General features: G+C 54.1%; 8 protein-coding genes and 1 long non-coding RNA gene across 38 annotated transcripts in view; 5 read left to right on the top strand and 4 right to left on the bottom strand.

The window, feature by feature from the left end:
* Positions 1-14,795, top strand: part of SLC38A10 (solute carrier family 38 member 10) — a 47,315-nt gene extending 32,520 nt beyond the window's left edge. For 2 of the 4 annotated variants that reach the window (XM_073310956.1, XM_073310959.1), the window contains 5 exons: positions 4,998-5,168; positions 5,511-5,963; positions 6,559-6,678; positions 11,134-11,313; positions 11,439-14,795. In XM_073310956.1, coding sequence (XP_073167057.1) covers positions 4,998-5,168; positions 5,511-5,963; positions 6,559-6,678; positions 11,134-11,313; positions 11,439-12,646 — 2,132 coding nt within the window. In that variant the 3' untranslated portion in view covers positions 12,647-14,795. The remainder of the gene's footprint in view (positions 1-4,997; positions 5,169-5,510; positions 5,964-6,558; positions 6,679-11,133; positions 11,314-11,438) is intronic. The other 2 variants (XM_073310957.1, XM_073310958.1) reach the window with 2 other exon arrangements.
* Positions 14,796-15,903: 1,108 nt separating this feature from the next.
* On the bottom strand, positions 15,904-17,603 carry LOC140897842 (uncharacterized). The gene is made up of 2 exons (XR_012154828.1): positions 17,514-17,603; positions 15,904-16,171 (listed from the first exon to the last, which is right to left on the bottom strand). It is a non-coding gene; the product is annotated as an uncharacterized lncRNA (long non-coding RNA).
* A 455-nt stretch (positions 17,604-18,058) lies between these two features.
* Positions 18,059-33,308, top strand: TEPSIN (TEPSIN adaptor related protein complex 4 accessory protein). Of its 4 annotated transcripts, none has more exons than XM_073310961.1 (13): positions 18,059-18,133; positions 19,186-19,258; positions 19,890-19,981; positions 22,206-22,299; positions 22,630-22,697; positions 22,874-22,952; positions 23,952-24,023; positions 25,073-25,276; positions 25,813-25,987; positions 26,617-26,718; positions 27,171-27,249; positions 27,817-27,951; positions 28,533-33,308. In XM_073310961.1, the coding sequence occupies exons 1-13, from the start codon at positions 18,092-18,094 to the stop codon at positions 29,142-29,144; spliced, it is 1,827 nt and encodes a 608-aa protein (XP_073167062.1). In that variant the 5' UTR covers positions 18,059-18,091; the 3' UTR covers positions 29,145-33,308. The 4 variants fall into 4 exon arrangements, with proteins under 4 accessions (XP_073167062.1, XP_073167064.1, XP_073167063.1 ...); XM_073310962.1 differs by lacking the exon at positions 18,059-18,133 and adding an exon at positions 18,155-18,703; XM_073310963.1 differs by lacking the exon at positions 26,617-26,718.
* Positions 33,309-35,504: 2,196 nt separating this feature from the next.
* Positions 35,505-73,559, top strand: CEP131 (centrosomal protein 131). Of its 10 annotated transcripts, XR_012154831.1 has the most exons (28): positions 35,516-36,541; positions 38,560-38,777; positions 40,189-40,283; positions 42,780-42,894; positions 43,374-43,501; positions 44,585-44,704; positions 45,484-45,636; positions 46,225-46,342; positions 47,258-47,383; positions 48,128-48,296; positions 48,468-48,568; positions 48,982-49,164; positions 49,702-49,893; positions 50,413-50,550; positions 51,311-51,436; positions 51,775-51,891; positions 55,406-55,508; positions 56,721-56,922; positions 57,446-57,553; positions 58,330-58,447; positions 58,812-58,886; positions 60,335-60,477; positions 61,756-61,933; positions 62,107-62,303; positions 64,001-64,061; positions 64,191-64,281; positions 72,818-72,883; positions 73,474-73,559. XR_012154831.1 is itself a non-coding variant. In XM_073311019.1 (27 exons), exons 2-26 carry the CDS (start codon positions 38,601-38,603, stop codon positions 64,263-64,265), a joined length of 3,318 nt encoding a protein of 1,105 aa, XP_073167120.1. In that variant the 5' UTR covers positions 35,516-36,541; positions 38,560-38,600; the 3' UTR covers positions 64,266-64,281; positions 66,662-72,811. The 10 variants fall into 10 exon arrangements, 9 of the variants coding, with proteins under 9 accessions (XP_073167128.1, XP_073167124.1, XP_073167120.1 ...); XM_073311019.1 differs by lacking the exons at positions 72,818-72,883; positions 73,474-73,559 and adding an exon at positions 66,662-72,811; XM_073311020.1 differs by lacking the exon at positions 73,474-73,559 and having other exon boundaries at positions 35,517-36,541; positions 44,585-44,698; positions 72,818-72,885.
* LOC140897854 (alpha-N-acetylgalactosaminide alpha-2,6-sialyltransferase 2-like) lies at positions 73,388-81,035 on the top strand. 2 transcript variants are annotated; one of them, XM_073311028.1, is made up of 10 exons: positions 73,388-73,585; positions 73,722-73,906; positions 75,258-75,402; positions 75,814-75,979; positions 76,277-76,454; positions 76,681-76,819; positions 77,447-77,550; positions 78,149-78,232; positions 78,604-78,703; positions 79,519-81,035. In XM_073311028.1, exons 1-10 carry the CDS (start codon positions 73,391-73,393, stop codon positions 79,687-79,689), a joined length of 1,467 nt encoding a protein of 488 aa, XP_073167129.1. In that variant the 5' UTR covers positions 73,388-73,390; the 3' UTR covers positions 79,690-81,035. The 2 variants fall into 2 exon arrangements, 1 of the variants encoding a protein (XP_073167129.1); XR_012154832.1 differs by lacking the exon at positions 79,519-81,035 and having other exon boundaries at positions 78,149-78,458; positions 78,604-78,690.
* Positions 81,036-85,571: 4,536 nt separating this feature from the next.
* Positions 85,572-91,495, bottom strand: PVALEF (parvalbumin like EF-hand containing). The gene is made up of 5 exons (XM_073311029.1): positions 91,442-91,495; positions 87,259-87,372; positions 86,778-86,913; positions 86,128-86,243; positions 85,572-85,798 (listed from the first exon to the last, which is right to left on the bottom strand). The coding sequence occupies exons 2-5, from the start codon at positions 87,362-87,364 to the stop codon at positions 85,752-85,754; spliced, it is 405 nt and encodes a 134-aa protein (XP_073167130.1). The 5' UTR covers positions 87,365-87,372; positions 91,442-91,495; the 3' UTR covers positions 85,572-85,751.
* A 5,181-nt stretch (positions 91,496-96,676) lies between these two features.
* On the top strand, positions 96,677-165,044 carry AATK (apoptosis associated tyrosine kinase). Of its 5 annotated transcripts, none has more exons than XM_073311961.1 (14): positions 96,677-96,824; positions 136,291-136,424; positions 138,507-138,648; positions 140,597-140,676; positions 141,746-141,864; positions 142,816-142,903; positions 143,908-144,041; positions 147,405-147,489; positions 149,186-149,307; positions 150,796-150,945; positions 151,403-154,880; positions 155,185-155,338; positions 157,171-157,407; positions 158,303-165,044. In XM_073311961.1, the coding sequence occupies exons 1-14, from the start codon at positions 96,743-96,745 to the stop codon at positions 158,329-158,331; spliced, it is 5,034 nt and encodes a 1,677-aa protein (XP_073168062.1). In that variant the 5' UTR covers positions 96,677-96,742; the 3' UTR covers positions 158,332-165,044. The 5 variants fall into 5 exon arrangements, with proteins under 5 accessions (XP_073168062.1, XP_073168065.1, XP_073168063.1 ...); XM_073311964.1 differs by lacking the exon at positions 96,677-96,824 and adding an exon at positions 97,465-98,723; XM_073311962.1 differs by lacking the exon at positions 96,677-96,824 and adding an exon at positions 105,425-105,439.
* Positions 165,045-165,526: 482 nt separating this feature from the next.
* Positions 165,527-254,286, bottom strand: BAIAP2 (BAR/IMD domain containing adaptor protein 2). Of its 10 annotated transcripts, XM_073311971.1 has the most exons (16): positions 254,204-254,286; positions 239,199-239,274; positions 232,297-232,383; positions 211,492-211,553; positions 210,643-210,714; positions 209,671-209,808; positions 189,325-189,477; positions 185,423-185,650; positions 184,194-184,395; positions 182,657-182,858; positions 181,718-181,786; positions 180,293-180,458; positions 178,949-179,044; positions 177,078-177,112; positions 173,682-173,725; positions 165,527-168,952 (listed from the first exon to the last, which is right to left on the bottom strand). In XM_073311971.1, the coding sequence occupies exons 1-15, from the start codon at positions 254,249-254,251 to the stop codon at positions 173,698-173,700; spliced, it is 1,662 nt and encodes a 553-aa protein (XP_073168072.1). In that variant the 5' UTR covers positions 254,252-254,286; the 3' UTR covers positions 165,527-168,952; positions 173,682-173,697. The 10 variants fall into 10 exon arrangements, with proteins under 10 accessions (XP_073168072.1, XP_073168068.1, XP_073168075.1 ...); XM_073311967.1 differs by lacking the exon at positions 173,682-173,725; XM_073311974.1 differs by lacking the exon at positions 178,949-179,044.
* Positions 254,287-277,270: 22,984 nt separating this feature from the next.
* CHMP6 (charged multivesicular body protein 6) overlaps positions 277,271-279,136 on the bottom strand; it is an 8,981-nt gene continuing 7,115 nt past the window's right edge. The window contains exon 8 of the mRNA XM_073310527.1: positions 277,271-277,590. Within this exon, the coding sequence (XP_073166628.1) occupies positions 277,538-277,590 (53 nt within the window). The 3' untranslated portion in view covers positions 277,271-277,537. The remainder of the gene's footprint in view (positions 277,591-279,136) is intronic.

Here is a 279,136-nt window from a genome sequence, read left to right as displayed (position 1 = left end):
GTGTAGATTAAGATTTTGTAATATTTTTCAGCTCCTTACTTGAGCATTGCTGCTTCATTTTATTTTATGTCTTTCATTGTGCAATATCTCGTAACAAAGGTCTGATTCATGCCCTTTGTGTGACAGCAGCCTTTCCCCGCCACTCCTCGAGCCGCTGGGCTTCAGCTTGTTTTAGCAAGGAGTGTCTGAGCCGGTATTTCGCGTTCGGTGCCCCCTTGGAGTCTGTCGTTTCGCATATAACGGGACTTGGATAGAGCTGGGTGTGCTGTGTGCAGAGCCGGGTTCTTTCCTGGCTATCAGTCTCGACACAGGCTCATCCCCTGGCTTTCTTCATGGCGGCCGTGCCACTCGAGCAGCTCCGCTTGAACCTGTCGCCTGCATTCCCCGCAAGAAACCTGCCCAGATCCCACGCTTGTCCCTGCCAGCTGAGGAGCAGCCCCCAACATGTGTGGATTGGACACAGCCACTCCCTTCGCCCCGACGGTTGCAGGAACAGCTTGTCTCTGCTGCTCCACTCTCCAGTGCCTTTTAATAGGGCCTCTGGCACAGAGAAGGAGCCATCACCCTGGTGTAACTTTGGTTCATTTTTACGGCTGGTGTGTGAGGAGACAACTGTGAGCTAATTTCACTGATGCCATTCGATAACCTTGTGAAATCTGTCACCATTGCAGAGCGTGGGGAGGGGCGGCGCGCTCTGTAATCACTCGCTCCCCTTGGGCTTGGAGATTGGGGACAATTCACCAGCCCGGGTCAGGGCTGGACTGTGGGCTAGACTCTCTAAGTGCCTGCTGTTCAGAGATGCTGAGCTCCTGTAACGTCTGTTGACTTCAGCAGGCGCTTTTGAACGCTCAGCACCTCTGAAAATCAGGGCCCAAGCCTTTCCTCAGTTTTCTGAACCATTCAGCCACTGATTTCCTCTTCTCCCCCAGCCCCTCTTGGTTGCTTCCCTAATAGGAGGCTCCTTCTGTAGGTCTTCCACGGAGATGAAACCACTTCAGTACAGTGCTGTTGGGAGCTAGGTTAAAATGCGTAGGTCTGTTCAGGTCTTGAAGCCTTGTCAATGAACAGATTCTTTTTCCAGTGGAGTTGAACATCAACACTTATTTCCTGCTAAGTGTTGACAGTGTGGACGGTGCTTCACAAGGCTCAGAGAGCCCCTTCCCAAGGAACTTTGTTCTGCCGGGCATGCCAGCTGATCAGGGTTCCCTGCAAGCCATGTGCCAGCCAAATCATTTGGATCACGTTGTTGAGGTTGGGCCTGCTGCATTCTAACCTCCCCACCTCTCCCCATTCACCAGAAATCTGAATTTTAAAAAGACGCCAAAATGTGCCAGCTACTTCAGCCTTAATCTCCAAGACCAAACATCTTGTCTTTCAAAGAGAGGGATTGGGTGCTGCAGAAGTGATGTGAGGGTAGAACTTATTTTAGTAGCCACGAAACGACGCCCCTGACCTCAGCACAGGAATTTGTGGGGGTGTGCGCGTCCCAAAGGCTGAGCTTGGACTGATCCCGTCTCAGTCCTCAGATCCGCTACCATCTTCGATCAGTTTCAAAAAGCGGACAATGGAAGCAAGCGTTTAAAATCAAGGTCTTCGCAGCTGTTCGCGCCCTCTCGTGGTTGGAACTGGGGAGACAGCGATTGATGACACTGTCAAGGACTTAAAATAGCCCTGTGTTGGGAATGATACCATAGCCAAAAAATTTATTTTCTTCCTCTATTCGACAGAATCTTCCCAGTGCCCCATCCACTGTCTGCTCTTCCCAGGCCACATCTGGCCCCCTTTTCCTCAATTCCCCCTCCCCTGAGGAGGAGGAGGAGAACGAGGCCAAGCTGTCGTCTCCTCCTTCCGAAGAAGCAGGAGGTATGGATGTAGGCTACAGCTACAGTTGTTAACATGGTGGACAAGAGTGATATGAAAACCACGCGAGGAGACATTTGTAATGTCTTTCTGGGGCCGTTGCTGGAATCCCAACCAGAAGCTATGGGGGAGGGAAGCTTTTAGGTTGCTAATCATGCAATTTTATTGCAGCCTAGAGACATTGTTGGCAAACCACTTAAGAGGAAAAAAAAATCTGTTTCAGGAAGTCTTGGGTGTTGTTCCCCCTCTCCCCCCATATATCTCCAAAGGGAGACAGCTGCTAGAGGGCATTGTTTGCTGGGCTGGTTCTGGAAGGCCCAGCGAGCAGTGAAGAAAACCCTCTTGCTGTCTGATGCTGAGATGATGATGATGTTGTTGTTGTAAGCCAAGAAGCTTTTATAGCCTCTCAGCCCTCGCCTGTAAAGTCCAGCGCCGCTCATAAAACATGCAGAGGCCCGGCATTACTGTAACGTTCTCCAAAGGGACCTGAAAGGCGACTGTACAGTTAGTGATTATTACACTTCCTGAGCAAAACTCTTCTCTGCAAACCACATATAGCTCCTTGTAGGGTTCCATGCAGCACGCAAGGCCATTAATTCACGCCCAGCTGATGAACTTAATTTTGTTCCCTGCTGAGAAAATGACAGCTTAGAGGCAACTTGGCCTTATTACGGAGTGGAGGTTTTATCTTTTTATTGTTTTGCTGTGTGGCTTTTGGAAGTGTGTGTAACATGCTAGCCATCTCGTGATTTATGCCTGTTCCTGGGTACAGCCATGGGGCCACCACCAGTGATTTCATTGTAGGGGGGACCTCACTAGTTTCACCTGCTGCAGTCTCCTGGACAGCCACTGGTTTGTTTGACTAGGAAGCGGAAAGGCCGAGGTAGGAGCCCTGCTTTCTTTTAACTCTTTCATTACTCTGTCAGATGGGAAGCTCTGTGTGTTTGGCTCCCGAACCCTTTTGCTTTGCTTAGGAAACGTTGGGGTTGCTGTAGAATTAACCCGAATTCTAATAATACCCTGGCCCCAAGCAACGCTGGGTCTATGGCAAATCTGTATTGAGCTTCTCTTGAATGAGCCAGACCTCTGTAAACGCGATAAGAACTGGGATGCATAGTTACCAGGGACCCCCATAACAATTAAACTAAAGCTTTTCTCTGGCAAACCAAGTAACTTGTGGATTGTGAGGCTAGAATTTGGCTGGGAACATCCTTGCTCCGAAAGGCAGAGCACTCTCTTCCCAGGGCTCGGCATCCCTCCACGGGAATCCTGCCATCCTCCCAGAGTTGGTTCAGAAATGCTTGATTTCCTCCCTCCCAGCCCCCCTGATTCTGCCTGGAAGGCAAAGTGGATTCCCCGCCCTCTGATGAAGGGATTGAAGAGAGGGCCACCACGTCTGGTGGGGTCACCTTTGAAAGGATGCTGGTTGGTGATGTGCTGAAAGTGACACAGCCACGTGTTGGGAAAGGGACAGCTCGCTTGAATCGGTTTTCTCTGTTGGGCAAAGAGGGGAGCGCACATCTTCCCCTCGCCCATGCCTCGCAGCCACGCTCCACTGGGAGAAAAACTTGCCTGCCAATCGGCATCTTTCCATTGGCTTCACCGGGCAGTGACTCTGGCCCTACATCTTCCCAGGGAAGGGGAACTAGGGCTCAGTGCATTAGCGAGGCTGCGTGACCTGCAGTGTCCACCATTGCTTCAGGCCCCTTTTCTTCCTGTGATATTTACTTAACCAAAGCAACCTTGAAAACCACCCAGATCTGAAATAGTTTCACAACCTGGCACAGTGCTCTAGGGCAAAGAGTCCAAGTCTGTCAGCTGTTCCAGCCGGGCTTCCCACACGGGCATGGATCATGTATTGTTCGTCTATTTCACAACTTGCATAAGACCGGCACAGCTGAAACTGTGGCAGTCTCTCTTTCCCATGAATTCATCTGGTAACAAACGGCACCAGTTCCAGGGAGGGGGAGGAGAACATTGAAAAATGTTTACAGAATTAATTCCCCAAAGGAAATTTGCGGGAGGGGTGGAGAAGTGTGTTTTTGTGATAGAGAAAGTAAATATTTCCGAGTTCATTGGACAGAAAATGCTCTGTGTGATTTCATCTCCCAAAAGCTGGAAAACAATCTGATTCCCTCCTCTGTTTTTCCTCTGAAGCCGTGGTTCTCAAACATTTCCATAGTGTGGGCTGCTGCTGAGAGCGGCTTATGGGCGGCACCTACATTCCCATTTCATAGATTGAGGCCAGAGGGGACCATTTGAACATCTGGCCTGACTTCTTGTACAACACAGGCCAGAGAATTCCACCCACCCACCTCGCTATTGATCCCAGTAACTTGGGTTTGATTACAGCAGATCTTTCAAAAGGGCATCCAGCCTTCCAGACAAGGCATGAAGAGGCAGGGAGTTTGCCACTGTCCTTGGAAGTTTGTTCCAATGGTGAATCACCCACACGGTTAAAAATCTGTGCCCTATCTGTGATCCCCTCCCATTCGGTCCCGTTACATCCCTGTGCCAGCTGCAGCAATTGTTCTTGTGAAGAAGTAACATTAGGAAACTGTTTGATGGGCCTTTCCTGTCCTGAGTGTAGCCTAGCAGCTGGGAAAGAGGATCTCCACAGAGCCCCCGCGAACGCGCCACCGGCTGCTGCTGGTCCGGGAGCGCAGCTTGGGAACCAGAGCGCTCCGAGGGATTAGAAGTAGCTCAGTATCTGGAATTGTGGTGGCACCAACCTCAGAGAAGAGCGCAAGGTCAATGCCGCCATCTGGTGGTGGTTCATGGTAGCACACAGCTTTTGTCCCACGGCGTGACACTAGGTAAATTGCACTGTATGAAATGAGCTGTAGCTCACGAAAGCTTACGCTCAAATAAATTGGCTAGTCTCTCAGGTGCCACAAGTATGCCTTTTCTTTTTGCACTGTACTGTTTTTCTGTATCTTGATAACAAGAGAGTGATGGCTAGTAAAGAAAACTAGGCACTAACAATTGACTGAGGAGCTCAGAATTGCCTCCTAGACTCGTGTCACTCAGCTGGAGAAACAGGATTACAGCTGACAAAAGAATTGCCCTGATTCCTTCTATAGATTGACAGTGCAGCCATGTGTGACCTCATTCAATTAACTGTGCCATGCTTACAGTCCAGGACCCAGTTGTGGAGGGGGCGGAGGACAGCCGCGAGAAACCGAAGCTGCCAAATGAGAAGGTAGAGATGGAACAGCCGCAGATCAAGGTGCCCATGGACGTGCCCAAGAGAGACGAAGCGAAGGCCAAGCAGGAGGAGGAAGTGCAGCTCGACCGGCCTGACCAGGGTATCCCGGAGATGGGGTTGTTGGGGCTGGGAAGAGGGCAAGAGCTTTGGAGCTTGGAGGTGCAACTTGACATATTTGGAAGGGTTGGTTAGCAATATTATTGCAGGTAATTCACGATTCCATCCCCGTCCTGGCCCATTCCCTCCCTGGCCCAGCGTGGCTGCTCCTGTGGCTCGCTGGACATGCTTGCACGTGGCTAGGCAGCAAGGACTGCTCACTGGAAGGGGTGACACATATCAGAGCAGGAGGGTACACACGGGTATGACATGGGTCTGCTGGGTGGAGTTGCCCCAAATCCCACCAGAGGGGCCCATTGACCTTCTCCCCTCCCCTTCTCCCCAGGGATCGCTTTACCTGTGGGAGAAGCCCATCGGCATGAGCCACCTGTCCCACATGACGCAGTTGTTGTAGATGAGGGGCAGGACCGTGAAGAATCCGAGGAGAACAAGCGTCCACCTGAAGAAGCCAATGCAAATCGGCTCAAGCCGGCCTTGGAGAAGGCTGCACAGCTGGATCCCAAGAGAGAGGAGCCCAACCTGGAACGAGGAAAGGAAGATGGGGCCCACAACCCACTCCAGAGAGAGTTTGACAGTCCCCTCAAGGACCTGAAGAATGCCCCAGAGGTGCGACGAGATGGCCGACTGCTGTACAAAGATCTGGAGCCAGGCAAGCAGGTGGTCGAGCCGAGGTCACTGGCTGTCCTCCCTGGGGGCGAGAAGAGAGCTGAGGCAAATCTCCAGCAGCCTGGGAACATTGCGGAAGCTGTGAAGTCTGTAGAGAAGGAAATCGACCCTGGTAAGTCATCTCCTGGGTGGCTCATCTGAGCAAATTCTCCTCTTGTCCCTCAATCCTCCCGCAGTGACTAGGTTAGGGGAGGGCAGCGATTGGTTATTCCTATCTACATTCCAGTGTTCCCTTTTAATTTCACAAGATTAGCATGTGCATATGCACAGCCCCTTCAGCAGCTGTTGGGGGAAACGAGGAATCTGGTGTCTTTGACAGCTACTATCATATCTGTCAAACAATTGTTTGCTAGCCTACTAAATGTCAGGTGTTGTGCTGTTGTTATGTGTCTCACAACTCACTGGGGATGTGGAGTTGGGAGATCTTGACAGGTAACACATTGCTAAGTGCCCATCTAAAAGCTAGCTAGGATGGTTCTTGCATTTTAATCGGCTAAGGTAGTTAGCATTGGCTCTCTGCCAGGAGTCTATAAGATTGTTAAATATTTTTTTATTACTTCCCTTGCAGTTGTCAGGTTGAACATAAAACGCGTTGGCTGGGGGCGGGGGACGCGGGACGGAGCGTGGAGATGTTTTTAGAGAACATCTGCCGCTTCTTCCTTTCCAACCAAAGACATGGGTGGGTGGGTCGGTCGGTCTGTCCGCAGGTGCGAAGGAGCTGCTCCCGCCAGACAGGCTGGATCCAATGCGGGCACAGCAACCAGAGCAGAGAGAGATCCGAAATGCTGAGGACAGGCCGCAGGAGGACACCGACAGCAAGCTGGAGGGTGAGTCTCCCCGTACGCCGGGTGCATGAAGTGGGGTTTAGCCTCCCCCCAGCTGCCGATCCCCCCGGGAGCCCGCCGTGTCGTTAGGCGGCGTGAAAGGGACAGTGAGAATGTACAGCCCAGACGGTTTGGTCGTGGTGGTTGGGATCATGTAACTTGAGGCCTGTGGTTCCTTTTGGCTTTTTGCTACCCGCCATTATGTGCAGGCACCCTCTGCCCTGGCACCGGAACCCTGATCCCGGCCGGGTGCCGAGGGGAGGCGCTGGAGAGCCTATGGGGCTGGGCCCGGCTCCCCGCTTCGGGGTTATGACCTGGCCCAGCCCTGTAACCCTCCGGAACTCCACTATGTACCACTGACGGGTGGGGACCCATTGCTTGGGAAAACGCAGCTATCAGGTCTAGTGGTTAGCGTCTGTCTCGAAGGGCTAAATATTCCAGGAGAGGATGGCATGTTTCAAAGCAAAACTTCTGCCAGCCCAGCTGGTGCTGTGACCCATGCTGGACTGTAGGCCCGGCTTTTCTGTCCTGGTTCTCTCTCCCCTTCCCCTTCTCCCCCCCCCCCCCACTCAATCTTAGAGTACAGAGCGAGGCCCCAGGGTGAACAAGAGCGAAGCCAGAATAAAACCACAGTGGGAAATGGCTGTGTGAACTCCACTGTGTGGAGCTACACATCCTTCACCTGATCTGCCTGTTCCCACCTGCGTGGCTGCATGCTAGCTCATGATACACGGTAGGTCAGCGAGGTTTAACTTCTCCAAGAGGAGAGTCCTGGCCTCCAGAATACCTGGCCGACGCTTCCCACCGCTGCCAGGGTTTGGAGCCTATGGCCTCTCAGCCGGCACAGCGGTGTACTGTTGTGTAGTCAGGGTCGTGCGCGCTGCCTCCAAAGGCACATCCTCCTGTGACAGACCAACCGACACACACCAGTCTGCTCGAGCTAGCAGGGGGTCAGGTGGGTTTGTACTCGGGTGACTAGCTAGAGCCACCACCCCGGCCGCTGTGGCCACACTGCTATTCTTAGTGGGCTAGCACATGTCTGGCTCCCCGCACAGGGGAGCACGCTGCCAGCTGCAGTGTAGATAGACCCCGGAACATTCCTAGCTTCTGCCAATCTGGGATGGCAAAATCCAAGACTCAGACCCAGGGCTCGTGTCTGGTGGCTGGTCACCGCTGCGAGCGTCCAGTTGCTCACATTCTCGCCATGGTGGACTTGAGAGAGACTGACCGAGCCCCGGGAGCTCCTGTGAAACCTGTGCCCAGCAGATTACACCTGCGTTACTGGAAAAGACCAGATTCCCTGACGGCCAGAGAGCAGGTTAGCTGCAGGCCCTGTGAATTGCTGGATGACACTAGGCTACATCCAGGGATCTCTGTCGCGGGAACAGATCCTGCATACCAGGTGACACTGAACATGCCATATCCTGAGAGGCGGCATATATGCAGTGCGGGTGCGGGATACGAGTTTAGGTGGCTGTTTCTGCAGAGTCTTGTAGAATCTAGCATTCATCTGGTCCTCATCTGTCAGTTTCATGAAGGTGCCTTCCCCATGAAGGTGCCTCTAAAGGTTATTTGATGCTTCTGACTTGTTCATTTGCTTTAAAAACAAAACAAAACAAAAACCACAGTTTTCCTAATCTGTTTCTCTTCCTTACGCATCTCAATGGGCCTGAAACAGCTGAGATTAAAAAGCTAGTAGCAGGTATGGACCTCAAGGAATGACCATATCGAATTGTAAGGAGGATTTAAAATCCCAGGATTTAAGTGCAAATGAAAGAGTAGCATGCATGGCCTTTGTTCTTGTGAATGCATTGCATGAGCGTGTGTGTTAGCCTTCACCCCAGGCAGAGAGTCAGCACAGGGCCTGAGAGACTTAAGTGACACACAGTCCTTGGGGGCTTTAATGGCACGTAAGAGAGTGTTTGGGATGTGTCCCGTTCCTTTGTACAGAGCTGAATCCCTCACCTAAAGAAACAGGAAAACGTTGGTGCTCACAATCCTCCTGCACGGATGCCCCTTGCTGACCGTAACCTCTCTCTGGGCTCTCCTTCCCCAGCTCCTGAATTGCGGCCCCTCCGGATGCCCAAGTCCTCTCCATTTCTTTGTTAAATTGCTTTTGATATTTTTTATCAGAGGTGTGTTAAGCCCCCCCAGAGCGATTCAGGGTCTGACACATTTTCCTCCACTCTCATTCAGATCAGAGGGAGTGTGACGGGGTAGCAGCCCAGCGGGGTTTTGGGTGTGTGAAAAGCTTGAGAGGAGTTACATAGACTTTTAAAAATCTCCATGAAAACAAGTTTGATTTGGCTTGAAACCTTCTCCTTCAGCATTGCTAACCATGCAGAGCTAGTGGAGTGCAGCCCCCAGAAAGTGAGAGTAGAAAGGACTTCTGTTTGCACTGCTGAGCAAAGTGCTGAAAGTAAACAGACATGGGGGGAAGGAAACTGCACTCCTCCAGTGATTTCACTTCCCCCGCCCATAATGGAGCTTTTGTAAACGGGAATATTCCAAAGTCACTGCTTGTTTTATAGCATTCTGCTGTGCACTGAACATATTCCCCTTTAGTCACCTTGTGGGTTATTAGCAGGACAACTTCCCTTTTTAATTTAAATGGCATTTTACAGGCTGTTAATCATTGCCATGAATTCCTTTGGGCGCAATATTCTGGAAACTCCCAGAGAGCTTTGGAGAAATGCCACTAGGCATGTCGGGGGTGGGGCAAAAGCACAGGACAGGTCTGCACTGTACAGTATATGCAGTGGTGCATGTCCTAAGCAGAAAGATGTTGTAATGTCTCCCTACAGACAGGGTGTCTGCATGTTTTGCCCATTGCATGTAGCTTGCACAGTGCCTGGCTCAAATCAAGTCTGTGTTGCTAGGCCCTGACTTCTGAGCACTAAACGAACTCATATATTCAAATAGTAACAGTGTGTTCTCCATGCCTTCCCCCAGTGTGTGTGTTTGTGCAGAGCTAGCGAGCAGGGTTTCGTCGTGGTTTAACGTACAGTCTTCTGATACGTTATGCTGCGTCCTCTACTGGCATGTTTGTGAGCACCAGTTTACTGCACCTAGGTCACTTCAGATTTCATTGGATGAAATTTACTCCAGTTCAGACTGGCAATCTATTCCCTCTACCCTCTCCTGCCCTCTCCACAAAGCTGTAAAGTGGCTCACGCAGCCTTTAACACCATGACAGCTAAACCTGAGCACAGCCCCTGGGTCATGCCGTGTGTTAGACTGCGGTGGTGCTGGGTCTTTCAGAGCCTGTGCCTGCTGTCAGACGTCGCTCACCTGATTAGGATAAAAGCAGGGGTCAGGTCTGGGTAAAGAAGAGGGGCATTTCCCCAGCCCATGTCCATTTGAGAGGCTAGAATCGGATGCCGCGCATTGGAGGCTTTGCAGATACTCCATGTCCGGGTGTGAATGCTCTGGTAGGCTCCCTGGGCTGGGCTCCCTCTCAGTAGGGTTCAGATGAACTGCTGGACTCCTGGGCATTGGCTCCCACTCAGCAGAAGGCCCCAGAATGATATGTCTTTGCTCAACGGTAGCTAGGAGTAAATGTTCTAGGCCCACTAAAGTGGATGAATTCTCTCCAGGGTTCCAAGCTAGAACTGCCATATTAAGCCCCTGCAGAGGTAATCGCAGACCCTGAGAGCAGTCAGAACTGCCTATCTATCCATCAGCCCCTTTGGGGATTATAGAAGGGTTTTAAAAAGCAGAAGTCCTCTTGTTTTGATTCTATTTAGCTGTTGATTGTCCCTTATCTCTGTACCACCTTGCTTCAGAGACCTCTCCCCTTCCAGGATAAATACAAGTGCACTGGTCGGTCTTACGCTGAGTCTCCTGGCCTTTTGTGTGAAAAGCAACCTCCAAAACATTGCCCATGGTAGCTTCTGCCACTCTCTGCTCTGGGGGTGCAGGTTAGCTGCAGAGCCCTTAGCTTTCCTTTTGAAGAAGTTGTATGTGGGAGGGGGAGGGGAGCGATCAGACAGCCCTGTCCTGTGGTGGCGGTCACCTTCACCCTACACACACACACGTATTTGCGTCCGGCTGCTGTGAGCTTTCAGCTCTCCTGTCGAGTGGAGGATCTCCGTGCTGCTGCTAAGAGGGCCTCTTCCCATGTCCTTGCTCCCCCGATTGCAGTGGGACTTCTCCGAGGAGTGAGGAAGGGAATTGCAGTCGGGCTACGGTCAAGAAGTATGACAGCAAAACACGGGTCACAGATATGGAAGAGGGTCTCCTGTGGCCCGTGGAGAAGGATAGCTATTGAAATGAATCGTTACTTGGTTAGACTATGTGCAAGCGTTATTTTTGGGGGGAGAAGCATGTACCCACCTATCCCTCTCCTCCCAATAACCACACTAAGTGTGAGGAGCTGTTCTGCCGCTCCCAGCAAGCTTCATTTTCTTCTCTTTTCCCCCCGCCCCCTGGTGTGTTTTGTTTTTTTTTTCACATTAGAAGCTGGGAAGACAAAGGTGCTTGATCATGCCGTCCTGCTGCAAGTGATTAAAGAACAGCAGGTGCAGCAAAAGCAGCTACTAGACCAGCAGGCGAAACTGCTCGCTGTGATTGAAGAGCAGCATAAGGAAATGCACCAGCAGAGGCAGGAGGAGGGAGGTGATGAGAAGCCAAAGCAAGGTAAGGCCGGGGCTAGAGAACACCTGCCACGCTCTGGGGTTGGCACGTTGGCAGGTGCACTGTGGAGAGGGGAGAACTGCTGTTGGGCATGCACTAAAAAAGAGCTTTCATTTATTTTTCTGCAGCAGAAATACCACAGGAGCCTGGTCTGCCTCTTGCAAAGAGCAAAGAGGAAGAGGGCCAAGATGGTAAAGCAGATGTTGCTGCAAAGCACCTCCCTAAGGAGATACTGGAGCCTCCTCAGCCAGGGCCTGGCAATCAGCTTGGTAACTTAGCAGAGCGACACCAAGGGAATGTGGATGATCTGGAAGAGGCTGGGCACAGACCTAGAATGAAGTTTCCAGTTCAAGTCAGTGTAGCTGGGCCTAAAATTCCTGAGGCTCTTCCTAAGGGTGGGAAGGTCCCACAACACAAGGCGAACAAAGTTGTTAAAAACTCTCTAGAGAACTTAGGGGATCCACTTCACAGCGATGATTCACAACATGCTAATGATGTCAGACATGCAGTCCAGGCAGCAGGAAACCATCCAGAGAAGCCCGCAGCCAAGGAACTGGGGGGAGGCCATGAAGCCAAAGCCGTGGGAGATGACCAAGAGAAGAAGAAGAGTGCCCTGGAAGCTGGAGAGGTGTTGGCAGGAGCAGTCGCTGACACCCAGAGAGAGCTGCCAAGGGCGGTCAAAGCTCAGGAGGCAGCAGGGAAGGGTCCAGAACTAGCAAATAAAGAGGAGCCCAAAGATCTGGAACTTCCAGTGGACTCTTCAAATAAACTGCAAGTGGTGGAGAACGTGCAGCATAAACAGGAGCATCCAGGAACGGGAAATGACGACCAGGCCGATGGAGCTGGCAGCAAACAGCAGCAGGTCGATCAGGCTGGCAAAGTGGAGGCTAAGAAAGAAGTTCTCCGGGGAAAGGCAGTGGATGTGGAGCAGGATCCTCAGGGAAGCCACTTGAACAAGCAAAAGGTCCTGGATGAAAAACTTCTCAAAGATCCTGCTGAGAAGAATGCCTTTGAGAACGACGTTGCCTTAAAGCGTGAGAAGGGAGCAGCGCCCCCTGCGGATCAGAAACCAGACCAGGAGAATATCAAACCAAACCGGGACCTGAAACTGCAGGCTGACTTGGACCTCCGGAGAAGGAGACGGGACCTGCCGCCTCGCCTGGAGGAGGAGACTGAGGCGAGGGAAGGAGTCATCATTGGTCTCAACCCCCTTCCAGATGTGAAAGTGAACGACCTCCGCAGCGCCCTGGAGACGCGATTAAACCAGGCAGCGGAAGGCATCCAGCAAGTGGTTCACAGTCGGCAGATCAAACAAATGGCAGAGGAGGAGGTGTGATGAGACCCGGCCTTGCTGTATTGGTGGTGAAGCCGTTATCACTCCTAACGTGTGCAGCAAGCGACCATGTGGACTCCAGTTGCATACGCAACTGCTGACAATCTAACCCAGCAGCACTTCACTTGGACTGGGTACCAACATTCTGACCTCAGACTACTCTCTCCATGGAATTGGGGGCTGCCACGGCCCATTCATTTACTTCAGTGTTAACGTCCTGCCCGTGTTTGTCATTGGGGTGACTGGAGAGTCAGTGACCCGGAAAGAGAAGCTCCGACTGCCCTCTGGCTTTCGAAGGTCCTCCCCATTCCCAAAGGATCTGTTCTGTTTGGTTCATGTTGAATTGCCTCGTCCATCCTGCCCCAATTTCCCCATTCAGTATCGAGGCACATCCCGGGCTGCTCAAACCATCTCCTTGTAAATGTTTCCCAGTAAGTGCATTGAGTTGCTTAGTCCAACTTATCTGGGCCTCGAGAAGGGGAGCTCACCATGGCTCCACTTCTCCTGGAATGTTGCAGTCTGTGTTGAAAATACGTCCGCTAGGACTGGGTTAGCCAATTGTTGGGGTACGTTTTTCTCAATGGGAAGCCATTCCGTCAGCCTTACGTGGTTGGGTTGAAGTTTGTGCTAGGAATATCAGTGTAGTTAATGTAAGATGCTGCCTTAAACAGGCACAACGGCTACTGTTGTGCTGTCTCTTCTACCCAGGGATCATTCAGTTGGCCACATACTAGCAATAATGAAGAGCTTTACCTTCTTCTCTTCCTTGGATGTTACGTTTCAGATTGTGCTTTTAACTACGGGCGTATTCCTGCCCAAAGTGCATTAAGGGGCTTGTGCTGGGAACTGCAGACTCCCTTCTTCCCCTCTCAAAACAGCTTGAGATTTGCGGCAAGTAGCAGCAGATATCAGGGAATGAAACTGAGTGATTTTGAAGGGACAGGTTGTCTCAGAATTGTACCTACCTCTCTTCTCCCTTTGCAGAGTTCATGTAATGTTTGGTATAGTTGTATCCCCCAGAGCAATTCTTCAACATGTGATTAAATCCATTGAGGTCGGTAATCAAGATTCTTGGGTAATGTATACATGAGCAGAGGAAGGAAACGCTTAAGAGAATTGGTTTGTTTCAAGAGTCGGGGATCAGTAGTAAATTTTAAGGTATGGTAAATGAGATTGCCAAATGTAAGAAAAAAATCCCCAAGCTTTCACTAGAATGATTGAATTTCACCCTGCCAGGGGCCTGTAGACCTCAGCAGTGTCAGGTTTTTTTATACTGGAGTCCTTTGGTAACTCCTCCTCATTTAGTTCATATCAGATTAACCTCTTGGGAACGGGAACTATGTAACTGTTGGGATGAGGGCTGGTTACCAAGCGAGAGAAACTCTAGGGGGGTGACTCTTCCTTCAGACTAGAGAACTCTGAGCTCCTAAAAGGGAAGAAGAGTATTGGGACTTGTCTTTAAAGTCAGCCAATTATCTGAAGTGCTTAAATCTCTGTGGCAGCTGTCTGTCTTCAGGAGGGGCATTTGCAGACAGGATTGCCATAGCTGGAGTTCCTCCATTACTCTGTCTCAATTAACCCATATCTGGTACATGCTGCTCTGGGGCAGGAGGCCCTAAAATGGCCTCCGTGGGATTGCTGGCGTTTGTGAAAGTCAGATGCAGGTCAGACACTCGGCTGCTGGTCCCAAGCTTTCAGTGCAGTAGTCTTCTCTGCTAGTGGCCAAAGCTAGAGTCTGCCCCCTGCTGCAGCTATAAAGGAGCTCTGGGGGTGGGAACCAAATACTCCCCCTGCTTGCACCTAGCTTGTGTACAGGTATCTCCCCTGGCCTGTCAGCTTTGTGTTGTGAACCTGCCTGGCACAGGGAGCACTGTTTCTCTTATACCATGCGAGCAGCAGTTTAGGGTGACCATGTGCTGCTGTTGAGGTGCCTGCCGACCACAAAGGGACCAAAGATAATTCTGACATGCCTCAGCACCTGGATCTGGCCAATATTGATGAATTTTTGTTGTGAATGAGAGATTCCCAGCTGGACAAAAGCAGGGAACTTCATTACCTCTCCATGCTAGGACCAGCTTGTATCTGCAGTGCTCAGGGGAATGGCGGAGGAGTGGCCAAGCCAGGCAAATCAATAAAATAAGTTAAAGCATTCTGATCTGACCTCTTCTTGCTGTAACGAGCAACATTAAGCTGCTCTTGGCCCTCGGGGGACAGTTTCTGCTGTCTGGGATGGGAGTGGTGCAACTGAAGCCCTGCATGTGCTCTGTACTTATCCTTAAGGAAACTGCTCATTCTGGTATCTCCCCTGCCAGGTAAGTATCCCCCTGCCATTGCTGCAGCTAGTGGCTGGAGAAAATAAGCAAGGCTCCTCCTTGCTGTGAGGGAAGGGAGGGTCTCCCTATGTGCCCTGAAATGGGAGATTTCATGAAGTGCCACTTGGATTGTTTAGCTTCAGGGTGACTGCAGTGTGAAGTGGGGTGCAGCTTCCAGCAGGCTCATGCCCCAAGCAGCGACAAGGATCAAACCTGCTCTTAGAGTGCTTTTCATTAGCTAGCACCTCCCTTCCTTCTATCAAGCTGCAACTTGGATTTACTCATCCTAGTACCCCGCATTTCCTCCCTAGCGCTATGCTTAACCCTCTAAACTTAAACAGTGTCCTTATGCTACTTCAAGGGCCCTGGCAGCCTTGAGGTTAACATGACCCATTGGCCTGAGCTGGGATGAGGAGCGTACACTGCCAACCACTGAAGCGGAGCTGAGCCATGGTCTGTAAACTTGGCCCATTTCTCCCCTCCTCTTAGCAGTTTCAGGGCTTAGGTTTTCAAAGCTGCAGTTTGAAAGCCTGTATTCACATGGGAAGTGGAGGTTTAGCAGCAAGGTTCCCAGCTGGAGTGGGGTAGCTCTTTAGCATACCATGGCTTTAGCTGAATTCAAGCATTAGTCATAATATGGGCAGAGATAATGAAATCCTGTGAGCTAAAGCAGAGCCCTCTCTTAAGTGACCTATTCTGTATTTCTGCCCACCCTAGCAGTTCCTATGACTGTGTGGGAAGGGGAGATGGAATCCTAAATTCTCCGGACAGCCACATGACAAAAATCTATAACAATAGGGCCATCTGAGAGTAGGCTAAATGTACTGCAGCAAACAAAGGGAGTGTAGCCACTTGTTAGAACAGAAGCTTAGTTTTAGTGCAGTTTTTGCTACCCTTTCCAGACTGCATAGTTAAATTGTAGAATAAAGAGCAGGTCTTAACACTGACTCAGATTTGAGTTTTATTTAAAAAAAGATTCCAAACATCTGTTTACATGCATTGTTTGAAACAGCTGGGGGAGGAGGTTGCATGAAAGAGAGTTGATTATTCCATTATTAGGCTCCCATTTCCTTCTGATCTAATTCTAGATTATGCAGATTCTTCTGTCCTGGAACTACTTGATTATAGCTGGACAGACACCAGCCAGGAACTGTAAATCTAGATTCCAGTCCCCCCTGCATTGTTACTAATGCCTTCACTTCATTGTCTTCTTTGCCTGTAAAAAGAAGGGAGTTAGATAAGCTAGGAGGAGGAAGATTGGTGTTTTCTGTTTACAGAATGCAGTTTCTGCTCTGTTGTGAGGACTTTGCCAGATAAGACCCCCCCCACCCCCGACCATCAGAAACTATCACCATGGAGGGGGAAGCAGCCCCTATCTCCTTCTGTACTTGTTCTATCCCCTCGTGTCCGAACGTTTGTTCGTTCCCACAGCTTCCTGGGTCTTGAGGGGCAGCGTCATCTTGTAGCACAGGCTGTAACGTGCTGAGTCAAGGCTGAAAATTAACCGATTTCCTGATCCCCCATCTACAGGACTGTCCTTCCCGCGGACAAGACGCGGCACTGGTCCTGCCTGATGTCTTAGATGTCAGGTGCCCTAGATGTCAGGTGCCCTGGGCAGGAGTCCCAGGGCTGAGAATTACTTCCCCAGGCCCGCGCTTTGTCTACGGCACTGCCCCCAAGACGGTCCGAGCACGATAGCGCTGGACCCGCCAGAAGGGCCCCCCCGGGCCCCCCCTCCCCGTTACCCTGCGGGCAGCTCGTCCCGGCAACCTACCGCCTGGGCGCAGCACCGCCTCAGCGCCTCGAACTCCCTGGCACACGCGCCCCTCCGCAGCGCGCCCTGGCCGGGCCCCGTCGCAGCGACGCACCGCCCGTAGGCGGCTGCCTGGAACCAGAGGGAGCCGTAGGAGCCGCCGCCCCCGGCAGGCGGAACCGGCGGGGTCAGAGCCCCGCCGCCCCGGTCACCCGCAGCGCCGGGAGGGGACCAGAGGAGGGGGCCGCCGCTCTCCTCCTCCACCGCCCCCCCGTCCGGGCCCGGGGCCCGGACCGCCGCCGCTCCCCGCCCCCCGGGCCCGGACCGCCGCCGCTCTCCTCCTCCACCGCCCCCCCGTCCGGGCCCGGGGCCCGGACCGCCGCCGCTCCCCCCCCCGCCCCGTCCGGGCCCGGGCCGCCGCCGCTCCCCCCCCCCCCGCCCGTGCCGCCGCTCTCCCTCCTCCTCCCCCCCCCGGGCCCGGGCTGCCCTTCCCCCCTCGCCCTGCCCGGGGACCCCTCCCCTGCTCTCCCCCCCCCCCCGCCCCGTCCGGGCCCGGGCCGCCGCCGCTCCCCCCCCCCCGCCCGGGCCGCCGCTCTCCCTCCTCCTCCTCCCCCCCCCCCGGGCCCGGGCTGCCCTTCTCCCCTCGCCCTGCCCGGGGACCCCTCCCCTGCTCTCCCCCGGCCCGGCCCGGCCCGTGACCACCGTTCCCTTCCCGGCCCGGCCCTGCTCGGGGCTCTGGCCGCTGGGGCTGAGCCGGGCCCGGGGCGAGCAGCGGCCTGCAGGGGCTGGGGAGGCCCCGCCCCACCTGGTCCCGACATCCCGCCAGCAGCTCGGGGAAACGCCGCAGCCGCTCCCGGGCTCGCAGCCAGACCCCCTGGCCGGACATGGCAAGTCCCTACTCGCTGGGCGCCGCCATGATGGGCCGGGCTCCGGTAGGCTCCTTTCGCTGCTCCTCAAGCCTCCTAGCGCTCTCCCATTGGGCACGGCTATCCACGTGCCACTGCTGTCCTCTGAGAGGTGCAGCGTCCTGTCCATCAGACCGCCCTAGGCTCTGGATTGGTTCCAACTAAACACCGCCCCATCTCGCTTTCTCGTAGCCCTCGCCTACCCTGACGAGGCTTTGGATTGGTTACGAATAACGCCCACCTTCCTTGTTCCTTCTGATTGGTCCCTTTTCCGACACGGGGGGCTTCTGATTGGACGAGCTGCCGGTTATTTACTTCCCTTCTCTCGTGCCTGCGCAGCTGGCGTCAGTCGCTTCCCTTTCGGGTCCCACCCTCCTCTGGCGCTGATTGGCTGAGCTGGGAGAAAGTCGCACTCTAATTGGCGGGCAGGGTAGTCTTGGGGCGGGAAGACGAGGGCGGGACGGGTGCAGAGAGAATCATGGCGGTGCCGCTGCGGGACCGGTTGGGCTTCCTGACCCGGGTACGGGGGCCGGGCTGGGGGCTGCCGCTGTTCGTCCCCTCCGGGGGGCCGGCCTCAGTCGCCTTAGGGGACCACGGGTCTGGGGCTGGGCTAGGGAAGAATCGCGCGGGGGTCCTGAGCTGTGATGTCACCACGTTCGCGTGACGTCACCGCGACCCCAAGCTTATATGACGTCATTCCCCATGACGGCGATGTGACGTCACTGCATTCGTCGTCCTCTCCCCCCCCCGGCTGCAGTGATGTCACCACCCCTGCTGTTGGTGGCGCTGGTGCTGCCCTGGCCCCCCCAGGGGCAGCCTGAAATCGAGCCTGCTGAGTTCAGGATGCCGGTGTGGGAGGGCGAAGGGGCATGCTGCGTCCTCCCGGGCTTTCCCTGTGCGGCCAGGCACTGAGCGTGGGAAGTCTCTGGTCCAGGGCCCGCGTGACCTGCCCGGTGGTGCTGGGACAAGAGGGGGTCTGTCCAGACTTTGCCCATCTGAGAGACTGCGTTGGCAACTTGCCTGGACCTACAGTAACGAGCCCCTAGTGGAGGAGACGGCAGCTGCTTTCACCCGGGGTGGGAGCTTGGAGGTGACCTAGGCCCAGCATGCGATGCTCCCTCTGGGTCTGAGTGGCAGAGCCTGGGACCTGGAGTCTCCCTGGAGCCAGGCTTTGACCAACGTTTCTCTAGGCTTCACGTCTCGTAGGGTGCGGTGTACCACGTCCTTCCCAGACCAGCTGTCCTAGCTTCCCTAGGCGGCAGCTAATGATGGCAGCAGAGAGCTGAGGGAGTTGCTTGTCCCCAGGACTGTGCTGTGAGGGGCGTGGAGGTTCTCTTATGTCTCGGTTGGATCGTGGGGACAGTCCCTTCAGCACATGGACAGTGCGCACTGGAGTTGTGGGCGTGTGGGGGGGATGGGACGGGAGCAGATGTTCTGTTCCAGCTGATATCTCATGTGCCTGGGGACAGTGTTAACAGTTGGGGTGAGATGTCGAAAGGGGGTTTGGTGGCTCCCTGGGATGGGTCTGCCCCTCTACCTCTGATTGGACAGCGTTGGCTTGGTCTCTTTCAGCTGCCCACTCTGATGAAATGCACCTCGGATGACGACGTCCCATGCCCTGGGTACCTGTTTGAGGAAATTGCAAGTATCCTTTATTCCCAGTGTAAGGCTGGGAATGCAGAGTTGGAGCTGTGTGCGAGAGAGTTGCTATAAGAGATTGTCATAGGTTTCAAGGCTAGTGTCAGATATTTCCATTGCCTGGGTAATAGTTACTAAAAGCAGGGATCACTAGCGCTTTGGAATCACACTCCATGGTGAGAGTGTGGACTCCCTGTGCCTCAGCTGTCAGCCTTAGGAGAGAAATCAGGCCTGACTCTCTTCCTGGGATACTGAGAGACGGATGGATGTGTGCAGAGTGCTCTCAGATCTTTGGGTGCAAGGAGAAGAGAATCTAGAGGGACTGTTCTGTTGTGAATCCCAGCTGGAGGAGGCAGGTGCAGCAGGTTTAAGACCCTGGTATTTTGGGGAGTGGAGGAGTACTATGCCATAGGGTGAGTGGGGCAGAGGTTCAGTGAGGCGGAAGTGGGGAAGGGAGACCTGCTGCTCTTTGTTTAGCTGTGATGAGGCTGCATTAGCAGCGATCAAGGAGTAGGAATGGCTCAGGGACTGGCAGGATCCTTTGACCCTTGGAGTCCTCGGCCTTTAACCTGACATCGGCTGCTCATTAGTAATAAGACTGGAGTGAGCATCACTTCCCTAACACTGCACCCTCCCAGAGATCTCCCACGACTCCTCAGGGAGCAGCCAGTGCCTCCTGGAGCACCTCCTGAACCGACTGCAGAATAACTCCTGTCACGTCAAGCTGAAGGTAACTGGACAGCTGGGCACTGTCAGGGGGAGCGCAGCACCAGGGGCCATCCTTAGGGTGCAGGCAGAAGGTAGGCAAGAGCTCAAGGGTGCTGGGACCGCCATAAGAATGGCCCTACTGGGTCAGACCAAAGGTCCATCTAGCACAGTATCCTGTCTTCCGACAGTGGCCAGTGCCAGGTGCCCCAGACTGAATGAGCAGAACAGGGAATCATCAAGTGATCCATCGCCTTGTTGCCCATTCCCAGCTTCTGGCAAACAGAGGCTAGAGACACCATCTTTGCCCATCTTGGCTAATAGCCATTGATGGACCTATCCTCCATGAACTTATCTAGTTCTTTTTTGAACCCTGTTATAGTCTTGGCCTTCACAACATCCTCTGGCAAAGAGTTCCACAGGCTGACTGTGTGTTGTGTGAAAAAATACTTCCTTTTGTTTGTTTTAAACTTGCTGTCGTAATTTCATTTTGTGACCCCTAGCTCATGTGTTATGAGAAGGAGTAAATAACACTTCCTTATTTACTTTCTCCACACCAGTCATGATTTTATAGACCTCTATCATATCCCCCTTTAGTCGTCTCTTTTCCAAGCAGAAAAGTCCCAATCTTATTAATCTCTCCTCATATGTCAGCCGTTCCAGACCCCTCATAATTTTTGTTGCCCTTTTCTGAACCTTTTCCAATTCCGATACATCTTTTTTGAGATGGGGTGACCACATCTGCACGCAGTATTCAAGATGTGGGCATCCCATGGATTTATAACGAGGCAATAGGATATTTTCTGTCGTATTATCAATCCCTTTCTTAATGATTCCCAACATTCTGTTCAGTTTTTTGACTGCCGCTGCACACTGAGTGGATGTTTTCAGAGAACTAGCCATAATGACGCCGAGATCTCTTCCTTGAATGGTAACAGCTAATTTAGACCCCATCATTTTACATGTATAGTTAAGATTGTTTTCCAATGTGTATTACTTTGCATTTATCAACATTGAATTTCATCTGACATTTTGTTGCCCAGTCACCCAGTTTTGTGAGATCCTTTTGAAGCTCTTCACAATCTGCCTGGGACTTAACTATCTTGAGTAGTTTTGTATCATCTGCAAATTTTGCCACCTCACTGCTTACCCCTTTTTTAGATCATTTATGAGTATGTTAAATAGGACTGGTCCCAGTACAGACCCCTGGCAGACTCCACTATTTACCTTTCTCAGTTGTGAAAACTGATCGTTTATTCCTACCCTTCATTTCCTATCTTTTAACCAGTTACCAATGTGTGAGAGGACCTTCCCTCTTATCCCATGACTGCTTACTTTGCTTAAGAGCCTTTGGTTGTGGACCTTGTCAAAGGCTTTCTGAAAATCTAAGTACACTATATCCACTGGATCCGCCTTGTCCACATGTTTGTTGACCCCCTCAAAGAATTCTAGTCGATTGGTGAGGCAGGATTTCCATTTACAAAAACCACGTTAATTCTTCCCCAACAAATTATGTTCATCTCTGAGTCTGACAATTTTGTTCTTTACTATCGTTTCAACCAGTTTGCCTGGTACTGAAGTCAGGCTTACTGGCCTGTAATTGCCGAGATCACCTCTGGAATCCTTTTAAAAAATTGGTGTCACATGAGCTACCCTCCAGTCACTTGGTACAGAAGCCGATTTAAATGATCGGTTACAGACGACAGTTAGTAGTTCTGCAATTTCACAGTTGAGTTGCTTCACAACTCTTGGGTGATACCATCTGCTCTTGGTGCCTTATTGCTGTTTCGTTTATCAATTTGTTTCAAAACCTCCTCTAATGACACCTCAATCTGGGACTGTTCTTCAGATTTGTCACCTAAAAAGGATGGCTCAGGTGTGGGAATCTCCCTCACATCGTCAGCCATGAAGTCCAATGCAAAGAATTCATTTAGTTTGTCCACAATGGCCTGTGACCTGAATGTTCCCAGGAAAAGCGGGGACTGAGGCTGGGGCAGGGCTGATCAGCGGGGATGCTGGTGCCAGCACCCCCCTGGTGTAAATGGGGAGGGGCTGGCTTCCGGGCGTTCCTAGCGAAGTCTCTGCACTCGCTCCCTCCACCTGGGTCCCCGGCCTGCCAGAGTCTGGATCTGGTGCTTTCCATCACCCCCCGAACAGTTCTGGTCTGGTGAAAGGCAGGCAGCCGAGTGAGTCCCCATGTGTCCAGTTCCAGTGGCCCAGACTCTGCTCAGCCTCTCCTGTGTCTCCAGGTGCTGAAGATTCTGCTGTACATGTGCACGCATGGCTCTTCACAGTTCCTACAGCAGCTGAAAAGGAATTCCACCTTCATCCAGGAAGCAGCAGGTAACAGGGCATCTGGGCAGCCGTGGGGCTGGGCTGGGGTCAGCGCCATTAGCAGGAGAGAGACCGGCCGAGGGCAACGCTGTTCCAACCTTGCACTGACTGGGGAAGGCACTGCGGAGGGAAAGGCTGCCAGCCCCAAATCCCACCGGTGCTCTTGATTTCCCTGCTGCCGGCTGTGAGCTTTGTGCAGCCGTCGGGGGGTTCAGGAGTGGGGATGGTACTTCAGGGTGACGTGATGACTGCCCGGCACACCCCTCTAGCTGCACCCAGGCTGTGTTAGACCTTACACAGCTGCACTAACCCAGCCCTTCCTCACGCTCTGCCTTCTAGTGTTCGCGGGGCCGCCAGATCCCCTGCACGGCAACAGCTTGTACCAGAAGGTCCGAGCAGCAGCACAGGTGAGTGAGACCCTGCTCCACCCAAGGGACTGACCCTGGGGAGAGGACTCTGCAGGGGTCGGGGGAGTTCAGGGCACCTTCCCGCCCCTGCTCCAAGCACTGGCCAGGGATTTGCTGGAGCTGGCTGGGGGCCCAGTGCTCTCTCACTGCTGTGACAGTCCGTTCTTTCCCTGTAGGACTTGGCCAGTGCTTTATTTTCGGATACCTTGTTGCCCCCGCCCTCTGCTCAGCCCTGCAGGCCACTTCCCCCAACAGGTAAGCACCAGCCCCCTGGTGTGCGCCTCGCCCCCCCCCCACTCACAGCACTGCTGGGAGGTGCTGAGCTGGCAGCCCTGGAGAAGGGTGCTGGGGGGGGAAGAGGCTGATGGCGGCGCCTTATCCTCAGGGCAGGTGCAGCTCAGACAGTAGCAGGGCAAGCTCCCCCCAGTGCTGCTTATCAATGAGGGGAGTCCTGGGGAGGGGCGTTCAGGCTCCGTGGGCAGTTCACTGCTTACGCTGGTTCGCCCTGTAACGACCCTGCGCTGCTTTCGCTCCCAATCCTGGGAATCCCACTCGCCAGCGGAGCTGGGGATCGGTCCTTGCCCCTGCATCCTCCCAGCTGGTGGAGCTGCTGTGGCCCCTCTGCAACCCACCCACCCAGGGAACCTGGGGTGGGAACTCAGGCAGTGCCTCTCGCATGGCAGGACAAATGCATCCTTATTGGGGGCTATGGAGGTGCTGGCAAAACAGGGAAAGCAACGGCCCTTATGGCTCCTGTCGGGTGGGTGCCATGGGGCTGGGCAGCGACTCACGTCAAACGGAGGGTCAGGAAATGGGGTGGGGGCTGCAAGGGGCATTAGGTGCCATGGGGAGTTGGTGGGAGTTGGCACCGGGCTCCCTTCAGCCCCTTGGAAAATGCTACCTCTAAAGGTCACAGAAGCAAGGAGCCCTGCAGCCTTGTGTTCCTGCGGCGGCTGGGGAGGGGCTCCGGGCTGCGCTTGCTGGCCTCCCCAGCACCACGAGCATTTCCCCACCAGGGGGCAGCACCCATTGCTAACCGAATTTGATTTAGAGTTAGACCAAAGTTAGCTGCAGTTGCGGCCGGGCTCTGTGCCCCTGCAGAACCGGGGCTGGCTGTGTCCAGCCCTTGGGCAGCGGGACGGGCACCCCGAGTGTGGAAATCAGCAAAGGGGGCACAGCATGGGGAGGGGACCCTTGATCTCTCTCTCTCTCTCTCTCTGTCTCTCTCTCTGAAACGTGCTTTGTCGGTCATAGGAATGGGCTCCCAGCCCAGCCCCTGCAGCTCCTTGCAAGGCTTTGGCTTCACGAGCGAGAGAAGCGGCTCCCGTAAGTGCCGTCCCCAGAGCCCTGCTCCGCACCACCCCCTCTGCCACCTCTCGGGGGTTTATCCCAAGGCTCCCAACTAGGGTGACCAGATGGGCCGATTTTATGGGGACAGTTCCGATATTTGGGACTTTCTTATATAGGTGCCTATTACCCCCACACCCCTTGTCCTGATGTTTCACATTTGCTATCTGGTCACCCTGCTCCCAAGAGCTGGTGCTTTTTCTTGCATCCTCCGCTCCTAGGGCCCGGGATAGAGAGGTTCTGCAATCATTTAAAACAGGAAACCAGTTTTTAGCCCTGGTCACGGCAGAGCAAATCTCGCGACCCCAACCCGAATGCCCCCGCGTGTTCACAAACCAAAGGGCAAAGAGCAAGAACCCCACGTTTATTATGTGAAAATAAAGCTCCGGACTTTCCAGCCAAGCTGGTGATTTCTGGGGCCTGGCTCGTGGCTTTCGAACACTCTGGGTTGGCAGCGTTCATGCGCTGCTGAGAGGCCTGGACGGAAGTGCCATAGCCCCAAAGCAGGCACTGCCCAGCCAGCAGCAGGGTGAACTCCCCTGTGCCCAGCCCCTGCCATTGTGCCTTAGCCCCAACCCAGGGTCCCTGGCTGGGGGTGAAAGGGCACTTCAGTCTCCCTGGCCCATTCAGTCCTTGGCGTCCCTGCTGAGATGCCTCTTAGGTGCCCAGTTCGTGCCAACTAGCATTGCTACAAATTGTGCGGGGCAGTTCTAGGCAGCTCCCTAGGGAAGTAGCCGTGGGCATATTTCAGGAGCTCAGGCCTGGTGGGGGCTGGATTCTGAGACCACTTGTTGCCAGGGAGCAGGCAGGGCTGCTGGGCTGGGAGAAGCTCAGGCCTCCCTGAAGCTGGCAGAGGCCCGTCCACCAGCCCAAAGCCCATACAGCCCCTGGCAGGCAACGGAATCCAGCCTAATTACCCCCCTGCGGGCAGGGTGCCCTAAGGGTGGGTGGCAGCACTGCCCTCGGAGCAGAGGGGGGCTGATCCCTGCACAGAGACTCACGCCCTGGCCTCTCCTGTGCTTGCCCAGCCTCCGCCAGCGAGGCCCTGCTTGCCACCATACAGAAAGCAGCTGAGGTGGTTGCCAGCGCTGTGCTGCCCAGCTCGGAGTTCCCCCCTCCCTGCCCCAGGGAGCTGCAGGACGATGCCTACCAGCCCGTGACGGCGCCTTCTCCTGGTAAAAGCTGTGCGGTGCCTCGGAAGCCCCCGGCTGCCGCAGCCCTCAGCATGCGAGGTAGGTGTGTGGGGCTGCGGTGATGGAAAGCATCTCCCATGGTAGCTCCCGCAGACAGCCCTGGCACGTCATCGCCCCTGCTGAATCAGGGCTCCCGACGCCCCACTCTAAAGATGGACACGTTAGCTTCAGTGACAGAGCTGGGAACAGAACCCAGGAGTCCGGGCCGCCAGTTCCTGGCTCTCGCTGCTGGATGATGCTCCTCCGTGCAGTGGCACTAATGCCTAATGTTCATTGGCTGTTCTCCCTCTCCCCTCCCACCCTTGGGCTCACCGCATGCTCGGCAGATCCTAGGAATTGCCACACTGAAATGCAGCCACCTCTGGGGTGAAACACAGCTGCCATTTAGCAGCACATAACACTGCTCCACAGTCCAGGCCTGGAATAGAAGAAGAGCCCTAGCTCCTACGGCATGCTAACCATTGCCCGTATGGTGCAGGGGAGGCTGGGTCGTGGCAGAGCTGTCTGCCAATCCCTGAAGCAGGCAGGAAGCTCTGGCTCTGGGTGACTCTCTCTTCCTGTTGCCTCTCCTGCAGTGAGTCACCGGCCTGGGCAGGCAGGAGGTGGTTGGGAAGAGACTGACAGTGGGCACAGCTCCCAGAACTCCTCGCAGGAGAACGGGGAGCTGAGCAGGACCTCCGACTCCTGCAGCAAATCAGGCAGCGACAGCCCCTCGGGGGCCAGCAGGGAGCTGGGGAACGTAACTGAGAGGTGAGCCAGAGGGCCCAGGGCTGGGGCCAGGATGGAGAGAGAGAAGGAGCTCTGAGCTTGTGGCAGGGATGCAGCCGAGGTTAAAACCATTGGGCTCCCCCTTTTCCAGTATCCCTGCAAGTCGCTTAATGCCCCCGCAGCATGGTCTCCTCTCTCGCCGGGCCCTGTTAATTCAATGTCCCCTCTGGGTGCTGGGTCCCCATTCCCCCCCCCAGTTTTTCAGCTGCCCGGCTCAGTGCACTGGACGTGGAGGTTCATCCAGCCTGAGCTGCTTCACCCAGTGGGGCCCGTGTCTGGGGGCCCTTTCAGCCCCACATGGGGGGCGGAGCAAGATGACGGCACTTGGGGCTGTTGCGTGGCTGCAGCTGCCTGTGTGCTGGGGCTGGTGGCCAGGGTCAGTGACTTGCCCAGGGCTGGCGTTGGTGCAGCGTAGGAACGCGGGAGTGCCTAGCACCCAGGCCTGTGCCCAGCTGCACCTCGCCCTCTCTGTGCCCTGCCATTGGGGGGGGGGGTCTTTGAGCTGGCAGGGAAGCCTGCTTGCTGCCCCTCCGAATCGGGGAGCGGGGCCAGGAGTACGTCCTCCCGCGCAGAACAGAGGTAACAGGGCTGGTGTCTCCTCCCCCCGGCAGGGTGGAGGGTGACTGCATGCAAGAGCTGAGCCTGGTGAGTGAGCTGACCAGGGGCTCCAAGGTCTTCCTGACACGGGAGGAGGCCCAACACTTCATCAAAGAGTAAGAGTTCACCGCGTTCCCTCCTCCACACCCGCAATGGTGCTGCCAGGGCACCGGGCTGTGGGGCAAGGTTGTGTTCCCCACCCCTGCCGGGATGCCAGAGAAGGCTAGGCTGGGTGTTCCCCAAAGCCCTCTTGGTCGTAGTGTCCCCTGGGCCCCCTGCCCCTTCCTGGGCTGGCTGATGGGCAGATCCTGCCCTCCCTCTGGATCTGGCCACAAAGCAGAGCAGGGAGCCAGGAGTTTAGCCAAGGTGCTGCCCCATACCATTTGCCCTAGAGGGCTCACTCAGCGACCCCTGAGGTGGTGGGGCAGGAAAGTCCCTGGGGGGCGGGTCTCTGCCATCTCTGCAGCCTTGTCTGGGAGAGGCGGAGGATGCCAAGCCCAACCCTGCATGAGCCTGGGAAGCTGCATCCCGCTTGCTGCCATGACCAGGCGCTGCCCCCTCTCCCCAGGTGCGGGCTGCTGAACTGCGAGGTGGTGCTGGAGCTGCTGAGCCGGATGCTGCAGGACCCCAGCGAGCTCGTCTGCATGGTGGGTGCGCGGGGGAGACGCTGCATCCACCCAGCTCACACATGCTCTGTGGCTCCTGCAGGCCCAGGCAGACGGCAGTTTGGACGGGGCCCGCTGAGCAGCCCGAGAAGCCTCAGGAGTGTGGAGGGGTTCCCCGGCTTCCCCGTGGGAGGAGGTGGCTCGGGAAACGAGCCCGTTTGAGTCACACTGGGATCTAGAGCGGGTCAGCAGTGGCTGTGAGCTGATTCATGCCCCCATCTGCCTGCACTGCTGGGGCACAGCCCAGTCCCTAGTGGGGAAGGGCTCCCACGGCAAAAGCTCCAGCACCCCTTGCCCCGTGGATGGGCACTGAGTGACTGGGCCCTGGAGCTAGTCCTGCCTGGGCTGGGCTGGGGAAACTTGCTCTGCTGCTGCTGTTGGGCCCTGGGTAATCAAGAAGCCCCAGCTCCGCAGGCAGTTGCCCTGGTGCGTGTCATGGCACTAAAACCATCTCCCTGGGCTAGGGCTGTGGGCTCGGACGAGCTGCCGGCAGCTGCAGTATCGGCTTAGGTCCTGTCTTCTGACCCTGCTCTCTTCTGTCCTTGCCAGAGGTCCATGTGTGCCATATCCTCCCTCCTGTGCTCCGACCTGCTGGCCCATGAGCAGATCTTTATGATTACCCGGCAACACCTGCAGCAGCTCAGCCAAAGAAGCCCTGGGCCCGTGGCCAACAAAGCAACAAAGGTGACTCCTGTGTCTCACTCACACCCTAGCACAGCCTGCGAGCCTGAGGGACTGGCTCTGTGCTGCCCGGCCAGACCCAGCTACATCCTCCCTGCCTTGGAGCAGGGAGCACAAAAGGGTGGAGGGTCATTCCCACCCCCAGTCCTGGGCTGAACTTTGCTCCTAGAGGAGATAACATGCTTCAGGGCACCAGCTGGCGGCTGCACAGGTCAGGAAGGAAGGAATGTTCTCTCCTCTGCAATGAAATATTGCACAATAGGCCAGGTACGTTATGGCGGGTGATCCCCCTGCAAAGCATCAGGTATTGAATCCTGCCAGGCAGGATACCAGTTTGATGTCTAATCTACTGTGCATGGCACACCCCACTCTCCTCCAGCACTCCCTGTGTTAGTGCCAGGCAGTGGGGGGCAGCATAAAAGGGCTCCCCAAAATCCCATCCAGCCCCCATCAGGAGCAGGCTGGCAGGGGCCAGCTGTCTGTTGCTGGCCTCTGAAGGCTGCCCCCTTGTGAAGGGGTTAGTGGCAGGGCAGGCCCGCCGTGCTGCACTGACTCCTTGCTTTGTTCCTCCCTTTCCCTGCCAGCTCCTGAGGCAGTTTGAGGCTTTGTGCAGGAGCTGCTCATCTCCCAAGAGATCACAGCTGGACATGGATCCCTCTACTCCTGCCAGGGGCGCCCCACAGCACACGTGCGACTTGCTGACAGACCTCATGCCTCTGGCAGGAGAGACAGTTCTCAAACCCGTGAGCTTAGCTCCTTTCCTCTCGGAGACATGTAAATCCCCAGCATTCGATGTGCATCCTGCGGCCGTGCCCGCCCCTGAGGGAGAGCAGGGCACAGAAGCGGAGATCTGTGAGCAGTTTGGGGCTGTTGCATCAGGCGGTCGGTGCCAGCAGGAGGTGGAGTGCAGACTAATGGGGCCTGAGCCCCAGCTGGATGCTGCCCAGATGGATTCTGGGCCCGCACAGATGCTGCATGGCAGGCAGGGGGAAGCCGCACCCCCTCAGAGCCTCTCCCTGTTCGCTGGCATGGAGCTGGTGGCCCTTCCAGGCACAGCAGTAGCCAACTCTGGTGGAGAGGAATGTGCCTCTCGTGTTCCAAGGACACTGCCCTGCACTGGGACTGCCAGCACCAAGGCTCATAGGGGCTCCAAGGGCAGCAGGGAACCTTCTGCGTTCTCCTTCCTCAATATGTAGCAGCTGGGGCAGCAGGATGCTGAGGAACTGGGGTCTTGTTTGCTGCGTGTCACTGCTAGGCCGGCACTGCAGGGACACTGACTGGCACTACAGGGGCACTGGCTGCTCAGCTCAAAGCGAGGTCTCTGTTCCTTGCCGGTGCTGCCAAGTCCACATCCTGCTGAAGGGGGCTGGCAGGGCCAGTGCTGCTGGGGAGTATCGCGGTGGGGCACAATGAGGAAATGGAGTCCCCAGTTGCTCCCTTCAGTTTTATCCCTGGGGGTGCCCTAGAAAAATCCATGAGCAACCCTACAAAAACAATCCAGCATGATCCCACCCGTGGGGGGAAAGAGGGAATGTGTCCACGACAGCCAGTTCCAGGCTGCCAAAGTGGGGGGAGGGAGGGAGGATGGATGAGAGTCCCCTTGACTGTACCCCCATGTTAAGGTTGTGCTACAGGGTTAAGGCTAATCATATGTCCTTGGTTGCTCTGGCCTCCTGCTCAGGTCATCCATCAGTGGTAGTCTGCAACACTGCTCAGACCAGGGCCTGGGGCACGCTGGGGAGGGAGGGGCAGTGAGTCCATATGGACTCAACCTCTTGTGCTCTGCCTCGGCCTGTGTGAATGAATGTACTAGTAACTGGCTCAATCACTTAACACATACGTGTGTGTTGGGGGGGGGGGTGTGTTAATGGTACCTTGGAAGGTCCAAGGATGCTGGCTGCCTTTCCCCAGCATAGCACCCACTCAGCCCCATTGCTACGGGGGGAGGGAGGCTCAGCACAGCAGTCTGGAAGCCAGCTTTCCAAAGATCGTTTCAAGGAAGGTGACGCTTTAGGCACCTGTCACGGAGTCCCTGGGCGATGCTCTGGAACTGCTCCCCATGAAGCCAGTCAGGACTCTGGGGCAGTCGCCTTTCTGTGAGCAGCCTGTCTTCAGGACACACAGCTCACACAGCTTCCACCTTCCTGGGCCTGACCTCGGAGCATTCAGCATCCTCTGCCCCTCCGTGCGCTTCCCCCAGCCAGTCCGCTCAGGCGGGGCTCCTGAGGAAGCCAGAGGGTCCGGCACCCCAACTTCGCAGTCAGACGGGACTCTCAGCCAGCCAGTAAAACAGAAGGTTTGTTAGACGACAGGAACATGGTCTAAAACAGAGCTTGCAGGTGCAGAGAACGGGACCCCTCAGCTGGGTCCATTTTGGGGCCAGTGAGCCAGACAACCACGTCTGCCCTTCACTCCATGTCCCAGCCAGCCCCAAAACTGAAACTCCCTCCAGCCCCTCCTCCTCTGGGCTTTGTTCCTTTCCTGGGCCAGGTGGTCACCTGATTCCTTTGTTCTCCAACCCTTCAGCTTTCACCTTGCAGGGGGGGAAGGGCCCAGGCCATCAGTTGCCAGGAAACAGGGTGTCGGCCATTCTCTGTGTCCAGACCCCTGCACACACCTGCCCTCTAGGGCTCTGCAATGATCATACACCCTTACCCCACCCCCTAGATACTTAAGAACTGCATAGGGGAAACTGAGGCACCCCCACAATATTCGGAGGAAACATTAAGAACAGGCCCACTTCGTCACAGCACCTCAGTTGAAACCATGTGCCCTGCGGGCTTTGGCTGAGCTGCTGTGGGAATCTGTTTGAGGTGGGTTTGGTTTTCCTACTGAGGATCTGATATTGTAGCTACTGAGCTCTTGCCAAATCCTACTGGGCAAAGGGAAGCCAAATTACAGGCACAGGCTGTCTTGGGCAGCAGATTGGCATTTATTTAGCATTCACACTTCACACTCGAGTCCATTTTGCTGTGAGAATTGGTTATGTACAAGTCTGTGTGTTGTCCTTGGGCTTATGACATCCAAACCAGCCCACCTGTCCCCTTTGGGCAAATTTGCAACAGGCAAGTTAAAAATCCCTGGGGAAAATCCCTTTCTAGCAATGTCTGATCTGTCCCACAGGGCAGAACTGTGGCAGGGGGCTCCTGCTGTGTGCAAATCACAACCTGCAGCCAGGTCTCTGCTCTCCTACAACATGTTACCATTGCACATCCCTATCTCCCGTCAGCCGATCAAACTCATGCCAGTGTTCTTTTCTCCTGCAACCTGTCTGTGGTCTTAGGGCTGGAGGAGGGAAGGGACCATTGTCCAAAAAGCCTGGGAGGACGCTCCATGTTTACAGAGCGTGTGTGGGAGGGGGTTGCTAATATGACTTTAATAAACACTAAGTTGTGTATATTTAAAGTTCAACTAAGTCTCTTGTTTTGAGGTACAAAGCGTGCTTAGTTATTGCCTGTGTCTCACGTGAAACCTGGGTTCTGCTTCGCCGCACGCTGGGATGGCTTTCCTGGCCTAAGCAGTGATGGGTGACCTCACAGGAGCAAGCAGCTACAGGCTGAAATGTAACCAAATCCCCTGCTAGGGTCTGAGAGGACTCTTCTTCTCCAGTTCCAGAGCTACATAATCTGCTGAGCATCCATATGGTTCAGATTTCCCTGTTCAAGCAGCTGGCTTCTAGACTGCTTACGCTGAAGGGCTGTTATCCTATGGGAAAGCCTGTAAATTTCCCTCTTCCTGCAGCTTTTGCCACCTCACACTCAGCATACCCTGGCAGGGTTGCCTTCCAGGGCACAGCTGTGCCAGCAGGGTGCAATCAGGAGGGCAGATAGTCTGTATTTCTTTAACAAGGCCCAGAACTGGGGCATAATGATCCCTAAATTCGTGCTCCCTGCCACTCTCCAGAGGAACTAGGTTTGCTATGCACAATTAGGTTTGAAATCATTGAATTGTGGAAAGCTTTCTATTTCCTCTTGAGAACTGCCTGCTGACATATAAATAGTCCCCTGGCATTCCTTCAGGTAGGCTCTGTGAAACCTGGCCCTCTGTGAAACCTGGCCCTCTGCCACCCACCATGTCGGTGTGGGGAGGGGGCATTGTGGGCAGCATCTGTAGTAACTGTGTTGTGTCTGTCTGTTGAACTAACCTGTCCGGCTGGCAGACCTCAGAGCACCTGACCTCACAGTGCATCCTAGAGTTGCAGACCCGTGTCTGTACATCAGGCTTTTCCCATGAATTACTGCTCAGGCCTGGTACCATTTCAGAAAAGCCCCAAAGCAACCCAGTTCTCTGCATCAACAGACCCAGTAAAGGTGCTGCATTGATACAAGTGAATCCATCCACCAGCCAGGCTTTTATATAGGGTCCATCACCCCAGTATTTGACAAGGAAGCTGCCAATGATAGTCCGATAAGTGGGGATGGGAAAACAGACTCTCGCCTCAGACTTTTGGCAATAATTTACAATTTGCCACATAAGTGCCAGGATATTGGCAGGAGGAGATTCCTTCTAACTACAACACAGGCTGATTTTACCCTGCTTTACTTGTTCCCTTTGATGTAGGGACTCCTGAGTAAAAATTACATGTAAAAAGTCTGGTCAATAGTGCTCGAGATTATTACATGGGACGTTTTAGCCTCAGATTTGCTTTTAATCACTTCTGCTTTGCTTGCTTCATACGTTTCACCCAGGCCCAGGTAAGCCTTTTTGCTGACTATGGCACGTGGAGAGTCATACAGCATCTCTTAGATTTGGAGAGGTGGGGATGGAGTTTAAATTATAAACATTTTTAAATAGGGAAGTTTCTATTTAAAAAAAATCCCTCTCACCTACTGGAAGGCAGCTCTGCCTTCTTATTCTGGAACCTCAGCATGGTAGTGGAGAGCGAGTGTGGGAAGAATTGAGTCCATGCAGGCAACAAGATGAACACAGAAGGCTTCTGTTGTGCTGTGCAGCACCATGCTCTTGTCTCTTTCATTCCCCAAATGAGCAGAGGAGTCCACCCGATTGGCTTATCAGTGTAAAGCCCCCAGCGGGCAATTGCTAGAGAACTTCAAAACAATGCTAACCCTGCTCTGGATGGTCACAAAAGCCCCAGTTCAGTCCCATTATCTTGAATCAGGGACACATCTGGTGCAATGGCTTGTGCCGACTCAGAGGGACACTTTATATCCCACCCAAGCCCCAGAGCCAGCTTTTCTGAATGGGGTGTAGTGTTTTGAAATGTTATACACAAGAGCCCAGAAAGGGGTTGTGATTCAGGAAAGTTTGGCAACCAACTGCAGTAGTGCAAAGCTGCTGTTTGCTTTGTGCCCATTGGAACAGTCACATCTCCAATTTTCTGTTTTGAAACAAAATAAAACCTCGTCTGAAGCTGTCGTCATGTTCGAGAACCTCAAAGCCCCCAGAATTTTCTTTAGCAAATCTGAAATGTTGAAAAGACACGCTAACCACCTTTGTGTCTGCATGAAGCTGAGCCAATGAATCCAGAGCTCTGCATGTTTCCTAACATGCCTGCTGCTGCAGGATCCAGGGGGTTTACCTCAGGATGAGAAATAGTTAGAGATTCTGAGGGCTCTAAAAGTCTACTTGATGTACATTTTCTTGTTTTAGATACGAAGGCAGCTACCTAACTCTTCCAGCACTCATCCCAGATGAGGCAGGGATCATCTTTGCGTTCTGTGTTTGTATACTGCCTAGCAGAATGGGGTCATGGGCTGTGTCTGAGACCCCTAGGCATTACCATCATATACCTAATGAATAATGTACCACGCCTAGCACAAAGGGGTCTGGGCCATGACTGACTCCTAGGCATTGTGCTGTACAAATAGTACTTAGTAATAATAGCAACCCATAACACGTCTACATGTTAGGAGCACTCCCCAGTGTGCCAACATCTTCATGGGTCAACTTGAAGAATTTCTGGACAAATACTCCATGAAACCAGTGACACAGCTGAGATACACGGGTGATATTTTCATTCTCTGGACAGATGACCTAAACTCCCTCATAGATTTCCACATGAAACAAACTCTTGATGTACCAGCATCAACCTTCTGGACACCACAATCAGCTTCAACAATGGGACAGACAGCTATGGACAAGAAACTCACCGATCACTAGGTTTCCCATCACAGATCCAGCAGCCACACCAGTCGCACCAAGGAATCTGTTCTCTGCAGCCAGGTGCGTGGATAGCGCAGCCTGTGTGCTGAGGAGAAAGGCCGGGGCCCAAACCGCATCACACATAAACCCAAATGAGGCCACTCTTCTCCAAACGAGGCCACTCCACCTGAGAAGCGGATTGCATCATGGAACGGGCACCTGAATACCTCAGAGAGCCTGCTTCAGTATGGAGATAAATCCCCCCTGATCCCGCACCCCTCCTCGCCACCCCCACTGGACCTGCACAGGGCATCATCAACCTACACCCCATGCTCCATGGGGACCCCAATGAGATGGCTGCCCCCAGCCCCTCTTCTGGCTGCCCCATCCTGCCCTACCCCTCCTAACCTCATCCCCCTGCACCACTCTCATCCTACCCAGCCCCGCCTCGCCCCCACCCCTCCTCACTCTACTCCCCCCCACTCTACTCCTTCTCACTGTTGTCTCTCCTCACCCCACACCTCATCCCACTCCCCCCCACCCTTCCTCACCCCACCCCACACCCTGCCCGGCCCCTCCTCACCCCCTGCCTTGCCCCTCTTCACCCTACACCCTACCCTGCCCCTCCTCACTCCATCCCACCCATAGCCCCACGCCTCCTCACCCCATGCCACACCCTGCCCAGCCCCTCCTCACTCTTGTCTCTTGTCTCTCCTCACCCCACACCTCATCCCTCCTCACCCTCTGCCCACCCCACCTCGTCTGGCCCCTTCTTACTCCCTGCCCCGCCCCGCCCTGTCCGGCCCCTTCTCACTCCCTGCCCCTCCTTACTCCACTCCCTTCCGTGCCCCGCCCCTCCCCATCCCACCCCACCCCTCCCGGCCCCGCCCCCGACGAGGCCCAGCCGCCGCAGGGAGCCAGAGCCCCGCTAGGCCCCGCAGCGCCCCCTGGCGGGCCCTGCAGCCCGCGCTCCTGCCCCAGTCCGGCCTGGCGCCCCCTCCCCGCGGCTGCCGTCTCAACCGAACTCTCTCCCGCGATGCGACGGGCAGCCAAGCCGCCCAGTGAGAGACCAGTGTCTCCATAGCGAGCCAATGGCGTGGCTGGGGAGGCGGGCTCGCGCCCCGCCTGGGTTAGGCTGTTCTTGGGCCGGTCACTGGCGTCCGCGTCTGGCCCCTCGTTTGTTGCGCGGGGTGGGCACGGCCCGAGGGACCCTTCCCACAATGCCCCTGGCTGGGGGGCCTGGGTAGGGGCGGCGGGGCCCCATAGCTCCTGCTGGTGGGGGGGGGACCCCGGCCCCATAGCCCCTGTTGGGGGGAGGAAGGCGGAGGGCCCCATAGCCCCTGTTGGTGGTGGGGGGGACCCCGGCCCCATAGCCCCTGTTGGTGGTGGGGGGGACCCCGGCCCCAGAGCCCCTGCTGGGGGGAGGAAGGCGGAGGGCCCCATAGCTCCTGTTGGTGGGGGGGGACCCCGGCCCCATAGCTCCTGCTGGTGGGGGGGGGACCCCGGCCCCATAGCCCCTGTTGGGGGGAGGAAGGCGGAGGGCCCCATAGCCCCTGTTGGTGGTGGGGGGGACCCCGGCCCCATAGCCCCTGCTGGGGGGAGGAAGGCGGAGGGCCCCATAGCCCCTGTTGGTGGTAGGGGGGACCCCGGCCCCAGAGCCCCTGTTGGTGGGGGGGGACCCCGGCCCCATAGCCCCTGCTGGGGGGAGGAAGGCGGAGGGCCCCATAGCCCCTGTTGGTGGTAGGGGGGACCCCGGCCCCAGAGCCCCTGCTGGGGGGAGGAAGGCGGAGGGCCCCATAGCCCCTGTTGGTGGGGGGGGACCCCGGCCCCAGAGCCCCTGCTGGGGGGAGGAAGGCGGAGGGCCCCATAGCCCCTGTTGGTGGGGGGGGACCCCGGCCCCATAGCCCCTGCTGGGGGGAGGAAGGCGGAGGGCCCCATAGCCCCTGTTGGTGGTGGTGGGACCCCGGCCCCAGAGCCCCTGCTGGGGGGAGGAAGGCGGAGGGCCCCATAGCTCCTGTTGGTGGTGGGGGGGACCCCGGCCCCATAGCCCCTGCTGGGGGGTGGCAGGCCCTATAGCCCCTGCTGGGGGGAGGAAGGCCCCAGAGCTCCTGCTGGGGGGTACCAGGCTGTGTCCAGCTCCTGAGCCCTCCAGAAATTTTTTAAACTCCCATGTTTTAAAATCACTGTTGGGGACCTTTAATTCCCGAGTCACCTAGGGGAGGGTCCCCATCCTACCAGCGGCTTTGCAGCCCCCCCTTTCTCTAGTGTAGGGGGAGCTCAGGGTTAGTCTCCAGGAGAGAGGGGCTGTAACAGGGTCCCAGGCCTGGACTCCTCTCCGCTGCTGGAGCGTCCTTATAAGCACTGGAGTCTTCAGTTGCCTTTTTCTCTCAAGCACCCCCCCACCCCCAAATAATAATAATAATAGATGCTGGGAAAACAGCCCTAAATACAGGTGTTCCCAGTGCACTGTGACGGCTGGACGTTCAGGCAGGTAAGGAACCCCCTTTGTATTCATATTCATCCCCTTTGGTTTGTTTGCGCATGGAGGTACCTGGGTGCTGGCCATGCGTGAGTGATGTTTTGCCAACAAACTTTTAGTTTTTCTTTTTAACTCCTCGTGTGAGGATTTTCCTCTGGCTGGGGATGTGAAAGGAGCAATCCTGGCCCAATGCAAACCTGCCCTGCCACTGCACCTGAGAGGGGTCTGGCATAGGAAAAGGAGCTTTTGGAATAAGAATGCTGATGTTATAGGGCAGTGGTTCTCAAATTTTTGTATTGGTGACTCCTTTTGCACAGCAAGTCTATGAGTACGACCACCCTTAAATTAAAGGTTTCAGAGTAACAGCCGTGTTAGTCTGTATTCGCAAAAAGAAAAGGAGTACTTGTGGCACCTTAGAGACGAACCAATTTATTTGAGCATAAGCTTTCGTGAGCTACAGCTCACTGACGAAAGCTTATGCTCAAATAAATTGGTTCGTCTCTAAGGTGCCACAAGTACTTCTTTCCTTAAATTAAAAACACTATTATAAATGCTGGAGGCAAAGCAGGGTTTGGGGATGAAGTCTGACAGCTCGTGACCCCCTGATGTAATAACTTTGTGACCCCCTGAAGGGTCACAACCCCCAGTTTGAGAACCCCTGTTATAGCGCTTCAGCTAATGGCCAGTTACAGTCAAGTGGCCTTTAGATTGCAGAGCAGGCCTTGCTAACGGGTGGTTATTTTATAGCACTCACAAGTGTACTGAGCACCTCATAATGCAAATAAGGAGACATGGTCCCTGTCTCGAAGGCTTACAGTATACAGCCCTAACCCTGCAATTGCTTCTGCTGTACCTGTGTGGAACCTGGAGCAAACCTTTTGATTTTATTAGTTTTTTAGTATAGATAACCTAAATATACATTTCTCTGATCAAATATCTACCTAACTCCCAAGCCCAGTGCTAGCTGCGGCTGTGACCCATCTTCCTGGTGTGAGCTTGGTGGTTTCCATAGAGAGCCCTTTGTTTGTTCTTATTTCTTGTGCCAAGGGAATTGCAAATGTCTTTGGAAAGAGCTTAGGTATGTTTGTGATGTGAGGCCAGACAGCTGCAATTCTTGGGGAGAGAGGGGAAAACTTTCTTCCATTTCAACTGCTTCCCAGGACATTTATTACTATTTAAAGAAATAAAACAACATAGCAGAGTAATTGTGAAACTGCTTTGAGGCCGTGGAGGTTGGAAAGGAGCCAGCGAGGTCCTTGGGAACTGGGCTTTGCTACGCAAAAGGAAGAAGGGGGCAGAATTAAGTTAAGGTTGGAGGGTGCAGTGTGTTAACTTGGTCTCACACGCCCTCAAAACCTTCTTTGAAAGGATATGACCTCCGTGCATTCCTGGCTAGAAGTGAGTGACAAAAGTTGTGTTAATTCATGCATCTCACAACCCTTCTCAACACACTCCAGTTGCAACTTGTAAAATCTGAATGAAACGCGTTTGAGGTGGGGGATGATGTCTGAACTGAAAGAACCCTCTTGGACACAGTATGGTGTAGTGGGCTGAACTTCAGCTTCCCAGTCTGTCACATGAGCACAGTGATACTTGCCTGCCTGACACAGGTGGGTGTAGGGATTAGTTAAGCCAAAATACCAAGGAAGTGGCCACTGATTTTGGGTACCTTAAATTTTGAGAGTCTAACTTGAGACATGCTGGGTCTGACCTTCAAAGGTGCTGAGTGCCCACAAACCCAGCTGAAGATGCTGAGAGCTGCAGATGCTTAGCAAGACAGGCCTAAGGTGCCTGAAGGTCAAAAATTTTAGGCTACTTCTGCAAATGTTGGTATGGGTGCTTAGCAAGTACTGGCAGGTGCAGAGAGCCAGGCCAAGCAGGGTGTGAGCTGGTGGATATTCAGCCCCTGTGCATTTGGGCTGTTGGGGGAAAGCTGAGAGGCAGATGACTTATCCTGTCGCTGAGCTATGTAGGTGCCACTCACTTGCCACCCGATCCTGGTTGTACTCTTCTGTGCTTCTTCTCCTCAGTCCACTGCAGCTGCAGGATTTGTCACTCTCTCCTCCCCAAAATGAAAAGCACCCGCAGCAGTTCCTCATTCCAAGCCATCAGTGCCAATGGCTTGGACCTGAGTCTAACGGGCCACCCACTGCAAGTCTTGCGGCGGCCGAGCAGCGCCTCTCCAGCTAAGCACATGGCTCGTTCCATCTCTGTCATCACCGAGAGCAAGCCCAGAAGGAATGCTCCGGTGAGTACTGCGTTTGTGGGGTGCTTTCTCCCAAACCCTCCCATCACCAGGAGGACCTGGGCAGAGATTTCAGACTTCTTGATACACTTCTGTTCTCTAGGGGTTGCTTAGTGTTTAACTTCATCCCTTGGGACATGCATTCCCCTTGCTTTTGCTCTCTGAGCAGAAGTTAGGTGTGTGTTTTGGGATGGGGGGATCCACAAAGGGCCTGTTGTTGTTTTATGAAGCACCATTGCTAGGCATTTTTATTCTAAAATTCCCTAGTTCTTTGGGAGGAATTTGCTTTGCTGAGTCCATCCCGGCATTCTGTGCCCATGCTTCTCTTTAGAGAGTTATTGTTGGGTTTTGTAACAAGCTGCTGGAGATGCCCAGACCTCTGAGCCACTGTGTTCCCTCTCTGCCTTTGCAAGAGTGAGCTTTGCTGGTGAATTAGACTGTGTGTCAGCTCCCTGCCATGCCAGTCTGTCTTCCTCACCAGCAAACTCCTCAGGGCTCTCCTAGCCCAGTCCTTGCCAGCGGGTAACATAACAATCAGTGAACTCCAGCCCCCAGGCTCGTCAGAGAGATTTCTTGGCAGTGCACAGCCACTACCCTTGTGCTTTCACAGAAGGCATTCAGTTTGCTGCTCTGTTAGTCAGACCATCACAGCTTATCAATATAACGGAGGTAAATGTTCCCGTCCCTTCAATCATAGCACCAAAGGGGGTTAGAGTAAAAGTAAAACAAGTTAATTAACGAGAGAGCATGGATTAAGTGATACCAAGTAAAAGAGAGAAAGGTCAAGACGGTTACAAGCAAATGAAAGTGAAAACACGCATCTCAAGGTCTAAAACTTAATCTAGCAAGATGGTTTCTTTTACCCCCAGTCTCCTTTTGAGCTTTTAACTGGCTGGCCTGGGCAGGACCTATCACAGAGCAAATCACTTGGTTTCTTTTTCGCCTGAGGTGAAGGATAAAGGTGGAGTCTCTCTCTGTTCCTTATATCCCCAAAGGGATTTCTTCATCTTACCAGGCAGACTTGGTCTCCTGCATCTCTCTAGGGTGCAGGAGCCATGTTAATTTCTGTCCCTTGAGCTTAGGAACAGGATAACCCCCTGCTCCTTTAGCTGAATAGCTTTGTTTACTGCTAATATGTAAATTGAGGTAAACCCACATTCCTTTGTGTAGGACGGACCCATTTATCCCCTTTACTTTGGTTAGGCTGTCTTGTCTTCACCATCATACAGAGAGAATTTGTAACTTCACATATAAAGTCAACATGTGCCTCTCTGATCGTGAGTTTAATATCCAGTGTGGTGTTAGCTTTTATATCACGCCTCACAAGGCGTATTTTGTACAAATATCATTGCAATAGTGTGTAAGGTATGAATAGGGGGTGTCTTGGTCACAGATTTCATTTTCTCCTATGCAGGAAGATGCAGGACTTGGCTGCTCCAGAGCCATTAACAATCTCCGGAGATCGAATAGTACCACCCAGGTCAACCAGCAGGTGAATGGTCCTTTCAGGTAAGGGCTAAAAAAATACCCACCCATCCTGTTTACTAAAAAGCAAGGAAACCCTCTGCATCATGGTCTTGTTAGGCTAACTGGTCAGTGTCTGAGTTCCAGGTACTTCACTTGCAGGAACATGAGGTTAGAATCCAAGGGAGATAGGAAGTATAATTCTGGGGGCCTGAAACCCCTTTCAGAAATGAGCCTCAAGTAAACTGAGTGCCATATTAATTCCAGTAGGCACTGTTGCCCATGCTAATAATCCAACCTGTGCTGCCTAGCACTCATGAGCCACCGTACAATAGCAAATCATTGTGCTTGCAAGGTGGACAAGACACGGAGGGGGACAGCAGACCTATTGAATTGACCACATCTACTTCCCAACCCTGTGGGTGCTCAGACACTACTGTGATGGGGGGGCCTCATAAATAGGTAGCTAGATTTCTTCAGCTCTCAAAAGGGAGAGAGCATCAGGTATTACTATAGGAGAGAAGAAACGACTCCTGTCAACTGCTGTGACCTCCCTGCGGCCTGTCCTCACTCTTCTTGTCTTGCAAGGGGCAGGAGGGCATTATTCTGCTATTTCAGACACTTGACTGCCTCTGATTGGGAAGGGCCATGTCTCCTTTTTGAATAAAATTTGCCCCCAGCCCATGGGGTCCTGGTGCTCCTTTGCTCTTTGTTACTGTTAGGGACATAAAATGCTGAATTGGGAGAGGGAGGCAAAGGGGAACTATAGGAATGAAAGAAACGAATGCCATGTCTCTTCCAGCTGCAGGCTCTAATATTTTATACCATGCTTCTCACCTAGGGCCTCTCACACGTTCTAAAGGCTGATTACTTGATCAGTATGAAAGGGGGAGCTGAACGTCGGAGTGTAAGAGTGGGGTATGCGGGGGTCTCTGGACAGCCTATTCCTAGGAGCTGATGCACAGTGAAGGTTTGCTTTTCTTGCTGCTGCTGCTTCTCTTAAAAGCTAGGCCTCCCACACCTCCAGGAATGCATTGTTAAATGCCAAAGGGAAATTCTTTTGTGTGTAGAACAGTAGACGATATGGGGATTTAAGTCCCGGTCCACTGAGAGAATAGTTCTCTCCCATGCCACTTGACACAGACCAGAGTCCTGGTAGAGCTGGCTCTTCAGACTAGTGTGCTGTTTGTGAGGTTCTTCACAAAGTTTCCAGGTTAATCGGGCCTTTCCACAAGGGCTTGTTTATGGAGGTCGCTTGTTCCCATGTTAGGAGTTGTAACTGGCTCTTCCTTATAAGCCTGATTTTTGCCTCCTGCTGGGTAAAGCCTCACTAAAGGCCCTCTGCCCTTCTAATTTTGCACTGTGGTTGGTGGAGAGAGGAGGAGTCCTGGCCAATTTTAGGCAGAAAATACACACCATTTCTGAAAGATGGGAGCTTGAATAAACAGGCTTATTTCTTTGGCAAATTCTTGTAACACTGTTTTTGCCACTCTGTAGCTCAGAAATTGTGAGCCCTGGTTTAGTTGCAAGCTCTTAGGAGGAGATGGAGCACAGGTCTGTGCTGAGCTGGGGCTGCTCACTGCCAAGTTAGAAATGAGAGAACGCTTTGGGGTGCAGCAGACTGTGAGCTCTGCTGGACTCTGCGAGGTTTGCAAAGGCTTTGACAGGCTGTGCAGAGTTTATGAACAGACTGACTAGTTTTAGAAGCATAACCAGACTCTGTGTCCACGTGGACTTCAGGGTACCATGAGAAAGGCAGATGCTGTGCTTGTGTGCTTCCTGCTGTCTGAAGGTTTCTTTTTGGTCAAGCTTTAATTCTGGGTATTTGGTTTTCAGACTTAAAAAAAAAAAAAAAAATGCTACATTCAGTGAAATATCTCCCCCCACCCACCACCTTGAGTTATTGCTAGGTATGTACAGCCTTTGCTTCAAGTTATGGGAACACATGCATCCTTGCATACGCTCCTCCACACTTTCCACCTCTCCAGGAATCTCAAAGCACTTTACATATTCTTGTTAATTCTCAAAACACCCCCGTGAGTGGGATATTTGAGTGGGATATTTGAGATGAGTTGGTGATTTTCCACAGGTCATGTGGCAAGTCATTGATAGAACCCAGGAGTCCTGACTCTCAGTCCCTGCTGTGCCACTCACTCATACTCCTTCCTGTAATATAACATCTATTTACATGGGGCTTCGAAATATACAGCACTTTGTATGAGCTAATTATATATAGAACCAATGACTACATAATGACACCTTCTTTCAGCAAAGCTCTTTTCCTTCTTGTTTTGGATAACAGGTGCCAGGTGAGTCTCAGCTTTTTCAAGCCAGTTCTATGGATTAGTGTCAGACTGTGACAATTTGTTAAGAGCAGGGCACCCAACAGCCTCCCCTGGCACCACAGACGCCGCCTTTGAAGAAGAAACCCCCAGGGCGTCACTGTTTTATTGCTGTTAATTCTGCATTTGAGGTTCTTGAAAAGGATTTTTTTTTTTCATTCCTTATCTTTCTTGGGATGTCCTTCTTTTGGGATAACAGTACTGAGCAGCCTGGAGACTTCTTGACCTTCTTTGACAGCAGCTCTGGGGGAAGAAAAAAGCTGGCAAGTCTGAGCAAAACCTCCCCGGAAAAGAAAACCACATGGAATATCCTGGTAAGGGAGACAACCTATTTTGACTGCTGTGGGCCACATTACGCTGCTCATACACATGTGAGTAGCCCACTGACTTCAAGTTAATGGGGCAAGCCACATGCTTCAGTCCTTGATCAGGCCTTTCTGTATAGGGGTATGTACAGCCTTTGTATAGGGGTACGTTTCCAGCTTGGTGCTGATGTGGTTGAACAACCTGGTATCCTGCCCATTAGATCTGAAGCACAAATAGTTAACAAGGCAGCCTACTGCCATGTGGGTGCTCCCTGGCTGTGTTAGACCGTGGTTCTGTTTGTCTGGCCCACTGGCTGTTGGTCCCTGGTGTCTGATGTGAAGCCTGGAGAAGTGCAAATGGACCTTTCAAACCACATGAATGGTGGGACAGTGAATCTTTCTGGGAGACGCTGGCCCTTGCAGGGAGACCACATTCCCCAGGGAGGGTTTATAATACGCACTCATACTTCTGCTTAACGCCATGGTAGGACGATCAACCCAGGGTCTTCCCGATCCCATCCAGCACCCGCAGCTCCAGCACCCTTGAGTCCCCAGCAGGCATGAGGAAGAAAGAAACCACGGTGCTGCTGGCAGCCAACTTCACTGCCAATAACAGGTAAGAGAGGTAGCAGCACAGGGCTAAGACGGTTCACCCCTCTTCTTTAGATGTGGAGCTAAAACCAAGAAAAGGAGGTGGTGATATGAGTCAGCTGAAAATGAGATGTGAACAGCTGTCTAGACCCCCATGCACATTATTTATAGGGTATGCATGGGATTTTACAGACCAGGGGGATGGAGCTCACCATCTAAACTAACTGCACCGTGACAGCTAAGGGTCTGATGCAACAGGGCGCTGATGGCATCTGAGCAGAGATTAGTCATGGAAGATTGGGCTGGAGAGGAGACACTTGAAGGCTGAAAAGAAGGTTGCTTAGTGCCCAGGAAGAGAGAGGCTGCTCTAGATTTAGGAGAGGGAATGAATAAAGCATGAATCCAGGAGTGGAAGGAGCAGGCAAAGGCAGCAGCTGTTAGAAAGCAGGGGGATGGAGCTGCACAGGTGAGGATGAGGAGACTGAACCTGGTGTTGAAGAGGCAGGAAGCTGACAAAGGTGTTCGAGGAGAACGTGGCAGGAGGGGAAGATGGCTTTAGCCGCAGCGTTTTGGATAAAGTAGCTCCAGTGCATTAGGTTACAAAGCTTCTTCCTCGCTCGTTTACTAGAGAGCACAATGGCTCCACTCACTCTAGAGAGCAGGAGTCCAGTGCTGCAGGTGACTAAATGGTATAGGAAATGTGTACAGAGGGTTTTGCAATGCAGCATTTGAAACTCCCTCCTTTCCCGTGCTGCGAAAGGCAAGGCTTATGCCAGCCCAACACATTGAAAATGCCGGGACGGGCAGACTCAAACCCACAGGCTCTCGGCTGCAGCCCCAAGTTAGCACATCTCCTTCGCTATGGGGATGTGTGTGTGGCTCTCTGTATAATGCTGTGTCCCAGCTGGGGAGGAGTACATTCTAGGTGACAAGTGAATTTCTAGGAGCTGCCTTCTGGGCAGCAATGCACCTGGTAACAATGCGTGAAAGCCTAAGAGAAGCTGTGAGTATTTGGGGTGCTGGGAAAACAGTACAGAGTTATCTTAAGAGCCCATTTCTGTTCTCTGATCCAGCCAATCCTAACATCTCATTCTTCTCTCCACGCAAGGAGTAACAAAGGGGCCATGGGCAACTGTGTCACCACCATGGTGCATAACAACTACTCCATTACAGACAAGGCCTCCACTCCGAAAAGTTCCAACCAAGCAGCAACCTCCCTCAAGTACGTGTGAGTGAATGCTCTGCTGGGGACTATTTCTCTGCCTCTGGAGAGGCCAGGACTAGGTGACCAGGCCCACTCCTGTGCCTGGCTCGCGCCATACACGCAGGAGGGGTTTAGACACGTGAGAAGGGATGCTTCTTAAAACATGCCACCCCTGAGTGTGACTGATATTGCTAGCTGACTGCCTGGTCTCCTTCAGTTCAGGCCCCTGATAGACTGCAGCTCTGATAGAATGGTCCCCAGACCTGTTCATGGACCTCCAGGCACCTCCTGAGGGCTCAGAACTGGTCCAGGCCTTGAACTGAGGGCGTGTGAGACAAGAAAGAGAGAGGGCTCTCTGTGAAACACTGAGCGTTTGACTCTCCGTTCAGCTCCTAAAGCCCTAGTCGCTCTTTACAAATGGGGTTTCATTGTGCTTGCCTGACCAGCGGAGGTGCTCACAGAGATCTGGCAACCCAGGACTCCTGGTTATATTCCCAGCTGTTCCACTGACTCGCTGCATGGCTGTCGGCAAGTGCCTTCTCCTCTGTCAGGGTTTCCTTACCTCTTGAAACATGCCGGTCCCTGGCAGAGGGTGAAGCCCAAGAGCAGTTACTTGTCCAGCAAGAGGTGCCTGTTTTACGCAGAGTGAGAGGGTTATGGGTGCCTATGGGTCTGGCTGGTGGGCACAGCGAAGCACCTTTTACTGCCCTGTGCACTGGGCCAGTCTGCTGGGTGGGTGTGGCATGCAGCAGGATAGCCATGGCAGTGGGCAGGATAGCCCTAGACAGTCTCCTCTCTCTTAGCAACATGATCAAGGCAACCTCAAACGAGGACAGTGAGAGCAGCAGCTTCAAGAAGTCTCAGAAGAACTTTTCCAGCAACAACATAATGCCCCGCAACAACAGCAGCAGCAGCCTGCTCAAGAGGAAGGAGGTGACGGAGGAGGAGGCGGAGAGGTGAGGCAGGGAGCAGAACAGAAAGGTGGGGAGAAGAGGAGTTTCCAGGCAGGGTGGGAGAAGCTCTGGGCTGGTGGAGGGGGAGAAGGGAGAGCCATAGCTGGGAGAGGCAATGGGCAATGTCAAGGCAGACCATAGAGGGCATGGGGAAATGGAAGTGGGATACAGCGCAGAAGCTGGAAGAGGGAGCAGGTTTTGCCCGTAACATTTGGATGTGCATATTCTGTGGGTTTGTGTGTGGGCCAGATCCTCGGCTGGTGGAAATTGGCATATCTCCAGTAACTTAAATGGAGCTACATTGATTTAGCCCTGCCCACAGTCTGGGTCTGTGCTTTCAGTCTCTCTGTGACCTTGTGTGGCCTGATCATACAGGAAGACAGGATACTGAGCTAGATGGACCTTGGGTCTGACCCAGTCTGGCTGTTCTTATAACTAATCTCCCCAGAAACAACTGTCCCCTTGTGGGCATGTCCGTCTGAACAGAGTGACCATATGAGGCAGGCGGTCAGTAGTGCCTCAGGCTGTGGGGTGTGGGTCTCTGCCCACGTGCTTACAGCAGTCTCACTGAGTCACCTCTTCCCCTTGTAGGTTCATTCATCAGGTTAACCTGGCAGCTGTGACCATCCAGCGCTGGTACCGACGTCACTCGCAGAGGCACAAAATGGGTGCAGCCGCTCTCGAGCACTTGTTGGCTTCCAAGAGAGAGGTCTGTCGCAGTCAGGTCTCCTGGGTATTCGTTCAGAGCCAACTCCCCAGTCCAGCACCCCCTTGTGTGACAGTGGTGTGCTGCTGCCCCTAGAAACAGGAAAAGTAGTTCTCCCCTGGCCACCAGGCCACCCAGCTGAGAACTGGACAGGACTTGATATCTAGCCGGAAGGATGTGTTGAGAGACATTAGGCCCCTCCAGGCTCATGGAGCCAGAGAAGGGCCCAGGCGCCGAACTCGGGTGGCCCATGTGGCAGCACAGAGCACCGCTGGCCGGGGTGTTTGGATGGCGAACGTTCACGTTGACATTCATGGGAATTTAGTTCCTCTGAAAATCAGGCCACAAGCCCCTTGTGTCAGCCTCTGAGTGGTTTCTCCAAGTGTCATTCCCTTCCCTTGGCATAGCTGCAAGCAGCCACTTGTTTGGCAGTAACGGCTTTAGCTCCTGTTGAAGGCACCAGTCCTCGTTCTCCGGGGTCAGGTTGCTGGGGACACATAATGTCTAGGGCAGTGATGTCCTGATGTCCTGTTGTGCCCCATTGGTAATAACTGACACCTTAGGAAGTGGTGCGTCCTCTGCAGCTTTTTATATTTCTTTGTATTTAATTATTTATGTAAATGGGGGGGGAAATGTAGCTCTTGCATGTGTTTCTATTTTTAAGCCTGTCTTATCAGTGATTTCAAACCCAGCCAGCAGATAATTGCTTTTAGTGTTTCATAAACATGCACCCTAGGGTGAAACCTCTCTGGGCACAGAGTCTCTGAAAAGGGAGGGTTGGGGCAGGAAACTTTCTGGGTTCAGGGCAACCCAGGCAGGAGGGAAATGTGGTTTGTTCGCATCTCTTTGCTATGGGCAGCAAATGCTGGTGAGGAGCATCCATAGTTCTCAATAACGTCCATCTGTGCTTCTGTGAAGGAAAGGCAGCAGCCACGGATGGAGGAGGGGAACATCCTGGACTTGCAGCGGAAGAAGGATGAAGAGAGACGGAGAATCCGGGAGGAGAAGGCCCAGCTGGCCCGGCGAGCTGCTATCCAAGTAATGGTGGGCTCTGAGTAATGGGTGGATCAGTTTGTTTGGCTTACCTACTCAGGAGCCATCTTTAATGTGTATGTGGAGAAGGGCGGGGAGGGGAGTTTCTCTGCCTTCACAAGGGCTTCACGCAGCGTAAGTAGGGGCAAGAGTTGCGGGGAGGCTGGGCAGCTCAGTGTGGAGTGGGATACAGCACCTCTGCCCTGGCCAGCCTGGAGTCTCTTGCCGTTCAGCAGTCTGTGTGAAAAGCTGATCTCAGTCTAGCTCTTGGAAAACAACCGTCCACATCCGAACTGGCAGTCCCTGCAGAGAGGCCATAGCTCAGTAGGCCACAGAGACTGGACTCCCTGCAGGGCAGGTGGAAGCATGCTGGCTGGGAGCATGCAGCATCTGTCGTATGTATCGTGCCCGCGTCACTGCACTGTCGGAGCACCTCGCAGTCTGTGCCGTGGTTACTCCCACCCTGCCAGCCCTGGGCGGGAAGGCTCGGTCTCCGGGGGCTGCCGATGCAGCATGGACATGTTCATTTTTAAGTGATGTCCTCGCTCTTGCTGGATGGCATTGTCATCTCATTAACCCTTCAGTGCCTGCTGCGCTAAGTTTAGCCAGTCTCACTAGCATCTTCCCCAGTGCTCAAGCTCTGACCCCCTGCCCCCAGCCATTGATCACACAAACTGATGGTACAGGGTCTTGGCAGCATGGGCAGAGGGGGGCCTTGCGCCGGGCAGGGTGCTGACGGACGGTTCCCTGTTACAGGAGCTTCAACAGAAACGAGCCCAAAAGGCCGCTGATGCAAAGCGCCTCGCAGAGGAGGAGTTGGTGCTGCTGAAGGAGAGCAGACGGGTGGGAAGGAAAAAACCCACCAAGCCAGCCTCTGTGAAGAACATCAGTCCCTCCAACAGCGTCGTCAAGGCCAATAATGCAGGTGAGAATCTCCCCGAGGCCTTCAGACCATAGCTGCATGTGCACCTCTTGCCAGCGGGTGAGAGCCAGGGCAGCAGGGTGCTGGGGCATGGAAGCCGGAAGGAGGGCCAGGGCATGTGGTGATTGCTCTTGGGTTGGTGTAAAGCAGTGAATGCTGCTTTGATTCCCACAGGTGCAAATTTCCGCACAGCAGCTGCCGAGCCTGCAGAAATCTTCCCCCCAGGGCCCGGTTCGGGCACTGGACAGGATAACATGGCAGAGGACAAACCGCAGGTGGGCTCAGCTCTTCTCTTCTCTTTCCAGTCACTGGGGCTTTCGAAAGCTCAGGCACTGGATTTCTCTCTCCCTCCTCTCCCCTCCCTCCAGACCCTTTCGGCTCAGTGCGGACCAGCAGGTGCTCAGCCCTTTGCTCAGCCGGCCCAGGGGTCTGTGCTGAAGAGGCTTGCATGAGAGCCTGGAAAATGACCCAACTGCAGAGAAAGCTTGACTGTGCATTGCTCACGCAGCCCTAGAGATGGGCCTTTCTCAGTTCAAAGGGCTGTTGATCTCCCTGTTCTGCATCAGGCCGCACTGAGCCCCCTGCTTTCTGTGGTTATTTAAAGCCCGGATTACAGCTGGGCAGGCCCTATAAACCGTCTTACCAAGGGTGGGTTTTCCCTCAATTCCTCCCACCCCTTCTTCCCTAGGATGTGAACTCCGGAGAGCTGGCCAGTGAGGAGCTGCAGGTGGTGGTCACTGCGACCAACAGAGCCCAGTCCAAGGTCACCCTCAGTGAGCTTCTGGACACCCTCAAACTGCTGGAGGAGGAGCCGGAGCTGCTGCCCCAACCTAAGCTCTACAAGAAAGACAAATATGCCTGGATAGATGGGGTAATGTCAGGGCTCAGGGTTGGGTAAGACCATCCCCTAGACAGAGCTGGGCTAAGGCTGCTGCGGGCAAGGAGGCTTTCCTGCTAGGGCTCGCTGCTGCAGCCGCGCAGTCAGAGAAGGGATCGAGTGCTTGGCAGGAGAGAGCGGGGATGAAAAGTTAATGTTCGTGAAATGCCTCTGCGAGTGTCAGTTGGGGACAAGGTGGAATTTGGCCTGGCTGGGGAATTGGAGCATGTATGACTTGTTCTCCGCCGACCCCCGCCCCGCCCCCGGAGCAGCAGGGCCTTGCTAAAACCCTTCTCTCAATCAGGCTGTGCTCTTCCGGGGAGAATTCCTGTGGACGTGGTGTGTGTGTGTGTCCATATGAGGACTGGCCATTAGGGGGCGATGGAAGAATTCGGATCCATTGGTGACTGCTGATTACTCACCCACTGCCTTGCCTCCCAAGCAGTCCCCGCTCTCTGCTGTGCAATTGCACTGCACTTCTCCCTGCTGGCTGCTGTGTCCATGAATGCAATACATCTTCTCCCTGAGCAGGAGGCTGACTCCAATTCCCTGACTGCCGATAACCTGGAGAAGTTTGGAAAGCTGAACCACTGCCCCGGCGTCCCTGGGGACGGGGCTCTGCTCTCTGAAGCCAAGCTCCAGAGCATCATCACCTTCCTGGATGAGATGGAGAAGTCTGAGCAGGAGCGGCCCAGATCTGCTGCCTCTGCCACTCAGCAGGAGGTGAGCGGCAGGGCAGTGTGCTAGACTAGCATCTAGACTGTGTGTTAAGTGGGAGCTTGCCAGCGGCTCTTCCACTCTGAAGCTGATGTGGAACAGAATGAGAGCGTGTCCCAGTGACGTGGGGCCAATGTAATGGAGGCTGAAATGGATCCGTCGTCGTCCTCGCCGGAAAAGGGGAAGCCACCAAGGCCTTAGGACCATGTTCCCCTACATTTTGCTGCTCTCTGGACTCCTACAGGATGCTTTGGGATGGCGGGGAGTCTCTAAAAGGCATGGCCTTGGGCAAGTGGGAGGTTGGGGTGTGGCTTTTGGGGCATGGAATGGGAATACATCTACTGTCTCCATTCCAGGAGGCTAGCAAGAGACCTGTCCTGTAGGTGAGGGTGGGGTTCCAGAGCCCTTTTGAGGGGCCTGACAGTACAGTGGCTGAGGCCCTCCTGCCTCTGGAGACCTGGGGGGTGGATGCTGGTGGGAGGAGCGGGTTTCCTGGTCCTACACTGAGCTGGTTTCCTCTCCCAGGGGCTCTTGTCTGAAGAGGAGGTGGCCCACCTGGAGCAAGCTTCAGCCGTAGCCACAGAGGTCACCAGCTCCATCGTGAGGCTGAAACTGGAGGTGGAGGAGAAGAAGCGAGCCATCACCCTGCTGCAGACTGCTCTGGTGTGTAGCCTAGACACTCACCAGCCTGGGGCGGGGGTGCAGGCCAGGGGACCTGCAGCAGTGGGAACCAGAACTGGCCCTTCAGGGCTGGCCTGCACCCTCTACCATGTGAGAGGGCAGCTGCACCACAAGGCAAGCATTTAGCCATGCGAAGTACCACTGGCAATATGGGGGCAGATCCTCTCCATCATGGTGCCAAGCTAACATGGAGGGACCAGAGGGATGGCTCCTGAGCTGAGGCAGACTGAGCCATTGGCAGTGGTCTGGGAAAGCCCAGCTGGGGGGCTGGGCAATCCCTTCCATCCATGGCATGCTCACCTCCACGCTCCTTGTACGCAAGATACCCAGTCGGGTGGGGACTTCTGAGCCTTCTCTGTACTGCCAAAGCACGCGTCAGTGTCAGTGACCCTAATGGGAGCTGCTTGGGTTCTGGCCACGCTCCTGATCCAGCCTGCAACTCTTCAGGAAGGGCGCTAGCATGCCAGGACTGCTGCCTTTCTTGCCTCTGGCCCCACCTGCCCAGTCTGCACTCTGCTCCCTTTCTCTCCTTCCCATCCCCTCACACTGGGACCTGGCAGCCCCAGGAGGTGAGAATGGGTAGCCTTCAACCCCAGTCAAGCTGAACCTAGTGGGCAGGCACCATTCCTGGTCTCTGTCCTCTCTGTGCCCTTCAGGACTAAAGTGACCGGTTATGCCAGCCCCGGCTCTGGGTGGGCAGCTCTCCTTAACGTCCTGTGGTTATTTCCCCTGCGCCTGACAGGCACAGCAGCGGGAACTGACTGTGCGGCATGTCAAAGAGACTGAGAAGGAGCTTAGCCACCAGCTCCAACTGCAGAGAGAGCAGTACGAGGCTGCTATCCAGAGACACCTGGCCTTCATCGACCAGGTAATCTCCCCTCCCGGGTGGGATGCTTTAGAATCACAAAGCCAGGAGCCCTCTCCTTGCACCCCTCCAGTGGTCCTCCTTGAAGCATTGGGAGTCTGCTCCAGTTACAAACTCCTTCCAAAAGCCCTTGTGCCTGGGTGTGACGGGGGCTTCCCATTCTCCAGTAAGGGGCTGCCTGGTGGGGAGAGGGAGCAGGTTCTATACCAGCCTTTGGAGTAGTTAAAGGATGCTCTGCCAGCTAACTTCCCAAGGACTTGTGGTGTAGTCACTGCCCACAGTGTGGGTGCTGGGTCCCGAGCAGAGTGATCTAACCTTCCCCCACCCTCTCTCTCTCTCAGCTGATTGACGATAAGAAGGTTCTGAGTGAGAAGTGCGAGGCTGTGGTGGCAGAGCTGAAGCAGGTGGACCAGAAATACACCAAGAAGATTTCCCAAATGCAGGAGCAGCATGAGCTGGTGAGAAGGCTTGGAGGCGGGGGGGATGGGTGGGGGGTGGGAAGTGGAGAGTTGAGACTTGCTCTGAGACGATCACAGCAGAGGGAGAGCACAGCGTGTCCTCTCCAATCTGTGAGCTTTCTTAGGCTGGAGCCATCCAGGTCCTGGCTACCTCTTCTGCTGATGAAAAGGAGAGAGCATGCCTTCCCCCTGAGGGGTGGGTCCCAGTCTGAGTCTAGCTGGCAAGCTAGAGGAGGCAGGAAGCACGTTGTTCCCAGGTAGAGGCTTCCATCCTGCCTGGCTGGGCAGATGGAATTAGAGCTGGGCATGCAATGGAAAGCTGCTGGTGTCAGATTGCTGAGGACGGCCTGTTTCCCAACCAAGGCCAGGCTGCGGAGGCGACGCCCCAAGCCCTCTGGGCAGTGTGGGGTGAGGCCTCACTCCAGTGGAGAGGGATGCTAGGCACCAGAACAAACCTGCCTCTGAAGAAGAGTTTCTTACGGCAGCCCCACTTCCTGTGGCTTCGGATACTTTAAAGAGGGGCTTGTTCCCAGGCTGGAAATGTGCAGGGCCTGAGGGTAACGTGGGTTGGGGAACCCTAGGAGGGAGCGATGGCAAAAGGCCTCTGAGAACTCAGCTTGTCCTCCCTCCCTGCCGCCCTCCGGCAAACAGTCCATCCTCTGCGGGACGCTGCCTCGTCGTGAGGAACCGTCATCCTGCGTTTCCCGTAGCCCAGGTTTTACCCATGACTCAGTCGCTGTGCGCTGGTCAGACAGAGCAGCATCTCGTCCCCTCGCCTTAGTCAGAGGGTGTTTGTATCTGTTCTCGTCAGCCAGTCTCAGCAGCTCTGAACTGACTCCTTGGCAAGGGTGCCCGACCCTCCCACGCACACTGACAATGGACCTCCAGCACCTCCTGCTGTTGTGCTCCTGGCCCCCTGCCTGCCCGCAGACCTGCCAATGAACCCCAGTCCTGACCTATCACACCTCCTGCTGTTTATTTCCTAGCCCTGCACGAAGCGGAGACAGCCGTTAGCATCAAACCGTGGCCACTTTATCACATGGACGCATAGAAACTAAGTCAAGACCCACCAAACTCGTTTCACTTTGGTTTTTAAGCCAGAGTTTGAGTCCAGACAGGAGGGAAAGGCAAGTGTGCTTGTACTCCACAGAGCCTCTGGGTGGCTCGCATCTTGCAGTGGGCTGAGCTGGCCCAGCACCTGTTCGAGATGTGAGGCTGATTCCACGGCAGCAATACTTACTAACGAGAGAATAGCTGGGGAAAGTGAGGGGGTGGTACAGATCCAGGCTGAGGGCTCCTGCCATGATCTGTCTGCCCCATGTACTCCTCTGGCCCCCATGACTGTAGTATCTGGGGGCCTTGTGATCTTTAGTCCATTTATCTTCACGTCCCCACGTGCAGCAGGCCAGGGCGTTTAGCCCCGTAGTACAGAGGGGAGCTGAGGCCCAGAGGGACTCGCCCAAGGTCACACAGGATGTCTGTGGCAGAGCCGGGAGTTGAACCCAGGCTTCCTAGGTCTCACGCTGGTGCCCCAGCCCCATGGTCATTCTTTGTGTGATGGGGTAAATTCCCTTTCTCGGCTTCTCTAGGGCCAGTCGAGTTGCCAAGCAGTCAGGAGCCCCTTCTTGTTAGCCCCCAGTCACATGCTGGTCAGCGGAGAGGAAATGGGTTCATGGGGCCTTCCTTCCACTCAGCTCTTTTGAGAGCTGCAGGTTTCAGTATTGGCCCCAGTGCACAGCTAGTTAGGCTGCTGCATCTGCGTTCTGAGTCACAGGAGTGAATGAGCAGTTGGTGCTTTCGTGTGCCCCCCTCCCCTTCAGCACTTCCTGCAGCCGGTTAGCAGGAAGCCTAGTTGTGACTTGCACTCACTCGCCTGTGTGAGCAGGGGCAGCTATGCTGTGACGCTGGGGCAGCTGTGATATTCCTTAGCACTTGTAGATGCTGCATTCCCAGCACTGTCCACGTGTTAACTAACCCGCTTGGTTGCATCTTCCTGTCATCACCACAGTCCCCTGTTGGGTTTCTGCTCCCACCCAGGCTCTCTTACTTTACATGCCTTTGTGTGTGTCCCCCCTCATCCCCGATCCCTCTCTCTTTCTCCCCAGTCTGGCACACTGTGCCCAGGTAAAGGTATTCTTTTATCTCTCTGTGCCATGCACCTCTGTTCTGTGCACTGTCTGGCTGACCTGTAGCTGCTGCTTTCTCTGAGCACCTACAGGTGAAAGCATCAAGATGGTAATAGGCTAACCGCTGCCTGGGGCAGGGCGGGTGTGGAGGATTTCACAACTCGACACAGGGGGTTGGTCGTTGACAATAACAGCCGCAACCACACTGTCTCCCTGCACTGGTTACTGAGCTCAGTGGCTGAGTCAGAGCCATCATTCACTTCCTCTTCTGACTTCGCTGCTGTGCAATTCGCTGTCTCCTCCCCCTGGAGGGGGGTCGTGCTGTCCAAAGAGAGCCACAGACCCTTTGGAATGGCCCCCTCCCTCCCTCCATCCTTCCGAACAGTGTCCAGGTCATACAACTGTCTTACGGTTCTATAGTGTCTGACATCCAAAAGGATTCAGGGTGCTTTGCCTCCTGTGTGGACAAGGAGCACTGCATTCCGGCCAGCAATTAGAGAATGCTGTATTCAACTGAAACCTCCATGGAAACTTTCTAATGCCAAGTGTTAATGATTTATGTTTGACTGGCCAGGACACTGGAGCTAGCGTCCCGGCTCTCCCAAACAAGTGCTCTAGAAAAGAAGGGTAAGAGCAGTAGGACCTGGAGTGTCCAACATCACCTGTGCCCATGGAATTGGAAGCTGTTGGCAGTAGTGTCTAAGGAAGGAGTGACATGCTAACATCTGCCCCAGCCACAGCCTGCTGCAGGAAGGCCAGGAAACGTCCCCTTTAGCAGAGCTGTGTGGCATTGTAGAGCACGTGTGGATTCAACAGTGATGTTGCAAGATCCTGTGAAAGGTGCAGCTGACTGTCCTCCTCCTATAGCCCCATGCTCCTGTCCTGAACCAGGGGTTTGGAAAATCAAGTACTCATAAAGATTCCCCAACAGAACACAGCCCTCCATACATGCCTCTGCAGGCAGGTAACTACACGTGCGCATGGATGTGCCTGTGTGCCTCTCTCTGTTCTCAGATAGGCACCATCAGCCTGGATTTGCCCTAAACCATGTTTCCAGTTGGGGCTCTCATTTGTTTGCTGCTTTCAGCAGATGCATTTCCAAGGGCTTCCTACCAGGACAGGTAACACCTCTGCTATTGTTTGCTGAGCTCTGCAGGGGTCTAGTGGCCCCATCAGAGGAGGGGGGTAAAGGCACTGGGGACAGTGTGTCTTTGCCTACCTGTGGAGGGCACGCTTAGGCTGCAGCTGTTCAAGTTACCCATGTGTATCAAAGGTCATTGGCTCTTGCCTGGTGCTCGGGACTTTTCTCTCAGTGGGAAAACTGCAATTGTAAGGAGTTTTATTGCCTTCCATCTTGTCCCTGAAGTTTGATATTTGGTTCCCAACAGGAGATCAAGAAACTCAAGGAGCTGATGAGTGCGACTGAGAAAATCCGCCGGGAGAAGTGGATCGATGAGAAAACCAAGAAGATCAAAGAAATCACTGTGAAAGGTACAGAAGGTTCCTCTCTCTGCAGAGGTGTGCAAGCCAGTGTGTGCCTGTCCCTACCCCCCACACGCACACCACCACCCATAAGGAGCTGCTGACACCTCATTGAAGATTCCACAGGTCAGAACTATTCTGCTTGTGCATTTTCTGCCTCTGCTGATGGTCAGGTGAGAGCAGGAGCTGGAATCTCCTGTTCTGCTGCAGCTTCCTTGCCTGGGGCCATAACTCGCTGTTCTGACTGCCCAGCTAGTTGTTGCTAGGAGGGTTTGAGGTATTGGGCTGAGAGCAGGCTCTTCTGAGGAGCCAAGATCCTGTTTTCAGACATATGCCCCTGAACAGGAACTTAAATCAACAAAAGGGGTGGGGAGAGTCAGGAAATGCCCTGGGTGCATTTCCATATCCTGGTCCTGACTTTGAGGCTGCCCCGCCTTTGTGCTTTTCTTTGTCATCTCCCTTTTGAAGCTCAGCTCACAGTAGCAGTGAAGGTTCCCTGCTGGTTTTGTCCTTTATTCCAGTTGCCAAGTACTGAGTCGTCACAGTAGAGCATTAGCAGCTAGAGAAGGGAAAGCCCTGTTAGCTCATCCAGCCCCTTCTCCTAGGGGCCAGTGCAGGATCCTTCCTTACTGCGCTTTCTGGGACCTTTGTCCTTCCTGTTGTCGGCTCCCTCTTCCCGCCCCCGGTCTGTGTTTTGGCCGGAGCTGACAATAAGGTGACTGGTTCATGCTCTTCTTGGACTTTAAGTTTCTTGAGCTGAGGATCTTGACTTCTGTACAGGGCTCAGCAAGTTTTCTCTCCCCAGCGCCCCTATAATTAATACTGCTGCACTTGTTGGTGCATGCAACACGCTGCCGGTCCCTGCCCCAGACAGTTTACACTAGCAGGATGGGGCGAAGCCCAAAAGAAGGGTTAGCTTTGAGTTAGGTACAGTAGAGGGTTTTATTTGGTCCCCTGAGGTCCTGGTGGAAGGACTCAGAGCTTGCCCCATCGATGTTATAGGGTATTCAGTCCTGAAGCTGGAAAGCTTGGGTAGCGCCGCCTTCCCTCCCACTCCTTTAGCTGCCTGTCCTATCTCCAGGCCTTCCAAGGACGTTGGTCTGAGATTGGGTGTGAGTGTGTTACACTCTGAGAGCCCCATTCACCCGGGCTGCGTGGAGCCACTGTCCTTCCCCATGAGTGTCACCAGCTGAGTGTCCTTTCCCTCCCCTCGACCCCCAGGGCTGGAGCCTGAGATCCAGAAGCTAATCGCCAAACACAAGCAGGAGATCAAGAAGCTGAAGATGCTGCACGAGGCAGAGCTGCTTCAGTCAGATGAACGGGCAGCCCAGCGCTACATCCGCCAGACAGAGGAGCTGAGGGAGGTCCTGGAGCGGGAGAAGGAGGAGCAGGGCCAGCGGGAGAGGGAGCTGGCCAGGAAGCGGTATGTAAGGACCCAGAGGAAGGGCTAGAGTTTCACACTGGATCCTTCCCATCTGCTTCTGATCCGTGTGGGAGTCAGAGGGGTGGGGGGAGATAATTACCCCTTGGCTGGATGGGCAGTTGCAGCTTTGCCTCAAGCCTTCATGTGTCCCGCCCACTGGGATAAACTAGCACCCGTTGGCCAGACACTTCCAGTGCCCCAGCCGGAGAGGAGCTGCCAATATCCCAGCAAGGGCTCCCCACCTCCCGCCTTAGCCTGCATCCTGCTGGTGGATGTCAGCTGCAGAAGTTCCTTCCCCACATGGGCAGCCACCCCCATCTGCCTCAAATGAGAGGCGCGGGCAGCTAGCCCGGAAATGAATGCTTCCCGCAAAGCTAGAGCGGCATAACGGGGCTGGGGCGTTGCTGGGGGAGGAGGGGCAAGGGGCCCTGCAGATCCGAGGCCCACTGCTACCCTCGGAACCCCAGAGGGACAGCGCTGCGAGGGCGGGTGAGTTCCCGGAGCCGTCCTTCCCCCACCGCAGGTACGAGAAGCACCTGGAGCAGGAGGGGCAAGCACTCCAGCAGCAGCGCCGCAGGCTGTACAGCGAGGTAGCCGAGGAGAAGGAGCGGCTCAATCAGCAGGCGGCCAGGTGAGAGCAGCCCAGTGCAGAGATGGGTCTGGGCTCCGGCTAGGCCTAGAGCTTGGGCATCTGGCTCTCTCTCTCGCCACCCAGGCTGCTGGAGGCGAATGCCCGTGCCTGGCCATTACCAGCCCCCTGGTGAAACTGGGGTTCTTAGCCTCTTCCCTGATCAAGGGACTAGCTAAAACCATATTGTTAGTCCAGAAAGAGTGTGAACCTTTTAGGCCAGATCCTGTCTCCACCAACCCCCATGTCTCTCAGGGGCTGTCGTTCCCACTGGCATCACTCCTGGCTTTGGTGGACCCTGCAGCCTGTGCCGTGGGGCGCAGTCTCTCCATGCGGTCGCAAGCACGCTGCAGGAAAGGGCTGGGAGAGCAGCTCAGATCCTGGTTGGTGGGGCTTGGAGGAGAGGTCAGCTGTGAGGTTCTTCTCAGGGTGCTCCCCGGGGAGTGGAGATGGCTGGTTCTTGCTCCCCGGGTTTGTGGAAGCAGAATGGCTCTGCTAAGCCAGCTGCTGTTTCCTGTCTGGAATGGTGTGGGAGCCGACGGCCCAGTCTGACTGCAGTGAGGGATCTCGTGGAGGGACGAGCATTCCTGGGCCTAGGAGTAGCTGGGCTGGCTTTTCACTGGGGAGCTTGTGCTGTGAGAGCTGGAAGGAGCCAGGGTGGGCCACAGACTCCTGGTGAGAGTCCTGGTGGGTCCACTAGGGCTGCCAGGTGGCTGGGCCATGGGTTGGCGAAGGGCATTGTGATGGTGATCTGACAGCGCTGACCTTGCGTCCCACAGGCAGAGAGCGGAGCTGGAGGAGCTGAGGCGGCAGCTGGAGGAGAACAGCTCCATAGTCACCAAGGCGCTGAAGGAGGAGTACGAAAAGGGGAAGGAGGAGCAGGAGAGGCAGCACCAGGTCTGCCCCCCAGCCCATGCGCATGGTCTCTTCCTGGCTCTAGCCGGGGACAATAGAATAGCCCCGTGGGTGCCCTGAGGCTGGCCGTGTGAGCAGTTTGAAATGAGCTGCACCCCACACTCCTGTCAGCCATGGGGTGCAGAATGGACACCCACATTCCTGCATTGGGTGCAGCTTGCCGGGCTGGTCCAAGCCCCCTCTCAGCAGTGTGGATGCCTTTCCTCCCCATGTGCTGGGTGAAGCAAACTGCCCCCCTGGAGCAGGGGCTGGGCCTTGCCTGGGGAAGTCATGGGGCTTTCTGGCTGTCCAAGGGTGCGTGACGCTCCCTTGAGCAGGTTTCTCACCCTACTGTTCCCTCTTGCAGGCGGAGGTGAAGGTGCTGAAGGACAGGCTGGAGATTGAGAAGCAGGCGTGGGAGGCCAACTACATGAAGAAGGAGGTAACGGCGCACTTGGCTGCAAATGTGGCTGTTGTATAAATTTAGATGGAATATGTGGGCCCAAAGAGTCAGTGTTAACATGACCCAGTCACTGTCCAGCATTAAACAGTGCCGGTCCGGGGGCTGGTACCTAGAGACCAGAGCCTGTTTAGCGCCATGGCAAACACACCATTCAACAGCCTTTTCGCCTGTTAGTAACGGTACAGAAAAGAAGAAAAAACAGTGAAAGCCTTTGGAATATAAAGGGTTGAGTAAAGCTTTCAGTTTGACAGCCCTTGTTCCCTTTCCCTGTAGCTGGAGAGAGATTTTTAGAAAGGCCCCCCCGCTCCCCTCCTTGTCTGACCGTCTCTTAGATGGTGTTAAAGATGGTGGTAATCTTTTTGGGAGAAGGAATTACTTTAGTGAGTGGGCTGGAGCTGGTGCTGCTGTTAAAGTCCGATCCCATTTCCTAGAGGACAAGACAAAGACCCACAAAAGGGGAAAGAGAAGAACGGCGATGAGAGAAAATGCAGCTTCAGTCTCTGGTGTTAACTCTCACTTGCAGCCTCGCTGCTGAAAAGACCCAGGCCCAGCTCACGATCTGATCAGCCACCCTGAGCCCTGGCAAACTTGTACCAGCGATGGGCCATTTAGGACCTTGCATTTCACTGCCTTTCTTGGTCACAGGCTCGCAGCACTGTTGCAAAATATACTGTCTTGGCTGGCTAAGCCAGACGCTTATCAGACAGAAGGAAAAAGAAGGGAGATAGACAAGAGAAAAATAAAGTGGGAAAGAAAACACCAGGTGGTGGGAGGAGTGAGACAGTCTCACATCCCAGATCGTGGTCAGGACTCAGCTGGAGCCAATGGAGGTGGTGATGTCACCTGGGCCCCCCTCTCTAGCCTGGTCTGCTCAGGATGTCTCTCAGGATTAGGAAGAAAAAAGTCCAGGGTCCCAGGAGATGGCAGCGGTGATAACCCTGATGGCAAAGCTCACGACTTCCCCTTCTTTCATTCAGCCAGTGCTACAGTAGCCCCCAACCCCGAGTCACTTCTGGGGGACCTCAAAAAAAAAAAAAAAAAAAAAGTGGTGGGTGGGGAAACCCATCCCCTTGTTCTGTTGGCCTGATTTCCAGCACACCAAGGTGGTTCATAATTTCTGGTCTCATGTTGTTCTTGTTTATCAGGCAGGATCTTAACGCAGCCCTTGAGGTGTAGCAGAAGCCTTTTGGTTTGGGATGATTATCTGTCTTCCTGTTGCACCTTTCCCCATCAGCGTTTGTTGTCTTGGTTATTGTGACACCATAAGAACTTTCAGTCACTTTCCACAGTTGAGCTCACAGGGTAAATGTGTAGGCCTAGTTATCACAACAACTCCTCTCTGAGGCTGCCGTCCCCCCATGGGAGCTCAAGTCTGCATTGTAATTGGATCTCCTGCTGCCTGACCCCATGTCTGACTCTGTCCCCAGGAGGCCTGGCTGCTCTCCCGGGAGCGGGAGCTGAAGGAGGAGGTGAGGAAAGAGCGGGACAAAGAGATAGAGCTGGTCATTCAGCGCCTGGAGGCCGACATGTCGTCTACCAAGGAAGAGTGCGAGAGGGTGGCAGAAAACAGGTAGGAAGGGGCCAGGTGGCCATAGGGATATACTGAGCCTGTGTGAGTGAGCCCTGGTGCTTCTAGGCCCCCAACCCAGTCATCTGGCATCTCTGTAGCTGGGCCCACCTCTCCATGCCAAGAACATGCTAACTGGAGTGTGGGAGGATGCCCCGGGCTCCATACGTCAGTGGAGTAGAGCAGGGGTTCAGTGAGTCTGGGGGGCTCTGGAGTGCCCTGACCCAGGAATTAAGGCACACAGTAGTAAGCAATGAAAATAAGCTCTCTGGTACTCGTGTTTGAAGAACTGTTTCACTTACGCTTCATGGTAAAGGCCTAGTTTTTCTGAACCTCAGCCTGAAATTGTGTGCCTGATTTGTGCGTGCACTTATCATGAGTTCTTGCGTCTCCGGCTGGTGTGCATCGAATGATTTGTGTGTGTAAAAGCCCAGTTTGCACCTTCACTCACAACTTTGCACACCCAGTTGGGCACACAGTTGTGTGTGCAGTTTGAACACTGTTAATTTTGGGGTGAATAGGTAGCATGCCTGAAGGTTTGCACCATCGAGTGCTGAATGACAAAGCAGATGCTTCCCTGCTGAAAACTTTTAGTGGCACCCATCCACACCCATGGCTGGGAAGGGGTTAAATAAGCTAGGCGTGATTGCAAATGACCTTCCATAGCTGTTGGGCAGGCCCCCTTTATACAGGCCCAGCATATGGTTCCCACAATGCCATGCAGGTGGCTGAGGAGGCCACCTATGGGAATGAAAGCTGTCTTCGTTTGACCTCCTTCACAGAGCTCTGAAATGCCTTCTCCCCCTCCCCCCAGGTAACCTGACTCCCTTTCGGGCCTTATTTGCCCAGCATCCTTGCCTGCCCCATACCCTCAAACCCTGGGACATTCTATGTAGTTTAAAAGTGGGAAATTGAAAAACGATGAAAGGAAGGGTTTTTCCACCCAATGTGTGGTTAGCCTTTGGAACCCACTGCCATAGGAAGTTAAGGCCAATAATTTAACAAGATTCAAAAAGGGATGGAACATTTCTGTGAACAACAAGAACATCCAGAGTTACCAGAATTACATCTTTGGGACAGGGATATGAAACTATCTGTTTAAGGGTGTAAGCCGATCTCTAACCATAGAGACCAGGCTGAGACCAATGTGGGGTAAGATTATCCCGGATCTACTGCTGTGGGGCTCTTCCACCTCACGTCTGGTGCTGGCTTGCGATGGGAAATGGGGCTGGATGGGCCTCGGCTCTAATCCAGGCTGGCTGTTCCTGTGTTTTCCCCCAGGATCAAGAGGGTCCGAGACAAGTACGAAGTGGAGCTGCAGGAGCTGGAGAGGTCTGAGCGGAAGCTGCAGGAGCGCTGCAACGAGCTGAAGGGGCGGCTGGCTGAGCTGGAAGGCGAGAACATGCACCTGCAGGGCCTAGTGAAGCACAAGGAGCAGGAGGTGGAAGACATCAGGAAGGTGGGTGAGGGGCAGGCTGTGCACTCGGACTGGGCAGGAGCACTGCCACCCAGGTGTGTTGGATGCTCTTCAGTGAGCTACCCCTCTCTCTTCATGGTGCCCTGGGGTAGCACTGAGCTCCCCAGGGATGCTCTATGCCCATCAGAGCACCTAACTTCTCCTCTCCCCTGCAGGTGAAGGACCAGCTGGCCAAGGAGAGGAGCAGCCTGTCGGAAGTGATTCGCCAGGAGTTTGCAGACAGACTGGTGGGGACAGAGGAGGAGAACAAGCGGCTGAAGGTAGAGATGTCAGAGATGAGAGCCCGCCAGCGCTTGGAGCTGGACAGGATAGCACGGGACAAGGACGAAGAGCTGGAGGAGGTTCATAAGAGGTGAGGGCTGAGGGGTTTGGCCTCAGCAATTGCAAGGCTGGGGCTTGGGGGCAGCTTGAGCCCCCGGCCTGTGTCACGTATGCAGAGTTGACCCACGTCACATGGGGTCCCAGCACTGCATTTTCTAACGCATGCCTGCCTGCGTGGAGCGGGCCGTGGGTCACCGTGGCTAGCTACCTGCCTGTGCTTTCTGCAGCACTGTGCTGATCCCTCTGGGCCCAGTGGTAGCTCTGTGGCACCGGACGTACAGGCCTCTGCCCTGAGAACCACAGGAGCTGCTCCTTTGCTGGCCCAGCTAGGGGGACCTTCAGCAGCTCTAGCTGGTCTGGTGCTGTAGGTGTTCCTGCCAGGAGAGGGCAGAGGAGTGCGGACATGTGCACATACATGCCGCAGCTCGTTGTGATTGTCCAGGAGCGCTGGGAGCAACTGAGTTATACCCGGCCTACGATCGGCTCATATCAGGTGCTGCCGTGGATATTGCCAGGCCACCCCTGCAGCAGACCTGGCTCTGTAGACCTAGTGTGCCAAATATGGCAAAGCAGAAGCACTGAGAATCTGGCCTGAAAGGCAGAGAAGAGCGGATCGGTCGGTGATCCTGCTGTCAGGGAAGGTGGGGGATTCTAACGCAGAGCCCTCAGCTGTGGGGAGGGGAAGGTGGAGACTGCACCATGAGGCCAGGTGGGAGGGGGGCTGGATGTTTCCTGGCAGGCAAAACTGGGGCGAGGGGTTCTTGACCAGCAGCGTGGGGTGGAGCATTGCAGTGACATGAACTCCTGGGGCTCGCTGTGGGCATCATCCTTCACGCTGTGTGGCTTTAAGTGTGCTGAGGACCCCGCAGGTACCTGGGGAGGAGTGGGCCCTGGGAGCGGTATGTTGGTGTCTGCACACAGGCTGTGTGACTGCTTCAGCCTCTCTGAGCGTCCCCTCCTCCCCACTGCCTGGGCCTGTCTCTGCCTCTTGTGTTCTTGATGAGGGAGGATGGTCTTGTGGTAAGGCACAAGACAGAGTCAGGAGATCTGGGAGCAGCTCCTTGCTCTGACACTGACATGCTTGTGGCTCAGGGTGAGACACTTCCCCTCTCGGCCTGCCGGCTTCCCCACCGTGCATCCAACAGGATGAGCATTGGTGACCTCCCTGCGGGGCCGAGGCTGCTGCAGAGACCACACTCTGGTCCTAAGGTGACACAGTCCAGTTCTCTCTGCTACATACAATCTCTGGGAAAGGTCACCCCAAGTTGGCGCTAGGAAGGCTGGTGCAAAGGGATGCTGAAGCCAAAAGGGCTGTGATAGGCTGCTGGCAAAGTGACAGAGCAGTGCGGCTAGCACCTGAAAGAGCCTGGAAAGGAAAAGCAGTATTAGGGTTCAAGTCATCTCAATGCATTTGGGGTAATTTCAGCACAGTGAGGTCGCCATCTCCTCCTCGGCATTGGTAGCTTGATCCAGGCCCCCAAACTGCTTCATGTCATAACAGGGAGCAAGGGTTTTATTAATGTCTGATCCCCGACACCCCTCGTCAGCGCAATAGGCTCGATGAGTGTTTTGCAGGGGCACGTGAGTCCCAGGAGAGGAGAGGGACCGTTGTCACCTCGCCAGCACCTGTCACTGGCCGCTGCTGTGCTGAATCCCAGCCGCATCAGGTGTTCAGCACGGCCGTCGGGGCGTGAGGGGCTGAGCCGTGTCTCCTTTGTCTCCGTGCAGAGTGAAGATGGCCATTGTGAAGAAAGAGGAGACCGTGAATATTCTTCGGAAACAGTATGAAGTAAGTGTCCCTGCAAGCAGGAGCTCTGGTGCTGGGGCAGGGTCTCTGGCACCGGTTCTGTCCCTCCTTGTTCCCCCTCTGCCACGTGTCTAACCTCGGCTCCCTCTCCTGTCTTGTTGTGTGCTCCAGGCAGCTGTGAAGCGGGCAGACCACCTGGAAGCCGTGCTAGAGCAGCAGCGAAAACAGCTGCTGGCTACTAACTAGCAGCCCAGCCGCCAAGGTGCTCCCATTTCCCAGGAAGTTGCACATTGTGGGTCTGTGCTCCGTGTGCGCGGGGTTGGAATTGGAGTCTCCCCCTCCTACTGTGCTGTTCTCTTGTTACAACTTCCGTTACTTGTGCCTCAGCCTGACCCCTTGCTGGAGAAGACTTCCCATGCTCAGGCTTCTCTGTGGTATTTTAACAGTAAACTGCGTGCGTGTTTCTAAAGTCCATCTGATCTGTGGTTGCTGGGGAGAAGGGCAGGTGCCATGCAGTTGCTGAAAGGACGTTTGACTCCTTTACTGAGCAGCGTCTGGGTATGCACCAGGGCATGCCCTCCCGCTCTTCATCAGCGTGGGGCCATGCCCTGGGCCTCCACCTAACACCTGCTGCTGCTGATCCCAGGGTTTTTCTCTTGGTCAGAGGCAAGGGATTAGTGTGATCCAGTCACTCTGGCTGCCTGTGGTGAATGAGGCTCATCCGCACTTCGCAGCAAAGGGCTAGAGGGATGGAGCAAAGCTTTTAGTGGGCAGTGCTCTTTCTTCCTACCAGCAGAGCTGAGCCAGCCCTAGCCCCCTCTGCTCTCCCTACGCACACACGCCGAGCCGGGTGGCGACTTCCATTCCTCGTTCATGGTACACTTCTGGGTGTGGCCACTGTCCACAGACAGCTGTACTGAGCCCATGGCAGTGGGGGTGGGTAAGCTATGACTAGCCCATTGGTGATCAGCAGAAGCCCTGGGTTAATTGTCTCCGATCAGGGCTGTGCTTTCCAGCCTGGCGATCCTGCTGGCTGGTACACAGACCATGCACCTCATCCAGCCATCAGTGCTCGGTTAACACTAGCATTTCAACTGCATTGGTCATGAAGTCCCGAGCTAAGACACTGGGCGATGGCAGTGGTGAGGCAGCACAGAAGCAGCTATCCTGTGCCAAGAGAGAGGTATTCAGTCCCCAGGCTTCAGTCCACCACTTGCCACTAGCACGACCCCCTTTCATAACAGGGGCCCTGTTGCATAAATACGCTACCAAAGGAACCAGGAATCAGAAGCCAGGTCCTGCTGCTTCAGCATGTCAGGCCAGATGGCTGATACAGCCCCCTCCCAGGGTCTCATCCTCTGTCTCCATTCATTCCAGCGCCTCCCCCTACCCCGGTCTCCTGCCTGCAGCAGTGGGAAAGCAGGGGGCTCGGCCATTACGGCTAATGGTGCCAGGATCTGCCAAGACAGCGGGCCGGGCTCTGAGCAATGTTTGCTGGGCCCTTACAGCATTACAGGAGGCATTCTCATTGTTACACTAGAACCTCAGAGTTACGAGCACTTCGGGAGCGGAGGCTGTTCGTCACTCTGAATGAAATGTTCTGGTGGTTCTTTCAAAAGTTTACAACTGAACCTTGACTTCATACAGCTTTGAAACTTACTATGCAGAAGAAAAATGCTGCTTTTAACCATCTTAACTTAAATGAAACAAGCACAGAAAAAGTTTCTTTACCTCATCAAATCTTCTTTAAACTTTCCCTTTTCCTAGTAGTTTACATATAATACAGTACAGCACTGTATTTGCTTTATTAATTGATTGATTTGGTCTCTGCTGCTGCCTGATTGCGTACTTCCAGTTCCAAAGGAGGTGTGTGGCTGACCGGTCAGTTCGTAACGCTGGTGTTCATAACCCTGAGGTTCTGCTGCACCTGCTCTTCTGAGAAGCAGGGTCCCCTGGGATGCCGCTCAGACTTCACCATGGCTGGGAACCTGCTGAGAGAGACCCGTTGTGTGGACTGTTAGAGCATTGGCGTGTGTTGACTGGCACTTGCTCCGGGGCCTCCTAGGACTAGGATGGGTTTTTCACCCCCTTTTCTTACCTCTTATTTATGCTCTGCTGACTAAGGGAATCCTGCCCATAGCCGACTTGTGAACTATTGGCAACTACCCCTGAGCTGGTTACGACCATCCAAGCGTTGTCAGTGCTGGGAGCAGGGCGTGATCTGGGGAGGAGCAGGGAACTGGTTAACAGCAGACCTCAGTCCACTTGCTGTCACTTCTCTTCTCTGTACCTCAATTTCTCCATCCGGATGATCCCAGCTTGAAAAGCACATAGGGATCCTGAGGCAACAGGTGCAGCCCAGGTGCTCCTTGTTGCTTCTGCCCCTGGAGGATGACATGACATTTCCAGGAGCTTTTGCCATCCAGCCAGGGTCTCACTCTGTCTCCAGATCCCTGGCTGGGTGGGGAAAGCTCCAGGAAATGTCATGCTTCAGCCTTGGGTCCGTTTCCTCCCTGGCAGGAGCTCACCATCTGGCTCACCTTGGTTCTCAGGCTGTGTGGCCGGCTGGTGTATCCTGGTTCTCTAGCCTAGGGAAACAGGACATTGTTCCTAGGCTGAGCTGATGTTTTTCTTTCATACAGGCCAGCTACTGGGAGGCGCCGCTGCTGAGTTAATTCACTGGTGGCCTTGGGCTGCTGGTGTTTGGAAAGCTGGGCTGCTTCTCTTGTGTCTGTTCCAGGAAGGTGCTGAGACAATGGGGGAAGGAAGGCATGGAGGAACTCCCTGAAATAACTTCCATGCCTTTACTTCTCTTAGCTTGATGGGGACTCGATGCTGCTGGATCTGCCACGGCAGGGAAGCTGAGGCCCAATCCTGCATGATGCTGGATGCTCTAAGAAGGCAGTGGGAATGGAGGGTGCTGAGCATTCCTAGGAGGGGACCCTGATCAGGGATGGGAAAGGGTAGCCCCCATGTTGACAAAAGGGGGGTGCTACTACCCCTGAAATGGACCTTTACTGGTTCCCGGTGGAGAAGATTACTGTCAAACCAGTGAAAAAGGTCCACAATAATTATCTTCACTACACAGCAGTTTATTGAGAAGGAATTACACAAGCGGTAAAGGGTTATATTAAGCACATAACTCCTGTGTTAGATATTAAGAGCGACACATTCCTCTTAACGAGTCTCTCTTTCACAAACAGGCCCTGCACTAGCCTCATGCAGTTTTTGCTTGGCAAACAGAGAAGATGGTTACCATTTTATAGATGGCTTCTTCTCTGCCGGACTGTTATTCTCAGCCCTCTGGTCTGTCTCCAATTACCTCGAGACAAGGCCTTGTGCCCTGAGATCCCTCTGGCTCACAGTCCTACTCGAGCCCACGGAGCAGAGGTTTGGCTGCTCTGTCTCGCAGCTTTGCTTCTTCAAGCGTCAATTAAGGAATCCAAACCACAGTAATTTATTTTGCTTGATTCTTACTCTTTCTCCTCAGAGGAGTCACATGCCTTAAAAGCATGCCCAGGGGGTGTGTGGTGACTAATTTTACCTGATTAGGATTTTTAGAAGGGGCTAGGGGGTGGTGGTGGTACCGAACGAAGATCACCCGACGTTTACTCGCTCATCTGTTGTTCACTGGCTCTCCTTGCTGTAAGGTCACTACAACCAAATCAACTTGTGCTCCATGCTGGAACTTCCTACATGTGATATTTACTTTCGCATGGGCCCGTATTTGCCGACCAGTAGGTTCAGTATTGATTATACACGCAGACTTTGCCAGTCCTTTATCAAATCTGCTTAAAGGGACCCTGCTCCCAGGATCCTCAGCAGCCCTTCAGCCATGTTTACGACATGTTAAGTTATACTCACGCCATTCATTCAGCCCGGCCACACCAATTTGGCACCATCCCAACAGTCCCCCATTCGATATTCAGTTACCAAAGATAATTGTAATATTGCATCAATCATACCTGCAGTTTGTACACTAACTATTCGATCATGTGTCTCCTTTTCTGGTTTCTGTAAAACTTAAAGCATTATTTTACGATGATTCATAGCATAATCCAACAACTCAATCTTATAAATTTTCCACAAAGCTTGTATTTCCTTATATTGCTTACACATCTGATATCCACAACAGAAACATAAAACGAATAATACGGCAGTTCCAGAAATCCAAAATAACATTGACCATTCAATTCCATTCCATGTTGTGACCTGACATACAAAATCATACCAAGCACACATTTGAGATCTTATTTTTTCTACAGCTTTTTCAACAATTTTCTACTTTCGAGCAAGCATGCCTTTTACAGATATTATTAGTTTAGTTGACCATTGTATTTGGTCCAGTGTGCCTTGGTTAGTTTGTATCTCCATATCCCAATCTGTATCATTCCACTCTATTTCCCCCAAATTTGGCAATGTTAATCTAGGGCGAGTCATAAAGGTTTTAGTCATTTGAGGGTGCTATTGATATTGTTTGTACTGGAAATGAGTTATATCTCCACTAGTGCACCACATCCCTTGGTCCATAAACTGGGTTTGGTTGCTTATTGTTACATTACCCTTTTCCTTTCGATGCCAACATATATCTTGGTTTATTTCATATAGTCCCCACCAACCATTTTTCCATGGTAAATTCGTGGTGAGGTTACCTCCTTTCCGTTCCAAATTCCAATTTCCTTCGCACCCGCTCAGGTATCTGTTTTCTAGGTGGGAATACGAATTCAGGAGTCCTCATAGCTTGACCTGTCATTAACTGAAAAGGTGAATACTTCCTTTCAGTTTGTCCCAGGGCTCTCATGGTCATCAGGAGTGTGAGTAAAGCAATTTCCCAGTCTCAGCCTTGTGTTTGAATTTGCTTGGTCAAGGCTGTTTTTATTTCTCTATTCTTCCTTTCCACTTTTCCTGCACGCTTTGGGTGGTAGACTATATGCCATTTTTGTTGGATTCCCATAATTAATAATAATGCTTTTACCACTGTCCCAAGATATACCTAAGTATTCAACTTCTTGTTGTACCAGCTGTGCCTTGTCCCAGGATAATTTAAAGCCTGTGTTCTCCCCTACTGCCAGGACCAGCTTAGTTCGATGTTTACACTCCTCCGGGGCAACGGCTATTATCGGTATGTCATCCACATAAGAAGTAACCTGTGGCTTATCCAAATCAGGGAGCTGAGCCCACACCCTTGTCACGTGTGCATGTGCTGTAGCTGGAGCATTATGGTACCCATGGGGACACGTTGAAATGTCAACTGTTTGTTCTGGAATGTAAAAGCAAATTGAGGCTGACTCTCAGGGGTCAATGAAACGGCAAAGAAATAGCACTATCCAATACAGAGAATCATTTAGCAGCTGCCGCTATTTCACCCAGTATAGCTGGGAGATTAGCTACTGCTGGTGCCATCGGGACTATAGCTGCATTGATGTTTCTATAATCAATTGTGAGGCCCCACTTTCCGTCCGCTTTCTGCACAGGCCAGAGCGGAGAATTGTATGGACTTTGGCACTCCCCCACCACTTCTTGTTCCTTTAAATTCTGTAGCAATTCTTCTATATGCGGAACAGCTTCTGCAGGACGGGAATATTGAGGAACAGGTTTTACAGATTTTCCTACAATTTCCACTGCTGCATGTTGCCCCCAGTTCGGATTTCTTCTTGGCCCACACCATAGGGAACTCTTGTGTCCAGTCATTATCGGGTAGCACCCAGCTTCTGTGGCTTTGCAAGCTCCTTTCCTTAATCGTCCTAAAATCACCAGCTCGCTCACAATCCCTGTCTCCCCTTTCCACAGCCAACCTCCTGCCAGATCAGTTATCCATTTCTCCTGCTGTACCACATCTGCACCTAAGACACCATTTTCAGTCATGCTGTTACAGACCACTGTATCTGTCCAAAACTTAGTGTCCTATCACCCATGGCGGCAGGTTTTTCAATAAAATTCCTTTCACTCCTGTGCCCTGAAAGCCAAATAAAGGAATATTCTGTCCTTTCTGCACATCCTCCTACACCAATTTAATCAGAGTTGCCTCCGCTCCAGTATCAATTAATACTAGCAACTGTTGTATGTTTCTTCCTGCCCCACTTCCATGTAAGGTCTACCAGTTACATGGGGCTGCAATTTAGCCACTAATGTCCAATCTTGGGGGCAGGAGTTGCTAAGGGCGTGGCAACCCTACTGAGATGTGGAGCTACCCTGCCGGGAAGCTGCCACATCCATCTGAGCCAATTCCTGGGATAACAAGCCGTAAGGGCCTACCAGATCTCCCGCACCTGTTCCCACAATCTCAACAGCCCTAGCCCTGGGCTGTGGTGCAGGCTGTGACGTGTTCCCTGCCAAATCATTCACAGCATTTAACAGAACCTCTAAACGAACCATATCTGCTCCTTTCTCCTGGAGTAAAGCCCATATCTGTGCTCACACTGATCCTCCACTGGACCCATCATGTCCTTTGTTGGGTTGTCCCATTCCATGTTCCATACTAATGTGATTAGGACCACTGTAGCCTGCTCGGTTGCTGTAAGAAACCTCTCTGATTGCCTTCTGGGAGGAGCCACTTCTGCTTACCACCTTTTCTGCGCCTCGGGTCATTTTAATCAATCTAGCCTGATCCAACTTCTCTTGAGATCCTATAAACACTTTAATAGGTTCCCTTAAGCCATCATATAACAAATGTTACTTGCCCTTCCTCCATATCAGCTAGAGAACCTGCTAACAACAGGCTAGCACAATAAGCCATAACTGACTCTCCCTTCTCCTGATGAATCAGCGAAACTGCCTTTCTTAACTCAGCAGGGGTTAAGAAATAGCGAGTGATCCTCTGTACTGCAGCCTCTCTGTCCTCTCGATTTGACTCCATTTCAAGCTCTGCTAACACTGCAGCCATTCAGCCATGTTTAAGTCATGTCAAGTTATGCTGTGACGTTCCCCTCTGGTGTTATCAGGACCGGTGATCTGCTAGGTCACTCCTATCCTTGACTCTGGGAGCCAGCCTTACCCTGCTCTGCTGTGAGAGCCCCCACTCCTGGGCTGTTCTCAAACAGCCTCTGGCATGTCAGCTGCTCCCAGCTACTTGCAACCGAATGACACTAGCCAATATCTCCGGTCCCAGACACAACCCTTGGAACCTCCGTCTTGCAGTGTCCAGTTATGCCCGCTGGACACTGCAAGCTTATAGGAGTTCATCAATTTAACAAAGAAATTTATATGCACCAGGCTTGTTCTCCCAAGGGGAGCCTCTGACACACTTCAAACCAAACGCTCTGCTTCAGGTCAAATAAACAGATCCATTAACTGTAAAAGATAGATTTTAAGTGATTATAAGTCAAGGCACAACAAGTTGGATTTGGTCAAATGAAATAAAAGCAAAATGTGTTCTGAGCTGATTTTAACACTTGCAGTGCCCTTACAAGCTTAGATGCTTCTCATCATAGGCTGGTTGCTCTTCAGCCAGGCTCTCCCCTTTGATCAGTGTTTGAGTCACTTGGTGGTGATGTCTGTAGATGGAGGTGGAAGAGAGAGAGAGAGCATGGGAAACGTCTCTTTTATCATGTTCTTTCTTTCCTCTTGGCTTTGCCCCCTCCCCCTTCAGGGCCAGGTGAGCATTACCTCATCCCAGTCCCAAACTGACCAAAGGAAGGGGGTGACTCACTCCAGAGTCCAGACAGATCCTTTGTTGTTGTCGAGGCCAGTGTCCTTTGTTCCTGTGAGGCTGGGCTGGGTTTGTCCCATACATGCCCAGATGAAGTGTGAACTACCCCTCTTCCTGGAGAGTTTTGCCTGGGCTTGTTTTAAGACAGGAGGGCACATTTTCAGCCTCATAACTATGTACATGAAATTACAAGCTATAACATCACTATCACAACAATGCTCAGTGCATCATGAGCCTTCTGAAGACACCCACCATGGCAAACTTTGCACTGGATACCACACAATCATATTATAAGGATGAACATAGGGGTGCAGGGTGTTCCCCCGAGATACAGAGTGTCACATATGCTCACACCGTTCATTCAGTGTGGCCACACTAATGTGGCACCATCCCAGACAGGCCATAGAGGGGGAAGGGGATGTGAGATGGATGGCAAGGTACGGGAGGGGCCTTTCCCAGCTCCAAGAGGGGCCCCTGGCTCTCCTGGTTCCCCACTGTGTTCTTGTTTGCATCTGTCCCATAGCCTGTTAAAGGTCAGAAGTCAATTGCTAGCCTTGAACATAGCCCCCTGCCAGTGAGTCAGCCCTGGGATCACGTGTGAGCATGGGAAGCCAGTGCCTGTGCCGGGAAGGAGGGAACTGGGGCTGTGTTCTCTGTCTTCCCTCTGAGAGCAACCAAGCTGCCTTGCTATGCGTTAACCACGCTGCCTGGTGCTCTGCGGCCAGGACGGCTCCTCCAGGTCTGGGGGCAGTTACTGACCATAGTGGAGAGATGCAGAGTGGGGACTTTTCTTCTGTTCCTTTACCACCCTCCCCACTCAACGGCAGCGGTATAGCAACCCGCAGCTGCACCGAGAGCATGCTGGGAGTGCGGCCTCCCTGGGGTCCCTGTCCCCAAGTCCTGCGGGCCATGCCCCAGCCAGGATTCCCACAGGGTCGGTCTGAGAGGGCATCGGGCAACAACCTGTCCTTGGCTCAGGCCTGGGTGCTGCTGACCCAGGAAGCAATCCCCCCTCCCCTGCAGCGTGTGGCCCTGAGCATGTCTTGCTCAGCTAACTACCGAGTTCTCAAGACGCACCCAAGTTTCCTAGCGAAGAGGCTGGCGCTGGCCTGTCTCATTGGACTAACCTCCATGTTCTGTTTTGATAAAGGGCACTTAAAACAGTCTAAACAAACAGCCTTGGGGAAATCCAGCAGTCTGGAGGAATACAAACACAGTGAGTACATAAAGCTGCCTGGCCCTCACAGGCAAAGGCCCTCCTCCTTGTCTCCAGGGTGCAGTTGTTGTTACTGGTATGGTGCAGGAGAGCCCGGCTGCTGCTGGCTGATAAGACATCCTGTGTATGCTGTAGCTGGGGTTTCCGTTGCGGGCTGCACTGAACGATCCACCCACCCGTAATTTCCAGTGCAACGAAAGGTGCTTCAGAGACTGGTCCACAGAGACACGTCCCAGGGCTGGAAAGAGCTCTCCGTGATCAGGCAGCGCTGCTGAAAGGTGCGAAGGCAGGGAGAAGGCCCCAGGCAGAAGCAAAGAGCCAGTCTCCAGCCCTGCAGAGTCTTGCGAACCAAGAGGCTGGCGGGAAGGCTGAGAAGTGGATGAGGCTGGGGGGATGTGGGACGGAAGCTAACAGAAGGGAGGGGGCTGGGTTGGAGGTGGCTAGGCAGCCAGTGAGATGGTCCACGGCTGGGTGGGTCGGTGAACAGGAAGCCACATCTTGCATAGCATGGAGTTCTCATTGCAGATTCCTAGAAACGGTCTCTCCCCCTTCCCCCTTTCTGTGCTGCCCTCTCCTGGGATCCTTTCCAGTCTGGACAGAGCTGTCCGCTCCACGTCCTATCCACCTGATCTCTCTCCAAAGGGCTCTCTGCTGGCAGAGCTGACTTGCTTCAGCCTCAACACTGCCTGGGGTCCTGGAGAGGTACGAGCGGAGCGGTACGAGGTGGGGGGGAGATGAGGGATCCAGAGGGGCCGCTCAGGGCTGTGTGCACGAAGAGGCCCACCATGGGGGTGGACAGCGGCTGAGCTGGGTTCATGTGTCTGCACCTGATCCACAGCTTCCGTGGGGCCACGAGGAACGGCTGCGTTGCCCAGATCCTGCTCCGGCACCTACTGGTGCCTCTGTGCCAGCCATGATCTGCTGTGCCCTGCGCTGGGCTCTGCTGGGTGCTGTGACCCTGGAGTTTCTGTACCAAGCCAGGACCTACTACAGCCAGGGGAGCTTCCCAAGTTTCTTCTACAGGTAAAGACCAACCACGCGCTCTGTTCTTGGAGGGCTCTAGCCGCTAGGAAGGCGACACAGTCCCTGCCGTGGATCTCCTGTAGCTCAGCATGTGGACACCAGCGATGGGAGCAGCAGAAATGCGAGGCTAGGGAGACGCATTCTGCTGATCTGGGGGGATTTCCCTGCCTTGGGGGCTCTGCCAAGCTGCCCCTGCCAGCGGTGGCGTCTTGCCCTTGCTCACATCTTTGTGCCAATATTGTGCCCTTGGAACTTCCTGAACGGCAGGTGGATAATGATGAGCAAACCCGGGGGGACACCCCCCCCAGTGACTTTCCCTCTACCCCTCTGGCTGCGTCGGTGTGGGAGCCGCCTGGGCCAGAGGAGCAGGGTGACGGGCTCTGGGGCGTTGGCTGTGAGGCGGTGCCGCAGGCCAGGGGATTTTTGCTTTTGAAGCAAACCAACCCCCGGCTCCTTTGTGTGCATTCGCTCACTGCCCTGAATGGCAGCTGGGGATGAAGCGTTTGCAGGGCGGGGGCTGCTGCGATGCAGGAACTTGAGATCCTGGGTGCCCAGCACCTTCCCACTCAGAATCCCAGCTCCCTACGCCAAGGGGAGCGAGGGTCCTGGCCGGGAGGGTTCACGGGCCCCTGCTCCCCCTTCTGTCTGCCCTACAGAGCTGGATGCGATCCCGACTCCCCTGGCCTGCCTGTGCCCCTCCCCTCAGCTGGGCTGCTGCCCTGCCGCTGCTGGATTAGTACTGGTGTCTGTCCTTATCTCTCATCCTCCCCTCTCAGGCATGGCTGGGCTCAGGGGATCAGTCACAGGATAGGGAGCTTTGCTTGTCTACTTGGGGGAGGGCTGGGCTGCTGGTGCTGGCCCTCCCACCTGTGTGCGCTCCGGGGTGGGGAGCTGTTCCCCCTGCTGTGTGTGTCAGGGTCTTCACGCACCAATCCAGCACCACAGGGGGTCAGGTCTATTCCCACACGGCCCAGGGAGGGTGCAGGGTTCTGGTCTGTGCAACTTCAGGGCTTTAACCTTTGAGGTGACCACACTCCCATGCCTGGGGGCAGAGCTGATGTGCAGGAATGGGGGCAGAAACAGGGGCAGAGCCTCCTTTAATGCCCTATTTCTTCCTGCGTAGCTGCCTTCATGTGGCACCGCTGGCCGTCACTTCCACAGGTGCCGTCCTGTAACTAGCCACGGTGGGCAAAGTCCCTAGCTACAGGGGCCAGCCATGCAGCCTCAAGCAGCAGGGCCCCACGCCCCCTGGGGGATCCTCCCCCAGATCGGGTCTGATGGACAGACACCTTGCCAGGCCAAGGGGGAACGCACTGTGAAACTGCTCTCTTCTCTGCCCCCTGCCCCACAGGGATCCTGTCGGAGCTCGCCAGCCCAGAGCCGGACCCATGACAGTGCAGACACCGGTGACCCCACTGGGCAGTAGGGCCCCCACCTCCACACTGCAGCTGTTCTTGGGGGACCTGTATGGCCGGGACAAGACGTACCAGGGCTCGGTATGCACCACCTTCTCCCTTGTGGGGGTGAAGCCTGGGGGCTCCAGGCCTTGGATTTGTTCCTGGAGGGAGAAGCGTCACTCCGTGGTCATGCACAGGAGGGTTGTGCAGTGCCAGTGAGGACAATGTCTGGCTCCTGCTGCCCTGCTCCCGTTGTCCCCCTTGGTGTCCTCTCATCCTGCAGCTCCAAGGGGCCAGAAGGGGCCAGCCTGAGCTCCCCTGTGTGGCTGCTCAGACCAGGGACCTCCTGGTTGTGTCTAGCGCTGGCCTCGAGCTGGGCTCATACAAAGACTCCCCCCCCCCCCCCCCGGGCAACATTGCCTCCTTTCCTGGTAGGCTCCCCCTTGCCCAGCTCCTGGCGTGGCTGCCTGGCTCTTCCTCATCCCCCGCTCTCGGGATTTGCTTTGCCAGAGGTGCCCCAGTGGCATCAGGAAGAGGATCGCGGGCACCAAGTTCAGCAGCATCTTCCTGGAGGCCATTCCAGTGCTGCAGTGGGCCCAGCATGCCTTGTCAGCTGAGTATCGACGCCTGCAGAGCTACGGGGGGGCCCACGGCTGGCAGGATGTCGGCTGGCCTGGTGAGAGCTCGCCCACAGCTCGTGGTGGGGTGTGAGGGGCGCACGGGGCCACGGGGGGAGCTGTCTGTCGCCCTGACAGCCGAGCACTGGCCTCTTGCTCCCAGGAAGGCTGGGGCCTGGCGCTGCCCTGTGGAGGCGACGCTGGGTAGCGCCTGGAGCATGTCAGCTGGGCACCCTGCTATGACACACGCTGGAGTTCCCCTTCTGCCCCCGTGGCTGGAGGTGAAGCCTGCCATGTGGTGCCGGGCACGTCGCCTGCCCCCCGGCTCATCTCCCCGCCCTGGTTTGTGGTTCCAGTTGTGAGGGACACGCTGACCCGTCTCAACGCGTCGGCCAACGGGCGCATGTTCGACGCCCGCCCCGGAGCTGCTGCAGGCGGCTCCCCCTGCGTCCGCTGCGCCGTGGTGGGCAACAGCGGCATCCTGAACGGCTCCCGGGCAGGGGCTGCGATTGACCAGCACGACTATGTCTTCAGGTGAGAGCTTGCCAGGGGGCTGGGCAGCGCAGTGGCGGGGTTCGTACCTGCCCCAGGTGAGAGCTCGCTGGGGGGGCTGGCTGGGCAGCGCAGTGGCGGGGTTCGTATCTGCCCCAGGTGAGAGCTCGCTGGGGGGCTGGCTGGGCAGCGGGGGGGGTCCTACCTTCCCTAGGTGAGAGTTCGCTGCTCTTCAGGATGGACTGACTCTCCCTTCCCCTCCTCACAGGACCAACGCGGCCCTCACCAAGGGCTTCGAAAGAGACGTGGGCCGCAGGACCTCCTTTTACATCTTCTCCACTAACACCATGATGAACTCGCTGCATAACTACGCCAGCAACGGTTTCCGCCAGTTGCCCCAGACTCCGGTGAGGGGACGCGCCTACCCCTGGCCATCACATGCTGATGACGCTGGCGAGAGCCCAGGTGTCTGAGGATCATGAGTGGGGAGGCAGTGTGGCCTAATGGATGGAGCACTGGACTGGGACTCAGGAGTCGGGGGTTCTATTCCTGCTCCAGCCACTGAGCTACTGTGTGACCTCTCTCCCTGTGCCTCAGTTTACCTATCTGCACAATGGGGAGAATGATCCTGACCTGCTTTGTAATGTGTTGTGAGATCTACAGATGAACATTGCAAAATTATTAATTTTATCATCTCACACACCGCTGTACTGATGCCCTGCACTCCCACCCCACAGCCCTTCAGGTAGTCCAACCCTGGGCTCCCCGCACAGCTCTGCTGATGCACTTCAATATTAGCCCTGTTGTGGGGCCGGTCCTGAGCCCAGGCTGCCAGGAGTACTGAATGACAGAAGCCAGCTCAATGCCAGGGGTGACTCTGGGCTCTTCTAGCCCCGGGCTGAGCACGGCTGCCTTGTCACCCCCCAGGTCAGGCAGCAGCAAACGAGGAGCCTAGCTGAGGGCTCCATAGGGAGGGGAAGGCAGTGCTGGGCCAGGGGCCAAGGCAGCGTTAATCGCCATATTCATTGCAACAGGAAACCAAGTACATCTTCCTCCCGGACCACGACCGAGATTACCTGCTGCTCCAGGCAGCCCTGACTAATCGCCCTGTCAACAGCGGCCCAGATGAGGGTGCTCGGTGAGTCCCGGGGCAGGGAGGTGGGTCCATGGTTTGCTTGGTTCCTGTGCTGCCCCAGGTCCATGATAATACACTCCAGGAGGTCTGAGCACCCACTGCCCACCACACGAGGGGAGCCGGGTGCCCCCAATTCATGTAATGCTTGGGAAGTGGGGGCCAGGTCCCATGAGGCACTGGCAAGGGGGCAGTGTCTGTTATGGGGGTCACTGATGGGGGAGGTGGGAGCCCCCAACTCTGCTTGCCCAGCATTTCGGAGCCTCTGCTCTCTGCCAGGTGCAGGACCAAGCTTCCCTGCCCCTGGTGCCCCGGGGTCCAGTCGCTATCCACAGGAACAGCAGCCTGCTCTGACGCTGCCGTGGTTCAGCAAAGGGGCAGCAGGAGCCCCAGCCGAGCCCGCTCCTTGGTCATAAGGCGTGAATGGCTCTGGGTCTCTGTGAATGTCTGCGGAGCCGGGGGCGGGGGGGGGGGGGGGGATGCTGAGCTGGGCAGGCCATTGCTCTGCTCCGACCCTGCAGCTTGGACAGGCTGAGGACATGCCCATGGGGAGTCCCTTCGGGCCGGGTGGATTCTCACACCCGCTTTCGTCTTCTCCCCACAGGCCGGAGCGATACTTTGGGAAAGACCTGCGGGCGGAGAAGTTTAAGATGTTTCACCCAGATTTTATCCGCTACGTCAGGAACCGGTAATGATCCTGTGTCGGAGCCTCTGGCTGCAAGCGCTTCCCGGGGCCCTGCACTGCCATGGCGGGAGGGCTGGATGGATTCAGGGCCCTGCAGCCCCCAGAGCCCTCAAGCGGTGCAGAGACAGAGCCTTCACCCCTGGGGAGGCAGAGAGAGAGCCCCTGTGCTCCAGCTGATCTGAAGGGCCTGTGTGGCTGGCTCCCAGAGGAGCCATCGGCCAGAAGACAGGTAACTGCAGTGGCGGGATCCTCTGGCCCAGCTCCCTTGGCGGGATGTCCCAGGTGGGGTGCTCCGCTGGGTGAAGGCACGGTCCCCACCGTCCGCTGTAGTCGCAGCAATGATGGTCTCTTCCCTCTTCTCTCCTACCTGGTAGGTTCCTCCGCTCCAGCATTTTGGACACCCCGCTGCGGAGGCTGTACCGTCCCTCCACCGGGGCAGTGATGCTGTTGGCTGCCCTCCACACCTGCGATGAGGTAGGGCCGGCTACTGACCTGCTCTGGCCACTCTGCCCTGACCACAAGGCAGAAGCTGCCATCTGCTGGTCCCAGGGCACACTGCCAGCCTTAGGATGGGAGGGACTTGGGTCATTTCCTTGCATCCCCAGCCCCTGCGGTGGACTCCTAGAGGGACAGCATCCCGTCTGTGCTGCGCCGGCTGCTTCCACCGCTGCAAGCCGCGCTCCCTGCAGCCTCGCTCTGGAGCCTGCAGGTCTAGCCCATGTGCCTTGCTGGGCACCCCTGTGTTCCTTGGGCTGCGCTCTTTGTCCCGCTGCGGTCCGTGCCCGCTGGTGGATGCGCTGCATGGGCACGGTGCGTCAGCCCTGCTCAGAGCTATTTCCCTCGTCTCTGTGGCGATAGCTCTGCCCCCGCGGGTGGCACTCACGGTGCCCGGGTCCGGCCATGCAGCACTAGTGGGTGACGCATCGCTCCTGCAGGGCTCCTGCCCGGCTCGCTTAGCTGGGAGCTGCAGGAGAGTTTTATCTGCACATCCCCAGTGGGTGCAACAATCTGCCCCCCCCCACCACTCCCAGGAGCTGGCAAGACCCTCATGAGGGTGACCTCTGCGCCCTCCCCCCACCCCGCGCACACACACACGGGAGCGGGTCAGGTGAGGCCCATACACCGCAAGCAGCAGGTTCCCTGATCAGGTTCTGCTCCACATCTCCCGTTAGAGGGCTGAGGGGTCGGGCATTGTTTTGGCCCCTCCCCAAGTGGGATCTTAGGCGGGGTCTGTGCCTGGCTGCTCAGAGCTCCTGGCAGGGTCTGGCTAACTCCTCCCCCTCTCCCAGGTGAGCGCCTACGGGTTCATTACCTCCAACTACCAGGCCTACTCCGACCACTACTTTGACCGGACGCAAAAGGCCCTGCTGTTCTACGCCAACCACGACCTGTGGCTGGAGATGAGGCTGTGGCAGAAGCTGCACCAGAGCCGGCTCATCACGCTGTACACGAGAGGCTGAAGGTTGGGACCGTGCTGGGCCTGGACCCCTCTGCGGGGCAGAGCGAAGGGACTGACGCGCCAGCTTAGGCCGGGACCTGCCGGGTGGGGCACTGGAAACAAACTGTCTGTCAAGCGTGAAGCTGGGTCCTAGACCTCGGAGAAGGAAAAGCCCCATTGGACTGTCCAGCCTGTCACCCCTAGTTGCTTGGGGAAGGGTCCTCCTGCACTGGGCAACGCTGCCCACAGCCGCCTGCCAGCCCCCCAGCGGTTCCTGCCCAGAGCGGAGTCGTCACCTGACTGACTGCCCTTGGAACAAATCCAGGCTGTTGCTTTCTGGTGGGGGGAGGCGAATGGGGCTGAATGCAGCTGCGGGGGCTACGTAGCTTGCAGAACAGCTCGCGAGAAGGCAGCTGCATGGCAGCCGTGATCCAGGAGAGCCTTTCGCTGGGACTGAACTGGTGCCGTGAGCAGGCCTCTGGGCTAGAACGCTGCTTGCTGGGTCTCCAAGTGTCCCTCCCTGCTGCTGCTGCTGAGAATTGCCTACTACAGGAGAGTGCCTGGCCCCACCGGCAGGGAGCCCTGGCATTCGAACTCCCAGGCCTGAATAACCGGGGAATGGGGGAGATGGGGCTGTGCTAAGTCCCATTACAAAGCAGGGTGACACCTCTGGCTCCTGGATTGTCTGTCCCCACATTTCAGCCAGCATTGGGACTTTGTCTAGCCTCTGGGGCCGCTCTAGGGGAGAGATCCCAGCACTCCAGCAGCTGGGGTGTGGCATGAGTCCCTGCTGCTATACAGAGAGCGTCCCTCTTGGAGCCAGAACTCTGGATGGCCATTAGTCCTTTGTCTAACCAATAGCCCCCCTTCTCCCCCAGCGAGCCCCATCCTGAACCACCAAAGAAAGGTCCTCTACCCACTGTGACGAAGTGGGACTGTTCTTAATGTTTCCTCTCAATAGTGTGGGGGTGCCTCAGTTTCCCCTAGGCAGTTCTTAAGTATCTAGGGGATGGAGTAAGGGTGTATGATCATTGCAGAGCCGTAGAGGGCAGGTGTGTGCAGGGGTCTGGACACAGGGAATGGCCAACACCCTGTTTCCTGGCAACTGATGGCCTGGCCCTTCCCCCCTGCAAGGTGAGAGCTAAAGGGTTGGAGAACAAAGAGATCAGGTGCCCTTCTGGCCGGGGACAGGGAAGGGGCTGGAGGGAGTTTGTTTGAGGCTGGCTGGGGTCATGGAGTGAAGTGCAGATGTGGTTGTCTGGCTCACTGCCCCCAAAATGGACCCAGCTGAGGGGTCCGGTTCTCTACACCTACAAGCTCTGTGTTAGACCATGTTCCTGTCGTCTAATAAACCTCTGTTTTACTGGCTGGCTGAGAGTCACGTCTGACTACGGAGTTGCGGGGCAGGACCCTCTGGCTTCCCCAGGACCCAGCCTGGGCGGACTCGCTGGGCGAAGCGCACGGAGGGGCAGAGGATGCTGAATGCTCCGAGGTCAGACCCAGGAAGATGGAAGCCGTGTGAGCTGTGTGTCCTGCAGACAGGCTGCTCACAGAAAGGAGACTTCCCCAGAGTCCTGACTGGCTTCGTAGGGAGCAGTTCCAGAGCATCGCCCAGGGACTCCGTGACACCCACCTGAAAGGAAGGGCAGTCTGAGAGCCAGGGATGTTCCAACTCAGGAGAATTGGCTAGGTGCCGTTCCTTCTGTGCCTCAGTTTCCCCATCTGTAAAATGGGAGTGGGCACTGTTTGTTAACAATGGACTCTGCTCCCCTCTGGCAGCAGGGCAGGGCTGGCACTGCTAACTCACAGCTGGGCACCGGGCTGGGCTACACAGCTGGGAACAGAGCCTTCGCCCACCCTCCCTTTCTGACAGGACTGAGCTGCCCTGGCGTCCGCAGAGCAGAGCCAGGCTGCACCAGCTGCCCTTCGTTTCAGCAGCATTAATCAGAGCTAACTCCCCTAGTGCACCCTGGATGCTGCAGGCTCTGAATCAGTAAATCATGTGAAATCTGGCGTGGGGGTGGGGGAAAAACAAGTCCCAGCCTGCTGGGAGTCAGCCCTTGCATGGCCAAGGAAACAATCCCAGGGCACCTGCCCCTCCTCACCCCGGTGCCCTGTGCTCCCCCCCAGCGCCCTGTGCTCCTCCCCCCAACCCTGGGGCTCTGTGCTCCCGCCCCGGCTCTGGAGACACAGCCCCAGGTGCTGCTGAGCTCCATGCACAGAGGGGAAGGGCAGGCTGCCAGGGCACAGGAAGGTCCTGGCAGGTGTCTCAGTCCCAGCCCTATTGCACCCGAGAGGTAACTCTCGGTTGCCGGGAATGGAACCCAGGCATCCTGCCCCCTCGTACCAGTGGCTGGCCGTGCACTGACACACAGTACCTGTAGCTTGCCTAGCGCTTTAAAGCCTCTCCCTTCAGGGGGAAGAGTTCTGCTTTGTTTCACTTGGGCATCTACAATCCCAGGGCCAGATTCCCAGCTGCTGTGAACAGCTCCCTGGATGGGACAGCGGCTCAGGCCCCAGCCGTCCCTCATTCTCTTTGCATCATTTTTTAAATGCGACTTGCACTGTAGCAAGATCATTGCACCACAAGGCAGCGTGATGTGATCTCCACCTGCTCCAAGCCAGCCGGCCCCAGCCAGTCCTGGCACCAGCTTGGGGGTTCTAGGTACAGGTTCCCTTCTCAGGTTGGGGCCTCCAGATCAGTGTGGAATGGGCCAGAAGTCCTGCAACCCCACCCAGCCCTGCTAGCTCAGCTGCACTCTCGGCGGCTTGCTCAGGAAGACCACGGCTGTGGGCACAATGTAGTTGCATGGCTGATGCTGAGGTAGTTTTGGGCTGTAGGCTCAGCTCTGCCTTTTCATTGCAGTATCTCACCGTCCCGTGAGCCGCAGTGTTGGCTAACTTCTAGGCCGATGCCCAGTTCAGACGTGAATAAATCGTCTATGTTATACAATAGATTCTGGAGCTTTATGTTGGCTGGCTGCCTGGGATCCTCGGTGGAGATGGAGTCTGTTATCCCACCTGAATTGGAGGGCCGTGAGCCAGCTGTCTGTAGGGCTCCCCGGTCTGGTTTGCAGGCAGTAGCCCAGGCCCTTGGCAGGGAGGGAGCGGGGGGCTGCCCATTCACTCCTCACCAGCAGGTCTCCTATTCCCTTTGATGGGAGTCGTGTGCACGGAAAGGCAGCCATGTCTACCTGCTAAAACGGGGCCAAGTGCTTCCTTGGGCCGTTTCCCTGGAGGGAGCCAGGCGTCGCTTAGTCTTTCCTGCGCTGACCCCCGCTCCCGTCTGCTGGTGCAGGCTTGGGGCAGGGCTGCCCCTTCTGGCTGATGCAGCCTGGGAAAGGAGTGCAGCAGGGCAGAGACATTTCCCAGGTAGCAGAGCAAAGACCGATCTTCAGGCTCTGCTGTGTCCAACCACACAGCCCTTGTCCTGCTCCTGGCTCGGGGCTGGTGTGGGGGCAGTGTTAGAGTGGACTCTGGGGGGCATATCTGCAAGGCCCAGTGCAGTCAGAGCAGAGGGCCCTGGGAGGGCCTGCTTAGGCACAGGTGGAGTGGGGTGAGCACAGGACTGGGAGCCAGGAACACCTGGGCTGTAATGGCAACTCCGCCATAGCCTGGTCCAGCCCAGGGGATTTTACCTGTTTTCCCAAAGTCCCCTGCTGCAGTCGTGGCTTCCGTGGCTGTACAGGTGGGGAGAGCAGCCCTGAGCAGCCTGCCCCGTGGTTCTGTCTGGCCCGAGGGGCCTGGCGCTGACGAGCCTGGGGGTGCTCCTGCCTCACCCGAACCCCAATGTCGAGCCAGTGTACCCCAATGGCAAAGGGCGTGTGTCGCCCCCTCTGGCGGCTAACAGCCCACTACTGCTGCCAGCGAGCGGTGCTGCTCCCTGACCCCGAGGAGAAGAGGGGTGTCCTTTGGCCTGAGGTTTGCACCCCATTGGTGAGTGCTGGCCTGGCTCCTTATGCCATGTTCTTGGATATGCTGCCTCGTGTCCCCCGGGCAATGGTGTCTGGGGCCTCAGCTGTTGCATGTCAGATCCAGCCTGGTTCCCACCCCAGGAATTCTGGTTCAGAGACGGATCGCCAGCTTTGAGCTGCTGGGTCCGGCCTCGCCCAGCTCTGCTCCCATGTTCTGCATCAGTTTGAAGTTAAACTGAAGGCAAGGGACAGGGGCAGAAGCAAGGTCCTCCTCTCCACCCACAGCTCCAGAGTCAGCCAAGGCCTGGCTCCACACGGACTTTAGACTGCTCTGGCCGCATCCCAGCTGCCGTGCTCCTTGAGTTTGCCCCTGTGGGGCCCATCCCCGCTGGAGGAATGGGGCTAGAAAGGCCAGGCGACCAGCGCAGCTAGGATAAGCTTGGCCAAAGATCCCCAATTAAGGAAGCTGAAAACCAGCCTCTTGTTTAGTGGATTAGGTGGGATAAGGGGAATCTCTTAGCTGGGGATTATCTGAACTGCTCCTTTGTAGAGAAGGGCCGAAGTTGACAGAGGTTTTGCGGCCTGGGCGATTGCGGCTCAATTTGGTGTCTATGCCGGGAGGGGGAGATTAGGAGCTGACCCAGCCGTATCGGCTGGAACAAGTTAGCAGGATTGGCACGGGGGGATCTCGTTGAAGCAGGCGTGAGAGTGCGGGCAGCTGGGCCCTGTGCCGTGCTCTCACTTTAAGAACTGAGTAGCCCCGGACCTGGCCCCTGTCCTGTACGGCGCACCAGGCTGGGGGTGTCAGGGGAAGGGGTGCGGCAAGTTAATCTGGACCCCTTTCATGGCAGCATTCAGGGGGTCTCCTCTTCCTCCTCTCTCCGCATCGCACCAGCACCTCCCCTGGCTCTCAGCATCTCTCTCTGGTCCGCCCTCTCCCAGGCCAGCTGCAGCTCAGCCCCAGAACGGGCTGCGGTTGGGCTGAGCTGAGCTCATGGGGCTCTGAGAACAGGCCCAGCCCAGCGGTGCCAGGCCCTGGGACGGGTCCAGAGGGACTTTAACCCTGAGCTCTATGGCTGGTGCTGCATGCTGCGGGGAGGGGTTCACCTCAGCAGGCCAGTGGGGTTTGTGGACCCAGGCTGTATCTCCCCGTGCCAGGGGCTGGGGGCCAGGCCTCCTGGCTTCTCTCTCTGCGCCACTAACTGTCCTCTGTCTGGCCAAGCCCTCGGGCCAGCGGGAATTCCTGGCTGAGGCTGCTGTGGGTACAGGGAAGGGGCCAGGCGAAAGCAGAGGGCTCGGCCGCAGACGGGATCACACGAGAGAGTCTTTATTCGGAACAGGAAAAGGCCCCGGCGGATGCGAACGGCACCAGGGCTGCAATAGAAGTGCTGAGGCTGCTCCTGCCCCCACACGGCAGGGCAGGGACAGGGACGGGAGCGAGGCAGGACACGGCACAAGGACAGCGGCTGCAAATAGGGACTTTCTCCACCCCACCCTCCTCCAACTAGGGCAGCTGCTGCACATGGTGAACTGGCCCTTCTCCGGGCAGAGAGCAGCCAGCTGGCCCAGGCGGGGCTCTCCGGACGGTGCTGAGCTGGGCGCAGTCTGAGCGGGAGGGGAGGGGGTAGGGGGAAGGGAACGGATACAGGAGGCCCAAGGCTCGGAGCTGCTCCGGGTCTGGTTTTTCTTCTCAGTCTTTCTGCTCCCAGCCCCGGCCTGGCTGGCCCTGACGCTCTGTCGGGTTGGGAGGCCGGGGGGAGGGCGGCACCGTCTGGAATGCGCCCGCTGCTGGTCCTGTGCGGCTCAGCTGCCCCCACGTCCCCGCCAGGGGAGGTGCTGGGGAGATTAAGCTGCAATGGGGCCAGGGGGGTGGTTGTTATTTCTCAAGCCCTCCCTCCTGCCCTGGCCCAGAACTGCCTCCTACTGCTCTGGGCCTGGTATGCATCTTGCTACCCCCCCTGCTCTCCCATCCCCCCAGGCCAGGTGTGGCTGCGACCTTCCCCCTCCCTCCCCAGCCCCTTCCCCTCCAAACTGGGGTCTAGGCGACAGAACACTCAGGACAAGCACGGTGCTGCACGGGCAGCCAGCAGCGGTCTCCCCGGGGGGCTGCCCCCAAAGCAGGCGGCCTGCTGCCAGGAAGAGGGGCGCACTTTCTCCTCTGCCTCCTGCCTTACTTCTTCTTGGGGATCTTCTCCTTCGTGACCAGGTCGGAGAACTCTGCAGGAAGATGAGGGAGAGGAGCAGTGGGTGCTGGGTCAGGCTTCCGTGTGTTTTGGGGCGAGCCGCACTTCGAGGCCGGGGAGATGGGCGGTAGGAGACCGTACGCAACAGCTGGCTTCCTGCGCCTTCCAGACACCCCAGGAGGCAGCTGGGGGCAAGCGGCGTCTCCACTGGATGTTGACACCACCCCAAACAATGCTGCAGAGCGCAGTTCCAAAGAGGCCCCATGTTCCACCAAAAGGTGGGGGCACAGTTAGCAGGGCTTGGATACCCCTGGGGCAAGTGCTATGGACCCCCACCCTCCCGGCCGCCAGCCAGCCCCTTACCTTGGAAATCAATCCTCCCATCCCCATCTGTGTCAGCCGCTTGGATTATAGCTTCAGCCTCCTCGTCTGATAAGGGCACCACGGGCATGGTGCTGGGCACGGTGGACAGGATGTACCTGCGGGACACGTGGCACCAGGCTCAGGAGGTGGCTGGGGCCTCAGCTGGCCTGGGACAAGGAGGGTTTCACAGTGCCAGGCGGGGCAGAGCGGCAGGTGAGGTTTGAGGGGACGGGCCAGACCCATGTAGCCCCTGCAGCATGACGATGGTGCCCAAGGCCTCTGGGGGTGCCCCAGGTGGTGTTCGATTCTCTGGGGAGTGGGGGCTTGTTGGGCTGAGAGCAGGTGGATTCGGGGCGCTGCAGGCAAGAGCCCTGGAGCCCACGGGCGCTTGGGAACGTGGGCTGAGAGGAGACAGGGCCAGCAACCAGAGCAGCTCCTGGGCCTGCTGCAGCCTGGATCCCACCCCAGAGCCAGGGGCACCGTGGCAGCACTTGGCAGCCCTGGGGAGCACAGTCCTCTGGCCGGTCAGCTACCCTGCCAAGGTGGGGCACCACAGGTGGGGGGGCAGGTGTGTGCCCTGGGAGGGAGGATGGATGTGGGCAGGGACAGGGGCTAGTGGGGGAGGGAGGGTACAAGCCTCTGGCCGTTACTTGATCTCGTTCCACTCGATGAAGCCGCTGTTGTCCTTGTCCAGGAGCTGGAAAGCTTTCCGCACCTGCTCCTGCTGCTCACTCGGCGTCTGGAACTGCTGCATGTACTCGAAGAACTTGCTGTAGTTGAAGGCAGCTGTGGGCAGAGAGGGGCAGGGGACCCACACGTCAGGAAGCAGGGGGCGGGCAAGCAGGCACCTGCCCATCACAGCAAGAGACAAACCAAGAACGGGCAGCAAAGCGCTGCCCCTGCTCACTGCTGCTGGTTTCCAGCCCTGCGGTCTGGGCTCCCCAGGGCAGGCTCAGACCAATGGCCTGGGAACCTGCTGAGCCCCTTTAACCCCTTCCCTGCCCCTTTGAATTCATTGTCCAAAAAAGGAAAGCTGGGGGACAAACCTCCCCACGCAGTGCACCCGGGGCCTGGGTCAGAGCCAGCCTCAATCCCAGGGTGGGCAGGGCCCAGCCCTGTGACCCTCCATACCGTGATGTCTTATATCCGAGGGCAGCAGGTCAATGTCCTTGTCCGTCAGGGACGTTCCCAAGGCCAGTGCCATCTTCTTGACTTGGCAGGAAAAATCCTCGGTCATCCTGTCCCCTGGCGAGGAAAGGGGAGAGCTGAGCTGAGAGCCTGGCTGGTGCTGCCGGGGGCTGCTTGTCCACAGGAGGACGCAGGTGCGTGTGTGTGGATAGGGACGTGCATGGTCCATGCAGCGTGAGCCACCCAGAGCCGCTCCCAGCCGAGCTCCTCTCTGCCCTTCCGAGCCGGGTCAGGTGGACAAACAGCTGCTGCGAACCTGCCAGGAGCCAGGCCCAGGCCTGCTGCACTGGGGCTCGCCAGAAGCCAGGTGTTTGGTGTGACATGCCCCTAGCCCCAGCTGGTCTCCATTGTGGGCAGACCAAGAGCAGCCCTGCCTCTGCAGCGCTCTCTCCGACTGGCCCCCGAGAGCGGCTCTGGCTCAGCGCGGGAGAGGGTGCTGGTGCCCTCTGAGTCCTTCCCCTGACCTGTGCGTGGAGGTGGGACGCCCTCCCCCAGGTCCCTGCCCACCACTTCCATTCTCCCCGCACCCGGCACGGTAAGACCATCCTGGAGACCGGCACGCGGAGGGGACTGGCGCATGGGCACTGACACCTCCTGGAGAAGCAGCGGGCGTCTAGGGAGGTGCCCCGTGGCTGTGCCTAGCGGCTAAGCCAGCCCACGGCAACAGCCTGGCGTGAGTGGAGCAGCTGAGCTGGGACGGCCTCGGACAGGACTCCGAGCCACAGCTCCAACTCAGCCCCCGGGCTCCCTGCTTTTGGATGCAGGGTTTCCCAGTGACAGTCACTGGGAGTCCCACGGGGAAAACCTCCCAGGGTGCTGGCATTGCCTCCCCCTTTGTCACTGTTAAATGGGGGCACGGGGGGGGGGGGGGGCTCAGGTGCTGGTGAAACCTCCGCAGGGCTGGGCGCGGGCCAGGCATCTCCAGGCTGACTCAGCTGTGCTGGGTGCATGGGGGCGGTGTTGTGCTGAGAATCTCTGACTCCTCCCAGGGGGAACAAAGGGGCAGGGGCAGGGGCGGGGGAAGGGGAGGGGGGGAATGTTCCATGATCTACCAGGCTGTTTCCTGCCCCTGGGATCCCAGCCGACTCCCCACCCCTGTGTTTTTGGCCTGGTGCAGAGCTGGGAACCCTCTGTCCCTGTGCAGTTTTGCACACTCACAGCGTGACCCTGGCACACTCACACCTCCAGGCAGTCTCAGTGCCTCCTGGGGGGATCTGCTGCACAGGCCTGCAGGGCCTGGGTCAGAATGAGGGCAGAGAGGGGAATTTTTCTAGTTCTGCCTGGCCTAGCTTCGAGGCTTGTGTCCCTGCTGAGCTGCTCCGAGGGACTGGGGCAAGAAACAGCCCCTGGCTTCCCTGCAGGCCTTGTGGAGATGCTGGCTAGAGGGAGCTCAGTAAGCCCCGTGCATCGCCTCCCGTCCCCTGTGCTGACTCGCTGCCCGGCGTGGCTCCTGGAGGAATGGGGCGATTCGCCCAGGCCGCGTGCTGCCTCCCGTCAGTTCTGCCAGGCTCCATGCACAGGGGCCCCTTTCATAAGGCACGTGTGTGCACCAGCGGGTGCCCGCGAGGCATTGGCTAGAATGCCTGCCCTGCAGCCGCCACACCAGGGTTGCCTGCGGTGCCACGTGAGCACCGGGCCTGGCTGACTCTGAGGCGATGGGATCCCAGCTGTGCCATGGCTGGGGGTGGCGTTTGGGCCCCTGCTCCTGGACACCAGGTTCTGTAGATGCTGCTGCTGCCGCATTCCCACGGGGGCACTGGGGCCTGGCGTTCCCCGGGCTCTTTGGGCACCCGTGCCCATTGCTGGGCTCGGACCTTGGCTGGCCAGGCAGATGTCTGCGGCAGTAGAAGGTCTGCAGCAAGTGTCAGGGGGCCCAGCCAATGGGCGTCCCCCTCCCCTGGCCTGGGGGCTCACCCCAAAGCTGGCTCTGTGCCCTGGTGGTTTGGAATGGCTGAGTGCCCCGGCCCTTGCTTTCCTGGCCCCCGTCACTGACGGCTGCTGAGTTCTCCTGGCACATTGGGAGGGTTCCTTTTACTTGTGACCTTTCACAGGAAGTCGACATGGTCGGGCACCCCCTCAGCCAGCTCGCCAGGGCCCCGAGCCCCCTGCACGGCTTTCCCCAGGAGCGCAACACCCCACACAGGTCCCCTGCCCAGTTTGCTCTCAGCACAGGAATGGCCAGGGACCAGTGGGACAGTCAAACCGCCCCCTTCCCACCAAGGAGCCATTTTGTTGGCTTTGGCGTTGCCCTTCTCCCTCTGTAGCCCCGTCCAGCATGGGCTCTCGGCTCACCCTGTGGGCGTTAGTTCATGGCACCTCTCAGCCTCACGCTGGGATATCTAGCCCCATGTTACAGCTGGGCAAACAGGGCCAGAGAGGAACACTGCCTCGCCTACAATGTGACCTGGAAGTAGAACCCAGGTGTCCTGGGTCCCAGCAGAAACCCCCAGACCAGCTGGGTCAAAGTCCGGGCTGACTTACCCCTGTGTCAGCCCATAGGAGGGCAGCAGGCATGAGCCCTGCTCGGCCCCACCTCTCCTGGGCAGCAGGATGTCTCCCACCGGGTTTATGATGTTGGTTGTTGATGGGGCCCCTGCACAAGTTCTTCTCTTTGCCCTCCGCCCCATGCCCTTGCTATGGGGACTGGCACCAGCTGCAACGTCAGACCACAGCAGGGACCCTGGAAACCTTCCAGCACCCCCGCCATGCCAGGAATCCTGCTCAAAGGGCAGAACCTCCAGCCCCCCTCCCACGGTCGCTCGTGTATTTATTTCTGGGGGGTTGCATGTTGTTTTGAAGAAGGCTCCCTCCTCTCTGGGACTCTTCTATTCACAGGGCAGCGTCTTGTGATGCGACTCCGCTCTAGAGTTACACTGAGCCGAAATAGTTCAGCCTTCCCAGCGGACTATCCGGTTCGTGGGGCCAATGCAGCCGGCAGCTATTTGTGAAGGGCAGGGGCCTGCCCCGCTGGCTCCGGCCCCTCGGCTGTGCTGTGGGACCTGGCCCTCAGTGAGCTCCTGGGGTGCCAAGCAGCCAGGCGCCCCAGCAAGGGGATGGACGGACATTTGAAAGGGGGAGCAAAATCCTTCCAGTGAAATCTTGGCCTTGCTGAGCCCAGACGTCACTGCTGACCCAGCACGAGTGCCAGGGGGACCCAGGGGAAGGGCCCAGGCCGGGCACTGGCACAAGCCCTGAGTCCTTGGGCTGCCCGGCTGCTGAGCTCTGCAGGGGCGGTTTTTCCCTCTCTCCCAGCATGAAGCCCATGGCCCACTGGGACCGCAAGGGCCATTGCATTCGCCTTCTCTCCCTTGGGGGACTCCTGCGTTGTATTTATTTAGAGTTCCAGTCACAGCGAGGGAGTTGCGGGGGGCAATCCCCTGTCCTGGGCTAGGGGACCGTTTGACTTTTAACAGTACAAAACAAAATCCCCCCAGCCGGCAGCTCTCCCCCTCCCCACTGAACTGTACCAGACCCAAGAGCTCAGCCAATGCCTGCCTGGCTCTCCCCGGCCGTACCCCCCTCCCCGGCAGCACAGCCAAGATGGGCTCGCAGCGTGCTCGCAGGGTGACTCTAACCAGGCAGGCTGTAGGCTGGTCCCTGTGTGTCCCATGGGCCCTGGCCTGGGTGGCCTCTGACGCCCACCAAAGAGCTGCACCTAAAGTCCTGCATTTGCCATCAGAGACGTGTCCCTCCCAACGGGCTCAAGGACTAACCGTGCGGCCGTGGGCTCTGCAGACCCCTCCCTGACGGTGGCTGTGCCCCTAAACCAGCCATCCAGCTCCCAGGGCCCGCGGAGCACCCTCCCTCTTGGGGGGACAGAGCCGGGAGGGTCACGTCCGGACTTGGTGGGCAGTGGGTGCCTTGCACAGTGCACTCAGACCCTGTGACTGTCGGGAGCCTTCTTGATTGGCACTCAGAGGCTGGTAACTCATCATCACCTCCCTCCTCCAGCTCCCCCTCGGGCTGGCCAGGCCATTCCCGCTGGAGCCAGCTAGCAGAGCTGGGGGCTCTTTCCAAGCTGACTTCTCCCTTGTTTCCGTGCACAGTTTACAGCTGATGCCTCGTTCCTCACCAGCTGCCTTCTCCTCTGGCTTTATTCCCACCTGGGTCTCTGGCTGGCACTTACCTGGTGCAGGCTTCGTGGCAGGCTCCTTCCAGAACAGCCCTCAGCAAGTTCTCCTTGGGCGCTAGGCACGTCCCTGGTTTTTATAGGCAACGCTTGGGCTTGCTATTTAGGGAGTGCTGCACCTGTTGGCCACTGCAGCCCCCCTGGGCCCTTTCAAGATGCTGGCAGCAAGCGGCTTGGATTATCTTGGCATAGCTTAGCATTAGCAGAGCCTCATTAGCAGCTGGCATCTCAGCACCTGCGCTGGCCATAGAGCTGCAGGAGAGGGAGTCTCCAGAACAGATGCCTACTCCCAAAAGTCCTCCCTCACTCCAGGAGCAAGCAAAGCCCCCCGCTGGGGTGACCTGGGGAGGGGAGGAGAGGGCCGACGTTGCTGAAGGAGAATAGTGGAATGGACAAGCTGCTTGCCAGCAGGTCCTACCTCCCAGGAGCCTCTGGAACCAGTGACTGTGGGCACGTTATCTGCACTATGAAGCATCTCGGGGTTCTGTCCTCTGTCTGAGACCTGGAAACTCATGACACTGACCCTGCTGTACATAATACCTGCCCTTTCCCCACTGCCTTCCATCCAAGGCTCTTGCATCATGTCACCAACACCTGGTGGCGCAGACCCTGTAGGGGAGTTCTTAACGTTTCCACTATCCTTAATGTTTCCTCTGAATATTGTGGGGGTGCCTCAGTTTCCCCTATGCAGTTCTTAAGTAGCTAGGTGGTGGGATAAGGGTGTATGATCATTGCAGAGCCCTAGTAGGCAGGTGTGTGCAGGGGTCTGGACACAGAGAATGGCCGACACCCTGTTTCCTGGCACCTGATGGCCTGGGTCCTTCCCCTCTGCAAGGTGAGAGCTAAAGGGTTGGAGAACAAAGGAATCAGGTGACCTCCTGGTCCCGAAAGGGACAAAGCCCAGAGGAGGAGGGGCTGGAGGGAGTTTCAGTTTGGGGCTGGCTGGGACATGGAGTGAAGTGCAGACGTGGTTGTCTGGCTCACTGACCCTCCAAATGGATCCAGCTGAGGGGTCCTGTTCTCTGCACCTACAAGCTCTGTGTTAGACCATGTTCCTGTCATCTAATAAACCTTCTGTTTTACTGGCTGGCTGAGAGTCACGTCTGACTGCGGAGTTGCGGGGCAGGACCCTCTGGCTTCCCCAGGACCCTGCCTGGGCGGACTCACTGGGGGAAGCGCACGGAGGGGCAGAGGATGCTGAATGCTCCGAGGTCAGACCCAGGAAGGTGGAAGCTGTGTGAGCTTTTTGCCTTGCAGACAGGCTGCTCCCAGAAAAGAGACTTCCCCAGAGTCCTGCCTGGCTTCGTAGGGAGCCGTTCCAGAGCATCGCCTGGGGACTCCGTGACAGCTGGAAAGCCCCAACCAAGCAAGCAAGGCCTCAGAGGGGGACTCCCCCGCCTCTCAGCTGAGCAGAGACCCCAGCAGAGACACCTGACTCCTTTCCACCTAGGAGGAATATTCTTTCCATGTGTGTTGTGCTCTCTGCTCTTGCTCAGCCTGTGTGCTGTGCAACCACTCTCACAATCCTCCACGCTGGTTACAAGGGGGAATTGTGCTGATCAGAGCTGGGTACAAAGCAATGTAATCTCGAGTCCCAGGGAGGAAGCAAATTAGTTCTGAATGATGCGGCTGCCTTCCTGGAGAACATTTATTTGCAAGAAGACTTTGCTTTCTCCAAGCCAGGATCTATCTGTGGCAGCACCACAGCTGCAGCGCAGTGTTCTTTGCAAGCTCAGGTCTTCTGAACAATTAACAGTGCACGTAAATTTGGCATTCAATATTAAAAGTGCAGGAGAGGATGCCCCCTGTTGTGCTAAAAACTCAACCCTATCAGCGTGCTGCTGTGCCCGTGCAGCTGGGCTAAACGTCCATCCCCTGATGAGAGCTTCCAGGCGCCACATCCCAGCAGACCTCGGGGGGAGTCTGTGCCGCTTTGGAAGACTTCAGCTGGCCTTTTTCTCCATGCTGGGATGGACCGAAAACCGTCACTTGGGCCCATCTCTGGCTTTGTGAGGGGTTCTTCCTTCTTGCCCTATGAGGGTGCAGCCCAGTGGCTGTCCCATGAAGGGCTGCGGTGACCTTTCCCTCCAGGCAGTCCAGGCAGGAGGACTGGGCTGGGGCACACACAGGGCTGCTGGGCCGGCGCCAGGCAGAAGACCGAGGTGAACTCTGCAACAGGACAATCAGTAGGGGCTGTTGGGGCGAACTGGGCAGAGGAGACCTAGCGAGCCTGGGCACCAGGGGAGCAGCTAGTAGGTCACCGGGGCCCGGGGAACATTAAATCATGTGCCAATCAAGTGAGGTAAATGTCCGGGAGGCAGGGAGGGGGAAGGTGCACCTCTTGCTGAGCACGGCCTCCCCTGGGCATGTTGCAACACCACTGTTTGGGAAAATAGGGCCACCTGTTCAGTTCGGTCAGGTCTGTGGCCTAGAAAGGGAGGGGACTCCCTCTGGCTGCCCTGGTGAGATGAGAGCCTTTCTGCCGCCTCCCCTTGGGATGCTGGGTCCTCAGGTCATTCCCTTGCCCCACTAGCTCCTGCCCGGCAGCTGCGTGGCACTGTGCTGACCTGGGAGTGGCCGCCAGGGTGGGGGGAGCCATCTTGCTTCCTGGTGACGCCATGAATCCCATCTCTGTGCTGCGAGAGCAGCTTTGCTGGTCGCGGAAGCAGCTGCTTTCCAATGACTCCGAACCCGCTCTCCATCTTTTACGAGGACGCTCTCCAAGCACTTCGGACACCAATATAAAGAACCTGATGTGCTCTCCCTCCTCTGCCTTTGTGACACAGCTAAAGAAAGATCATGCCCCATCGTAGACAGGGAAACCGAGGGACAGGTGAACGGCCAAGTGACGTCCCCAAGGTCACACAGCAAGTCAGCGGCAGGGCTAGGAACGGAACCCAGCACGCCCGGTTTCTCTGTTTTAAAACCAGTGGAAAGGCACAAATCTCCCCGGAGCCCCGTGAGGAATGCAAAGAGCACTGGGGCAGCTGGGCAGGAGGAAGCGGTGAAGAGCTGGCTGCTCTGTGCACCAAGGCCAAGTCTGGGTCCGCGGCAGCCACGCAGCCCTGCCAGACGAGACGCCCTCCTGAGGGAGACGCCTGCAGTGCTGAACCAGGGCTGTGCTGGGGCTGCTGCCAGTCGGGCTCTGTTGGGATCCGGCTCCCATTGTAGCCAAAGCCCCTGGGCTCCAGGCAGGGGCATGTGTAGGCGCCGGGGTCTGTGTTTGTTCTGTTCATCTCTGTTTGTAGCTAGGGGTTGTGGGGTTGAAATAACATGGGATGGGGGCTCGTCAGTCCCTTGGGGTGGACACAGCCGGGGAGCCCAGATCCTGGATCGTTCTGGTGCACAAAGGGATCTCGAGTGCGCCGCGGGGTGGGACGTGGCCCCCGTGCTCAGCTCGTGGGGTTTGCTGGCGATGCCCGAAGCGGGGCGGGGGGCTGTACGTGTGAGAGAGCGCTGGGGAGAGCCAGTGGCAGCCGGGGAATCGTGTCAGAAAAATTGTTGGGGGACAAAACTGTGTCAGCCTATGGAACATTATCTGTGATGACACACGGCCGGGGGGAGGGGGGAACCAATGCTGGGGGCGGGGAACTGCCCCCAGACAAATGAGCCCCCGAGTATGAGCTGTGGGGGGGAGGGAGGGGGGGGTGCCTGTGCACGTCTGCAGGACAAATGGCTCCACTTGTGATTTTATTCCCGAGTTTAAGACAAATAATATTTTATTTTTTGCATGCGGAGCCCCAAGTCAGTTTACTGCATTCCCCCCCTCCCCTGCATTGGCCCCCTGCCCCCACCTCTGCACTAGCCCCCCATCTCCGCTCCTGCACTCGCCCCCCACCTTCACCCCTGCGCTAGCCTCCCGCCCCTGCACGAGCCCCCCATCTCCACTCCTGCACTCGCCCCCCACCTTCACCCCGCGCTAGCCTCCCACCCCTGCACGAGCCCCCGCCCCCGCCCCTGCACGAGCCCCCCATCTCCACTCCTGCACGAGCCCCCTGCTGCACTATCCCCCCCACCTTCACCCCTGCACTATCCCCCCCTGCACTCGCCCCCCATCTCCACTCCTGCGCTAGCCCCCTCTCCTGCACGAGCCCCCCATCTCTACTCCTGCGCTAGCCCCCTGCTGCACTCACCCCCCAAGCTCTGCACTATCCCCCCTTCACCCCTGCGCTAGCCCCCCCTGCACGAGCCCCCGTCCCTGCACTAGCCCCCCAGCTCTGCACTAGCCCCCCATCTCCACTCCTGCACGAGCCCCCCACCTTCACCCCTGCGCTAGCCTCCCTCTCCTGCACGAGCCCCCCATCTCCACTCCTGCACTCGCCCCCTGCTGCACTAGCCCCCACCTTCACCCCTGCAACTAGCCCCCCAGCTCTGCACTCGCCCCCCATCTCCGCTCCTGCACTCGCCCCCTGCTGCACTCGCCCCCCAAGCTCTGCACTATCCCCCCCACCTTCACCCCTGCGCTAGCCCCCCCCTCCTGCACTCGCCCCCTGCTGCACTCGCCCCCCAAGCTCTGCACTCGCCCCCCCACCTTCACCCCTGCACGAGCCCCCTGCTGCACTCACCCCCAAGCTCTGCACTATCCCCCCCTTCACCCCTGCGCTAGCCCCCCCTGCACGAGCCCCTGTCCCTGCACTAGCCCCCCATCTCCACTCCTGCACGAGCCCCTTGCTGCACTATCCCCCCCACCTTCACCCCTGCACTATCCCCCCCTGCACGAGCCCCCCATCTCCACTCCTGCGCTAGCCCCCTCTCCTGCACTCGCCCCCCATCTCCACTCTTGCACGAGCCCCCCCCTTCACCCCTGCGCTAGCCCCCCTCTCCTGCACTCGCCCCCTGCTGCACTCGCCCCCCCAGCTCTGCACTCGCCCCCCCACTCCCCCAGCGGCGCAGCGGAGCCCGAGCCGGGGGGGGGCAGAGGATGAGCTCAGGGGTCGCAGCCCGGCCGAGCCCCCCCCCCCCGCCCCGGCTCCGCTCCCTCCCCCCGCTCCCCTCCGCCGCCGCCGCGGGGACCGGAGCAAGATGGCGATGCCGCCGCCGCGCCCAGGGTCAGCACCGGAACAGCTCCTCGCCCCGCGCCGCGCCCGGCCCCTGCCCCGCGCCCGCCCCGGCTCCCCGCCGCGGCGCCCCCGCTGAGCGCCCCGGGGTGGCGCGGGCCGGGGGGGGCGCTGAGCCGCTGGCGCCCCCGGGGCTCTGCGGGCCGCCGCAGCGGGGAGAGGGTCCGGCCCCCGCCGCTCCGCGGCTGCCTGCGCCCCCCCGGCCGCCCCCCCCGGCCGCCGCCGCCGCCTTGCCCTGGGGATGGCTGCAAAGCGCCTTGCTATTGTCATGTCGCCTTCTTTCCTCCACCCCAGCTTCGCCTTCAGCTCGCCCTTCGACCCCGGTAAGTGCTGCTGGGCCCCGGGGGGCCGGCTGTGTCCACGGAGGTGCCCCCCCCGAGCCCCCCCAGGCCTGCGGCTCTCTTCCCCCCCCCCCGCCGCCTGCACCCGGGTCTTGTCTCCGGAGCATGTTGTTCTTTGCCCCCCCCTCCCGCCCCCCATTTTTCTTTTTGCACGGAATCAACCCTTCCTGACCCCCGTCAGCGCTGTCAGACCCTGGGGGGCCGCGGTTAAGGGGTGGGGGTGGGGGTTATTTATTTATGCATGCATGCATGCTGCTGCAACCGTGCAATTGTTTTGCAGTGATTTTATAGGGACCTAAGGGAGATAACTGTCTGCAAAGGGCCGGGCGGATTCCTCAGCCGGGGCAGCCTCTGGGGAGGGGGCGCGTTCCCTGGACATGGGTCCCTGAGGTCACTCAACATCCCACACCTGTCTCGCCATGTTGGCTGCCAGGGAGAAGGAACGTTTCTCCAGGGGCCACTCCTGCTGCCTGGCGGGACCGGGAGGAGGGGGTCAGCTTGGGTGTTCTGCCCACCTATTGCTTTGAGCCTAAAGGGGGAAATTGCATGAAGCCAAGCGCCATGTGGCTTGGGTCTCTGGCTCTAAAGGGGGGAGGTGGTTGGAGCTCAGCTGTAGGGACTGGGGTAAGAATGGATATCCTGTCGGCGATCGAGCCCAAACCTCAGCGCAAGCTTCACGGGAGCTGCTTTCCCTGCTGCCTTTCTCTTGGGATCTCTTGGGTTATTTGAACCTGGGTCCCTGATTCACAGAGGGACAATGTTCCTGCAAAGCCAGGGCTGGTTTGGCTCCCACGGCCACCTCTCGCTGTGAGGAATGTCACTGCTTTATATCGGCTGACGGGACGAAATCGAATCTCCTTGCAACAGGCCCAATTTGTTCTGGTGTGCGAGAGCCATGGTTTCGCATTCATTGTCTTACTGGGCATTTACTTGTATTGTCAAAACAGGCTGCAGGCCCTGTGGGGGTTTTGCATTAACAGCCCTAGCTGCAGCTGCCGTTGGTTTGTGCCGTCTCGACTTCTTAGCTGCGCAGGGGTGAAAGATGGACTCCGCTGGCTATGAAAGAAACATGAATTTGCCTTTAATACCTTGAAATGTCACTTTTATGTTCTCCCCTGGAGCTGTCAGACAGAAAGGAACCGCTGTGTTTGGCGCTGATAAGGGATCATGGCGCAATGTCCTGGGCCGCTTTCACGGCTGCCCTGCGTTTTATTCAGCTGTGTTTTGGGACCCTGGCGTCTGCGCTGCCTCGGAAGGCATTTGTGTGATTTTAAAAGGTGTGGTGACGAAGGAGAGACCCAAGCAATCAAGCCTCTCTGCTCCCCATTAAATGCTCATGCTGGATTCTGTTCCCATTGGGGGCCCAGGTGCATTAGCCCGTTTTATAGAATCTGTGAAAAGATGATGGATGGTTACTGAAATGCTGATGAGCTGGCTTATATTTGATAGCGCATGAGGGGGTAATTAGGGTACAATGCTGACAGTTGGTCATGCAGGCATTTCAGGGAGCTGGACGTTATGTAAGCAGCCGTTTTATGGCCGTGGTTGTGTTCCATCCGCAGGAGCCCACGGCAGACCCGACAGCAGAGAAGTGGCTGTGTTCCTGTTTGTGCCTGGGGCTGCTTTGTGCAAATCTACCCCTTGTCATTCTGTGTTTCACTCCTCTGGCAGTTGTTGACGACAGTAGGGTGAGGGTGGCCTGGCAGAAAGCGCACATGCAGTCAGATGTGTTGAATTCCACATTCAGCGGTTACTCAAAAACCTTCCCATACAGGCCCAGCACTGCAGAAGGCAGAGATCGATTTTGCTACTTGTAAAATCATGAGTGATCCAGTAATGAATCACAGAGCTTTGAGCACACCAAGCTCTATATACCTGCAGGTATTATGATGTTTACCAAAACAATGAGCTAAAAAGCCTGTGTGTGCGTTTGGTTTAAGTACACAACCAAACTAACTGCTTATGAGGTTGGTTTCCCATCAGGCTTTGTGTAGAGAGATCAGCCATTTGCATCTGCAAAACCATTTTATTGGTAAAGGGCTAAATTTACATAGATGAAAGTAGCAGCTTCCATTGCTAGGCACTGCACGCAATAGATTTGATGGCCTTGCTCCAGATTCTGCCTGTTAAAAATGGGATCCTGTTTCCCCATCCTCCTGTGGAAAATAAGATTTCTGTGCATCTAGCACAAAGTGTTGTTAGAAACTGTGCATAACCCAGTTCCAAGTGTGATTTTAAAAAACAAAAGCATGTTTGTTGTGCTGGAGACTTCATGGTCTTGTTGGGTGTGATTTGTGCTCAGAAGCAAACCCTTTATGACTGGCACGGAAAATGTTTTATTGTTGGTGATACCAAACACTCAATTTGAGACCCTAATCCCATCAAACGAGATTAAATGGATGCAGTCATTTAAAAATGTATCCATTTTAGGGATTTATACTGCGCTTCTCACCATAGTGGCTGATCGCAGCCTGGCCTCTGAACATTTTAGTTTGTTGTTACAAATGACTCCTACAGTTACCATCAATGCGAGAAATTAAAGGGGGAAAATAGTGTTCTCCGTTCCCTCAGTTTGTCTGCATTGTGCTTTTGATACCACTTCGGGTCAGGTCAGTATGCAGTTTCCCCAGCTTGTCAGTTTCTTGGGTGTTTCATTGGGGCTGGACAAGAGTGAATGAAACGCTTTAAAGTAAGAGAAGGTCATTGTAAACTCACAAACATTGGCAGGGGGAGGGGCTGGGTACAGCCTGAAGCTACTTTTGGGTCCTTTTAAAAAAAACCCCCCAAACCCAACTAGGTTTCAAGTTGATGGTGTCGCTTTCACTTCAGGGGACTCTGCCCCTCATTCACATGGCCCACAGACACCGTGGGGAGGAAGGAAAACTTGGGAACAAGCCTGTCGAGACATGTGACTGTCAAACTTTAAAAACAACGAAGAGGTTGGGGGTGGGAGCCAGTCACTAGGCGGCCCCAGTGGGATGTCTCGGAATGAAATACAGGTCATTTGCAGTGCTGACATTTGGTTCACTGCGTCACAGATGGGGGGAGGCATTGGGGTGATGTCGGGGTGACGGGGGGCATCAGGGTGCGAACGTGACAGTGAGGGACCTGCCAGTCCACAGCGGGTGCTGGCCCCTTAGTTTAGCCTGTATGGCTGTATTACTGCTCCAGTCCTCCCGGAACAAATAACTTCTCCTTGGCTCCCCAGCTCTGTGCTGTAGGTGAGTTGTGCAGCTTGTCTGTCGCTAACCCCTTGAGTGCTGATATACATCAGAATACTTCTCCTCATTGGGCTCTCCTGTACTGTTGACTCTTGATCCACGAACTTCCCCTCTCCCCCACCATTGCCTGCATCTATTCCACCCTTTGGGATATCCCAGTGCAGGATCAGCACTTGGGTATCAGCCCACATTCCTCTTGGATTCCCAGCAGACTTTATCGAATGCCTCCAGAACCTCCTTAATTCTTGCTTGTCTAATCCACTAGCCAGACCCGATCATTCTCCCCCAAAGCCCAGTGGACGTGCAAAGGCTTCGTGGCAGACTCCGTGCCATGCTGAAGACTCCATCCTTCTTTCCAAGCAGACTGAAGGCTGTGATTTACCAAAGACTCGCTGGGTGTTCAGTGCCTGGATCTTACTGGATTTCTATGGAAGTTGGGTGACCATAGACTGCTTTTTAAATCCCAGCCTAAAACTTCCTTGTGCATGTCCGCGGGACACTTGGCCCCTGGCTGTGCCAGGCCTGAGGTTTAGCAGTGGGGTGAGATATAGGGGGTGGAGCTGGGGGTGTTCTTTGTTTGAGGCGAAAGGAGCCTCAAGCCAACTCCCAGATCCAGGGAAGAGGGCAGCTTATCGGGGTGATGATTCCCCTCCCTGTTTTCCACCCAATGTACTGCAATGTCTTTCACACACCCCTCCCACCCCCATAACTGCCAACCCACCCACCCCCACGCTCATGTGACCCACCCTTGGGCCCTGATCCCGCTCTCTCATTTTGGTAGCTCCATGGGGACTGCAGTGTCCTTCACGGGGAAAGAGGGGTATTGAGCAGGGTCAGAACCCCTCCCCACCCTGCTCCCAGCCTGGCCATGGGATCGGCGCAGGAACAAGGGGCCGTCACTCCCATGGGCTGGGTCCTGAGGGTGTAGCCCATTTTGGGGAGGTGGGGGGAAAACAGGATGCCCAGAATGATCCCCCGCCTTCTGTTTGCGAGCTAGACAGGGCAGGGCTGGGGGCAAATGTCTCTGGAGCAGGTGTCGGCTCCCAGCCCTCTCGGCAGGAGCTCCCCACCCCCTGGGGCTGCCTCTCAAGGGCTTGATGAGCTGGTTCCACTCTCCCTGGAGTGCCCCGCGGCGCTCGGGCCTGGGTTCCCAGACCTGGGGGTTGCTCCTCAGCCTGGCAGTGCTGCTTGGCTCTGGCCTAGGTCTAGACCGCAGACTAGCCCATAACTCCCTTCCCACTGATGTCAGGGCTGGCGCTGGGATTCAGGAGTTCCCGGCTTCTGGAGATTGTTCTCTTGGATCCAGGCCTTGTGCCAAGCCTGAGAAGCCCAGCTGAGCCCTGGGGAGCGGGGGACAGTAGGGATCCCCTCCCCCAGCCTCGAGGCCCTGCCCCAGGGGCCCCGTGCCTGGTAGCGGTTCTGCTGGGTCAGGCCCAGGAGGGTCTGGGCCTGGGTGATGCTCTCCCTCAACCAGGACCTCTGTTCTGCTTGTTCAGGGTGAGTCCCCAGCGACAGCCTGTGTGATTTGCTGGTGCAGCTGCCTGGGCCCGAGTTGCCCCTTTGGCACTGGCAGCTCCTGGGCCTGCCTCGGATGGAGGGGGTTGCCCTTGTGAGCAGCCGTCCGTCTTGGAGAGTCTGAGCGTGGTGTGGGGCCTGCGGATCTGACCCAGCTCTCAGTGCCCTGCCCACGTCCTGCCGAGAGTGAGTGCCCACCCCCAGGCCAAGCAAGGTAGGGTAGCCGGAGAGGGAGGCTCCTGCCAGTGTCCATGGCACCTGCGGGCCTGAGCGTGCTCAGGGTGAACTCTTAGGGCTGGAACTTCAAATAACTGGGCTGTGGACCGGGACTGCCCTTGATGGCTAATGTGCTCCAAGCCCGCAGAGCCTAAGCCATGACTCCCCTGCCGTATGCCAGCTCCTCCGCCCCGGGCGCTACCTGGGCTTCATCCGTGGCGAGGTTGCTCAGGGTTTGCAAAGTGTTTCGCTTCTGGGCTTGGGGTGAGCCTGGCGCTTGCTCGCAGCCTGCAGGCTCAAGCACCGTAGGACTCTGGCCACTCCCGCAGGGACAGCCAGGATGACGGGCTTGCCATGGAAGTGAGGGGTTGTTCCTGGGGTAAGACATAAAGTGGGCAGGGGATGTGCAAGCTTCTCCGACACTGCTTTACTAATGCCCCTCAGTCCCGACTCACAGCGCCCCACGATTCTAAGCCTGGGCTCCCCACACACTTCACTGTTTCCTTCCTGACCTGCAGCATCCGTCTGTTCCTCTTCTGGCTGGACACTTCCCACTGTCCCCACTCAGGCTAGGAGCAGGTGCGCTCTGACGTGGACATTTACACTGAAGCCTTCAGGACAGTCACCCCGTTGGCCTCCTCCGCCCAGAGCGCAGTGCTCCAGAGGTGAAAGGCTGGCGTGACCCAGTGACCTGCCTCTGCCTCTGGTCAAGAATTTTGACAAAGATGCAAAATGCTCCGGGCTTTAGATGCTGAAGAGTCTGCAGCAGAGACCCAAAGGCAGTTCAGTGCCCTGCTGGCCCGTGCACATAGTCCGTCCCAGCATCTGTCTCGCTTGCCTTCTCCAGGCCGGTGCAAACATCCACGTGTGGAAGAAACCAGCAACGTTCAGTCTGCCAGAAGCAGTGGGGCTCTCGGTGCTGGCCCCGTGGCTGCTTATGGGATTCGGTTGAGCAAAGCCGCTTAAAGCCTGACATCTGACCTACCTTGAAGCTCCATAAATAGCTGTATTTGGCTGCTGCTCTGTGTTCTCAATGAGAGAGAGGGAAGGTGAAATGTTACAATGCTAATAAAACATCGATCGGACCTGGGGTGGCTTGAAATGGCTCTGGGATGATGCATGGCAGGTTCCGGGAACTGCTGTGGTTTGATTGCGCCCTTTGCCTTCAGCGTACTTTTTGCAGGAGGGCCTGTGTGGCCTCCAGTCCTGGCGACAGTGTTTCTGTAGCTAGGGGTGAATTCTAAGGGCTGCCAGGGGAAGGCGACAGGTTCGGACTAGACATGAGGTACAGCATCGAGCAGTGAGGGGACTGACCCCTGGACCAGTTTACCAAAGGAGCTGGGGGAGTTTTCAGCACTGGCCGTCTTTTTAAGGCAAGAACTGAATATCTTCCCGAAGGCGTGCTGTGGCCCAAGCAGACGGGATGGGCTGGAAGCAGGAAGGCCTGGGTGAGGGTGTCTGGCCTGGGTTACTCAGCAGGTCAGACTAGATGACTGTGACTCTGTTAATGCCATTGGAGAGAGGTTTATTTTCTGCCTTTACATTGTCACAGGCTGAGTGTGTGCAGGTGGGTGGGGAGCGCAGGGACTGTGCCCTGGACTCTGTCTGTAAAGCTGCTGCTTTCTCAGGGAAAGGTGGAAACTGGACCAGCCCCGCCTTCGAGAAAGAATCCAGCAGAAATGCCCCCTGGTTTTAAGAGGACACGCGAGAGTGCGCCCTCTGCAGGCTGTGCACAGCATTTCCTGCACCAGTGCTGGGCCCGGAGCTGTGCGCAGGGCATGGGTCATGGGGCCTGGCGTGACGTGCAAGAGGTGGATGGAAGCCTGTGACCGTAAGCCCTGCTAGAACCATGACCGGCAGAGGGGGGTTGTGACAGTGTGGTTCAGAGCACATTTTATCCCATGGGACCCCAAGGTGGCTTGCATGCTTACGTTGATACGCCGGCTTAGGCCCACGGCATGCTTTACCCACCACTGAAATGCAGCCCCCTCTGGAGCAGAACATGGCAGCAGCTTAACAGCTCTACTTGCAATGCTGTGGAAGCTTTCAGGCCAGGAAGCGAAAGGGGTGACTGGGACTGCAGACAGGCAGAATGGAGTTACCCCTGGTGGCAGTTGCTTGGGACCCTGAGGTTAACGGAGCTGTCAGAGAGAGAAATGTGACACTCCTGTAAAGTGTGAAAAGCCAAGCAGCAAACAAGCCACCTTTCACCACTCGGCACTCTACAAACCCCAGAGCGGGAGTAAGGCAGTGAGTGGCTGTGTTGGGGCAGGGCAGAGGAGTCTATGAAATATCAAGGGGAGATACGGGGTGTGCAGTTTGCATTCTGGTTGCCCTGCCGGGCGGTTAGTTAGTATCATCTCCCATAGGCTCCTGTTGGGCCTCATCCATCCACATAGCTGGCTGTGCTGGGCAGACCTGCTCGCAGCACGAGGCATCAGATAACCCAGAACGAGCCACACGGGGAGAGTTTGTGAAGTGGAAAGAGATTTCGGCTTCACAAGTGAACTTCAGCCAGCGCAACTGGATCAGGTCTGCCTAGAGAGCTGGAGATCGGGGCAGGAGGCTGTAAGATGGCTCGTTGTACCCCCCTCCCCTGCACCAAGAGAGCTGTAGTTGCGGGGGGGATGGGGACGGTAAGATGGCTCATTGTACACCCCCCCCCAACATCAAGAGAGCTGGAATTCACCAGGGGGCTGTAAAATGGCTTATTGTGCCCCCCTACCTGCATCAAGAGAGCAGGAGATCACAGGGGAGGTGGCTCGTCATCTCCCCTCCCCAGCATCTGGCAGGGCTGTGGCAAAGGCTGGGTGTTTTGCATGCTAGCGTTCCCTTCAGCCAGCAGCCGCGCGCAGTCTCTGGCAGCTGGGCTGGCTCTGGGTGCTGGGGCAGCCCCGGGAACGGTGACTCTTGGAGCTCTGCAGTGCAGCAGGCTGCTATCCTGTGGCGATGGGGCTTCCGGATCAGAGCGGCGATCGGTGACGCTCCACGTTGTGGGTGGGTTTGTTCCCCATCCTCTCTCTGCTTGGCCATCCCCTCTGCTCCCCCCTCTCCCTGCCCCGGCATGGGCGATTGCATTTAGGATGACAATACAAATCCCCATCAAAGCAAATGAGGGCAATTAATATGTGAGGTTGCAAAGGGCTCCGAGCTCTCGGGATGCCGAGAGCCCAGTTCTGAGTCATGGAATCCTGTCCCCCACCCCCGGTTCATGGAACGTGATGTGCCAGAAGGCCCCGCGGGCTGCAGGGAAGGTTTATGTTCAGGCTGCGCCAGGGCAGGGGAGGCGGGATGGGTGGCCGTTGGAGACGCTGACTCCAGTGGTGTTTGTAACGGGTGGGGCGATCCTCGGGTGCAGGTTTAGGGAAGGGCGCGGTTGTTGTTCTTTACGCTGGGTCTGCTGTCCCCAGCCCGTTGGGTTCTGGACGGGGTTTGCAGACCCCCCCCCGTCTGCCTTGCGGCAGCGCATGCAACTGGGCTGTCGTGTCGGGCCACTCGCATTGTGTGTCAGGAAATTATCGGACCGGGTAATCCTCCCCCTTGTTCCCTGGCCTGTCTCTACAGCGGGCAGAGAGAGCCAGCTGGGTCTGTGCTCGGCACCCTCTCCTCCCATGCTGCGTCCATGTCCCTGCGAATGTGTTCTTGGTGAGTTTATAATTAGGGTGCAGAACAGGTGGTGAAAGTCTGAGTGTCAGACGCGGTCCCTGGCTGGAGGGATCCTGCTCTGGAGCAAGGATGGCCGGGCAGGGCCTCTGATTGCAGGGTGTATGCTGTGGGAGTTCACTGCGGCAGGGATCTGCCTGCTGGATGCATTGCTGTGTGCTCACAGCTCAAGCACAGAGCTCCGGAGGTAGGGTGCTTTACGGAGAGCTGGGGGGGCGGGGGAGAAGCACAGTGAGGTGAGGGGAGCCTGGTGCTTACCCAGCACTTCTGACTGCCGGAAAACAACCCCCCTGGGGTGTTAATCAGTGCGCTCGCCTCGGGGAAGTGCGGTGGGGTGGTGCTGCTGGGCTGTGGAATGGCAGTTACCGGATAATAGCGTCTGTGATCAATGGAGGGATCAAAGCCATCTCCGAGCCCAGTGCAGGATTTATACACTGCGTGGGGTTAAACGCTCGACGTGCGCGGGGAGGCGAGCCCCCCGGTGCCTGTACTGGGTGGTGGGCATCGCCGGAGGGAGCCCAGTGTGTGGCACGCCGATCCGCTCACCTGGGAAGCGAAGGGAGGAGGGGACTCGGGGCACTGGGGCAGCTGGTGCTTCAGCCCAGGGAGCAGTGGCTCTTTGCTGTTCCTTGTACTGACTTCATTTGATTCTTACGACATAATCTGCTTCAAAGCTTCCGGCCCCGTCACTGCTGCCCCGGAACTGCCGGCGCGCAGCCCAGAGCGCCCCGACCCGTGGGCAGGGGGCGCTGATCCTGAACCATGCGTGATACTGATCCGCCCCCCGGGCTTGGCCCCTGGGGTTTGCTTCAGGCTGGCGTCTTCCCCAGGACAGGCTGATCACCTGCAGCTCCCCAGAGAGGGGACTGAGCCCTCTGGGCCACACGCTGCCAGGTGCTGATCAGGGCCTGGGATGGTGATGGGCCCCTACGCAGACAGAAAGCTGGCCATGGTGCTGCTAGCCATCCATTAGAGGGTGACAACTGATTGGCCGGTGAGGCTAGGGGTGCTGGGGTGTTAGCCACGTACTGTTCAGTCCTCATGTCTGGGAATCCAATTCGGCTCAAGGTTCAGACCGGAGCTCCATGTGCCCCCTGGTCGGTGCAGGTGGCTTTAAACCCTGCAGCTAGTGTGTGCTGGGGAGGGGAACAGAAGTCCCTGCAAGTCGTAGTCCCGCTGGCAGGGAAAGGGGGTTGAGGCTGGTTGTAGCAGAGTCCTGCGTTTCGCCTTGTTCCCTTCTTCCCACAACCAGTTTCTCTCCTCGTCACAGCTGAGCGGCAGTTTCCACCTTGAGAAGCGGGTGGTGGTTTTAACTACAGAAATGAAGAGAAATTCTAAGGCAGGCAAATGGACTTTTCTGAAGCATTTCTCACAAACGGCTGAGCAGAACCAGGCCCAATCCATGTGGGTACTAATGAAGGGAGGAGGGAGAACGTCCCTTACGCAAGACTTTCCGGCTGGTGCTTTGCTCTAGCTTTGTTGAGCCGGCTGTGTAGAACCCAGAGCAGGCAGATGCTGGGCGAGAGATCTGCCTGCGCATGGGCTTTGTAAAATCCAGTTAGCGCGAGAGTCTCGCCATTTCCATGACGTTTTCTGTGTAGCAAACTTTGTGAATCAGAACGCAAAGCTGGGTTGTTTCCCTTATTTACTTTTTAATGGATTGGTTGATTGCCTCCCCCTGCCTTCCCCTCGTCCCCAAATGTGAACCAAGTGCCAACCTCTGAAACAGGTTTTATTGGTCGAGGAAGAGCCTGATTCTGTGCCTGCAACTCCCCTTTGAAACCAGCGAGCATCCCAAGGGCCCTGTGCGTACGGGCCTGGCCTCTGGGGCACGAACATGGAGAGACCCTGTGCTGGTGCAGTACAGATAAAAGCCCTTAAGGCCAGGAGTTATTTTTATCTTTAGATGTAAGCAGGTGATGTGGTGAAACTCACAGTCACCTGTTTGGGGCTAGACATGTAGATTTGCGCCTGCAGAAATGTGCACGTGCCCTGTACCCGCTGTTACTTGGATTGCTCGCACAAAAGAGCCGTTGTGTGTCTAGCTGGCCAGTTAGCTGAATGAGAACTTATTAGGCACACAATTGTGGTGTTTGCACTCGTGTGTTTCTGCTCCACTGGGCTCTTGTCTTTAGGCCCACGATAGCACACACGCAGCTCTGAGGCAGTGGCCTTTGTCCTGTGGGGAAGGAGCATTTGGAAGGCTTGCCAGGTTGCTTCTGGCATGTCGGTGGTTTTTTAAACAGTGGTGACTCTTGGGAAGGGTCAGGAATTAATTCCTTGCCAGGGCAGCATGTTGCTCATGTGTGTGCCTCCTCGGACACCAGAGCCGTGACGAGCTCGGAGCAGCGCAAGAAAGAAGAAAGACTTAAAGGCAAGAGCAAATGTACTCTGCAGTGCCTGGGATTTGCTGCATCTTCGCTTATTGCTCAAGAGCCCAAGCCGGGCACTGCAGGGACCCCTGTGTGTGTGACAGGGAGATAAAGCCACCGTGCCAACCACCAGCTAAGACTGAGTGGCAGGAGCCTGCCACATACAGTTGGACTTTAATGGTAACTTTGCCACAGCCCATCAGAGTCACCTATCAGATAGGGGTTGGGCTAGGATGAGACACTTCTGAGCAAACCCCGCAGTGCTGATATGGCCAGGAGAGCGCTCTCCTCTGGGGAATCCTGGCTCAGTGTCCCAGGACAGCACTGGGGGCACAGTGCTTCGGGAGATGCTGTCTTTCAGATGAGGAGGTTTGAACCAGCTTTAGAGCCCCTTCTTGTAGCATTGCTTAGCTGTTATCCATCAGCCTTTTCTGAAAGTGGGTTGGTATCATTACCCATGAGTTATCAGCTGTGGAAACCAAGGCACAGGGAGCTGACCTGATTTCTCGCAAGGTCAGTGACGGAGCTGGGATTAGAACCCAGGAGACCTGGCTCCCAGTCTGGTGTCCTGTCAGACCATGCTGCAGTGGCGGGAGCACTGGGGGGCGTTCGGCCTATGGAAATTCTCCCCAGTGCAAACCTGACTGCAGCCAGCAAATGACGTCATTAGGTGACCAAGTTCTGCTGGTTGGTGCCTGTTGATTGGATGTTGCATGAAATTGGAGGCTGGGCTGAGGCCCCTTAAAAATGTTGCTCCACATTTATAGGTAAATTTAAATCGGAACAGTTAAAAATCCTTTTCCTTTGTTATTGACCTGCCATGATCTGAGTTCAGGGCTGGGCGTTTCCCTTGCTAATATGGGTGACATTGGTCTGCGTTCGGAAGGAGCCCTGCCCCTGAGGTGTGTTCGGGGGCTGTACCAAAGGGAACGGGGAGCCCTGGACTTGGGGCTTGACAGATCGAAAGCTTTTCCCTTCCATCTTTGCTTGGAGATTCGCTCTGGTACGTGGGGCTGGGAAGGTGGGGTGGGTGCAGGTCACCCTCTCCCTGCTGCTCCATTCTCGCAGGCAAGCCATGGGGCATTGTGTTTCGCGAGGACCCGGGGCTGGCCGCGTTCCAGAGAGCAGCGTTCTGGCCTGTGCCATATCAGAGAATGGGTAAGCAGAGGCCACAGGCATTACATAAGAATGGCCACACTGGACCAACGGTCCATCAAACCCAGTATCCTGTCTCTGACAGTGGCCAGTGCCAGGTGCTTCAGAGGGAGTGAACAGAACAGGGCAGGTATTGAGTGGTCCATCCAGTCATCCAGTCCCAGTGTCTGGCAGTCAGAGGTTTAGGGACACCCAGAGCAGGGGGTTGTGTCCCTGCCCATCCTGGCTAATAGCCATTGATGGACCTGCCCTCTGGGAATGTGTCTAATTCTTATCCAATGCCCGGGCATTACGGTGTCCCATTGATAGTCGTTACCGCTATGGCCCGTGTGCCCAGTCCCTAGTGAGGAGGTAGGAGTGGCACCTCTTTGCAGCCTTCGTTTGGAAGGGCTGCGTCACCCTTGCCAGCACCCTTTATGGTAGGCTATATAGAGGGGAGGGGTGTCAGTTCCCATTGACTTCACCTGGGGCCAGGCCTGTATCCGAGATCTTCTGTTTGCTACTTGATTTGCTTCTGCGTGGGCCCCTGCTTGTCTCTGTCGCTCGGCTTCAGAGCGGAGGCTTCTGGTTTTGTAACTGCACTGATCACGGCTGATAAAAATAGTCTGCTCCTCTCCATGCTGCTTCTCCGTGCCTGGTACATAAAAGCTCCCCTGACAAGCGCTGCCTGGCAGGTCTGCTCCTTGCCTCTGCCATCAGAATGTGCAGCTCCCTTAGTCTGGCGCAGGGAGGTGTAACACCCGGGTGTGCAGTAGAAGGGTTCGGCCCCTGGACTGAGCCCATTGTTGGTCAGCTGTCAGACGAGCCCTGGGGCTCCATGGGCAGCCCTGCCCAAGGGGCGGGCGGCGTCAGGTACTGCACTGGGATGTGTGTGTGCAGCTCCCACTGGAGTCTGTGTGGGCTGCGTCCGGGTTCCCGAGGATGCAGATTGGCTTATGGAGTCTAGGGGTGTCTCTGTGGGGGCCTGCTAGCCCGGGAAGCATGCTTTCTGTTTGATGCTCTTGCCACCTATCCTGCTTCAGCGAATCGCTCTCTGGCCTTTCTGACGGGCCTGTCACAGCAGTATCCAGGTGTCTGGAGCAAACCAGCCTCAGCTCTCAGCGTTCCAATGCACCGTGCAGAGGGAGCTAAAGGTGCCTTGAAAAGGCCGTTAGCTCTCTGGACTGTCGCCTGCGGGTTTCTGGCCTCATGAAATCGCTACCTCTGCAGCTGACAAGGGAGAGGCCTTTGCTGGCTCTGGAGGCTGCCGGAGCTTTTCAGTCTTCGGCCATGGTGACGTGAAGGCTGGAAATTGGTTAGGAATGTGCACAACCCCCACATTCGGGTAGCACCTGTCCCCGGGATTTCCCCCTCGCCTGCAGCTGCGGGCTTCACAGTGTTTGGATGCATTCACCCATCTGACAGCCAGGGGCTCAGCCAGACCCGAGGGCCTTTGTCACGGAGTCCCTGGGCGATGCTCTGGAACTGCTCCCCATGAAGCCAGTCAGGACTCTGGGGTAGTCGCCTTTCTGTGAGCAGCCTGTCTTCAGGACACACAGCTCACACAGCTTCCACCTTCCTGGGTCTGACCTCGGAGCATTCAGCATCCTCTGCCCCTCCGTGTGCTTCCCCCCAGCGAGTCCGCTCAGACGGGGCTCCTGGGGAAGCCAGAGGGTCCTGCCCCCCAACTCCGCAGTCAGACGTGACTCTCAGCCAGCCAGTAAAACAGAAGGTTTATTAGACGACAGGAACATGGTCTAAAACAGAGCTTGCAGGTGCAGAGAACGGGACCCCTCAGCTGGGTCCATTTTGGGGGGCCGTGAGCCAGACAACCACGTCTGCACTTCACTCCATGTCCCAGCCAGCCCCAAACTGAAACTCCCTCCAGCCCCTCCTCCTCTGGGCTTTGTTCCTTTCCCGGGCCAGGTGGTCACCTGATTCCTTTGTTCTCCAACCCTTCAGCTCTCACCTTGCAGTGGGGAAGGGCCCAGGCCATCAGTTGCCAGGAAACAGGGTGTCGGCCATTCTCTGTGTCCAGACCCCTGCACACACCGGCCCTCTAGGGCTCTGCAATGATCATACACCCTTACCCCACCCCCTAGATACTTAAGAACTGCCTAGGGGAAACTGAGGCACCCCCACAATATTCGGAGGAAACATTAAGAACAGGCCCACTTCGTCACATCTCTCCCCCCTTCGAGATCGAACTGAGCGGGGTCACTTTACCCGGTGACCTGGGGAAGTTCGAAGCCACCAACGTTCCCATGGATGCCCCAGCATCTCTCCCATTCCTTGGTAGGAGTTACACCAGGCCCTTCCAGTTTCACGCCCTCCCTTAGGTCGGGGGTGGTCGATAGCACTCGCAGGCTGCATGTGGTAAGGTTTCTGCAGCCCATGCCCTTTGGCCACCCCAAAACCCCAGGGGGTCAAACTGGGATTGGGTTTTCTCCGAGTGCTCCAGTCTGGAGGGCTGCAATTCGGGCTCTCTTGGTTAAGGGCCCCCATCTTGACCTGGGCCACATACTGTTCACTTACAGAACTAGCATGGAGACATCCCTTTCTCCACAGCCTTGTCTCCCCAACAAGCTGGCCAAACACAGCCGCTTGGTTAGAGGACGGTGTACCTTTCTTAACAGCTTTCACTCCATCTGAGACCTTCTCAAAGCTATCCACACTGGATCTTTCAACAGGAAAGTCAGTGGATCCATTCACAACAGAAAATTTCTGGCTGTTAGGAACTGAAACTTTCTTGATTAAATCATTTTCACACCCTTCAGTTGCAGTAAACTGCTTGCAAAGACTCCATGAGGATTCCTTTCCCTAGGGCTTCTCTATGCAACAATTCACCCCTCCCAGAAATTCTGCTCTTACCCTCTTTACCTAGGGCTTGCTCTAGGGGAACACTTTCCTGAGCAACAACAGACTCTTTCTGGGTCTCCCTTACATCCAGAATCACCTCTGGCCCATCCGGTGGATTCCTACACAATCCCCTTCCAGGCAAACTTACAGACTTCCTAGATAAAAGGTTAGAAGCATTCTCCTTCCCTTTGCCACACACAAGTTCAGGAATCTTTTCCTTCTTGCTACAGGTTTCCACACCCTCAGTAGGTAACACAATCACACACCTTCATGCTCTCCTTGTGCCCTGGCTAGGATCTCACCCTGATTAGACAGAGTTGCTCCACCCTTTCCAACAACACACTAGCAACAGGCAAAATACAAGCACCAGAATTGTCTGGTCTCTGGGATTTTACATAGACCCTAACTGGATGCGACCTAGTTACAGGGCCATTCTCCCGAGCAGACAGAAACTTAGGACCCTTCCCTTCCTGGGCTTTAGCTGAATCCAGAACCAGTTCTGAGACAACTGCACGACCCTCAACCATCACAGGCTGAAAGGCCCCTTCTGTCTGCTCCACAGACAAAGAAGAGCCGGACACATTTTCTCCTTTACCAGACACACAGGTTGGGATCTCATTCCCTTTGTCCCAGCACACAAGGCTGGTCACAGACAACTGCTTGGAGATCAGGGTAGCTCCCTCCATAGGCAAGTCAATACCCCTGACAGACAGAGACCCATTTCCTTCACTGTCCCAATTCTCCACCCAGCTAACAGGTAAGGTCCAGGGACTCTCATCTTCCACTCTCCTCGCCTTCCCACCCTGCTGACTGGACACAGCCATCAGATCACAAGGCTGCCTAGGCTCATCCAAACTTTCCTTACCAAGCACCTTGCCACTCCAGGAATGTCTCCCCATTGACCATCACCTTCCGCTCCCACTGGGAGTCCGAGGGGCCTGGCCCCAGGAAACTCCACACAGACATATAGGTTGGGATCAGGAGTGGGAGCCTGTCCACCTCCCCACCCATCTGGCTGATGGAGTCTGTGGCCTTGGGACCCAGCAAGGGAGCTAGACACCGGGGCTTTTCCGCAGGGTCCCCTTGGTTCAAATCGCCAGCCTGCTCAAAGGCAGTGAGGTGGGCATCCACATCCCCCACTCCTTAACCAGGGGCAGCAATTTAGTCTCGAGGTTCCCTGCGGAACTGGCCCCCCGGGGTCTATCCCCACTCACCCCTGGGAGGTCCCCTAGGCCTCTCCGCTCCCCCACCGCCAGTTCATGCTGCTGCTGCTTCTGCAGCTCTTTCTCGGGCTCTCGCTGTCTCCCACGGTCCTCTTGCTCCCTCGGACTCAGCTCCAATCCCGTCCGTCTCCGATCCCCCGATGGGGAACCCGATCGTGAAGACCCTCGTCTGGTCGGGGACAGGAGTCTTGGCGATGCCTGGCTCCCACTCCAGCTGCTCCCAGATCCTGCTATAGCCCCATTTGGGGTCAGGAATCTGTTCCTTAGAGCGGTCATCCTCCTCCAGCTGCGCGATTAACTCTGCTTTGGTGAACTTTCCAACGCTCAACCCTCTCTTTTTGCACAGGGTTACAATGTCCTTCTTAAGGAGACGGGGACAGACCATCACTCCGCTCTTCCCAAGGTGTTGTGGACTCACAGGCCCGTGTGTTCTCAGCTCCCCACGGTTTCCAGGGAGAACCCCTAGTGTGCCAGCCCTTCTCGAGGTCACCACCTCTTTGCCAGGGTCGAGCTGCAGACTCCTCCGCCCCTTGGACTGCTCGCTGCAGTCCCCAGGGGGACCCTATTACTGCACAGTCCTTCTCGCTGGTCACACACTCCCAGGGGTTAACCGCCCCCCGAAACCGCTCCTCTCCGAGCCTTCAGCAGGCCTGGTCCTCGGCAATCCCCCTTCGTGTTACTGCTCCCCAGTCACTTACTGCAGGAAGCGCCATCCACGGGGTGCAGTACATCCCACCGCTGCCACCAGTTGTCACGGAGTCCCTGGGCGATGCTCTGGAACTGCTCCCCATGAAGCCAGTCAGGACTCTGGGGTAGTCGCCTTTCTGTGAGCAGCCTGTCTTCAGGACACACAGCTCACACAGCTTCCACCTTCCTGGGTCTGACCTCGGAGCATTCAGCATCCTCTGCCCCTCCGTGTGCTTCCCCCCAGCGAGTCCGCTCAGACGGGGCTCCTGGGGAAGCCAGAGGGTCCTGCCCCCCAACTCCGCAGTCAGACGTGACTCTCAGCCAGCCAGTAAAACAGAAGGTTTATTAGACGACAGGAACATGGTCTAAAACAGAGCTTGCAGGTGCAGAGAACGGGACCCCTCAGCTGGGTCCATTTTGGGGGGCCGTGAGCCAGACAACCACGTCTGCACTTCACTCCATGTCCCAGCCAGCCCCAAACTGAAACTCCCTCCAGCCCCTCCTCCTCTGGGCTTTGTTCCTTTCCCGGGCCAGGTGGTCACCTGATTCCTTTGTTCTCCAACCCTTCAGCTCTCACCTTGCAGTGGGGAAGGGCCCAGGCCATCAGTTGCCAGGAAACAGGGTGTCGGCCATTCTCTGTGTCCAGACCCCTGCACACACCGGCCCTCTAGGGCTCTGCAATGATCATACACCCTTACCCCACCCCCTAGATACTTAAGAACTGCCTAGGGGAAACTGAGGCACCCCCACAATATTCGGAGGAAACATTAAGAACAGGCCCACTTCGTCACAGCCTTCTGGTCTTTTGGTGTTCTAACCTGCAGTGAAGGCGATGGGCGTTGATGGCTGCTAGGACTGGATTGGCCTCCCTGGTCCTCTGCAGTCAGCGCTTCATGGTGATCTGGACGGCATGGGAGCCCCAATGGGACGGGATCTGTAGAGCTCATGGCATGGTCAGAGCTCCTGTGGGGCACTGGCTTCTTGGGTTATTTATCTACTGGACCTTTATCCCGCCCCCCACCCCAATATTTCAGACAAGACGGGTGGGGGTTGGGGCAGTAGCAGGGCTTTGGAGACCTGAGATTTAGCGTGGAGTGGGCGACCTTGGATACTGCAGTGCTGGACGCAGTGTGAGAACTTGACTGGGATGGAATTGGTTTAATGGTTATTTGCCATTACATTAAGGATGGGCAGGGCCAGAGCTCCCGCCAGGCACCAGCTGCAGGAGCCTTGATCTAATGCTGGCTTAGCTCACCCCTGAAGAGCGGGCAGGGTGGCAGGCGGGACGCCGGGCACGTTTCAGCCACGTACCGGGGGTGCAGCTCTGCCCTCACCCCTGGCGAGTCAGTGTCAAGATGCAGCTGCTGGGTCAGTTTGCAATTGGGGTGAATGTGTGGCTGGCTTGGCAGGTGGTGGGAGGCCCTGCCCTCTGCCTGGGGCAGGCTCTTGAGGTATAATCAGGACCTTTGCCTTCTGTCCCACACAGCTCCCCTGTGTCCCTAGCCTTGACTAGAGTGAGATCAACACCTGTCTGTCTGTGGGGGAATGTCAGTTCCAGTATGTGGGGGTGATGGGCAGTCCACTCGCAGGTTGTCTGCATCACGGGGGTGAAAAGCCCCAGATGGGCTGGGGACTGGTGATCTTTGCCCTGGGGAGATACCCAGCCATGGCTTGGAGCGCGCACACGTGGCTGCAGGATCCTGGAGCATTCAATCCAGTGCCCGGGCAGCTGTGCCTTACGGGAGGGGGGAATTCCAGCAGTGGAGAGCTGTGTGTTAGTGTAGGCGTGGCCCCCGCCACTCCCGCCAGCCATTTCTGTCTGACATGGTTGGTCAGGCTGCTGCCAGCCCGGCTCCCCTCGCCCTCCTTCAGCAGGCTGTCTGGAGTAGCTCAGTTGGGAGAGCGTTAGACTGACGATCTAAAGGTCTCGGTTCAGTCCTGGGCTTTGGCAGGTCCTTTCATCCCTCTTTGTGCAGGGGTGTCTTCTTGCGGGGAGGGATAGCTCAGTGGTTTGAGCATTGGCCTGCTAAACCCAGGGTTGTGAGTTCAATCCCTGAGGGGGCCATTTAGGGATCTGGGGCAAAAATTGGGGATTGGTCCTGCTTTAAGCAGGGGGTTGGACTAGATGACCTCCTGAGGTTCCTTCCAACCCTGATATTCTATAATTACCCTGCCCTTTGTTAAGATCACACTGCACCGTCCCCTGCTGGGATCAGTCCCAGCGGTGCGTGCAGAGCCCCAAAGCATTGTCGGCAGCAGAAGACTTCCTAGACCTACATGGTGTAGTTTTGCAGGTAACCCCATAGGCAGCCCCTACTGCTGCACTTTGGGAGTGGAAGGCAAGGATGGACCCACCACGGCCCTGGCCCCTGGTGTGGCATCACCTCTCATGGTCTGTTCGGTGTGACGTTCTCTCTCCAGGATAACTGATCGCTAGGTGGTTTCAGAGAGTTCCCGCCATGAGGAGTTACCGCGGATCCATGCTGGAACGGCACCTCAGGCAGTATTTAACTGTCCTGTTTGATTGTTAATTGAGACTCACATAAATGCCGTTCATTGGGTAGTGCATGATGTCGTGCGACAGCTGGCAGAAGCCAGTCACTTTTCATTTAGCAGTGGAACGTGAGCTCAATTCCATTGTTTGTTAAAGGCTGTCACCCTTCAAATCTGCCCCCCTCTGCCCTGGCCCTCATCCCCAGATCCTTTCCTGTCCTTAGACACTTTAGATTGGCTGGTAAAGTGATGGCCGAGTTGACAGCTTAGCTCTGCAGCTGGGCGTGAGTAGAGCACAGGGAGTGGGGGAAGGAGCCTTCTGCGGCTCACAAGGCTAAAAGTCACTATCCCGCCTTAGAGAGCCAAGGTTGGGGAGGGAATATCTTTTATTGGGCCAACAGCTGTGGGTGCAGGAGACAAGCTTTGGGGCTACCCAGAGCTCTCTTGCAAGGGCTCTGTGTACCCAGAGTTTGCAGCTGGGCCCAACCCCGACTGGGATCTGGATTCCAAGCCCTGATGTCAGGAATAGGAATGCTGTTGGTTGGAGTGCGGGGAAGGCCCGGCATTTACCTTCTCTCTGGGGCGGGAGCAGAGGTGGTGGCTGGGATGCAGGAATCCTTGGCTGAGGCCCTGACAGCTGGGACACGTTGGATATCCAGAGAGAAAGTTTCGGAGCCACTGTCCTGCTCAGACCCGCTTGTGCCTAAGGGCTCCAGCAATTTAGTCTGCACCATGGAAATGGAGGAATATCATCTGATCAGCCCCACAAGGGGCTTGGGGACATGCTGGAGGCTGAGGCCCTGTCCTGTCTGCATGGGTCGAAGTCCGTGTCACTGTCCCAGAACCAGGCCTGCTGCTGCAGGAATTGCTCAAGTTCCTGGTGGTGTGGCCGCTTGTCACACCCTAGCGCGTGGGGCGTGGGCAGTGAGCTGAGCCCCTGTGGGGATAAGCCCCCGAAGCAGGAATACCCTCTGTGTGCAAATGGCCCAAGGTTTTCTGTAACGTGGTTAATTCCCATGTGAATTCCCTGCTGGGAACCGTTGATGGCTTCAGTACAGCCCAGACGGTGGCTAAGCGAGTCACCACCTTCCTCTGGGTAGGCAGGGGTTTTGTTCTCCACGGTGGATCTGGCCAGGGCATGAGGGTGAGTTCTGTGTGCGGACGCCTGCCTGATGGGGACAGGTGTGAATCCCAGCGGAGACAGTAGAGCCAGAGTGGGCAGGGCCTTTGGGATGGAGTTAAATCCATCAGCAATTCTTGGGGCTTCTGCCCCCCCCCCCCCAATCTCTCCCAGGTCACACAAACCAAGGGGAGCAAGGTGGGTGCGGAGGGGACCGGGGCCTGGTGGAGTGGCGGCCCTCTGCTGTGAGGGGGATGGGTTGGCCTGTGGCTCAGCTGGACTAGTGGCTTGTCAGTCCCATTCCCCAGCCTCGCCGGCCCCATCAAAGGAAAAGACCCGGTTTCTGCACTTCCCAGTGCACATGCATTTGGCAGCAGCCTCAGCGGCGCATGGGTTCTGGCGGGGAGGGGGAGCGCTCTGTGGCGAACGTGGCTTCGTGAGTCACTTCGCCCCCGGGGCACAATTAACTCCTAATAACCCCCTCCCCAGCCCAGCGGATCTGCTGGCTTGAAACCAGAGTCCTCTCAGAGCCTCCCTGGACAGAAAACAATCACCCCACCCCCCATCTGCTGCTGAGCCCCAGCATGGCTGGGACAGGGGAGAGGAGCGGCTGGGAAACACGACTTGGGATGTGACCTTTGAGGTGGGGTGTATCCAGTGCCCCTCACCATGGCATCTGGGCCCCACAGCAAACTTGGGAACAGTCAGGGAACACTCATTGGTTTTCCCTCCAGACACCCCGTCCGGTATCCTCACCCCAGGCAGGGGAGTCGTCATGGCAGCAGGGGCAGGGAGCCAGGCTCTTTAGCTTCTATACTTGGCAGTATTTCTGAATCACCCTGTGCCTCAATTTTCCCATCTGTTAATTAGGGGTAATACCAGTGCCCTCATTGTGTGGGGCCCAGGGCAGGGGGCTGTGAGGCTCCCCGGACTGTCTCTAATGCCCCTTGGGACTCTGATGAGCCGCCCCGTAGAAGGCGAGGGATCCCTTCCCACGTGTGTCCTCAGTCCTTGCTGGCTGGCTGCATCTGGGCCAGCGGCACTCGTGCCCTGCAAGGTGTAAAATTGCTTTCCTGGAATCTGCCCACAGCTCTGGGCCCTTAATCTCCCTTGGGATTAAAGTGTCAATGCAGGGGGAGCTGCCGGGGGAGGGCTGGACTGTTGGCTGGAAGTGATGCTGGCACTGGCTGTCTGCTCTCTCTGTGCCCTGGCATGGCCCCCGGAAGCCTCCAGGCGCTGAAGAGCGGAGGGAAAGGATAGGCAGAGGAGTGGCACCCAGAGCCCAGCTAGCGCCCGGCGTTGGCACAGCAAAGCGCCCTCCTCGTCCCAGGCAAATGGCTCACTGGGCGCTCTGCCCCTTCCCAGCTCTCAGCCCGTCCTCGGGCCAGCTCTGTTCCCAGGGGGAAGCAGGGGCAAGTGACTCTCCCAGGCCAAGAGTGTGAGCGCTGGGTGGGGCTGGGCTGACACCAGAGCCGTGTGGGTCACATCCTGCTTCTGGATCCGTGCTGTGTGCACGGCTGTTTTCTGCCTGCTTGGGCCCTGGGGCATGGGATGGGATCAAACGCTGGGGGGCCATAGCTGATCCCTGGGCCCTATCTTGCTCTGCAGGGAGTACTGATGGGGAGGGGATGACGGGTGTTGCAGAGGAAGCACTCTCAGCAGGAGGGGGTTGGTGCTAGAGTTTTGCTGACTTGACTGTAAAATGTAAGGGTGGGATTTTCAGACGCTCCTAAGTGCATCAGAGGCACAGATCTCATTGATTCGCAGTGGGAGTTGTGCTCCTAACACATCTCTGTGCTTGGACCAAGTGGGAAGTTTCTGTAATACCTTTTGATGATGCCTGTGTGTGCCTCAGTTTCCCCTATACTTTGTATGGCTTCCCCCTGGGGGATAAGGATTAAGTTTGTTCTCAGGGCAGGCTAAAACAAAACCAATCCAAGAAGACAATGGGATGGCCCAGTTCCCAGAATATTGACACCTAGCAACCAACCACCCAGAGGGAGGGGGATTTCCCTGCCCTCAGCAGGCCCCAACTTGAGAACAAAGGACTGGGAGATGGGAGGGCAAGAGCTGGCTGCTGGAGGAGGCTGGGGGCTGTTACCTGGGAACTGACTAAGGAAGGAAGTCAGAGAGACAGAGCCTGCAAATGGAGGTCACTGCAACTTGGCTGGTGGATTGCTCTGGAATGGCCAGGATGGTCCAGGCCGGGGCAGGCAACCTATGGCCGATTTTCAGTGGTACGCACACCGCCTGGGTCCTGGCCACCGGTCCGGGGGGGGGGGGGCTCTGCATTTAATTTAATTTTAAATGAAGCTTCTTAAACATTTTAAAAATCTTATTTACTTTACATACAACAATAGTTTAGTTATATATTATAGGCTTATAGAAAGAGACCTTCCAAAAACGTTCAGATGTCTTACTGGCACGTGAAACCTTAAATTAGAGTGAATCAGTGAAGACTCGGCACACCGCTTCTGAAAGGTTGCCGACCCCTGGTCTAGGCTTTAACCATCAGTTCTGTGCTAACCTCAGGACTTCCTGGGCAATGTGCCAGGCAACGAATACACCTGGCTGTTCGGAAAAGGCTGGTTCAGTGTCACTGTGAGTACACAGTGAGCTGCATTCCTCCCTGCAGAGTGGGCAAGTCTCGAGCAGGGCTCTGTCTCTGCTGGGCTCACTGAACAGAGCTCACGGTGTGAAACAGGAGTGCTGGTGCCCCAGAGGGTCGGTCTCTGAAGGTGGGGAGGCTGCAGGGCCTGCCCTGAAGGAAGAGTGAGACCCGTTGGGGGTCCCCCAAGAGACTGTTCCATGTTGGGGCTGTAGCTCCGATCCTGTGGATCTGCGACAGCTGCCTTTGCAAATTGCACGGTGTGTTTGTACAGAATCTTTAGCCAGTGACTGCCTTGCCCACTGCTGAAATGCAGCCTGCTCTGGTGTGAAACGCGGCTGTAGTTTGACAGCAGTCACCACAGCGCACTGAGAAGAGCAGCGCCAGGAGGCAGAATGGAATTACCTGGATTGCAGTTCGGCCAGGGCCTGGGGTTACGTCTCCGGTTCTTGCCAGAACAGCATGTGAAACTTTGCCCAGGGGTGTTTTTCAGGTGGCAGTGGTCAGCTCGTGGCTTTTAAGTTGTGTTGTGAAGACAGCTCGGCTCCTCCAGCAGCCAGCCCTCTCTGCCGGGTGCTGGAGATGCCAGAGTTTGGCAAGCAGGCTAAGGACGCGGGTCCTGGCGACTGGCTGTGGATTGGCTGTCAGTATCGGAGCAGCGCCCAGTCCAGAGTGGGGCTGCACTGTGCCCATGGCCCTGTTATCTGCCTCGTGGCAGCTGCCCTGCCCGTACCGCAGCCCTCGGGGATTGCACGGTCCCCTCATTCCCTTCCCCGTCCCTTGCTCTTGGCTCATCCATTATTCAGCTGCTACAGGTGTCTGGCTCAGCCGGGAAGGAGGGCGGACTCAGCGGGACTCAGCACCGCAGTGAGTCTCTCAGCCTTGTGTCTCACAGGGGCATGGAAGGAAGGAGCTGTGAGCCCCCGATGTCTCTCTGCAGCGGCCGCTGAGCTCCCGTTCCGCTGCTAGTGAGCGGGGCTGGATCCTGGGGTCGCGCCACATCCCGGAGTCCGCTTACCGCCCCTCTGCTCTGCCAGCAACCCCAGCCCTGACGCCTGCTCTCGCTCACATCTCCACCCCTTTAGGCAGGGAACCCTCCCGTTCCTGACGGAGCCACCACCCTCCCTGCATTCACAGCCTTCCTAAAGACCTGCTCCTCCTGCTAGGCCCCTGGGACCCAGTGAAGAAACATAGTCACTCCTTCCCCTGGGCCTCTCCCCTTCCCTGCCTCTGCCTGTCAGATGGCACGCTCGGGCTCCATGTGCTTTGCGCAGCTCCAAGCATATCTCTCTGGCCCGGATCCTCATTCGCCGTAACCACCTGGATGCTTGAAGCTGCAGCCTGCTGGCTTTCCACACTTGGTGGATGGTTATTGTAGAGTCCCTCATGTGTCCTGGGCCTGGACCTGCTTGTCTGGTCCTGAGGGGCTCTCCCTGTGCTCCCCTGTTCATTGCAGGGCTGCAGTGATATACTGTGGGGCTGCTCCTGAGCACTGGGCTGCTGGCACTGGGGTTTCTTGCATGGATGTTACAAAGAGGTCTCCAAGGGGGGCCCGGGTGAAGAGACCAGTTCACCTTTGGCTCTGCTGACAGCCTTGCTAAGTATCCAACCTCCGAGCAACTTTGCCATCCAAACGGTTGGCTGGATGTCCTTCGTCCCAGCTGTTTTCCAGCTCAAGTGTATGTTGCAAACAGATTTGGGTTGGGGCTAAACCGAGCGAGACTTAAAATGCAGCTGAGCCCAGCCAGTGGGAAGAGAGACCGAACTCCCTAGCCCGGTGACGGCATGAAGCCTGAAAGGTCTTGCTGCATTTGCTCCTCTCCACCATGAGAGCGACGTCCCATGGTTTCCCGCTGGTGCTCAGCTCAAGGGCACCCTGCAGCTCTCAGCCCTGGCTGGCTGGGCCCTGGGACACGTGCTTGGGGGAGGCAGGGCTGCGGCTGGAGGGTTTGTTGTGGAAGGTGTTCAGGGGGAGAACAGGGAATCCCATGGCTGTACATTGGCTGTGCAGTGGTTGAATTGGCTTAGCTCTGTTCTTTTCCGTCAGATCTCGTGCGAGAGGCCAGGCCGGCTTGATCTTGTTTACACCACAAAGCCATTACACAGTGCAAGGGGTGTTTTATCCCGTGCAGGGCTGGGGTTTGTGCTGCATTCAGCTGGCGGGAGTTGGCACCTTTCGGAGCCCGCTGGTGTCATGGAGTTCCCGGGCAATGCTCTGGAACTGCTCCCTACAAAGCCAGGCAGGACTCTGGAGAAGTCTCCTTTCTGGAAACAGCCTGTCTGCAAGGCAAAAAGCTCACACAGCTTCCACCTTCCTGGGTCTGACCTCGGAGCATTCAGCATCCTCTGCCTCTCCGTGCGCTTCGCCCAGCGAGTCCGCCCAGGCGGGGTCCTGGGGAAGCCAGAGGGTCCTGCCCCGCAACTCCGTAGTCAGACGTGACTCTCAGCCAGCCAGTAAAACAGAAGGTTTATTAGACGACAGGAACATGGTCTAACACAGAGCTTGTAGGTGCAGAGAACAGGACCCCTCAGCTGGGTCCATTTTGGGGGGCAGTGAGCCAGACAACCCTGTCTGCACTTCACTCCATGTCCCAGCCAGCCCTAAACTGAAACTCCCTCCAGCCCCTCCTCCTCTGGGCTTTTTCCCTTTCCTGGGCCAGGAGGTCACCTGATTCCTTTGTTCTCCAACCCTTTAGCTCTCACCTTGCAGGGGGGAAGGGCCCAGGCCATCAGTTGCCAGGAAACAGGGTGTCAGCCATTCTCTGTGTCCAGACCCCTGCACACACCTGCCCTCCAGGGCTCTGCAATGATCATACACCCTTACCCCACCACCTAGATACTTAAGAACTGCCTAGGAGAAACTGAGGCACCCCCACAATATTCAGAGAAAACGTTAAGAACAGTCCCACTTCGTCACAGCTGGGCATGGAGGCTGGGGCACGTGGGGTGGCGTTGAGCTCTGTGCCGCTGGTGTAGACCACAGCGACCCGGCGCTGAGCTCCCCGGAGGTGGTGAAGCTGAGGAGGGGTTTCTCCTTTTAGTATTTGCGGTTCCACATTTTACGACTTTGCGAGTAGCACCCTGGTGAAGCCCTTCCCCTCTGGCAGGAGAGCAGAGACCCTGCTCCTCCCCTGGACCCCCCTGGTCGGGGGAGTCCTGCACATTGGGCCACTGCACAGCCCGGCTGGTCCTGCTATGGCTGGGCAGGCGAGGTAGCCTCCTGCGCCATGTCCGTCTCTGACGCTGCTGTCTTGGAGCGCCAGCCAGAGGGATGGCACAAGGGTGGGTGACTGAGTTACTCAGTCCTGGATCCACTAGCTCTGTCCCCACCCCACCCTCGCCCCTGGGCCCCACAGAGCTGGGTGCTGGCGCGCAAAGGGGGTGTGCTACCGGTGTGGGCTGTTGTCCTCTTCCTGTCCCTGCGCAGTGACTCCTTGCCGCCTGCCAGGCCGTGCCCGGCCTCCAGCCATACAAGAGGGGCCGGCTCTGTTGCCAGGTCTCTACGCCCGTCCTCCCGGGGGGTGGGTCCTGCAGGGGCAGCAGGGCCTCGTGGACCTTCGGAGCCATCATCCTGCCCTGGCACTGACCCTGGCCAGCCACCTCCCTGCTTTTTGCCTCAGTTTCTCCCCTTCCCCGCCCCCCGTGTCCTGGGGTTGATGATGTTATTTGCCTGCCTAGCACAGGCCTTGTGGAGCTGGTAAAGCGCGAGGTGAGCGCTCAGTGCTACTGCGCCAACGCCTGAATCAAACGACCTGCTCCAAAGACAACCGGGAAACAAGTCACTCCAGCGTGGCTTCCTTGCAGCCTGTGTCCCCGGCTGCAAGCTCTGCCTGGCTCCGCTGTTCCCTCTCTTGCACCCCACGGCCCCTGTCCATGGTGCTGACTGTAACCGCCCGTTCGCGGGCCCCTGCTGGGAGCCAGCGCCCCTTCCCTCCCCCCAGCTCTCGACTGTTTTCACACTCAGACCCGGATTTTGGCTGGTGCGGCTAGTCCGCTCCCACGGTGCCATCGTCCCCCCGGCTCCCTCATCCGCTCCCACGGTGTCCCCGCCCTTCGCTCCCTCGTCCGCTCCCACGGTGCCATCGTCCCCCCGGCTCCCTCGTCCGCTCCCACGGTGCCATCGTCCCCCCGGCTCCCTCGTCCGCTCCCACGGTGCCATCGTCCCCCCGGCTCCCTCGTCCGCTCCCACGGTGCCATCGTTCCCCCGGCTCCCTCATCCACTCCCACGGTGTCCCCGCCCCTGGCTCCCTCATCCGCTCCCACGGTGTCCCCGCCCCTGGCTCCCTCATCCGCTCCCACGGTGCCATCGTCCCCCCGGCTCCCTCATCCGCTCCCACGGTGTCCCCGCCCTTCGCTCCCTCGTCTACTCTCACGGTGCCATCGTCCCCCCGGCTCCCTCATCCACTCCCACGGTGTCCCCGCCCCTGGCTCCCTCATCCGCTCCCACGGTGTCCCCGCCCCTGGCTCCCTCATCCGCTCCCACGGTGCCATCGTCCCCCCGGCTCCCTCGTCCGCTCCCACGGTGCCATCGTCTCCCCGGCTCCCTCATCCGCTCCCACGGTGTCCCCGCCCCTGGCTCCCTCTTCTGCTCCCACGGTGCCATCGTCCCCCCGGCTCCCTCATCCGCTCCCACGGTGCCATCGTCCCCCCGGCTCCCTCATCCGCTCCCACGGTGTCCCCGCCCCTGGCTCCCTCGTCTACTCTCACGGTGTCCCCGCCCTTCGCTCCCTCGTCTACTCTCACGGTGCCATCGTCCCCCCGGCTCCCTCATCCGCTCCCACGGTGTCCCCGCCCCCCCGGCTCCCTCGTCTACTCTCACGGTGTCCCCGCCCTTCGCTCCCTCGTCTACTCTCACGGTGCCATCGTCCCCCCGGCTCCCTCATCCGCTCCCACGGTGTCCCCGCCCTTCGCTCCCTCGTCTACTCTCACGGTGTCCCCGCCCTTCGCTCCCTCGTCTACTCTCACGGTGCCATCGTCCCCCCGGCTCCCTCATCCGCTCCCACGGTGTCCCCGCCCCTGGCTCCCTCGTCTGCTCCCACGGTGCCATCGTCCCCCCGGCTCCCTCATCTGCTCCCATGGTGTCCCCGCCCCTGGCTCCCTCGTCTGCTCCCACGGTGCCATCGTCCCCCCGGCTCCCTCATCCGCTCCCACGGTGTCCCCGCCCTTCGCTCCCTCGTCTACTCTCACGGTGCCATCGTCCCCCCGGCTCCCTCATCTGCTCCCACGGTGTCCCCGCCCCTGGCTCCCTCGTCTGCTCCCACGGTGCCATCGTCCCCCCGGCTCCCTCATCCGCTCCCACGGTGTCCCCGCCCTTCGCTCCCTCGTCTGCTCCCACGGTGCCATCGTCCCCCCGGCTCCCTCATCTGCTCCCACGGTGTCCCCGCCCCTGGCTCCCTCGTCTGCTCCCACGGTGCCATCGTCCCCCCGGCTCCCTCATCCGCTCCCACGGTGTCCCCGCCCTTCGCTCCCTCGTCCGCTCCCACGGTGCCATCGTCCCCCCAGCTCCCTCGTCTGCTCCCACGGTGTCCCCGCCCCTGGCTCCCTCGTCTGCTCCCACGGTGTCCCCGCCCTTCGCTCCCTCATCTGCTCCCACGGTGCCATCGTCCCCCCGGCTCCTTCATCCGCTCCCACGGTGTCCCCGCCCTTGGCTCCCTCATCTGCTCCCACGGTGCCATCGTCCCCCCGGCTCCCTCATCCGCTCCCACGGTGTCCCCGCCCTTGGCTCCCTCGTCTACTCTCACGGTGCCATTGTCCCCCCGGCTCCCTCATCCGCTCCCACGGTGTCCCTGCCCCTGGCTCCCTCGTCTGCTCCCACGGTGCCATCGTCCCCCCGGCTCCCTCATCCGCTCCCACGGTGTCCCCGCCCTTGGCTCCCTCGTCTGCTCCCACGTTGCCATCGCCCCCCCGCCCCGGTGCCCTCGTCCGCTCCCATGGTGCCCTCACCCCCGGCTCCCTCATCCGCTCTGACGGCTCCCTTGCCCTGACACCCTCGTCCACTCCCACGGTGCCCTCGTTCCCGGCTGTCTTGTCCTTTCCCTGCTTTAGCTGCTAGCTGGTGCCGTGCAGAGCGTCTTTCCCTGCTGCCAAGGAGCTGGCTTCACTTTGGTAATTGCCGCGTGCTGGGGCCGCTGGAGGGGCCTTCGGGAATGAAGCTCTCACCCCGGCTGTACTGGCTGTCCGGAGCAGGCCGTGTCCGATAACCCCGAGTGCCGTGAGATGGGCCCACAAGAGCTGTTGAGCTTTTGAACTGTTGGAGCAGGCTGCTTGGGAGCCGCCCCGGGGGCTGCACAGCTGGTGTCTGTGAGGGGAAGGGAGGGATGCGGGAGAGCTTCTGTTTTGGCCTGCACTGGCCCCTCTGGCCTGGCTGGGAAGGTGCCCCGGGCGGGGGGGCGCAGGGTTTCTGCAGACGAGGGCACAGTGGTGCGAATTGGAAAGGCCTTGGCTGGCTCCTTGTGAGAGTTAGTCTGCAGCCAGTGACGCGCCGAGCTCCGCACTCTGTGCCAGACGTGCAGGAGCGTGCGTTCGTGGGCTTTGTTTGTCTGGGTGTGGCACCGTTTCCGCCTTGAAGTGGTCTCCGAGGGAATAAGTCTTTAACTTTGTTACACGGGACGTCTCTGCTAATAACTGAGTGACCCGTCACCGGCCGCCCTCGAGGGCCAAGATGTAAATGCAAATAATGGGTGATCCTGCAGTCTTTGCTCAGACAGAGCTGCAAGTGAGGTTCCCGGGAGCTCTGCCAAAGGAGATGGGCCTGTGTGACAAACTGCCAGTCCTCGTCATGAATGTGTGTGACAGAGCGTGCCACTCCCGAGTCCCTCCAGTAACCTGCACTTCCACCGGGGCCTGTTAGCCCAGGGGCTGGGGTCCTTACTCGGGCCTTGCCGGACCTGCTTGAAACTGAGGCACGGCGAGCCTAGAGAGGGGCTGTCCATCTTCACTTCTGGAATCTGGCTCATTTAAAGAAATCCGTTTCCTGCCTCTGCCCCTTGAATGATTCTGGCCGAAAGATCCTTGTCCCAGGGGCTCATGCCGGCTTTGCTGCTCTCCTGTTGTTCTTTGCAGTTAGCCACGTTCTCTCTTGCCAGCCCCGCTCCCCAGGGGATGCGGTGACAGTCACTGCACAGAGTGCTTCCTGTTCACCATGGAAACAAGCTGAGGAGAGAGAGAGAGAGAGAAAGCTCCCCCCAGCCCCTTCCAGATCCAGGCTTTGTCTAGACGAGGGCCCAGTGCCCCGCCGGTGGCAGACCGCACATGATGAGAGACAAGGCGGTTGTAAGCTAGTCCAGTGGCCTGGCCTTGCCTTGGCTAGAATTTTAGAAGGTGGGGTTAGATGGAGCTAGTTAACGTGCTCTGACAACACACCTTTGAAATGGCCCCATGGTCAGGACGCTCAGAGGACCCTGTGTAAATTCCCTGCTCTACCACAGACTTCCTGTGCGAGCTTGGGCCACTCACTTAGCCTCGCTGTGCCTCAGTTTCCCCGTTTACAGTGGGGTAATAGGTCTGACCTGATCACAGGGGTGGGTGCCAAAGCCATTAAGAATTGTGCAGTGCCCAGATGCTAGTCTCCAAAAGCCTTTGGCATCAGAGGTTTCAGACAGAAAAGCGCTGGTTTTGTTCAAGCCGACAGTGTCCTTTAAGGTGACACACCGAGTCTGGGGCAGCACCAGGATTAGAACCCAGGAAGCCGAGTTCTCTGCTGCTGTCTGGCCCTTGGCCCAATGGCCTAACCCCTGTCCCAGGTGTGGGTTTTCTGCCCCCCCCCATTTTAAACTGTCCCCTCACATAGCCGAGCGGCGTGGGAGGGAGGTGGGAATTGACCCTCAGCTCCCGCGTTAATGGGGTGGTTTCTGGGCCCTCACAGCAAAGACTGAAAATAGCCTCAAATTTTCAGCAACGTTGGTGTCGCCGAGCCAGGACCGTGGGGGGAGGTGCTGCCCGCCCAGCTTTCCAGTGGCGCTGTGACCGTGGGGGCTGGCACGGCACACGGCGCTCGCTCTGGGAGTGGGTAATCGGCTCCTGGGCGGAGACTCGGCCGGGGGCGTGGTGGGGACGTGTCCAGGTGGCGTCTCCTGCGGGGAGCCCAGGGTGCTGTCTGACGGGTGGCGTATTGCTCGGGAGAGGGAGGGGGGTGGCACTGGCCAGAATGCAGGCAGAGGTTGCGCCAGCTTCTCTGCCCCACACATGTGTGGGGCCGGCACAGAGCATTGCACTGACTGCAGCGGGGTGGCCCGTGGCCTGTATCTGGGGCTGAGAGGCAGAGCCCCTGCACAGCGCGGGGTGGGGGGTGGATAAAATGAGACACAGTCAGACCCCTGCTCTGCCCTTTCCCCCATCAGAGTCCCTGACTTCAGGGCGACTCTTCTGGACGTGCGACACTGGTGGAGACTCCGTGCTGGATGGAGGGAGACGGACCTTAGCTGCGTGTGAGCGCAGCGAGCGACGAGCAGGGGCTGACTTCTGCCCACCTGCCTTTGCTAAGTGTGTCCCGGGAAGGGTTTTGGAGCCAGCCCCGAATCATAGAATCATAGAATATCAGGGTTGGAGGGGACCTCAGGAGGTCATCTAGTCCAACCCCCTGCTCAAAGCAGGACCAATCCCCGACTAAATCATCCCAGCCAGGGCTTTGTCAAGCCTGACCTTAAAAACTTCTAGGGAAGGAGATTCCACCACCTTCCTAGGTAATGCATTCCAGTGTTTCACCACCCTCCTCGTGAAAAAGTTTTTCCTAATATCCAACCTAAACCTCCCCCACTGCAACTTGAGACCATTACTCTTTGTTCTGTCATCAGCTACCACTGAGAACAGTCTAGATCCATCCTCTTTGGAACCCCCTTTCAGGTAGTTGAAAGCAGCTATCAAATCCCCCCTCATTCTTCTCTTCCGCAGACTAAATAATCCCAGTTCCCTCAGCCTCTCCTCATAAGTCGTGTGTTCCAGTCCCCTAATCATTTTTGTTGCCCTCCGCTGGACTCTTTCTAATTTTTCCACATCCTTCTTGTAGTGTGGGGCCCAAAACTGGACACAGTACTCCAGATGAGGCCTCACCAGTGTCGAATAGAGGGGAACGATCACGTCCCTCGATCTGCTGGCAATGCCCCTACTTATACATCCCAAAATGCCATTGGTCTTCTTGGCAACAGGGGCACACTGTTGACTCATATCCAGCTTCTCGTCCACTGTCACCCCTAGGTCCTTTTCTGCAGAACTGCTGCTGAGCTATTTGGTCCCTAGTCTGTAGCGATGCATTGGATTCTTCCATCCTAAGTGCAGGACTCTGCACTTGTCCTTGTTGAACCTCATCGATTTCTTTTGGCCCAATCCTCCAATTTGTCTAGGTCCTTCTGTATCCTATCCCTACCCTCCAGCGTATCTACCACTCCTCCCAGTTTAGTGTCATCTGCAAACTTGCTGAGGGTGCAATCCACACCATCCTCCAGATCATTTATGAAGATATTGAACAAAACCGGCCCCAGGACCGACCCCTGGGGCACTCCACTTGATACCGGCTGCCAACTAGACATGGAGCCATTGATCACTACCCTTTGAGCCTGACAATCTAGCCAGCTTTCTATCCACCTTATAGTCCATTCATCCAGCCCATACTTCTTTAACTTGCTGGCAAGAATACTGTGGGAGACCGTGTCAAAAGCTTTGCTAAAGTCAAGGATCAACATGGCCGCTGCTTTCCCTTCATCCACAGAGCCAGTTATCTCGTCATAGAAGGCAATTAGATTAGTGAGGCATGACTTGCCCTTGGTGAATCCATGCTGACTGTTCCTGATCACTTTCCTCTCCTCTAAGTGCTTCAGAATTGATTCCTTGAGGAACTGCTCCATGATTTTTCCAGGGACTGAGGTGAGGCTGACTGGCCTGTAGTTCCCAGGATCCTCCTTCTTCCCTTTTTTAAAGATGGGCCCTACATTAGCCTTTTTCCAGTCATCTGGGACCTCCCCCGATCGCCATGAGTTTTCAAAGATAATGGCCAATGGCTCTGCAATCACATCCGCCAACTCCTTTAGCGCTCTCGGGTGCAACGCATCTGGCCCCATGGACTTGTGCTCATCCAGTTTTTCTCTGTAGTCCCGAACCACTTCTTTCTCCGCAAAGGGCTGGTCACCTCCTCCCCATGCTGTGCTGCCCAGTGCAGTAGTCTGGGAGCTGACCTTGTTCGTGAAGACAGAGGCAAAAAAAGGATTGAGTACATTAGCTTTTTCCACATCCTCTGTCACTAGGTTGCCTCCCTCATTCAGTAAGGGGCCCACACTATCCTTGACTTTCTTCTTGTTGCCAATATACCTGAAGAAACCCTTCTTGTTACTCTTAACATCTCTTGCTAGCTGCAACTCCAGGTGTGATTTGGCCTTCCTGATTTCACTCCTGCAAGCCCGAGCAATATTTTTATACTCATCCTTGGTCATTTGTCCAATCTTCCACTTCTTGTAAGCTTCTGTTTTGTATTTAAGAGCAGCAAGGATTTCACTGTTAAGCCAAGCTGGTCGCCTGCCATATTTACTATTCTTTCTACACATCGGGATGGTTTGTCCCTGTAACCTCAATAAGGATTCTTTAAAATACAGCCAGCTCTTCTGGATTCCTTTCCCCCTCATGTTATTCTCCCAGTGGATCTTGCCCATCAGTTCCCTGAGGGAGTCAAAGTCTGCTTTTCCGAAGTCCAGGGTCTGTATTCTGCTGCTCTCCTTTCTTCCTTGTGTTAGGATCCTGAACTCGACCATTTCATGTTCACTGCCTCCCAGGTTCCCATCAACTTTTGCTTCCCCTACTAATTCTTCCCAGTTTGTGAGCAGCAGGTCAAGAAGAGCTCTGCCCCTAGTTGGTTCCTCCAGCACTTGCACCAGGAAATTGTCCAAAAACTTCCTGGATTGCCTGTGCACCGCTGTATTGCTCTCCCAGCAGATATCAGGGTGATTGAAGTCTCCCATGAGAACCAGGGCCTGCGATCTAGTAACTTCTGCGAGTTGCCAGAAGAAAGCCTCGTCCTCCTCATCCCCCGATGTGACGAAGTGGGACTCTTCTTAATGTTTCCTCTGAATAGTATGGGGGTGCCTCAGTTTCCCCTAGGCAGTTCTTAAGTATCTAGGTGGTGGGGTAAGGGTGTATGATCATTGCAGAGCCCTAGAGGGCCGGTGTGTGCAGGAGTCGGGACACAGAGAATGGCCGACACCCTGTTTCCTGGCAACTGATGGCCTGGGCCCTTCCCCCCCTGGGAGGTGAGAGCTAAAGGGTTGGAGAACAAAGGAATCAGGTGACCACCTGGCCCGGGAAAGGAACAAAGCCCAGAGGAGGAGGGGCTGGAGGGAGTTTCAGTTTGGGGCTGGCTGGGACATGGAGTGAAGTGCAGACGTGGTTGTCTGGCTCACCGCCCCCCAAAATGGACCCAGCTGAGGGGTCCTGTTCTCTGCACCTGCAAGCTCTGTTTTAGACCATGTTCCTGTCGTCTAATAAACCTTCTGTTTTACTGGCTGGCTGAGAGTCACGTCTGACTGCGGAGTTGGGGTGCAGGACCCTCTGGCTTCCCCAGGAGCCCCACCTGAGTGGACTCGCTGGGGGGAAGCGCACGGAGGGGCAGAGGATGCTGAATGCTCCGAGTTCAGACCCAGGAAGGTGGAAGCTGTGTGAGCTGTGTGTCCTGAAGACAGGCTGCTCACAGAAAGGCGACTACCCCAGAGTCCTGACTGGCTTCATGGGGAGCAGTTCCAGAGCATCGCCCAGGGACTCCGTGACACCCTGGTCTGGTGGTCTATAGTAGACTCCCACCACGACATCACCCTTGTTGCTTACACTTCTAAACTTAATCCAGAGACACTCAGGTTTTTCTGCAGTTTCATACTTGAGCTCTGAGCAGTCATACTGCTCCCTTACATACAGTGCAACTCCCCCACCTTTTCTGCCCTGCCTGTCGTTCCTGAACAGTTTATATCCATCCATGACAGTACTCCAGTCACGTGAATTATCCCACCAAGTCTCTGTTATTCCAATCACATCATAATTCCTTGACTGTGCCAGGACTTCCAGTTCTCTGTGCTTGTTTCCCAGGCTTCGTGCATTTGTATATAGGCACTTGAGGTAACCTGCTGATCACCCTTCTTTCTCAGTATGAGGCAGGAGCCCTCCCCTCTCATGCGCTCCTGCTCGTGCCTCCTCCCGGTATTCCACTTCCCGACTTACCTCAGGGCTTTGGTCTCCTTCTCCCAGTGAACCTAGTTTAAAGCCCTTCTCACTAGGTTAGCCAGCCTGCTTGCGAAGATGCTCTTCCCTCTCTTCGTTAGGTGGAGCCTGTCCTGCCTAGCACTCCTTCTTGGAACACCATCCCATGGTCAAAGAATCCAAAGCCTTCTCTCTGACACACCTGCGTCTGCTAGAATCCTCTGCTAGAAAGGCGGCTCGGTGGCTGGTGAATCCCTCCCTCTGCTGTCCCAGCTGGCGGAGCCTGGTCCGGCTTGGCTGGTGTGTGAGGAGCTGACCCCGAGCCCAGCTCTGCTGGTGGGCTCTCCAGAGAGGGAATGGGCAGGGCACCTGGGCTTCTGGTGGGTGAACAGGAACATTGCCATGAGACGGGCAAGGGGCTGTGCTCCAGTTAGCCTGGGAGCTGTGTCTCCGGTGCCGTGGGTACCACCCCATGATGAGCCATCTCTCCGGTTCTGCAGGCACGGCCCCGGGGTGAGCCATGTCTATGGTGCTGTGGGCACCGCCCCGTGGCAAGTCGTGTCTGGGGCCACAGGCACTACCCCACGGTGAGCTGTGTCTCTGGTGCTGTGGGCCCTGCTTGTTCCTGGGAGCTCCCCCCAGGCAAAATGACCCAGAAGTCAAAGAGCAAACGGGGCCTGTTGTCTCCCTGCTTTGGCGTGCAGGGTCGCTGCGCTCGGTGATGCAGCAAGCCGGCAGAAAGAGGGGCCCTGCCTCAAGCAGTGTCCATTCCGAGTTAGGAGCCAGTCTCAGCAGCTGTCCTGCTCTGAGATGCCCGTTCCAACCACTCCATCCTGTGGCCATCACTGGCTCGTGCCCACCGTGGCTAGTGGTTTCTCTCTCTCTAGGCCCATCTGCCTGCATCCGGGTTCCCCGCACCTCTGTTGGGCTGTCCCAAGGTCTAGCACCTTGTGTTTCCCTTGCTGTCATTCTATCCCTCGCTGTCCCCCGGCCTATTCATCGCTGCTTTGCATGTACCCCCTACCCCCATGGCCAAGCTCTTTTAGCCTTTCCTCCTCCGGGGGTCCCTGCAGCTCCCTGGTCACTTTGGTTGCCTTTCTCTCGGCTCCCTGCAGAGCCAGCCTTGTGCCGCTGGGCGCCCTGGGCTGGCGAGGGGCCTGGCTCCTGGAGCCGGCTATCTGGCTGTGGTGTTTTTACGGCAGTCGGCGTGGAGCAAGCCGGCTGGCCTCTGAGTCGTGGCTGGGCCCCCACAGCAGCTCCTGTGCCTTCCTGCTGCTTCCTCCTGGTATAATTATGCCGTTTGTTCCCGGCGGCTCTGGAGCAGCATAGTAATACTCAGCTGCAGCTCGTCAGGCGGGTGCTGGTGGGGGTTCCTGCGGGAAGCGGCTGAGCTGCTGGCATCGAGCGCGCACAAAGCAAGTTCACAGCTCGGCAACAAAAGCCGCCAATGTTCTCTCCACAGGTGCCCCGTAAACCCTCTGCATGAAGGGCCCTTGTGTCTGCCATTGACTGCTCTCGAGGCCAGCGGGGGCTGGATGGCTCTGCTGGGCTCCCTGCTCGGGGCAGGCTCGCTCGGCAGCTCCTCTCGCTTACCCTGGCCGCAGCAGCGATGCTCTGGGCTCCCTGGGGAGGTGGGGGGTGCATCCGCGTGAGCATCACACCCTGCTTCTCCCTGGGCTTTCCTGAAAGGCTCCGAACCTCCTGGGAGAGGCCAGCACATTGGGCCGGGGGAAGCCCTGGTGACTTGCCTGCAGCAGAGGGGAGACGCGGGGTTGGCCCATTACCGGTACTCACAGTACTTCTCTCTCCTGGTGCTTTACTGCTTGTGGCCAGAGCTGGGTTCCTTCCCAGCCTGGGTCCCCGGCTCCTGTTCCCCCTCACCTGGAGGCGCTGGGCTCATCCCCCCCCCCCCCCCCCGTCTTCCTGGGGCTGCGGCACCGTCCCAGCCAGCGGGATATTTGTGAGGAGATGCGGTGCTGGGCCAGGCCCCAAGCGATGGGATGGCACCAGGGGTCGGGGATGGGACAGGGCCATCTTCAGTCCTTGTCTGCATGGGGCATGAGAAGGAACCGGGGCCTGCGGAGCCCTTCGAGAGACGGGCACCGGCTTCCTTCCTGTTTGCTGGGGGATGGGAGGTTTTGCAGCTGACCTGCCCCTGAGCGGGTCCCCAGGCCGGGAGCACAGTCTGCTAGCACAGGGCTTTTCAGCTGGAGGAACAGCATGTCCGGTGACCTGCCCGAATTCCTGCCGCAGCTGTGGCGTTCTGCCTGCCTAAAATGCCCCTCGTGTGGTTTGAGTAGAAGGCCGTGTCCTTCTTCTTCCTCCCACCCCGATGTGATGCTGGCAGAACAAAACTGCTGCGGCGGCCAACCCCAGAGCTGGCTGCATCGGTGCCGTCCCCGGGTGACCCTTGCACCTTCATGTAGGTTAATCTCTGTTTAGCTGGGAACATCCACCTCCCCCATCTGGGATTCTGGGAGCGTGCACCAGCGCCCTGGAAAAGGACCTCCCCATGGACAGGAGCCAGGTCCAGCCCCACCCTGCAGCCCCCAGACTCGCAGCTCCCCCCACGTCCCTCCCCTCCCCTCCGCTCTACGGCCTCCCGGTGTGTGTGCAAAGCCACTAACTGAGGGCGTAGTAAATCAAAGAGAACCATCCTTGGATCCTTCGCTGAGAGCATCCTGCATGGACCCTACAGAACCTGGGGGCTGCTGGATGAAGTTGACTCTGCAAGTAGAGATTGCGGGGGGGGGGGCATGAAGGACCCAGCCCATTTCAGGCCATGTAGGAGAGATTCAGCAAGTGAATGGTGCCAGGAAGCAACCTGGGAACCCACGTGGGCTGCAGAGACCAGTGCTAGTGGGGCAGGGAGCTGAGGAGCAGCAGGGGCTGCTTCTGCTCCTTGCCTCATCCTCTGAGGAACCGGCCCGTGTTGGAATTGCTTGGCAGGGCTAAAGCAGGATCCCAGAGGAAGGGATGGTGGCTAGAAATCCCCTGGGACAGGCCAGTGTGGCTCCCCAACTGGGCGCAGTGCTGGAGTACCAGCTTACCAAGGGGCGTGGGGGATTCGCCATCACGGACCGTTCGGGGACGTTCTCCTGACAATTCTGCTGTGGGATTGTTTCAGGGCAGGCCTCTGCTAGGAATCTGTGAATTATTGTCATGGCAACAGTGCGGCGCCCAGGTACCTGCTGTGTCTTCCAGTGAGTGCTAGGCCCCGCGGAGGCTGAGACGTGTTTGCGTGTGCAGTGAGGACGCACGTGTACCCGGACGCCCTCGGGTATGCACACGCGTGAGCGGGAACATGCACACAGATACACATAGGTGCATGAACACGCTGGCATGGGCACAGGTGTGCGTACACAGACCGAGGCTTCAGGAAGCCAGTTAACGGCTTCCTCGGGGGTTGTATAAACGGGCGCGAATGGCAAATCTGCTCTTTCGCTCTGAAAAGTGTCTCCTGCCCCCTGATCGCAGCGCCTGGCGGCCCGGGGTTCAGCTGTTCTTTTTGCTTTCTTTGCAGTGAAAACCAATTCTGACCGGTTCAGTTGTTCTCGCTAAGTCTTTTCCAAATGGGCGTCTCTGTGGTTAGCTGGCGACAGGGCCCCAGGCCGGTGCCCCCCGGGCCAGGGGATCGGCCCTAGAGCAATTGGCCTGCGGCTACCTGTCTGTGGTGCAGCAGTGCCTCCCTGTGGACGGTGGGCGCAATGCAGCATCTCCCCTCTTTCCTGCTCCCTCCTGGGCTGCATTCAGGGTACTCTGCTAAGCCTCGAGCCCTGGCCTTCAGCGCCTGTTCATGGCCACCGCGGGCCGCTGGCTGTGCTGGGGCTGCACTCCGGGGCCAGCTCGGGAGCCAAGGGGGTGTCGTGTACATCCAGGGGCACAGCAGCTGGGTCGGGAGGCCTGGGCTGGGACTGTTTTTTGCCTCCTCACACGGTGTGTCCATGGACCCTTCCCGTCAGAGGTGGCTCAACCCCTGCTCGGTCCACACTGGGGTCAGTGCCGCGGGGCTCCCAGCCCTGCCCCGGACTCTTACCATGGCCAGGCTCCCTGACGCAGCTCCCTGGTATTGTCCCCTCTCTGTCTTGCCTCTGTCCCCCAAGGGAGAGGCTCTGCATTTGTCGCCTGCCCCCCTAATCTCTCCTCCCACCATGTTTGTCTCCCTGCAGACGGCACCCCCCTTAGCGAGCTCTCCTGGTCCTCGTCACTCGCCGTGGTGGCGCTTTCCTTCTCTGGTCTCTTTACCTTCATCTTCCTCATGTTGGCCTGTCTGTGCTGCAAGAAGGGAGATATTGGCTTCAAAGTAAGTGCTCCAAAGAGGGGGTCCCAGCCCGGCTCGGGGCGGGGAGGGGATTAGGGGAAGGGGTCCCAGCCTGGCTTGTGGGAGGGAATGTGGGAAGAGGGGACCAGCCTGGCTCGGGTGGGGGATGAGGGGAAGGGGTCCCAGCCTGGTTTGGGGGCGGAATGTGGGAAGAGGAGACCAGCCTGGCTTGGGCGGGGAATGAGGGGAAGGGGTCCCAGCCTGGCTCGGGGCAGGGGGGAATGTGGAAAGAGGAGACCACCCTGGCTCAGGGGGGGATGAGGGGAAGGGGTCCCAGCCTGGTTTCGGGTGGGGGGAATGTGGGAAGACGGGACCAGCCTGGCGTGGGCGGGGAATGAGGGGAAGGGGTCCCAGCCTGGCTCGGGGCAGGGGGGAATGTGGAAAGAGGAGACCACCCTGGCTCAGGGGGGGATGAGGGGAAGGGGTCCCAGCCTGGTTTCGGGTGGGGGGAATGTGGGAAGACGGGACCAGCCTGGCGTGGGCGGGGAATGAGGGGAAGGGGTCCCAGCCTGGCTCGGGGAGCGGGGAATGCGGGAAGAGGAGACCAGCCTGGCTCGGGGCGGGATGAGGGGAAGGGTCCCAGCCTGGTTCGGGGGGGGGGAATGTAGGAAGAGGGGACCAGCCTGGCGTGGGCGGGGGATGAGGGGAAGGGGTCCCAGCCTGGCTCAGGGGGTGGAGTGGATGAGGGGAAGGGGTCCCAGCCTGGCTAGAGGGGATGAGGGGAGAGGGGACCAGCCAGCGATGTGGCTGTGCGTGCAGGTGGTCTGGTGCCTCGTTAACTCCTGATCATGGTGTGTGTGCCTGGGCCTGCGGAGACTTGGAGCCCTTCTCCTTGGCTTACGTGAACAGCGTGTTCCTGTCCCAGGAAGCTGGGCCGGGCCTGGGCAGCTCAGCACCACGCACCGGCTGTGCCTGGCTCCGGCCGCGTCGCTCTCTGGCCATGCCTCTGCCCTGGAAATGCCCCCGGTGCCCTGCGGGGTGGGAGGGCCGTGCTCTCCCCGCAGAGAATGTGCCCGAGTAACAGGTTTCTCTGTTCGCTGGGATTTTTGTGGAGGCTCGCGGCGCCCGAGCAGAGAAGCCAGCTGGCGTGGGGTGGGGGACGTATTGCGATGCAGGCTGGACCATCCTGCGGAGCATGCAGAGGAACAATGGGGCGGCTCATCCCCGCCACGCTGCCTATATAGGAGTGGGAAGAGGGTTTGCGTCCAGCCCGGACGCTGCCCCGTGACCCAGCAAGTCCAGCCAGGGAGGAGCCCCGAGCATGGCACAGCAGCGAGTCCCTGGCACCATGAGGCTGGTGGCAGCTGGGGCGGGCCGGGGCAGGGGAGATGCTTGCCGTGTCCTGTCTGATCACAGAGGCAGCCATCAGGCCCAAAGGGCTGTCTGGGGCGCACAGCCAGGTAAAGGGAGCGTGCTCGTGGGCCGCAGGCCTCTGGAGAGGGGTGAGAGAGACGTGGGGCGGGCGGAGCCTGGGGGGGCTGGAGTCTCTCCCAGCCCCACCTGGGGCTGCCTGGCCCTTAGCTCATGCTGCAGCAGCTCGTGCGTGCTGGGGTGATGGGCGATCTGGCCCCAGAGAATGTGGGGGGAGGCGGCTGAGATCGCGCTCTGGCAGGGGGATGCTCTCCACTCGCTGAGTAGGGGCGCTTGCTGACGGGGCTTGAAGTGAGCTCAGCCGCGCGGCACCCGGGCCATGGCTCTGCATCATACACGGGGCTGCCTGGGGAGCAGGGGAGCGGTCCCGGCTTAGCCGACGCTCTGCGTGGGCGCAATAGAAATCGGTTGGCTGGGCAGCCCCCAAGGCGCGCCGGGTGCTGTACAGACACGTGAGGGGCCCAGGAGGAGCCCACAGCCTGACAGACCTGCTGGGCGCGGGGCGTGAGGAAAGGGAGAGGAGCGTGTGGGGCAGGGCATGCTGGGCTCCTCACGTCTCTACTCTCCTGTCAGCTCTGTGGCGTGCTGAGGGGGGCAGGGAAGCTGTGGGGGAGGGGGTGCGTGGGCACGCTCAGCTCTGTGCCCACATCTGCCTCTCCTGACCCTCTGCCCTCTGCTTTGTGCCTGGGCCAGGAATTTGAGAATGCTGAGGGAGAAGATTACGTGACCGAGTTCTCGGTGCAGGGCTCCCCGGCCACACAGAATGGCCCCGAGGTTTACATCCTGCCCCTCACCGAGGTGTCGCTCCCCATGGCCAAGCAGCCAGGGCGCTCAGGTAAGGTGCATGGTGGGGCGGGGCGGGGGTGGGCGGCTGCAGTTCCTGAGTGGATTGCAGCTTTGAATCCTGCTGCTCCCTGGGAGCCTTCATGGCGTTGCCCTGCCAGGACAGTGCTCCCCGTCCCGCTCAGGGAGCGGGGCCGCAGCCGTCTGGGGGGTCTGGCCGGTGCCCGCCGTGATCGCGGCTGCCATGTACACGGCATGGGCACCTGTGTAAGGGGGGACGGAGCTGTCTCTGTGCTGGGGCAGGGAGGCAGAGACACTGTGACCGCACGGCCAGCAGCCCCTTCCCATGGCTGGCTCCGAGGCCTCTCCCTGGAGTCGCTAGGCGGTGACTTTTCCCTGCGCCCCCCCAGTTCTTTGTTGGGTGGGTGGGTGGAGAGTCCAACAACTGCCTGCAGCCCCCACCAGGGGAGCAGAGCTGGCTGGGGCTTACTGGGGGCTGTCCTGCCCCCGAGCCGCTGGCACGCAGAGTGTTACCTGGCCACTGTAGAGGGCGCTCTTGGCCCCTGCCTTGTGGGGGATCCCGGGGCCCTGGCCCGTGATACTGGTGCCCTGGCCCGTGGCTCAGTGGCACCACTGGGTGGACACACCTGGTATAAAGGGTTGCTTTTGTGGGGGAAGCTCTCCCTGCGGGGGCGCAGGGATCACACATGAGCAGACACATGCCCGGAGGTGCTGGTCTTGGCCCATTAGTAGGAGGGGCAGCCAGCCCCAGCGGCCCCGTCTCCTGGCCTGCAGCCCCCTCTGACCAGCCTCCCCCAGGCCTTCTCTCCAGCGCCAGTGCCGGGGAGCAGCCCGGGTTGACCATCCCTGGTGCTGAGAGGCCTGGGAGTAGTGCTCTGGGCCTGGCAGGTTGCGGGAGGGAAGGCCTCTGCCACAGCCCTGCACTGGCTGGAGCGGGAGCTCGGATCCTGGGCAGGCAGGTCACACTGGGCTCCTGTCCTGGCACAGGCCCCTGGAGACACAGGCGCTCTCTGAGTTCATCCCACGGCCCCAGATTCCTTCCCTGGCACTGCCCCCCTGGCCGTGGTAAACAGGCCTGTGAGTGGGAGAGGAATTCTGAGCTCGCCGGGCGGGGCGAGGAGCCAACAAACGCTGCCCCAGAGACACCGCCCTCACCCCCCTGCCCCTCTCTTCTGCTGTGCCGGGCGCTGCCCCAGCTGATGTCACTGGGGCTTGGACAATGGCCCCAGTGTCTGGCGTGGCCAGAGCTGTGCAGGGCAGCGCAATGCTGCCCAACAATGGGCCCATTGCTGCCCTCCGTGGGGCTGGAATGCTGGGATTCTGTCGGGGGGGAGGGAGGGAGCGAGCGCCGGGCAGGGCTGGGCAGGAGGAGTGGGGGGGGCTAAATGCCAGATGCCCCACAGCTGCTGGCTGGGTGGTTGGACTGGGATGCAGGGCTCCGGCTCGCTCTGACTTCACCCCCCACTCCCCTGCCCGGCTGTGGGTTCCTGGGGGAGGAGGGGCAGCCCTCCACCTGCTGCCACCTTGGGGAGAGCTCAGCGGGAAAGGGCTGTTCTGCTGGGGCAGACGGCTCCCAGCCCATGGTGGGGAATGCCAGCGGGGAGCGGCTCCTAGACATGAAGGGACCACGCCTGACACCTGCTGCCCTCCCGGGGGTGCTGGCCGACTCCCCTGGTGTGCAGCTCCGCCCGGTACCACATCGCAGGGTGTGAGGGGCTGGAGCTTCCCACGGTACCTGCTGCGCCAGGGACAATGCTGCCAGGCTGTGCCTGAGCCCGCACCGCTGCCAGCCGGAGCCCAGGAGGCAGCGCCGCAGGGCTGATGGATGACCGCCAGGAGGCTGCACGGGGCCTGGTGCCGAACGGCAGGAGGGGGCGAGCTGGGCACGGCTGGGAGACGCGGGTAACCTGGCAGGCAGGCCGGCTGGGCGGGCCACCGGGAGCGCTGATGCCCAGCTAGCTGGATGTGCTCTCTTACAGTGCAGCTGCTCAAGTCTACGGATCTGGGTCGGCACACCCTCCTCTACCTGAAGGAGATCGGGCACGGCTGGTTTGGGAAGGTGAGCATGTCCCTTTCTTGGGTGGGCTGTCTGGGGGGGCGGGCTGTGCCCAGGAAGGGCTCCCCGAGGGACGCCAGCCCAGGCCGGGATTCGCCCGGCAGCAGGGTTCTGGAGCTGCGTGAGGGGTGGGCCCCAGAGCCCATGTGGGGCTGTGTCTGAGGACCAGCTGCTCCATCCCCTGGCTCCCCAGCTGCGTGTGAGCGTTTGGGATCCGCTGTGGCTCTGGTGTCCTTGCCCAGACTGTCCCGCAGGAAGCCTTGGAGACTGGGGAAGGGGAGACTGGGGAGGTGGGTGCCAGTCTTGGGAGGGGAATGTGCTCCTGCAGGGAGAGAGGCGCTCATCTCTGGGGAAGGGGGTGTGCCAGGGGGAGGATGTGGGGATGCAGGAACAGGGAGGGGTGTGAGGCAGTGATGGGGTAGGAAGGGGTGGGGCGGAGGGGACATGTATGCCCCACAGAGGGGGAAGCGGGTTCAGCAACAAGGGCAGGGTGTGGACGTGGGTGCAGAGAGGGGACGTGGGGGTGGGGAGGGGACATACTGCAGGGCATGGTGCCATGGGCTCAGGGCAGGGACATGGGCACAGGGAGTGGGTGTGCCATGGGGTGCAGGGAGAGGAGGTGGGAGCAGGCAGGGGACGTGCCACGGGGTGCAGGGATGTGAGGGGAGGATGGGGATGTGCTGCGGGGCACAGGGACATGGGCGCAGGGACATGAGGACAGGATGGGGACATCAGGGCAGGATGTGGACGTGCCGCGGGGTGCAGGGACGTGAGGGCAGGATGGGGACGTGCTGTGGGGCCCAGGGATGTGGGCGCAGGGACGTGAGGGCACGAAGGGGACATGCCGCGGGGCGCAGGACGGGGGCGCAGGTCGGGGACGTGCCGCGGGGCGCAGGACGGGAGTGCAGGTCGGGGACGTGCCGCGGGGTGCAGGACGGGGGCGCAGGACAGGGACGTGCTGTGGAGTGCAGGACAGGACGTGCCAAGGGGCGCAGGGACATGGGCCCAGGACGGGGACCTGCTGCGAGGCGCAGGACAGGGGCGCAGGGCTGACGTGCGCTGCTGTCCCTAGGTGTTCCTGGGGGAGGTGAACTCGGGGCTTAGCAGCAGCCAGGTGGTGGTGAAGGAGCTGAAGGTGAGCGCCAGCGTGCAGGACCAGATGCAGTTCCTGGAGGAAGCCCAGCCATACAGGTAGGCCCTGGGGTTGCTGCTGCCAGCACAGCACCCGCTCTGGCCCCGGTGTCTCTGCCACGCAAGGAAAGGTTCCCAGGGGTGCAAAGCCGCTAGCAGGCAGGCTCCCCTCCGCGGCTGAGAGAGGCCCTTTCCCAGCCTGGCCGTCCCTGAGCCACCATCTGAGGGTGGCTGCCGTCTGGGCCTGTCCTGGTCTCCAGGCTCTGCTCACGGGCAGCGTGTTGGGTCTGGGGCCTAGATCAGAGCAAACTGGTCCCATCCCAAACCATCGCACGAATCAGCCCCAGTCTGTGTCTACTTCCTGGGAGGAAACTCCGGGGGGCCGGGCAGGACCGAGGGGTGGCGGAGCTGGGCAGGAGTCCAGGCCTGGACTAATCCGCAGGGCTGCGGGTTGGGATGCAGGGGCACTGACAGGGAAGTGTGTCTGTGGGGGCAGGGGGGAGCTGGCCTGCAGTAGCTGGGGGGCTGGGGGTTGGGACTGAGGAGCATTGACAGATCTGGGGGTGGGAGGATCTGGCCTACAGTAGCTGCAGGGCCGCGGGTTGGGATTGAGGGGCATCGACCGATCTGGGGGGGCTGGGGTTGGAGTAGCAGTCAACTTTACACTGAGAGATGAACAAGCACCCTATTGTTGTGGGTCCTGTCGGGGTGGCTGGCACTTCCCGGTACCCATTTGTTCTCTGCCCGGACAGGCCTGGCGTGGGGTCAGGTCACAGAGAGCTCCTTGTCGCCCCCAGTGACGCATTGTACAGGCTGTGTGACAAGGAGAAAGCTCTCTGAAAAGGTTTCTCTCTGCTACCCAGCCCCGGGCTCCCCGCACACAGCTCTGCCGGTGCCCCTCCAGCCCGACCCGCAGCCCCCGCCTGCCCCAGGCCAGAGATGACAGGGAAGTTGCCTCAACCCTGCTTCCCTGGTTTGCAGTCTCCATTCCTCTCTCCCCTCCCTGCATAGGGTTCTCCAGCACACGAACCTGCTGCAATGCCTGGCCCAGTGCGCTGAGGTGACGCCCTACCTACTGGTCATGGAGTTCTGCCCGCTGGTACGTCGCCTGCTTTAAAACCCTCCTCCCTCTTTGGGCCGGGTGCCCCCCGGGCTCTCCCTGCTTTCCCTGGCTGGGGCTGGCACCCTGCGGGTTCACCCAGGCCCAGCTGCTGCTGCAAACGCTCAGCGGCAAACACTGTGTCCAGAGCAGGTTACTTCCGGCCCCACTTGAGCGCTCTGGGTCCCCCTCGCTCCCCAGCGTTGGTGAATCTCAGCTCCCCACAGCTTTGGGGCTGGCTCGTTTCCTCTGCTGAGCCACAGGTTAAAGCGAGGGGGATGCCAGGAGGGGTGGGGGCGCCTGCCCCTTGTTTGGTAGCAGGGTTAGTGAGGCTCCAGGGAGCGAGAACATGGCTGGGGTCTCCGCGGAGCCCTTTCTGCCGGCTCACAGCCGCGGCGGGTCCCTGCAGGCAGCACAAGGCCCAGGCTGTTAATGGGGGTCCGAGAGGCCCCCAGGTGATCCCTGTAACGTCCTGGCGCTGGCAGGCTCCCCATGCGGCTGGGGCGATGCGGTTCACGCCGGGGAGCCGGGATTGCAGCGGAGTGGTGGATCTGCCTGCATGGGGCAGCCCCAGGCTTGCTGGGTTTTCCAGACCCGAGCCCCATGTGGGGAGAGAACCCATGGGGGGTGTTGGTGGGCATCTGCCCCCTGTGCCACGTCCCACCCCGCAGGTGGGTGTTTGGAGATGGCCCAGGCATTGCCTGTGGCTTGTGGGCAGGGGACTGGGGAGGTTTATTCCCCCCCCACACACACACACAAACCCGTTTTGGGCCAGGCACTCTCCTCTGCTCCAGCTCTTCCCCTGCCCTGACGCCCCGTCACTCCCCTGATGCACTCAGCTCCGCTCGTGGCTGCTCCCCCCTTTGTGATGGTGTGTGGGGCCCTCGGGGTCTCCCTGGGGCAGGGCGGCACGGGGCCACAGAGCAGGGCGGGGCTCAGAGCCCCTGACACTGGCCGGCCGGGCCATGGCTCAGGGACGGTGACGGCTGCTGCTCCCATGACAGGGCGACCTGAAGGGCTACCTGCGGAGCTGCCAGGTGGCCGACTCCATGGCCCCCGACCCCCTCACCCTGCAGAGGATGGCTTGCGAAGTGGCATGCGGCATCCTGCACCTGCACAAGAACCACTATGTGCACAGGTGAGGCTGGGCCGCTGCGGGAGGGAGCACCACAAACACTCCCCTGCCTTACCCGCTGGGCCCTGAGCATCGCCCGCCCCGCCACCCGGCACCCATGGCTCCAGACACCGTCAGCTCCCCGCGGATATGCCCCCTGGGACGGGGGGAGAGCTCCACACTGGGTGGGGAGGGGCAGCAGGGGCTGGAAAGGCCTTGTAACTTCCCCCGTACCCTATGCAGCCTCATCCGACCACCTCCCCGTCAGCGAGGCTCAGGGCCCTCTCAGGGGCCGCCCCTGGGTTTGCTGGGCCCGCAACGTGACGGCCCTGGGCCCAGGCTGTGAGCAGAGACTGCGGTAAAGGTGCTTCCCATGCTGAGGGCTGGGGGCTGGTGATTCCCCCCCCCCTTACCCCCCCCCGGGCACGTGCAGCTAGAGGACATGGGCCAAGCAGGAAGAGGGGCTGGTTGTGGGGCTGGCCTGGCGTGGTGTGGGGGTGGGGTGTCCAGTCCCCTGCCTGGAATGTGGGGGGGCAGCCTAACATGGGGGAGGGGTGTGTGGAGGTGTGTGTAGTCCTCAGCCTGGCATGTCTGGGGGTGGGCGTGAGGTGGGGGGTGTCCAGTCCCCAGCCTGGCGACTGGGGGGACAGGGGTTGCATGCGGCTTGCCCTACGGCTCTTTTAGCCCGTGGTTTTCCACGCCCACCCGCTGGCTGAGGGGCCGAGGGGGTCTCACCCAGGACTCCGGGGTTCCTCTCCTCAAACCTGGTCCACCCGCCGCCCTCTGGCTTCTCCTCCCCAACAATATCCTGGTGCTGAGTGAGTTGCACACGGAGACTCCAGCATCAGTGATTTTGTTGAAGAGGGCGAGCGCTGGCTTCTGGGGCCGTCGGATCCTTCTCGCCTGCCACAGCCTGTGCCCTGCGCTGGCGGGTCCTGCAACGGAGCCTCGGGCGGGGCCTGCCTCGCTGTCTCTGCCTCCCGGCGCTGCCCACCGCCTGGCGGGTGCCCAGGGCCTCTGGCGCTGCTCTCCAGAGGCCCTGGCAGAGGTAGTTCCTGGGTGCCCAGTGCCCCCCCGTCGCTCTTTCGTGCTGGTGAATGGACCCTTGTGGGTCTCTACAGGGCAGCAGCAGGGCCAGCTGCCCTGCCCCAGCGGGAGTGGGGGTTCCTCTGGGGTCCCTGGGGCAGTTCAGTCCCCCGTGGCCCATGCGCTCCTGGCCTCTCCGCTCAGCCTGCCAGTCGGCGCAAAGCACAGCAGAGAGTGCAAGTCGTGAGCTGGGACCCACCAAACTCATCTGGCACCCACCAGGGAGCCATTAGTCGGGACGACGTTAATCCCCGCTGAGCTGGGCTGAGCTGGACTCGAACCAGACACCTGCAGCCTAGGATCCGTGCCTGGTGTGCACCAGCTCCCCACGCGGTCCTGCCTGGGTCGCACGCATACACTTTCGCCCCCACAGGCACACGCACGCGCACACTCATACACCCTCGCCCCCTCCACGCACACACACACACATCCCTGCACACACACACACACTCATACACCCTCGCCCCCCTGCACGCACACACACACACACATACACACACCCCTGCACGCACACACACACACACACATACACCCTCGCCCCCCTCCACGCACACACACACACATACACACACCCCTGCACGCACACACACACACACTCATACACCCTCGCCCCCCTGCACGCACACACACACACATCCCTGCACACACACACACACTCATACACCCTCGCCCCCCTGCACGCACACACACACACACATACACACACCCCTGCACGCACGCACACACACACACATACACCCTCGCCCCCCTCCACGCACACACACACACATACACACACCCCTGCACGCACACACACACTCATACACCCTCGCCCCCCTGCACGCACACACACACACACATACACACACCCCTGCACGCACACACACACACACACATACACCCTCGCCCCCCTCCACGCACACACACACATACACACACCCCTGCACGCACACACACACTCATACACCCTCGCCCCCCTGCATGCACACACACCCCCCTCTACACACACACACACCCCCTCGCCCCCCCGCACGCACACACACACACCCCCCTGCACGCACACACACACACACACACCCCTGCACGCGCACACACACACACCCTCCACGCACACACACACACACTGATACACCCTCGCCCCCACAGGCACACACATGCGCACACACATACACTCTCGCCCCCCTGCACGCACATACACACACACACCCCTGCACACACACACACACACGCACACACACACCCCCTGCACACACGCATGCACACACACACACACCCCTGCACGCACACACACCCACACACCCTCCTTGCCCCCCCCACATGCATATACACTCACGTCCCCACCCACACACATGCCCACATCCCCATACACACCCCCGCTCTGCCACCTACTCATGCCCCCCATGCACCCCCCCACATATGCAAACACATCCCCTCCCTGCACCCTCTTGCTCCCCACACCTACACACATGCTCATACCCCCTCTCCCCCCCCACCCACCCCCCCACATCCTTCCTGGCCCCCACCCACACACGCACAGACATAGATTTATATACACACACGCACACACCCCCCCAGACAAACACCCCCCCACATACACACACGCATGCATACACCCTCGACCCCCCCCACATCCCCCTTTGCCCCATCCACACATGCACACACCCATGCCCACGCCCTCCCCAAATACATGCCCACACCCTCCTCGCCCAGACCCACACATGTGCAGACACCCCCCACCCCCCCACATATACGTACACCTGTGCATACAGCTGCACCCATGCCCCCACCCATACATATGTACATGCGTGCGTACACACTCGCACTCGCACTCTGCATGGCGTGTGTCACAGCGGTATGGTAGGAGATGGCAGAGGTAGGTGGCCAGGCAATCTCCATGCTCCCTGGCTTCGGCTGAGGGAGGGATGGACGGCCAGAGGCGGCCGGAGGCTGAGCGTTCCCTGCAGTGTATTTGGTGGCTGACGGTTGGAATGCCCTGCAATAGCCAGTGAGTTACAGCCTGATCCCTGCTGTCCCCGTCCGCTCAGCCATCTGACCCAAACTGCCTCTGGCCAAAGTCTGGGTCCAGCTCACTCTCCACCTCCCCATGCAACGGGTTCAAATCCAGAACCCGGACGCTCCCCCTCCTTAGTCTCCCCACCCGTCTGTTCAGGCCCCTCTGGCCATTCCCCACCCTTTCCTGGGTGGCTGCTGCTTGCCCTGCACCCTCACCCCAACTGGCGGTGGCTCAGCCCCGCGTGTGAACTCCACCACCCCAGCGCGCCGGGGGTTGTGTAACAGCAGCTGTGCGTTTCCTTTGTCTAGCGACCTGGCTTTGCGGAACTGCTTACTCACTGCTGACCTGACCGTCAAAATCGGGGACTACGGCCTCTCTCACTGCAAGTACAAAGTAAGTCTGGGCTGGGAGGGGGTGGCTTTCCGCATGACCCTGCACCTGCTGGAACCCAGGCTCTGTGGGATGACCTGGTCTCAGGCCTGGGGCATCCTCCTGGCCCAGAGCTGCCAGCTGCACTGGGGCTCAGGGACCCGGGGCAGACTCGGGAGCTGGGGTTACTGTAGCAGGGCAGGACAGTTGTAGGCTGGGGGCGGGGGTTGGAGGATGGGAGCCCTGGGCCAGGCCCTGGCGGCTGGGTCCCTTTGGGCTGGTTACTCTGAGCACCTGGGATTCGTTGTCCTCGCCCAGTGTCCTGGGAATGGGGCTTTTGGGTCTCCGCTTGCTTCCTCTCCTCTTCCTGGAGAGAGGGGCCTGGGAATGGGTATGTCTGAGCCTCCTACACTCCCCCTCCGGGCAGGGCAGACGCTGCTTGGTGTGACTCAGAGGGGGGTTCTCCCACAGGAGCAGCTGGCAATGCCCTTCCTCCCTCCCTCCCTCCTAATCTAAACAGGGCCCAGCAGGAGTGGCTGTGCCTTCAGTTATCTGCAGGGGCTGGGGCGCAGGCTAGGGCAGGGTCTGCTCCCCTAAGTCGTGGAGGGAGGGGGCAGATCCCTGCTGCACCTTTTCCTTTCCCTGGGGTTCGCAGCAGCTCAGACCTCACCTGCCAGCTGAGTCCTGGAGTCCTGCGTCTGCCTGGCACCCAGGGCAAGTAGCTGTCTGCAGGGCAGGTCGCGTCAGCCCTGGGGGGTTGGAATTGCTGGGAGGAGGGGGTAGCGGGGGATGGGGGGCCAGCAGAGGGCCGGGCGGGTGCAGGAGGATGTGGTGGGGACACAGGAGAGGCTGAGGCCAGAGGCTGGGGGAGGAGGAGAGGTGGGAAGATGGCGGGGTTGAAGGAGAGGCGGTGGACGGGGCTGGGGATCGTGGGGTGAGAAGTGGGAGGGAAGGGGTTGGGGGGAGAGGCAGTAGCCAGGAGAGCAGGGGCAGGGGAAGGGAGGACATGGAGGAAGAGAAGCTGGGGAGGAGATGAAGCGGGGGAAGAGGAGCTGGGTGGGGGCTGGGGGAAGGGGGAAGCAGGGGCCTGGCGGGGAGGAGCTGGAGGAGGATGGGGGGGGAAAGGGGGCAGCAGGGGGCTGGGGGAAAAGGGAAAAGTGGAGGGGAAATGGGGAGGCAGGGGGCTGGGGGGAAGAGGAGAGGTGGAGGGGATGCGGGGAAAGAGGGGCCCTGGGCAGCAGGGGGCTCGGGGGAAAGAGGGGCCTGGGGCAGCAGGGGACTGGAGGGGGTTGGGGGAAAGAGGGGCCTGGGGCTGCAGGGGTTTGGGGGGTGCTTGGGGGGAAGAGGGGCCTGGGGCAGCAGGGGGCTGATGGGGGGATGGGGGGAAGAGGGGCCTTGGGCAGCAGGGGGCTGTGGGGGGGCTGGGGAAGAGGGGCCCGGGTCAGCAGGGGCTGGGGAAGAGGGTCCCGGGGCAGCAGGGGCTGGGGGGTGCTGGGGAAGAGGGGCCTGGGTCAGCAGGGGTTGGGGGGTGCTGGGGAAGAGGGGCCCGGGTCAGCAGGGGCTAGGGAAGAGGGTTCCGGGGCAGCAGGGGCTGGGGGGTGCTGGGGAAGAGGGACCTGGGGCAGCAGGGGCTGGGGGGGCTGCTGTCACACCTGGCCGTGCCGGCCCCTCACGCGGAGGTTGACGTTCTCTTCTCGCGCTGACCCCGCATACTTGGCAGGGTGACTACTTCGTGACGGCCGACCAGCTGTGGGTGCCGCTGCGCTGGATCGCGCCCGAGCTCATCGACGAGGTGCATGGCAACCTGCTCATTGTGGATCAGACCAAATCCAGCAACGTCTGGTGAGCGCAGGGCCCAGGCGGGGCACGTGCCAGGCGGCCAGCAGCCCCTGCGCTCCCCCAGCCCCCGCCTGTGTGCGAGTGACTCAGGCCCTGCCCTCAGCTGGCGTGCGGGTGGAGTCGGGCTTGTGTCCTGGGTCAGGATGTGTCAGGGCCTTGTGGTCTGGTAGGCGAGGCTGAGCCCTTGGGGTGTGGGGTGGGGGACAGGGCAGGGCTGCCACTCCCATATGGACCCCGCAGGGGATGGGCCTCCCATCCTGGAGAGTCACAAGGACCTATGCATGTCCTCAGCCCTGGCAGGGGGGGCACTGTCGCTGGAGATGGTCTGAGGCCAGGTGTCACGGAGTCCCCGGGCGATGCTTTGGAACTGCTCCCCATGAAGCCAGGCAGGACTCTGGGGAAGTCTCCTTTCTGGGAGCAGCCGGTCTGCAGGACACACGGCTCACACAGCTTCCACCTTCCTGGGTCTGACCTTGGAGCATGCAGCATCCTCTGCCCTTCCGTGCGCTTCCCTCAGCGAGTCCGCCCAGGCAGGGTCCTGGGGAAGCCAGAGGGTCCTGTCCCCCAACTCCGCAGTCAGACGTGACTCTCAGCCAGCCACTAAAACAGAAGGTTTATTAGAGGACAGGAACATGGTCTAACACAGAGCTTGTAGGTGCGGAGAACAGGACCCCTCAGCCAGGTCCAGTTTGGGGGGCAGTGAGCCAGAGAACCACGGCTGCACTTCACTCCTCGTCCCCAGCCAGCCCCAAACTGACTCCCCCTCCAGCCCCTCTTCCTCTGGGCTTTGTCCCTTTCCTGGGCCAGGAGGTCACCTGATTCCTTTGTTCTCCAACCCTTTAGCTCTCACCTTGCAGGGGGGAAGGGCCCAGACCATCAGTTGCCAGGAAACAGGGTGTCGGCCATTCTCTGTGTCCAGACCCCTGCACACACCTGCCCCCTAGGGCTCTGCAATGATCATACACCCTTATCCCACCACCTAGCTACTTAAGAACTGCCTAGGGGAAACTGAGGCACACCACCCCCAATATTCAGAGGAAACATTAAGAACAGTCCCGCTTCGTCACACCAGGGCTTTACAGGAAGTCAGCATGCGTCATCTGACTGGCACCACCTGCCCTTAAAATCTGAGATGGATCCCCAGCTGCGTGAACAGACATAAGCCCAGTGGAGCGGGGCCTGTTCACGCCAGGTGGGGATCTGGCCCGATGGCCCCCGTGGAGTGGGGCCTGTTCACACCATGGTGGATCTGGCCCACGGACGCCAGTGGAACGGGGCCCATTCATGCCAGCTGGGGAGCTGGCCTCTTTCCTCCATCTCCGGACGGCCCTGCCCCTGCGTAAACCAGAGGCCTGAGCCTGCAGCTGCCTGTCTTGCCCAGGTCAGTGGGGCCAGCTGGGGCACGTCCCTCCCTTGGCCTTTCCTCTCTGCTAGTGGTTGTCCCCTACCCTGCCGTGCTGCCAGGCCACACACTCGTCCCTGTCTCTGCAGGTCTCTGGGCGTGACGATCTGGGAGCTGTTTGAGCTGGGAAACCAGCCATACTACTGTTACTCCGACCGGCAGGTGCTCACCTACGCCATCAAGGAGCAGCAGCTCAAATTGCCCAAACCCCAGCTGAAGCTGTTGCTGTCTGAGCGCTGGTGAGGAGCGTGCCGCGGGCACCGGGCTGGGGTGGAGTTGCCAGGTGCTGCCGGAGGGTGGCAGATTTCCGCCTGCCTCAGGCCTCCGACTCCCGTGTTAGCAACTTGTTTGCCGAACGCTCTCCTATTTGTGCATCCTCCCTTCCCCTCCGGTTCCTCTCTCCTGGGCTGGCTCTGGGCAGGGGGGCATTGAGGGGCCCGGTGCCATCTGCTGAGCGGGGGCAGTCCTGCTGAGCAGTGAGTCAGGATGCACGTGGTGGCGCTGTGTGCAGGCGAAGGGTGGGCGTGTGCCCGTGCCCAGCCGCCCTCTCACCGGCTGGTGGAAGATGGCCTTGCGGCTGGGGCTGGCAGGGAGACGGGGGCTGGGGAGCGTGCAGCCATAGGCTCCTGCCGGAGCGGCCGCAGGCAGGCGGGGGCGCTGTGCAGGGACAGACGCCAGCGTCCTTCTGTGTCGCAGGTATGAGGTGATGCAGTTCTGCTGGCTGCAGCCCGAGCAGAGGCCGACCGCGGAAGAGGTGCACCTGCTGCTCTCCTACCTGTGTGCCAAGGGGGCGACGGAGGCAGAGGAGGAGTTCGAGAGACGCTGGAACTCCATGAAGCCCAACAGCAGCTGTCACCGCAGCACTGAGGTCTCCTCCTTCCCGCTGCTGGAGCAGTTCTCTGCCGAAGGCTTCCACTCGGACGGGGACGACGTCCTGACTGTCATGGAGACCAGCCAGGGCCTCAACTTCGAGTACAAGTGGGAGCCCAGCAAGGCTGAGTGCTTCCAGGTGCCCGCGGGGGCCCTGAGCCCGAGCAGTGCCGCCCAGTACCAGGACTTGTACTGCCCCACCAGCTCCATGGGGCGGCTGAGTCTTGGCGTCTCGCCGTCCTGCTACGAGTGCAAGCAGCAGGGCTGCCCGAGCCTGCACGCACCCAGCGTGGTGCCCACCCTGGGCGCCCACAGCCCCTCGCTCAGCAGTGAGTACTACGTCCGCATCGAAGGGCCCTCAGAGGGTCGCACCGAGCTGGACTATGCCATGTGCTCCTACAGCCCCAACTGTGAGTATGGCTCCGCGGCCAAGGGGTCCCGCTGGCAAGCCAAGGGGGGCCAGGACAGTGGCACGTATGACTCAGATAACAGCCCCACTGGCTCCCTGACCATGGAACCCCTGCTGGGCCCCGCCCCGCCCAGCGAGGGCTCTTGGGAGCATCCCGATTACTACCCCTACCAATGCCACAGCCAGGAGCCCCCGTACTACCAGCCATCCCCAGGCAATGGCGCCGACCACTACCTGCTGGAGGAGGAGCCCTTGGAGGCCGGCAGCAAGGAGTGGCAGGTCCCCAGCTTCCGGAAGAACATCTTTCAGGACCCTCTGGGCATCTCCCCATCAGTGAACTGTGCCTACGGCCCCCCGGGTTATGAGGAGCCCCACCCAGCCCCCTTGGGGGGGAGGCTGCTGGAGTGTGTGGGGCAGAAGGTGGCCAGCAGGACTCAGGGCTCCAGGCTGGACTGCATCACCCTGGAGCTGGGTGAGGAGAGCCCGTGTGGCAGCCCCCAGTGCGGGAGCAGAGAGCACGTGAGCGGGCTGGTCCCAGAGGATGTGAACACAGAGGTGCAGAGACAGCACTGGACGTCCAACAGCTCGGCCAACAACAACAGCAGCAACTGCCCCCCTCCGCCCTGCGAGCCCCCTGCCAACGACAGCTGGTGTTACCGCCACATGATCACCTTCCGGGGACTTATGGCCGAGCCCCTGGACTCGGTGCCACGTGACGAGGCCCGGCTCAGGGACGCCTTGCAGGAGAGGAGGAGCCCGTTGGTCAAGGACTTGCAGCTAGCACTGCAGGACCAGCCCCTCACCGAGAACCATAGCTTCTGCTTGGATCCTGGGCAGCGCAGGACCCCGAGCAACAAAGAGGACTCTTCCTCTTCCTCCTCTTCCTCCCCCCACGGCCTGGGAGACTGGGAGAGCCATGACTCATCCGCTTTCGACCTTTTGGAAGACACAGCGCTGGCCGGCGTTTCCGGATCACGACGTGCCTCCGGTGCAGCGCTCCCTACAGACTCCTCGGCCGGAGCTGCAGCCCAGACGTGCCTGGATGATGCCAGCACAGTATCAAGACAAGCCGAGAGAGGGGAGGGGAATCACCATGCCCAAATGCCACAGCCAAGGGGTATGGATCCACCAGGGCCTGTTGATACGGGACATGCCGAGACAGGGGCAGCTTGCCAGCTATCTGAGAGCACCACTATGCCAGCTGAGGGGCCAGCCCTCCTGCTAAGTCCTGGGGAGTGGGCTGTCCCGTATGCCCACACAGAAGGCAACTCTTGTGCAGACTGCACCCAGATCCCTTCAGAGGCTTCTGAGGCAGCTGGCAAAGTGCCCGGAGACATTGCAGTGCAGAGTGGGAAGAGCATCACAAGTGACCTGGACCGGACCCCAGACAAGACCTTCTCCAGCACCAGCTTCCCTGACATGGATGACTGCAGCGACGAAGATACGACGGAGCTCACGTCTGGTGTATTCACTGACTTCTCCGGAGACTTCGTGGAACGAGTGGACGTGATCCCATCCTTCAAGTCTCTCCAGAAGCAGGTGGGGACGCCGGACTCCCTGGAATCCCTCGACATCCCATCCACAGCCAGCTCCTGCGAAGTCTTCAGCCCCATCAGCTACATCCCCTCCAGCCAGCCCAAGGCCCTGGACAGCGGCTATGACACCGAGAACTATGAGTCCCCGGAGTTTATCCTAAAGGAGCCGCATGAGCCCAGGGAGCCAGAGACTTTCACCCACCTGGGGAAGTCGCCTGTAGGCCTGGCAGCGGGCGAAGGAGATGTTGTGGCCTCAGAGATGCACCTCTCCTCATCCTTCAGCGCTGAGCTTCACGGCCTGAGCGAGAAGAACCCGTACCGTGACTCAGCCTACTTCTCAGACTACGACACCGACGCCGAGAGGTACCTCAAGGAAGATGAGGACAGCGATGGGTCTGAAGCGCCGGACAGGGAGGCGGGGTGCTCGCAACTGGATGCACAAGACCTGGGAAGAGCCCCGAGCCAAAACAGTGATGGGGAGGAGCCACCCCAGCCCTGCCACACCCCTGACAGCCCTCAGGGAGCTGCTTGCAGCATGGGGACTGGAGTTGCTGGTGTAGGCTTCTCAATGGCAGGTGAAGGGGTGAGCCCCAGGGAAGGGAGTGTCCAGGCTGCCCACCCAGAGCCAGAGCTGGAGCCGGAAGGTGCCGCCAGGGCTGAGGAGACAGCTGCAGGCCACAGACCAGACTCAGACTGCTCCAGAGATACGAGCTGGGAGGAGTGCCCTGCCATCCCCAGCATCCCAGCAGGGTCCGTGCCATGCAAGTCCTTCTTCCTGTCACCCATGGTAATGAGCCCGGAGGGCCCAGTCCTGCTGGTCCTGGCCAAAGCTGGTGGGGAAGAACTCATGCAGGAGGGGCTCTCAGGCCCGCTGGGTGAGGCTGTGGCTCCTAGCTCCGAGCCTGAGGGGCCAGAGCACCCGTTAGAGGAGCCAGGGGTGCGAGTGGCCCCAGAAGGGGAAGCACAGGAGGGTCCTGGCAGGGCCCTGGCAGAAGAGTTGTCACTAGCTCAGGGCCAGCAGTTGTCCCTCGACCTCTCCCTGTGGCAGGCCCACGCGGAGCTGCGGCCACCCGGCCCCGAGTGGCGGGAGGAGCCCGAGGAGGAGGAGGAGGAGGACACCGAGGACAGCGACGAGTCGGACGAGGAGCTGCGCTGCTACAACATCCAGGAGCAGAGTGAGGAGAGCGAGGACGAGCCGGCTGCTGTGCCCATTGTGGTGGCTGAGAGCCACAGCGCCAGCAACCTGCGCAGCCTGCTCAAGATGCCCAACCTGCTGTCCCAGGCCTTCTGTGAGGACCTGGAGCGGAAGAAGAAGGCCGTGTCCTTCTACGACGACGTCACTGTCTACCTCTTTGACCAGGTGAGCAGCCCTGGGGTCTAGTCGCTGTCTTCCCGCGCAGTGAGCTCAGGAGGGCAGCAGACTGGCACCAGCCGGGAGGGCGTCCCAGGGCTCTGTCCCCAGCTCCCTCCACATCCCAGCCCAACTGAGCTGGGAAGACTGGGGAGGCCTTTGTGACAAGGGGCCTCCATCCATTTTCCAGTCAGTGGGTGCCAGGCCCCCGAGGGCACACACTGGAATATCTGGGGTGGCAGCACCCTCGCGGCCTGGCTCTCAGGCATGTGTCTTTATGGGGTGATTTTCCAAGGTGTCTTTTAATGTCCAGGAAAGTCCCACTCGGGAGCTCAGTGATCAGACGTTCCCAGAGGTCACGGCCCCTTCGCCGCAGCCCGTACAGAGCAACAGCATCAGCCCCACAGGCCCGGTGGACAGACTGAGCGCATCTGACGACTCCTCGGATGGCAACGCCTCTGAAGAGAGTGAGGGCTCGTGGTGGGCAGAGTGCCCAGAGCTGGGGAGCGATGCAACTGTATAACTGCCAGTGGCTCTGGGCATGGGCCCCTGTCCCACCACCTCCAGGCCTGCTTCCCCTGGGCATGGCAGGCGTCAGGTGGCAATAGCACAAGGCCCCAGAGAATCCGGAGGCGAATCCACATGGACTGCAGTGGGAGCACTGTGCTAGGATGGAGCTCGAATTGAGAGCCCACAGGCTGAGGGAGAGAGTGGGCACAGCCGTAATGATGAGCCCAGCCAAGGGACGGCAGGCTGTGGGGGGCAGTGGGCAGGGTAGTAGCGATGGGCCTGGCTGAGGGCTGGCAGGCTGAGGTGGGGCGGCAGGAGCAGGAGCGATGGGCCTGGCCGAGGGCCGGCAGGCTGAGTGGGGCGGCGGGAGTGGGAGCGATGGGCCCGGCTGAGGGCAGGCAGGCTGAGTGGGGCGGTGGGAGCGATGGGCCTGGACGAGGGCCGGCAGGCTGAGGTGGGGCGGCGGGAGTGGGAGCGATGGGCCTGGCTGAGGGCTGGCAGGCTGAGGTGGGGCGGCGGGAGTGGGAGCAAAGGGCCCGGCTGAGAGCCGGCAGGCTGAGGTGGGGCGGTGGGAGCGATGGGCCTGGATGAGGGCCGGCAGGCTGAGGTGGGGCGGCGGGCGCGGGAGCGATGGGCCCGGCCGAGGGCCGGCAGGCTGAGGTGGGGCGGCGGGCGCGGGAGCGATGGGTGTGGCCGAGGGCCGGCAGGCTGAGGTGGGGCGGCAGGCGCGGGAGCGATGGGTGTGGCCGAGGGCCGGCAGGCTGAGGTGGGGCGGCGGGAGCGCGAGCGATGGGCGTGGCCGAGGGCCGGCAGGCTGAGGTGGGGCGGCGGGAGCGCGAGCGATGGGCGTGGCCGAGGGCCGGCAGGCTGAGGTGGGGCGGCGGGCGTGGGAGCGATGGGTGTGGCCGAGGGCCGGCAGGCTGAGGTGGGGCGGCGGGCGCGGGAGCGATGGGCCTGGCCGAGGGCCGGCAGGCTGAGTGGGGCGGCGGGCGTGGGAGCGATGGGCGTGGCCGAGGGCCGGCAGGCTGAGGTGGGGCGGCGGGCGCGGGAGCGTTGGGCCCGGCCGAGGGCCGGCAGGCTGAGGTGGGGCGGCGGGCGCGGGAGCGATGGGCCTGGCCGAGGGCCGGCAGGCTGAGGTGGGGCGGCGGGCGCGGGAGCGATGGGCGTGGCCGAGGGCCGGCAGGCTGAGGTGGGGCGGCGGGCGCGGGAGCGTTGGGCCCGGCCGAGGGCCGGCAGGCTGAGGTGGGGCGGCGGGCGCGGGAGCGATGGGCCTGGCCGAGGGCCGGCAGGCTGAGGTGGGGCGGCGGGCGTGGGAGCGATGGGCGTGGCCGATGGCCGGCAGGCTGAGGTGGGGCGGCGGGCGCGGGAGCGATGGGCCTGGCCGAGGGCCGGCAGGCTGAGGTGGGGCGGCGGGCGTGGGAGCGATGGGCGTGGCCGAGGGCCGGCAGGCTGAGGTGGGGCGGCGGGCGCGGGAGCGTTGGGCCCGGCCGAGGGCCGGCAGGCTGAGGTGGGGCGGCGGGCGCGGGAGCGATGGGCCTGGCCGAGGGCCGGCAGGCTGAGGTGGGGCGGCGGGCGCGGGAGCGATGGGCCTGGCCGAGGGCCGGCAGGCTGAGGTGGGGCGGCGGGCGTGGGAGCGATGGGCGTGGCCGATGGCCGGCAGGCTGAGGTGGGGCGGCGGGCGCGGGAGCGATGGGCCTGGCCAAGGGCCGGCAGGCTGTGGAGTGGGCACAGGGGGCACAGCAGCAATAGGCTGCTCCCTGGTGTGTCACTGTGTCGTTTTCTTCTCCAGGCAGTGGATTCGAGTGGGATGACGACTTTCCGCTCATGCCCGTGAAGTCATCGTTAATGTCCTCACTGACGGTGACGCCGGTGACGCCAGTCTCGGCCGTCCCCAGCCTTCCCTCGCTGGTCCCAGTGCAGAAGCAGGTGCTGCCGATCCAGTTCTCCCGGTTCTCCGTGTCTGCTGCGCCGGTGTCCAGGTTCTCCATCACACACGTCTCTGACTCGGATATAGAGTCCGTAGGAGGTGAGGGCTGAGGTTGGGTGCTCAGCACAATGGGGAGCTGATGATGAGACTTGGAGCCATCTCTCTTTGAGCTGTTTTGTCTAGTGTGCCGTGCGTGGCTGGGTCTGCCTGCAGCCCTGGACCTGTCTTGTTGCCTTGGGATCTGTTATAGGAAGCAGAGTGGGGTGGTTTGGACCCAGAATGGGAGCCACGAACTCCTGAAGTCCACTCAAACTCTGATACTGGCAAGTCCCTCTCCCCTAGGGGGCCCCAAACACCAAATCAGGGAGCTCATCGCCTGTAGACGTACTGCAGGCTTAGGGAGGGAATACACAGAACTGGGAGCCAGGACTCCTGGCTGGGTTCTACAGACATCTCTGTCACTGACTTGCTGAGTGACCTTGGGTAAGTCACAGCACCCCCCACCCCCACCCCCCGTGCCTCAGTTTCCCCATGTATGAGATGGGTGTGCCCACCGTGCTGCGTGGCTCAGCGAGTTAATGGCTGGACTCACCAGTACTATTAGTCCTTACTGGGCCTGTGAGGCCCTTGTGGCCCAGCTCTCCTGCTTGTCTAAACGAGCTGTTCTGCTGAGCTTGGGAACTGGAGCTGAAATGTTGTCCCTGTGACATCAGTCTCTCCTCCCCAGGCCCTCAGCCCCCAAGGAGGCTGCCTGGCATGAACGTGGCTGGGCCATGTCGGTGCCCCATACCATCGCAAAGCCGCTGCCCTTGTTGGCTGGGAGTGGTGGACTTGGCACCTCCGTGTTGTACTCAGTGTAGGCAGCCAGCCCTACCAGGTAGGGTGGGCTGGTTCTGTCGAGGTGACATGTCCATTCCTGTGGGCTGGCTCCTAAAGTGCTGAGACCCAGGCCCCCGGGCCATCCCTACCGCTGCCCGTTCTGTCTCTGTTCCAGGCAGCAGCGAAGATGGTGACAGAGACTGAGCCTGCCCACATGGTTGCGTGGAGGTCTCCTGGTCTCGGTGTCGGCCTCAGGGCCAAGGAGAGAGGCTGAAGGACGGGAGCCAGGCACAGCACCCGGGCTCCTGGGACCTTGCTCTATTTTTCTAGGCAGATTTTATCGGAAGGATTTTGTTTGCTGCTAGCCGGACTCGCTCCCGGTGGCACTGCAGCGAGGCGGTTGGTGATGACCGTGCGTATGCGTGGGTGGGTGGGTGCGTGCGTGTATAAATATACATCTATAGATTATAGCATTTAAAGGGTAGCGCTGTGACCGTGCTAACATCACTGAGTCGCCACGCTGGCCATTTTGCGACCCAGCAGCTCACACCTCCTAGCTTCTTGCCCCGCCTCTTCCCCGGCTTCCTGAGACGAGTCCAGACTCGCCCTGTTCCTGTGCCCAACTCGGTATTCCTGCGCTTTCACGTCAGTAGATGGGCGGGGCACTCCACCCATGCTCTCTGCTGCATGGGCACTTGGCTTTTTGGTCACAGGGCACTGCCCGTCTTTGGTTATGGTCTTCCGCCTCCCTGCTGGGTGTTCGTAATCTTTCACTCGCCCCCTCCTCTGAGCACTGTTCTGCCTCCTGCTTCTGGAGCTGTTGGGACAGGAGGGCCCAGGATGGGGACAGCAGGGCTTGATGTTGTTGCTGAGGTCAGGAAGGAGCCATAGCTACGGCAGTGGCAACGGGGTCCTAGCACAGACAGCCCACGTGCCTTGGCTTGGGAAAGAGCCGTGGAAAAGCTGGGGAGAAGGCCTGGGGGGAGTCCAAACCCCCTGAATGCCGCCTACGCCCTAGGCTGATCACTGGTGATTAGAGGAAGCTCTTGACATTTATTTTTCTGTGATTTACTTTTCCAGAATTCTCTTGCTAACAGCACTTGCCCCTTGCCTCTGATCTCCGGCTCCCCCGCAGGGCATCTGGTAAGAGCCCCCTAGGAGCTGCATAGTAAGGGCAGTTTGTTTGACCTGTCCTCCTTGCTTTTCTCCCAGTTGTGTCCTCCCTGGGTGGGGCCCTGCCATTCTTCTAGTGTCACTGAAGCCCAGGTGTGGCACCTGCCTGCCCCAGAATTATCGCTGAGTAGAATGGTACAGGTCCAAGGACAGGGCTGGGCTGGGAGCCAGGCATTCCCAGCTTGGACACGCACTCCCTTGACTCCTCTGTGGCCTTAGGTAAGTCACTGAGCCTCCCTGCCTCAGTTTCCCCATCTGTAAAATGGGGATAATAATACTTGCTTGCCCTGCCTTGCAGGAGGTGATGTGAGGATGGCAGCCTTAATGCCTAGCAAGTGCTCTGTTAAGTGCTAAGTATTATTATCTGGCCATGTTTCCTCCCTGAGGGATGGCTGTACCCTAAGGTGTTTGTGATTGCTACGCAGCAGGGTTTTGCTCATATCGCACCTGTAAAGGAAGCCCTCTTGGCATCGTACCCTGTGCAGTAGAGGGCAAGGCCAGGGCACGGGAGCCCAGTGCTCTCCTTGGGAGTGGGGCTGGCAGCATGGTGCTTGGCACCAATGGGCTTGGCCTTCGGGGCAGTTCTGTGCCAGACATACCAGCAGGTGGTGCGTGTCCGGAGAGCTGGTAGCCGTGTGCTCCTGAGAGGCATCACGTGTGCCGCTAAGCGGGGGAACTGCCATCTGTACTATTTTTGTAAAACCGAACAAAGCTGCTGTCGGCTGAACGAACTCCAATGTGATGTAAGTTATTGTTGCCAAAGAGTTTATCGAGGGGCGAGGTCTCTGTTGTTTTTCATTTTTATTTGTTCGAGGCTTAGGATAATTGTGCAATTCCGACTTCCCGAAGGAAAAGAGACTAAATGGAGCAGAGAGCAGCCTCGAAATCAGGGGTTTGTTTCCTTTTGAGCCTATAGACCAAACGCGGAGGTGAGAAATCAGCCCCCCCATCACTGGCCTTGCCCGCTTGCAGTCTCTGGGAAGGGTGGGGGCGTGTGGCATCGCTGTTTGAATTTGCTTTGTTTTCGATCCTGTCGTGCCTGGGGAGTGCTGTGTGTTTGGTGGAGGCAGCAAACGGTGCCGTACTTAGCGCCCCCGTGGAATGGCGCTGGCTTCCATGGGCATTTCACTCTTGGATTGTGACTGTGGGGCATGAAAAGCACTTTAACTTCTCCCTCCATCGGCTCCTCCCCCGGGTCCCTAGCTCTGCTTGCCTCCCGCTGCTCCTGGCTGGGTTGTTTCCCCTCGCATTGCCCCGGCTACCTGCATGGCCTGGCCCCTGTGCAGCGAGGTCGGTGGGTTTGCCAGGGTAGGAAGGCAGGGCCGCAGTGTGACCTCTGGAGCAGGCGGTGCCAGGCTGATGGCCCAGGCCCTGCTTCGCGCTGGTGTGAGGGATGCCTGGGACTGCCATTTGCACAGTCACCGTTCGGAGGGGTGGGGAGAGCTCTGCACGTGCCGCTGGGAAGTAAGAGGCTGTGCCTTGCCCCCGCCCTGACCGCAGCTCACCTCGGCCTCCCCACCGGCCCAGCATCCTCTGCCAGCCCGTGGGTTGGACTAGCAGCCCCAGCCCCTCCTGTTCCATGGGGCACGGGGGTTGCTGGATGCACGTCCATGTGGATGTGCAGCCTCCGTCCCAGTGACCGTTCCTTCAGGCCCTGTATGGGCCAGCCCAGAGACCAGGCCCTTGGCTCTGGCTGGGAGAGTGCAGGAACGGCCCTGCACAGAACACACTTCCCGCTATGTGGGGGCTCAGACGGGGCAGAGGCCCTGGCCCCATCCCTCTGCATAAGTGGTGACTGCCCCCGTAGCGATGGCGAAGCCCTGCTCCGTGGTCTGCTGCAGCGCCCTCTCCCGAGCCAGGACAGCCTTTCTCCCTCCAGGGCAGAGTCCCAGGGGACGTGTCCTCCACTGCCAGGGACAGCCGGTTTGATTCTTTCCATGTTGCTCTTGCAAGCCTGTGCCCGCCCCCGAGGGAGCTCACTTACCGCTGACCACTTCTTGTCTGCACTGCCCATAGCATTTGGGGCTCCACTGGGCAGCTGCCTTTGTTTGCTGGAGACCAGGGCTGGCCCTTCGCACTTGCCTGCCTCCGTTTTACGGAAAGGCCAAGTGCTGTTGGCAGGGGTTTGGCTCAACACTTGCAGACGTTAGGAAAAGGCTAACCCATTTACACCTGTGTCAGTCTCCAGCAGCATTGCATGGAGCGTGCTGGGTGCTCACTGGCTCACCCTGTCGCTGCCACGGGGGAACGTCAGTGTCCCAGCGCACAAAGGGAGCCGCTGGCTCCTTGGTGCTTTTGCGGCATGACGGATTGGTCTACGCAGCAGGGATGCAAGGCCGAGTGCTTTGCTGGCCCTGGGGCTGCACTGCTGGAGTGATGGGAGGCAGCTGAGCAAGCAGCCGGGGCTTGGAGCAAGAAGCGGTGCGCTCTGACCCCAGGACACCAGCCTGAGCTTGGTGAACCTCCATGGGTGCAGGACTTGAGCCCTGTGTTCTGGGGCTGACCATGGCCAGTGCCAGCTGTCTTAGAGGAAGGTGTAAGAACCCTGGAGCAACAGCTGTTGGCTACTCTGCCCCCAGGCTGGGGCTCGGCAAGGCTCTCGAAGCTAGAGAGCAGCGTCAGCCCTGAAGCCGCTGATGTCAGATCCCTGCCAACATTTCTGGCAGCATAAATGACAACGCTGGCTTGTCTGGCTCCCTAGCCATGACCAAGCCCTTCTTGACTGGTACGTTTGTGGGCTGCCCGACTTCCCAGGGCCACAGGCTACTTACACCGTGTGCAGAAAATATTTCCTGTTCGGGTGCTTGACTTCTCCACCAAGGAATGGGCCCTTGTTCCACCCCTCGCGTCGCTAGCCCCGTCAGTAGAAAATTAGCATTGGCCCCTCTTATTTGTCTCCACGCTAAGGAAGGGCCCAAGCTGCACTGCGCGTCTGCTGAGACCGCTCCTGGCCCTGCCTCATTCTCCTTGCCCTCCTCTGGCCCCTCCCTCCCCATGGTCTGCGGTATCCTTTGGCTGGAAGTGTAATGAGCACAGTCCACAGGCTCCAGATGGAGCCACCCCAGTGACTTCGATTAGAGCAGGAGTTCTCAAACGTCCTGCACCGCGACACCCCCCTCCCCCCCGGCCCTGCTGACAACAAAAATTACTACATGACACCGGGAAGGGGGAACCGAAGCCCGAGCCCTGCCACCCGGGGTGGAGGGGGTGGGGGGGGTAGGAGGGCAAAGCTTGAGGGCTTCAGCCTGGGTGGTGGGGCTCGGCCCTTGGCTTCAGCCCCAAGCCCCAGCAAGTCCAATGCCAGCCCTGGCGACCCCATTAAAATGGGGTTGCGACCCACTGTTAATAACCGCTGCATTAGTGTATCATCCCTGCTGCTGTAGCCTAGGCCTTATAGAGCCCTCCAGTGGGTTAGTGCCTGACGGCAGCTGCCCAGGCCCTTGTGCTGTGGACGCCGATGCCCGGCACTGCGGGCTCAGCTGAGCCAGTTATTCTGCCACCCAGCGACCTGCGCAAGGCGTTTCATTTTTTTCTTCCCATGCGCATTCCAGCCCATTGCATTTGTCAGCGTGTTCCCCTGGTGTGTGTCGGGCTCACGCTCGCTCACGTTCCTCCCGCTCCTGTCCCATCCTGACTAAATAACTTCCCAGCTGCGTAGTTTGCTAGCTCCCTGCTCACCCCCCCCCCCCCCCCCGGCCAGCTTATTACACACATCACAGGCCTGAGGCTGGTGCCGAGAGGCCCCCTGCTCTTAGCCTTGTGCAGTGATGCAAAGGAGCCATGCACGCCTGGTCTGTGCGGGCAGGCGCCAAGCCATGACAACACTTTGCTGCTCACACATCAGGACCCTGCCCCCAAGCGTCTTTAGCGGCCTCTTGTGTAGGACCTTGTCAAAGGCCATTTGAAAGTGGAAATTAGCGGTCACCTCTGGACACGTTCAATGAATTCTAGAGCTAATGGCAGCCTCTAAGCCCTGAGCAGCTGGGTTGCTGCTGGTCCTCGGCTTATTCCCTGTCCCAGGACGGTCAGAAACCCCTGGCTGGAGCACCAGCAGCCCAGCCCTGAGTCAGCAGCTGCATTTATTGTCGAGCAATACTGACTCACGTGCCAGCAGCCCTTTGCCACGCAAGCAGCTTACCGCACTTCAGTGCGCCACATGGGCGTGAACTGGTGCAAGAGCCACTGGCTGCCTTGCATGTGGGAAGACGTAGGCAGAATAACAGTGAAAAGACTCATCAGCATTTAGCTTCGCCTGAGGCCCCTTTATTTCAGCACACGGGCTTGCCATGTGCTGCTCTTAAATATTCATCAGGGCTGGAGCAGTGCAGGTGGCTCCAAAGACTGAGCACCGGCTGAGCACTAAGCAGGTGCTTCCTTGCACCATCAGCTTGGTGGGGTGTTTAATTAACAGCCTCACCTCCTCACCAGGGTGATGGGCCACGGCATCGTCTGCTGCCCCAGCTGAAGCTGACTCAGCCCACAGAGTCTTGGCACCAGCTCACCCTCCCATTGCAAATAAGCAGGGAACTGGGTCTTGGGCCTAGCGCGCCTGTCCTCCCCTGGCTGCAGCATGACCCTTTGGGGCTCTAATCCTGAGTCTACGCCATGAGGCATTTGTAATTTAACCCTTTTTTAAAACGTCTTTCCTTGCTCACTTGTTTGCTGACTCGGTCAAGGCTGCACCTGGAGCACCGACAGCCTGTGTGTGTGAGCAGCCACCTTCCTCTCACACTCACCTCCACCCCACCCCGGCACCCTGGGTGGGGCAAGCATGGTGCCTTGCTTCCCATGTGCACACCTCTCCTCCCGGCTAGCACAGAGTAGAGGCAAACTGAAAAGGAGCTAAAATCCCCTCCTGCCCTGTGATCCCACCCTGGCTAGGCCCTTCAGGTGCAACCACAGCTGGCTCGTTATTATTGCCTAGACGAGGGAGCTGCTTTAGCTGCAAACTGCCTGCTGCTTCTCTTCCCTTGGAGGAGTAAATATTTTGAATTAGTGGCCCCTCCCCATCACCTGGGGAGAGTTTTTTTTTTAAAAGGCCATGGCCCCAGTGCTCTCAAGCCCTACAACACAGCTCACAGCGGTGGGAGCTGTGTGAGGCAAAGCAATGAGGGATGTGTTGAAGCGGCTGGTTTGGGGTGAGGGAGCCCCATGGCGCAGGACACGGGCAGCAAAGACCAGCTGCAGGGGAGCTTGGAAGAAGCAGTGTTACTACTCCCACAGTAATCAGCCTCCCATGCTCTCTGCCCCAGCCAGGCAGGGAGTCAGGCACTGGAGGGTTTCTTTCAGCATGAGGTAAGTTTTGCACTACGGTGGTTGTTAGCCATGGCCCTGCTCTGCAGAGCAACGCACCCCTGGCTGTCTGGGCCTGAAAGGTGCCTAAGGCCAAAGCGTGGTCCCAGGGCAGGTGGTGGGAGGTTAGCTAATAACTGTGCTGGGAGCAGGAACGGTTAATCCCTTTTCATCTCCCCATCATTCCTTCCTTCTGGCTCTGGGGAAAGCTAGGGGCAGACCCCCAGGGTTTGGTCTATAGAGTCAAAAGCATCTGCCTCTCTGGGGCAGCATGAGGCCAGAGCTGCATCTTGGCTATTTTTTTTTTTTCCAATCGAAAGGCTAGTACATTGTATATTTTATCAATACGGGTCATAATTGCTGTATTTTTTATCAGTGCTGATTTCCATACAGCTCCCAGCATGTGTGTCAAATATCATTGGGCCAATAATAAAGTTTTTAAAATAGCAGAACCAGACTGCTCCTCCCATCATTCCCCTGGGCGGGCTGGGGGCCAGGGTAGCCGCCTTGAACCAGAGCCACTTGTGCTTATTAACATGGCTTAGGGGAGCTGGGCTGGGAGGAGGCATTAGATTTTCTAACCCAAACTATCTGCAACCTGGCCTGGCCTCCCCGGGGGGAGTTGGAGGGGATTTGGGAGAGCCCCAGCTCTAGAGTTAGGTAAGTAACGTTTTTCAAAGCACATTGGTAAGGAAGCAATTTTGCTGCAGCTCATTAACACTAGAACCAAAAAAATCTTCCTTGCCTGGAAGTGGAGCAGAGCTTGCAGAAGGGGGGTTTGCTGCATCCTCCAGCTGCTGCGAATGTGCCGTGACCCTGGCAATGAACAGATGCGCCTGAAGGAAGAGAACTACAGCCCCTGAAGCCCTGCTCCTTACCAGCTGCAAGAGAGACACCAATTTCACGCGGAAAAGAAGAGTCATGCACCAAGGCCAAGGATTTGTGGGGTTTATTGCTCATAAATTACTTTTCGAAAAATAGCAATTTCAGGGTACATGGTGCAGCTGCTAGCCTGACTAGAAAGCGCAGGGAAGCAGCCAGAGCGGTGGCCTAGCACCTCTACCGGGCCATGCTGGTTGAGAAGCGAAGCTTGGTTGCCCAAGTTCAAAGCGCTCAGGCTAAGCAGGCTCCTCCAGGCGAGGCAGCTTGTCTGGGAGGGTTTGAACAAGTGCTGGGAGTAGGCCAGGCAGTGCCATGATGAACCACCATGAAAGCAGCCCTCAGCCCTCGCTGGCACGTGGGTTCACCCATGTGCACGGGATCCAGTGCATTCGCACTGTTGGGAGGGGAGCAGTGACCAGTCCTAGGTCACTTGGCTAGGCTCCGAGCCTGTGGGCCAGTGACTGCAGTGCCGGATGCTGTGCACAAACCCTCTCGCTCACACCACAGGAAGGCACAGCGTGATGGTGGGCACCATATGGAAAGCTCCAGGACAAAAGACCCACGCCCAGCGCCATTAGGATGGGGCGTGTCCCAGCAGAGCCCCGTAGCTGTGCCAAGCTCCTTGGTCCCATGATTTCTGGGAGGCCAGGTTCAAGTTCACTCAGGGCCCATTTGCGCAGCAGTTCTGAGTCTTTGGGCCACCCAGGGAGGAATTAAGGCAATATGGGGCCTCAGGCACACCACGGCTGGAGCTGTCCCCAGGGGGTGGCAGAGTTAAGCTGGAGTGGGCAGCTCACATCGATTGGTTCAGGCTGCCTGCACACTCAGGCAAGCATCAGCACCACTCCTTTACATTTTCAGCGCTCATGGACAAGATGCTGGGCTCATCCTAGGCCTCTAGCAGTTGCAGCCCTAAACCGGGGACAATATTGCTTATGCCTTTATCTGGCCTTGGCCCACATGAGCCAGTTACTGCATCTGCAGGGCTGCAGCCTGGCAGAACTTCACTCATGGAGCAGGAAAATGAACAAGTGAGCAAGGACTGGGTGCAGGGACCAGGCCCAGAGAGGACTAGGACAGCAGAAAACTGAGGCCGGTCACTTGTGCTGCCCCTGGTAGTTTCCAGGGTGTTGTATTTGTGCTTGGCACTGCATGGGCGCCTGGTTCAGAGCAGTGCAGTCTCAGGGCTTGTCTAGGCTCAGCCTGCCGCAGGGGGGCAGCTGTAATGCGTTGCTGAGGCTGTTCCCTAGCACCACTGTCTTGAGGGGTTAGGCCGGTTTAAACAGCAGCCCTCGGGCACCAGGGAGTCTTCATACCTCTGAGTGACAGCGTTATGGCCTCGCGTCACCTCAGTGAGAGGAGCCCGCCCGAGCCCTCACTGATGCCGCTGAAAAGCGGGGGAAGTCGCAGTGCGCAGCGGCGCGAAGAGCAGATGGGAGAGTTTGAGACGACACCATTGGACAGATTTAACCCCCCAGGGCAGTACCATCCAGCTTCACCCACAGCCGTGCAAGGCAGCCCGGGGAGTAACTGCAGCTTGGGGCCCACTGCAGGGCTCAGGAGCTCCCCCTGCCTTCAGTGAGATGTCTCCTCCAGCTTAGAAAAGAGAAGCTATGGCCAACAGCGGAGAACTAAGCCAGCGTTCCTAGGTGGGGCGAAGGGCTCAGAGCGGCTGCAGCAAGCAGCCATCGATTAGAGTGGTCCAACATACTTTCCTTTATATAAAAATACAAACACTGGACTCTGCATTTGGTTTCGTTCGCTATGCGGCGTAAGCGGATCAGGGGCTAACTGTACAGCGCCGTAAAGCACCGGCAGCTCTCATGCTCTGCGATCTAGCCATTTTAAAAAAAGTGCAAATGGACAAACACTGAAGAGGGCAACCCCTGCCACAGGCACTGTCTGGGCTTCCTGCCCTGATTTCTAATCTGGCCTGTGATGGAGCAAGGCAGGGAACGACCCAGGCCCGCTGCAGGTCCTGGTCACGCTTTCTTCCCCCCCTTTCTCCTCCCTCATCCTTTAGGAAGGACACAAGGCTGCTGCTCCACAGGACCCTTGGCGCAAGCTCTGGGGTGGAGCTGCGATGTCTATGCCGAGCTGAGGGCAGAGAGGCACTATCTGAGCAGCAGCGATCTTAGTAACAAACAAGGGGGAAGAGAGCTCAGCTAAGACAGAGGTTTCTCAGTAAAGAGCCTGACACCTGCTCTTCTAAAACATACACCAAGCACTTGCGAGAGGAGCCTGGGCTTGGGACCAGAACCAGGCCCTGGGACCAGAACCAGGCCCTGGAAGCATTAGTCTACAGCTGCCCCAAGTTCTCAGCCAGTCACTTATAGGGGCCTGGAAGGCAGACACTAGTGACACCTGGGGAAGTAGCTACTAGCAGGGGGGGTGGCCTCAGGGACTTGGAATGTTTGCAGCCCAGCACCTTTCAAGTCACACAGACCCTCCCGCCTTCAGCCCCGAAAGCTGGCTGCAGCTGCAGCTTGGGTCTTGCAGGTCTCTGGCATTACCGGTAAGAGGGTGAGTATTACTGGTCGCCTCTGCCTAGGGGGTGTTCTAGGGTGAATAGTACCTGACAGAGCTAAATAAAATACAGATTGCACCAGGTGCGTTGAGTGTAAAACCCATTGCAACTGTTTAGCTGAAGTTGAGCAGGCCTGCCTGGGAGCAGCTGAGCCGTGCTAGCCAGCCCTGAGCAGCAGGGTGAGGGAGGACAGCGGCGCTTTGCATGGCTCCGCTGTTCCACGGGCTAAGAATGGCTGCAGGCCCGAAGAAGGGAAGGGGCCAAGGCTTAGCCACTCACTGCCCTCGTCAGCTCTAAACAGCATCAAGGTGGGTTCCGCAAACCTTGGCTGTGTCTACACTGCAGGGAGACACGAGCCCTGTCCACCCGGCTCCACAGAGGGGTGTTAGTAAGGCTTATGCTAGCACAAGCTGCGTAGACCTGACCCACACCACTAGGGGTAGTGTGTAAGGCCGTGGGCCTAGGCCAGGAGTCTCTGTCCCAGTTGCCCTGCAGACATCCTTTTAGAGGGCTGGGGTGAGGGTTACACTGCCCTGCCCTGTATCTTGCTCCATGTAGGAGATAGTCCATCACTAAACCTCAGGAGAACTGAACAGGGTGGGAAGATACAGGCTGGGAATCCAGGGCCGGGACTGCTGTTCCTTCCACACCTGGAACGAACGGTAACAGAGTTTAACCCCCTTGCGCTGAATACACTGGCTCTAGAGGAGACTCCATCAAAACACCAGCTTTAGCCCTTGGCTTCCACGCAGCAGTAGCAGGTGTAAATGCAGCCTAAACATAAAGTTCTGGAAAGACAGACTTGCAAACAAGGAGGCTATAGTGGGTCAGATATAGCAGTGCAGGCGGGAGGCGCTTGCTGGCTCCAGCAATCCCAGGGATCAGCTGATGAAGGGAGCTGACCTGTCGTTGGTCACTGTTGGTTTCAGCTGGATGTTGGCAAAAGGATTTCTGCAGAGAGACAGGAAGGCACAGGTCAGCGGGGGGGAGGAGTGTATCCACTGAGCAGGACAGCTAGTACAATAGGACAGCAAGAGAGACAACCTGGTGAGGCACACACAGCTTTCCCTAGGCTGCGTGGGCTTTGAGAGCAGCAAACACTGCAGCAGGTGACAGGCTGGGCACACGCTCCTGCCTGGCTGGCTTTGCTTTTAGCGTATTCGAAACCTAACCGCACAGCGTGTGTGAGCGGAACATACCGAGTCCCAGCATGGCAGGTTCTTTCCGCCTCACCTCGCTCACCCACTGGGTGGCACTTCTGTAAGAAATGGGTGAATGGACTTACTCTGCTTCCTCGAACAAGAAAAACCCCTTAGGGCTAACGCTACAGCGCTGGATTGTCACAGAGATTTCTACCATGGGGGGTTTGTACTTGGGAGAGGGAAGCTCCTCTCAGCATTTAGAGACAGAGAAAAGTTTTGAGGTGATCTGGGGAGTGCAGGATTGGTTCCTATGATACTCCTACTTGTCCAGGCTATTTTTAAAACCCTAAAGGCTGAAACCCCCTCTCCTTCAGATTCCAGGGAGCTGGGGGAAGCCCCAAACACCAACCAATGACCCCTTCCATGCATTAGGATCAGGACTCCTGGAAGTACAGACCCATGTTCCTTTAACAGAGAAGCTGAGGGATTACAGTGACATTCTACCTGATCTCAGCCCCCAGGAGTGTGACAATTGTGATGGCAGAGAGGAAATTTAGGAGATTGAGGAGTCTGCACCGCAGCTAGTTATCACTGCGCACAGGACAGACTCTTGGAGGGTAGTCAGAGCTCAACTAAGCCTCATTGCAGCAGGAAGGATGGTGGTTTCCACCCAGACAAGCCAGCTGGAGGAAGCTCACTGATTTATCTTGGCACGTGATCTGGGAGTTTCACATCAGCTGAGCTGAGATTTGCAAGGGGAGGTGGCATGAAAGGAGACACCTTAAATTTGGTCGGACCAGACATTTAAACAAAGACATTCCAGTTACAGTCCTTTAGCCACACAAAAGAAACGCAGCTTAGTTAACGCTTCAAAGACACAAATGCTGTGTATTACATCTTATACGCACAGCAGGCTGGCAGATGCGTATTCATGATCCTGATTTATTAACCCCTGGCACTTGTATTGACCTTGCAACTACTTGATAACCAAGTAGGGTGCTCACGCCCTCAGCAGGCCTCCCCTTCCTGGAGCTCTGGAGACCCCCCCACCTGGGATTTTCAGCTCACTCCCTCAACTGCATCAGCTCTGGGCACCCCCTAAACAGGCCGAGGAGTCTGTGCAGAGAAGCAGGTGGAGGAGAGGAGTCAGCCAGAGCACGGGGGAGGGGGCCCTTAGCCTGGACCATTTTCCCCCTGGATGGCTCCTCAGCCTGGCCAGCACTAGGAAAGAGCACAGGAGATTAATAAAGCAAAATACAGATTGGCTCTGAAAACAGCAGCGCAAAAATACCCTCAAGGAAAAAGGAAGCGTCCTCGGGGCCCCACCTACCCCATCCCAGGGCCTTTGTCTGCTCCTGCCCCTGAGCCAGTCAGTATCTGCAGACCACCGGGGGGGGGGGGGGGGGAGGGAGAAGGGGAATCCTACACCACAGTACATTACTGACAACAGCTCTGCAGACAGACAGCATCAAACACATTCTCCTACCAGGCTTAGAGGAGACACGAGTCATGGCTGGGTAGGATCCGTCAGGAATGCAACTAGCTGACCACCACCCAAGGAGCGGAGAGAACAGCCACACCTCCTGCCCGCTTGCTCAGGAGATGCTGACCTCAACTGAACCCTCTACCTTGGGTCATTCCTGCTCCTGCCCCCCTAAAGGCAAGGCCACTCAGGCTAATCCAGGAGACCCTCCCCCAAGAGGACAGGCTGCTCCCCTACTTTATTACACCCTTTGGCTTCCAACCCCTTTGGCACCAGTGGGGGGGGGGGAATCAAAGAGAAGGTCAGGACAACTCCCACTGAAGCATGCCTGGGTGGAGGACAACGTACAGCTCTGAGGGGATGAAGAGAAGCTACTGCAGTGCACAGACCCCCATGGGCTGCTTCCCACACCCGGTGGCCGCACCCCTTGGGTATGTGCAGGGCTGCCAGAGGCCGACAGGTTTGGGATGCACTTTAGGATGTAAATGCTAGGGCAGCTCCAAGGAGCTCTTTGCATGCAGCTGCACCCCACCCCCACCCAGCTCTGTCCTGCCACTTGTTCCCCGTTCCAGACCAGGGCTCTTCTCCCTTCCACTCTGCAAATTGACTAGTCCCCCCTGCTGAGCCCATGGGCCAAGGTGGTCTGCCCCCACCCTTCCCCGCAGGCTTCAGAGCCCGAGCTGGAACATCTCCTCAGTTTTAGGGCCGTAGCAGAAGCTTGCAGCTGTACACCTGGGTGCTAAGAGAGGCTGCTATGGGGTTTCCCCCCATGGTGTAGATGTACCCGTACATGGTGCTGAGGGTGTTGACCAGAGATCCTATTCTTGTTTGACAGTCAGGCTGGGTGAGGCAAACATGGGGGGAAAAGCACAAGTGAGGTTAAAACTTGGCACAGTTCAACAATTTTAGGCTCAACAGTTACTTGCTAAAGAGCAAATGCTGCCTTCAATCTCCTAGGGCTGCTGGAGTGGTGAGGCACCCAGGAGATGCGTCTCTCACTGGGGCACAGAGACCGCTCAGCACGAAGCCACGAGAGAGGTTCCTGGTGGAGGGGGAGGGATCTTTAAGGAGCTTACTTTCGGAGTATCTGAATGTTGAGTTGCTTCCTGTGAATTGCAACTCCTCTCAGCTCTGAGGGCTGCACTTCTGTGCCCAGAGGCCCTGGTTGCAGGCAAGGAGCCTTGGAGGGTCCCCTTAAAGTCTTGCTCGGTAACACTCCCAGCCTGGCTGCAAAGCAAGAGCTGGAGCCTTTCTGTGGTGCTGGTCCTCTGCTCCTCCCCCCCTTTTAAAGCCGGTGCTCCAGGGTTTCACTGCGGCTCCTTGCATGCCCTCAGTGTCTTGAAACACTCGGTCTAGCAAAATGTAACCTAAGGAGAAGCATGCTGAACGGTCCCCATAGGGGTCAGGTGGGCTGGAGTGCGTGCATGTAGGGGGTGGGGTTCAGGAAACCCAGGACAGAACAGTTTGATTAAGGCGGAGAAATACAGGGGGGTGGGGGAGGAGGCTATAGGAGCAGGGATCTGGCCCTCCTTTTCTCACTGTGATTCTCTGGGTTATCCCCACACTCACCAAGCAAACACATGAGTCAGCAGCTGCCCCAGTGCTCCCTGGGCCAGAGAGCAGGGTAGAGGCCTTGCTGGCCAACACACTACTAGTACGAAGTCTCTGTTTAAAATCCAGAGCCTCAGACCCCAGCACTAACCCAGGAACAGTGGCTCAGCCTTCCAGCAGTGCTACGGGAAGGGTAATCGCTCCTCTCCCCAAGGCCCAGCTGCCTGGTACAGCACCAGCTCTCCGCTTTACATCGTGGCTTGGTTTCCGGCGAGAAGATTAAACTCCCTGTTTTCAAGCCAAAGCGATTCGTTTCCCACCTAATTTATGCAGATTCTCAGTTTACTTTTTTCCTAGGATGCTGGAGAATTGATTTCACATGAAAGAAATGAAAAGGTGACTTACTGACTCACCAGGGATTATTTAACTCTCTTTGTTCTGGCAAAGCAGAGAGGTGGATCAGAGCCTGCAGCACCCGCCCCCCTCCCCAAATCTCAGACTCAAAAAAGAACTTCAGGATTAGGGGGGGGAAGTGCAAAAAGGTATCTGGGGTGAGAGTGGAGCTCCTGGAAGAGGCTTAAACCAGCAGGTGCTATGCAAGGAAACCTCCCCTGCCCTCCCGCCAATGCTGCTCACTACTAGCCTCCAGGACCCACGAATACAACAGGCCTTGGCGACTGCTGAACAAAAGGCCACCAATCAGGCATCCAGGACTAGATGGAGGCTACCAAACTAATGGTCACAATGCTGACCCGCAGCTCTGCAGAGTGGAGGGCAATGAACATTAACGCTATGACCACCCCCTATTATTTAACTACTGATAATGTAGGTTTTCTAACCCTACATGTCAGACGCCGGGGAAAAGACCGTGCAAAACAGCAATAAAGTGCCAATCACCAGAGGTGCGTCTGATGCGGTGAAAGTCAACGTGACCCAGTGACAGACGACGACGCTGGGACTCACTGAAAACCTAAAACCAAGGTGGGTCATTATTTAAAGGGGAGAATTCTAAAAAGCAGGAATAGGCCAATGATGCTCATTGCCCAGACACGGAAGCATGAAACCAGAATGCTGCACCTGTCCTGCCCCAGCAGTGCGGGAGGGAGGGGGGGAGATGGGGCAGGTGCTATGCATCGAGCCGTGCAGATATAGGTGTGGCTAGAGAAACGGGCACATGGAGCTTTATACGGAATGACAGTGTAGGAATAGGAATCCATTTCAGGAGCCCCAGGGAGGCAGAGAAGCTTCCACCAATGGGTTCAGGTGCAAGTGAGGAGCTGTGCTCTGAACTGACTGGCATTGCCTGGCCATGGACATTGGTGAAGGACAAGTCAGTGCCCGTCCAGTGTTTGCACTGATTGATCTGCTCACTGTGACCATCAGTGACCCATTTTTCTCCCTCCCTCATCAGTTCATTAGTATGGTGCTGGGCCCCCGGCTTCGGGCCAGTCAGTACATAGCACTGCAAGAACGAGGGGTTTGGCACATAAAACTGTGAACTTACTAACTAGTCAGGGACATCAAAACCTGGCCACTTCAACATCGGGGCTGTAATGGAAACAAAAGGCAGTTTGTAGGATGTGTTTAATACGCACACAGCAGCCTTAGTGAGAAATAAAAAGGGTATTTGGTTAAGGAGAGAAGCAGCTAGGCTGGGAGCCGGCTGCTCCCCTGAGATTTGCTCCACTCCCAGGAGATGTTACTGGCTGGGTTAACATGCTTCTTGAGACACAGGATGCAAAAAAGAAAAAGTTGTATTTGTTATTAATAATTATCACTGATACAAACTCTTAAAACACAAACTCTTCCTCATCACAACCCCCTCGTGAAGATTACAATTAAGTTAGATCCTCTACATGTCAGCCATGGGAAAGTTACCCTGCAGCATTCCCACCCTGCACTGGACTCTTCTCAGAACTCAGACTTTCCCCTTCATTTAAGTTTGCAGAGGAAAAAAAAAATAGGACCATTTACTTTCAATTAACAGCATTCAAACCTCCTGAGTGACACCCAAATGCAGTTTGGAAAGAGCTGCATTTGGTTTTGTGGTATTACACACAAGCCATATTGCAAAGCAACTAATTCTAGGTTTATCCTGTACTGGAGATCAGCAAGCCATTCACCTGCAACAGCGAGTCTTTCAAGACAAATCAAGACACTGGCTTAGCATCGGGACTATGCATTTAAACACTGTTGCAGCTGCTTTCATTCAGCAATGGACTTTAATGCAAGCTGCCAGACCTGAAAACTGACCAGAGAAACTGGGCAAGGAGAAAAGTCATTTTCTGGCCCTCCAATATCATGGGGAATGGGAAAAAAAATATGGCAGAGGCAGTTTGGTGATTGGTCAGTGATATAGGCAGGAAAGCTGAAAAAACCACCAAGGCCCAACTCAATGCAATAAATAAAACTTTTATTCAAACAATAACTCAGTACAGGGCACATTTCTCTTCAGCTTTTAAAAAAGGTTTTCAGCACTTTACAATCTTCATACAAGTTTTGCTAATTTTCTACATTCATTCATTTAGCACGGAATATCCTGGATTAAAAATCTTTAGCAAAATTATGACATCAACACAGGAGGTTCTTACTACATATGCCCATAGTCTATTATAGAAAACAAAAAAAAACCCCTTTTCTGTGTGTGTGTGTGTGTGTGTCTCTGTGTGTGTGTATGTGTGTATGTGTATATTGCCAGCAATGTCCTAGTAAACAGGCATGTAAAGAGGTTTTAAAAATCACAGAAAGAGGAAGTGTGTACAGCTTTGCAATGAAGAAGACTTTCACCGGAACTGAAAGGGTTAAGTCTGTACTCTGGGTGTGAGCCACTTACTGACTTCTCCGCACTCAGTGATTGAAGAAGCAATACCAGTAGCCATTAATTCCAATCCTACCGTGTTTGTCTCTGAAGTTATCAAGACACACAAAGAAGATTGACAGGATTTAGGAAGTTAAACACTGGAATTCTTCTCCCCCCCACACCACCCCAAGAAAAACCAAACCAACACACAGTTGTTTTTTAAAGTCCAATTTCAAAATGCAAAAAGTCTTTGGATTGCTCTGGCAAGCTGCATAATACCATGATTTATCCCCCAGAGCACGAGCGTGAGGTAACAATACCTCGCTACAAAATATACAACAAAAGAAAGAATGAACCTTCCAACAATGCTGGTTGAGTCAGCCCTGGTGGTTTAATTAGATGGAGCAGAGTAACTGTCCAACCCCCACCAAGAACCAACTATTTCTATCTGAGGTCTAAACCTCAGCACTATCCACTTTTCTTAAAGCAACCTTGTAAAGTTTGGTTGAGTTAAAGTGGATGCCACCCAGAGAGGGAAATGACCAAACCTCTCTGGCGTCTACACCTGCCTTCCCCGTACAAAACAGGAAATTGGCATCTGAATGAAGTGGAAAAGATAGTTAAAGTAACAGTACGTATACCATAGGCCATGCGTATTTGTTCAGTGTTGGAAATGGTTTCTTCTATTTTGTTAATACAGTGTGGCTCATGTTAAGCCTCAGAAAAGGGATAGTGCATCTTTGAACATTCACAAAGTACAAAAACTGGTTCTGCCCAGTAACTGTAAACTGCATCCAGGCTGCTCCAAAAATTAGCACACACAGTTTGGCAGTTTCCGCTCTGAAAGGCTTCACAAAACAAGGGCATTGTAAACATCAGGGAGGGGAAGGTAGCAGCACCATGGTTTCCTTGGATGATCACAAGAGTTAAAAATCCAAAACTAAGAAGAAGTATAAAAGGAGAAAAGAAAAGAGGGAAAGAAGCAGAAAGCTCTTCAAAGCAGCAGTTGCCATTTCTAGTCAGGTGTCCTCAGACAGTGGATACCAAAGTGCCATTGCCACTGTGGAATAGAAAGCACAGGAAGACTGCCAGACTGCACTTCACTGCAAAGAGCGTCAGATGGACAACAAGCTTATTGCAATGCAGTATCCCTTTTCTGGAGCTCAGGTTAGTCCTCACTTTACCCTACAACTTCCCTAAAGCAGGGGGCTGAGAACACAGAGCGCAATACACTTTTGCTTAAAGCGAACCATCTCGAGAGCTCTCCATGCTCGACTTCTCTGGGTGTTCCCCAGCGAGGGAGAGGAACCACATGCAGCCCTGGCGTTCAGGTTCAGATCCTACTCATCACAACAGGTTGCCATTTCACTCACAACATGACAAAAAAGTGGGAGGTTTCTTCTATTTTTGTTTAGAAATATTTCAGGTCCTCCCACCAATGCAGGGCTCAAACTAACGAACCCCAATCCCAGGGCAAGAGGCTGCATTTCCTCTAGCAATGAGAGCGTTCCGAACGCAGGCAGGAGGGCCTGCATTTTGGAGACAGACCTTCCCATTCTGTTCTAGTTTGGGCTGAGTCCCCATTGGGGTGAGAGAGTGGAGTGAGTTTCGAGAGGGGAAAGTACCAAGAGAAGATACTGGACGTTCCTAGAGTAAGGCTGCCCCAGTTTGAACCAGTGGCATGTGAAGTTGGCTGTGCTGATGTTCCCTTCAGCTTAGCCTGCTTTTGAGAAACGAGAACTCCTCATCTGATCCAGAGTCTCTGAGCCAAGTAGTGACCCTGGGAGAGGCCACAGCTGTCCTTGGAACAGGCCGACAAGCTAGATACGTTTGGACTTTAAGAGACTCTTGGTCGCCCCATGCTCAGAGATGACAAATTCAGATTGATTAACACCTAAAATTATCCAACTCCATCATTAACTCTGTATACTTCTAAACTGCCACATCTAGCATCACCTACTTGCACCACCTGAGTGCCAATGTATACCCACCTCCCAGAATGCATCCTGCCAAGGGATACTGCAGCGTTGTTTGCTGTATCCAGCACTCTGAACATTACGATTCACTTTATTGAACACGATGTGAAATAGAGAGGCTTACCTGCTTCCACCTCTCGTCCCATAGTCCTCAAGACCCTAAGGGAGAAAAAGAGAAACCAACCGTGAGACGGCAGAGAGACAGGCTTTGCCATTAGATGGCACTGGAAGGACACAAGAACAGAAGCAAATGCACTGGGCCCCGATGGCTTTCAGGCTCAGAGCCGAAGCATCTGGGTATTAGAAAGTGGATAGTGATGAAGGTGATTTAAATGAGGTTTAATGCATCATGGAGTAAAGTGACACTCTTCTCTGCAGAGCGTGTAACTTTACACAAGGCGGGTTACAGCAAAGGCAGAGGGAATCTAGCTCCTGCTGTCCAGCTCCACCTTGCTGCAGAGATCCCGTAGCTATCAAGGAGCGTCACACGCACTTTGAAAGGGACAAAAGAAGAAGTTAGGCACACACTGGTGACATGGTCTGTGAAAAATGTGTTTCTCTCGTAACCGAATCCCACCAGAAATTGCAGCGCTGCGGGCTGTCGGCTGCTTGGACTGGTACTGAATAGCATGATGCTGTGGGTGGCCGGGGAGGACAGAAAGCGGCAGCCTACAGCCTTCTGTGGAAGAGATGGATGGGACACTCTGGTGCAGGGCACCCTGGCCATTCCATGCAGGGTGCCAGGATCCAGGCAGCGGGAGAAGGGGGGCCGGCAGAGGAGACTGCAGTAGCTCTGGGTTATGAGTCAAGACCAATGAGTCCTGCACCTGCTACCCAGGTCCCTGGGATCTGAGAAGCAGGCTCTGGCCAGTCCGGGAACACATTATTTGAGATACAAATCTCTCTCCTCGCCAAACACCCCTGCAAAGAGCCAGTTCCTCGTTCAGCTCACCTGGCTCCAGCTAGCAAGATGCGAGGCTGTTCCCCCACTCTGCGTCAGCTGCAGGCACAGAAGTAGGGCTGTTTCCCAGCTTGGGCATAGCCCTTCGCAAGCTCCTTTTGGAGTGGCCCAGGAGTGAACAGGCCAGTCCCCTGCTCACTGCCTCAAGAAGGGGCAAATTTCAGACTTGGGAAGCTTGGCCCATCCTGGGACTTGCAGTCTGGCTGTGGCAGCTGGCGCTGCGTGGCCCCATGCTGGAGCCAGCCTCAGATCTACTGAACGTCAACACTTGCTTCTCGTCTGTTCCAGTCAAGTAACAGAATGATTATTTTTTAGTCAGTTTGCGGGGCCTGCTGGGCATGTCAGTGCCCAGGACCCACGGTAATTCAGACATGGCCCAGGAAGCTGGGGGAGGGTGGTTCTGAACCGAGAGGTTGGTTTTTCTCAAGTCAAAACCCTGCCCTGTGTCCCTGGCCTGATGCGGCCATTCTGCCTAGTTACCTCTTGACTACGAATACCAACCCCAACTCCCCGCCTAGAATTTCCTGCCTCACAACCCTACGTGGTCTCATGCTGCTCTGTCCAGCAAGGACAAAGGATCAACTTACTCATCTCAGGAGTTCTTTAAAGCTCTTGTCACAGCCCCTTGCTAATGTAACTGCTGGTCTCGGGTGGGGCTGGGCTGGAGCCCTAGGGGCTTTCTTCACCTCAAAAAAAAAAAAAAAAATCTATGGATACGACCCGTGAGGAACTCATTTCTGGTGGGAGGCTCTCATGGAAGCAGCAAGTGTTGTCGATTGGGAGTTTATGCTGCCATTTTGTGCCATTCTGTGTGTCTCACCCATCTTCTCCAAGTCAGCCAATTGGCTCATCTTCTCCAGTCACTTTGGCTTTTCTCTCCCACTGTAAGTTTTGAAGGGAGAGTTTTTTAGTTCCCCTCAGAGAGGGACTGGAAGGAGAAAGATCATGGAGCCCTGAGTAAGCTACAAAGAATCTGGCAAAAACAGCCAAGGCTGGTAAACCCCAATGGAAACATCGCTTTCGTTTGGACTTACAGTTGACCTAGTGTAAGGCTTGTAGTGAGCAGATGGCAGTTGGCACAGGCCACGGGAGTATTCTTTAATTGCACAACCATAGGGCATAAGGTAGTCCTATAAATAATGAACACAGGCCTGTTGGAGAGTAACCCTCATTCATTTGCAATAGGCCAACATCAAAGTAAAACATTTAAAATAAAATTAAAACCCTCCCAGAGTTCAGCACATTTACTTCCACTCTTCATGGTGCAAAAGCCAGGGCTCCCACCAGTACGAGGGCCACACAGACGCCAGTAAGTAAAACTCTCATCCCACTCACTGCTGCACATTACAGAACCCAGGGAAGGCCACTCTGTTCAGTATGGGGAGAAAACTGGCACAGGTTGTCTCCTTGGGGGTGCACTCCCTACGTTCCCTGGTTTAGTGCATTCCCTCTTCCCAGCTGACCGGCATTCCACATGCCCATCCTTTGTGGGCACATCTGAACAGCCAATGAGAGCAAGCCAACAGGTTGAGGCAGGTGCCCGTACCTAGAGCAGAGCTAAAGGCACGCAGGAACACTGCCCTGGATTAATATAGTGACCCACAGCGGCTGCAGAAAGGAGTCTGGAAATCATTGTCTGATTTGCTACATTAAATGGGGATTCAACAGCCTGAAGCTGCCTGAAGATGGGGGTAGGAGAAAGGCTGTGTTGATGCTTTTGGGGTTTGTTTGTTTTTTAAAACCCTTCCCCAAGTGTTTTCTCCAAATGCAACCATGCCCCTTATTTAGTTAAGGCCAGAACAACAATGTCCAAGAGGGCCTAAAAGAGTTAGGAGCCTAGGCCCCATTTTGAAAAGTGACTTTGGGCCAGATTTTTAATGGTATTTAGGTGCCTAATTCCCATTATTTCAATAGAAGTTCAGCACCTAAATACCTTTAAAAATCTGGCCCATGGGAGCCAAAGGCTCATCAAAAGTCAATAGTATTTAGGCTCCCAAGTCATGTATGAAAATGGGACTTGGTGAAATTTTCAAAAGCGCCCAAGAGTGTCTATTGTGAACGGAAAAACATCGGGTACAACTCCCGCATCCCCAAGGGAAAACACACGACTGATGGAGGGCAGCAACATGCGCTAACGTGACAGCTTCGCCCCTACCCGCACAAGTCACACCGCTGCTGTTAAAGCCATTTCTCACTGCACTCAAGGGCTGCTCAGTATAACTCTCCCCCGCCCCGCCATACTCCAGAACATCTGCTCTCCATGCAGCTCTCCCCCTGGAGCGAGCTGCTCCCCAGCTGCCAGCAATGACGAAGTGATTAACGTGTACTTGCTCTCGGCAGCCACAGGCTACCCATCCCCCGGGCTCCCAGCACCTCACCTGGGAGAAGGCAGGCACTGCCATGCTGTATGGTCTCTGTTTGAAAGTGCCAACAGGCTGTGGGGGGAAGACCCGTGATGAGGACACAGCGTAGTCTGGCGGCGGGATGGCGATGTCGTCCTTATCCAGCAGGTTGCCGGTGCTGCTGCTTTTCCCTTGTTGCAAGCTACAAACAGGAAAAATAATAAAATCAACCGCCACCCACCCACGCTTGCCCTGCCATTGCTGGGCTCCCCGGGACCCTGCCCAGTGGCACTGGTGCTAGCCATATATTTAGCGCAGCAGCCCAGGTGTCACGGGGGCCTCAAGCAGGGAGCACAGCGAAGTCACGTGGCACATTTTATCCTAGACGCTCACTAACCAGTGGCAATTATTTATCTTTCACAATTGTGACCGAGTTCTATGCAGACATGCAGGGCTGCTGTAGCCATGTTGGGCCCAGGGAATTAGAGAGATAAGGTAGGTGAGAATCTCTTTTATTAGACCCACTTCTGTTGGTGAGAGAGAGAGAGACAGACACAGACAAGCTTTGGAGCATACATCAAGCTCTTCTGGGAGAGCTGGTTTCTCCTCTACAGTCAGTCACTTCTCCAGCAGATAACACTAATCCAGTGGTTCTCAGCCTTCCCTGTATCAGGGCTCCCCTTCTGTTTAGCAGTAATGGGCAGGGAAATCACAACCTCCCACACTGTAATCCTTTTAAAGGCATTTCTAATGCAGCCGACACCACGGATACCACTCAGAATCCACAGCTAAACCCCACTGGGGCATGGAGACCAGCTCGGAGAGAATTTCATGAAGACTTTTGTATTTCTCCACAAAGCTGGCATTAAGCCCTGACCACCACCTTGCTGCCCACTGGAAAATAAATCTCCCCGTTTCATTCAGGTTGCAATGCACTCCACAGCACAGGAAAGACTCCCCTTATGTCGGACAGCCGGCAGAGGGAGGTGCCACGTGTTTTGGCCCAGCCCGCCTGGTCTATATTTGCCCCTCAGCTCCCTGCACCACTGTAATGGAACCCAACTCATAAGCCCTTTATGCTGATCACCTGAAAGCCTCCCAATGCCCCTAAGGGAGAGAGTCTCCCCCCATCCCCGGTGCCTCCTAGGACATCCTGAGCCTTTTCCTTGGTTGTTCCGGCACCATATGACCAGGTCTGATGCAATGCACGTCTGGTGAGGAGTCTCACTTCCCTGCGCATTTCTCTGGGTTCCTCAACTACAGACAACATCTGAAAATCTCACAACGTTTCTATAATAGGACTGGCTCAACAGCTGAGAAAAGCACAGTCCATCACCGCCTTGGGCCCCATACGCACGCTGGTCAGCGCTGGGAGCTTTTCCCCAGACGCAAAGGAACGTCACCAGGTACCACGCAGCACCAGCAGCTGGGACAGCATGTTTTTTAAAGGGGTGTTTTTACCTCATATGCAACCTGTCGCTTCCATCGCTGTCAAGAACCCGTGTGTAGGAGAAAGGGAACCAGCCTCTCCTGTAAGGCAGAGCCACAAGACAGAGTCAAACCTAGCCTCTCAGGCGGAGATGTGCGGAGGGAGGAATCTATGAACATTACTCTCCGGCTACACGCCACACTACACTGTGACAGAAGAGACCATCATTCGGATCATGGCTTTCTAGGGGTGCTACACGCACTGCAAACCAATAAAGTCAAGTGTGGTAAAAACTCCGGATCTTAGGAATACTATTCAATGAGGCCCATTCCCTGCCTAGAACACCCCCTCTCAGATTCTCCCTCCTCTCTGCCCCCGGGGTAAATGTGGGAGGACTTTTGCAGGCAACAGGACTGGGTTTTTTTAAATGTAAGATTCCAGGTTTTGTATGCTGGACTAAAATTGCTTCTCACTCCCGGGCCATTAGGAGCAGGCTGCTGGCCCCAGCAGCAGTCCCAGCCAGGTCAGATCTCTGCCAAGACCATCTGGAGCGTTTGCTTTATTGGGAGGCTCTGTGGCGCTGGAAGGAGGTTATTTAAGGTTGCTGGTATTACGGATAGTGCTGCACAAGCACTCCATGATTCTGCCGTTAGCAGTGGCCCCACGCTCAGCCCCCCCATGTGTGACACTGAAGTGAAATGGGGATCAAGGGTCAAGATGAGAAGCCCAGTCGTCCCAGCACTCAAAAGCCTGGCCTTGCTCCACAGGTCGGTGCTTTACCAAACACCAGCCAGCAAAGCCGGTATTTCGTCTTGCTCAGAATTTTCAACCTCCCACAGTAACCAAGTGGCACGATGGGATGCCAGGAAAAACTGGCTAGCAGCTAAGCAGTTTTGGTGCGCCAGCCACTCCAATTTTAAGAGTTAGGTGCTGATGGCATCTGTAGTTCTAGGGAGTTCACAGACGCTCACATTTTTGTTTTCTCACTCTCCCCGTAGTGCCATCCATCTCGGGCCTCTGGCACCAGGAGCGTGATGAGGTCTCCATCCTTGAAGCTCAGGAGGGTGGTGTTATCACCAGCAGCATGAGAGAAAATGGCTTGTACTCTTGTCCTGCCATTCCTCTCGAGCCCAGCAGCCATGGAACTGGAGCGTGGCAAGGTCTTGTTTTCAGCTGGTGAGACACAAAGAAAGCCCCAAAATCTCAGACCACTTGGCTGATCAGGTCCTAGGCAGTTTCTACTGTGGCATTTAGAGTCATTAATCTACCCAAGGCTCAGCCAGTATTGCAATTAAGGAAAACAAACCCCCTTTTAGCTAGTACAGCTCAGACCCGCCCAGATTCTTGGCTATTCTCTTATTTAAGCTGTCTGTTATAAAGACCTTAAGTGAATGTACTTAGTGGACCCAGTCTGATTTGTGCAGTTCCTCTGACTCTCCCCCCAATGGAGAGTATTTAGGCAAACGGTCAGAACATTAACTTAATGGCTACCCCCCCATTCGACATTCCTCGTTTCACACCTTCGATGCAATGGATGCAGTTCTATGCTAAGGTATTACTTGAATATTATGCAAATAGGTCTATTTGTAATGGTTTACATCCAGGTTTCATTTGTTATTCCAGACACTTTGCTCTGAGATGTTAACATTAGCGAAGGGAAAAACCCAGAGGAAAGAGTTGCGTGATCCTTCTGGAAACATGCCCACGGGGAAGCAGATAAGCGAACTAAAGCAGGTGTGAGGTACTGTCTCTATGCATTGAGATAGGCCTGCAGTCCTATGCAGATGCGTAAGAGGAATAAAGAAAAGGAGGACTTGTGGCACCTTAGAGACTAACAAATTTATTTGAGCATAAGCTTTCGTGAGCTACAGCATAAAGATTCAGAATAAAGACTCAGCAGGCAAGGTCCCACTATCTTTGGCTTAATCCAGTGACCCTATCCCATCATGCAAAGAGACAATCAATCATCATCATGATGTGGTGCCTAGCGGCCCAATCAAGGTCAGGGCCCCATTGTGCCGACGTTGTACAAACACACTCTAAAGAGATGGCTGCAGCCTTGAAGAGTTTACATCCCTCCTCCCGCTCCCAGATTCTTTCAGATTTACTTATCAGAAATCCCGCCATAGGGCTGAAAGTTTTTCCTTCCAAAGGAAGCTGCAACCCAAATCTGCCCCCTTTATTTTCTAATCCTTTGCCCAAAGATGCGTGAAAACGAAGACACTGCCTCACATGGTTGTTGGGAGAGGCCATGCGTTATTGCATCGTTACTAAGGAAGTCAACCATGCTGTTACCGTCACCATGTGACACTTCACGGTCACTAACGGAGGAAGCCATTGTCCCCGCTTTTGTGCCACCTGAGCCCACCTTGCCTCCTCCCACTGCATTAAGGTGCAAAGACCCTTAACTGCTGCTCCTCCTACCTCCGGTCAGCAGCTGACCCATAACCCCCTGGAGAGAAGCGGCTACGTCCCTGCTCTCTGATCTGACAGAGGCTAAATCCTTACTGGTTGCGTAACTGCTTTTCGGTGCGACGCTCTTGCGCACAGGGAGCGTGTTGGAGTACGAGTCACTCAGTTGCTTCTGATGCTGGGGAGGAGATCGGGATTTCGGCTGGGCTGGCTTCATCTCGGACCAGCGGCTGTAGTCCTCGCTCTCAGAGCCCGAGACGCCGTTCATCACAGGAATGGTCTCTTGTGCGGACATGCGCTGAAGGAAGAAAGGGCAATGGGAGATTTCGGCATCAGGGATGTGGAGTCACATAGATGTCACATTTCTGTAAGGGCCCCCCACATGCTTTAGGAGAATACTGTTTGCCATACAGGATCAGGCCCCCCATCTACTGCATCTGGTATCCTGTCTCCAGCCATGGCCTGATCGTAATGCTTTAGGAGGAGAGGTAAAGCCATCCAGGGTGGCTTGAGGGATCAGATCCCTTCCCGATTCCTGCCGTGATCAGTGTAGGCCAAGCAGGCTGAGCTACAAACAACTCTCTCAACAGGATACTAGCATTCAGACAGCCCATTTCTAAGCCCACCCAGAGGATTTCAGTTCAATCCCCTCCAGCAGCAAGTCCCAAAGACTGACTACATCAAGTGGAACATCCTTTGATTTACATTGCCAAGCAGTTTTCACTGGATCATGCAGTTCCCTCTGAGGTTCCCTCCCCAACTCTTCCTGCAAGGCCAAGTAATTCTAGCTTTTGCGGCCCCCCTCACAGGGTTCAAACTGTGGTCCCTGTCTTCCCCTGGAGCTTTGCAAATCCTGGCTGTCTTCATGGGGAGGCACTGAATGTCACCCAAACCTCAAGGACATGATAAAGCAGGATGGTCCATTTCACACTGGCCCTCATCAGCCTCCTTCACAAAAGTGTGCCCTAGGGGATTCCCTGAAAGCCCCACCGCTGAATGTGGTCTAAAGCTTATTGGCAGGTGACTTGCCTGACAGGACTGTGCTAGGCTCACTACACCCATAACGAAAAGGAGGAGGACTTATGGCACCTTAGAGACAAACCAATTTATTTGAGCATAAGCTTTCGTGAGCTCTCTCCCCACTCTATGCATCCGATGAAGTGAGCTGTAGCTCACGAAAGCTTATGCTCAAATAAATTGGTTCGTCTCTAAGGTGCCACAAGTACTCCTTTTCTTTTTGCGAATACAGACTAACACGGCTGCTACTCTGTACACCCATAACGTTACTCAGCCAGGACGGCACCATTGATGCCTTGCACACTTACCCCCACAAAGGGCGCCAACTCTGGTGGGACAGGGAGCGGTTTGGCCCCGGGGATAGGGTCGGAGATGATTAGGTTCGATTTGGACGTGGACAGGGCGCTGGGGATGATTGTGCCGTTGCTGCTGGTGGCCATCTGCTGCATCAGTTGGAGAGCCCGGTCTGGGATCTTGTTGGGATCTGAGCAAGACTGCTGCCAAATCGGGAGCTTCTGTGTCAAGATCTCTTTCCCCTAGAATCAAAGGGGGAAGAGTGAGAATACAAGAGACCTGCAGACAAATCCACTCACCTCTCAGGACGAGGGGCAGAGAATGATCACAGTATAGCTCCCATCTCAAACCAGGCCCCCCCAAGAACACATTCCTCAGACTGGATTCCAGGAGGCATAGAAAGCAGACCACGACGATCATGCCTCTAGAGCCGGCTTGGAGCACAAAAGGGCCACTGGCCCAGATTTCCTCTCTGCCATCTACTGAGAGCAGTAAGTGAGATTTATCTACCTGGGTGTGTAACAAACAGGACAGAGTGCGGCAGCTTACAATAAATATAGGGTGCAGAAAGGCAGGTGAGCCAGTATAGTCTCATGAAAAGTGTAAGGGTATTTCGTTTCCCTAGCTTGCTTTGAGACACTCTGCATGCGGGGCAGCTTGAAGAATGGACTAGCCAAATGAGAAAGGGAAGGAGAGAGCTGGGCTATTCAGTTTATCTGAACTCTCCTGTACACCAAGAAATATATTCCGATCAAAGGCTCAGTTGAGAAGCGTGCACTGGAAGCCACACCAGTTCACTATCCGATACGCAGCAGCGGCCGCCCAGTGACAGCTCCTCACCAGCCTTGCTGAGGAAGAACACGTGTGGTATGGGACTTGGTAGCTCATAAATTGTGTTCGTGCAGCATTCATCGCTTGGCATCCATTGCTATTCCTTGGAGCACAAAGCACGGGGGACACCGCTGCTCTCGCTGGGTGAGCGAGCGGAAAGTCCAAAGTTACTGTTTGGATATTTGGCTGAACTAGCTTGCTGCGTTGTGATGCTGACAAGGCTGTGCCATCCCCCAGGGCCAGCCAGAGCAGACAGGTTTGGGGCATGTTGTAGAAGGGGGTGGCTGGAGGCAGTATTGTACTATTCAATCCTCAGAAGTACCCCCCCACCCCGAAATCTAGAAATTGCTAAGCAGCGGGGGTTGGGGCTCAGCAGGTAAGCTGTCTTCCTGTGGCTGGCTGGGAAGGACTGTTATTCTGAGACAGACTGCAGGCAGAGGGGAGAGTCCCTGCAGCACGTCGCGTCCATGCTGGAAGACTTGCAAGCCTCACCAATAAAAAATGAACTGCAGAGGTGGAATCCCGGGGAGAGTCAGAAGCACCCAGCAGAACAGCGTTGACCACGGCGTATTAAAACAGAGGCAGACGCAGTGTTCGCCATCTGTTGCGCGCAGGGAGGGGAGAAATGCAATGAACCCTCTGGGAACTGGATGGCAGCAGACAGGGGCCTCATTTAGTCTGACAGGGCTGCCCAACCTCGGCAGTCTCCAATCTCGAGGCTTTTGAGGCTGAAGCTCAGTCTTCAGCCTGCCTCAGCCAGCTGCGATTAGGCATTGGAGGCCAGATGCTCTAGGGGTCCCCCATCTTCAGAGGCCATGGCAATGCTCCAGCCCAGAGGTCTGGGGCTGGACTCTGTTTCTAGGTTTTCTTGCCTAAATTAACACCTGTCGCTTCTGTCGAACCGGGGGAATTGGTAGTTTAGTTTCCCAAGGAGGCAAAACCCAGACAATGCTACAGGAATTGCTCCCACATCCAAACACAGAAGGAGCAGGTGCCACCTCTCAAGAGCACACCCACCTAATGGCTTCCCTAATAGGGACACGCACCAGAGAACAATACGTCACCTCTACGAAGGAGCTGTAACGGACTCTGAAGCAGAAGCAGACAAGCTGCCACTTCCAGAAGGCAAATTAACTCATACTCCATTAACAGATGAAGCAGCATTATTGCAGGGTGAAAATTTACCCGTTTGCTTCAAGCTTTACTATTATCTTTGGGCAAATTTAAGTCAGTCCCTAAACCATTTCCATCGGCTTAAGGAAAAGCCCTGATCGATTTACGCCTAGTCTCATTTCCACTGTGTATGTCGAAGCCAATTGACCTCAGCAAAGAGACAGGGGCCTCGCTGCACACGTGACTGTCACAGGCCGTGCCACGTCAGGGGAGACGTAGCGCTGCTTAGGTGGAAATGGCTGTTTGTTAACTTAGCCAGCCTTGGAAATGGGCCTGCCCCCATCCACCCGCGCTGTGGATGAGCCACCTGCAAAACTCCCTCTAACAAAATCTTCCACGTACTTTGCTGCGATAAGCCACAGTGGAAAACCGCAATGAAGTCTGGGTTCCACAAACGAGCAGTTTTAATGTGTGAGGCTGCAGGGACGACTCTTGGAGAGCGCTCTGGAACCGACATCTTTGAACAGGAGAGAGTTACCCCACCCCAACCCCACTTCATCCCATTGTAACATGTGTCGGGTTTTGACTCAGCATATATTCTAGTGTAAGGATAGCGATGACTCACTGGGACTCTTATGTTACTCCCTTATTCAAAGCTCACTCTTGACAGATGGATCTTAGAAGTGAGATGTAGGAAAAAACAGGAATAAGTGGAAGTGTGAGCACACGCAGGCAGCCGGCTGTTGCGTTAAGGGAGCAGCATGCTCGCCAACACGCAGTATCGACCCAAGTGAGCGAACAGAGCACCACAAGGGGGCAAGAGAACTCTGCCCCGAGGTCCCAGCTGACAGGGGAGTGCTCTGGGCTGTCCTCCCCCTGCAGAGCAGTTCCTAAGAGCCGTAGGCAGCGCTAAATGGGCACGTGGGAGCGTGGAACAACAGCCTTCCTATTTAATCCTCTCCTTTGTTAATGATGAGCTGTAAGGTAGCAATCACAATGGCTCACAAAAGGGAGACAGCTCACCACGTTCCCTGCCACTCGCTCGCTGCTCCTCGGAGACAAAGAGCAAACGAGAAGCAGGAATTTTCTTACCTCCCTTCAGGAGGAAGGTCACTGCACCAGGTTTTGGTCTGGTTTTGTGACTCATTAGCTGATCAAACAGGGATGTGACACCCCCCCCCCCCTTTAAGCCTGTGTACTCCATCCCACAGTGACTAATGACGGCTCAGAGACCACAGGAGCATCCCGGAGAGGTGTGTGCTGCCTCAGCTGGGCTGCGCTAGGCAGAGGTGCCAGAGAAGGGGCTGGCATCTTTAAGGGAAAGCTGGGCCACGATGTGCTGCTGCTCTGCCCTCGCCAGTCTCTGTCGTTCTGACAGCGAATCAATCAGCTTCCTCTGGCCGGAGGAGAGCTGGGCTTTGGCAGCCTCTCCAGGAGAGCTATGAAGCGGGGGCCTCCTTCCATAGCCCAGCAAAAGCGGCACCCACAGGGCCCTGCAGATAAACAGCACGTGCCCTGCCATCCCATAAATCTTTCGATGGGACACCCGCCTCCGAGGGCGCAATCCACAAGGAGTGGCTGCAAAGTGAAAACATCGCCACCTCACAGAGATGAGGTTGTGGCTTACGCAGCCCAGGAAAACACACCCCCACCCCCACCGGACTGCAATGCCCTGATCAGCCTGCGTCCCTGTCCTCTGTCTGCCCGAGCCACAGGGGACTGGTCTGGTACCATGCCCAGCTAGACAGCCTACCTCATTAGCTCAAGCTGTAGAGATTCACACGGTCTGTTTGAAGGTCCCCGGTTCCAACCCAGCACCAGTCAAAACAGCAGCCATCAGAGAGCACCCAACCAAAACGACTGACTGCCCTCGTGTGCTCACTGCCTACACTCCTGGGAGCACTTGGACCTCTTTTGAGGGTCTCCTATCCGGAGGCTGTTTCACAGGCTGATTAACACTGTGGTTGCTCACCTTGGTGTGGTAGGAGATGGTGTTCTTAGCCACAGCACACTGCTTCTCTACTAGGAAGCAGAACCGTCTCCTCTCCTCTGTGAGTGCGGTCTTATAGCCATCAGAGACGTGGTTTTCTAGTTCACCTTGTTTGTTGCCAATAGCGTCGATGTACTAGGGAAAGAAGACAAGCGAAGAGATTATTGGAAGGGACATGTGTTTAATCTCTGCACACCCAGCACTGTGTGATTACCTGCGCCTCAATGGAGGTTTGAAAAGAGTCGCCTGCAAACCCATAACAAGAGAAGAAGTTCTTTTGGGTACAAATCCTGTGCCTTGCCAATGCCTGGATATTTGCTCCAAGAAATAAACGCAGCATTAGCCTGTATGTCTCTTCACTTCTCCCACTAGAGAGAACGTTACTGAAATACTCCACACACAACTGTTACCATTTTGTTTGATTTAAAATTTGCCTGCAAGCACCGAACATTTCTATGCGCGCACACACACGTACGTTGGGGGGGCGGGGGTGCACGCACATGGGGTATCACTCATCCCTCACCAACCATCCTTTACTCATCCAAACTCCCCCGCACAAAGCTACTGACTCAGAAACGTGGGCTTCGAAAGTGGTGTGGGTGGGTGGGGGGAGGGCAGAGCCGAACTGCCTTGCAGCTGCCCTCTCAAACACCCACACCTGGCTAGAGCTAGTGCTCTCAGACCGTACAAGCTGGCTCTGCTGCTTAAACCCTGCTGGCTTTATGCCGATAGGAATCATGACACTTCCATTTGCAACAGCATCTGAGAGCGCTCTCCTTCCAGGCAAACCATGAGCAGTATTGTTATCTTGCACATGGACACACCCACACATCCCCTCAGAGTAATCAACACAAGAAGTTACTGAAGAGAGCAGGGGAGAGGCTGGTGAGCAAGATAAGACCTTATGCCTCACCTGCCCCTCCCCAAATCCCTCTCTTATGCTCACCCATGCCACAGCCCCAGAGGCAGGAATCTGGCACCCCCCTTTCTCTGGGGCCATATCTAGAAAATGCATTGAAAAAACACTAAATGAAACCCATGAGCACAGAATCATTTCTGGCCACCTTTCTCTCCATCCGTGTCCAAGCGCAGACTCTCCATAATCTGTCCTGAACGGCTCTCATAACGCATCCTGCCAGGCCAGCCGATCTGTCACTGGACAGACTAGTAGCAAGAGTTCACCGAACACGACACTGCCCAGTGCCTCAGAAGATCAGCAGTGGGGCAGCTGAGTCAGCAGCCCTTGTGCAGGATTCCCTGTGGAAAGGCAGATGCCAGCACTCACCCCTCTATTTGCATCTAACACACACGCAAACCTTCAGCAAGTTGTCAGAATATTCTGAAATCGTTCCATTTTGCTTTTGTTACTTAGCCCTCAGGTAGGTAGCTTTGCATGTGAACCGCATGCAAGCGACACAAAATTCAGTCCCGTCCACCCTGGCCCAGCACCACCTGTACCTCAGACTTTTACCTTCACCTGTTCCTCTTTAACGGGGTACGTTTTGTGCTGGGGGAAGAAGCCACCAAGACAAGAGCAACCGAGTTCTTCACCTGCAATGGCAACTGGAAGTTTCCTGATCAAACCAGGCGGGACAACCTCTGGGATAGAGAAGAGTTGCGCGAGCCATGCCCGTTGATGGCTTCCACCTTCAGCAAGCCCAATGTGGGTGCCTCTTAGTAATAATTGTTATGGAGGATTCAGAGACAGACGCCCTCAAAGTCAGGTACCAGCTAGGCTCAGGCCACAAATTCTCTTCCCACGGGGCCCCAAACAGTGTGACCATCTGTCAATTCGGGCTGAATTCAAAAACAAAACAAGCAAGCTAGACTGGAGAGGTTTGAATTCCTTCACCAGGTCCCTGAGCCTTCTCCTTAGCCGCTACAGACATTTATGAACCTGCTATTCGCCTCACGCAGTTTGTGCCAATGCCCCATTTCAGGATTCATTTGTCCTTCAGAATGTTTCTGTACACATCATGTCAGAGCATCGCACCACATCTACGCATCCCCAGCCTCGTATCGTTCAAATCACACCCAAGAGAAACACTTCTCCCCCTCTGAAGGGCGCTTGTAGCTTTAGAGAGACAAGGGGGGGAGGTAATATCCTTTCTGGGGCCCACTGCTGCTGGGGAGAGAGACAAACTTTACACAGAGCTCTTCTTCAGGTCTAGGAAAGGTACTCAGGCCTGGTCTACACTAGGAAAATCCCCCCCTGAGTAACACAGTTAAGCCAACCTAATCCCTGGTTTAGACAGTGCAAGGTCGATGGGACAATTCTCCCATTGATCTAGCTACCACGTCTTTGGGAGGTGGATACTTATGCCAACGAGAGAACCTCCCCATCAGTATCGGCAGCAGGGCAGCTGCGCCATTGAAGCATTAAGTGTACACAAGCCCTCAGGGTGTCCCAGCTAAATCTAAGATGGAATAGATTGGTTAGCATAGGTAGTTAACACACTGCAAGGAACCACTCAAGGTGAAGTGGCCAGTGAACACCCAGACCTGAAGAAGAGCTCTGGGCAAGTTCCAAAGCTGGTCTCTCCCCCAGCTGAAGTGATATTATGTTCCCCACCTTGTCTCTCCACTATGCTGGGATTGACGTGGCTATAACACTGTATACTTGTAACTTTGAGCAACATAAGAACAGCCACAATGGGTCAGTTCAAAGCTCCATCTAGCCCAGTGTCCTGTCTTCCGACAGTGGCCAGTGCCAGGTGCCCCAGAGGGAATGAACAGAACAGGGAATCATCAAGTGATCCATTCCCTGTTGCCCATTCCCAGCTTCCGGAAAACAGAGGCTAGGGACACCAGTCCTGCCCATCTTGGCTAATAGCCATTGATGGACCTATCCTCCATGAACTTATCTAGTTCTTTTTTGAACCCTGCTATTGTCTTGGCCTTCACAATATCCTCTGGCAAGGAGTTCCACAGGTTGACTGTGCGTTGTGTGAAAAAATACTTCCTTTTGTTTTAAACCTGCTGCCTATTAATTTCATTTGGTGACCCCTAGTTCTTGTGTTATGAGGAAGAGTAAATAACACTTCCTTATTTACTTTCTCCAGACCCGTCATGATTTTATAGACCTATGCCATATCCTCCCTCTGTCCTCTTTTCCAAGCTGAAGTCCCCGTCTTATTAATCTCTCCTCATATGGAAGTCATTCCATACCCCTCATCAGTTTTGCGTGATAATGCTCCCTATATATGGAGCGTTCCATTTTAGCCTAATCCTAAATATGCTCCTGTCATAACCATACAGCTAAGGGTAGCCCAGAATTCCTCCTTGCCTGTAAGGGGTTAAGAAGCTCAAATAACCTGGTTGGCACCTGACCAAAAGGACCAATGGGGAAAAGATACTTTCAAATCTTGGAGGTGGGGGGAAGGCTTTGTTGTGTGTGTGTGTTCTCTTGGGAAGCAGAGAAGCATCAGGTCAGAAAACTCCTTCTCCTATAAACCATCCTAAAAGTCTCTTATATTACAAAAATTGTAAGTACAAGCCAGGCAAGGCGTGTTAGATGATCTTTTGTTTTGCTTGTGAATTTTTCCTTTGCTGGAGGGAGGTTTATTCCTGTTTTTGTAACTTTGAAACTAAGCCTAGAGGAAGTTCTGCTGTGTTTTTGAATCTTTTGTTAAGCTGTAAAGTTATTTTCCATCCTGATTTTACATAGGTGATTTTTACCTTTTTTAAAAAATAAAATCCTTCTTTTAAGAACCTGACTGATTTCTCTATTGTCCTAAGACCCAGGGGTTTGGGTCTGTGATCACTTTGTAACCAACTGGTTAGGATATTATTCTCAAGCCTCCCCGGGAAAGGGGGTGTAAGGGCTTGGGGGAATAGGAACACCAAGTGGTCTTTTCCCTGATTCTTTGTTAAATCACTTGGTGGTGGCAGCATACCCTTCAAGAGCAAAGAATTTGTGCCTGGGGGAAGTTTTAACCTAAGCTTGTAGAAATAAGCTTAGGGGGTCTTTCATGCAGGTCCCCACATCTGTACCCTAGAGTTCAGAGTGGGGAGGGAACCCTGACAGCTCCATTTCCACCTTCCCTGCAAGGCAATCTCAGTCTTGTCATGAACAGCTTTACAATCCAGTCCAAATTAAATGCTGTTTGTAGACTAACAGATTCCCTGGAAGAGAACCAAATATGGAATATTTCCAAAATCCCACCATTTTCTGCCTCTTTCTCAATTAATACAGAGCAAGTCATGGCAGTTGTATCTTCAGAGCACTTAGGTATCATCCCTCCAACAAATATGGGATGAAACTCAAGGGAAATAAAAACAGACAGCAAAATGAAGTGACTTGCCCAAAGCCACAGAGCAAGCCCATGTCAGAGCTGGGATTAGCATTAGGAAATTCCTGGCTCTCAGTCCTGTGTTCGGGTCATGCCTCCTCCTCAAGACCACACCCTTGGGAATGCCTGCTTTTTGCACACAGGGAGTCTTCCGGCTAGTTTGCTCCTGGATCTCTCCCATAGGCACAAAGCAGACAGCAGTGAAAAGGAAGACACCCCCCCCCGTTCTGCACCCAGAAACTGCATTAAAAAAAAACAAAACACACCACACACTTCAAAAACAATTCCTAGCCTTCCTTACTACTGGGTGCCAGCCTGTGCGTTCTGAACCCAACGTAAACCCCAGTAAGTGACGTAACAGTGCTCTGTGCACACTGAAACAAGTACGCTCCGTGTGTTTGCAGAATGCAGCAGGTAGGCTCCAATTGATCGGAAAAGGCTTCAGCATCAGATGGGCGGGTAAAGGAAGGTGGGGCTATGCTGGGGCAGCAGTGTAACAATCTGCATTAACACGAACACTCTAGGGGTTAGTGTGTGCTCAGCAGTGACCACAGAAACACAGGGCCCACCACGGGTTCCCACGAAACAGTGCACGGATGGGAACAGGCAGCAGCGGGGGGGCACACTAGATCACTTAAGAAGGAGAAGCATCTTACCATGGTATTGGCTTAGTGCAGGAGGGGGTTTCATGGGGCACGCCAGAAGATCAAACACCCACTGCAATTTGTTCTCCCCGTGAATGGGCCCAGAGGGCAACATGCAAGACACAATCTCAAGTCTTTGTGAATTACTGCCGTGCCTCCCAAACCCTGCAGGGGCACCAGGGGAGGAATTTAGGGAGAGAAAGGGCACAGAAACCCTCTGTAATAGAGTCATGTTCCTCCACCTCTGAAAAAAGAAAGACGACTGACTTACAACTCTGGAAAGTGTTTCTGGGTTTCTAGGTTGATGGAGAGCCTTCAAATGCCTTTACCCGAGTGAGGGGAAAGTTACCAGCTAGAATATGCACCAGGAACAAAGATGACCTAATTAGCAATGTCAGCACTTCATCGCTGCACCAAGGGAGCCAAGAATATTAGATGGGAGAGGAATTTTGTTTTAAAATAGCTTTCACTTAAGGCCTGGAGTCACAGAGACCAGAACTTGTGTTGAAGGAAGCTGCAGCTTTGCTCTCAGGGTGAGGGAGGGAAGGGATCAATCTCTGAAGTAAGGAAGAGTAAAATCTTGCAAGTCACAATAACTGGACAGCCTTGCAAGACACAGTATTATCCCTGGAAATTGGTGACTAACCCCAAGCGAGAAGAGTCTGCCTAAGTGGAGAGAGCTCCTAAAGCACTGCAAACTGCCTCCATTGTTCTCCAGGTCAGGGAGGGAGGCACTCACAGCCAAGCCAGCAAGGTGAAAGCCATCATCTATGTAAAGAGCACAGGATGCTGCCCTAAAAAGGAGGCACTGCCCGCATGTGCATCATTCCTGGAACAGCAGCCATTCTTCTAGCCTACAGCTTTAACTCTTGGGCTGCTGGAATCTGTTACAAGAGGACACCTGCAAGAGATTCTGCTAGAAACATAGCTTAGTAACATAAGCAAGGCCTGTTTAGCAAATCTAGATAAGTACCCTCAGTAGAGCTTACTGAGTATTTATAATAACAAACAACTAACTCTTGTATAGGGCTTTGAGTCAACTGACCAGGTTTTCCCCTCTCTGTAAACAGCTCATAACTAGGAGGAATAAGGACACACACATCCTGGTGGGAGATTATGCAACAGAGGAAGAAAACACAGACATGCAGGCTGGAAGCTACCATCATCACTAACATAAGACGACTGGAGATTGTGAAGTACTTCTGGATTTTAGACCAATAAATTCATCCCAGATGCTGGCACAAAAGTTAACAAATTAAGGCTAGAGGTATATTAAAAAAATACAAGAATGTTAACAAGAATCAAAAGAAAAAAAAATCAAAAAGTCCTTGAGACAAACACTACTTCCAAGCAGAGAGTGATCAATTTATAGTCAGTGCAGGCAAAACAGCAGATGTCATATTTGGATTTCACTAAAGCATTCAATCATCATGTGTTATTACTGCGTAAATTAATTCGAATGGTGTTGGATAGAAACAATTCCATGAAAAACTAGCTGGGGAGTGAAAACCAAGGGCAACGCTAATCAGCAATGTATTGAGTTGTACTGCAGGAATCCACATCAGGGACCCTCTTTAATAAATGACTGAAAGGAGAGAGAGAAGCACATGTCAATGAAATCTCCCAGGGATGGAAGTTGGGAGGAGTTGCAAACGCTCATGAGGACTAAAGGGGACCTGGCAAACAAAACAATTTGGCTTGGAAAATCTCAAGCTAAGGGCTAGTCTATACTGGCAGTGCTTTAATGTGGCTTGTGTCTGGGCAGAGTGCTGGAGAGAGCTCTCCCAGGGCTCTCAAAATAACCCCACCTCTAGGAGAGGTGCAGCTCCCAGTGCTGGGGCACTGTTTACACTGGCCATTTACAGCCCTGGAACTTGCAGCGCTCAGGGGGTGTTTTTTCACACCCCTGAGTGAGAAAGTTGCAGCACTGTGAAATGCCAGTGTAGACCAGCTTGAATACCTTTTGGGGAAAACAACACAAACACAACAGTCCTCAGCAGAGGGAAGCCAGTACCGCTGCAGGAGACTGCTAGATGGATGTGCTTACAATGGGCTGTGGCAGCAGAAATGGCTAATGCAATTCGGGTCTGCGTACACAAATGCATCACATTGTGAGTAGGGAGGGACCAGTCAACCTATAGCTCTGGTGGGAACACACCCGGAACACTAGTTTTTTGGAAACAGAATCTAAAGACCAACCAGGGGAGATCAGAGGGATAGATGAAGGAATTGGAAGGATTAAGAGAGCCAAGGGACTACCATGATGTGAGAGAACATGAAAACAGCCTACAAGGTTTTGAAAAAAGTGTGGGCTCCAAAAGCAGAGGATTTATTTAAGGTGGCACAAGGGGGAATAATTAGAAGTAATGAGATAAAAATTAAGAAATGGAAAAGCAAGGCTGATTATCAGGGAAAGCTTCCTGTTAGTGAGACCTATTAGGTTGCAGAACAGCCTCTCAAAGGGAGTGATGAAATCCATAGCCTGAGCATATTTAAAGCTAGACAGAATATATTAGAATGATGTGTAGGGATCACAACCTTGCAGCAGCCCCAGGAAGGACATGGCTTCAGCTCTAGTTTCCATGAGTCTATCCCAAACTAGCAGATTAATTCAGTGCCCCCAAGGAGCTCAGCCCTTCCTTTTCGGAACAAGGTGCTGAGCAAACATGATGCGTGTTTTGAGAGCCAGGCTTTACCAGTAGCTGCCACCACCAATGCAGATGGGAAGTTCTGGCACAAGATTGTGAGATATGGGAAGTTAAGTGGCAATTAAGTCAAGACAGGCCCAGTTGTGCACTCCCCTCCCACTCCCCACTGTTATGTCCACGAACGGATTTACACTCCACTCTCTAACAAGGGTGAAAGAAAGGAAACACGATATGCTATTGTTAAAATCACACTTGATTTGAACACTTGGCAGGGTCACAAATTCATGTCTTGCTATCATTACTTAATGTCTTGCTATCATTACTATCATTACTTGCTACTCCGAGCCCCATACAATTTATGAATGAGAGTGAACTATTATATGCTTCATCTGTCATCAGTAACAATTATTCTGAACCACAGATTTGTGGTATTTTGTGGTCTGTCTTGTTTAGGCTAGAGACACAAAGGGGAAGGAAAGGTTTTGCTTTTCCTAGGTTATATTGTACAACTACTTGGACACAAAATCTCTCACGGATATAACAGAAACACCACTTAGCCACCTGCAGCTGTACTGTCTGGAGCAGGGATCTCACACACGAAGGAGAGTTAGGTTAGGTCTCTACTTGAATGGAAGACCAAGGAGAATCTAGGAGCTGCAGAAAGTATTCTGGAAGATTCTGTTGGGTTGGTGTTTTTCCGATTCAGAGTCACAATTAAATCGATGCATCAGCTGAGTGACAAGGGGCTACAGTACTCCTTTTCTTTTTGCGAATACAGACTAACACGGCTGTTACTCTGAAACCAGGCTACTTACTGGCGATTGTATAGAGAGCACTCAGCTATTCAGTAACACACACATCCGCATTTGAGGCTCAGCCCTGCAAGACACTCAGCATGCCAGCCGCAAGCCACCAAAGCACATGAAGTAGTCAAGACTTCAGAGAAAGGTTCTGGCACTCAGTGATACATGCAGAGTTCCTGCAAATCTACTAGCATGCTGTTGAGTCCATCATCATCATTTTAACATATATGACATTTTAGGGGGCTTGTGTGTTTTGTTTTGAAGAATGATCTGGAGATGCTAACATGCCTCTCTCCAAGACACACAAGCAGCTAGCAGACCTCAGGCTGTGAAATGAGCCAAAGTTGCTCTTAACCCTCTCCTTTGTATGGAAAACAAAACAATCTTCCTCCTGGATTGGAGAATCGCTTCAAGTGGGTTTCCATGGAAGCCACATCACATTCCGTTTTCTTTTGCAAAGAAACAATCCCTCTAGCGCAGCGGTTCTCAAACTTTTGACTGTGAGCCCTTTTACCTAGCAAGCCTCTGAGTGCGACCCCCCTCTTATAAAATTAAAACACACTTTTTTATACATTTAACACCATTATAAATGCTGGAGGCAAACAACAGGGTTCAGGGTGGAGGTGACCCCCCCATGAAATAACCTCGCAACCTCCTGAGGGGTCCCAAGCCCCAGTTTGAGACCCCCTGCTCTAGAAAGCCACGAGGTTCTGAACATGGACATATGAATATGCAAACACCTCATTTCATACACAACACTATGTCCTACCACATTAGCACACTTCAATCCATAAGGGGAAATCCACTCAGAATGCTCCTGGCACGGTACTTCCCTTAGTAGTCATCCCCCTACTCTTTGGGAGGACACTGGGAGTAGTTGCGAGATACACACCACAGCACTATTCAGGTGAGGCTCAGCAATGGAGATGGAAAATAATCAGTCATTTTACGCACTGAGTTCTGCAATAATATTCAACTTAACTGACAGTTTTTCCTCATTGGTGCATTAGAGAGAGAGAGAGAATGAATCTGCAAATATCACAGTATTTGGGGATTATTCCTAAATGCCTTTATTCACCAAGCAGCATGCAAAGCTAATGCAAGTTAGCAGAAGTCTCTACAGGTTTCTTCCTGCCATCCACCCCTCCGCACTGGGTCCAACCCCCCCCATTCTGATTCACCGGGTCCTCGCTTCATTTAAATGCTTTGAAAACTCCTCTCTTACACACTTGTCCTCAAGAAGTGATGCCTAGCAGTGCACACCTGCATTTAAAACCAGAGTGCATCCCTGCACTGAGCTAGCCATGTTCTCACTCTGATAACTCCCCCCTCACCAGCCTACTGCTGGTGACCCCCCCAACTGGCATTTAGACTGTAAGCGTTTTCAGGCAGGGACCATGAAGCACCCACTGCATCTGGGGAGGCTAGATAACAGGAACAAAACAAAAGATTGAGAGGAAGGGGCTTTGCATCAGTAGATCTCAAAGCCTTTCACAATCTTCGTGTATTTACCCTGTGACGCAGGGCAGGGCTGTTACCAACATTGTCCAGATGGGAAGAGAGGCTAAGGGACTTTGTCCAAGGTCTCACAGAATAGGCTCTCTTGGGCAGAGCCGGGAACTGAATCCCAGTATCCCAAGCCTTGGGTAGTGCCCGAATCACTCGGCCATCTTTCCTCTCTAAGGAGCAACCCGTTTATTTTTACTCCAGAGGTAATGCACACTGCCTTATTCTATCCACTGCCAGACTGCCTCCTTGGGTCGCACCATGCCTTGAACCTGCGCCCAGTGAAACAAGAGGTACTGGTGACATTTCCGGTTTGTCCAGCCCGCTTCGCCACCACCACCACCACCGAGGTACAATCTTACTAGTCTGCACTCTGCCTGCCTCTTGCTTCACGCCACGGCCAGCACACCGCCACCGGAGCCTCGCCACCGCCTGAGAACGCCCTTCCCCTTGCTTTGTTCTTCTATCTCAATGTGCTCAGCCAGGTTCCCAGCCCTTCACGCCCCCATTTCAGGCCACAAATCTCCTTTTAAAACAAACTGTTCATTTGCTGTAAAGGCCCAACAGACCCACCCCAAGGCAAGACAAGTGACATTCTCTCTGCATGAAACACACTGCAGAGAGAGCAGAGATACGTGGCTGGTTATTGCACTAGCTGAGGCGTATCCAATATGAACAGCCAATTCTAACACACAGCTAATCATCATTGCTAAAAGTCAGGCCTCCCATTTCATTTCTCCATGATCTAGGATCTTCTCTTGTTGCGTCTCCTCTCACAGGACCATTCTTCAGGGTAGAAATCTGGTCTTTTACTTCTCTGTAAAGTGCCATACACACATGACATTAAATAAAATGCAAAGAACAGCAACTAGTTGCTCTCTTCGTCTGACTGTGTGGGCGTTTTGAGATCAGCCACTTAAAACAACTCCTCAATAAAGAGCATCTAGGATCAGTCTTTGTGAACTAGCGGCATGCAGAGCCATTTTTCTACTGAAGGACACATTTCAAAGTTATCCCAAACCTGAGCAGAAGTGACCTGTAAGGGCAGTTTCCAGGAGACTAATTTGCGGTATCTCAGCTCAGAGGAGGGAAAAAAAAAAAACAAAAAAAAAAACCTCAGTGCTGACAGTGTTTATAACAGTGGCTTACAGCTTTGGTAAACTACACAGCCGAGCTCAGAGACCTGTGCTTGCTGAGGCTGAGCGGTGAAAGATGAAGTCTATGGCTGGAGCAGCTGGGTAACTGACTCAAAAGGAGAGTCAAGCCGGTTCCTCCTCTCACTGTCCTGCCTTTTACGAGCTACTCACCAATTAGAGACCTTGAAACAAGCGCACCAAATACCTTGATTGGTATGGTTCCTCTAGCACTGAGTCACAGGCTCACTATCAGAAACAGGCAGAGAGTCAGGGGCTTCTCCAAGGCCCCAGATCATCAAGAACTGGGCGGGAAGTTTTAGACCAGGCTCTCAGGAGGTTTCCAGTACCCTTTGCTTCTGGTCAGTGCTCCCACCCAATGGCATGTTTTTCTGCTTCAGGAGCTGGCTAGAACTAGGAACTGCAGAGGCGGCTGCAAGAACTCAGGAAAAACTTCAGTACAAGAGGTGGGGAGAGTGTTTTAGGTGGAGCTAAAGGCCAATATTTATTAAATTCAAACCGCATCTCCCAGCCTTAATTTGAATAGGCCCAAAAGAGGAGAAACAAGTCGGGCCAATGAGAAGGCCAGAGCAACACAACCCATGAACAAAATGCTTGGAACCTGCAGTAGAGAGATTTTAATTGGGCTACCTTTATGCTCTCCCTCTGGTGACTACTCGGCACTTCAGGAAATCTAGCTGGATTCATTTTTAATGTTTTAAACTTAAATGTCAATTATTGAGAGCTTCCTCTGAGCTTTAACATAATTCTTTTTACTGGTCTTTATATAAAAGCTGGTGGCCTCGTTACAGCAAAGTCCTTATCCATTAGGATTGCCTGACCTATAACTAAAATTATTTCTCCTTATGGGAATATCCAAGTGAGACTTCAATTACAAAACCTTTATGAAAACTACAAGCCATTTGACGCAATGGCATTTCAGGTGTTCAGAAAGGAGAAGAGTACGCGTATGCACCTGAAGGCACGAAGATACTTGATTGGAGTAGAACTCCTGGCCAGGTATCAGTGTAACCTAACCTACCCTTTACACAAGGCTGCTGCTAGCCTGTGTCCCCTCCCCACCCCCCCATACAGAGTGGCAGGAACAACCTAAGTACGAATGAAAACCTTGCAATGTTAAAAGAAAAGGAGGACTTGTGGCACCTTAGAGACTAACCAATTTATTTGAGCATGAGCTTTCGTGAGCTACAGCTCACTTCATCGGATGCAAGTCTCCTGGCTGGAGGAAGTCTGTTGTACTCCTATACCGTTCTTGCCAATGCAATAGAAAGAGGATAGGTGAAGTTGCTAAGAAAGGGCAAGCGTCACAGTTCCAGGATGAGCTGTGCCTTTGACCCCTTAGCCAGTCTCTCTGGGGGCACCCTTCCAAGAGGCAGGCCCAGCACCTGCACTTCTCTCAGAGTGAAAATCTGCCATTCCCCTACTTTTAGACTGGTCTCGAGGTTACAGCACCCTTGTTTCCTCAGCAGGTCCAACTGGGTTTCTTCTAGGAGCTGCAGACAGTTGTAAATGCAGCAACATTGAACAACATTCTCAGATTCTCCTCTCCCCCTAAGTTATCAGCCCACCTGCCGAGACCTTCAAAGGATTTGATACCTGTACTGTTTTAGTCTGAACTTTTATTTCAAAGCCATTAGGATGGTAGGATTGTTGGCTGCTTTAAAGCGAAGAGGTCAGACTATTTAGCACAACTAAAAAAGGAGCTTTCAAAATAAATTCACTTTGATTCCTGCTTTTCTGATGTTGCAAATCACACAAAAGCCTCCCTGGCTGAACCAAACAGGGGGGAGGAGGGGAGGGAAATCAACTGCAGGCTGTGGTCCCTACATTTTTTCTGTCACGTGCCCCCCCACCTCCCATTACCCATAATGGAATCCGTCTGCAGCCCGAGGCTGGGGTGCTGGGCCACAGCTGGGAGCAGAGGCCAGAGCAGGACGGCACTTCCACCCCAAGCTCCGTGGGGCATGACCCTGGCATGGCCATGCCCCCCTGAACATTTCTCTGTGTCCTCCTACTGGGGGCTGCTCCCCACAGTTTGGGGAGCACTGACTTAGGGGGGAGCACTGATACTCAGCAAGTCAATAAAAGGGATCCCAGACTCATGCAGAAATGGACAGGGGTTTTCAGACTCAACTGTACTAAACTCAGTTTTAAGATTTGTTACTGAAAGCGACCGTGCTTCAAAACTGGAGACAGGCATTGAGCCATCCGCTAATGCAATGTATTAAGTAGCGATAACATCCAGGACAGAAGATCATCAATACACAAGCCAACAACTAGTCACACCAGGAGCTACTTGTAGGTGCTGACACCATAGCCTGCAAGCAGAGCTTTTTCCATGGAAAGTCATAGGATGCTTCAACCACTCAGCTACATTAATCTTCAGAGTCCCTCTCACCCACTGAACACTCTGGTGAAGGAAGCAAGCATGGAAGAGAGCTCACACTTCAGCTGGAACATTCAGACAGGCAGGTGATAGCTCAGGTAAGGATTAGCTCGGTCCTGGCACCCAAGCTGTTCAGAGACAAGGGGCTTTATCAGCTCTGCTTGGGGCTCATTTGGAAGTGAACACGGAAACTTCCACTTTAGTGGAGTCCTGCTAGCAAGCTGGTCTGTGTCTGCTTGATCAAGCCTCACCTCAAATCCCTATTCTTCCCAGAGGTAGACAACTTCCCACACACAAGATAAACAGCAAAACAAAGTCTGAATGCCTGATCGGAATTAGCCACTCATCCTTCCCTTTGTGAGAGAGAATAAAAGCAGGAGTTCACCAGAAGAATCACAAGTGAGATGAATACTTACTTGTTTGGCCTCAATTCCATTGGCCAAATCTGACATACCGGGCAACTCTTAAACCTTGGCCCTTTCAAAAATTAGATTCATCATGGCCTTGCTCTGCCACACTGCAGGCCAGACACTCAACAGCTTCAGGAGTCTTATTTGTCTAGTCCTGGACACATCCTAGTTAGACCAGGAAAGGATGTGTTGGAGGGTCTTGGAAGGCTGAGATAATGGGGATGGGGTGGAGGGAAAGGAACAGGGAGAAGTCAAACACATTTTGAGCCTCTTCACAGAGCAGCCACTAGTCCTAGCCTCCTGGGGCACCGATTTTAAGCTTCAGTTTTATTTCAGGACAATGACAAACTGCTGCAATTCAGCAAACAATGGAATGGCACAGAAGAGCAATTACACTTCCTGCAGTTCTAAATATGAAAACAGAGCACTGCATAGTTTCTGAATCCTGGCTGTTTAACAGTCAGTCACTTGCGTTTAAGTGCTGCATTAACCTAAATCTAGGAGTCCTCAAGTTTTTTTTGTTGTTTGTTTGTTTTTTTAAACAGAACAGAATGACTTTTCTGTAACTACCAGGATATTTCTGCCAACAGCAACTTCTCTCACTACAAAACAAACTCATCTGCAACACACGTCCTTTCAGACACGGGCTCAGTGAACCATGGCTCCAATTTACTAGAGTCTCTAGCAAGTGCATCCCCCTTAAAGCCCCAAGTTGGTTGGTTTTATAAGACAACCACCACACAGACAGTGCTGTGCCAGGGTATAAAACACCCCGAAGACTCAAAAGTTGGCAGCATCTGAGCCAAATTCCAATTCCTCTGCCAAGAAGCATGTTGTTCTCTAGTTTAAATAAGCAGAGTTGTCAAAGAGATCAGATATTTGTGGAACAAGACTAGATGTCTGTGTGACATCAGCAGCTGTTCAGCACTGAATTCAGAGCGGCCAATAAAGCTGGGATTCTTCGCTTCCAATGCTGGCAAGTTTTTCCATCTTCCGTACCCCAGGCAAGAGGTTTCCTCCTCAAACCAGCTGCTCTTTAGATACAGGACGTCAGTCGAGATCAGCTGAAGAGGCAAAAGAAAAAATAGACTATGGTGGAGGAGCTCCAGTCCTGAGCATGGCAAGCCCTTGTGCTAAGCCAACACAAGAAACCAGAGTGGAAGTGTTATAGGTGGGGATAAGGCCCAGACCCAGGAGGACTACACCTGGCATGCAGCCCGCATGAAACCGCTGTAGTGCTGTGTTACGCACAGTGCCAATGATTCAACTCCATACACTAAATCAAAAGCGATGCCACTTCCTATTGCCAAGCCACATCCTCACACCAGACCTCTGCTATCCTAGGAACAATAGATTTCCATTCCTCCACACGCAATTCTCCACAGGGCGCTGTACGTTGTTCTCCTCGCAGAGCTCACTGGGATTTAAACATTTATCCAAGTTCCCCAGTGAGCATTTATGGCAAGAGTCCACCTGAGCCTATGGCAGTTCGGGTATCCTGGGCCAGCAAAGGGGCTTAGTAGGTTTGGTGGCGGGGGGGGGGGGGGGGGAAGAGGGAGGAGTGACAGAGGGATCGCTCAGTGGTTTGAGCATTGGCCTGCTAAACCCAGGGTTGTGATTTCAATCCTTGGGGGGGCATTTAGGGATCTGGGGCAAAAATTGGTCCTGCTTTGAGCAGGGGGTTGGACCAGATGACCTCCTGAGGTCCCTTCCAACCCAGATATTCTATGAAAATCATGCTTTCAAATCCACCATAAAGAAAATGGGGAAACAGTTTTAAGAGTGGCCCAGAAGAGTTTGCTCTTTTAGGGCACGAAGCCCCACCACAGTGAGCAGCACAGCACAGCGATGAATCAGCAACACTCAGTCAAATTCAGCAACACCAGCTTTTTATTTTAATCCCGAAAAACCCAGCAATCCAGCAGTCTTTGCAGCTCTTTTTAAGCTTAAAAACCATTGCAAGGTTTTTCCAAAGAGACAAGCTCTTCCTAAATTCCTACTGTAGAAAGATTAAGTGCTTGAAAGAATGATCCCGTTTCTTTCCCTTTACCCAAAACAAGCCACGCTAATAGAACTAACCCACATCTCTGCTACTTTCTGTCAAGAACATCAAAGTCTCAGTTAACTGAGCACCTCTGAATAGTCGCCCTCTCTCTGCAGCATGGCAGAAAGGTACAGACAGAGGAGGAGAATTCATTTTAGCTAACTTGGAGGGGTATACTTCATAGGTGGGGGAATCCCTGCAAAAATAAGGACAATGCAGTCCCTAGGTGCTTAGAGGACTCATAGGAGATAAAGGAGCCATGGCAGGATTTTGGTTCTCTGTGTCCATATGGGCAACATTCGTGAGCAAGAGATAGCTAATTGCCAATCTTGGTACCTTGTGTTTTCCTGCATCTAAAGATATCCTTGCCCACTGGTCTACCATTCCTTCTCTTTCAGCTGGCAATTAAAAGAATAGGTTGCAAGGAAGCAGATATTCAGAAGTGATTTAAAAATCTTAATTTAGAGTTCATGTGCTCATCAAGTCTTCAAGTGGGATAAGCGAACAAACAGAACTTCTCTGCATGTTTTACTACGCCAGCACACTTTAGAGTGGCTTTTAAAAGCCAGCTTCTTAAACAACCTCAGGTGGATACAAGCATGTGTGCTAAAACTCAGGGTGCTGGGGTGCGGCAGCACCCCTGGGCTTGAAGTGGTTTCCACCATATAAAGGGTTCAGTTTTGTTAAATGGCTCTCAGCACTCCCACTGTAAAAACGCCACTGGATAAATGATGCCTCAGGACAGAGTTAGGAGTGACAGATCAGTAAGAATTCAGTATGCAGCATTTTAAACAAGCAGAAGAATTCTTTCTGGAAGCTTGAGATAAGAATGCTGATAAACACTTCCAGTTTTTCCCTTCAGTGATCTTTCTGCTCTACGCTGCTAACAGAATAACTCACTCGTGGAGTTTTAGTACAATTAGAAAAGGTACTCTCCCCTACAGAATCTTCATTCTAATTAGCTGGTGAGTAATTCACATCTGCTGTTCGGTACAGAGAACTTCAATAGACCCAGGCTGAGGAGCTGTCACCTATGTTTAGGTCAGCTTAGATAAAAAGGGAACATTCAGGAAGTATGACCGCATTCAAATAACCTTTGGTTAACTTGGATCCCAGGGGCAACACGGCTGCTGAAAGTTTTGCATTAGAGACAGGAGGTAGCAAGTCATCTGGCCTGTAGGTTAATTTTGCCTACAGGAATGGGCCATTGACACTGTATTTACTCCACAGCCGTGGCTAGAACTAACAGAGACAGACAAGGAGAAAGAGCATTTCAGGCCAGAAGGGTGTTTACAGATCCATGTATTAACTGCTTGCTTAAACTTGCACTCCTCCCAGATGTGTTGCCAGTGAGGCCTGAATTGAAGGTCAGTAACTTCCACAAGAGATTAACTCACTCTATGAATACAGTCATTAACCCCCAAGCACCCTCCCTCACCCCAATACACCCTGTGCCACCATCCAGGTTGCATGTCCATTGCTGTCAATAGAAGGCACAATAAAAACCTCACAGCACCAAGTCTCAGAGCCCGGGTTGACTGACTTGGGCTCCTGGGTCTCAGGCGGTGGGACTGAAAATTGCAGGGTAGATGTTTGGGCTTGAGCTGGAGCCTCGGCTCCGAACCCCTACGAGGAGGGTGAGTCTCAGAGCCCAGGCTCCAGCCCAAGTGTCTACACTGCACTGTTTAGCCTATCCCTCCTCCAGCCCAAACTGGTGTCTGTTGACCTGGGCCAGCCACAGGCGCGCTGCAGATCTTTTAGTGCAGTGTAGGACATAGGCAGGAGAGTAATTCCTGATGCTCTGCATATGTCAGTAATGCCTTCTCAGAATGCTTCGTGGGATACATTGAAATGAAATATTATCCCCCATTTATCCCTGCCTGGAAATCCTGAAGCTTTAGCCTCTTAAAATGTGCATATTAAAACAAACAACAAAAAAACAAAAACAAACCCCTCTCCCCAAGACACAAACTGCTGTACCCGGCTGTTCTTGAGAGAAGAGTGAGTCTCTCTGCCTAGGGACTCAAATGCAGCAGTCTCAGGAGGGTGCAATCAAAATCTGATTAGAAAACGGTATGCAGTTTTCAAGTACGCTTGACTCAAAAGTCACTATTTAGAGAAGTTATTTGCGGTCTAATGAAAAAACGCCTCCAGCATGTACAAGCTGTCGTACCGAGGGAGTGGAGGGGGAAGAAATGGATAGGAATTTAAAGCCAGGAGGCTACAGAAAATATTTCAGTAGAATGAGATCCAGAGGGAGATGTGTCTGACAATGGAAATTCACCAGGTTGAAAGTTTTATTTCTTGGGTCTTTCACTGATAAGAGAAGAGTCAATCGCAGTCAATTCAAGGAGACAGAATTAATTAATTAATGTACTGGCTGAGTGGTTAAGGTGCTTGACTATATAGTCTTGAAGGTCATGGGTTCATGTTTTGCTCAATCTCACACTGAAAGGCTACTTACCCATTCTGCAGCTGGGTGAATTGGACCTGATCCCATCAGATTAGAGCAGTCAAAGGCAGCTGGATGGGATGCTAGCCAAATGATTCCATTGTTTGCTGGGAAACTGGCTTGCATCTGCCCAATGAGCCCAATTGACTTCTGACTCTTATACAATGCTTTTCATCAGAAGATCTCAAAGCGCTTTGCAAAACTGAATATCATTCGCCAGTTTAGAGAGAGCAGAGAAAGGTGAAGTGATTTGCCCAGGGTCTAATGGCCAACTGAAGAGCCAGGTCTCCTAATTTCTAGTCCCACGTTCTATCATCTGGACCATGCTCGCTCCTTGCGGGCGTTCAGCTCATTTGTGATGGGAAAACAGGGAGCCATTATCTAAGGGGCTTCCTCGTTTGGGCTGCCTCTGGGGAGTGATGTGTGAAGGGCTAAATAACTCCCTATATAGGGTAAGAATAGTAAGAGGCCGGTATGGTTCCAGCAGGAGCTCTTTAAATGGCCTGAAAAATCAAAAAGGAATCCTATAAATGGAAACATGGACCAACTGCTAAGGAGGAGTACAAAAGAACAGCACAAGCATATAGGGATAAAAGCAGAAAGGCTAAGGTATAAGAGGAGTTACACCTAGCAAGGCACATAAAAAGCAATATGAAGAGGGTCTACAAATAGGTTAGGAGCAAGAGAAAGCCAAAGGGGATTGTTGGTCCTCTACCTAGTGAGGAAGATGAGCTACACATGGATGACATCAAGGAGGCTGAAGTATTTAATGCCCAATTTGCTTCAGAGTTAATTATGCTCAGATAAATTGGTTAGTCTCTAAGGTGCCACAAGTCCTCCTGTTCTTTCTTTGATTGGGTTACTGACCTACCCCGGGGTGGGGAGGGTGGGGGAAGAGAGCAGTAGACGTGATATACCTTGATTTTAGTAAGGCTTCTGACACACAGTCCCACATGACACACTAATAAATAAGCTAGGGAAATGTGTCCAACTGAAATTACGATAAGGTGGGTACACAACTGGTTAACAGACCAACCTCAAAGAGCAGTTTTCAATGGTTCACTGTCCAGCCAGGAGGCCATATCTAGTGGCATCTCACAGGGGTCTGACTTGGGTCCAGTATTATTCAATATTTTCATTAATGACTTGGATAATGGAGTGGCGCATATGCTTATAAAATTTGTGGATGACACGAAGCTGGGAGGGGTTGCAAGCACCTTGGAGGACAGGATTAGCATTCGAAACAACCATGACAAATTGGAGAATTGATCGGAAATTAACAAGATGACATTCAATAAAGTACAAAGTACTATACCTAAGAGAGAAAAAAAATCAAACGCACCGCTACAAAATGGGGAGTAACTGGCTCGGTGATAGTATGGCAAAAAGGATCTGGGGGTGATAGTGGATCACAAATTGAATACGAGTCAACAATGTGATGGAGTTGTGAAAAAGGCGAATCTTCTGGGGTATGTTAACCAGAGTGTCGTTCGTAAGACACAAGAGGTAACAGCCCTGCTGTACCCAGCACTGGTGAGGCCTCAGCTGGAGTGCTGTGTCCAGTTCAGGGTACCACGCTTCACAAAAGACTGACAAAGTGGAGATAGTCCAGAGGACAGCAACAAAAGTGATAAAAGGTTTAGAATAACCTGGTCTAGGAGGCCAGGTTACAAAACTGGGCATGTTTAGTCTTTAGAAAAGATGACTAAAGACAAAAAAAGCTAAGCTCTGGAATAGGCTTCCAAGGGAGGTTGCGGAATCCCCATCACTTTAAGAACAAGTTGGACAAACACCTGTCAGGTATGGTCTAGTATACCATACTTTGTATACAGGCAACAGGACTAGATGACTTCTCGAGGTCCCTTCCAGCCCCACATTTCTATGATCCTATGAACTTAGCAACCAAAGGAGTACTCAGCAAGGCCCATTTCAGTCAGTACCACTGAGAGTATTGACAGCAGACTACCAATCTGCTACCTGCAGTCCTACCTGCAGCTCCTTGTCCGAGTACTTCTGAGGGTTTTTGCTCCCTTGGCTCTTCTTCCGAAGTTTTTTCAGCTCTGCCTGGCATTTCTCTAGCGCATCCCCTTTGCTCCTTTGCTCAGTCTGGTATTTCTTCAGCGCAGCCTGAATATAAAACAGGGGGAAGCTCTGAATAGCTGAAACAATGGCTCAGCAGATCAGCTGAGATTTTCTGCTCCTAATGAGCATGGTTTACATTCTTCTTGTAGCCAAGGCCTCCACAACCTCGTTCCTGATGCAGGAGGCATGTTTTAGAACACTTGCATGTTTAAAAGGCAACTGTGCAGCCATCCTCCTCTGGGAGACGAGGGGATACCAGATTCCCAATGACCCAGAAAGCAGAAATATCAGCTTGTTGGTGGTTTCATGGTGGGCTACCAAATTAAGAAAAAGGATTGCTCTCCTCTTTAAAAAAAGAGCAGTCACTACCAGCAATGAAAGTTAATCGGCATGCTCTTTAGCGCCAGGAGTGTAAGATGATCAGAAAGCACCTAGCACATTCTGGACACTACCACAATGCAAATAGTCATTCATAATTAGTATCAGTTCATGCAGATTAAACAGGAAATTCTGCTTCTTACAGTACGCTGAACCAATGCGCGTGGGGGCCAGAATTAGACATTAAAGGGTTAAGTGTGGCCATCACAGGGTTGAGATGGTTAGAGCCCACAGGTTTTAGAGCATCAACAGAATATTTTTTGCTAAAAATCTGCAACATGCCAAGAGGCCAGTCTAACTCCTGCCTCTGTATTCAGGATTACATGAAGGTACTCAGATCCCAAACGAGCAGAGTCAAGGTGGAACACTCGCACCCCCATATTGACTAGGACAAGCTTGGAATGCTGGTGGAGAAGGCAGCAGCAAAGAGAAAGTCAAAAGAAGAGCTGGGAACATGCTCGTGTTGTTTAATATATTAAAATAAAGTTCTGATGGACTTACACTTAGATACCTGGAATCCAGTTCTACTTTCTGCTCCAGTTGCGTCAGTAGCTCGTTGTGAAAAGACTTCAGCTTGAAGACAAAAACCAAAGTACGTATTCTAGCAAACACTGACCTGGCCTCGAATTCAAATACACAGAGCGAGCATGAGCGTGTGATACAGAGGATAGTTTCATGACGAAGAGACAAGGGGCTGATGGAGAGCAGTGGATGAAACAAGACAGAGCGTGAAGACAGACAGACATAGTGAATACAACACAGAAAGAGGCATGTTAACATTAGGGCAGCCAATTGGATACGGGAAAAACAGGTGTATAATTGGCTACATAAAGGAAGAGAGGCTTGACGGTCTGAGAGAAACAGATGGAAGCCCATATGGAGAGCCTGGACATCAGCAGGCCAACAACCAAGTTTTAGATAAAGTCGGTCTCTGTGGATTAGAAACTGAAGCCCATTGTGTTTCCTGGACACAGCATCGAAGTCCTCCAGTGCTAACTGGCTCTGCGTGAAGTAGATTTGTTGAGTAGCTGGCTCTTTTGCCCAGACAATACCATTTTTACAAGTGCTCTCTAGACATCCTAGTGTTTTTTTGATCCTCCCCGCACAATTTATTCTTTTCTTCAGTCAGGGTTTACCAAGTGAGGTTTCTACTCTTAGCTAAACGCTTGGCAATTATTTCATGCATCCCCTCTGTGCAGTCCTGTGGTGCAGTTCCACACTGAAATGCAGCTAAAGGCCAACAAATTGCTGACACAGCTGCTGGTCCCAAAGCTTCCTGCTGGTCGTCCTATGTATTTGGCCCACCCAGACTCCTCTAGAAAACATGTCTGCAAGCTGTACAGTACTTACCATCTCTTCTAACTGATTTTGAATCTGCCTGTGAACTTCTGCCATCTGGAAGAGAACATCCCCTAGAAAGACAAGAGAAAAGGAGAGGATTTTAAAGACCCTCCACTCTCTGTAGACATCACACACAGCGATGCAGCTGGGAAGGAGGGGGCCATTAGTATCAACAAGATTGAAGGAATGAGAGATCAGACTAAGTGCTTTACAGTTTGAGTTTACAGAATAAGCTCAGGGCTCTTGGGCATCCATGGAGTGTGTTTACATCAGATGCTCATTTAAATCTCAAGCATGCAGATGTCTAGCTAGGAGGGTTGGAAACCTACACGCTGCCCCTTTCTGATTATAAGGAACAAGCAGCAGCATGAGCAGAGCACCCTGGAACCCTGCACAAGTGTGAACTGCCTGTACCGGAAGAGTCTCACCACGCTGGAAGCATAGTTCTGCTTGCTACAACCACCCTGAGGAGCACAAGCATGCTACTACAGTCCCAAGCTTGAATCAGCACTGAACCTGTTCCCCAGCATGGCACTAGAGGGTGCTGTGAAGCTGAAGGTTCTAGCTTTTGGACATCCCCCCACCACCCATGGTCATTAAGGGATCCCCTCGACACTTACTCCAGGTGTTTGGTCATTAGCCCTGGTGTCCTGGCCAGAGTCCAGACTGGATAATTCTATTCCACATCCCTTTCCCCCGCCAAGCGTAGCTCAACAGGGAAGTTCTTCCTCACGTTCAAAGACTGGAGCATACAGTAATGGTGACATAGAATGGCTGCTGCATTCTCCCCCGGCAGAGAATGCATTTCAGTGGGGAGTAACCCACTCCCTTCTTTCTATAGCCGGGCATGGTTTTTTGAAGTACTTGGAGATCCCTCAGGATACGAGGCAATGCGTCAGCCCCCCATGGACGCCTTAGCGACAGAATAAAAGGAACACCTGCAAGAGCCAGTCTCTGCTATAACAAAAATATGGAGCAGAGATATTGGAGGAGGGGAGTTGCTTCAGTCCTAGAAGGAGATGAGGTCTTGTCAGAGGAACATACCATATGGGAACAAAAACACCAATTCACAGAAATCCAGCAGTAGCAAGGGCAGGAAGTAAGAGCCTACGTAACGGGCCCAGAGAGGCTGCTCACGGCCCCACACTGCAAAGGTGGTGAAGCTACCGTCAAGGAAAAACGTGGGGGGGAAAAAGGTCTTGAGTGCAGGAACAGTAGCCATAGTTACAGCCGCTAATCCCAGCTCAGCCCTGCTGATGTGTCTCATATCAAGCACGGCCGTTTTGAACCGGAGGAGCGACGCAGTTAGGAACTATTTTACTCTAATTCCCCTCAGCTCTCTCACCCTTCTCCAGCTCCCTCCTGCTTCCGACGACAGGATGGCCACTCTGGGCTCTCCCATAGCTTGGCAGCGGCAGCTCCGTGGGGACCTGAATTGAGCCTCCCTCCTCTGACAGGAGTTCTCTGTGCTTCCAGCCTCTTCTATTTTACAGGGCAAGTGTCAGCATCCTGCTGAACTTGTCCTGGCCACAGCGCTACCCAAGACACACTGCTGACAGTCAGGGCTGCCAAACGGCTCTTTCTGGATTATAACCCCCCTCCCAATACACTGGGCTAGGAATTGCACATGGCAACAACTGATGATCTAAGTAACCTCGCAGGCCGATTGAGTCTCTTTTACACAGTGTTGGCTAATTCTGCTCTGTTCTCGTGAGCGCTCAGCACCTACCAGCCAGGCTGCAAGCGTCTATTAAAGGGAATGTAACAAAAACAGAGTCCTCACTAAAGATCAGTTCCTGCAGAGCAGACCCTGAGCTCCTGGTGCAAGGAGACTGGCAGGAGCAAGCCCTGCCTTATACAGGGCCAACCTCAGACAGCTAAATAATGCTGAAAGAAGCGACATCAGGGTGGGAAAAGCAGGTACAATCTCATCTCACGGGCAACACACAGGTGCCCAAATTAAACAGGCTAAAAAAAGAAGGCTAAGAACCCCATAAGTGTTTAAGTCAGGGGTCTCACTTCCACCCACGACAGGCTGCACTTATAGAATTTAAAGTTACCACTCTGCCCAGCCATTGGAGTGGGTCTAGGCTTGACCGGGGCTGAGACCCATGCATGTTGTGTATTGTACCATGGTGTGCAGCAACATGAACCGGGATGGGGTGGGGAAGGGATGCCTTGCTTTTGTGGGCTGAATTTATTTGCACACGCTCTCTCTCAAAACTTTTTCCCAACATTAAAAAAAAAAAATTACCACTGAGCGCCAATCCCTTATGTTATTATCAAGTAGCTGGTGGGTAACAATCTTATCTACTCATGGCTTGATAGGGTAGGGTTATAACTGCACCTTTGGAAGTTGGTAAAGCATGCATCCAATGCCAGTGCACCCACAGGCATTAAGCAAAGCCACGGGGGACAGCTGACCTGGACTGGGGGAGTGGGCGAGAGAGGAAGCGCAGTTTGGATTTCCCCCATTTGAAACTTCACAGGATTCTGGCTACTCTGGCGTGTTGGGGAGAGCAAGCTTGTCTAGAACCTGGTTCTGAGTGATCTCAACCCACACTCTTCTCCACAGGTAGTTTCTCCAAAAGCCGATGTAAGGATCATGTGGGCTGTTCTAGCCAATGAGCCAGCAGAGGCTCACCACAAGGCTCCTTGCAGAGCCGTGTAAAAAGTTCAAGAAGAAGCTATTCAGCCTTAATGCTCTCACAGCCAGCTGTTACCATCACAAATCTCAGCAATGAATAGTTTCGTGCATGAAAGGGAAGGTCTGGGCAAAAGGTTAACACTACAAAACCTACAGGAAATTGCTCTCCGGTTGATAGGTGAAAGTTAAATGGTGGGAAGCGCATGGTTCTCTCTATATTGAGGACAAGAAAAATGATGTAATGTTATAACTCAGCTGTGATTTCTTCCACGGACAATGCATCAATACATGCATTTTTATCTTCTAAGCACTCTGCTGACACGAATTCTCACACCACCACCTCCATTTCACAGGGAGCCAGGCAGGTTAAGTGATATACCCACCATCACAGGAGGAACTGTTCACAGCAGACTCACGAGTGGAACTTGGGTCTGTCTGGCTTACACCACGCCTCTCAATGCATTGTGCAAGGGTGGAGGTTCTCATAAAGAGGGTGTACAAACATTCAGTCAAGCACCATCTGGGCCCAGCCCTTTAAAGAACCAGTGAGAGCCATCTCTGCTCCAAGAAGTTTGCAGTCTAATTCAGAAAAAGATGAAAGGGCCCATCCCAAGCATTAGAGGGAGAGGTAACACCCCCTTCCTTCCCCCCACCCCTCAAGACACACACTTTAAACCCGACCTTAGAGACTCCTCCTGGCAAAGATTTTAAATCTTGGTTTACAGCTTTCTTTCTACAAACTCCCTTTGCCCCTTGCAAGACAATGCCCTCCGAGCACTGGCGACCAGAGCTGAAACCAATCCCACTTCAAAAATAAAAAAAAATCCAGACACGTGGCACAAACGAGTAGCTCTCCCCACCCAATGGCAGCAGCACCACAGACCCGGGCAACATACTAGAGATTTATTATACCAGAATGCAAGCCATTCCCAGCAGCTCCCCAATCCAGGCTTCCTCCAGGATGGCCACAGGGATACTAGCAGCAGATAAAATGCACTTCTAAACCTCAGTTAGCCTCTCCCGGACTGCAGGATGTATTGGCGTGCTCAGAGTGCTCACCTTGAGCTACACAAGTCTATAAAAGCCACCACCCAAGTCATTTTATCTTAAAGCTGCTGCGAAGATAAACAGGGCCCGGCAGCAAGGAAGGGGTTAAAATCCGTGAATAAAACCTCACGGAAATTCAAATTTAAGTATTTAAAAGGGTCTATGACATGGATTAGAATCTGCAACATCATACTAATCCAGGACGAGAGCACAACATCTTTCGCTGCTGAGAGTTTGGTGAATTTCAGGAGGAGGATTTATGGCTTATACCCTGCTAACATCCAAAGGCCCTGATCAAGATGCCTACCCGGTTGTGCAGGGCTTTGTATAAAGGGAGGAGTTACTCCCAAGATCACTGGAATGACAAATGTGCAAAGGTCACTCCCACGTCCAGGGTTTTGGCACCACACAGAACAGTGTTCGTAATGGAAACGCCAACGCAACCATCACCTTGCAGTGAACTTGCGAGTGAGGCAAGCACATGAGTTACACAGTTACTTACGCACGCATGTTAATTAACTCACACAACCCCCCACTTGGTAGGGAAAAGCAGCCAGTGGCTAAGACTTGCCTGGGGCTACGGGGCAGCAATGGGAGTTGAACTCTGGCTCTTTGTCATGTGCTCCAAACACACCTCTCTAAGTCAGGTCCGGAGTCAGGTAGGGACAATGTCATGGTTGCAAAGAATGTAAACAGACTAGATACACAAAGCAAACCAGAATTGCTATTTTAGTCTACGTCTGACTCACACAACCATTTTCAGAGAACTATAGGCACCATTGTGAGTCCACTGGGCTCTAAACCCACCACACCCAAAGAGAAACAGCTAAACAGGTTGTTTCACATGGCTTTCTGGGGCTGCTATCAGCCAGAGTTTGCATGCTAACCTCGCAGAGGGTGGAACAACACACACAGGGCTGCACCTCCCTTTGTGCGGAGAAAAGTTTCACCTTGAGGTTTTCCAGGCCTAGGGATGGTCTCCACCACCATTTCCTCTCCCCCCCGCCCCATTATGCATTTCGATCAAGCGGTTAAGTGCATCAGACCACAGAGTAACGCCAATCGGACAGAGACTCTCAAGCCATGCTGCCACTTGTTCTAAAAATCCACGAACCAATCTGACTTGTAATGGGAGCGAGAAGCCAAGCTGGAGCTGGGAAAGCAATCAAACAATACGTCCGAAGGGCCAATGGGCTCAAGACAGTTTGCCACTAACTCACTAGAGTTGCAAGATTCCTGCCAATAGAAGTCTGATCTCCTCTAGCACTGGGGCTAAGCATTGGCTCCTGCCCCAGACTTAGCATGCCAAGCCAAGAGTGTTCAGCCTGACCGGGAGCACCCCACCCCCAGCCCTGAGAGTGGGGGGAAGGGCCAAGCAGTGACAAGCCAACCCTGCAGTGCAATCAAAGTGGCGAAGGCCTTGCCTTCACTGCTAAAGAAGGTTTTTTAACCTTCGAGTAACTCAGGCATGGGAGCTACCCAGCGGAAAAAACAGGGCAGACGCGGCACTTGGGTTTTACCCTGAGGAGCAGTTACTGAGGGCAACCTCTGGAGGGGATTTAGGGCAACTTACCTCGCAGTAAAACTCAAGTGCCTGGTCTTTGCACCTCGGGATCGCGCACAGGCGTTAGTTACCCTGAGGTAAACCACCCCCCACCTCTTGAGCAGTGAAGAGAAGGCCAAAGAAGGGACACAATCATCCCCCCCCCACACACACACACACCCCGTCAGACTCATTTAGCTTTGACTGAACTGACCACAAACCTCTTGCCATTCAGAGGAAAATGCAAGAACCACTTTAACCAGGCTTCCTACATAGGGTGACCAGCCGTCCCAATATTAGGGCCTGTGTCTTACATACGCAACTACACCATCCCAGCCCTGGGAAAAAAAAGTGTCCCAATTTTTCACACTTGCTATCTGGTCACCCTATTCCCACAACAAAACCACATTAAAAAAATAAAGCTGCGAAGTCCAGGGCTTGCTGACTACAGGGAAGCCTGAACATATCACAACAGGTACATGTTAGCGTTTGCAGGTACTCCTGAGACCACACTGGAGGACCCCACACATACAAATTGTCCTCTGTAGTGTAGAATACACAAAGATACAAACAGCAGCTGACCTAGAGCTTACAGACTAAAAAGACAGGGTGCACTGATTAAAAAAAAGTGTTCTCCTCACTTCCAGATTTATCCCTGATTATAAACTCACCTTTCTGGAAGCATCTCAGCAATTCTAAATGCAGTAGAAGGCAGATAGCTACAAGTTTGCTCTACAGAGGAGGTACCTCTTGACCAAAGTGGAACACTAACAATGCTGACAAAACAATTCTTCTGAACCAAACCAGGAGAGCCCTGGTGTGGAAGTGGAACAGAGAAGACAGGACACAAGCAACTGATTAAGAAAGTTGACTCTTTAATTAAAAAGAAAAAAAAGACGGCAATTAAATAAATTGGGTACCACTTCAAAACTAGGTCTTCATTACCCAACGCTACCTTAAATGGAACATCAACGGAGCAAGAGGTATCAGGAGAGGAATACTACTTGTTTTTAAAGCCACCACTGAAACGATCATTCTTTGGCCAAAGACAAGCCTGAAACCCAGCATTTGGGCAGCAGTTTGATCAGCTGAAAGCAGGATTCTAGGGGAACAGGTCTGTACGGGGATATTTGTAATCCTCATCTAGGAGCAACTTGGCAGCAGTTTTATTTCATGCCTCCCCCATACAGAGTAAAGGAAACCTCAGCTGTGGTAGTTCAAGGGGAATGAGATTCTTGGCCTGCCTGTGGGCAGCCAATCTTCGAATCAGAATATCAGGGTTGGAAGAGACCTCAGGCAGTATCTAGCCCAACTCCCTACTCAAAGCAGGAGCAACACCAACTAAATCATCCCAGCCAGGGCTTTGTCAAGCCGGGCCTTAAAAACCTCTAAGGATGGAGATTCCACCACCTCCCTAGGTAACGCATTCCAGTGCTTCACCACCCTCCTAGTGAAATAGTGTTTCCTAATATCCAACCGAGACCTCCCCCACTGCAACTTGAGACCATTGCTCCTTGTTCTGTCATCTGCCACCACTGAGAACAGCCTAGCTCCATCCTCTTTGAACCCCCCCTTCAGGTAACTGAAGGCTGCTATCAAATCCCCTCTCACCTCTTCTCTTCTGCAGACTAAATAATCCCAGTTCCCTCAGCCTCTCCTTGTAAGTCGTGCCCCAGCCCCCTAATCATTTTTGTTGCCCTCCGCTGGGCTAATCTTACCTTCCTCTATGTTGCCAGCATGGCAGGAAGTCAGGGAAATTCAGCTCTCTTAAATATGTAAAAACCCAAAGATGAAGCTGAACCAGAAAGGAGTGCTGGGGGGACGTGGCCAGAAGACAGCCCATGTTTTCCTATTTGTGCAGGAGGTATCCCCTCGTTATGGTTAACATGGATGGGGAGAAGCTCTGGAGGCTAGAATACTACCAAGGGGAGCAAAAAACAAAAAGGCATTTTAAACAGTTAAGAAATAAAACTGGCGACACTAGCAAAGCAGATGGATTGCAAGATTGTGTGTCCTGAAACCCTAGATGAAGATCAATCAGATTTTTCAATGGCTGGTTAGGTGCCTTTAGCTAAATCCTTTGATGTCAAGCAAAAGGCATTCAAATCCAAGGAGAATGAATGGCAGCGCCTCAGAAGTAGGACAGCTTGTGCAGCCAGAGTTTTAGTGCTTAGAGAAGGAAGACAAGCCCACGAAGAGAATTGTGCTTTTTTCCCCCCACCCAATGGGGCCAAGGAACAGCTCATTTCAGCCCTACTTGCGTGGAGGGACTTTGGGCATTCGTTGAATAAGGCTGGTCTGGCATCTTCGGGGGAAACAAATCATTGCTTATGCTGTGTACAGAGCTGCACTGAGGAAAGTTTAACGACCAGGGGTGAAATCCTGGCCCCATTGACATCAGTAGGAGTTTTGCCATTGGACTTCAAAAGGGCCAGAATTTCACCCTGGAAGTACAACCAGTCTCAAGTTTTGGACCATGTGGGGAGGAGCGGGGGTGGCTGTCAGGAGATCACGCCCCATTTCATCTGTTTGTATAACACAGGGGACCGATAGATCACCAGTAAGTCAGACTTGTACCATTTGGATACCAGGAAATGGTAGCTGGAGCTCAGTTCTGCAGAGGCTTAGGAACAGCTGCTCCATGGATTCTTATGGAATGTAACAGCCCCCTGTGAACCATTCTAATTGCATATAGCTCTCATGCAGTCCATCCTCAAGGATACATTAGGCACTTGGTGAAACTGGACTTCTCCACACCAGTGAGATTTGTTAAACACAATGGTTATGTTTTCATCCTTGTTTTACAATCTTATTTCTTCTCAATGTTAACATCTGGGCTTCAAGCCGATGAAATGCAGCAAATGGTACAGATGGGATCCAGGTTACGGAGACATTTGTTTCAATACTGAAGCCTCAGCCAAGCAACACGATTTGAGGACTTGACTTTGCCATTATCCATTCTAAAAAGCAACAGGGAGCAAGATCAAGCTTCAAACATCTGTAGCTGGGGCAGGGGGTGGGTCACCCAGCCCAGTGCCTGGCACAAGTTTAGTACAAATGCTCCATTTCCTCTTGAAATGGTTTGCCTCCATTTATTTCCTGCAGCTAAAAAAACCAAACAAGCATTTCCAGAGTTCTATTAGCAACTCACCAGCCCTATGGGACTGTGCTGGAAAGCAGAGGAAATCTTTGCAGTTGATCAATTCTGGTCCCATCGTTTACTGGGATCCAACTATTAGACAAACTGGATCTAGTTTCTTTATTTAAACACAAGAGAAGCCATAGAATAGGTCAGCTGCTTTTCCCCTGTATTTAAAGCAAACTCAAAAGTCTAGCATATTACAGAAAATTAACTTTTTTTTTTTTTTTTAAACTAAGCAGTTATCTAGCTGCATTTTTACTACTTATATGTTAAAGAGATTCTGCACCAAGGGTCAGTTCTTTTCTTTTAGGTAGCTGTTCCCCTCCAAATACATGCATTCCCCCCCCCCCCCCCCAGCATTCATCAGTGCATCTCCAATGTCCAATTACCCAGGAAGCTTACACAGGGGAGAGGTAGTGACTATATTCAGGGTAAAGTACTAATTAGCTGACACAGGAGGTCATCAATATACAGACCTCATTACAATGGCAAAGACTCAGCCAACAAGAAATTACATGAACCTTCTGCATTTGAGCACCAGTAACCCTAGTGAAGGGAAGGGGGAGGGAGAGGAAACAAATGCCTCCAATGCCCAAATGTGGCAGAGGAACAAGAATTGCTGATAGGTGCCGGTTCAGCATCACAGCAGCTGTAGCCTTCTTCATACAGGACACAGAATCTGTTAGTGATATCCATAAACCTGAACGACTAGGCCTGCTTCTTGCAGAGCAGGTCTCCCCTAGAAGGCAGGTGGGGGAGACATTCCATTTAAAAAACTCTGAAGCCTTTAAAACTTCTGGTTACTCAGAATGACAGCATTTTCTTCTAAGGCAACGAGCAGCTTTATCACAGGAAGAGCGAGAACAAACCGCAGGTATTTGAAGGGACAATGGTATCTGGAAAGCTAGTTTACAGTAAAACCTCAAGTACCAGTAGCTCCAGGTTTGTCATGCCCGTTTTCGTGGTTTTGCCGTCACATTTTTCTCTTAAAAAAAATAAAAAGGTACCTCTGGCATGGAAGTTACAGAAACAGGGGACTCTAGCTACATGCAAAGTGCTGAGAAATGCAAGAGGTAAGCTAAGTGGAGAGGGACATTTCTCTCTCAACTTTCCATACCAGTCTTATCAAATGGTAGGTGAGAACTCAAAGAAGAGAGTTAAGTTGACTTTCCTGTTAATCACCAATAATCTCAGGCCATCTTAACACACCCCATACAAGTTATGCACTAGTACTTTATCGGTACCTGGTCAAATAGCATAGCTGGAAAAGGTTCGTTCAGCCAAGAGACAAGGGGAAACCTGCCATTCAGCTATGCACACAGCGACTTTGATATGCATGATGCACCTTTCTGACGCACACACCTATAACAAAACATTCTGGATCCCACCGAGCCCATGTGAAGAAATCCCTAGTCAGCCTGTCTCATTGCCAGACTTATTTCTATGGGAGTCAATAAATCTTCTTTCCTTTTCACAAGGTCTTTTGTTTTCACATACGCCAGCAGATGTTTGGAAGGTGATAAGAATTTTTAGAGTGCAACCTTCCCACTCCCCCTCAGTTCCGCCACCCAAAATGGAGAGAGAAAGAAAATCAGCCCCCATCTGAAATTTGTCAGGCTTATCAAGGTTACTAATTGGATTGCAGAAACTGGCTAATTGAGAGTCAGTCATTTGTTAGGCTACGGGCTGTAGCAATTCCCAGTTAAAGGGACAGGCAGCCTCTTTGAGATTTAGGGATACTGAGACCTCTGCCTTCAAAGGTAGGCAAGTTTGGGAGCCTCAACAGGCTGGTGATCTCTCTTAAAGACATTACTGTTGGAGGAGTAACTAAAAATAAGAGGTTCCTACCATGCTGTAGAGACTGGCTAGAAACGACCACTAAACAATGTGCTCTTTCAACAGGTGTTCATTTAACAGCACCCCACGGTCTCACAAAACTATTTTGGTTATGTAAACAGGAAATGTTTATTTGCATAATAGCTCCGACTTTCACAGCCTCCAAAGCTTTCCTGCTGAAGTCAATACAGGCACCAAAACAGAAAACCCATTGTTGGGGCAGTCATTAATTTAAGAAGGGTTTTCATTGCATTTTGGTACTTTTGATGTTACAGAGGAAAATCCATTTCCTGCAGGGTTTGTGGATGCTGGCTTTAAGTGGACCGTACTGAATTAATGTTCGTACTCCTTAGTCATGATGTTGATGATCAGCTTTTCCCAGCGAAATGGGAATGGTAACAGCGATTGTTTTGACCAAGGTTATAGTGTACAGAAAAGCATTAAAGAAAACCTAGCCTATGAAAGTCAAAGTCCCAGACAACGGACACTTTACAGATAATGAAGCAAAGCTACAGAAGCGACTGGTACAGAGTACACGTTCTGGCTACATTCTGAACCTGAAGGAAACAGACGACCTATGTGAAGCATGAAGAGGAGCGAAGAGGGTACGAACCACATGCCTTTTTTTGTATGCAGGGTGTGCTGCTGTACAGAGCGGGCTCTTCATCCTCACACTGAACAAGTCAATAGGCCTCGAAAATAGACACTCACTAGGTCGGCAGTTTCATTGGGACTTCACGGTCAAAAATCAAGCAGCTAAAAATCCCATGCGCTATCCTGAGTGATTCATTGCTTTGCACACCGGGCTTCCCGGGAACACATGCACAGCTGGTCTCTTGTCAAGGGGCTGAAGAAAGGAATGGCAGCCGTCCATTGGGGGCGCAGGGAGGAGAGGCAGAGTCAGAAAGTCTGCTTCCTGAATCAATGGGGGGCTAATGGCACAACTGTATCTCCAACCAGATTTAAGGGAGGCCAGAGAGCTGCTGTGAAGAGCGTTCGCCCCGTGTTTCAAACAGACTCACCAGCAGCAGTATGAAGATGCACTTTCCCTACTCCGTCCCCAAGAGTAACCCCTGGCACCATTCCCCAAGGCAGTTACTTTAAATCTGAGAAATTTTAGGATTAAGCCACACGAGGGCACGGCTTCCTATGTGTACAGGGCACAGTTTAGGTCTCTGACCGATGAGCTCTTAACAGGATCACAAATGGGAGAGGTGCAGAGAGGCCGTTCTCCTGCCAGTTCAGGATTATCGGTGATTCAGCGCTTTGCCCAGTCCCATGTTAAATGACTCAAGCAATGGGGCTTCCACGACTTCCAAAGGGAGGTTACTCCACCAGCGAATAGGACTCGCCATAGGGGCACTATTCCACAGTCTGATAGGCCTGGCCGTTAGGCAGCATTTCAGGACATTCAGCTTGGGTTCTCCTTTGTATCCCTCGCAGATGAGACTAAACGGATGTGTTAAGCAATTGAGCAGCACCCAACACCATTAGCCAGCTCCATAAGCAGCAGTCCCTGGTCCCTCGTACATCTGTTTCCAGATTAACTGCCTTACTCAGACAAATGACCTTTAACATTCACAGTGTTTATAACTATCTCTCTGCTGCCATAGGAAGCTGCTACCTGAGAACTGCAAAGCCAATTAAGAGATTAATACAATGCCCCAGAAGATTTGGCACAGTACTACAAAGCTTCCCATCTGGGCCAACGGCACCAGTACGTTCAAGAGGCAGGGCATGCTCTGGTTCTACGCTTAAAGAACACACCTCACACGTTAACAATTCTATCAAAACCAGTTTAACAAGTAATATCTGGGACTTCCCCAGCCCCAGTAGGCCACATTGCTCAGTTCCTAAATGAGCGCGCACATGCCCCCCCAAATCCAATTGTCCATGCTAGAATGCAGGCAGGCAGTATTCTGGTCCTGGGTTGGGATTCTCCTTAAGTGATCTGCCATGGAGCCTCACCAGGCTTTTCTCCTGCAGATCAGACTACAGAAATCCTTCTCAGCATGCAGTAAAAGCAAAGCAGAATGTACCCTTGCCCTAGAGGTGTTTATCATACATCCATCTGCAGTTTCTAAAGGGTGTATTTTAAATCTTGCCTTACAAGGGCAGTTTTTAAGGTTTGGAAGTCTAGTCTTCTCCACTTACATTACAAACAGCTCCAGAACAAAGCTTTAACACGGCAGTGCCATCGGTTAGGATTAGATCGGGCAAACTGTATATCAAATGCAAATCCCAGAAGGAAATTGTTCTCCATCAGAGGGTAGTTTCATCTCAGCAATGGGAGATTAACCACCCTATTCTCCTTCCTCTTTCAGGGAAAGTTCCTGCAGCAGCAGCCTTGAGAGATCCGAGAGGAACCCTGTGAATAGGGAACCACGGCTTCTCCTCCAGCTCTGCAGGGGTTTTCTGGACTTGCTCTGCAACTCCCCCCGTGAAGTCTAGTTAGAGTCTCACCATGCCAGTGCCCACTGGGCAGAGAGGAAAGTCACTAGCTGCCGATAACTGCTTGCTGGGAGGAGGAAGGGGGAGAAAATGCAGAGCCTTGACCATGACCCACTGTGTAACTAGTCTCGAAGGACTACGCCTGAGGCACCTCGGAGAGCATGACCCCTTGGCCGGTGACTCAGTAAAATTTTACGGACATTCTTCAGAAGCTCTTTCCAAAGACCGTGTCAGTTCCAAGCCCAAACCCACCAGGCTCTACAGTGACCAGTCGCTCTTCAGCCAAGCTCTCAGCATCGAACCCCCTTCTGAAATCAGTACACAGCTCCTCCAAGACGCCTCTGAATCACTGTTCTTGGTGTTGCCATAGTGCCTCGGAGCCTTTCTTACGGGCCTGGACCCATTGTGCCTAGGCATGGCACACACTGAATTAAGCAGCACAAGGAGTCTCTCCCAGAGGTGGAGTTCGCACCATGGGCGCGGGTCTAGTTTTTCTGCATAGGGAACAAGAACTGAAGAGATGCCGATAGACACTAGAATGAAACAAGCAGGGAAAGGGTTTGAAAGCCTCGTCCCAGTGAAGCAAAGTGAAAGAGGGCACGTCTACGCTGCAGAGAGACTCTCAGAGCCCAGGGCACACTACGGGGCTAAGAACAGCAGCAGGCTTTGCCCCTTGGGCTGGAGCCCAGGCTCTGAAATCCAGCGAGGTGGGAGGGTCTCAGAGCCCAGGCTCCAGCCCGAGTGGGAATGTCTCCACTGCTATTTTTAGCCCCACAGCCGGAGTCCACTGACCCAGGCTCTGAGGCTCACTGCCTTTTTTTTTTTTTTTTGGGGGGGGGGGGGGGGCGCAGTGTAGTTGTACCCTCAGTTCCCAGGAACATCCAGGCAACTAGTCTATAGTTTCACTGCTGGCCGGACTGCACCTCACCCCAACCTGGGTATACTTGCTTGACTTGCAGCACTCCATGCCTATGAAAGACCATGAAAACCCTCCCTTAAGTTTTCTTCTCCAACACCAAGTCAATGCTTCAGAACCACCAGCTACAGACACACTTAATTTACAATCTGTCTGACTGCACATTGTTTTCCTTTCAGGGCAGCATACCGTGAAATATCGAATACTCAACTCCCACTCAGCAACTCATTAACAAGGGCTCAGAGTAACTTCCTAGAGCAGCTTTGTGCACGATAGGTGTTGCCCTTCTTTCCAGCAAGGATCCACACAAATCATTGGAGAGCATCACAGTACACCAAGTCAGAGCAGAAGTCTGCCTGTGCTCTCTGGGTAGCGCCCCACCTAATCTGCAGCATCAATGAAAAAGAAACATTCAGGGAATTCCTTACTTCATGCAATCTCTCCCCAAGTACCTACCTAGGGAGTCTCGTCACTTCCCATATATCACTGTTCTTAGCACACGTGCAAACATAAGGCACAGTCCCTGCCTCTAGAAGCTTACACTCTAAGACCCAGACAACACAATATGGACCCTGAGCCGCCAGCGCAAACATGCAGTGGTGAGGACATCCAGGAGAGATCACGGCAGAAAGCTTAATAGCTATTTAAACACAAATGTCTGCCAGAGAGGAGGGAGACGTGATCCCAGTACAGCTTCAGCACCTCTGGCCCTTTCGGTCAGAGGCAGAGAAAGCTCCAAATAGACTTCCAGCTCAAGTCTGGTCTTCCCTTATTTTCCTGATATTTTAAAGATAGAAAGAGAAGCAGTGAAATAATGGTCATGTTCTTTGTGCATCAGGAAAAGCCCAATTTTCCCCTGTACAAGGCACTTTTAAGGCCCTCTCTGGGGCATGCAGACAGAACATTCCAAAATCGGTTGCTGTTTGTTACTGAGCATCGAGAGGAAGGAGGCGATTTTCATCCCCCCCTCTTCCATGAGATAGCATTTGTCTACACATGAAGTCCAGTGTTGTCAACTTGAGGCTTCCTAGTGGAGTTCTGATCGGAGCAGACACCAGAGAGACACCTCTACTTAAATGCTCAACAAACCAGAGTGTCTATTAAAGGAATAAGAATAAAGCATTCTGGCTGTATGTTACTACATGAGATCATCCTTTCTACACACTTGTCTTTTATACATTCTCCACAATCAGATTTTAGACTAGGAACCAGAGAACAGAGAATTAAATGTGTGTGGGTGGAGGCCTGAGGTGGATTAGAAAGGCCGCTGACAGATTTCAAACAAACTCAACAAGCAACATTCATTAAACTCACAAGATTCAACTCAGAGGAGTGAACAAACATCATCAGGAGGATTAAGTAAGCCTGGGTTCTCAAGACAGGCTGGAAAGTTGTACAGGACTAAAGGAATAAAACTTGCGATGGCAGTTTTTCCACTTTCGGCTCAGTCAAAATGGAAAGAGCCCATTACACTCACACATTCATTCTACAAATGTTAGAACAGGCTGGAAATCTGAGACATGGACTCTACCCTCACAATATTCCTCATTAACTTTTATAAAGAGGTCAGACACATTTGACAACAGTCCCTCTTCCTAGAATGGCAAGAAAGCAATGTCTACATTCTGGAGAGGAAAGGTTAAGCAGCCAGCGACCTGTGACTTTCTCCCCTGGATGGTAGGACAGCAGAGTTTGGCATTCAGCTGTGTCAGACTTGGCATTCTTCTTCAAAACAACAAAAATATCTCAACTGCCTGCCTGGTGGGTCTTGCCTACATGCTCAGGGTCTAACTCAGTGGTTATCAACCTTTCCAGACTACTGTGCCCTTTCTAGAGCCCGATTTGTCTTGTATGCTCCCAAGTTTCACCCCACTTAAAAAGTTACAAAATCAGACATAATACAAAAGCATCACAGCACACTATTACTGAAAAATTGCTGACTTTCTAACTTTTACCATCCAATTATAAATCAATTGGGATAGAATTATTGTACTTCTATTTCAGTGTATAGGATATGGAGCAGTATAAACAAGTCATTGTCTATGAAATTTTAGTTTGTACTGACTTTGCTGGTGCTTGGTACGTAGCCTGTAGTAAAACTAGGCAAAGATCTCGAGGAGTTGATGGACCTCCTGGAAGACCTGTGCGTATGTCCAAAGTACTCGTACCCCTCGTTGAAAAACACTGGTCTAACTGATTGACCCAGGGGAAAATTACTTCCTGACCCCAAATATGGCAGATTGGCTGAGACCCTGGGGGAGGGGTTTGCCTTCCTCTGCAGCATGGGGCACGGGTCATCTGCAGATTTAAACTAGTGTAAATGGTGAATTCTCTGTAACTTGAAGTCTTTAAACCACGATTTGAGGACTTCAGTAACTTAGCCAGCTTAGGGGTCTATTTCAGGAGTGGGTGGGAGAGATTCTGGGGCCTGTAGTGTGTAGGACATCAGACTAGCTAATCACGATGGTCCCTTCTGACCTTAAAGTCTGTGAGCCTATGAGACAAAAAAATCCCAGGCTAAGGCCATGTCTACACTACACAGCTTTTAGCGACACGGCCTGGTTGACATGGCCGTGTCGCTAAAAGTCAGGCAGTGCGAACGCTGTTTGTTGGCACTTTTGGGGTTTGCGCTGTCGACAGGCAGTGCTCCAGCAGACCACGCAGGCATTCACACAGGCACTTGCCGCGGCAAAGAGGGGTTTAAGTACCTGTGAACGACAAAAGTTGTGTCATTCAATTTGACAGTGTAGACATAGCCTAAAAAGAAGAACAGGACGAAGTCACTGCACACATCTGGGAACATCTTTTCATGCTGGTAAAGGAGGAAGATTATCCCCCCTCCCCCCAAAAACACAAAGGGAGGGTCATCGTAGGTTTGCTCCACTAATGCAAGATAGTAATTTAACTGCCAGTTAAAACTTCCAGTAATGAATGAGGTAACCTAGATCAAAGTAAACAAATGGCACTTGTTCGATGCTATCAGCGAGTGAATTGTATCTTGTTAAAAAGGACCGACAAGTTCAAGGTCTTCCCAGGAAGACTAATACCTTCAATCAAGGATGCTGTTTAAAAAGCCAGTTTCAGAAGGTCACCTCTCCCATGCCCGATGAAGAATTCTCTGATTAGGAATCAGGCTAGGAAGCAATTTATGTCATTGACCATATCAGCTCTCCCAGACTTTAGCCACAATTTTAGTCTCCCATAAACTACGCTTTTTAAAAACCCAGGCAGCAAAAGCTGTCAATATTAGACCACACCCACTAGAACATGAATAACTACACACGGGCTTTTATTTTAGGTCTAGTTATTCAGACTAGAGAGCAAAACTGCAAGGGTCATTAAAATATTTTCATTATTTTAAATTTTAAAGCCCTGAGCCAAGGAGCTGTGCAACAAGAATTAAAAATGCAACACTCAAAACCTTTTTCAAACGCACTGAAAATATTGAAGTCACCCAACCAAAAGAATGCTGGCAGATTCCGTATGTATGCAGTATGTACGTTCCAGAAGCCCTTCTTTAAAACCTTTATATTTTTCACAGACTCCAATGAATTCCCACCAGATCACCAAATGACACACACCAGACTTCAAGTTTCTCTCTCAAATCTTTTGAAGCGGTTCAAAAAGGGAAGCGAAAGGCTTTTAATATAAATGGGACAGTTACGTTCTCATACAGCTGAACTATTTTTGCTAAAAAACTTTACAAAAAAACTGTCACTTCTGGGATCGAAGCTAGGGTGCCACATATTTCCGCAAAGAAGGTAAAGAAACTGGAAGAACTAGGAGAAGCTGAAGATGAACCTTTCAAATGGAGATACTTGTACAACCTTCATTATTGTTGTTGCTCCATGCACCATCCACCAGGAGATCAGATTTCTTTTTAGTGTTCATTTATTACACAGAAGCAGATTACGGTGGGCAGTTTTAATCTGATAAACTAGATGTCAATATGACATGTAATGCTTCTCCACAAAAGCTTCAGATTAAGCCAGCGTATTGTGTATAGTTGGGCCAATGTCAGAATCAGTGTAGGATTTACAGTAAACTAAAGGAGTCAGGAAATGGAATTTTGCGTGGAACTTACTGAAAGCAGGACTGATCCAAATTGAAGACAGGAGGTTTACGGTTCCTAATTTTGGAAACCTAAAGTCACCTCATCTGAAGCCTTTGTCCATAATCAACTGCTCCTTAGAGATTATATTACCGAGTACTAAGGCAGTTACCTAGTACGGTAATATAGGCTAGCAAGACCAGCAGGCGGAGTCAGTAGGAAAGAATAGTTTTCTTCCATTCTGGAAGACAAGGCAAGATGTCAAAGGGTACGTCTACATGGCAAAAAGCCCTCAGCAGCAACTCTCAGAATCATAGAATCATAGAATATCAGGGTTGGAAGGGACCCCAGAAGGTCATCTAGTCCAACCCCCTGCTCAAAGCAGGACCAATTCCCAGTTAAATCATCCCAGCCAGGGCTTTGTCAAGCCTGACCTTAAAAACCTCTAAGGAAGGAGATTCTACCACCTCCCTAGGTAACACATTCCAGTGTTTCACCACCCTCTTAGTGAAAAAGTTTTTCCTAATATCCAATCTAAACCTCCCCCACTGCAACTTGAGACCATTACTCCTCGTTCTGTCATCTGCTACCATTGAGAACAGTCTAGAGCCATCCTCTTTGGAACCCCCTTTCAGGTAGTTGAAAGCAGCTATCAAATCCCCCCTCATTCTTCTCTTCTGCAGGCTAAACAATCCCAGCTCCCTCAGCCTCTCCTCATAACTCATGTGTTCCAGTCCCCTAATCATTTTTGTTGCCCTTCGCTGGACTCTCTCCAATTTATCCACATCCTTCTTGAAGTGTGGGGCCCAAAACTGGACACAGTACTCCAGATGAGGCCTCACCAATGTCGAATAGAGGGGAACGATCACGTCCCTCGATCTGCTCGCTATGCCCCTACTTATACATCCCAAAATGCCATTGGCCTTCTTGGCAACAAGGGCACACTGCTGACTCATATCCAGCTTCTCGTCCACTGTCACCCCTAGGTCCTTTTCTGCAGAACTGCTGCCTAGCCATTCGGTCCCTAGTCTGTAGCTGTGCATTGGGTTCTTCCGTCCTAAGTGCAGGACCCTGCACTTATCCTTATTGAACCTCATCAGATTCCTTTTGGCCCAATCTTCCAATTGGTCTAGGTCCTTCTGTATCCTATCCCTCCCCTCCAGCGTATCTACCACTCCTCCCAGTTTAGAAGTGACTATGGAGCTAAAAACAAACAGTTCCCGAGCCCAGGCTCCAGCCCAAGCGGAGACCCTCCCCCTTTGCCAGGTTTCAGAGCCCAGGGTCCACCCTGAGCAGGAATGTCTACAAGGCTATTTTTAACCCCACAAGCCTGAGTCAGTTGCCTCAAGCTTTGAGGCTCTTATTTTTGCAGTGTAGACATACCCTAGGACAGCTGAGAGCCAAGCAGGGGACGATGGTGCATCTACAAAGGGGAGTTTGGGAGAAAGGAACGCATTTATGTGGAGCTGAAATGACCTGAGTGAGAGAACTCTAGAGTTAAGGCAAGAGCCGCTTTGACAGTGCCAGACTGACCAAAAAGAGGTGGAAATGACGTTCCCTGACTGCTTTATCTCAAGAGTAAATAGAAGGGAGGGAAAGGAAGAGTCACTGAAGGGGTTAGAATTGATGGTGCCATTAGAGTAATTCTAATCTGCTGGGCAAATACAGGTCATGGGGTGCATCCAAATAGGAAAACTGTAGACAGCAGACAGCGTGTACCAGAGCCAGCAACTGCTCTCTTGCGGTCAGCAGGGCCCAGCTCACAAATCCAGTTCCAGCAGCATACAGCCAAGTCTGTGCTGTAAGAGATTTCTGCCAAAACGAGCACCAGAGTAAAGCTTTACTCCGTCGTCTCTCTTTGCAGCCGACCCCTTCTGCCTTTCAAAGGGGCAGGAACTAGCTAGTTGGCTGGTGCTGTTCAGCTTTTTTAAAAGTTGGACACTTTTGCTCTGACAGTTCAAGCAAACTCACTCCCCAAAACTCTTCAAACCCAAATGTAAAACCAAAGCACCCAAGACTACGCAACCGTTTCACCCACAGAAATAGGTACAGCCATTAAATAACCCCATAGAAAATGGGTTATCAATATGAGCCTGAGCAGAGTCCGCAAGTCAAACATCTTCACATTAACTCAGCTGAGTCAGGCCTTCCCGTGGAGTGCGTCTTAGCAGTTGCTGCAAGCGCTCGTAACTGGAATGATGTTTCCAAATCAATCCCCTCCTAACCCAGATAAAGAGACATGGAGTCAGCCACACGTTTGCACCAAGCAATCCAAATGATTCACGTGCTAAGAAAATAACTTGCGTTCCCATCTTCCGAAGTAAGAGGGGTAAGAGAGAGACCCATTTGACACAGCCTCTGTTTATCCCACGGGGCCCCTCAGACAGAGCTTCAGTAGTATCGGCAAGCAGGCAGCAAGAAGTCTTGGAATATGCTTGCTGCCTCGAAGCCTGCATTCTTCTCTTGGTTATATGAAAGGTAGGGACTGCCTCTTCTCCTGCGAGGACAGGAAAGCAAGAGCTACACTTTTTCAACAGTCACTGCCCCAGCAGAGTCAGACTTAACAGGTGTGTGTTTACCTAACATGGGACAAAAACATGCTTTGTTCTTTAACTTTAAATAACTGGAGGCTGGTGATGACATTTTCCTGGCAATGCATACGAACACACCACTTATGGAGACAAACACAGTGGATCTCATACACAGACTGGAGGTGGATTTATTCCACCATCACAGATATTCCACCTAGACAGTCCATCTGCTGCAGGTTGGCCCAACCATATGCTAGATGATCACTCTAAAAAGACCAAATAAAAACCAGTCAATTGAGAGGTTTCTTTTCCCTTATGAAAGGGCAATGTCAGATGGCTTCCTTGTTTTGTTAAGGGAGGAGCATGACAATTGAGCTCATGTTAGCTAAAAAATTCCTCATTTGTACAGCATCACCAGTTGAGGACGCCAGGAACCGCACTGGGTCACTTACTATGTGGCCAACAAGAAGGCCGTCTTAGTTAACTAGTATTTCAAATCCAAAGGGACATCCCTACCAGAGGCCACCCATTTGAGGTGGGTAGGGGGAACTCCACATTAGATCTGACAGCATACCGCTTGAGCTGAATCTGGTTTCACTCCTGTTACTTAAAAACACTGACTCTATTTACGATTAAGCTGCCTGACTTACCCAGTTCTTTAGATCCTTGGCTTTCACTGGCCAACTCCCCCATTTTAACCAGAGCATCAAAATATCCTTTTGCAGCATACGTTACACCTGAAAAACAATCAGGAAATAGTTATTCGTTAGCTTCAGGGCTTATAATAATTTCTACAATGCCTAACAGGGTGCTAGACACTGTACAGGACAAACAGACAAGGGCCCTGGCCCTCAGAGCTTGCAATTAAATTTGAGGTAGGAGACAATGAATGGGGGTAATAAATTCGCAAGGAGGGGATCAGGATGAGGCAGGGAAAGGGCGACAGCATTAAGTTTATGGGGTTATTCAGACAAAAAAAGAGCACTTAAGAACTGGATACCTTTTCATAAAAGCTCCAGCACGACTATCGTTACCTATAATAATCATTTTATTGTTCAGAAAAATCACTGCTAAACAACAGAACACAGACTTTCATTACAGTTCATTCTTGTCGCTAGTTTGTTGACATTGCAACTACACGCATCACTTTTAATCAGATAAGTGGGAAGGGGGTTCCTCTAATCACAAGAACATGGTCAACACTCTTAAATTATGTGCCAACATGTGTTACTGATCAAGATAATTTCTTTAGGTGCCCTTCACAAGGGCTACAATCAGAACTACAAAATAATAGAAAGGCAATTAAAAAAAAAAAGTTACAGGAAGCCTTGTGCTGTAATGTTTAGTCTGGATAGGGAAGGGAGGCTACAGTCAGGATCTCAAAGCAGGTTTTCCCCAGAGTGCTTTCAGAGATCAAGGGTAACATGTTGATTTTACTCTAGGCATAGGTTTAAACAAAACCACACCCAACAAATACACACTCAGATTAAGTTAGCAACATTTTAAATAAGAGGCTCCATTTCTTGTCCAGGTCATTCAGGGATGTATTATTAAATAAAATTACCTTTATTCTCAAATACAAACAGCTTTTTTGCCTGCAAGATTTTGTGCATTTCTTCCCCGGGAGGAATTTGATTTTTAAATGCAGCCCACACAGAAGGAGAGACTTAAAATGAAATTAATAAGAACACACCCACCAAATTCCTGAACCACAATTTAGTTAAGGTTGTTTAACGGAGCTGGAAGTCACTGCTGCAAATAAGGCACCGTTAAGTATCAGTTCCCCAGGAGATTACCGCAAAAGCAATTCTATTTTTCTTTAGTTTGTGGAGAGACTGCTAAGTGAGTCCTATTGGTTATCTACAGCCGGTGCATGCGTGGGGATTAGGGGTGGCTGTTCAAAGGAGTCGTCTCTGAAATCTCAGCCAAAGGATGTGATACTGCAGAAGTCTGAGTCACCAGATACAGGGGGCTTTTTGTTTTTTTTTAATTAAAAGAAGGAGGGCTGTAACTGAATGCAGAACTTAAACAGGCAGGTAGAGATAGGAACTGAACTCTAAGGATCCCAGGGCCCTCTACAATAGAGGTTTTCAAACACTGATTCTTAGAACCTCAGCTGAATCCTTAGGGACTTTTCTCTGAAGGTAAGAAGCAATTAAATTCTATACACCAGCTCAGTTCTGAGAAGAAACCGCCAATAGGGCCCAGCTGGATTCAGATCAGAAAGCTTTATAAAATGAGCGCTACTGCGTATTTTCAAGGTTGGAGTCCATCCAGCTCAATCATCTGCAGACCTCTAACCTAGAAAACCTGCTTAGACACCAATAGCAAGAACTAGCAAAAAGCAAACGGGGAGGTTAGGGAAGGGTTCAGACCCAAAGGGGACATGGGAAGGTGGTACTATATAGGAGTTGGTAGTTTCCATCCAAACATTATTTTGGGGGAAAAATCTCAAGACTAAAATCAAGGTGGAGCTCTCTGATTTCACATGATCACACTACAAGTTAGATACATTATACTTTACTTTAAAGCTCAGACTTCACTTTGCTGTGCACCCCTTTCCATAAAAAGGATGCCTCAGGACAAACTCACTTGAGAACTGGACTATAAGATGTTTTCATGGAGCTCCTTTAAAAGTATGAACTTGTTCTTTTAATTAAAAAAAATATATATGCAACCACCTAATGAAATGTTTTTCCCATCAATCAAAAGACAGATGGGAAAGGTACATACGACAACAGGATCTTCACAAATGGAGAGATTTCAGAGTAGCAGCCGTGTTAGTCTGTATTCGCAAAAAGAAAAGGAGGACTTGTGGCACCTTAGAGACTAACCAATTTATTAGAGCATAAGCTTTCGTGAGCTACAGCTCACTTCATCAGATGCAATGTGTATGATGGAAATGGCCCACCTTGATTATCATACACATTGTAAGGAGAGTGATCACTTTAGATAAGCTATTACCAGCAGAAGAGTGGGGTGGGGGGAGAGATTGTAGTAAACACCCTTTTTTTTTTTATGCTGTGTGTGTATAAAAGATCTTCTGCAGTTTCCACAGTATGCATCCGATAAAGTGAGCTGTAGCTCACGAAAGCTCATGCTCAAATAAATTGGTTAGTCTCTAGGGTGCCACAAGTCCTCCTTTTCTTTTAGTGTGGCCCATAGTCTGTGACACAATCATATTGTCTCATCATGCAGAGGTGTAAGATGACAGCATCTGCCATGCAATGTTGTGAAATGGTTCAACATGGATCATTGTTTATGGGGTACATATTGAAGCCTGGAAGTTCTTTTGTGGGTCAGCAATCAGGTCTTTGGGACATGGAACATTATCCTAGAAGTCTTCCCAGTGCGCCTCAGGATGTAGTGAGGGCTCTTTAAAGAGCGTTAGCTCAATCCCAAAAAGGCTTATGAGATTTCAAGCTTCTCTGAAAGGTTCTGGAGGTCCTCGTGAATTGGTAAGTTCAGGTTGGCCATGGCTCGCTCGTACTCATGAGCTGTGTGGGAGTCTCTCCAGATCTTGAAGGGTGTATATGCCACATTGGACAACCATTGAACAGGGTTGATTTTAATGACCCAGTTAGAATTCTCAGCGCAGCATTAAGCTGCGAGTCCAGAGATTTGGTATGCAAGCTCCCCATCCGGATTGGTGCACAATATTCAACAACTGAGCATACCTGTGCCTGAGTGGCAGTTCAAAGTGTGCGAGCATCAGTGCCCTGTATCACGCATGCAACTTTTTGCACAAGGTTAGCCCTTGCTCTTAGCTTTTTACGCATCTTTTCCATGTGAACGTCAGAAGTCAAGCTTCTGTGCAAACTTATACCCAAGTACTTCAGAACCGTTAGAACAGTTGACTACAAAAAGGTGACATTAAGTTACTCCCTGGCTGCTTTGTTGTTGAGGTAAAAGGCTACCACCAAGCTTTTGGAGGCATTGGGCCAGGGCTTCCAGTTCTGGAAATATTTTGCTATTTTCTTGAGCTTGGTGGAGATGCTGTCACTAATGGTGATGAGGTCTTTGCCTTCTGCCGCAAAAGAAATGTTAGCATAACAAAAGAAAAACCCTGTACAAAATTATGAGAGGTAAGTCACTAATATAAATGTTAATAGTGAAGAGACAAGCACAGATCTGTGAGGTAAACCCTCATCGAGGGTGTGTGCTTTGCTGATCTGCCCAGTCGAAAGGACACAGCATCTCCTTGCTCAAGATTGTGGCCAGGAGTCATACAGTGCTACAGCATTTGATGACCCTTGATGCCTTGAGCCCAAATCTCCACATTGTGTCATAGGCGGTGGTTAAACCTATCAGTGTTGTTCCAATTTCTAAAATTCGCTGGAAGTCAGCCTCTGGTCACAGCAGCTTCCTCCTGGTCTGAAACCAGCCTGCTCCTTTGGCAAGATAGCCTCAAAGACAGGGTGAGACACACCAGTAAAACCCCTCCCAGTAACTAGGGATCACTGATGGCATCATTGGATGGTTTTCCAGGTCTGAGGAGAGCAACGACTGTTGTCCTGCATCAGCTTTTTGGGATCTTCCCCGTCGAATGCACAGCATTTAACAGGTCTGCCAGCCATGCTTGTCCCTTTGGCCCCTGAGTCTTAAAGAATCTGGGATAAATATCGTCCTCCCCAGCAGCCCTTCCCCTTTTATTTCTTGTTCATTTCTTCTGCAGTATGTGGCAATGGCAGCAGTGAAGTGGAAGGACTTTGGACATTTAGAAAAAGCACTTTCTGAACAGTCTGTCTATCCAGCTCATCTGTCTGGGTCCTTGGATTACAGGGGAGGTGCAAGGCGACACCATTGGCCATCACTTTCGGTTGCTAGCATTTTACCAAGTCAGCTGCTCCAACCTTAAAAAGGAGCCTTCAGGCTGTGAGACTTGAATGACCCTCTACTGTCTCATTCCCTCTCTTCAAGCGGGCAGAGTTCAATGGCTTTATCAGTGCTTCTGCAGTGTCTGGCTCACCATTCCTCCCTATTCCTTGAGGGGTACTTCTGTCTCCAGGGGCCAGCCAGGAATACAGACCTTGCAATAGCCATGAGAAAGGGGTTTTGTAGAAGCTTTAATAAGAAGGTGAACAAAGTGCTCAGTCACCAACTGAAATTAATAGGCAACAAAAGGAAGTTTTTGTTTTTTTGTTTTTTAACACAACGCACGGTCAACCTACGGAACTCTTTGCTGATGTTGTGAAGGCCAAGACCATAACAGGGTCCAAACTAAAATTCATGGAGGATAGGTCCACCTATGGCTATTAGCCAGGATAGGCAAGGATGGAGTCCCTAGCCTCCGTTTGCCAGAAGCGGGGAATGGGCAACAGGGGATGGATCACTTGATGATTACCTGTTCTGTTCATTCCTTCTGGGGCACTTCGCATTGGCCACTGTAGGAAGACAGGATACTGGGCTAGATGGACCTTTGGTCTGACCCAGTGTGGCCATTCTTATGTTCAGTTTTCTCAGATCAGCTGGACACGATGCAGCCTTTCAACTTCTGTAGCATATGCAACCCAGTTCAGTTTGCAGAAGTTTCGGCATGGTTTCAGCATTGATTCAAGCAACAGACCTTCAAAGCCGCCAAGCACAATAACAGGCTGTGTTGGTTGCCAGGAAAGTTTCCCAGCACCGGTTGTGAAGCTTGCAGAGGAACATTTACTGTCTTTCCTCAGACAACAGAGGTCCAGATTGTGTTCAGTATTTCCTCTGAGCACGCAAAGATCCCTTCATTGTTTGGGGTCTAAAAGAAGGTGTATGGTTAGGAACCAAGCCCAACCCGTAAGCTGCTCACCAGCTGCATCATTTCTGCTACAGCCCCATCGCGAGTGGTGACTATCGAAATCACACCAAGGTACAAAGCTGGGTGGGAACAAGGTGGCAATACAGGCTTCAAGACTTGGAGGTTTATAGATGTTCACAGATGTTCATTGTGGTCAGATGTCCAATTCTTTTCACGGTAATAGAGATGCCCATGATCTTGGATTCCTCCAGGGCTGAGATATCTTTAAGACTATGCCTGATGTACACAGCAAGGCCAAATTTGGTCATTCATGGTGGTCATGAGTTGGCAGCCATGAATTCTACATCTTACAGCTCGCTCACAGTCTGCAGCACGAGCTTCTTGTAGCATAACCACGTCAATGTCACCCTCCTTAGGCACTCCGGAAAGATTGTCAGACTTAGCATATGACAGACCTTCCACATCAAGTTGGTGCACACCGCGGCTGGCCTATGGGTCTCCTGTGCTGTGCTAGACAAGGACTCTTAAATTTCGCATTGCTAATCCTATCAGGAGATGGATATCCGATGGCTTTCAGGAGCAAGATGACAACAGTCAAGTGATGCTTCTTTTACGGGTTATTATTAACTCAACGCACATTGTCAAAAAGCTACCAGACACCGATGTGTCAATCTCCTGTAGGATCAGCAATGTGAAATCTATAGCCAGACAACCTGCCACAAAAGGGATGACACAGGAAGCATTGCGTGAAGTTCACTGCTATCCAGGAAATCAGACTAAGTGATCATAGTGGCCCCTTCTGGCCTTAAAAATCTGCGAATCTATGAAAGCCAACAGGTCATTTAAATTTATGTTTCTTTAACTACCTCCAAAAAGGACCGGATATTCCAAGTGAGTGACTTCACATCTGAGGAAACTGGGGTTATTTAGTCTGCGGAAGAGAAGAGTGAGGGAAGATTTGGTAGCCTTCAGCTACCTGAAAGGAGGAAGGGGGGGTCCAAAGAGGATGGAGCTAGGTTGTTCTCAGTGGTGGCAGATGACAGAACAAGGAGCAATGATCTCAAGTTGCAGTGGGGAAGGTCTCAGTTGGATATTAGGAAACACTATTTCACTAGGAGGGTGGTGAAGCACTGGAATGCGTTACCTGGAGAGGTGGTGGGATTTCCATCCTTAGAGGTTTTTAAGCTTGACAAAGCCCTGGTTGGGATGATTTAGTTGGGGTTGGTCCTGCCACGAGCAGGGGGTTGGACTAGATGACCTCCTGAGGTCTCTTCCAACCCTAATCTTCTAGGATTCTATTTTAAGAAGTGGTTAGCTATACTACCTAGCTCTGGGCACTCCCAGCCATGAAATGGCAGCCTTTAAAAATCAGAGAAAAAAATTAAAATCTCCATTTTAAATAAGGATTTTTAAAACAATATTTTATTCATTTTTAAAATGGCAAGATGGTCTTTAAAAAAAAGAAGATTGCAAATATATGGTTCTCACCCCCTACTAACAGCCAAATCTTTACTGCTCAAGCCCTTTCCAAGCTCATCATTCTTAAGGTGCTTCGGGGACCAGGCTTCTTCAGGCACCGAGGGTCTGGGACAGGCTTTGTGCCTCTTTGTCGTATCAGGACTTGTTTTTAAATATGAAAAACCACTCTGCAATTTCCCCCCGCCCCAGGGGGAAAAATGCATCCAGTAACATTTCAAAATTCCAGAACGCTGCCCAGCTGCACCCAGTATGTCAGTATACCTCTGCCCAGAACCCTCCCCCCTACTACCACGGGGGTTTCAGCACTGAATGCATTTGCAGTGCAACTTCACTTACTTGCCAAGGCTTTTTCATAGTTCTTGCCCATGGAAATGAAGTTCCTGAGGCTGGGATTGTACTGTTCCATGATCGTCTGAAGGAGAGAGCACAAGAAGCGGGAAATGTTAGCAAAGCTGGTTGGGCGAGGGACAAGCAAGAACCAGAAGGGCTCCCTGCAGCAAGACTGAGCATCTCCAGGTCTGTTGTGTACGCACACAGAGTAGCTGATTCACCACATAGCTGTGCATGGCAGCATGTGTGTAAGTCCCAGAAGCAGAGAATCCTCCCACACAGCCCTCTATAGACAAACACAATCCAAACTTACTGACGTTTTACAGGAGGATGTTGGCTGCACATACACAGCCCGGTTTTAAGTACGGCAGTGTTTTATGAATAATTCCAGACATCATGAGGATTTTATTTTCCTAGAAGGATATTTATTTTTTCCAGCACTGGCAATATGAAGCCCAAAGAGTAATAGGATCATAGATCATCCTATGATCACAGCAGCTGGGGATAAACTAAACTAGAATCATTCCTAAATCAAATGGATAACACAGCAGAGTTGACAGAAAGAGAGCTGTTTGGCTAAATAGAAGTACTGTTCATATTATCTATTTTGTATTTATAACCCATGTATTGTCTTGTCCTTTCTTGAAAGGACACATAGGTGGCATTATCAATGTAGAAATATTTATGGAGTACCAAGAATGCTTTTGTACCTGGATGTAACACCACGTGGTAGGTATGCCAAATTGCATTTTGTGACACTGTAGAGAGAAAGGTGTATAAAGGACCAAAGCACCCATTCATGCATCTTCCTTTGACAGTATCTGCAAAAACCTTCTAAAAAACAAAAACGGACTGCTTTCCCCCCTAATTTCTCAGTTTAGTTATAATATTTCAGACCATATGTTTGCTTCAGCTCTCAGTATATTATAATATGGTAAAATGTGTGGAGTAGAATTTTTAAATATTTCTACTCCTAAATGCAAGCTAAAGAGAACATACATATTCGCTTCTTGCATAGGATAAACACACCCTCCCTTTTGGAAGAATGAATGGGTAGCAACCACAGCAATACCAGCGACGGGGTGATATTCAGAAAAAGGCAGGCTTCTCTTCACTTACACTGCATTGGTCATTACTCAGCAACTGTTGAATCAGCTCAATGGATTAAGAAAGAGGATGGAAGGAACCCTCATTTTCTTTTATCATCAAGGGCAACTCCTCCACAGAGCTACTCCTCAGCATGTGCGCCAGCAGCCTGCCATTTGGCACAGCACGGATACCTAGCATGAGGCTGAGAACCCAGAGATAACAGCAGCCCTCAGGAACATCCTAGGAACTTCTCCTTCAGCCCCTCTGGCTGGCATGAGCCAGAGCAGAGTCTCGTAAAGGGTTAGGGTTGGACCTATAGATTCCTGGTTTTGATACAGTCACTGCCCATTGATAGTGAATTGTTGGATAATGGAGCTAATTAGGTGGCATTCTCAGCCATTTCCTAACAGAACATATGTACCACGGCTGATCCCAAAACCCCCTCACCACTTGCCTGGAATTTGCCTTTAGTAATTTAAAGAACACGGAACCACAAAACACTCAGCCTGAGCTTTCTCCTGCACTTCTGTGTTCTTAAAACTTCGCCCCCCCCCCCCAGTACCTCTCAGTCTTAGCCCCACCCCCAGAAAGAGGCTTAAACCCCCTTATGCTACTGCATGGGCACCAGGAGGACTCAGCTGATCAGAAATAGTGAGTCAGCAGAAATAACTTTATAACCATGCAATAATCTAGCATCTGGGGGAGTCTGTAAAAGAGCTCTGTCCTAGACCTTGCTACCTTGTCACAGGAACTTTTAAACAAGTGACAATTAAGAGATAATTTAATGCACTGAAGAAGATTTAAACAAAACAAGTTAAAGGTGGATTACTCGGTCTGGCTAGTCCAGAATTATCTAGTTCTGCACCAGCCTTTCCCTTCAAGAGCCACCATAAGTCAGACCAACTGCAGAGCGGACAATGAATGGCAAGAGGGAATGCATCATTCAAGGATTGCCCTGGGTATCACCGTAGGCCAACATCAGTCAGATCACTCACACTTGACAGAAGAGGATTTGGAGTAAGGTATTAAAAAAAAGTTATTTAAGAGCCAATGACAGAATAAAATGGCAATCACAGTGAATGCATCCTTCAGGCAGGGTTCACTCCAGCCTGGGATCAGGCCATGTGCAACACGGCAGAACCTGTGTTCAGAATGGCTGGTATTGCGGCTTCTTGTAAGGTCTGTTGTAGTTGGAAGGGAGGGGACAGGAAATGCCAATACACCAGAGACACTTTCTGGACAGGGAGGGTATTTTCACTTCAGTGGGAAAGTGTTGACTTTTTTCCTAGCACTACATACAGTGATCAGATCTCTACCAAAGAATGGATCTTTGTAAGTTTGTAGCAGGCTATGAATGGCTTGTCCTACCCTGCTCTGCTCCAATAAGTCATTCGATCTCCTTGTAACTACTGCATCTTAAAAACTAGACCCCAGTTCTCCAGCTGAGCTCTGTGGGAAGGAGATAACCAAGTCTCCTTCTTCTCACGGACCCTTGAACTTAACTCTGGCTATATAGGGCGAGCAACCTGGCAGCTAACACAAGCCAGGGGTAGCTACTGGATATTTCAGAGTAGCAGCCGTGTTAGTCTGTATTCTCAAAAAGAAAAAGGAGGACTTGTGGCACCTTAGAGACTCAAATACTCCTTTTCTTACTGGATATTTGCCTCTCTGTCTTTGGAGAGAGTCCCCCACCCACCTTCAGTGACGAGCACTCTGGGATAAGCAAGGGCCAGTCGACAAGGACAGGGATATGAAATTCAGTTTAATATCTAAATATCTTTGTGCCCTTAAAGCGTGAATGAGCATTCCCATGGGGAAGGAGGGGGTGGCCAGGCTCTCACCCTCACACCACAGACTGTTACACATTTCTGGAAGGGGAGGGGAGGGGACAGACAGACCCTTATGTTGAATAAGCTGATTAAACATCTGTCACCTCATTTGAAGCTGACCAAACACCATAAAGCTCATTTTCCGCCTGAAGCATTTTTATTCTTAGTTCCTGGTGCCTGTTCTTTTGAGACTGAGACACTGTTTACAGTAATTTGCTTCTGCAAATACATTCACAGCCACTGATGTTGATCAGCATTGCTAGGTCTTTGCCATCTCACAAGTTTAGAACAGCAGGTTATTAATTTCAGTAAGCCGCCATCTCACCATGGGATACATCTGAGCACAGAGGCTGCAGTTTAATACACTATTTAGTGGTAATACTTTAGATTTCAGTGTTTGTTAGCCCAGGAATGTGTTTTAATCCTCAGCAAAGGCTTTTCTCCAGCACTTTTCCTAGCAGGCCAGCAAGAGTGAGAAGTGAGCATTGAAGCCTGTCAGCTGACCCAGGGAGAGGACCACCTCTGTCCTAGCTAGAAACTCACTGCGCTCTGGGAAACTTTCCAGAGAGACCAAAAGAGCAAATATCTAAGACAACATTCATCTAAACTAGATCCAGCTGCAAAGCCTCAGCGTGAGCTCCCCCTGCCACCACCCTGGCTTTGAAGGCACTTGAGCAAAAGGTAGAGAGATAGGGTTAGATTTGCATTGCATAGTTCGCACACAGTACTCCTCCAAGGGAGGAGATATACCCAGGGAGTCTAGAGTGTGAATGTTAAATGTTAGTATGTAGGGCTCAGTAGGAATTTTACTGCTAATTAAACACTGTCGGTCACCCTTTGCCGTTTGGTTCAAAATATTTCAGACAAACACCTACAGCTTTTAGTGAACATTCTGATTGTTAGAACAAAATGACCCTGTAGCAACAAGCTGTTTCATGGATTATCTTCCATAATTATAGGAGGCAATTACCTATGAGAAGTTAACCACCACTAAGGGACAGAGAATTCACATATCATTCCTTAGGTCACATTTAATGCATGTGACATTTGGTAAAGAATTATGCCCGCAAGTTACTACTAGTTCCTGCATGTTCCTTCCACCGACCAACCTATGGTCTCTCCACCACCATTTACAGCAAGCTAGACAACTCTACCGCATACATCAGTTAGAAATGAGACCAGTCCCCTTTCTCCACCCTTCAAAACACATAGCAACCATCATCATCTCCGGCAGAGCTGTTTCAACCATAAGCTTTTCTCCATTCAATGCTCAGCCCCAGCAATCCCAGGCTGGGCAATGTTTACACAGAAGACATATTGGCAGGATTTCTGTGAGGAAGGATTTTGAATGTTTGTTTGGTTAACGACAGTAAAAAAAACACAATATAAAAAAAAAATCACTTTTGCAGCAGTGTCTGAGGGGATATATATCTTATCCAAGGAAAAGACTTAGATACATAAAATAATTTAATGGAATCCACAGGCTGAAGATAGCATTATCCCTAATCAGAACACACACAGAGCTTATTGCTACAGCAAGAATTTTAACAGTTTCCCATGAGTCATTGCAAGGCTGGTCGCAGTGGGCTGCCTTGCGCAATGCATCTTTGGGACCTGCAAGTCAAACCTACTTTATTTTCTTGGGTGTAAACTCCATGCCCCCTGTCTGAAACAACCCTGGACCTGGTTGTAAGCCCTGTATGGGGATTAACCTGCTGCACAGGTACAAGCAACAGAGGTAAATACGCTTTGTAAACACAGGTTTCTGAGTGGCAGCCGTGTGAGTCTGTATCAGCAAAACCGAGGAGTACTTGACACCTTAGAGACTCGCTAGGGTGCCACAAGTCCTCCTTGTTTTTGTAAGCACAGTGCATCTTGCGGATAAGAAGGGAATCGAACACAGGGCTCATCCCTAGATGTAAAAAGAACAGGACCTGTGGCACCTCAGAGACTAACCAATTTATTTGAGCATGAGCTTTCGTGGGCCACAGCTCACTTCATCGGATGCATACTGGGGAAAGTACAGAAGACGTTTTTATACACACAAACCATACACACACCAATATTACCAGTAGGAGAGTGGGGTGGGGGGGGGAGAGAAAACCTTTTGTAGTGGTAAATATCTATTTTTTCATGGTTTGTGTGTATAAAAACGTCTTCTGTACTTTCCACAGTATGCATCCCATGAAGTGATCTGTAGCTCACGAAAGCTTATGCTCAAATAAATTGGTTAGTCTCTGAGGTGCCACAAGTCCTCCTTTTCTTTTTGCAAATACAGACTAACACGGCTGTTACTCTGATCCCTAGGCGTGCACATCTGAAGCCTGTTACATAAAAAGCTTAGACTTCACTCTTTAGCCATTAAGAACATGTTTCTAGCCATTGTTCTACAAACGAAGGACAGCCACTTCAATACAGCAAATGATGAGACAGGACACCATCCCAAAAGGGGACAATTGTAATGGAATAAAAGGAAGCCAACTCCCCCTTGGCAAATTTTATCAGCCAAACTTTTAAACAGGTGGTTTGCTGGCTGTGAATGTTTTTAGAAACTCCTTTCATTTGGTTAAGGACCCATTTAATGAAGCAGGCCACAATGCAGGAATGAAACTATGCAATCCTGGCTGCTGCTCCAAAATAAAAGTGACAAAAGTGCTTTTCACTTTTAAGTCTTTGGACGCTCAAGGTGGGGAGAGCAGGACGGATTCTCTAGAAATAAAAAGAAAAGGAGTACTTGTGGCACCTTAGAGACTAACACGGCTGCTACTCTGAAACCTGTCATTACGCAAGGCTCTGCATTTAGCTGTATGGAGTGGTTATTTTTTTAAATTTGTTAGTCTCTAAGGTGCCACAAGTCCTCCTTTTCTTTTTGCGAATACAGACTAACACGGCTGCTGCTCTGAAATCTAGAATTAATGTAGCTTTGTATCAGGCTAGCCCAAAGAAAACTGGAGAGATCCCAATTTTTTTTTTTTCCTTTCTTAAAGACTCTGGTAACACAAGTTCGCCCTGTACATTACATGCACGACAGATACTAGTCTATTGCACCCTGAATCATCCAGCAAAACCCTGGAATTATTTCTATTAAACTGCTTGTTGCAGTGCTACACAGAGCAGCTGGTTGTAGCATCAGCAGCACTGATGAGGCTCACTACGAGGCCAAGTGGGCAGGGAGGAGCAAGGATTCTGAGAGCCTTTACCACCCCCTCCACAAACCAGACCTTCCTTAAAACAGAGAAGGTCCACTGAAAGAGTTCACAGTATAGAGAAGAGTCCTCCATGCCTCAACCAAGGCTTACACAGATGCGTCTCTCTGCAGCTATGTTTTCTTGACCCAGCAAGGTGTAATCAGATTGTTAGAAGGGTAAAGCAAGGCCAATATTCAGCAAAACCCTGATAGCGAAAGCAAACTACATTCTTGCTCAAATTCTGCCCCATCAGCTTCACCCACAAGTTGTCTGCTTCCACATGCTGTCTGGGCAGAGTCTGAAAAAACTGCCAGCTAAAGGTTGAAAGGGCTTTGTTTTGTTCCACTGCACTAAACTCCTCAGTAATACTGCTCAGCTCTCTGGGGTTGTTCTGCCTTTATTCAACTGCCAAAAATGAAACTAATGCAAAGCACAAGGTCTCCACGACATAGTTCTACTGAATTAAAGAGCGGGAGAAGAGATGCTCCAGAGGTGAGAGAGATAAGTCTCCTCTCTCTCTCTCCTTACATGTGCTAGGATTCCTCCCAGAAAAGCAGAGGGATGCATCCACTGCTAGGGATGCAAAAGTTTAGCTTTGCTCAGATCAGCCCATTATCGAAATCTGAAGTCCTCCTGTGCAGGGGGCAGGAGTATTTTAGGTGAGTTGTTTTGTGTAAGGGTTCTACTGGGTAGGAAATAAACAGAATTTCCTTAAAACCTTTGAAAAAAATCCATTTTATTCATTAAACTGAAGAGAAAAGAGGCAGCACGTTTCTCCTGAAGGTGTCACCATGGTCTCAAACTGCCCGCACGGCTGAACGTGAAGTCCTGTTCCACTCTCCTCTAGGAGGCACAGGGAATCGAAAGACAGCTGAGGACATCAGTTGATTAGACATTGCTGTTCACCAGTCAGCAGCATGAGACAGGCGTCTTCAATCAGTAGAGGAAGTCAGCATTTTGCATTACACAGGCTCCTCTGGACAGAGAATGGGCACCAGAGCACGTCAGTAACATGCATGCTTCACCACTATGTCAGAGCACGTCAGTACCATGCATGCTTCAACAATTATCCCTCCAGCAGCTATAGCCAGGCCTCATTTTGATGGGCCAGAAGGTCTCGCCTCCATCTTTGCACTGTGCAGTACCACATACTAGTAGGCTTCCGCAATAGCTCAGTGTGTGGTCTTGGGCAAGAAATTTATGCTCTGTGCCCGAGTACCCCTCAATCTGGAACACCGCAATAATTCCTGCCAACAAGGGGCTGAAGAAGTGAAGAGCAGCAGTTGTGAAGAGGAGGTCCTTCATGCTAGGTCCGTTTTCCCTGCTCATGGACGCGTTCCAGGTCTCAGCCAGCTCTACTGCAAAAGCCATTGCATGCACATGGCTGCGGCTCAGCTCACCGTTTCTTCATCCTGACTAGATCAGCCATATTATAAAACAGAGGCTCCCATACTGGGGTCGGCAGGACATCGCAGGGGAACTTGGGGAGCTGTTTTTCCCCTTGTTTCCCAGCTGCTAAACTCCATTAAAGGTCAGCTAACACCCACCTAAAGGTTTGCCTACTAGTACTATTGATTAATACCATTGTAGCAGTAACACGCCAAGGCTCCAACCAAAACCATGGCTCTGTTGTGTTAGGTGCGCAGACGGACAAGATGACAAGGTTCCCGCCCCAAAGAGCTTATACAAGCAACTGCTGTAGTTGTCACAGGGCTATGTGACCATGACTAGCGGGGCAGGGGAGGTCAAGGCAATCATAAATGGGAGAGGAAGCATCCAGGAGACAGTCTCTGCTCAGATGTAGTCATGCTACAAAAGTGTAAGAACAGCTGCAAGGAACTCCGATTGCTAAATGGCTCACGCCAGCTTCAGAAACTCATCTCATTATCTTGGCATTAATATTTAATACCCAAACCTAGATGACAATTTACATCTCAGTCTGTCCCTCCCTGTGTTTAAAACAGCACTTCATCGTTTCAATAGGCTCAGCTTCTGCTTGAGAAGCTACACGGGACTCATTAGTAAGTCCGATTTCAATTATGAGCAGGCTCAATACATACCTTCCATTTCTGCCTCTAAGAGCCCTCCCATGCAGGAAGCTGGCATCAAAGGTACACAACGTCGAAAAACACTGGCACCTATGTATTGCAAATGCCACTGTCCCCACATCACCTAGGCAATAACAGCGTGACTTAATGCAACAGTACACATGCAGAGTCATTCTCCACCACCCCCTCAGCCGGTGAAACGTGCAGCTCATTTGGAGCATTTCCACTGCTTACTCCACACGCGCGCAAATGACTGCTCTCAGACAGTACTGCGGGACTTGCGGTGTGGCATCAGAGAAGACGCAAGATTGGAGTTCACCCGCATCTCTACTTTCGGAAGGGTGTTCCGTCAGAAGGGGGCCCATGCCAAAGCCGCCACATACCTGGCCATCCCAAGGGTTTTCATTTCAGAGCGTCCCTGACAGTCACAGCTTCCGCATGGAGGGAGATGTGGGCTGGGCCCGCCGTGGGCTGAGCCCCAACTGACTCTGAAGATTAAGACCAGGACCTTGAAGCAAATCAGGTGTGGGAACTAGAGTCGTGCTCGCAGATTGCCAGAATGCTGTGCTCAGCTGACCCATGGTCTCGTCTAGCGGAGAGGCTTCATCTTCTACCTTAGATATTGAATGGTCACGGATAAGATAGAAGTGCCACTTGGACCAGTTAGAGCGTCTTTGCAGCTTTTGCTTTCATTCCCAGAGCTTGCAGTCAGCCTGGAGATGAGGAATGCATTGATGTGGTCCAACAGGAAGGGAAACCACGCTACAGACAACCGAACTCACACCTGCAGGTCTCAACCGGCACTACTGCAAAGGCCATTGCACGCACATGGCTGCAGCTCAGCTCCCTGTTTCGTCATCCTGACTAGAACAGCCATGTTATAAAACCCTACCAAACCAAAGGCTCCAATCTGGTTAAACCACTTTGTATTAATGATTTGAGAACTGGGAAGATCCAGGACATACAAGCAATGGGGGGGTGGGGGGAGCGAATAGCACAACCATGAGCTAGCTCAGTATAACAAGTCTAAAGGCAACGGCCAGCTAAGCTCCACTCCAGAGCTGGCTGCATTTCAATGGTGCCAGTTACAGAGAGTTTGGGAAGCGATTTGGGATTCTTTGGGAAGAAAGGCGCTATAAAAATGTAAATTACAATCAGCTTCCTTTCTAAAGCTTCCATGTTGTTAATTTAGAGAATTGTCAGTGATCAGTTGTCTGAGCAAAAAGCGAAAATCCCTGTCAAAATTCACCAGCAACTGCCCAATATGAAACTAAAGGAAGAACAAACCCTGAAAAGCCACAGTGCAGGTGTAAGAGCCATTCCCAGCACTGCAGCCATCCTTAGTCAGCGGCTTTTCTATTGCCTAGTGCTTCCTGCGATGCAAACTCTTTTGGCCAAAGGAGCGGCAGAGGAGCACAATGCATGAAATACACGCAGTGGCATAGGATAGCTTCTGGGGCGAATGCTTCCCTCTCTGCCAGCCCGCAGATTCCCTCCTGTTGCCACACACACAAAACCACCCACTATTTCCCCTCTGATTCACTTGAGTGAGATTCTCGTTCCTTCCCTCCAGACTCTGAGATAATGAGGCAAGAGGCTGTTATGCGAGCAATGACATTTATTACTTCTGATGACTGTAAGGAATTCTGCCTTCGTTTTCTCAAGACTATTATTATTCTTATTTTTAGGAATCTTTCCTCAGCGCAGTCCAGAAATCCTTGCAAAACCACTCTTCCATTTGAAAAGGTGTTTGTAACAGGAAATGGAAGCTGGACTGAAGCTCCCAGTAATGTAATCCATCACCACTGGGACCAGCCTACTCTTCTAGGGAAGAGGAAGTCCCCAGGTCTTTCAGACTTTTGCCAAACACAAACGCTCTGCAAAAGCCCTGCACTATAGATGCAGGTTTAGCTATTTGTTCGGAGGGGCGATACCCCTTTCCCCTTGCCGAACGAGTCTGTCTCCGGGCACATACCAAGTTTCACACGTCACCTGTGCTAGCAGCAAAGCTCCTCTCAGTCTCAGAGCCATTGCAGCAGCTGTGCGGATACAATAAGGTCCGCACGGATGAATCAGCGCCTGGGGAAAGTGGGATTACGTTGGCGGAAGGTGCCAGCTTCCTCCATCCCTCTCTGTAATTACTCCACATGTGTAGGCAGCTGATTGTAGTTGCAGCATCAGTGAGGGGGAGGCTGACAGCTCTTCCACCATCTCATTAAGTGCAATCATTCTGAGGGCGAGCACTGGTTCTGGAAAATAATTACAAAGGGCCTTCCTCATCAGCGTGCCTCAGGAAAGCCTCGGCACGGAGGCCAAGGCTTCTTCGCTATATAAATTAGTCCCCAGAAGCCAGCTGCTTGCTCCAGACATCGTAACGGAGGACATCAAGGTGCCACCTGCAAAGGGAGCTCCAGCCACACAGCATAGCTGGCAGAGAGGTGGTTCCCAGTCACCGATGATGCCGAGTTGCTTCCCCCTTCCACTCCTTAAGCACAAAGCAGTGCCCAGCCCCCCATAAACGGAGGTCTGCAATTAGTAACTGCATGGAAGTGGCAGAGAGATCCATGCTTCCTCCATTTACTCAGGATTGGGTCCTGCCTCCCACAAGCCCAAGCCCCAGCTGCAAAAAGAGAACCCAAAATCAAAAGCAGTGTTGACCTGAATCCAATGCGTAATTCATGCTAGGAACCAGAGAACCAAAATTCAAAATACCCTGAAATACCAGACTAACAGCCAGAGCCTACAACCATAGGAAAGTGCATCTCTGGCCCCAGCAGAGACTACAGCCTATCAGCAAGACCAACAACCATGGACTGTTTACATTAAGCCTGAAGAAGAGCTCTGTGTAGCTCAAAAGCTTGTCTCTCTCACCAACAGAAGTTGGTCCATTAAAAGATATTACCTCACCCCTCATCTCCTTAAAACTGAGACATTTATTGTTGTCCAAGAACTTATGAATATGTACTTAACATGACAAGCTGCGGAAAGCCTTGCACTCTGTACCCAGTTGCAGCAGGAGCTGGCTGCTTCCCTATAGTAGGATTTGTAAGGAAGCTTTGTTAAGTTTCCTGGGTCACAGTAGCTACCAATACCCCAAAATCCTATCAATAAATATGCAGCAGGAAAACTGCATTTCTTCTAACAAACCAATACATGCTTTCCCTCCTTGCCCCCAATCAACGCCCTGAGACACTGACACTAAGCTTTCACTGTTTGGTTTGAAACAACTCCCATTGCCTTAATGGAGTTCGATGGGATCCTGAATCTTGTTTCTTGGATAATTTCTTTTGAAGTTTGCTCATGGGGATTAGCAAACATCTAGTTTCTGTAAGGGTCCCAGACAATAACTCCTGTTGGACATCTTCACACGGCAAGAGGATTCTTTTCTTTCTACTGACAAACAAGCACTATTCACAAGAACAGAAATGTTAACATAGCCTACAAGAGGTCAGTGTTTTATTACCCATAAGCATACAACTTCAGTGTCTTAACTTCATTTGGAATTACAATACCTGGATCAGGCACGGATTTGGAACCCATTAGGGCCCACATGGAGGGGGGGGGCACGCGGGGGGGGGGGGGGGGAAGAGAAGAGAAAAGACAATACCTGACTCAAAATTCACCCATAATGCCAAGTTATCCTTCTCTATCCTCCAGCTGGCACAATGTTCTATAAAAATGATGAGCAGTGGAAAAGTTAACAACGTTGCTTTGTTTAAATTGTTGTCTTCAGGCTTCAGAGTCAATGTGATGTTGAGATGAATAGGGTCAGTTCACACTTTTTAAATGTGGGTTCTGTTCACACTGCAAAGTGAAATATGTTTTAACCAGGACAACTGCATTTTAACCAGGTCCAGGATTTGTATCATAGACCAGACTCTGAAAATTATGTGTCATTATGACTGCTTCCTTTCAGTCTGCAAACTAAGTAAAGCAGCACTGTAGTGATACACATTCAGAAGGTTTTCTTTGCAAGCAAAAAGGTTAAAAACTCAGGTTTGAGTGACTGGGTAGACAGTACAGAAACTGATGAAGCCAGTTACAGTCCATAGAGGTGAACTGCCAGATAGCAGTGCAATCCCACTCTGAGAGGCCATGCTAACATTCGTGCTTTCGTCCCTGGAGAAATAAATAGGATAAACTTTACTCAGCTGTTTTCAAACTAGAACCCCCTTCAAGTGTCTCTTTTGGCCAACGCAAACACAAAGCTTAAAAATCAAGTTCAGTTTGCAACTGCCAAGGTAAACAGTGCCATGGTATCACATGGCCATAAACAAACAAGCCACACAGCAAGTTCACAGCAGGACTGTGCACAGGCTCCCAAAGAAATCTGTACCCACACTGCCAACAGCCTAGTAACACAGCTCTTCAGAGACAACACCTTCACTATGGCTGAGCCACCAGCAGAAACGGTTCAGTAGCAATTGACCTTGGAGACTGACTCATACAAATCACTCGATTCTGAAGACTGGTAAATCCAGTTTACTTATTCAACAGCTATTATCACTATGTATGCTCAGCTTAAGCACATACATAATTCTTAGACACCGAGCCTTGCCGATTAGCACAATACTCCATCACATAGAGCAAGAGAGCGTTCAGACTGCAAGGGAAAGTTAACATCCATGCATCCGGAATATCCACGGCCAAATATCAAGCAACCTAGCAATGCAGATTCCGTTAGGTCAGACAATTTTCCAGGAGGGAATGCACCCCCATGGACATCTGCAATGCTAGCAGAGTTAAATGTTGTCAAATCACAATCTAATTAAACTTTCACAGACATGAGAAACCTCTTTATCAGATTGGCCATAACAACATAGAACAGAAAACAGGACTTCAGTTCATCGTCTTGACTAAAATGGAATTGTGATTGGTCATATGAGGATTATGCCCTGAGGAGATCACAAAGAAAACCAGCGTTTTCAAACTGCAGTCATTCAAACCGCTGCGTTGAATGCTTTGGGCCTAAGTTTTCCTACCACAATTTTACTCGCTTTATGCTTACAAATAGTTCAGTGCTCCAGCCATTTATAAAACAGACAATAGTGTAACTGCTCCAGTTTACTGCACGACAGCCTGCAGAACGTCCTCGGTTAGAGGGATTATAGCCGAGTTCGTCGCAGAACGGCGTCGTTTACCCTAATTCACACAGCGCAAGAACATTCTGGTTGTGAAACTCTGAAGGAAAAAAAACAAGTCACTAGACTCACTGACCTCAGATATAACAGAGTTACAAACATAGCGCGAAGGACGTGCCTTTTAACAACACTTCCCTCATGGAACGCATCTGCTGCTGCACGACCTGCCTGGGAGCTCTCTCTTCCTTTACCAGGTGTATTCTTTAACCCCATATTCATCTAGCACCATCATATACAAGTCAAAAGGAGATTTAGGACTAAATAGGTCTGCCCCTTCAGCACAGCATTCCTAGCTTAGGAAGGGTCATTAAAAACAAAGGGCTCTCACGGTACACGGCCCTCTTCAGTCCCCGAGAGTATGCAGAGCTGATGTGGTTATCTGATGTGGCAGTGAAACCGTTTAAGTGGGTTTCACAGGACAGTACAATACCCCGGGCTGGCTCAGAAGCCAAGGAAACCTTTCATCATGAAAGAGACAGCTAGGTTTGAAATTGGGCTTAATTTTAAAGCTCTATTTTTGGAACCACTAATATGAACCATTTTGATATGGCAGGTTTCGGAGTAGCAGCCGTGTTAGTCTGTATTTGCAAAAAGATGTGGGGACCTGCATGAAAACCTCCTAAGCTTACTTTTACCAGCTTAAGTTAAAACTTCCCCAAGGTACAAACTATTTTACCTTTTGCCCTTGGACTTTCGCTGCCACCACCAAGCGTCTAACCAGTATTATTATTAGGAAAGAGTCCGTTTGGAAAGGTTTTCCCCCCCAAAAAATCCTCCCAAACATTACCCCCCTTTTCTGGGAAGGTTTGGTAAAAACCCTCACCAATTTGCATAGGTTACCACAGACCCAAACCCTTGGATCTTAAGAACAATGAAAAAACAAACATTCAGTTTCTTAAAAGAAGAATTTTAAGAGAAGAAAAAGTAAAGAGGATCACCTCTGTAAAATCAGGATTTGTTAGTCTCTAAGGTGCCCAAGCACTCTTTTTCATTCTGATATGAAATTTTTTGCCTGATAAAATTTAATCTTGTGGAGGTGGAAGGAGAGAAGTTAGAGAGCCTGTTACTCCAGCGTAGGTAGGAATCATTTCATTCTCCCCAACACCCCCCCCCTTAGCAGTCGGTTTCTCCATGAACTGCAGCTACGAGTGATCGCTGGGGACCACATTGTAAGACCAGCACGAAAGTCAGGAATTGAGTCCAGGGTGCCACTTCTAAGGAGAGCGAAGTGCCGCAAGGCAGCTGCGATGGTAAATTACTCCTGCCCAACCCCACCGCCAGTTCTGCGCTTACATAAGAGGACACCTTTTTCCACCCCTCCATCCAGCCCTCAGGACTAAATCCCATTTCCCCATATTTGGAAACGGCCCCCCACACACACACACAGAGCGAGAGAGAAAGAAAACAAACCACCAAACCCTTGCAATTATTTAAAAATAAAAGACACGGCACGTTGCATAACCGCCCCGGGGAAAGACAGCCGCAAATTAACATCTCAAACCAACCCAGCCCACGAACCAGCAACAAGCCAGGAGAGGGACAAGCCCCGGCTCCCGCTGCTTGCCAGCCGGGGCCGAGAAAAATTGAGAGCGACTCGTTCGAGCCGAGCCCGAGCCGGCTGCCCTGGCTTGAGCCGCGCTACGGTGCCCGCAGCCCTCCCCGGGCCAGGCGCAGCGCCGGGCGAGGCGGGGCCCGAGGCGACGGGGACGGGCTCACCTTGTAGACGGTCTCGGTGAGGCGGTGAACCTCCTCGGAGCGCGCCATGCCGGCCGGGTCGCGCAGCGCCGTGCAGCCGGGCGGAGTGCGCTGGGGCGCGGCCGCCGCCGAGCTTATATCGCCGCCCCGCGCCGGGCGCCCCGGCGGCCGCCTCCGCCCGCCCCAGCTCCGCCCGCCGGCCCCGGGGGGGAGGATCGGCCGCCAATTGCGGGGCCAGCCCGCCGGGCGCCGCACGCTCCTAACCAGCCCCCCTCTGCCCCCTAACCCACCCCCCCTCTGCCCCCTACCCAGCCCCCCGCCCGCCCCCCTCTGCCCCCTACCCCCTCCTCCGCCCCCTACCCAGCCCCCCGCCCGCCCCCCTCTGCCCCCTAACCACCCCTCCAGCACCCCACAGCCCCCACCCCTCTGCCCCTAACCCCTCCCTCCGCCCCCTACCCAGCCCCCCGCCCGCCCCCCTCTGCCCCCTACCCTCCCTCCGCCCCCTACCCAGCACCCCACAGCCCCCACCCCTCTGCCCCCTAACCACCCCTCCCTCCGCCCCCTACCCAGCCCCCCACCCGCCCCCCTCTGCCCCCTAACCACCCTCCCTCCGCCCCTACCCAGCCCCCCGCCCCCTAACCCGCCCCCCTCTGCCCCCTAACCCCCTCCCTCCGCCCCCTACCCAGCCCCCCGCCCGCCCCCCTCTGCCCCCCTAACCCTCCCTCCGACCCCTAACCAGCCCCCCGCCCGCCCCCCTCTGCCCCCCTAACCCCTCCCTCCGACCCCTAACCAGCCCCCCGCCCGCCCCTCTCTGCCCCCTAACCCCTCCCTCCGCCCCCTACCCAGCTCCCCGCCCGCCCCCCTCTGCCCCTAACCCCTCCCTCCGCCCCCTACCCAGCCCCCCGCCCGCCCCCCTCTGCCCCTAACCACCCCTCCCTCCGCCCCCTACCCAGCCCCCGCCGCCCCCCTCTGCCCCCTAACCCCTCCCTCCGCCCCCTACCCAGCCCCCCGCCCGCCCCCCTCTGCCCCCTAACCCCTCCCTCCGCCCCCTACCCAGCCCCCCACCCGCCCCCCTCTGCCCCCTAACCCCTCCCTCCGCCCCCTACCCAGCCCCCCGCCCGCCCCCCTCTGCCCCCTAACCCCTCCCTCCGCCCCCTACCCAGCCCCCCGCCCGCCCCCCTCTGCCCCCTAACCACCCCTCCCTCCGCCCCCTACCCAGCCCCCCGCCCGCCCCCCTCTGCCCCCTAACCCCTCCCTCCGCCCCCTACCCAGCCCCCCGCCCGCCCCCTCTGCCCCCTAACCACCCCGCCCTCCGCCCCTACCCAGCCCCCCCCGCCCTCCCCCCTCTGCCCCCTAACCACCCCTCCCTCTGCCCCCTACCCAGCCCCCCGCCGCCCCCCTCTGCCCCCTAACCCTCCCTCCGCCCCCTACCCAGCCCCCACCCGCCCCCCTCTGCCCCCTAACCACCCCTCCAGCACCCCACAGCCCCCCACCCCTCTGCCCCCTAACCCCTCCCTCCGCCCCTACCCAGCCCCCTACCCGCCCCCCTCTGCCCCCTAACCACCCCTCCGCCCCCTAACCAGCCCCCCGCCCTCCCCCCTCTGCCCCCTAACCCCTCCCTCCGCCCCCTACCCAGCCCCCCACCCGCCCCCCTCTGCCCCCTAACCCCTCCCTCCGCCCCCTACCCAGCCCCCGCCCGCCCCCCTCTGCCCCCTAACCACCCCTCCTCCGCCCCCTACCCAGCCCCCCGCCCGCCCCCCTCTGCCCCCTAACCCCTCCCTCCGCCCCCTACCCAGCCCCCCACCCGCGCTATCTCAGAGTTAACCCCTCCCTCCGCCCCCTAACCAGCCCCCCGCCCGCCCCCCTCTGCCCCCTAACCACCCCTCCAGCACCCCACAGCCCCCACCCCTCTGCCCCCTAACCCCTCCCTCCGCCCCTACCCAGCCCCCTACCCGCCCCCCTCTGCCCCCTAACCACCCCTCGCCCCCTACCCAGCCCCCTACCCGCCCCCCTCTGCCCCCTAACCACCCTTCCGCCCCCTAACCAGCCCCCTACCCCGCCCCTCTGCCCCCTAACCCCTCCCTCCGCCCCCTAACCAGCCCCCCACCCCTCTCCTGCCCCGCCCCCCTCCCACCCCCTAACCACCCCTCCAGGTACCCCACAGCCCCACCTCCCTCTGCCCCCTAACCACCCCTCCAGGCACCCCACCCCCCCACCCCCCTCTGCCCCCTACCCACCGCTCCAGGCACCCCACAGCCCCCCGCCCCCTAACCACCCCTCCAGGCACCCCACAGCCCCCACCCCCCTCTGCCCCCTACCCACCCCTCCAGCACCCCCCACCGCCCCCTAACCACCGCTCCAGGCACCCCACAGCCCCCCCGCCCCTAACCACCGCTCCAGGCACCCCACAGCCCCCACCCCCCTCTGCCCCCTAACCACCCCTCCAGGCACCCCACAGCCCCCAACAGCCCTAACCACCCCACACATCCCCTGCCCCCAACGCCCCCAGGCACCCTACAGCCCCCTGCCCACAACACCCCTAACCACCCCATGCCCCCCCTGCCCCCAATGCCCCCAGGCACTCTACAGCCCCCAACACCCCTGATTAGGGGTTTGGAACGGGTCCCATATGAGGAGAGATAAAGAGGCTAGGACTTTTCAGCTTGGACAAGAAGAGACTATGGGGAGGATGTGATAGAGGTCTATAAAATCATGAGTGGTGTGGAGAAAGCGAACAAGGAAAAGTTGTTTACTTGTTCCCATCATATAAGAACTAGGGGCCACCCAATGAAATTAATGGGCAGCAGGTTTAAAACAAATAAAAGGAAGTTCTTCTTCGCTCAGCGCACAGTCAACCTGTGGAACTCCTTGCCTGAGGAGGTTGTGAAGGCTAGGACTAGACCAGGGTTTAAAAGAGAACTGGATAAATTCATGGAGGTAAAGTCCATTTATGGCTATTAGCCAGGATGGGTAAAGAATGGTGTCCCTAGCCTCTGTTTGCCAGAGGGTGGAGATGGATGGCAGGAGAGAGATCACTAGATCATTACCTGGTCGGTTCACTCCCTCTGGGACACCTGGCATTGGCCACTGTCAGCAGACAGGATACTGGGCTGGATGGACCTTTGGTCTGACCCAGTGTGGCGTTCTTATGTTCTTATACCCATAACACCCAGCACCCATACCAACTTTCTGTCCCTCCTCCCCATAGCATCCATCCAGCCCCCCATCATCACACTTCCCACCCCGCCTAGACCCCCGTGGGAGAACAAAAAGGAACTCACAGCTTTTCTTTTGCTCACGTATCAAGGTGAGAAGGTCAGCAATGGATTGGTGGAGGGGGTTTTAGAGCAATAGACAGACAGACGGGGAGAGTTTGTACTACAAGATGGATGGCGGGATAAAGGGTTTGTTTCATGGGAGATGGATGGATGCACTGATGGTAAATGAGAAGAGTCGGGGAGGGAAGGGAAATAGTGATTAGAAAGGGCCTGGGGGAGGGGAGGTAGTAGCTAACATGTAGAGGGGGCAAAATGGGGAATGAAGGGCAGAGGCGCAGGAGGGGGATAGAACGGCTAATGTCGTGTGCACGTGACTTGAGCCCATACAACAGGCCTGGGAGCTTTGGCTCCCTACGGTGGAAGTGCGTGTCTAGAGCAGGATTCCACTGTGCGGGGCATGTCCTGGAGCTGCTGGGGAAGAGCGGGAGCTGGATGAGAACTTGGTGCCATATTGAGCCAGTTCTCCCACACCCCGGCCAGGCAGCTGCAGTTCCCCACCGTTCCCCCAAGCAGAAGGATCTGGTGTCTCGTTTGTTCCCTTCAAATGGAGAGGCCCAGATGCCCCTCAGAATTCCCTCTCCTGTCCCCCCGCTTCGAGGCCATGCTGGCCCCAATATCTGTCTGTCTCCCTTTCTGTCTCAATCAGCATCTTTCTCAGGCTAGGGCTTTCAGGGCTTCCTCACAGGCACAAGAGACTCTGGGGAGATATTGGGGGTTTGACTGGCTCCCGGAGCTGCCTTTCCCAAATGTCTGAAACCTGATTCCCCTCAAAATGAAAGCAATCATGTCCCACTGTACCCCCATGTTGTGTCATTAAAGGCTGTACCCGCCCTCCCTCCACTCCCCGCCCTCCTCCGAGGGGAAAGGGAGGTGCTGATCTCTGCAGCATGACTCTTCAGCAGCATGACCTTTTCCCCATGCTGTAAAGAACAACAAAATAGTTCATAAGAACGGCCACACTGGGTCAGACCAAAGGTCCATCCAGCCCAGTATCCTGTCTTCCCACAGTGGCCAACGCCAGGTGCCCCAGAGGGAGTGAACTTAACAGGTAATGATCTAGTGATCTCTCTCCTGCCATCCATCTCCACCCTCTGGCAAACAGAGGCTAGGGACACCATTCCTTGCCCATCCTGGCTAATAGCCATTAATGGACTTAACCTCCATAAATTTATCCAGTTCTCTTTTAAACCCTGGTCTAGTCCTAGCCTTCACAACCTCCTCAGGCAAGGAGTTCCACAGGTTGACTGTGCACTGTGTGAAGAAGTTAACAATGGTGGCTTCTGAAGTATCAGCTGGGGTCTGAATCAGCACCCATTAAAATAAATGGGGCAGCTCACTCCTCAAAGCTACTGTATCAGGCTCTCTGCAAACTCAGGCAAATGTCTCTGCTTCAGTTACATTTATTTCATGTTTCAGATGTTTTCTTCCCAGCCATAGTAATGCATCCGATGGCCAATCAGGTTCCCAGACCATGGAGGGCGGGTGCAATAGCATTGTTAGCCAAAGGCATACAACCACAAGAGCTGGCAGTTGGATTGGGCATCTCTTTCCTCCAATCGGAGTGGGAGAAAAAGGCACAATTTTTGATGGGGGTGGGACACACCTGTGAGCGGGGCAGCAGAGGCACATCAGGGTCTGGTTGTGGATAGGGCAAACCTGTGGCCATAGGGTCAGTAGTTAATAAGTTGGATATACATCTCCATGCCCCTCCAGCCGCTTCCTTTTACGGCCTAGGGCGCTGCGGGGGCTGTGGTCTCAGAGCATTCTGTTCACCCCCAGCCCGCTCTTACTTTCAAGTGTTTTTAGTTTGCTTGCCTGAGGCCACACGATTCCGCTTCCCCCAACTCTCCTTGGGGTTAAGGGAGGTGGGCAGGCGGCTCTTCATGTCTGACCTAGAGGAGGATCTATGTCTGGTGGGATCTCCCTCTCCATCTTTCTTTGTCATCTTCTGAATCTCTCCTCCCTGAACTCTGAGAACAAGAGGAAGGGGAAAGCACAAACCAGTTAGAATCATAGAATCATAGAATATCAGGGTTGGAAGGGACCCCAGAAGGTCATCTAGTCCAAACCCCTGCTCAAAGCAGGACCAATTCCCAGTTAAATCATCCCAGCCAGGGCTTTGTCAACCCTGACCTTAAAAACCTCTAAGGAAGGAGATTCTACCACCTCCCTAGGTAACTCATTCCAGTGTTTCACCACCCTCTTAGTGAAAAAGTTTTTCCTAATATCCAATCTAAACCTCCCCCACTGCAACTTGAGACCATTACTCCTCGTTCTGTCATCTGCTACCATTGAGAACAGTCTAGAGCCATCCTCTTTGGAACCCCCTTTCAGGTAGTTGAAAGCAGCTATCAAATCCCCCCTCATTCTTCTCTTCTGCAGGCTAAACAATCCCAGCTCCCTCAGCCTCTCCCCATAACTCATGTGTTCCAGTCCCCTAATCATTTTTGTTGCCCTTCGCTGGACTCTCTCCAATTTATCCACATCCTTCTTGAAGTGTGGGGCCCAAAACTGGACACAGTACTCCAGATGAGGCCTCACCAATGTCGAATAGAGGGGAACGATCACGTCCCTCGATCTGCTCGCTATGCCCCTACTTATACATCCCAAAATGCCATTGGCCTTCTTGGCAACAAGGGCACACTGCTGACTCATATCCAGCTTCTCGTCCACTGTCACCCCTAGGTGTTCTCCTACCCCAGAACCACACTCTTCTCTTTCACTTCTCCTTCCCTCCACTGTTGGCCTTCATCCAGCAAACACAGGGGAGCCCACAAGATGCCCAGCTGACTGTCCAGTGTTGCTGCCTTTCGTTGACACCAGTCCCTGGCCTTTGTTTGTACCTGCCCCATGTAGGTTGTACACATTGGGGGGCAGGGAAGACAAAGGAAGGACGTGAGATGGGGCTTTTTGTTTTGACTGACTTGTTAACTAGTCCCAGCTGAGAGGACTGGGATATATTTGCCCTTTGTAAGAGGTGAGCTTTCAAAGAGGAGGGGACCGTGGCATGCTGATCTGGCTCATGTCCAGGGATGGGGACCTGGAATGCTACGTTCGATCTTTTCAGGAGAGCCCCAGTAAGGCAGGAAGCAGCAAGTATTCTGCCTTGTTGACCAGTCGGATGGGGGGGGTGTTTCAGAGTTGGAAGTGTGGGTGCTGCTCACTTGAGGGCTACTGGACTTGCCCCTCAATGCAGAGGACACCAGGGCAAGGCTTTCAGAGGGGAGGGATGGGAAGAGAGCCATTGTGTGCATCTTTATCACGTTATTTTTAGTTGCGTTATGTAAGTCGTTCTTTACTATGTCATGGGTGTGGGGGGTTCTTGCATTTAATTCCAGTGTGACAGCCCAGCAATTCAAACAAGCTGTTCCTCTGGCAAGGAAGATAAAAGGATTTGTAATTTCTCATAATAAAAGAGGCCTTTTGGGAGGCCCCTCAGAGAATGTCTCACATCTAGAGCTAGTCTTGTATCAGAGCTTTCCTGTCCCCACATTTCTGCTGCTTCTGTGTGTGCCTTATGCTCAGGAAGTTTGAGCATGGAGAGCGGCTCCCCTGATCCCCAGCTGGAAGCATCCAGTGATTCTTCTCATCTTCACTTTAAGAGAAGGATTTACCAAATCATAGCTGCCTACGGCTTTTCCCACTTTAAGAACCTGCAAGTGGCAGCTGAGTTCCTGGAATAGTTCTTGGCATTTTTGCTTCACTAAATATGCCCTAAGGAGGTCAGCTAATCCCAGAGTAGGACCCTCCTTCCCAGCAGCAGGCCTGCTGAGCACTTTCAGGGTGTGTGGCCATCGCAGGCCTTCCTTGTGCCATACATTTCCTTTGATTTGGTTTTCTAAACTGTTCATTTGTTTCCGTGCTTCACTGTGCAAGCATCGGGCAATGGCAGGAATGTACCAAGGTCACTGTGGGGTTACAGTTTCATCCCATTTTATGTTATTGTCCTTGGGCACCTTGAACCCGCTGTTTGCAAACCAGATTTCCGAGAGGTGTCAATGGTTCACTTGTGTCTGCTGCAGAGATGCAGCCTCACTTTCCATGTGCACGGGAAACAAACTAGAAAACAAGGGTGAGAAACCTCCTGGAATAGTCTCCCAGAGGATCTGGTGGGAGTCCTGTCCTATGAGACATTCAGAACTAGAGAGTAGAAAGCACTGGAGAACACAGAGTAAGGAACAATCCTGGACTGACCCCAAGAAGATAGACCAGATAGAATCTCATGTCAATATTCTCTGTATTATTCCTGGAAAGATACTGGAACAAATTATTAAACAATCAGTTGGAAGCACCTGGAGGATAAAGGGTTAAGGAATAGCCAGCATGGATTTGTCAAGAAAAAGCCATGGCAAACCAACCTAATTTCCTTCTTTGACCGGGTTACTGGCTTAGTGGATGGGGGGAAGCAGTAGATGTGATGTGGCTTTTGACACAGTCCCACATAACATTCAATATTTTCATCAATGACTTGGATAATGGAGTGGCGAGTATATTTATAACATTTGCAGATGACACCAATCTGGGAGGGGTTGCAAGCACCTAGGAGGACAAGATTAGAATTCAAAATGACCTTGAGAAATTGAAAAATTAGTCTGAAATTAACAAATTGAAGTTCAATACAGACAAGTGCAAAGTACTTCACTTAGGAAGGAAACATCAAATGCACAAATACAAAATGAGAAATAACTGGCTAGGTCATACCACAGTGAAAAGGATCTGGGAGTTATAGTAGATCACAAATTTAATACAAGACAGTGATGAGATGCAGCTGTGAAAAAGGCGAATATTCTGGGGTGTTTTAATGGGAGTGGTGTTTGTACAACATAAGAGATAACTGGCACTGGCGAGGCCTCAGCTGGAGTACTGGGTCCAGCTCTGGGCTTCACACTTTAGGAAAGATGTGGCTAATTTAGAGAATGCCGAGGAGAGCGACAAAAATGATCAAAGGTTTAGAAAAGCTAGTCTATGAGGAAAGATTAAAAAACCGGCCTTGTTTTGTCTTGAGAAAAGAAGACTTGGGGGGGCGGATCTGATAAGTCTTCAAATATGTTCAGGGCTGTTATAAAGAGGATGATGATCAACGGTTCTCCGTGTCCACTGAAGGAAGGACAAGAAGTAATGGGGCTTAATCTGCAGCCAGGCAGATTTAGTTTGAATATTAGGAAAAACTTTCTCACTATGAGGGTAATTAAGTTCTAGACTAGGCCTCCAAGGGAGGTTGTGGAATCCCCATCAGTTAAGAGCAGCTTGGACAAACCCCAGTCAGGGATGGACTTCGCGAGACCCCTTCCAGCCCCACATTTCTGTGATTCTAGAACAAGCCCAACATTAGTAAAGTTATACCAACAGCTTTGAAATAGTCGTGGTTAGAAGCATCTCACAGGGGAGTCCTACTCTAGTCTCCATTATCCCCTTTGGATCTCTGACTTTCATATTCAGCTTCCTGCAGAATTCCTAATATGAATCTGGGCTCCCCACTCTCCACATTCCTCTCATGGGAACCCCAGTTCTCTTTCTGTCTGAGGGTGTTTTCTATCCGAGAGGGAATGTATCCACTCACAGCACATTAACATCCGCCTCCCACTGCCGCTGGGGTGGAGCGAAGTTACTGTAGCAACACCGTGTTATGTAATCCACCCAGTGTGACTGCAGGTGTGTGTGTGAGTGTGCGAGAGAGCTACTTTAGAAGTTCCATTAGGGTTTTTTTTAATGATTACACTCTGGTGTCATGCTAGCACTCCTAGGCAGGTCACGCGCTCGCTCATTGCAACACAGTCACTGACAAAAGAGCTATTCAATGGCTTGAACAAGCACAACCAAGTGACAGAGAACCTGGACCCTAGGTGCCTGCAAAGTTACAGCCAAGCAGTGAGGTTGGCTGGGCCTCACTGTTGAGGGGAGGAGCTGCTGGGGGAAAGGAGACGGAAAGAACCAGGTCTGAGGCTGCATTTGAACAGCTGGTAAAGCTTCCAGGCAGTGAGATGTAGCCAGCTGTGGAATTGTTCTCCCTCAGGAGGGCCGGCACATTCAATGAAAGGCGACACATTTAAAAGCTAGAAAAGGAAATACATGTACACAACTCATAATTAACCAGTGGAACTCACTGCCACAGGATAACATCAAGGCCAAGTGCTCAGCCAGATTTCCAAAAGGAATAAGACATTGATCTGGGTGATGAGAACATACACAATAGATCAGATTGAAGAAAACAGGGATATAAACCCTCTGCCTTAGCGCATGAGCCAGTCATTAACTGATGGGGGCTAGAATGAAACAGGTAATTCCACAACTGCCCACTCTTCGGTTCTTTGCACCTTTCTCTCAAGCAGCTGATGCTGGCCACTGGTTAGAGACAGGAAACTGGGCTAGATGGGTCGCTGGTCTGGTCAAGTAATTCTGTGTTCCCATTGCTTGGCACATTTCAAATAAGACAGGACAATAAATGCCACTTGTCCAGGGAATAAGGCTGTATTTACAGGTGGATGGACTAGATCTAACAGGCCTCTTCTGTCATTAATTTCCATGATTATATGACACCCAGTCGCCATATGGGAGAGGCAGACACACGTTCACTCACTCTGTAGATTTTAGGCTCTTAGAGGCTCTCCCTTTAAAATCCCATCTTCGCTCTGACAGCGGCAGGTAGTCTAAAATTCATACTCAATCATCCCTCTTTGGCATGTACTGAAATGAGAGGATACTCAAGAAAACAAGATTTCAGGTTAGTCTCATTAAGCCCCTCCAAATGATGTGGTATAAGGCAGAAATGTACCTGCAAGTGTCGGCTTGTTAAATGAGATTACCAGGAAATTTGCATGGTGCATCTCTCACACAGATGGCTTCCCCACTAGGGTCCTAATACACTGCCTGCTGTGTGCACTGCCTGGATTTGCTGCTAAGAATCATTTATTTTTAAAAGAATTTTAACATGATTTTCTGAAATCTGATGGGTCACTTTCGAGACCGTCCCACTGGGCTAGAGCGAAGGCAGAGGAGCGACCTGCTTTTTCTTGTGGATTTTCTTTCGGCACAGGGGGCATTTTATCTTGCAGCTCAGTTCTGAGTGGAAGCAAAACCCTGTTCCCTGTGGCAAGCTGGTATTGTAGATGGTCCTTATGGCCAGTAACTGGTTTGGTCTCTGGATTTCATGAGTTTACAGCAAAGGTTTTTTTCTCCCCTGGGGCTTTTTGTTTGAAAACGTGAAAAGGATGTTAGATTTTTTTGTTTGTCTCTTTCTGAGGGCATCGGCAGGGAACAGCAATGGGAGGGTCACGCCAGGCAAAAATTCTCACCCCTGTCCAAACTGTCAAGAAGTCTCGTTCTTGCACTTTCACAGAAACCCAGATCAGTTACCGCATCCATCGACCCTTTTTTGGTTAATTTGTCACATTAGTGGAATGATCACTCACCGTACAGGCACCCAAGGGTTAAACCAAACTGCTGATCCAAACTGGAAGCAAAAGCTTTCCCCCAGATACTGTAACCACCCTGGGACAGCCATTGGATGTACGTAGTAGTGTAGAATATAAGTCAGGCGGGGGCTCCTGAGTGTCTGAAATACACAAGCCATTGAAATAAACAGAGGAAACTTGTCTATTTAAAGCTTTTTTGTGTGCTTTACTGAGCTGTACTGAAGTACAGAAATACGAACTCCATAAACACATCTAGTGCACAGAGCCCTGTGCTTGGGTGCTGTTTTAATTCTTGTTTAGAGGATTTGGCTATTGTTCATTTGTTGAGGTCATTAGAAACTATTAAAGATCTAATGTTATTGGGGCCCTTTCAGTTTACAGACTTTCCTGAACTTCTAATGTTTCATAGCTGTCACCCAAGTGCCGTCTTAAAGAACAATGGGATGTGGAGAAAGATCAGACAGGGTATGTTCAAGGGGAGCCGCACTGGCTTCTGGAGGTTATTCCCACGGCTGCATTGTTGAAATAAGAGGAGGTCAGAAATAGCAGCTATGATTTATTATTGTTGTTGTTCATTCCTGCCCACGTGCTGGGCACTGTACGAACCACAGGGAGACACGGTCCCTGCCCTGGACAGCTTCCACACTAAGAGAGATGAATGGACCCAGAGCATAGAGGAAAGAGGAATGACAAACAAGGCAAGTGGGCAGGTGGCAGCTGCCAGCATCCTGCTAATGCAAAGCGTTAATCACACATACATAAATAATGTGTGTGTGTGTGTATGTGAGAACACACACACAGAGTCTAAAAGCTGCACTCTAGCTCAGTTACAGCTTTGAGGCAGGAATCACGGGGGCAGGTCTCCGGCCTGTGCTATGCAGGAGGTCAGAGATGATCACAGTGGTCCCTTCTGGCCTTAAAAATCTATGAATCACTAAGCACCTAGCAACCCACAGCCATCTCCTAACAGAGGAATAACAAGCCCCAGGGCTTATCCCAGCCCAAGTGAGGAGCGAGCACCAACTAGTCACAGCCCCGTCCCTGCTCAGACCAGCAGCCCGAGGTGCACACAGCACTTCAAGGGCCCCACTCTGTGGGTGGAAAAGCTGCAACGGCCGAGTCACAATGAGGACAGGTCCCATCCCGCAGCTCCAAGGCCACAGACCAAACAGCTGGCTGCCAAGGGAAGGACCCACGAGCGTTCATCCTTCAGAGGCCCCCGCAGCACTACCTGGAATCACCCAACCACCAGCGTAAGAGAAACCCTGTTTGGATCACAACCAGCCATCAGGCTAGGAGCCCAGGCCAAGGAAGAGGATTTTACGACTGAGAGCGGCTCTACGCGTACAGTGCTGCAGCTGCCCTGCTGCAGCATGTCGTGGGGACGCTTCGTATGCCCCCGGCAGAGCTGCTGCGGTCAGCGTGGGGACTCCACTTCCCGGAGAGGCGGGAGCCGCCCTCCCAGTGACACAGTCCTGCGTACACCGGCAGCGTGAGGGCTGTTGAACTGCATCGCTCAAGGGTGTGGAAGCAATGCCCTTCAGCTGACATACGTTGGTAGTGTAGACAAAGCCTTAACGGCTGTGATTTGAATGGCCCCAGTAATCTCTCACCCAAAGTGAGCGACTTAACCTGCTGCAGGGCACAGCCTGTCGTCCCTTAGGTGCGTGCTAGGCAGCCCATTGACGCCAACGCGACGGGCCATGAGTCTGCCCCAAAGCCCACCGAAGTCACTGGTTTTAATCAGCTCTGGCTCGAGCCCTGCATGGGCAAAGTTAAGCGCCTGCAAAGACGTTTGCAGGATTGGGGCCCATCAGTTACTCCAATGGAAGGGACTCGTGCTGTACGGAGGTGGGCCTGGACCAGTCGGCTCATCAGGGAATAACGAACAACGATTTACTTCAGTGTCTTTGGAGTAATACAAGCAGAAACGTTAGCAATCAGCTATAAAGCTGTTCTCTTGGCAGTTGGCAGCTCTCGCATAGAGATGAAGGTACCATGGTGATGAACACACACAAACGTCTGGAGAGACACCCAGCTATAGATAGTTGAGGCAGGAGAAAACCAGTATGAAGGGGCACTGTTTGAAAGTCCTCAAAATCAAAGCGTTGAGGGTTGGGGTTTTCCCATGCACCCCTGTGCGGGCGCAGACATGCCATGGCTTTGCAATCGTCATGTGCCGCAAAGCCACTTGGGCGCTACCGAAAATCACACCCCTACAATAGTTTTCCCAAACATTTAAATTAGCCACAAACTTTCTGAAAAGGATTTACCTGGTGTCACGCCGAGTCTCTAACGTCCAGCATTTCCCAGCAGCGACACACATTTCCTCTGCTTTAGTTTGCATCGAATGAGGCATCTGCTGGGGCAAGGTATGCTGGCGGGGACCAGCCCAGCTCATCAAACGGAGAGTCTGACGCAGTGATGCTAACGACATAGGCAGTGTCGCTGAATACTTTTACTCACTCACCTACGCCAGTGTGTTATTGTGTCGGGCTGGGGGAGGAGGGGCTCCAGGGCACTAGGCGCTGCACAAATGGGTGGTAAGAAGAGAGCCCTGGTGGCAGAGAGCTTGCCGCCCTGCCTTGTGACACAACACAAAGAGGTGGATAAAAGAGCAGGGGCAAAGAGGAGCAGGTTTCTTCTGCCCTGGCCTTTTCCTCTGAAATACAAAGGGCCAGCAGAGGCTGGGCAGGAAGCTCGAGCTGTGCTGGAAGCTGGGGCCAGTATCAGTTTCCACCCCTGACCTCCAATGCATCTTCCCCAGGGACGAAAGGAATAGTAGTAGTTCTGGAAAGTCAACCCTAGCCCTGCGTGGGGTGTGCTATTAAAACCCCCTGGGGGTGGGGTGCCTGCGTCACACACAGGTGGCTAACCTGTGCAGCCCACTGGATGTTCTTTTCTCTTTTCCCTGGGGTGCAGGGTGGGGAGTGCGGGAGGGAGTTTCAGTTCTAGGGGTTGGAAAGGTCTGTATGGTTTTGTCAATTGAAGAGGAAACACGTATGGGTATTTTTAAAAAATATAACACAACCTGTAACACACCTAGAGCAAGGGACAGGCAAACTCCGCCCTCCTGAAGGGGATGCGAGGCCTGCTCCAATGCGTCATAAACCCCTATGCTGCTAGAGATGCTCCCTTCTCTCAACCAGGAGGTACGTCTGTAGCTGATTACAATGAAGTCCTGGTAGCTACAGAGCTGCGTGGGAGGGGAGGACCGGGGTGGCAGGGAGCGGGTTTCAGGGTGGTTAGAAGACGAGAGCAGGCACAGAGTAGAATACTGTAGAGACCAGCAGCCTCACCTCTTCAGAGGCCTTCTTGGAACCATGGACTGGGCACCTGCAAACTGCAATAAACCTGCCACCAACATGCCTTGCGGACGGTCCTTTCCTGTCAGCCTTGCTTTAAAGAACAGGTTCTCTGAGCCCCTCCTGCTCAGAACCTTGGTTTGTCCCGGCAATCACACTCGATTCTCTTCGTCATCCTCCGGGTTAATTTCACTGCCAGCTCAGCCGTTGGCTTTGCTCAGGGACAGCTCCTCTGCCCTGCAGTCAGGTAGCACATCAAACTGGGGGTGGGGGGGCCTCCTGGGTGAAAAGCAACGTCCCCCCCAAACGCCTAGTGGTGGGGAATGCTGGGAGTATGGAAGAGAGGGAGTGGGTGGGAGGACTGGATGGAGTGAGGACAAAGCAACTATGAATAAAGAGAAGGTAATTGGGGCTGGGGGTCTGGGAAGAGGGAGGGGAGACAGATGGACGGATAGGAATTCATTGTAGGAGGATGCAGGGAAGGCAATGAAAGGGACAGAGAGCTGGGCGGATATGGATGTGCTGGAAAACAAGACAGATGTTCTGTCAGTATCACATTCTACTGACCCCACAGGGCCCTTGGAAGAAAAGCAAATAAATGCTCAAGAGCCAAGAGCGAAACTTACCTTTTGCCTCAATGGTGGCACTTGGGTCTGGGGTAACCCACTGAGCAACAGCTGCGACTTGTGACGCTTTCAGTGAGCCAGGGAGGAAGCTGAGGTCAAGGGGGAGACACACAACAGGATCCTTGCTCCAGATGCTTGCTGCCGGGACTGTCAGCTCCTTGGTGTGGCGCCCAGGGAGATGAAAGGCTAATCCTAGGCCAGTAATGCTGAACTACAAACAGCTAGGAGCTCCCAGGGGAAGTTTTAGGAAGCAGGAATAGTTTGTGTGATTTGCATAACTGGGATGCTGGGACGTGTGCATCACATTTTTAAACAGAGGGGTGCACAGGGCTAGTTGGACGGCACCTCTGACACTGAGAGCAGCCGCAGGGTCACAACGTGTACATTATGGATTCGTTAAGGGCCCAGCGCTGCTGCCCTTGCACATGCTCCTCAGCTGTTAAGTCCCCTGATTTCACTGGGGCTGCTCACAAAGAGAGGTCACACTCAGCGAGTGCAAAGCTGGCGGACTTGGGAACTTCGCTAAGCAAAGCAGAGATGGGCTGTCACTTCCTCCCTACATCTCCCAGGCTTTCCCAGCCCAGGGGAGAGTCATTTACAAACAACAGCGGTGAGACAGCTGCCGCACTTCAGTATAGACACTGCAGGGACAGGAGGGGCTCTCCCGTCGCTGTAGTTAATCCACCTCCCCGGAATTCTTCCATCAGCCTAGCACTGTCCATATCGGGGCGTAACTATGTCCTGGGAGGAGGGATTTTTCACTACCCTGAGGGACATGGCTGGGTCAACTTTGATTTTTAGCCTAGACCTGCCTAAGGTTGCCCTAAATTGGGACGTTGTCACCTACAGATTTTAAAGGCGTGGCCATGCCATTTTGATTCTCTCCTGCTTGTTGCCTCCTCTCCTCAATGCTGGGCTACTGCACATCATGGCTCACCTCACTCAGCCCTGGGCAGCCTGCTGTGATGGCCAGAAGGGAGCTGTCTGCTGAAGGGCAGCACATGGCAGACACCTGTAGGCAACACTGATCTCTTCCTGAAAGGAAGCCAGGATCAGTCCGTGCAGCAGGGCAGGAAATCGCTGTAAAGCTTGGAGGAGCCATAATGCATATCCATGGTGGCACGTGAGCTTGGGGAACCCCCAACTCCAGTTCAATGCTGGGCGAGTGGGCTAGGAGTGGGAGAGATTGGCCAAGCAGAGGCACATGGGGATAGTGATAAGTTTGTGAGGCTCCAGCCGGATTAGAAATCTGGGAGGAAATTGACCTGAGCTTCCCTGCGAAGTCCCAGGGCAGCGGAATGGCAACTCTGGTACTTCTGATCTGTCACTAAATGTACCGCTCCAGCCACCTGCCAGGCTCCATGTAGCACGGGCGTCGTCCACACTGCAAAAGGTCACCGAGACCCAGTCCCACAGCCTGCTAACAGAGCGGCTCTGCTCTCAGCTCTGCTCTCTATGGGAAACGGCACGGATCTTTCCCACCAGCTGAGCTAGCAAGACTCGCTAGTGAGACAAGACCACGTAAAACACTCAGCGCCCCCCAAGGTGGGTTTGCCCGGGTTTCTCAGCAGGGGGCACTGCAGCTTGGGCTTGGGGCTGCCACTAACGCTTCTGCGCAGCTGATTAACCCTGCCTGGCCGTATTCAGCCTCCAGGTCATTTGGGGTGATAGGAGCACCCCCCTCTTCTCCCACCTGCACATCCCAGCTTGGCGCTGCTTCCCTCCTCCTCCAGAGCCCGAGTGCTCCGGCCATTGCAGCTGGGGGAGTATCTGACCAGCTACAGCCTTTCCTCCAGCCCGGGGTTGCGGGGGAAGGGGTCTGATTCTCCTCCCCAACACATCACACGAAGGGAATGTTGTGTCACGATCACTATGGCAAACCCTCAAAATGTGCTAGGGGAGCCCAGCTGAGCCTTCCTCAGCCATGGAGGAGTGCCTCTGCCCAAGGGGAGGGTCTTGCAAGTCAGCTGCATAGCCCAGTGGTTAGAGCAGAGGGTCTAAAAGCCAGAGCTCCTGGGTTCTGTGTCTGACTCTCATGGGGCTGCGGGATCACGGACAAGTTACTTCCCTCTCTCTGTGCCTGGATTTTTCCCCATCTTTACTATGCTACCTACCCTAATCAATGCTTGGACAGTGATTTTGAAGGGCAGGGTATTGTTATGAAGATGGTAGAAAGGAAAGTGGGGGAACCCCCAAAACATAAGCTGTACATTTCCTGACTCAGTGTTCACAGGGGAGGGTAGAAGGCCCTCAGCTCCCAGCAACAGAGAGATGCAGAGCCAGCGGTTCCAAGGCGCCAGCTGGCAGCATATGCACCATGAAGGCAGGGGTCCATCGCCTAGGTGCAAACACTGGGAAGCTGCGTGCTTCACCCCCAGAGATAAACACGCCTAGATCCAGCGGGAGATTAAAGGCCTCAGACTTCAATGGAGTCACTGATTTTTATCTGACCACTTCCACTGTAGGCACATCAGAAAACATCTGGACAAGTGGGGGGTCTGTGACCTCTTCAGCCTTTGTCAGAGCTAAGCCCTTCTTCCTTTCCAGCCCGCCCCAAAATCCAGCTGTGTTGGCATAGAAACGACAGCGGGCCCGGCCTGGCATCATCACAGCAGTTACACAACTCAATTAAATATAGACTAAAAGGGCTGCAGTGATTTCAAAAGAAGAGGGTGTTCAGGCCACGAGGGAGCGTGTATGAAGAAAGTGTCTCCCCCACATGAGGCACCGGCTTCCGGGCAACTCCCAGAAGATCAAGAGGAGGGGAGGGGATTATCTCATGAGTTTTTAAAAAAAGCCCAATGTACAGAGCCAAGGGCTGTTCAGAGGCACCGGTACCTCGTGGACAACTCTGAATAACGTTCTATTTAAAAGGCAATGCTGCTTGCATAACGTCTGCTGTAATTCCCTCTCCCCCTCACCAAAATTATTCCCAGGAACAAGATCTGTACAACCGCAGAATTCACCTGCTCCCTGAGACCCAGCATTGGGCGAGCTCCGTGGAGCGAAGACAGACTCTGAAGCCAGGAAGGAATGGGGGGTAGCAAAGGCCCCTGCGGAACAAAGACGGTCTCTCCAGCAACTACAGGACAGGAAAGTGGCACTGTCTCCCAGCAGACCCGCGCCATCCCTGACTTCTGCACGAGGTCAGATCTTTCCATTTCAAAAACAAGTCACGTTAAATGCTCTGCTGATTGGCACATTAGAAATACCACAGAGACACATGTCTAATGGCGCTGACAGAAATGTCAAATCATGAGTCTCTGTAAATGTTAAGAGGCTGCAAGGGAGACAAGATGGGTCAGGTAAGATCAGTTATTAGACCCACCTCTGTTGGGGAAAGAGACAAGCTTTCAAACTACACAGAGCCCATCACAGGTTACGGGGTTGCAAGTCACTCCCACCGTCCTCTTGCCTTGTGATGGGCATCTTTAAAACCACAGTCTTTTGGTCGTCACAAACCTTTGCACTAACTCTGCTGTACAGCGTCCCGAGTGGGAAAGACTCATCAAACATCCCGTGCAGTGAAGCTGCCAGGGCTGTGGTGCAGGGGAGGGGAACAGCACGGGGAGTGGGGAAGTCTCTGGGGATGCTTTGTGTGGGTGCTAGAGACAGAGGGAGCAGCATGAGGCTGCTTGGTTGAACAGGGATTTCATTAGTGACAAGCACTGGTTCTTCAATGAATTTCTTTGAGGAGGGAAGATGCTTGAATGAAATATCCGGCCAAGTAAAATCCAGCAGGAATGGATCCAAATCCATATCGCCCACTATTGCACGGCTGGACAAATAGTCACAGGAAAAGCCATTCCAGCTGGGGGTCAAGAGCAGCCAGGGCCTCTGGGTGTTTGATCCTCTTGGGCAGAGAAAGGCAGAAGCCAGGGCAGAGCACTGCACATGATGCCCTGGGCCAGGGCCCAGCTGGAGGAGGCACCTAGGATCCCCCAGCCCCAGCCTCTTGGTTCAGTCAGTGCAGTGGGTGCAACTCCCAAACCACCCCAGACAGGGAGGAGAATCGCATCGAGCCCGATGTGCTGCATCCCATTAGCCCAGTCCACCGTGCCCCAGTGTGTGGTTTGTGCTGTGCTCTCTATCCCTCCAAGGGGCGGGGGTGTAGGGCATGTGCCTGGTTTTAGAGACACCGCATTACAAGGCAATGAACATCTGTTCAAAGCAGTGGAGCTGCTACTGGCTACAACCTTCTTCACTGTTTCAGGAACACCAGTGAGGGAGGCCCAGGAAAATCCTCTGAGCAAGTGGCCAAGTAGGAAACGTGATAACCACGCTGCAGTCCAGCCAGGCCCCACCCAGCCCCACTGCTATTAACGAAAGTCTGAACTAACCTGGCAGCTCACCCTTCCAGCAGCCCAAGCTGCAGGGCTTGGCCCATTTGTTTCTTAGCTTGTTAATTCTTATCGAGGGCCCCTTACAAAGAGCTCGTTTTCATGGCAAAACTGGAACCATGGAAGAGGGAACTTTCACCCCACACCCATTCAGCCATGTTGGAATCACCTCAGTTGCAGACCAGGCACCTCCACGCACCTCTCCGCCTTCACCAGACTCCGACTCACCTAGGGACATGGGAGGCTGTTTTACTCTTAGAGCAGCTCTCAGCCCAGCGCCTCCCCTCTGGCTTTAGATACCCTACAGGAGGTGAAGACAGGCACAGCTGGCTGAAGCAACAGGTTTACACCAGATTTGCCCTTCTCAGCCTTCATTCTAGCTGCCAGTAGCCGCTACGGTTTAGTATACACAGATCCCCACATCCACACGCTCCCAGCTCTCTCTCCCCCTATTTTACCTGGCTGCAGTTTGCACCCAAGCCACAGAGCAGTCTTGGCAATGTTACTGTAATTTGTTAACAAAAATTCTGCTCCTAAGATCCACCCAGCTGGGGTTACTCTATGCTACAGGAGTGCAGATTCTGGCCATTCCTTTCCCAGCTCTCCCCCGGGAAGAGGGTTGTGTGGGAGATGGAAAGCCCCCCTCAGTCACTCAAAACACATTTATCATGACAATCTGATCACAGAAGCTGAACTGGTGACACCATTAGAAAGGCTTTATTGTTATAACACACCACAGAGGCCACACACCCCTCCTGGCTTTTCCTCTCAAGGAAACATGCTGCACAATCTGTTGGGTACAGGGATTAAAACAGGAAACGGCTGGCAGTTCAGTAAGTGGTCATTTCACTGCCTTGATGAATGCAGCATGCTGCATTAACCCCTTCAGTGCTAACCCAACTGCCTGTCTGCGATCTGAACCCAAAAAAGGGTGATGAGCAAGAGACCGCAGCAGACAGCAGAACATTTATGTCCCTGCCTGCCACTTCAGGACACCTGACACTTCAGGAGTGCGAATCCCCCTAAGCCTGGCTGGCACTGCCTTTGTTCGCAGACATTCACGAAAGCCCAGAGTCAGAGCAGAAGCATGTTTCCATCTCTCCTCTGACACGGTGATAAGCAATACCTCGGCCTGACTGTGTGCTCACAGTACTGAAGGGGCAAAGCACTGCACCCGTAGGAAAGGCCTTGCGCTCTTCTCCATTGCCACGGTGCAGCAGCTACTCCGATTTGCCAGAATGAGCCAGCGAGGGTGAAATCAGAGAGCCAACAGAGGGCACGAGTGGGGGATTAAATGGTACATACAGAACGTGTTCTTCAAAAGAAAGGTTAAACACCTGAGCCTGTGAGGACAGAGCTCCCTCTGGTGGAGAACGTGCATATTGCAGCGACAAGGTGCGTGAGGGTCTTTTAGTGCAGTAGGTCTCAACCTGTGCTCTGCGGACCCCTTGGGGGGCCATGGCAACGTCTAAGGGGTCTGCAAAAGACAGACTGAAAACTGACTGAACAGAATTTAACTATACATACAGACAATAGACTGCCAAAGGGGTCTGCACCTCCATTCAAAAATTTTAGGGGTCCCCAAATGAAAAAAGGGAACCACTGTTTTATTGGACCAGCTTCTGGTGGTGAGAGAGACTCTTTCAAGCTTACACTGAGCTCTTCCTCAGGTCTGGGAAAGGTTCTCCGAGTATCACAGCTAAATGTCAAGTGGAACAGATAACTGCTTATGCTAAACCTATTGTAAGAGACCATTCAAAGTGACCTGGCCTGTTAACACCTTTGCTGTAATAGGAATGGTCTCTCACAACATGTGTTAACTGCTTATGCTAAACCATCTCTTCCACCTTGGACTTAGCTGTGACACTCTGAGCACCGCTCTCAGACCTTAAGAAGAGCACTGTCTGGCTCAAAACCATCTCTCTCACCACCAGAAATTGGTCCAGTAAGAGATTCCCATACCCATCTTGTCTCTCTCATATCCTGGGACCAACACGATGACAACAACCCTGAAAACATGCATACTGCATGACATTCAAAGGCTTGAACTGGCAGCAAAAAGGTCTATTTTTAAAATAAATGGGGCGGGTGGGGGAATAAAGAGCTGACTCACCCACTTTAGCTCTTGCCTGTCAAAGCCGGGCTTAAGGGCCAGTTCCATGGTGGCCCCAAAGAGGACTAAGATGACACACACACAGACAGAAAGGGGAACATTTTAGCCCTGATCAGTTGGTTCCAGAAAGATCGAGGTTAAATGACACTGAACAGCAGTGCCACTTTCACCACGAAAAGCAGAGTCCCCTGGAGGGCTCCAGCTGCTGTGAGGGTGCTGCGAGATCCCTCACCAATTTGTGCCTTGGCTTTGCTGGAAAACACAAATAGGGATCCACTACTAAAAGCCTGGAAATATCAAGTTCCAAGGGGCCTGCCACCTTGAGGACTCTTCCATCTCTTGCAGGAGTGAGACAGCTCAAAGCCCAGCCCCTGGAGTTCCACACACCCCGAATCAGGGAAAACAGGATTTTAAAGGAGTACTTTTGTTGTTGACCCTTTGCTACTGGGAAGCGGCACAGCCCCTGGAAATATTTATTGTCTAGCACCAAGCCGCATATTCCCCCAGAAGCATTCACCTAGCAGCACCCAAAGGGCTCTCTAGCTATCTTCCATCTCAGTGCCCCATTGCAGAGAGGGTCAATTGAAGGGTGTGTCTTCAAGAAAGGGACAGCATGCCAAGCACTGTTGGCTGGCAGGCAGGCATTGCTCAGGCTGACAAGCCAAGGTTGCAGACATCCAGCAGAGCAAACTGGTTTCCAAGGACAGATAAACCCAGATGCAAGCTACCAGCCCAGGGACAAAGTTTCTGTGAACACAAGGTCAGCTCAGGACCAAGAGTAAGCACCATTCAGGCTTTGCAACCTGAGCCTCATGTTTCTGTCTGATTCATCAGCCACCCCGTCCTGTATCCTTCCGCACCATGGGGAAGTGCAGAGCTGTCCTCTGCAGCTCAGTGAAATCACACATTTCACTTCTGTTTCCAAAGGTGGAACATTAAAGTACACAGGATCTTTGTGGTGATAATTTAAGAAACCACACACTTCGTTCCCATGTATAGAATCAATCACCTGTTTGTACCCGCTCACACTTTCCACACACCCCGACACACATACGTGACACAGAATGGGGAGTGCTGATAACTGAAAGCAGAAGCCATTTCAATCGATCTGCACGTTTCAAAGATGAGTCCACCTCTGCTGGGGACAAGAGCAGTCAGGGGACAGCTTTTGAGCAGTATCTTAAGCCAGCGAGTCCCTATTCTAGTTTTAAGAGGCTCATCAGATTCCTAGAACGTATGTTCTGCTCAATGACACCTAGCACCAGAGGTTTTCACAAACAAATGAGCAACGGTGTGAGATCTGAACAGGACACATTCGGACACATGGCCTGGCAGAAGACTTGGCCTTTTCCATCTCACTGCAGAGCAACTTTTCTCTCACAAGTGCTGCTGCGGCCTACTGTAAATTAGGCCAATTGCCCTGTCGCAAACACAGAGATCCCAGCTCAGAAGAGCGCTGGCCTCCCACGTAAGCAAGTTTTAAAATGAGATGCAATGGGAGGATGTTCTCTGCTGGCAGCCCCACCACACCCACTTTTGTGCCGGACCCAATGTCATAACAGCTTCGCCGTACCTCACTCAAGGGTGCTTGAGCAGCAAGAGATTTGAAGCAGTAAAACTTGTTTCCTCGCCCCTAAAGGCTTCTCCTTCAGCATGAGAGGCTGTTGCTACCCACAACGTCACTGCCTGCAGGAGGTCAGAAGTGATGCCTGGGCTCAACTTGGCTGCATGCTGCCCATACCCTTAGAGCGAGCTCTCAGATCCCAGTGCCAAGCCAGACAGTCTGATTTAGACAGTGGAGCCCCAGCCAGAGGAGGAAGATCAGAGGGACACAGGATCACAGCCAGAGGGAAGGTCTGATGGGTTCCTAGCAGTGCAGTGTAACATAGGGACTACGAAAACCATTTTTAACACTCCAGTGTTCCCAGACCAGCACAGGGGCTTCTAACAGATCAGTGATGGCAGCACTGGTTGCACAGGCAGATTTGCAATTGAAAGCAGCCTGTAGAAAGCATTTGGCTTTGGAAGTTTTAAAGTCACTGTTTAATCCAGAGACAGCGCAGCTGAGTGAGTTTAAATTACAAAAAGAAAGCACTAGAAAATAATCTTGATACAAGAGCGATAATCTGCTGAGATTCCCTGCCCTGTGCAGGAAACCTCACTCCAGCACATTCGCCCAGCGCAGCTGGGATGCTACTGTGGTGTTTCCTGTCCCCAGGGCATGCTGGGATTCCAAACTGTCCATGATGGAAGTTATTTGGGGTTATCCCCAGGAGTGGAATTAAGATGCTGCCACCAGTTCTGGCTTGGCCCTGATCTTGACAGGTGATGCTTCTGTGGAAGAAAGAGAAACTCAGTTCAGAATAAGAGAAAATAGAGAGTCAAGTCCTGTGAGAGAAACAGGACTCGTCTCTCATTTCTCTGCAAGGCAAGGAGCATTCCAGCAGCACCTGGGAAATCTACTGAACGATACAGCAAGAGTAATTCTATTTATCCAGCATCTCCCTCTGCCCCACATGCTGCTCAAGCAGTTAAAATACAATCTTAACAAGTAACAGCTACAATCTAGACACCTGAGAAGGAAAGACCAGTGCACTGCATCATACAACGTAAGGTCAAAGCAAGCAGTTTCCTGCAGGGGCACTGGCTAGACAAGATCTCCCTCATCTCTGTGTTATGACAGCCTGCATCCTCACAGGGACTGAGCGGGCCCTCTACAAGCAGAGCTCACGAGAAGGTGTGGCCAGCCTGCTATCGATTGACAGCATGGACTGACTGACTCCTGTTCACTGTCCAGTTGTCATAGCCAAAACCAGACCTCCTGCGGCTTTTACTGCTCCTGGTTCCTACAATCAGGAGGCTGGATTCCTCTTTTACAGCGAGTCTCTCAACGCTCTAAAAGAAAAGGAGTACTTGTGGCACCTTAGAGACTAACCAATTTATTATTTATTATTTATTAATAATTTATTATCAAATAAATTGGTTAGTCTCTAAGGTGCCACAAGTACTCCTTTTCTTTTTGCGAATACAGACTAACACAGCTGTTACTCTGAAACCTCTCAACGCTCTGTTATCCGTGGGAGACTCAGCTCCACAAACCCAGCGCGAGTCCAGCCCATTCACCCCCAGTGCAGGGTTCCCTTGAAGCAAGGGCAGAGCCCCATTTCTCTGGGGCTGGATTTTAACTCCTTCCTCCCCAAAGCCAGGCTAAGGCCCAGGAGTGTCACAGTTCACCTACCCTTGCATTCTGGCCTATTTTTGGCTCATCAGCTGTGTGTGCTATCTACACAACCCCTACAGTGCAGTGTCCTGCACTGGATCAGGGGTGAGCCAGCACACGGGCCCCTTCTGGAGGCAAGAACCATCACCATGCCCCTTGGGTCCTAGCGTTCTGAGAGACGCGGTGCTCATGAGACAGCGATGGGCCTAGTTTATGACCCTAAAAAGAGAAGCAATTGGATAGGCACTGGATCCCCCCTAGCAGCAGCACCCTGCGATAGCAGCCAAGCTGGGAGGGATCCCAGCCGTTTCTGGTATTACAGAATCCCAAGCCTGACCCACATTCTGGGAGAGAAACGCAATAAGTTCTCTAGGGGTGAGCTTAGCACGCTAACAAGTGTTATGCATTGCTGCTGGGCCAGGAAGCCTCCCTGCAGGTGAGAAACGTCACTTGGGATGCCCTGGTTTAACAGAGGGTAGGAGTGCAAGACCACTACGCAGATTACGAGACACAGTGGCTGAACAACATGAGAGGCTGGACTGAGACTGAGCCATGGGGGTGCTGAAGGTCCAGGGTAAGCTGCATTTGTCAGAAGAAGCTTGCACAGCCCAAGCCCACACTGCACCAGGCACCGTTCAGCCGCTCACATTCAGAAACGCT

This window comes from Lepidochelys kempii, chromosome 14, assembly GCF_965140265.1.
Source record: "Lepidochelys kempii isolate rLepKem1 chromosome 14, rLepKem1.hap2, whole genome shotgun sequence".
NCBI lineage: Eukaryota > Metazoa > Chordata > Testudines > Cheloniidae > Lepidochelys > Lepidochelys kempii.
This window is presented reverse-complemented; position numbering and strand designations above follow the sequence as displayed.

Coding starts and splice junctions, on each gene's coding strand:
- TEPSIN (XM_073310960.1), top strand. CDS start 19,102: ATGTCGAAAGGGGGTTTGGTGGCTCCCTGGGATGGGTCTGCCCCTCTA. Junction 26,719..27,170: donor GCCCAACACTTCATCAAAGA/GTAAGAGTTCAC, acceptor CCCTCTCCCCAG/GTGCGGGCTGCTGAACTGCG. Junction 27,250..27,816: donor CCAGCGAGCTCGTCTGCATG/GTGGGTGCGCGG, acceptor TGTCCTTGCCAG/AGGTCCATGTGTGCCATATC.
- CEP131 (XM_073311019.1), top strand. CDS start 38,601: ATGAAAAGCACCCGCAGCAGTTCCTCATTCCAAGCCATCAGTGCCAAT. Junction 47,384..48,127: donor GAGCTGCTATCCAAGTAATG/GTGGGCTCTGAG, acceptor TCCCTGTTACAG/GAGCTTCAACAGAAACGAGC. Junction 62,304..64,000: donor CTGGAGGAGGTTCATAAGAG/GTGAGGGCTGAG, acceptor GTCTCCGTGCAG/AGTGAAGATGGCCATTGTGA.
- LOC140897854 (XM_073311028.1), top strand. CDS start 73,391: ATGGAGTTCTCATTGCAGATTCCTAGAAACGGTCTCTCCCCCTTCCCC. Junction 78,233..78,603: donor ATCCGCTACGTCAGGAACCG/GTAATGATCCTG, acceptor CCTACCTGGTAG/GTTCCTCCGCTCCAGCATTT. Junction 78,704..79,518: donor CCCTCCACACCTGCGATGAG/GTAGGGCCGGCT, acceptor CCCCTCTCCCAG/GTGAGCGCCTACGGGTTCAT.
- PVALEF (XM_073311029.1), bottom strand. CDS start 87,364: ATGACCGAGGATTTTTCCTGCCAAGTCAAGAAGATGGCACTGGCCTTG. Junction 86,244..86,777: donor ATCGAGTGGAACGAGATCAA/GTAACGGCCAGA, acceptor CGTGTCCCGCAG/GTACATCCTGTCCACCGTGC. Junction 85,799..86,127: donor TGGGAGGATTGATTTCCAAG/GTAAGGGGCTGG, acceptor ATCTTCCTGCAG/AGTTCTCCGACCTGGTCACG.
- AATK (XM_073311961.1), top strand. CDS start 96,743: ATGGCTGCAAAGCGCCTTGCTATTGTCATGTCGCCTTCTTTCCTCCAC. Junction 136,425..138,506: donor AGGGAGATATTGGCTTCAAA/GTAAGTGCTCCA, acceptor TGCCTGGGCCAG/GAATTTGAGAATGCTGAGGG. Junction 157,408..158,302: donor GGATATAGAGTCCGTAGGAG/GTGAGGGCTGAG, acceptor TCTCTGTTCCAG/GCAGCAGCGAAGATGGTGAC.
- BAIAP2 (XM_073311967.1), bottom strand. CDS start 254,251: ATGGCGCGCTCCGAGGAGGTTCACCGCCTCACCGAGACCGTCTACAAG. Junction 209,809..210,642: donor TGGATTCCAGGTATCTAAGT/GTAAGTCCATCA, acceptor TTTTATATTCAG/GCTGCGCTGAAGAAATACCA. Junction 185,651..189,324: donor CCATCTCCTACCACACCAAG/GTGAGCAACCAC, acceptor CTTTGATTCTAG/GGGAAAGAGATCTTGACACA.